General features: G+C 39.5%; 13 protein-coding genes and 1 pseudogene across 16 annotated transcripts in view; 4 read left to right on the top strand and 10 right to left on the bottom strand.

The window, feature by feature from the left end:
• The window catches only part of LOC119736758, a 5039-nt gene extending 1280 nt beyond the window's left edge, over window positions 1-3759 (bottom strand). Inside the window, exons 1-3 of the mRNA XM_038210768.1 lie at window positions 3672-3759; window positions 2392-2739; window positions 907-1134 (exon numbers count right to left, since the gene is read on the bottom strand). Of these exons, the coding sequence (XP_038066696.1) occupies window positions 907-1134; window positions 2392-2739; window positions 3672-3705 (610 nt within the window). The 5' untranslated portion in view covers window positions 3706-3759. The remainder of the gene's footprint in view (window positions 1-906; window positions 1135-2391; window positions 2740-3671) is intronic.
• Window positions 3760-10006: 6247 nt separating this feature from the next.
• LOC119736757 lies at window positions 10007-19690 on the bottom strand. Its single transcript, XM_038210767.1, has 5 exons — window positions 19687-19690; window positions 18789-19130; window positions 17132-17350; window positions 16027-16218; window positions 10007-10047 (listed from the first exon to the last, which is right to left on the bottom strand). Exons 1-5 carry the CDS (start codon window positions 19688-19690, stop codon window positions 10007-10009), a joined length of 798 nt encoding a protein of 265 aa, XP_038066695.1.
• Window positions 19691-36660: 16970 nt separating this feature from the next.
• LOC119736756 lies at window positions 36661-46397 on the bottom strand. The gene is made up of 8 exons (XM_038210766.1): window positions 46063-46397; window positions 42613-42957; window positions 41952-42179; window positions 40890-41093; window positions 39585-39926; window positions 38624-38851; window positions 37315-37560; window positions 36661-36743 (listed from the first exon to the last, which is right to left on the bottom strand). The coding sequence occupies exons 1-8, from the start codon at window positions 46286-46288 to the stop codon at window positions 36661-36663; spliced, it is 1902 nt and encodes a 633-aa protein (XP_038066694.1). The 5' UTR covers window positions 46289-46397.
• A 10184-nt stretch (window positions 46398-56581) lies between these two features.
• Window positions 56582-71438, bottom strand: LOC119736754 (annotated as a pseudogene).
• Window positions 71439-109766: 38328 nt separating this feature from the next.
• On the bottom strand, window positions 109767-128792 carry LOC119736753 (tyrosine-protein phosphatase non-receptor type substrate 1-like). The gene is made up of 6 exons (XM_038210765.1): window positions 128774-128792; window positions 122928-123269; window positions 115879-116106; window positions 115473-115682; window positions 110832-110956; window positions 109767-109979 (listed from the first exon to the last, which is right to left on the bottom strand). The coding sequence occupies exons 1-6, from the start codon at window positions 128790-128792 to the stop codon at window positions 109767-109769; spliced, it is 1137 nt and encodes a 378-aa protein (XP_038066693.1).
• A 12997-nt stretch (window positions 128793-141789) lies between these two features.
• Window positions 141790-144272, bottom strand: LOC119736752. The gene is made up of 3 exons (XM_038210764.1): window positions 144047-144272; window positions 143177-143404; window positions 141790-142055 (listed from the first exon to the last, which is right to left on the bottom strand). Exons 1-3 carry the CDS (start codon window positions 144270-144272, stop codon window positions 141790-141792), a joined length of 720 nt encoding a protein of 239 aa, XP_038066692.1.
• Window positions 144273-151170: 6898 nt separating this feature from the next.
• On the bottom strand, window positions 151171-156025 carry LOC119738722 (p53-induced death domain-containing protein 1-like). Its single transcript, XM_038213656.1, has 3 exons — window positions 155885-156025; window positions 153701-153967; window positions 151171-151543 (listed from the first exon to the last, which is right to left on the bottom strand). Exons 1-3 carry the CDS (start codon window positions 155898-155900, stop codon window positions 151500-151502), a joined length of 327 nt encoding a protein of 108 aa, XP_038069584.1. The 5' UTR covers window positions 155901-156025; the 3' UTR covers window positions 151171-151499.
• A 1836-nt stretch (window positions 156026-157861) lies between these two features.
• On the top strand, window positions 157862-170963 carry LOC119737854. Its single transcript, XM_038212482.1, has 14 exons — window positions 157862-158077; window positions 160879-161014; window positions 161721-162036; window positions 162148-162315; window positions 162728-162815; window positions 163361-163544; window positions 163650-163880; window positions 164032-164109; window positions 165123-165206; window positions 165607-165716; window positions 166308-166458; window positions 167364-167437; window positions 167701-167805; window positions 168182-170963. The coding sequence occupies exons 1-14, from the start codon at window positions 157919-157921 to the stop codon at window positions 168302-168304; spliced, it is 2007 nt and encodes a 668-aa protein (XP_038068410.1). The 5' UTR covers window positions 157862-157918; the 3' UTR covers window positions 168305-170963.
• Window positions 170964-171389: 426 nt separating this feature from the next.
• On the top strand, window positions 171390-180667 carry LOC119737853. Its single transcript, XM_038212481.1, has 2 exons — window positions 171390-172631; window positions 179689-180667. Exons 1-2 carry the CDS (start codon window positions 172557-172559, stop codon window positions 179923-179925), a joined length of 312 nt encoding a protein of 103 aa, XP_038068409.1. The 5' UTR covers window positions 171390-172556; the 3' UTR covers window positions 179926-180667.
• A 6581-nt stretch (window positions 180668-187248) lies between these two features.
• Window positions 187249-207511, top strand: LOC119738513 (kelch-like ECH-associated protein 1B). Its single transcript, XM_038213414.1, has 5 exons — window positions 187249-187811; window positions 200291-201675; window positions 202559-202764; window positions 206256-206432; window positions 207104-207511. Exons 2-5 carry the CDS (start codon window positions 200429-200431, stop codon window positions 207283-207285), a joined length of 1812 nt encoding a protein of 603 aa, XP_038069342.1. The 5' UTR covers window positions 187249-187811; window positions 200291-200428; the 3' UTR covers window positions 207286-207511.
• An 8387-nt stretch (window positions 207512-215898) lies between these two features.
• Window positions 215899-235314, bottom strand: LOC119738512. Of its 2 annotated transcripts, none has more exons than XM_038213412.1 (9): window positions 235132-235314; window positions 233388-233454; window positions 232502-232710; window positions 231647-231933; window positions 230755-230899; window positions 230039-230139; window positions 228685-228857; window positions 221762-221986; window positions 215899-218510 (listed from the first exon to the last, which is right to left on the bottom strand). In XM_038213412.1, exons 1-9 carry the CDS (start codon window positions 235213-235215, stop codon window positions 218380-218382), a joined length of 1422 nt encoding a protein of 473 aa, XP_038069340.1. In that variant the 5' UTR covers window positions 235216-235314; the 3' UTR covers window positions 215899-218379. The 2 variants fall into 2 exon arrangements, with proteins under 2 accessions (XP_038069340.1, XP_038069341.1); XM_038213413.1 differs by having other exon boundaries at window positions 221762-221983.
• A 2282-nt stretch (window positions 235315-237596) lies between these two features.
• LOC119738031 (guanine nucleotide exchange factor subunit RIC1-like) lies at window positions 237597-268590 on the bottom strand. Its single transcript, XM_038212750.1, has 31 exons — window positions 268299-268590; window positions 261961-262068; window positions 260955-261031; window positions 260231-260335; window positions 259523-259665; window positions 257346-257479; window positions 255278-255369; window positions 254208-254296; window positions 253542-253686; window positions 252904-252952; window positions 252163-252342; window positions 251648-251786; window positions 250875-250972; window positions 249855-250055; window positions 248951-249116; window positions 248551-248658; window positions 247803-247945; window positions 247499-247627; window positions 246883-246982; window positions 246485-246612; window positions 245981-246027; window positions 245633-245757; window positions 244967-245109; window positions 244078-244164; window positions 243342-243607; window positions 242693-242890; window positions 242092-242219; window positions 241734-241955; window positions 241146-241323; window positions 240456-240644; window positions 237597-239742 (listed from the first exon to the last, which is right to left on the bottom strand). Exons 1-31 carry the CDS (start codon window positions 268437-268439, stop codon window positions 239484-239486), a joined length of 4317 nt encoding a protein of 1438 aa, XP_038068678.1. The 5' UTR covers window positions 268440-268590; the 3' UTR covers window positions 237597-239483.
• A 346-nt stretch (window positions 268591-268936) lies between these two features.
• On the top strand, window positions 268937-279713 carry LOC119738030 (tctex1 domain-containing protein 1-B-like). 3 transcript variants are annotated; one of them, XM_038212747.1, is made up of 4 exons: window positions 268937-269123; window positions 270707-270874; window positions 277602-277815; window positions 279385-279713. In XM_038212747.1, exons 2-4 carry the CDS (start codon window positions 270753-270755, stop codon window positions 279586-279588), a joined length of 540 nt encoding a protein of 179 aa, XP_038068675.1. In that variant the 5' UTR covers window positions 268937-269123; window positions 270707-270752; the 3' UTR covers window positions 279589-279713. The 3 variants fall into 3 exon arrangements, with proteins under 3 accessions (XP_038068675.1, XP_038068674.1, XP_038068677.1); XM_038212746.1 differs by lacking the exons at window positions 268937-269123; window positions 270707-270874 and adding an exon at window positions 273843-274071; XM_038212749.1 differs by lacking the exons at window positions 268937-269123; window positions 270707-270874 and adding an exon at window positions 275134-275523.
• A 2728-nt stretch (window positions 279714-282441) lies between these two features.
• Window positions 282442-288048, bottom strand: LOC119738029 (protein lin-7 homolog C-like). Its single transcript, XM_038212745.1, has 4 exons — window positions 287788-288048; window positions 285704-285972; window positions 284373-284510; window positions 282442-284128 (listed from the first exon to the last, which is right to left on the bottom strand). The coding sequence occupies exons 1-4, from the start codon at window positions 287792-287794 to the stop codon at window positions 283961-283963; spliced, it is 582 nt and encodes a 193-aa protein (XP_038068673.1). The 5' UTR covers window positions 287795-288048; the 3' UTR covers window positions 282442-283960.
• Window positions 288049-288358: the final 310 nt, after the last annotated feature.

The raw sequence follows: 288358 nt of genomic DNA, 5'->3' as shown, positions 1-288358 counted from the left end.
CATGGTGAGTAAAAAAAAAATGAAACCAAATGTCGGGACTACTGTTTTAGTGAAGTTCTGCATGTAGAACTTTTAAAATCTGGGATATGAAAGCCCAATTCATAAGGTTTTGGTTAGTACAAGAATCATTCAAATCACTCATGTAATTTTTTACTTACGGAATTTTAAACACAACCACCGTCTTAAAGCTTAAAGTTCTATCCACGGTTCTTTGAGCAAAACGAAAACAAATAGGGATGTGTTTGAGTTGTTTATTTTTTTTCTGCGAAAGAATTCACCCCTTTTTGTACCAACTCCGCAAGGCAAGCATGACAGGGCATACTGTCGGGAAAGAAACGTCCAACCTCTGGGGAAACTGAAATTGGTATTGCAGGCCCTTCTTGCTAAACCACCTTAGCTTATTCTAACAAAAACAGTCAAAATGAAACAGCAATACTCTGCACGATGTTCAAGTTGCGTTTCCGTCGCTCATCAACAAACTGTGTTTTTTTGTTGTTCTCTTATTGCATTTTCAAATTCATTTTCAATATCTCCCCCTCCCCCTATTTTAATTTTTTGGAAGGGCGTCTTCAACCCTTTAAGAAAATGGGTGTTGTTTTGCTCAAAAAGATCTGTCTAGCGAGTAGACTGGCTCCCAGTCCGTACATTATCGATACTGACTGTTGGGCGGAAACCAGCCTTCCCTGCGACTTATTGTCGGACTGCCACTAAGCAGTTCGCAAGTTGCAGTCTAACGATTCCATAAAAACTAAAACGTGGGCTGATTTTGTTTCTGTCGATATCAAAAAAGGGAATACTTTTGTTATTGCTAAGACAAAAGTTATTTCGAAAAGGATAATACTTTTTAGTAATGAAACTTGAAAAAAAAAAAACGGGGAATGCAATCTTCCGAAAAACACTGCTTACCCGTGTAGGCCGGTAGAACTACAGGCCTGACAGTTGTGTAGGCGCTGAGTTCCGTCTGTCCGCCAAGAAACAGACGGATCCACCTCAATTGGACGGCAGGTTTGACCTGCTCCATGACGCAGATCAGGTAACGCACCGTGCTGTCGTGTCGTACTCTCACCTCACACGTGTCTGCGTCGTGGTCTTGATTGCAGCCGATGACGGTAGGATATGGACGACTCGGGGACACTGTTGGTAAGAAGAATTCGGAAAGAAGTTAACGTGGAAGCAAACCCATGAGAAAATTAAAATTTTGGAGTGGGAAAGCCTTTTTCTTGAGTGAGGCTGCTTTCATGTTTTGCTTTTAAATATTATTATATTATTATTATATTACTATTTTACAATTTTCTTTTTAAAGTTAAAGCTACTCAATTGCTTACATGAACGGGATTTCTCTGTGATTGCATACCAAGAAAGTAGCGTTGCAAGAGCGCCCTCACTCGTTCAAAATTGGCTAAAGAAACCAGAGACTCCGCCAATCAGATCAGACCCCTGGGTATACTAATCGTCAGAGCGATCGTGTAGGCTATCATTTATATATTTATTTATTTATCCCATTGCTTTACTCAGGGTATGCCCAAACAGTTTAAAACTGGTTTTCATTGGGGCCCTGCATACAATTAATAATGACCACAAACATGAATAATTATACAATACATTACAAATACAATAAAATTCAATACAGTGAGATAAAACATTATTTGAATAATGCATCATCATCAATGGGCTGGGATCTCCATTTTGAGATATTCCAGAGAGGAACATTTCAAAATTCAATTTGAACTCTCTAGTGAACCAATACAAAGTGGGATAATATAAAGTACAAAACAGTGATTTAAGTAAAAATATACTTTGAAGTTAATTAAATAAATTAAGGTTAACGAATAGGGAAATTGAGAACAAAGAGTAATGTGGAAGAGTACAATGCTGTTCATACGCCAATGCTCGTAGGTGGAACAGCCTGGGCAAAATATACCATTATAGTTATAGGCCTTCAAAACGTAACGCCACGCGACACGTGATGGCGTTATAATGACGTCAATGTTAGGCAAAAATCTGCAGGTGCTGAGTTATTTGTATGCCAAGTAAGTACAGAGGCAATCGGATGAATGTTAGTGCCCAAAGTGCCGGGCACGATGAAAACATGTACAAATGCTATGGGCAGGAGCCTGGAAAAAAAAGAATATCAAAAACAAAGAGGCAATCGGATGAATGTTAGTGCCCAAAGTGCCGGGCACGATGAAAACGTGCACAAATGCTATGGGCAGGAGTCTGGAAAAAAATTAGAATATCAAAAACAAAAGCTGTTTTGCCAAAGCAGCCCCCCAAAAATCGTTAGAATATATAACGTGACCTCACGTGCGAAGGGTCTACTCCCCTTAAAATATTGGATCTAGAACCGCACCTGGTTGCATGATCATGAAAAAATTATAGTCGTGCACTTACCCTTGTCACAGACCTGTACCTTTCCTGATTCTACTATTCTCGAACGCAGTGTCACCTGAAAGTAGTAGGTTCCCTCATTGGAGGCGGTGACGTTCTCAATGATGAGACTGAACTCATTGTCGATATCATAGACGCCCTCTGGGATCCCGTTTTGAGGAGCCACTCTTCCCCTGAAGTGCGAGATGAGCAAGGATGTGTCCCTTGTTGAGCCATAGTACCAGTATATGGCTAACATGTATCCACTGGGGATTTTGCAGGATTCTACGAGAGGACAGGGCACGACCCCTCGTTGGCCTCGTTCCAAGAACACGATTCCATCAGTGTTCTTGCACGCTTGGACGAGTCCACCTGCTCCAATGAACGAGAAAATATTTCTGAATTAATTACACCTTCTAAAAAAAGCTATTCAAAGAAGTATTACTGCTGCAAAACAATTCCTTTTCATTTTTTAAATCAAATTCGACAACATTGTACTGCTCGTGATTAGTTACGGTAATTTAAAGTAGGCCTACAGACCGAAATACCGTCAGAATTCCCTCGTGATTGTAAGTGAATGCATTAACATCATTTTCAGGAGAAAAAATTGCAGCAGTTCACAAAGCGTAGTTCAATGATTCGTCCCTGAGATGTAGTTAAGATTTCCCGAATGGCGTATTTGCCCGTAAATGTATTTAAAAATTAATTCCCCGTGCTATGTTTTTTTCAATTAATTCACATTTATTCCCATTTCTCAGTTTATTAAATGCAGCTAAATAAAGAATAACAATTGGTGTTTACTCAAACAAGTGTACATGTATATTAAATATTATCTTGAAATTAACAAAGGTGAAAATGGAGGCATGTCCCGGTAAGCAGTTGCTTGAGCTGGGGATGCCATACAAGACAAAACGGACAGACAGACAGCAAAAGACAAAGACATTCTGACTTACACTTGTTCTACTAACACTTCGGAAAATTAGATTTTTTTTCAAGCACTAGTTTTCAAGCAATTCAAAAAGTTATTCACTTTTAATTTGTCATTGAACAAAAATCCACCGATGTTCTATGATTTTTCTCTCATGTTGTAATTAGGTTTTCCCGTAATTCACAACCGGTCCATAATTGTTCGTAATTCACAACCGGTCAACATCGGCATTTGCCGTCCAACCCACAAATAGTGTTGGACTCTAACGATCAATTTACCTGTAATTTCTTTTAAAAAATACAGAGTTTACAGTAACAATGCATGCATCCCGATCACATCATCAGTCCGCAAAAGATATAAATGTGTAATTACTTACAGCATAACAGCAATGATACTGATACCCACTGCATTTTGACTCGCCTCGTCAGTTTTGCCGTCTCTATAGCGGAAGCAAAATTGCAAACATGGAATTAACTTTGTTGCATTTGTTCAAAACATTTTTGTCGTTGTATACTATGGTGCCTTAATTAATGTTTATCTTTCACGGAACCCTATATATGAATTTTGAATGAGTAGTAAAGCTAAGGCTTTTTTAAGCTTAGCTGTTGTGCAACATTAAGGGAGTTTTTACTTTTGAACCCCTGCCATGAATAAAGGCGATCAAATTCGACGATATATTGAAATCCATTTAGACAATTTTGCAAGTGATGAAATAGACCTAAGATTCCGTTCAATGACTGTTATTTTCCTGTTTACTTTCAAGTTTAGCCACTTTATAGCATTTCCCCTTGCATTCAGCTACCAGCATAGGGCATTTTTATAGGCCTACTGTATCAAACATGAAAACTAAAATTAGAAAACGATACTAGTCATAAGACAGAAATTGCCTAGGGTGATGTTAACTCAATATTGTGCTTTGCCCTTCACAGGCGCATCTTTAAAAACACTGTAGACTTGCCTCCGAGTGCTTGCGAAAAAAGAACCAGCCGGCCAGCTGTCCCCGGGATAGACGAGTGGTAAGACATCCGCGTAGTTAGCAGGAGGTCGTGGGTTCGCGTCCAACTCGATTGTGTTTTTTTTTCCTTCTCACAATCACTCGGGGGCAACACAGTTATACAGTGTTTATAAAAAAAAAATACGTTGGTGAAGGGCAAAACACAATATTGAATAGATAACAATAGGCGTGTTACTTACATTTACCAATCCAAAGTAGAATAGATAGTAAACGTCCTTCTGTAAAAAGAGGTGTTCTAGAATTCGACTTCAAGTTCGATGTTTAAAAAATCAAAAGGCCGTTTACGAACGCCATTGTGAGGGAAAACAACGATGTGGTTAGCTGACTAGCACTGATCACAGTCTGCGCTTAAAATAATCACTCGGGCACTGGGCTGGCTTTAAATGGAAGTGACAACATCGAGAGATTGCTGTGATTGACGGCTAACAGAAAATCATGCCATGCCCATAACAATGATGACACTTATTGCATGACTAGCAACAGAAAGCTTCACGTGTGGCTAGATAAATAAATAATATTGACAATTCCGGCTCAGTGGTTTGAACAAAGTGGATCGGTTTTTCTGCATGGACGAAGGGGTTTCCAACCTTTGATTAGAGATATTGTCCATCATTTGTAATTTGTGCATTTTGTTCGATTGAAGCAAAAAAATAAGTGCTCAAAATCTAAAGAAGGGCACTGAAAAACTAACTTGATTAAGTTTCAGCTCAGCTTCAGCTGTATATTCCGAGAAAAGCATTCTAGGATCTCAATTTCAAATCATGAGCTCCACATTCTCGCTGAACCGACTGCAGCTACGCGATGTTGCGCACTGATCCGACGAATTATAGCAACTGCGCGTGCGTGTGCGTCGTGGAAATGCTTGCGCGCGCTTCGCCGAATAACAAAACGAACTACTAATTTAAATTTTCCTACGGTGCGTCTTATGAAGCACGGTTGGAAAGGCCTTCTTTCGTGGATTACTTCAAAACGACAGCTTGCCAGAGAGAATAATTTCACAGGGAGTTTAGTCCCCTCTATATCTTTCAACCAAGTATGTTACGCCAGTTACTTTTCGGTAGCTGCAAATGATGGACTAGGCCTATATCTTTAAAGCTTTAGTCCATCGTTTGTAATTAGTGCATTTTGTTCGTTTGAAGCAACAAAAGTGTTCAAAATCTAATAAAGGATACTGAACAACTTACTTGATGAAGTTTCAGCTCAGCTTCAGCTTCATATTCCAAGAAAAACAGCATTTTAGGATCTCAATTTAAAATCAAAAGTTGCTAAATCAAGTTTCGAATTGTTTTGAATTGCAGCTTTACGCGATGTCGCGCACTGATCCGACGAATCATAGCAACCGCGCGCGCCTGTGTGTCGTTCCAATGCTTGTGCGCGCTGCGCCGAATAACAAAACGAACAACTAATTTAAAGTTTCCTACGGTGCTTCTTAAGAAGCACCGTTGGAAATGCTTTCTTTCGTTGATTTCTTCCAAATGAGAGCTTGCCAGAAAGGACAATTTCACAGGGAGTTTAGTCCCCTTACTATCTTTCAACCAGTATGTTTTTCAACAGTAATTACGCCAGTTACTTTTTTGGATAGCTGCAAATGATGGACTCGGGCTTTAACGGATAATTATTTATGATGTTGTTTATTTTTCAAAGTTCAGGTTCGTCTTCGCTTTGGCATCCACTGTAACTTAAGAACCCTTAGGAAGCTTTACAGCTTAATGCCCAAACCTAAACAAAATAGACGTCCAGGGATTTGATGCTGCTTAAAGCTGACAGTTTCAATAAAACCTGTCAAAAGAAAGGAGAAAACGGGAATGAGTAAAACTACAGAATCGTTATCTTCAGTCATTCTCTGATTTAACTATACACCCCTGGATCTGCCAGTGTGAATGTTCAATTTAAATGACCTCCTTTTAAATAGTTAATCATAAATAAAGTCATGTCATTTATACGGTATCTGGTTTTCCCCTGCATTTCGCAATACCGCTAGATAAACAAATATTGGCACGCACCCAGGATGTCTCTATATATATATGTCCACTGAAAACAACAACAACAACATATTTTTTTACTTCCATACCACATTCAAAGTATTATTTAAGAATCATATTTATTCCTCAACGAGCAAATTCATACAAGGGCCACTCCCATCCTCTGTTTGGTGGAAGGGAAGGGGAGGGGTTTATGTATGTTGGTCCGTTAATCTGTTTGTTTGTCTGTCAGTTGGTGGTGTCGCAGTTGGGGTCCAACATACTGGGTGGAAAGCATTTAGGGTGATGGCTAATTTCTTGTTGGGTCATTCAGTGGTTTTCAAACAATAGTGAAGGTTATTCTTGTCTTCCCCAAGGGCGGATCCGGGGGGGAGGGCAAAGGGGGGCATGCCCCCCCATGCCCCCCCCCCAAAGAAAGAAACCATTTGTTTTTATGTGACGTCGCAATAAAGGCAGGCAATGAGTACACCACCATCTTTTCCTCCAAAAAAACAAAACATTTGTTAAAGTGGCCAGAAATTGCCTTAGATCGCACCACAGAGCATCTATATCCAAAAAAAATTACGGGTCCCTTAAGCGGGCCCCGAACCTCACGCCGTAATTTGTTTAACCCACTTTTTGGGGCACCAAAATGTTTTTGCCCCCCTCCCCAAAATAAAAACATTGTCTTCTGGATCCGTCCTTGGTCTTCCCAAAGTTCTTAATGAAGCCGCCAGGCTTGGATGCACTCCCCATTCCCCTCCCTTGCACAAACTGCTCGCATGCACAATCAGAAGAAATTTGGAAACGTTAATTAAGGTAACGTTACTTATACAACTTACTTAATCCTGAAGAAATTTTGATCAATAATAATGCGAATGCGGCTTGTTTTGAATACCATCATCATTCATTTGAAAAATGCTTGACTAACAGTGTTGGGTTGTCAGAGCGAGTGTGGAATGAGAGGAAACAATTTGGTATAAATAATGCATTGTAAAATGACATAATTTGTAAGATTGGAATCCCTAGCTACACCGGATTTTATAAAAGTCTAAATTTCAAATACCCGCGTTGAAGGAAAGGGGGGAATGGAGGAGCAAAAACAACAGTATCTTTCTTAAAACAGATGCGTTCACTCGTTCGTGGCTTAACTGTGAACAGATTTATAAATCGGCATCTTTGCACCCCCCGGATTTGCCAGTGTGAATGTTCGCTTTAAATGTCCTCCTCTTGAATAGTGAAGATGTTCAGAGTCTAGCCATTGAAATCTGTGCACTTGAAGTTTATTTGTTTCCCTGGATTTCACAGTACCGCTGTAAAAAAGTAAATATTGACTCCGGACGCACCCAAAGATTGTCAACACAAACTAACGTCAACAAAACTCCACTGATCACAACAAAACTAAATAGGATAAAAATATATGATAAAAATGTTAACACGAGGATCATTCCGTTATAGGACCACTCCTATCTTCTGTTTGGTGAAAGGGTGGATTGCTGGTCTCAATTTTTGTCGGTTGGTCCGTTCAGCACCATAATTATGGTGTCCAATTTGGGAGGGGGTCATTCTGGTGATGGCTCATATTTTCGATGCTCCATGGGTTACACCTTTATGTTCCGACACCCCTATGTTTTGGCTGCACATATTCCTATTCCTAACCCCATACCCTAATCCCAACCCTAACCCTAAGGCCCCAAAAAATTAATCTACGGTTTCTGGTATGGAGCTTGCCCTGATTTGTTTTGCCTCAAGTTGTCGGCTGATGACTGCAAATGGTACCCGACTAAACTTATGGGAGTCCAGAGAGGCCACATAAAAAAATGACTGTAAAATAAGGCTCCATTTATGCCATTTCGTTATAAGACTACTTCCTCTGTTTAGTGGAAGGGTGCATTTCTGAAATCTCATTTTTTGTGTCCGTTGATCCGTTCAGTACCACGGGGTCCAATTTTGGGAGGGGTCATTCTGGTGATCGCTCATGGTGTGATCTTGATAGGGGTACTCCATGGGCCTTATGCACGAGTCGGCCATATTGAATTGAAAGTGAGGTAAAATCTTAATTTTTGGACCTTGCGAAGAGAAATGAAAGCAAGCTAATTAATTCCAGTCTGCTTCCATGAACAATTTAAAATTGGTATTAAACGTTCTGTAATGTTAAAAGCCACATTAAAAAAATGACTGTAAAATAAGGATGTATTAATGCCTGCATAAATAGTCTGGCGCCATCCCAACTCGTGAATAAGGCCCATAGTTGTTAAACTAAATAGCAGATTCATGCCTTCTCTCAATTCTGGGATGGTGTAATCTGATGGAGGGGGGGGGGATGGGGGAGGTATATGCCCACTCCCCTCCCGTTACAGCAACGTAACTGTCACTGAGACCGTCGGTGGGTTGGCGTACAGAAAATGCATGTAGTTCACCTTAAGCAGATTCCATGGTGTTTGTATGAATGCCTTCTACTCAATTTAAGTCTCCCTCCAAACCCTGTTGGATCGATCAATCAGAAGATACGTTCACACGATGAGGGTAAAGTTAATCATCCTGAAGAAATATGGACTCCAATAATTTAGATGTAAACTTTTTATTATTGGAATTCAGCTTACAATGAATACCATTATCAATTTAAAAATGGACATTTTTTCATTAATTCATAGGGTCGTCAACGTGAGCATAATATACGCGGATGAAAAGTATACCAGGAATGAATTCAGTGTATCTTGTAATCCAGTAAAAGATCAAAATGAGAATCATTCAACATTTCAAACCCATGCAAGACATTAACTAACATAGGTATGTTGTTACATTTGCACAATAATTCGTTGGTGTTATTAACATAGGACTAGAATTAAATTAAAGAATATAAAAGAATGGATTTCTCCTTTAAATAAAATAATTGTTGTCCTATGATCCAGGCTGTTTAAATCAAGTGAAGTAATGATATTTCAGAATTTACAGTTAAAAATTCACTGAATGCCCTCTTTAGCAAACAAGACCGCCCTGTACCCCACAGCCACTTGCTCTTTGGACCCGTGTTTACGACACTTAATTGTTACTTCTGGTAGTAGCCATCTGACAAACACCTACAAAACAAACAACCCAAAACACAGACAAACAAACGAACAAGTCCCAACGAAATAACAGAGTTGACGCATCGTGTGTGGCAGTTTCTTTGTATCTATGATATCTTGGCAATTTCCCAATTCAAACACAAATAAACATAATTATTAGCAGAGTTTACTGGTCTCTATTCTTATCTCTGCTCGTAATGGAAATGAAACAAAAAACCTTTAACTGATACACTTTCAATAATAAAGGGTCCCCCCCCAAAAAAAAAAATAACACGAACGAACCATCAAAACGCCCTTTTTTTACATACAAATAAATACATCAATATTTACCCGATTTGAACGATTTTTTCGTTGTTGAAGCGAATGAACTATTCTCTTCAAAATATGTATCTATTTTTGCGATGGATGTTTATTAAGCTGTGAAAAGAGGGCGCTTTGATGGTCTTTCGGTGTTTTTTTAGGGGGACACCATGTAGTAACTGTTTGCAAATGAGTTTGATTATAAAATAATGCGCACTGAAAAATCACAACCTGACTCACTCTGTGGCTGATTATGACATAACAGATGACACTAATTTACATAAAATAATTTCAGTAAATTTCAGAAAAAAGGCCAATGAGCGACTAGATGCAATGAAGTCTCTCCCACATTATTAGCCCTCCTGCTTCATAGGACGATATCTCCATCATTTGCTGCGGCTTTCTCCACTGCTCAAAAATAGGAGGAGGAAGCAACAGAAAAACAAAATGACCGGGAGGTAGCACACTGATATGAGTATAGAGGATTATGTATGACATGTACGTCGGTATAAGGGCAAAACCTAATATTGATGTACATCACCCAGACGCAAATTCCATCTTATCAATAGTTTAATTGCGGTGCACTGAAAAATTGCCAGGGTACATTTTACCCAAGAAAGGGTGAAAACTGGAACTACCCTAAATTGGGTTGTTCTAAAACGATTTGTTTGGGTTAGAATTTCTGTTAAATTCAACCAACAGTTGTAGTCGTACAAGATCAAATTAAATTTAGTCTTGCAATTGTATGACCACAAGTTTAGGTTGAATTTAACAGAAATTTTTACCCAAAAAATTGGGTATAGAACAACCCTATTTTGGGTAGTTGCAGTTTTCACCCTTTCTTGGGTAAAATTAACCCAGGCATTTGTGTACCCGCTGCTACATGTACATCAGATTCGATCAGCCAACTGATCCCGTTAGCTCGGTGGTCGAGTGGTAAGGCATTTGCACTATAAAGCAGGAGGTCATGGGCTCGAGTCTCACCAGAGTGATTTTTTCCAACTTTCACTCCGGAGGTAACACAATGAGTATAGTGTATATACGTCGGTGAAGGGCAAAATCTAACATTGATTTTATCCCCGGACGCAAATTCCGTCTTATGAATAGAAAATAAAGAAAGCAGCTAGCAATTAAACTACATATATATAAGATTTGTCTCTTTGGTAACTTTCCTCTTTCGAAGTGACGCAGAAAAGTCTTGCACATATTGTTTCAAATTATCAATAAGCAAAACTCACAAAAAACAAACTTCAAAATAAAAAGCTTAAAACAAATTTTTATGGTTTTGATTTGTGACGAGAAACAAAACTGGGGAATCAGAGAGGATATTGTTTTACAGACTCACCAATTGCCAAATGGTTTAGATTAACTGTTGGCTTTAGAATTAGTTCCGCCAGCATCTGGACAAGTGGCGTAGCCTCGGGGGGGGGGGGGGCGTGGGGGGCGACCGCCCCCCCCTATGACCCCTTGTCGCCCCCCCCCCACCCCAGTCCCCCCCCCAGTCGCCACCCCCCCCCCCCACTGAGATTTTGAGTTTCCAAAAAAATATCATTGATCTAAATCTAAATAGTCGCGAATGATCCACATGATAAGGGGGGGGGGGGGGGACAGGGGGACTGGTCCCCCCCCCCCACTTTTTGAAGGGTGGGGGACCGGGACACAATATCAAATGTCCCCCCCCCCCAGATTTTTGAACTCGTGTCTCATATACAGGGCCCTATTATGTACTACAATGTATCTTTTGCTTAGAAAATATTGGTTAAAGTGGTCAGAAATTGCCTCAGATAGCACCACAGAGCATTTAGAATCCAAAATTTTGGGGGCCCTTAAGCGGGCCCCGAACCCCACGCCTATAGCTGAGAATTCTGGTAGCTGATTCAATGACTTCAACCTCGAAAACAATGTTCAAAAAAAATTTCTTATGCCTATAGCTGAGAAAACCTCGAAAATTATGTTTAAATTATTTTCTTTTGTGCTAAGATAATTATTGGTTGATTCAATGACTCCAACCTCGAAAACGATGTTCAAACAATTATCTTTTGCTAAGAAAATATTAGTTAAAGCATGGAGGAAAGTGGTAAGAAATTGCTTCAGATCACACCACAGAACATCTAGAATCCATTTTTTTCGGGGTCCTTAAGCGGGCCCCGAACCCCCACGCCGTAAGGGCTTCGCGCTTCGCGCTCGCATCAGTTCTGATCAAGGTATGTCCTTCCCCTACTTTTGAGAAGCGATTGACGCCCCTACATGACGCCCCCAATGAAATGTTCCAGTCCCACAGCGCCCCCCCCCCCCCCCCCCCACTGAAAATTCCTGGCTACGCCACTGATCTGGACTATTCTATGATTCCCCGCGTTTCTCTGGACCCACTCAGTCAGCATGGTTCTGATTTGTGCCTCCTGATCTCGCTGGTTATTCTTTTTAATTATCTTGATTTTGGTGGGAAGACGACGGCAGATCCAGGGGGCCATGCGCCCCCTCCCCCCCCCCCCAAAAAAAAGAACTATTTTTTGTTGTTTTTACAACGCCGCAAAAAAAGGCAGCCATTGCGTACATCACTCACAAAACTCAACAAGTGCAATACATTTGCACCCCCTTCCGGGGCAGAAATGTTTGGACCTTTTTTGCGTCCTGGATCCGGCCTTGGCGAAGAAAGTTTAATTCTGCTACTAAAGCCTCCCATACGTCGCCGATTCGCTGCGACAGAGTCAAGATTTTTTTTCGAGTTGAGAACCCGCATAACGCCAAATTCCGCGTTGATTAAACAGGATCTGAATCTTTTGTGGCCGATTCAAATTTTCTGGGAAGGGGGGGGCATTCTTTTCCTCTTTCTTTAGCTTTCTACTATAGTTTTAGATACCCATTAAAGGAAATAAAAGGAAGGAAAGTGGATGAGCCAAAAACAGCAGTATCTTTATAAAAAACAACAACAATTGTCTACCATCGTCAATAGTTTAATTCTAAACAATAAGGTTCGATAGTCCGAATGGGCAATACGGTTCGTCAGTCTGACACTTGGGACCATCGGACCTTTCTGTTGATTCGGACTATCGGACCTTATTGCTGATTCGGACTATCGGACCTTTTAGTCTTTTCGGACTATCGAACCTTGTTGTCAATTTGGAATAATGAACCTTCGGCCTATTGAACCTGATTCTAAATTCGGACTACCACACCTTCGGACGAATGAACCTTCGGACTAATGAACCTTCGGATTAATGAACCTTCGGACTATTGCATCAAATGTTCGGATAAACGAGCCTTATTTCATTTTTGGACTATCGGGCGGCCCCCGCTCTTATTATCAGGGTTCGACTGTACATCACTGGTAGGGCCTGACCGACCGGGTTGCACGTTTAAAGTGTGGAGGGATAGGGCTGGACCTCATTTGAGCTTAGGGGTGTTCTTTTTCTTTCGCCCTGCTGTTTTTAGTGTCGAAAATCCATCGAAGGAATGAAGGGAAAGGGGATAAGCCAAAACTAAAGTGACGCTCTAAAAACAGTCGTCTTCACTCTCATATTTATTCATATTTATTCATATTTATTTCCACTTAATCATTTTGAAGGGAAACGGTTTAAACAATAATTTAGATAACAGGATAAGATTAAGCGGTGGGCATCTCCAAAAAGCAAGCTTGTCAAGTGGAGAAGTCCATTATGTGTAGAAAAATATATATATATTAAATACATTTGTATCTTTAACTTAACTACACAATGAAGTTTAAGTTACACAAACACACATATACAAGGGACCAACACAAACAGGACAAGACAAAACAAATCAAGTACAATCAGAACCTACATGGGAAATTTTTAGAAGAATATGTTCACAGCAAATAATAAGTAAAATTAAAATTAAGCATTAAGCATCTCAACAGATTGTTTCCAGATCCGAGTGTTAATCTTCGTTTGAAAGTTTGTTTCTTGAAAGGTTAAGAATGTACAAATTCAAGCAACTGAAACCTGCGTATTGTATTGGTTTTTCCCTGTACTTCACAATACCGCTGAAAAAAAAACTTTACACCTTCATGTAAATATTGACTTCGTACGTATCTACTCCTCAACATGCATTAGGTCAAAATAAGTATTAGTCTCCAATCATTTCTTTCTGGCAGACCATTTCGTTAAAAGGCCACTCCATATGGGATTACTGCATGACTATACAAATGACTATATATACACACATGTACAAATGCAATGTATTACAAATACAATACAGCGCAATACGAAAAAAGCATATGCGATTACTGCATGATTGTAAAGCAACTATTATAAATATTGTACAACTATTACAAAGATTCATGTACAGTTTGAAACAACATCGATAACAGACTTTCCTAATATTGACCTGTACAAAACAACCAATTGATATAAAGAATTACTTCTAATCTAAATAATAGATAACATTCACAGTCCGATCATATCGCATTGTACAAATAATAAAATCCCCTTTTCATTTTTTTTCATCGGGAAAGTTTCCTGCATGTCAACACAAAATTACTAATGCTACCTTTAAAAAAAACACGTCAAGGGCACTTCGACGTTAAGCAAATTAATTTAAGGTAAATATTTCAGCATTCATGACGTGATCAATGATTAATCTTCCCATTCATTCTTGAGGTAACAATTCAACTTTCTACTAGTGGCAGCGCTACGGGGGGCGAACTTTCTTTTCCCAAACTATATTCACATACACGGTTGTTTAGCGCCCTTTACGATACTTTAAAGATACGTATGCAGGTATATAATTATATTTTCCCTAGGATTTGGCGTGTAGTACGATATAGCTGATTCGATACAGTCGTGATTTTGCACCGCAGAGTCGTGGGTTAAGGTTCGAGTCACCGTTTTGTACCCGAATTTGTTTCTTTTAATCTGAGTATTCGAATTATTTTTTTCTAAGGGAAATAAAGTTCGAATTTCATTACGTTCAAATTCATTTCTTGGTTTCCGATTTTATATTTTCTTCTCATGTTTTCAGAGAAATAAAGACCAACGCCTTAGCGTACACCCACATCATGTAGATGTCTTTTGGGAAAAAGACATGGGAGGTGGTTGCCTATCGTTGAACTCCCCTCCCTGTCCGCCAGGAAAATTTAAAAAAAAAACGATAAAAGACCATAAAGGTAATAGAAAAGGTAAATTGAAAAGAGTAGACTAATATTCAATATATTGAACACTTATTGTATATTAAAGACTGGAAACCCTCGATAATGGCCCTAAAACGCAGTCATAAGTACACAATTCGTATATGAATGGATTTTTAACAGCACCCTTAAGCGTCAAATAATGTCCAGCCCGCCCATTTTGCATTTCTGGTGTTTTTTTAAGTTGGCGCCCAAATTATTCATTTACCCCTTTCTTGCCCCACACCCCCCCCCCCCCCCCCAAAAAAAAAGGGGAAAAAAGGTTTTACACATAAACACTTGCATCGCTGCCGCTGGTTCCACAAGAGCACTCGATCTGGGTCACAAGGTGGCAACTTAAGAACCAAAGTTACACTCCATATAATTGGGATTCGACTAAGCAATCGATGGAAGTAGTTTTCGCAGGTTCGGCTGTATCTTCGGCTTTCTTCTTCCCATTTCTGCATACCTGCATTAATAATTAACAAACGTTATTGCACAAGGAGATACTGCATGCTTAAAAAAAGCTGATCATGAGGCTAATCATATTAAGCTTATTGCAAAACATGATTGACAGTGACTGAGTCTACGGGTTAAAACATTCATCAAGAAAATATCGTACAATCCGGAAGAATGTTTCCATTCTGCATGTATTTTATTTAATTTAAACTGAATATACATTAACGGAGTTTGTATAATAACGAGAAGCAACTTTACTTACAACAGTGCAGACCACAGATGAGACTATAAGTGCGAGTGCACCCAAAGGCACTATCAAAATTCCTTCACTCGTGATCGGAGTTATGGGTTTCTCATCGTCAGCCGAAAAAAACCTTGGTCCTACAAACAGACCAAAGGCACTTATAACATAAACAATATCTGACTTGATTTAGCTGAGTTGTATTGTTCTATTACCCAACAGACCCATTGCATCTGACGTCACATCTGAGGGCGGGGCTTTGTTCCTCTTCGATGGGCGATACGTGTTAGTAAACACTCTGCACTTGTATTGTGAATTATACAACACCAACTGCTTTCACTGAGGGCCCCCTGTGCAAGGGGTCTATACATTATGTTAACATTACACTCGTTGCCTTATATTAACACTTTCACAATTTACACTATTCACATTTCTCTGTTCACTGTATTGAGCTCTTTTAAACTTCATTCTGCATTCGTCCATCTCATATCTGCTTTCCGTCTTTTCCCAAATTGACAGTTGATCCCCTTCAAAATGGCTTCTACATGACACTGCTACCTACCTGGGTTGTCGGACTGAACCCCACCATAAGCCACTGTAGTGTGATGAGCTTTGGTAAGGCGTACTATCATACGTGCTCCTAAATTGCCTACAGCAACACCCATTGCCTCACACACGTAGACTTCCTCATCGTCAAATGCTGCCACTTGGACTGATGCTGAAGTTGAATAGGTGTGGTTCCTCAAAGACGAACCTTATTAGTAGATTTGAAATCAATAGGTAGATTTTGAAAGAAAGTACCATTTCTAGTGTAAGAGGCAAGCACATTTTCGTTCGAAAATGAAGCAGTTGCGGTCTTTGAATGGCCTAGGCAAGGATTTACCGAGGCTTTTGTGTGTATTCGATCAAAGGATCTCCAGTGGCGGTTCTACGGAGGGGCTAGGGTAGCTTTAGCTCCCCCCCCCCATTTGTTTTTTGTCTTGCCCCTCCAAAAAAAAATTCCATAATAAAAAAAAATGCACTAGCCAAAATTTAAGAATGTGACATACATGCGAACGGTCTCCCTCTGAAAAAAATAGTCGTGAGAAGGGTGCATTTGTACACTTTTAGTTAATATACATGTAGTGTGCCTGATTGTGGGATTATATCAGTGCTCCCAATTGAAAATATGGCACAAGCCCCCCCCCCCCCCCCATTGATTTTCAGAGGCCTAAAAGTGTCCGGAGAAAATAACCGGTTTACAGTTCAGCACGGCTCCCTGACATTTTTTTTGGATCCTTCCTGCTCAGTAGCCCCCACCCCCCCCCCCCTCAAATATTGGCTCTAGAACCGCGCCTGAGGAGCTCATTATAAAGATCTTAAACAATTTGATGAAATTCCAACCTATGCCAACAACTTACAACAAGCATGGTATACGGCCAAACAATCAGGAAAAAAATGTAGCGGAACATGACTTGTAGAGAAAACAGCATTGAATATCTTGAGGTAGTACGAACGCTTAAAGTGACCATTCGTGTTCCCGCAATCATATTTCCATGATTACTTTTAGCTTTCGTATAGTTGAGTATCATCTTGTTCCTTTCTAGGACTATAATTATTAGGGGATCAGTCAACATCAAACAGCAATACACGACAACATGTTAGGAATTAATAAGAATGCTGCTTACCCATGTAGGCTGGTAGAACTACAGGCCTGACTGTTACTGTTGCCTTAAGTTCCGTTAACCCGCCCCAAAACCACCTCAATTGCACGGCAGGTTTGACCTGCTCCATGACGCAGGTCAGGTTATGTACTGTGCTGTCGTGTCGTACTCTCGCCTCGCACGTGTCTGCATCGTATTGTTGATTGCAGCCGATGACGGTAGGATATGGACGACTTGGGGAAACTGTTGGTAAAGGCAAGGGACACCATGTGAAAGAAAATGTTATTTGCCGATTCAAGGAATAACAATATATAATTTTGAAGCAAAAAAGGTTATATAAGAAACTACCCTGCTGCCAAGAATTCAGCTTAGTTGATAAACTCTTCGCGAAAACACAAAAAATGCACCTTCATTTTTCTAGATGCAATCATGCAAAGCAACGTTTCCGTTGAAAGTCCTCCCAAAAATATTTATTGACCTGCACCCTCTTGTGGTATGATCCCAGTTTGTCTTTGGGGAAATAATCCTAATTCACGAATAATGTCATCGATCGCAAACCAAAACCCTGGCTGGGCTTATGGCTTTTGACTAGCCCCCCCCCCCCCCGAATAAGGATATTGACTAAATGGGGAACTGCCAACATAGGGCTGGATAGCTCAGTTGGTGGAGCACGGGAATGGCAATCTGGAGGTTGCAGGTTCAAACCGCGCAGCAGTCAATTTCTTTGATCAATCTTATAATAAACTAAATACGGTCAGTTGGGAGTGGTATTTGAAAAAAAAATCGGGTTGTTTTTCAGGATGAGTTGGTCCCAACCCTCGCGGCAAAATGATGATAACTTATCTGCAAGGGCGGATCCAGGGGGGGGGCCAAAGGGGGCCATGCCCCCCCCCCCCCCAAACGAAACCAATTTTTTTTTTTTTATGTGACATCGCAATAAAGGCAGGCAATGAGTACACCACCATCTTTTCCTCAAAAAAACATTGGTTAAAGTGGTCAGAAATTGCCTCAGATCGCACCACAGAGCATCTAGAATCCAAAATTTTCTCGGGGCCCTTAAGCGGGCCCCGAACCCCACGCCGAAATTTTTTTGACCCCCTTTGGGTCAAAAATATTGTGTTCTGGATCCGCCCTTGCTTATCTGTTCTTGATAATGCCAGACTAGGCGTAATGATTTCATAGGATGCTTGATCCTATTACATGTATCTACTTACACTGGTAAGAAGTATATTCCATAATAATTATTTGACAAAAGAGAGTGTTATGTAAATCAAAATGTAATTCAGAGACTGAGGTTAAGTTCGAGTCGAAACTTGTCCGAGACTCAAGACAGGACAAAGTACAGGAACCAGACGTCATTATAACTGATATCGACCTGGGCACTGAAATTTCCTAACACTGAAAATACATTCGCAACTTTACCAGCCAACATGCCATATGATGTATCATTGCTTGTGATCTTTGCAATAGCACATTATACATTTATGCTAAGCACCATGAACATTGTGAAATGTACCGAGCAAAATGTCAGTAATTTCTGGCAAATATAGCTTTTATAAGGTGACTGTAAATCAATTAAACATTTCTGTTTAAATGTTTGTATATTTTAAAGAATTTTTTAAATTCTGCACAGTAAAATTGAAGCCAAATAAATGGTTTGATGCAAAATCAATGGACTCACCTTTATCACTAACTTCAACCTGTCCCTCTTCTATCATTTTCAAATGCGGTTTGACCTGAAAGTAGTAGGTTCCCTCATTGGAGGCGGTGACGCTCTCAATGATGAGACTGAACTCACTGTCGATATCATAGACGCCCTCTGGGATCCCGTTTTGGGGAGCCACTTTTCCAAAGAAGTAATAGATGAGGATGGATGCGTCGCTTGCTGAGCCAAAGAACCAGTACATGGCGTCGACGTTTCCTGGCGAGATTTGGCGAGATTTGATGAGAGGACAGGGCACGATCCCTCGTTGTCCTCGTTCCAAGAACACGGTTCCACCAATGTTCAATTGGACAAATCCGCCTGAAGCAAAACAAGAAATGATATCAGATTTTATTATTCATCGCCTAAGAAATAGATTACTTTGCAAGAAAGAGCCAAGCATTTTAATTTTTGGCTAAAGGCAAATGCAATTTGACACAATATAAAAGTGATTAACTTTTGAATGAGTCATTGAACAAAACAATCCCGGCTCTGGGCGGTTGTTTGTACAGAAAATAAAAGCCCTTTTGTAGATGGTTGAAGACGTCCAAAATCGGATTTAAGTATGTGGGTTGTTTTAAAAGAAAAAAAAATAGTTTGAAAATTCGTCGGCATAAAACCCATGTCTTAAAGAACACGGAGTATTTAAGCATCGTTAACCCCATTGGAATTTCCCGTTCAACCGTCTAACGGTTTCGGACTTGAACAAGTCAATTTACCTGTAATTTGGTAAAAAACAAAAAAAACCAATATGATTACATAATTTTAATTTATAATCCATGCATCCAAATCACATCGTAAGTCTGCAAAAATATATAAATGTGTGACCGCTTACAGCATAATAGAAATGCTATCCATCGCATTCCGACTCGCCTACCCATTTTGCCGTCTCTGTAATAGAAGAAAGCATGCAAATATCATTTACAAATTAATTTTGTTCGTCTTTTTTTCCAGAAATATTTTTATTGTTGCCTTAATGTTCATCTTTCTCAGAAGCTTATAGTACGGCAGATTGGTAATGGGATTGTTCATTTGATGATACAATTTGACACCCAGTAAGAGTTTGTCATGAGAAAGATATTTGGCTATCGCAGATGTGTCCTTTGAAAAAATATAGGTAGAAAAACATAGGTAGAAAAACAAACAATCGCAACCATTTAAAAATTGATGTTATTCTTTACCGATATTTTTCAAAGCTAAACAGTTTTTCTAGGGCATGTTTTTACTGTAGGCCTTAACGGAGAGCTGGATAGTGTTTAATCAAAATTTCGAGAACAATTTCCTGATTGCCTTAAAGCATAGTATCATCGACCCTGATCATTTCGCTAGATCAGACTTTGGCGCCATTCCACATGGGGCCAATTTTACACTTAATCAAAATGTTGAGAACAAGAACGAAACCAGTTTCATTTGATAGCTTGGAACTTGTAGATTATAGAAATGTAACTTAAGAATGATTTTAGATCAGACAGTACTAATTGACTTAAGAACGGCCCGAAAAGCGCGGAGGGTGGGTGTGGCCGGCACCCCCTCTTTTTCCTTTTCGCTGATACCGTTGCAACGCAACGGTAGAGGAGAAAATGAAACCAGTATGTATTGATGCCTTAACACTATGGAATATAAAATTTTAACTTAAGAGTGGTTTTAGGTCAGACTAATTACCTTAAGAACGACGGGAAAAGCGCAGAGGGGCGGGGCCTCAACCCCCCACCTTGTACATTTTGGCTCCTATCATCGCAAGGCATTTGTTAAATCCTGCCAAGTTTCTTTCACAGTTGTTCTGATGTCTTGCGGTTATTTTGACACCAAGTTTATGAAAATAAGTCATAACTTCGTCACGAAATGTCCATTTTCCAACACAGGTAGGCCTAAATGTTAACTTTTCCCATTGAAAAGTACATGCACATGAAAGCATGCATGACAGTGCAGCAGCTGTCTAACGGATCGAATTGAAACTGTGCAAATGTACTACAAAATTGAAATTGGGAAAATTAAACCATTTTCATTGATGCCTTGGCACTTGTGGAACATGAAAATATAACTTAAAAGTTCCTTTTGGCCAGACTAATTAACTTAAGAGCGGCGCAAACAGCGCGGAGGGGGCGGGGCCGCAACCCCCCTCCAAGCACATTTTGGTCGCTATCGTCGCAATGCATTTATTACATTCTGCTAAGTTTCTCTGACAGTTGTTCTGATGTCTTGCGGTTATTTTGACACCAACTTTACGAAAACAGGTTGTAAATGTAACTTGCCACTAAGTTGTTATAGCGCCCTCTCTCAAACACCAACGAACAGAGGCATAGTCTAAATTTCAATGGAGGTCGCCATCTTAAGCAACGTTTTGTTTTATTAGCGATAGAAACGTAACAAGTCGTCAGAAATTACCAACTTTCGTCAACTACAAATCCAGTGCACGCAAGGAGGTAATCTACCTAACTATTCTTATTGTCATACTAGTTTGGAAATGGGAAATTTGGTGTCTTTATTTGTGTTTTGCTTGGGAAAACCTGCCCTAAATTGTACGCACATGTGGAGATACATGACCCTGTGATTTTGTATGTTTATTAATTACTGTTAGTGTTAGTTTACATGTACTTAATGCTTTTGTAACTTTGTTCTTTGTTACTATACAGTTCTCACGGAGCATTATGGGAGCATTTCGGGAACTTTGAGGAGCCTTTCTAGAGTCCTTTAGGAGCTTTTGGGAATTTGCGAACCTAGTTTGGATGTACTGTCTGTGATATCCAAGAAGTATCATGAGAAAAATGACCCAAAACGCTTCAGTCTAGACCCTTGTGTTTTGTGCTTGATTTATTTGACTTCATTAGACCTCGATCCATTCAGCACACTTGCGAACCCCCCCCCCCCCTAAGGGCGGTACAACTGAAATTTAGGATTGAAATGACGACGATGAAAGTTACCCTGCGGATGCGAGTGCCAACCGTTACACAGGTATACGCTTAAATGTTAACTGTTCCGTTACACGTTACATAACGTATATCGGAGGTTGCAGAGAGTGCCGACTGACTTTAAATGACCACGACAACAAAACATTTCAACAGGTTGAATTAAATCTTCACAGATGAACTACTGATATTCCGTTGTCCATTAAAATAATATCCGATGTGGGGAGAGCATCAGACCTCCGTTGCCCTAGGACAGGTCAATTAACTTTGTTTACCTTATCATTTTTATTTTTCAAAACCTCTGATTTATGATCTTTGCACGGAATCAAAGTAGCCAAAGCGCTTTACCCAACCATGAAACATTTGTTGTACACTCACGATAATGTAGATGAAGCAATTAGTAACCTAAATATGGAACTTGAAAAGATCAGTACATGGCTTCTCGCAAATAAATTATCTATTAATGTTGTCAAGTCAATTATATGATTTTTTGTGCCAATCAGTACAAGTACACACAATCTGTTCCTCTGAATTTAAATAACTCAAGGCTTAATCAGGTTAAGATAACTAAATTCCTGGGTGTAACTATTGATGAAAATCTCACTTGGAAACATCATATTGATGAAGTAGCGACAAAAATATCAAAGAACGTTGGAATAATGAATCGTTTGAAATATTATCTTCCGAGTAAGATTTTATTAACATTGTATAATTCATTTGTTTTACCATACTTAAATTACTCAATCTTGACTTGGGGCAGTTTGCCATCTATGTGTAACAAATTACTTACTTTACAGAAGCGAGCAGTTCGTTTAATTTCAAATGCTGGCTATCGTGATCATTCTGCTCCGTTATTTGCTAAATTAAATATATTACAATGTAATGACTTATATTACCTTAATTTAGGAAAATTAATGTTTAAATTTAAGCATAATCTACTCCCGTCCTGTTTGGATTCTAGTTTTACCTTAGCATCTAATGTTCATGTATATAACACCCGAAGTAGTGCTAAGGGAAATCTGTTTGTCCAATTTAACAGGACGTCAATGTCAAAAAACAGTGTGGTTCATCAAGGCACCTTGTACTGGAATAGTTTAGATGATTCTCTTAAACTGTTACCCTCACTATCTGTCTTTGTCAAAAAATTAAAAAATCATTATATCGAATCATATTCATAAATTGAAATGTTATATGTGCATTAATATTTAGGCCTTGTCTCACACACTTGTCCTGTCTGTCTACCGTTGTGTTTTGTTTGTCCCTTGTTACAGTATTTTGGTTGTATGTCTGTCCATAGGTAAGGGCACAAAAGCGTCTGCTTAACCTTATACCTAACTGTTGTCATTTAATATTACACTTATTAGTAATCACTGTGTACATAACTGTCATATATATTACTACTGACCTTTCTTAATTTATACATGATTGTACATAATTGTAATGAATGACATCATTGAAATAAATGTTTCCAAACTAAACATTATTTCTAGTTCACTATAACCAGCCACATTTTGTATAAACCCTTTTACCAAACTCACTGGTGCACTGTTGTAACTTTGTCCGGCTTGCCTCTTATGATTTATTCATGTATGTTATGTTGCGCCTGCGTCGCCGGGCATGAAAACAGGCGACATGGGGATTAGATGCTCTAATGGGTCTTAATTCGTGAGATCCTGTAGAACAATTGTCAAAATTAATTTGTGATTTATTTTTTAGACTTGGACCAGGAAAAGTTGGCATTTTGAAGTAATAGTGGAAAATGGATATACAAAGACCGCTGATCTCTCACATGGGCGTCGCGAGGGGGGGGGGCAATGTGGGGCACTTGCTCCCCCCCCCCGGAAAAGCAAAAACAAAAGGAAAAAAGGAGAAAGACTGGTAAACGGAACGGAAAAGAGAAGCGAAGTCATTACTGGTCATTCAATGGGGGGGGGGGGGGGCTGTGCTTTGCCCTCTCTAGAAAAAAATCCTGGCGACGCCCGTTACTTTACCAGCTATTTCCCCACCTTTGAAAGTTCATTATCATGGTTAGAACGCATATCGTAAAATTAGATATGGGTCGTGGAAAAGTAGGGTTTGAATAATACCGTACATCTTTAAATATCAATAAAGAGTTTATACAAAGTTAATTAACAACTCGTAAGTGACCAGAAGGCAAATTTGAAACATTTTTTTTCACATCTGATCATTACATTCATTGCATGAAGAACCAATGTACGAAGTGTTATACTTTAGTCTCAAAGTGCACAACCTTTTACGATATTTGACCTTAACAGCTCTGTGAGCCTATACCAACTGCCCCTTAAGATTCAATTAATTCTTTAGCTGCAAACCGGAAAATTGATTTGTACTATATTATTTATTTCTAATTCGCCAGCTCCTGCTACCTGTACTTTTGCATTATTACCCATTATTTTAAGCAGAAGTCGATATCTCTAATGAAACGAGTCCAGAACACCTATCGATATCTCTAAAGTTTCAATTCCACCTATTTAAATGTTTTGTTGTCATAATCATTTAGAGTCGGCACACTCGATCTCATGTGCCCTCCGATGTACGTCATAAATAGATAATGGAAAAGTTAACATTAATTTAAGCTTGCACCTCTTTAGGTATTTGAACATTTTGTGGCGAAGGTATGCCCTGTTTTCATAAAGTTGGTGTCAAAATAACCGCATGACATCAGAACAACTGTCAGAGAAACTTGGCAGAATTTAATAAATGCATTGCGACGATAGGACCCCAAAAAGTACACGGAGGGGGTTCCAGCCCCGCCCCCTCCGCGTTGTTTGCTCCCTTTAAGTTAATTAGTCTGAACAAAAGGGACTTTTAGGTTTATTTCTATGTTCCACTAGTGCCAAAGCATCAATACAATTGGTTTAATTTTCCCAATTTTAATTTTGTAGTACATTTGCACAGTTTCAATTCGATCCGTTAGACAGCTGCCGCACTGTCATGTATGCTTTCATGTGCATGTACTTTTCAATGGGAAAAGTTAAGATTTAGGCCTACCTGTGTTGGAAAATGGACGTTTCGTGACGAAATTATACTCTATGTTCATAAACTTGGTGTCAAAATAACCGCAAGACATCAGAACAACTGTGAAAGAAACTTGGCAGGATTTAACAAATGCCTTGCGACGATAGCAGTCAAAATGTACATGGGGGGTTGAGGCCCCGCCCCCTCCGCGCTTTTCCCGTCGCGTTAGGTAATTAGTTTGACCTAAAACCACTCTTAAGTTATAATTTTATATTTCATTTCATTTCATTTCATGACGGCCACACCCACCCTCCGCGCTTTTCGGGCCGTTCTTAAGTTATGTAGTCTGATCTAAAATATTTCTTAAGTTATATTTCAATATACACACAAGTTACACACAAATATATCTACAAGTTCCAAGCTATCAAATGATACTGGTTTCGTTCTTGTTCTCAAAATTGTGATTAAATGTAAAATTGGCCCCATTTGGCATGGCGTCAATAGGCCTTAGTCTGATCTAGCGAAACTAAAATGGCCATTCTGTGATCATGGTCGATAGTACTATGCTTTAAGACAATCAAGGGATTTGTTCCCGACATTTTGATTAAAAACTATCCAGCTCTTCGTCTATATGCCAACTTTCATACTTTTATCATTTAAGCTAAGCTATTGTACAACATGAACGGGCTTTCTTAATTTTAAATCCCTGCCATGAACACAGTTGTGAAAATACGAGATCAATTACGATGACTTATATAAAGAAAGGGTAAGGTTTTGTTCAATGCCTTTTATTTTCATGCATGTTTAAAGTGTATTTAGGCCTATATATAAGCTTTTTTTAATTTTGACTGATTTCCGACGTTAAATTATGCGTGATCATGAAGAGTAAAATTAGAAAACGATTTAAGTCCTGCTTACCGATGTGAAGTAGAATAGTGGGCACAATCCTTCTAAAACAGGAGTTCTGGAATTTGACAACTTCGATGTTGAAAACTATAATGATCCAAAAGGTGCTGGTGATCACCAGTAGGGCTATGCAAGTTCTGTGGGTCGCTCACTATAGAACTACATGTACATGCATAGCTAAGGTTACACTCGTTTTGTGCACAAGAATGTATAGATAATAATTAATCACACGCCCATGGATGGAGTGGGCTTTGGGACCGATCCAAGTGATTGGCTTAATGCCAAGCCGGGTCATTGACTTCTAATAAATTATAATAATGATACTTGGCAAAGCGCCAGTATCCACCAAATACAAAGAAAAACGTTAATTACAAAAAACGAAAAAAAAACCAGATGGGTTTGAGAGTAGATTTGAATGTTAACAGGGACTTTATTCGGCGTAGTTTAGCGGGAGAATGTTCCAAGGTTCCGGGGCAGTATGAGTGAAAGACCGTTGAGCACGAGCGAAAGAACTTAAAGAGCATGAAGTGAATATTTCTTAAAAACATATTTTGTGCTACTTTCTAAACCTCTTGAAAACTAAATGACATCCCTTTTTGCTTACTTTATTAAAAAAATCACTTCTTTAAACATGTAAAAAAATATTTTCCATGCTTTACCGGACAACCGAGGGCACTGTTGCTGTGATGTTCGAATTTGTGAACACAAAAAACTTGCTTATCAAAAACATTTTGTGAGAAACGTTGCTCATTTTGCTTACAGCCATGTACTGGCACAACAATGAATCGCCTAAGAAAACATTGAGGCTTCTGCCTGAAATGACATCACACTTTTGCTCCTTAATGGAAACTTTGCATTTAGCATAACAACCAAAATGAAAATCAAAATACGGTTAATTGGGGCACAAAGGTGCATTTTCAAGGATTGCCCCAAACGATCCCTTAACGAAACTTGAGGCCGCATAATTACTTGGCTACGGCTTGAAATAACACATATTCTATGGGAAATGGCTGCAGCTACTTCAAAAAGTGCGTGTGCAATTTCAAATGCAGCTTATTACAAATCCATCATAATAAATTTGAATAAGAAGTGTTTTTCTAATTTCATCATTGTATCTTGTAATCAAGTTAAAAAAAATAATCAAAAGGATAAATATTTCAAAATATCAAACCCAAAACTTTAACTATCATAAGTATTTTCTTTCAATTTACACAATCGCTGGTATCATTAACAACAGACTAAAATCATAAATGAAGTAATTTAACAGAATGGAATTCTCCTTTAAATATAAAAGTTGTCTTGTTATCTACTTTGAAATCGAGTGAAGTACTGATATTTCAGAATTTACAGTAAAAAAATTCACTGAATGCCCTCTTTAGCAAATGAGACCCTCCTCCTTAGCAAATAAGACCCTCCAAGGTACCCACAGCTACCTGCTCTTTGGACCCGTGTTTACGACACTGAATTGTTACTCTGACACACACCTACACAAAGCAAACAACGGACCCACGCAAAACCCAGACAAACAAACAAACAAACAAACACCCCAACACATCCCAACTAACTAACTTATATTAAGATTTATATCACCCTATTTATCCGTTTCTTCTGCATCCCATTAATCGGTAATCGAGGAGGGCAGGGTCCAGAATATTTTGGGATTTCCCAGTATGTGGCAATTTCTTTATATTCATGATACCTTGGCAATTCCCCAACTCAGACATGAACAAGGGAGATATTTGAGACGTTGATGGCAGCAAACACACCTGTCCTTTTCAATTGTTTACATCATGTTTGAGCTAAAGCGCGCATGCTCAATATGACGCAAATAATGTAAAAAAAAGACCGGTGTGTTTGCTGCCACCAACGTCTCAAAAGTCTCCCTAAATTGGCAGAGTTTACTGGTCTCTTATCTCTATACATAAGTGAATGAAAACACAACAAAAAACACTATACTGATACACTGTTCATAATACAGGGTGTCCTCCCCCCCCCCCCCCCCCCAAAAAAAAACCCGAACCCTCAAAGTGCCCTCTTTTTTGCAGCTTTAAAAAATACCTAAACATTTACCTGAAACATTTCGTTGTCGAGAAGCTGATGAACTACACTTTCCAAATATGCATTGAAATTTGCGATGTATTTTTTTTAAGCTGTGAAACAGTAGTATTTGTTGGCAAATAAGTTTTATGATACAGATGAAACTGATTTACATAAACTAATTTCAATCAATTTCAGAAAAAAAATGTCAACGAGCGACCAGATGAAATGAAGTCTCTCCCAAATTATTAGCCATCCTGCTTTAGTACAACTAGTGTGTAGCGGCGCGTGCTGTGTGCGGTAGGGCATGTAGCGGGAACAAGCTCCTATGGGAACAAGCTGATAGCCTTGGTCAAGGCTAACATTCGGAAGGTTAGGGGGAGGGTGGACCTGATAATTGGCGGGCGTTTTTTATCTTTTTCTTTTTTTGCCCACCCTTTTCCCCTCCGTATCTGCTATTCACACTGAAGAGTTCCTGGCTAGATTGATCCAGAATCCAGGTTCTACCCTTCAATGGATCAGAATGCCTTTTTGGGGTCCAAATGACACATTCTATCTGCACTGGTAAGCAGGAGGTCGTGGGTTCGAGTTCCACACGAATGATTTTTTTCTCACAATCATTCGGGACAATACTGAGCACATATTTCTCGGTACAGTGATTTGAGATGCCATAAAGTAAAAGTTTACTAACGTATTAAAAAAAAAAGGAAAATAAGATTAATTACCGGTAACCATGTAATTCTTCCTCCTCCGAGTGCCTTCGTAGATTTCCTCTTTAGATGTAAACTCCATTTTCATTGGTGTGTCAGGCTTCCGTGCAGGATTGGATTTAGTGGCGGCTTCTTCACATGAAGGGTCAATTTCCGCAGGTGTGTCAGGCATCAACTATTGTGTAAGATTGTATTCAGTGGCTTCTCCTTCAGATGAGGCGTCAATTTCCACAGGTGCGTCAGGCATTGACACCCGTGTAAGATTGTATTTAGAGGAGGCTTCTTCACATGAGGGGTCAATTTCCACAGGTGCGTCAGGCAACAACTTCTGTGTAGGATCGGATGCAGTGGCTCCTTCTTTAGATGAGGGCTCGTTTTCCACAAGTGCCTCAGGCAACAACTGCTGTTTAAGATGGTCTTCATCAGTGGCTTTTTGTCATGTACGGACTGCTTTTCCAACTCATTGAGAGACCCCTTCTTCCGTGTGTTTCTTGAATTGTGTTTCTTGAGTTTCTTATTTATACTGAAGGTGAACATGAAGCATATTGTCTTAAGGTTATTGCAAAAAAGAAATGACGGAGGCTTAGCCTTTGGTTTAAATTAGAACTCCTATGAAAAAAATACAAACCGGAAGAATTGTTTCTTTTTTACTTGGAAACCCTCGATTTCAAGCAAATTTTAGCCCCACACTAAAGTCTTCAACGATAAAGAACAAAGTTTATGACAGACAGCTACAAATAATGTTTTATTTCAGATAAGTGGAAAACATAGATAACATTAGATAACATTTTTTTAATATTTATTTCCACTGAATTTAAATAAGAAAAAGGGCTCTCACTGAGTGCGCACTGGTCAAGGGTTGCATTTGTATGTTTTTACATGTAACAGTTCGTTTTTTTTATATAAACACTTTAACAATTTACAAGTTTTACCAGTCATGCATTTTTCTATGTATTGTATTGAGCTCTTTCTAACGTGCATTCGTTTATGTCGGTTCATGTCATTTCCAATTCTAAAGTGTAAGAACATCATCTTAATTATCGATGTATAACGAAATTTACATTTTATCCCCTCAAATGGCTCCGACCCGGCACCGCTAATTTCCTCAGTGGCGTAGCACGGTCATGTTTATTTGGAGGGGGTAAACATTTCTTGAAAAGGGCACTTGCACATCCGTGGAAAAATCTTGGCCGCCGTAAAATTAAAAAGTGGAGGGGGGGGGGGGAGGGTTGTACCATCTGTCGATGGGGGCGCTGTTCAAAACCGACGATTATGCACACTGACGAACAATACATGTATATGGTGCTTTCAGAGTGATACACGCGTGAAATAAAAATGAACTCACACGGAACGGCCGATGATACAAAAAAGGGCACCACTTCTTTTTAAAAAGGGCACTTTTTAATTTTTTTGAAAAAAAAGGGCACTTTTTATCAAAAAAGTCACTCTTTACCAATTACTGGGGGGGGGGGGGTTAAGCGCTGGTGAAAAGGGCATTTGAATGGAAAAGGGCAGTCTTTACAAAATATGGGGGGGGGGGTAAATACCCTCCTTACCATTGATTTTGTAAACAAATATTTATTCTAGTTTTTGTACCCAATATTTGTTCTAGTTTTTGTACCCAGAGGGTTGCTCAGTACAGCGCCCTCATTCGGTAGCAAATCGCCAATTTCCAATTCTACCTTGTAAGAACATCATCTTAATTATCGACGTATACAAAATTTACATTTTATCCCCTCAAATGGCTCCGACCTGGCACTGCTAACTACCTCAGTGGCGTAGCACCATTGGGTTTTGCCTTCACCAATCGAAATATGTGTAATTAACACTTATGATAGAAAAATACACCAACGACGTGGGAGTCGAACCCATGACCCCCTGCTTTAAGTGCAGACGTCTTACCATGTACTCGACCATCAAGCTTGCCGTGGTCGGCTAGCAGTGGGTACTGCAACTTGCACTAGGGCGATGCTAATTCAAGGTTATGTCCTTCACGTACCGATGTATTTTCACAAACACTGTTTACTTGGTACTTGGTACTTGGTTGGTTCTTCTCCTAAGGACTTCCACAAGGGAGTATAACTAGGAGGCCAGAAACACCGGGGCGAACCTCTTCCCTTAGCGATAAGTGTTACTGGGTTCTTTTACGTGCGTTAGGCCTTATACAACACACGGGACTTCCGGCTTAACATCCCATCCGAAGGACGAAGCAATAATAGTTAAGTGCCTTGCTTAAGGGCATAAGTGTCTGGGACCGGGCTCGAACCCACGCCACTGTTGCCTCTGAAACACCAAGGCATGAATCCAGTGCTCTGAACCGCTAGGTCATGATACTCCATATTCAGTGTTGTCCCGAGTGATTGTGACCAAAAAAACAAAAAAAATCTCACAAACTACTCATCTTGGTCTTTGAATAGGCTTCTTAGGCAATAAAGTAAAATCAAACATCATTTCTCTTTCATTTGGTTCAGGTGGATTCGTCCAAGCGAAACCGATGGAATTTCAACTTTGTTTTTGGACCGAGGCCAACGTGGGATCGTGCCCTGCACTTTCGCCAAATCTCACCAAATACCGCTTGGGCCAAAAAAAAAAAAAGGCTCCGGTTTCTGGTATGGAGCTTGCCCCAAAAGTGGTGCGGCGACGCGGCTTTTTTTTTTTTTTACCTGTTTTTTTTTTTTTTTTTTTGGCTTCAAATGTCGGCTGATGACTGACAATGGTGCTCGACTAAACTTAGTGCAAATATATGGGAGTCCAGAGAGGCCACATAAAGCTTATTCTCGATCATAACCCCATCTAAAAACACGTTAAAATTGTGCAGCAGCAGGATTCCAGTCAAACCAGTGAGTTTGGCGGTTTTGAGACATCATCTTGTATTGAAAAAAAAACTTTTTCCTTTTGCCGTTGCGCATGGCTATGGCGACGCGCGCGCATACCAGAAACCGGAGACTTTTTGGGGGGGGGGGGGGGCCTTGAAGACATTAACGCGATGTACTGGTACTATGGCTCAATCAGCAGGACATCGCTGCTGATCTCGTACTTCTTGGGAAGAGTGGCTCCCCAAAACAGGATCCCAGAGGGCGTCTATGATATCGACGATGAGTTCATCTCATCATTGAGAACGTCAACGCCTCCAATGAGGGAAGCTACTACTTTGAGGTGAAACCGCATTTGAGAGTGATGGAAGGGGGACAGGTTGAAGTTCGTGATAAAGGTGAGTCCATTTTGTGATTTTAATCCCCTTTAATTTCTGTTTGTGACAAGGGTAAGTGCATAATAATAATGATTCCCACTTTTTAAAAAATCCTCTCGGAATTCTACAAACTAGGGGCCTGAACCCAGTAAGGAGGAGACATATGAGCATATACACTCTGACAATAATGTTCTTTGGCGTCTGATCTGCTTGGCCCAGTCTTTGGCTGAATTGGCGATTTGCTAGCGAATGAGGGCGCTGTACTGAGCAATCCTCTGGGCAAGGTTCAGAACATTGACGGGTCCCAGAAAGTAATTTTTTTTGTCAGTATGACCCGCGTAGTAGAGCCCATTTAATGGGGCTTTGTATTTTAGTGTGTGAATCCAGTACTTTTTGGGGGGGAGACCTCTCCATATTTTCCGGGATTTTTTGTCATTTTAAGTTTTCATCACCACGAACTGACACCCATTGTGCGTCAGTGCGCGGCACGCGCTAGAACCATATAGAACCATATAGAAAATTTTAAGTCATATCCAGGTTATTTTCGTTTTCGCGAACTGATTTCTGATCTAAATTCACCAGTTAAAGCATTACTTAATTACATTTCTGTATAATCACACAAGTATAAGGATGGATTAAATTCATGTCCAACCTTTAAACACATTTTCTCCGTACTGTATTGCTACAACATGCTCAGGGTGTCAGCATGGTGTCAGTGACGAAAATTGTATCCATGTTGGGATTAGTTTTTCCTTTTAAGACACGTTTTCCTATTTTTACCCCGATCGTAAACTTGGGTATTTGGAGGCACACATCTCAGGGTGACAGTTTTTATATTTCGGTTCTTTCCTAGACTTGTTTTAATTTTCTTATTCTTAATAATGTCCAAATGTTCAAATAAATTTATATTAATAACTTATTATCACTTTTATACAGAAAATTAGATAACACTAGACTGTGATGTGTGTGACGTCGATACGTAACGAGTAGAATCCTGTGGAATAAGAGGGGTAAGACTCACTATTTAAAAAGTCGCCAAGTGCCAAACGGTTTAGATTAACAGTTGGCTGCAAATGAACAGTATATACAACAATTTGTCTTCAAAATTACCCGCGACAAAGTTTTGAAGAAATATTGGCAACTACTATTGTCCAAACAAGCTGTTTAACATGATGAACAAGTAAAAGTGGAACTTCCTCTAAGAAAACGAAAAAAGTTTGATAAACATCTGTACACAAAGCTATGGAGACACTCTACTATTATTCCTAGAATGGCATCATGCTTCGGCTCATGCGAGAATTTACATTAGCATAAAAATTACTATGGTGAAATTTCTCCCTTTTACTGCTACAAAGGAGGTGAAAAAACATACATTTGTCATAGCTACAAAGCAAGAAGGCTGTTTAAATGTATTTGAATTAATAAAAATCCTATTGCATGTTTCCTTTGAATGTGTCATGCTCAGTCCCTTGCAAACCCAACATCCCTGACAGGACTCAAGTAAATACAACAACTAGGCCTGCTGCGTTGTCCATGCAATAGTAATATAACCTCTCAATTATTTTAGTGTCGTCATTTTGGAGATAGATTCTAATCTCTGGTTAATACAGGGTCAATTCACCCTCAGTCAAAGGCCTGATATTTGTATAAAAGAATACCCCATCCATCCATCTTAAAAGTGGAGTGGAATATGATGGTGCATGGAAGGGTGGTTGAGTGAAGGCGTGCTGAAGGCATACCTTGCTGGGGGGGGGGGGGGGGGGTTCCCGTGGAGCTTGCCCTTGGGAAATTTCTCCAGCATTATGAAGCCATTCGTAAAAAAATACTGTAAAAAAGCTTTAGCGTTCTATTTAAGTCAGTCAGTGATTGATTGAGTGGTGGGGTTGCGACCCCCCCCCCCCCCCTCTAAATCCCCTATAGCCAAGTAGAACTGGATATAATAACTAGAGATCTATGTCTGTTTGCAACAGAACATAGGGCTTTTCCGCATTATGATTTTTTTTAATCAATAATATGCCCTGAATATTCATGAACATAAAATCTGTCAAAAGAATTTTGCATTTTCGCATGTTGCGTTCGGGAGATATGGCTAAAAGGTCCAAACAAATAAATATTCATATAAAATCTCAGGATGACGTCATCATGACGTCACCTCATTTTTAATCTATAACACATCCTGGTATAGCCACATAGCAAGTTTCAACCCAATCGGACTTACATTTCTGTAGATATAAGACTTCACAATATGTACGTAAATTTTCAAAAATCAATAAAAAAATTAGGTGATGACGTCATCGTGACGTCATAGTCTAGGCAGAATTTTTGTATGAGGGTCTTCCTTGGCTGTAACTTTGATGACGATTCCAGATCGCCAAGTTATAAAAATGGTGGCTTGAAAACGTGTACACATAAAAGTCAATGGGTTAAAAATCCAACAGCAGAAAAACTGCACCTTTAAATACGTGATTTGCCTTTAAACTGAAACATTTTTATAAAATATTACTTGATATTCTGACTCTTGGGAATATTTTCAATCAAATGGCAAACGTAAAAAAATACGATTTCTTTTTCCTTCTCATAGTAATTCTCAGCCGAAGTTCAGAACTACTCAGTAAGATATATCAGTGTTGTATAGGAAAAGACTTGTGGAGAAAGCTGTGTACAAACTACAAAGTCTATGAGAAAAATTAATTATTCATGAATCCATAATAAATCATTTGATGATGACGTCATCATGATGTCTTGGTCTTGGTATAATTTTTGTATGAGGGTCTTTCTTGGCTGTAACTTTGATGACGATTCCAGATCGCCAAGTTATGAAAATGGTGGCTTGAAAACGTGTACAAAGTCAATAGGTTAAAAATCCCACAGCAGAAAAACTGCACCTTTAAATTAGTGATTTTCCTTTAAACTGAAACATTTTTATAAAATATTACTTGCTATTCTAACTCTTGGGAATATTTTCAATCAAATGACAGGCGTAAAAAAATACGATTTCTTTTTCCTTCTCATAGTAATTCTCAGCCGAAGTTCAGAACTACTTAAAGATATATCAGTGTTGTATAGGGAAAGACTTGTGGAGAAAGCTGGGTACAAAGTCTATGAGAAAAAATAATTATTCATAAATCCATAATAAATCACTTGATGACGTCATCATGACGTCACTCTTCGGGACACATCTTGGCTATAGGGACTATGCTTATGCCAACTTTCAATGATGTCTGACAAAGATTAATGCCAAAAGTGATATAATACGTCCCTGTCTATGCGCATGCATGAGCATAAAATCTGTCAAAGTTAGCCGAAAATCGGCTAAAACGGTCACTGTGGACAGGATTTGACCTCGGCAACACGTGCGCTGCAGGCTGACTGACATACGATGTATGTGCCTATGTACAACGTACGTGTATTGTGGACGTCCTGTCCTGTGCATGTTTTGAAGCAGAGGTATTGTCAACGTGAAGTTTTAAGCGTGCGCAGGGTATGTTCGAGTTCGCTTATCGCCTCGAAACTTTGAAATGTTTTAGACCTACCCTTCAATCGACAATTAAAGTAAAAACAAATATAAAAACTGCCATGGTTAATTTTTCAGGAATTTTCAAATGAAAAAGGGTCTTTTTATTATAACTTCCGGTCTGATGACATCATTCGCCTAAAACTTCGCACACGTCTTAAGTGGGTCAAGGTCATCATATACACCAATATTTAGGCGATTCGGACAAACTTCGCCACAGACATCTATTCAAAATACATTTTTGCTAATTTTCAACCTGTCGCTAGAGGGCGCTCGAAGATTGCATGACGTCATCGGTAGATGATTTGAAGAATTCTATCGGCCAAGAGACTAACACTGTTAAAAGCAAGTTCATTTCTATTACCATTTTCAAATAATAAGCCACTTCCTGTTTGGGCCTTTTTCGACCGGAAGCAAGGGTCACGTGATTGCACGCACACTGAATGAAATGAAGACCTTAACCTGTTCTACCACTTGCCGGCAACAGAATGCTGCGGACGCGTACAGTTGATTTCTTATGCATTTTTTAATATTAAAAGTGTCACAATTTAATTGCCTATAAATAAACACAGGATGACGTCATCATGACGTCATCATTCCACAATGTTGTTTGAATTAGGGTCTTTGCTTGGACAAAGATTGGTGTAAATAAATTACTGGCAAAGAGTCAAAAATGCCCTTTGAAAATCGACAATTATTTTTTAATTTCTGTGTACAAAGTCTATGGGAAAAATTAAATATTCAAAAATCTATAATAAATTAGTCGATGACGTCACCATGACGTCAATCTTCGGGACACATCTTTGCTATAGGGGCTATGCTTATGCTAACTTTGAATGATGTATGACAAAGATTAGTGCCAAAAGTGGCGTTGAGAAAAAACGTGCACAAAGTCTATGGGATTTAGGCGACAAAAAGAAGAAGCCAAAAAAAAAAAAAAAAAAAATGAGAACAAAAACAAAGGCTTTTCCGCAACTTTGCGGAAAAGCCAATTACCTTTTGCGGAATACTTTTATGCCAACATGGATCCTATTACGCGGATTGATGGTTAATGGTCAGAATGGTAATATATATTATTAACAATAAATCAAAATAGGGACATGCTCTAAAATGATGATGATTTTTCGATTTCTATTATGTGCAATACACATTATTAATGGCAATTTGTACACAAAATGATAATAATTTTTCGTTCCTCTTGAGTACAATATTCATTCATATTTACGACCTGTACAAAAAATAACAACTTTGCAATTTCTATTTTATCTGAATACACGCCAATAAAATCAACATATACAAAATACATACATACGAAATACTTCTCATTTGCATAATTGAAAATATTTTTGTTCAGATAATTACATTGTACACATCTTAAAGTCGCTTTTCAAGATTACATTTTTAATGTGGTATCCACTTTAAAAAACAAACCAAAAACTTATCACCGGCAAGCAAATTAAAATGAATATTTCAGTATTCATAAGATCAGACATTACATCCATTCTCGAAACACAATTTTACTTCCTACACACGATCACCTTCACCATCGTCGCTGGTTCCTGAAAAGACGCACGATCTGCCTCCCAATTTGACAACTTCGGTATAAAATTTACACTCCGGAGATCTGACCCAGTCCGCAACCCTCGTCTTCGATGCGAACTCTTCTTTCTTGTGTTTCGTCTTTAAATTTATCTGCATTAATAACAATCATTATAATAATATTTAAGGAATGTCGGTCCCATTAATTGTTAACATAAATGCAAGGTCGGAACCAATGATATATGTTCACTATAACCAAAATTTATATTAATTAACGGAGTTTGTTTAAACGAGCGTCAACTGTACTTACAACGTGGATAATGAGGATGGCGATGAATAAGATTGACAATCCGACTTCCAGCACAATCACAGCGACGTTACGAGCCAAACCAAGAGTCGTCTCTGAAAGAAAATCAAGTTGCCATAATCATGTACAATATCTGACTCTGTTAAATTGATTTCTGACTTGATTGAATTGATATCTGACATGATTAAATTGATATCTGCCTTGATTCAATTGATGTCTGACTTAATCCAATCGGTATCTGACTTGATTCAATTAGTGTCAGAATTGGTTCCCCGAGTTTCATTGTTACCAATTTGACGTCACGTCGAGGGAATTCTTTGCTCCACTGCGATTGGTGATACACGAGAGGATTAATTCTCAACCAAATTGACAGTTAATCACCTCAAGAAATGGTTCCGACATGACACTGCTACCTACCTGGATTATTGGAGGACTGAGCTTCATTGTAAGTTGTCGTTGTGCCATATGTTACCGTTGCGTCATGAGTTGCCGTTTTGGGGTGTGTTGCCGTTGTGGGGTGAGTTTTGGTGAGGCGTACCCTCGTGCGGGTAATGTCCCCTACAGCAACACCCACTGCCTCGCACTCGTAAACTTCCTCATCGTCAGCTGTTGTCACTTGGACTGATGCTAAAGTTGAATAAGTGTTGTTTCTCATAGACGACCCTGATTAATTGATTTGAAATTAATCATTTTATGTTGACAATATAAACTTAGTAACTATGCAAATTGTTCCAAAAGCAGAAACGCACTTCAGTCACAGAGGGAGAACGTACAAGCTTTGAGGAGCTCTTTTATGTGCCGATTTATCAAGGCTCTTGTGCTTATTTCATCAATGGTACTCAGATTAAACAAACTCTTACAACAAACTAACAACTTGACTACAGGGTGAGTAAAAAAATACGAAACCAAATGTCGGGACAACTGTTTTAGAGAAGTTTTGCATGTAGCACTTTTAAAGGTACGGAATTTTAAACACAACCACCGTTTTAAAGTTCTATCCACAGTTCTTTGAGCAAAACGAAAACAAATCACATAGGGATGTTTTTTTTTTGCTGAAAGAACGCACCCCTTTTTGTACCAACTCCGCAAGGCAAGCATGACGGGGCAAACTGTAGGGAAAGAAACGTCCAACCTCTGGGGAAATCAATAAGGACAAACCTGGAATTGGTATTGCAAGCCCTACTTGTTCAACCACTTTAGCTTATTATAATAAAAAATAGTCAAAACGAAACAGTAATACTCTGCATGATGTTCAAGTTGCGTTTCCCTCGCTCATCAACAAACTGTGTTTCTTCTGGATCTTTTATTGCATTTTTCAAATTCAATTTTCAATCTCATTTTCAATCTCTCCCCTCCCTTCTATTTTAATTTGTTTTTGGGAGGGCGTCTTCAACCCTTTAAGAAAAGGTGTTTTTTTATTTTGAGCTCAAACAGATTTGTCTAGCGAGTAGACTGGCTCCCGGTCCGTACATTATCGATACTGACTGTTGGGCGGAAACCAACGTTCCCCGCAACTTATTGTCGGACTGCCAGTATAGTTCGCAATTTGTAGTCTAACGATTCCATAAAACGTGGGCTGATTTGTTTTCTGTCGATATCATAGAAAGGAAAACATTTGGTATTGCTAAGACAAAAGCTATTTCGAAAAGGATAATATTTCTTAGGAATGAAGCTTGAAACAAAACAAAAACACGGAGAATTCAATCTTCAGAAGAACGCTGCTTACCCGTGTAGGTCGGTAGAACTACAGGCCAGACCATTGTGGAGACATTGAGTTCCGTCTGTCCGCCAAGAAACAGACGGATCCACCTCAATTCCATGGCAGGTTTGACCTGCTCCATGACGCAGGTCAGGTTATGCACCGTGCTGTCGTGTCGTACTCTCACCTCGCACGTGTCTGCGTCGTGATCTTGATTGCAGCCGATGACTGTAGGATATGGACGACTCGGGTACACTATTGGTCAGAAGAATTCGGAAAGAAGTTAACGTGGAAGCAAAAATTAAAATTTTGGAGTGGGAAAGCCTTTTTCTTGAGTGAGGCTGCTTTAACGTTTTGCTCTTTAAATATATTACAAATTTACAATCTTTGATTACAAAATTGTTGAATTCAATTCAGTAGACATTCAATTTGAACTCTCTAGTGAACCAATACAAAGTGGGATCATATAAAGTATAACACAGTGATACATACTTAAAGTTAATTAATTGAATTAAGGTAAATAGATAGGTAAATTTAAAAAAAAAAAGAGTAATGTGAAAGTATAAGGCTGTTCATAAGCCAAGGCTTGTAGGTGGAAAAGCCTGGACAAACTATGCAGTTAAAGATAAAGGCCTTCAAAACTTAACGCCTAGTGACACGTGATGACGTCATAATAACGTCAATGTTCGGCAAAAATCTGCAGGTGCTGGGATGTTCGTATGCCAAGTAAGTATAAAGGCAATCGGATGAATTTAAGCGCCCAAATGGTAGGGCACGATAAAAACGTGTACAAATGCTATGGCCAGGATTCTGAAAAAAAACTTAAACGAAAACAAAGGCTGTTTTGCCAAAACAGCCAAAAGTAACTTTAGAATATATAAAGTGACCTAACGTGCGAAGTGTCTACCCCCCCCCCCAAAAAAAAAAAATGAGATCTAGAACCGCGCCTGGTTGCATGATCAAGAAATCATTATTATCGTGCACTTACCCTTGTCACGAACCGTCACCTTTCCTTCGTCTAGCATTTTCAAACGCGGTTTGACCTGAAAGTAGTAGGTTCCCTCATTGAAGGCGGTGACGTTCTCAATGACGAGACTGAACTCATTGTCGATATCATAGACGCCCTCTGGGATCCCGTTTTGGGGAGCCACTCTTCCCAAGAAGTACGAGATGAGCAGGGATGTGTCTCTCGTTGAGCCGTAGTACCAGAACATCGCGTCGACGTCACCCGGCGAGATTTGGCGAGATATGACGAGAGGACAGGGCACGATCCCTCGTTGGCCGCGTTCCAAGAACACGGTTCCATCAGTGTTTGCTTGGACGAGTCCACCTGCACCAAATGAACGAGAAAATATTTCTGAATTGATTACACCTTCTAAGAAATCTGTTCAAAGAAGTATTGTTGCAGCTAAACGATTCCTTTTTACATTTTTGTTTAAATCAAATCCGACAACATTGTATTGCTCGTGATTAGTTTAGTTACGGCAATTTAAAGTAGGCCGAATTGTATCATAGGAATCGTATCGAATCACAAAAGTCGAATCATATGTTTTGTCAATTTGGATCAAAATACCGTTAGAATTCCCTAATGATTGCAAGTAAATGCATTTGTGTAATAATTAGGAGAAAATCATTGCAGCAGTTCACAAAGTGTGGTTCAGTGATTCGTTCCAGAGATGTGGTTAGGATTTCCCGAGAAAATACATTTGCCCTTGAAAATCCGACTTCTGGCGCAATCACAGCAACGGGTTGCCCAGCACGTTTGCGGGAAGTTGGTGACACTTTATGAGCCAAAACAAGCGTTGTCTCTGAAAGAAAATCAAGTTGCCATAATCATGTACAATATCTGACTCCGTTAAATTGATTTCTGACTTGATTCAACTGATATCTGACTCGATTCAATTGATATATGACTTGATTCGACAGATATGTGACTTGATTCAATTGATATCTGACTTGATTCAATTGATATCTGACTTGATTCAATTGATTTCTGACTTGATTCGATAGATATGTGACTTGATTCAATTGATATCTGACTTGATTCAGTTGATTTCTGACTTGATTCGATTTATATATGTGACTTGATTCAATTGATATCTGACTTGATTCAATTAGTATCAGAATTGGTTCCCCGAGTTTCATTGTTACCCAATAGAACCCTTGCATGTGAAGTCACGTCGAGGGAGGTCTTTGTTCCTCTGCGATGGGTGATACATGGGAGGATTTACCCTCAACCAAATTGACAGTTATTCACCTCAAGAAATGGTTCCGACATGACACTGCTACCTACCTGGATTATTGGAGGACTGAACTTCATTGTAAGTTGTGTCATGAGTTGCCGTTGTGGGGTGAGTTTTGGTGAGGCGAACCCTCGTGCGTGTACTGCCTCCTACAGCAACACCCACTGCCTCACACTCGTATACTTCCTCATCGTCAACTGCTGCCAATTGGACTAATGCTGAAGTTGAATAGGTGTTGTTTCTCAATAACGACCCTGATTAATTGATTTGAAATCAATCTTTAATGTTGACAAATCAACTATACAAATTGTACCATTTGTATGAGAGCATGAACATTCTTCAGTCAAAGAGGGAGAATGTACAAGCTTTGAGAAGCTCTTTTAGGTGCCGATTTACCAAGGCTCTTGTGCTTATATTTAATCAATGGTTCTCAGATTAAGCAAATTCTTGCAACAAACTAACAACTTGACTAGATCTTGTTATTAGTCAACTCTGCAAGCTAAGCATGACGGGGCAAACTGTCGGGAAAGAAATATCCGACCTCTAGGGAAATCAAAAATGAAAAAACCTGGATGTAGTATCGTAGGCCCTACTTGTTCAACCACTTTAGCTTATTATTAAAAAAACCCACTGAAAATCAAACAGCAATACTCTGTACGATGTTGAAATTGCGTTTCCCGCGCTCATCAATAACAAAACTGTGTTTTTTTGTTTGTTCTCTTAATACATTTTGAACTTCATTTTCAATCTCTCTCCACTTCCCCCTATTTTTTTATTTTTTAGGGCTTCTCCAACCCTGTAAGAAAACTTTTTATTTTGGGCACAAACAGATCCGACCATAGCGAGTAGATTGGCTCGCGGTCTGTACATTATCGATACTGACTGCGGGGCGGGAACTAGCCTTTCCCATACTGCCAGTAATTCGCAATTTGCAATCTAACAATTCCATATAACTAAAACGTGGGCCGATTTTTTTTCTGTCACTAGCTTAAAAAAGGGAATACATTTGGTATTGCTAAAACAAAAGCTATTTAGAAAAGGATTATATTTTTTAGGAATGAAACTCGAGAAAAAAAAACGGAGAATGCAATCTTCAGAAGAACGCTGCTTACCCGTGTAGGCCGGTAGAACTACAGGCCTGACTGTTGTAGATGCGTTGAGTTCCGTCTTCCCGCCCAAAAACAGACGGATCCACCTCAATTGCACGGCAGGTTTGACCTGCTCCATGGCGCAGGTCAGGTTATACACCGTGCTGCCGTGTTGTACTCTCACCTCGCACGTGTCTGCATCGTGGTCTTGATTGCAGCCGATGACGGTAGGATATGGACGACCTGGAGAGACTGTTGGTGAGAAGTATTCGGGGGAAGTAAATTAATAACGTGGCTGCAAACCCATGAGAAATTTGTGAGGGGGCTTTGACGTTGACATTGGGGATGACATTATATGAATGGAAGGTTACTGACGTACATTTTGCTATTAAGTACTACATTTTAACAATCTTTATTTAGCAAATTAAACTTATTCAATTGCTAAAGTAAGTTGGATTTTTCTTATGTTTGTATTCCGAGAAAGTAGTGTTGCTAAAGGTGCCCTCTTCGTTCAAAATTGGACAATTAAGCCAAAGATTTGGCCAATCAAATCATACCCCAGGGTACGTAATCGTCAGAGATATCGTTTAGGCTACAGGTCTCCTTATTTCTGGGTACAGATCTCTAAGTATTGGTATTCCAAAGGGGAAATTTTAAGCGGAAATCATTATCATCATGCGCTTACCTTTGTCACAAACTTCAACCTGTCCTGCCTCTACCTGCCTGTTCAAACGCGGTTTCAGCTGAAAGTAGTAGGTTCCCTGATTGGAGGCGGTGACGTTCTCAATGACGAGATTGAACTCATTGTCGATATCATAGACGCCCTCTGGGATCCCGTTTTGGGAAGTCACTCTTCCAAAGGAATTTCTGATCAGCATGGATGTTTTACTGATTGAGCCATAGTGCCAGTTCATCACGTCGACGTCACCTGGCGGGATTTGGCGATATTTGACGAGAGGACAGGGTATGATCCCACGGTGGCCTCGTTCCAAGAACACAATTCCATCAGTGTTCGCTTGGATGCAAGCACCTAAATCGAATGAACGAAAAATGATTTCTGAATGCAGTACATTGCCTAAGAAATCTATTCAAAGAAGTCTTACTCAGCAAAACGATTCCTGGCCAGTATTACTTTTTGCTGAGTCACATTTTTTTTCATTATTGTATTGCTCGTAATAACTTACGGTTATTTAACAAAATCCCAATCATTTTTTCCTCCATTTAGGCCAAAACACCGCCAGATTTACCTTTGTTATTGTATATGAGTTCAGTCGCATTATTGTTATTGGAGAAAACTGTCGTAGCAGTTCACTCAGCGTGGTTTAGTGATTTTTCCCTGGGATATGGTTGGGATATATATCCATGCATCCAGATTACTTCAAAACTTCGCAAAATGAAACCTACCTCGATTGTTAGATGTCTGAACTTCATCGTTAGTTGCCGGTGTGGGATGAGCTTTGGCAAAGCGTACAATCATGTGTGTAATTCCTCCGCCTTCAGTAACATCAATCGCCTGGCACACGTATTCTGTATCATCGTCTACCGAAGGAACTTGGATTGACGCTGATCTTGAATGGGTGTTGCTCATATACGACGAAACTGATCGATAAAGTAAGGTATTAATATACTGATAAAAGAGCCTGAATGCGGCGAGCTTCAAGAACCCCTCGCGTGGCCCGCCTATGGGCATATTGACACAGGGCTGTTATGAGGTTTTTTATAGAATGATTTCAAACCATAACCACCCCAAGGACCACTAATGTTGGAGATTTATCTTGGTGTTTCTCAAGAAACAAATGATGAAAAATCAATCGGAGAAGGGCAAAAACGAATTACATTTACAACCTTTCCTATCTGGCATTTTTGTGCCTAGGCCTATATGGGTCCTTGTCAGTCCACGTTTGTTTTCACATCACGTACTGGCATACGAACGAGTATTAATTTTAACCGCCACATTATTGTTTCAAAATTTGCAGTGAGAGGTCAAATCTTGATATGCTAGTGTCATTTTATAAAGATCCTTTTCAGGGCATAAATGCCTTAAGATATGTGTACCAAAAATAATTGCAAATTCCACAACTTTTACACGTGAATTTTTCCTAATCAATGATTCAGGAAGCGCGTCACCATGCGTGACATTTCAGGCTCTAACCTGTCTGATGTATGGTGGTACTGTTCAAAGCCGACTGACAGACACACGACAGACAGACACAAGATTTGTTGACGAAAACTAATATTGGGGACAGCGCGGAGGGTATCAAATGAAATAGCAGTTTGCATACATGCGTCTATGATATTCGCACAATTCAGCGATTAATATTATGCGAATCAAGAGTGCGTCTTGACCTCGATATTCTGACCATTCGGTAGGCGCCTTCTATCGAGTATTCCCATTGATCTCCATTAGTTTATTGATCTCCAATATAAAAGTTATAATGGAGATCGATTGGTTTTCCGTAAGCTGTTGTTTTATTACAAAAAGGCAGCCGATTTTACCAATAAACAGATTAGTCCACATTTCTGATTGAAATAACGTCACAATTAAAAACAAACTCTGATTGGCTGGCGTGCGGGGTCGCATAAAATGTACATGCTAGTATGATATATCAGACGTTCGTAGCGTGGCTCTGCGCACTTAAATGTCCGCTCCTCAGTAACTTGACGGTAAGGATGAACTCTGCTTACCCGTGTTTGCCGGTAGAACTTCAGACCTGACTGATGTGGACGCATTAAGTTCCGTCAGCCCGCCTCCAAGCAGACGGATCCACCTCAGTTCCACGGCAGGTTTGACCTGCTCCATGACGCAGGTCAGGTTATGCACCGTGCTGTCGTGTCGTACTCTCATCTCGCACGTGTCTTCATGGTCAATTTCTTGATCACAGCCGATGACGCGAATGGTAGGTTGTACCAGACGAGCTGCATGTGAGACATTCGGTGGGAAGTTGAGTTAGCAAAGTAAATTATGGGATGCCAAAAAATAAGAACATCCAAACACCAGACAATTACATATTTGCATTGGCCTATAGTACAAAATTTGTGACCGTCCAAATAATCCAATGCCTTGTGTTAGATCATAATTATACAGGCATGCAAACTTTCCTCAGATCAACGGATCACCTCGTTTTTCAATTCACCTTTATTTCAGTAAAATAGAAACTCCGTAAAAAGTCTTAAAAGGCTTGGATTTTTGTTAGTTACGTCACATTTGCATACCTGCATTTAAACTATTTAGGTGACGTCACACTTTTGTTAAAGTGTAGATTATTTGTACGAATCTACACTTTATTGCAGATTATTTCAAGATTCTACGGGTTTTGTTGTGAATAGCCTCTGAAAAAAATTCATTAAATGCGACTAACTAGATCTTGAAAGAAATAGACGTTCAAAGGTACTTTTCTTTTTGGAAATGTAGAAATTATTTTTTTGGGGGGGGGATTCGAAATAATTTGACAGATACAGTGTACTTGATTATTACTACGTTATAACACGTATGCAAAAAACATTAACAAAATAACAATCCTAAATGTAACGGTTGAAAAACTTAAGAAATCAAATCGACCAATAGAAACGTACCCGATCAACACTTTTGAGATCATATTTCAAAGTAAGGCATGTTCCAAACGAAATTATTTCCTGTGTTGAGCGGGATCATGGTATTATTTCGATGTGTACTCCATGCAACAAATATTGAGGTCAATAAGGTGGTTCTCATTTGAATGGAATATGGCATGTGGTTCCACTAAACAAACAGCTTTATACTGCGCATATAAAATAGTTGCTGCCGAACTTCCTTGCAAATCCCGGAAGATCACATCAATGGAATTAAAAGTATAAAAAGATCCGTAGTTTGAATCCTGCTACGTATATTTTCCAATGACTGTTTTTCTGATCCAACTTCATAGTTGGGACAGTTTGCTTTAAAGGGAAAAAGGATAACGAAAACTTAAGTCTTGATGTGATTCCTATGAAACTATACATGTATTAAATGTTATGAATTGCTTCAACAGTACGGGGAAAATATGCGCGCAGCATGCCATTCGTAAGATGCCGAATGGCGCCCCGTGCTCTATTCGTGCTAAAATAATGGCGGGAAAAGCAACAGTGTGGTGTTACAGGATGGTGTTTAAACACTCACCCTCGCCACAGACTTCCACCTGCCCCTCTTCTATCATTTTCAAATGCGGTTTTAACTGAAAGTAGTAGGTTCCCTCATTGGAGGCGGTGACGTTCTCAATGACGAGACTAAACTCATCGTCGATATCATAGACGCCCTCTGGGATCCCGTTTTGAGGAGCCACACTTCCAAAGAAGTACGAGATGAGCAGGGATGTGCTGCTGATTGAGCCATAGTACCAGTACATCGCGACGACATCACGTGGCGGGATTTGGCGAGATTCGACGAGAGGACAGGGCACGATCCCGCGGTGGCCTCGTTCCAGGAACACGGTTCCATCAGTGTTCGCTTGCGCGAATCCGCCTTAAAAAAAAACAGAACAAGAAATGCAGTTTCTGATTTTGTGACATGACATGCAAAAAAATAAATTCAAAGTAGTTTTAGTCAGCAAAACCAGTCACTGACAATCGCATGTTTTGCTTTCAAATTCATTCTCAAATCATTATATTGCACACATTTTGTTCTGAAAATTTACAGTAAACAAAGGCCAATCCTATTGTTTTTCTCTCGCATTGTGAAACAATGAACCCACCGTCAGATTTGTCCTCATGATTGATATGCATTCAGCCATAATACCATTAGGGTAGAATCATTGCTGCCTTTCACGAAGCGTGGTTCAATCATTCTTCCCAAACGGTATTTGACAATAATTTGAAATCGGAATTCCCCCAGCCAACCCCAATAATTTGGTAACATACGGAGCCCCTAAAGGGACACAAATACCCCATGCGTGCGAGATAAATCAATTATTGGAGATTTTCCGAAAATCTGCACAATAGAGAGTGTGATAATAAAACTAAGTAAACGATTCCTAAAATTACTCACACTTTACGTATTTTAGGTGATATTAATCTCAGCCAATAATGTCATGCGCACGAGATATTTCATTTCTTATTTGAATGTATATACTTTCAGGGTCTCCGTACTTTATTGGAATAGTATTGGAATTACAAAATGTTACGTTTTATAATCCATTGAAATTGTGTGATTACTTACAGAATAATAACAAAATGACCCACTGCATTGCAACTGCATCGGTTTGACGTCTCTATAATGGAAGCAAAAATGCAATAATTCATTTCAAATAAAATGTAAGCCTTTTTTTCCAGAATTCTGTTTTTATATATGAATTTAACAAAGCCATTGTGAAACATTAAAGTCCATTTACTTTTAAATCCTTGACATGAATAAGGGCGAGATGAAAACAAAGTTGCCCCTCAAACGCACACAAATATATCTGTTGTAATGCAAAACTGCCCCTCAAAAACACAAGTACCCCTCTCGCATTAACAAGATTGTGCACTATTTGATAGGAGGATTAATAAAAAACAACTAAATGGAAACACTTAATGTAGGCGTCGTATTATAGGATTTGATGTTCGCTACAGCAAAATATATATAGCTGAAGTCCCTCAAAATAATGGTAAAAAAATCTCTATGTTTCCATTGAAATCTTAAACTCCCTATTTCTTAATAGGGAAAAAGATTTCTAAAGACAGACTTTTGGGGTCTATATGCTTACTGCCATTTAATGAAAAATGACTTGTGTATGTACTTTGAAACTAAACTGTTTACGCCACTAAATGGTACTAGTCAACATCGTAAAGAAAAGCGATAACTTTTTGACACACCATTATAAAAACTTTTGATTTATTGTATTGTATTTTTATTGTTTTATTTCCATTTGTCACAAATTAATATAATGCAAATGCAACAGATTATTTACTACAACAATAACTAAAATTAATAGAATGCTTATACATGTACAACACTTTGATCAATTAAACATAAATGGTGACAGATGGGGGAACCAGGAAAAAAGCCTAAGCTTATACAGAGCCTGGTCCCGTTTGTGAATAACTTATGAAATAAACAACAATTATAGCTATAATTTAAAACAGTATTAATTAAATCAATAAATTAATTAATCAATTATTTACTTGGCATAATTGTAGAAAAACTGAAGGAAATTGAAATATACATGTACTTATTTACAATCAGGGGTGTGAAATCTCAGCTTTAAAGCTGATTTCAGCTTTTTTTGTTTTGGATTTCAGCTTGTTTCCCTCTCTTACTGTGTACAAAAGTATAGGAGATTTCCAAAGTTCAGCCCTTTTACACCTTTTTTCAGCTGTTTTCAGCTATTTTTATCAGTGGTCACTCACACCCCTGTACAATATAACATTTAATTATGATGGAGTGTGACTTATACAAATGCGAATTATGGGTGCACGTCTTATATAATACCGGAAATAAGTAGGTTTTTTTTTATAGATATCTTTTGAATTGATGCACAGTCCGAAAGAAGGGTATAGGGGTAAGCTGATTCCAAAGAAGAGGGCCTTGGTGTCTAACTGTTTTCATGAATGTTGCGGTCCTAGTCTTACCAATGTGATTTTTTTTAGGCTGATCTTGTTTTAAAAAACAAACAAACAATCAACCAACCAACCCCCAAAACAATTAAAAAACTAACAACCAATGAAAATACAAAAACAGATCTTATCGCCCACTTATCCATTGAAGAGAACCCATGATCCTTCCCGATAATCAAGGGCAGGGTCCGGAATGGGATTTCCCAATGTATGGCAAGTGGTTTATATTTATGGCAGCTTGCCAAATCTCTGACAGGAGCTGGTACAACTCACTTTGGTGTCGGTTGGTCGGTCGGTTGGTTGGTCGCCGAAAACCTGACCAAAAATATTTTACAAAAAATGAGTAAATGCCATGCCGTCGTCCGTAAAATGCACTCTAAAACTTGTGTAACAATTCGTTAAGTTGTTTATGACAATTTTGTTAACGGCGGCAAGATAATTTATGTGCAGTATTGTTATGGTCACGTGGTATTTTCTGTCGTGGTTGGACGGTATCCAGAAGGAGGAAATGAAAATTGACGAAAAGTATGGTATTCCATAAGTGCAATCGGCGTCGCATTTTTCACCAGAGCTTATTGTTCAAAGGCCTGTTGGCATTCAGCAGACCAAGTAAATTAAATGCCTTTCCTAGTCAATTTAGTCAGTGGCTCAGCAATTTGGCTGTACTTATTTACATATCTCCTGTAATATCCACTTATTAAAAAAAAATATTCAACTTCTGATACATTTGTGTGCACTGCTTAATTTTGAACAATACGTGTTTTTGCCGGATCAGTAGCTACTCCGTCTTGTGAGATAACGTGACCCAAGTAACGTACCTTGTTCTCTTCAAATGTAAATTTTTTTGGCTTGAGTTTCAGGCCAGACGATCTAAACCTATCAAAGACTTTTCGCAGATATGGTCAATATAATCTGCAAAAGACCTCAAAGAAATTGTAATATCATCAACAAAAATTTAGGCAATTTTCCAATGTAAATCTCTGAGGATTTCATACATGACACCTTGCAATGTGCTAGGAGCTCCATTCAAACCAAAAGGGAGAACATTAAATTCATACTGACCCTCTTGTTTAACAAAATGCAGTCTTACTTTTTGAATTGTCTTCCATTGCTATCTGCCAGTTGTAATTACACAGTTCTACGATTAATAATCCATTGAAAATTTGTGATAACTTGCAGAATAATAACAAAATTAGCCACTGCATTACAACTGCATCAGTTTGACGTCTCTATAATGGAAGAATTATATTTTTGGATTTTCTTTATATATGAATTTCAAATCAGCAGCAATAAAAGACCTTTCAGCGGAGCCAATGTGGAACATTAACATCCATTTACTTTTAAATCCTTGACATGAATAAGCGCGCCTATGAGGCCCCAATGCTCCTTACTCACGAGTAAGCCATTTTGGATCGTGTTCCCTGAATCTATTTATTAAACGAAATGAAAACATCATCCGGTTTATTCCGTAATAAATGTTTCCAAACGTTCATTACATTCAATATTTAAAACATTTTTTTTTACAAACAAATTTGTATTACAAACGTTGGTATGATTTTACCGGCTGAAATAATGTTTCTGGATTAATTAACATTTTTTTTTAGGACAGTGTGCCTTCAACTACACCTATGTGGCGTCTTACATTTTCCACGAGAGTTCTTTCTGCATTCCGCAACTGGCGACAATGTATACAAACTAGCAAATGCTAGGAAGTAACCTTTTATTTTCCCGAATAAAGGTTTATGTCATATTCCGTCCAGTCAAAAATCATTTGTGTCTTATTTTAACTCTTTGACAACATAATGCACCGAGAAACAAGCACACGTAGTAATAACATGCTTACCGAAACTAACTGGAATAGTTGACACAACGTCCCCCTTAGATAGTGATCTGGAATTTATGGCCAATTAATCTGAACTCTATGTAGACCTCTCGAATGTTGACGGCTCGAATATCAATCACATGACCTGGATTGGCCAATGAGAGATTGCGGCACTTGACAATTTATGCACACTTTGCTCTATTTAGTTTACTTTACGTATCACTTGGCAATCGTCCGGGAGAGCACAGGAATGTTTGTTGTCAACTTGACATATTTCCAATGCGACTAAGTTTGTGGACGACGACAATGGTACTTGCAGTTTAGATTTAGGGAAACCCCCGAAAACATGTGTAGACTGAAAACCTAATCAACAAGTACCGCCCATAGGCGGGATTCGAACCCGGCCCGGGTCACTGAGCGCCAACCTGAGTAGCTTCTTTCCAACCTAGGTTCTATCTCCAGTTCGGCTTTATCTCTCATTTAAGAATTCTTCTGCTATTTAAATAGTCAGGGACAGTCAAATTTAAAACAGATAAAACTCATGGAGTTTCGTCTTCTCCCTCCCCCCTCTTGCGGAGTAGGGGCGATTGAAATTTGGGTTGTTTTCGAATACTCAGTCGGGAAACGCAAATACCACATATATAATACGGCCACTGGTAATTATATCAGAGTGAGTTTAAGTGCATATAATATACATTGCAAAGAAAAAAAAAAGAAGTCATTGGGAAATTGTTTAGAATCCAACACCTTTTACTCAAGTCCTTTGTTTTGAGACTTTATATGATAATAAATTAAAGAATGGGTAAGCAAGAAATTTTCTTTTCAATAAGATATTTTTCGGCCAAAAAACCATAACTTTAATCAAGGAAAAAACTAATGTTTCAGAATCCACTAAGTGCCTTTTACAACAAATGAGACCCCTTAAAATCATATAGGCACACGCGCACACAACCTTTATACATATTCTGGTGAAAAAGACGTTTTGTTTACCTTCTGTTGCTCCCCTTTTTGTTCTGTTAAAACTTAAACCTTTTTTTTGTTTACTCAAAGGGAGTGTTCATCATTGGCTTTTGCTATAATATTCAGAAATGAACTATATGTGAGGGGTTAGTATGACAGATCAAATATTGTTACACTGACATTTGATCTTTTTCGAAAACACAGGAAAACCAAGAAAACTAAAAATGTTTCCAGTAGTCTGGTTCCCTGACTCCACGAAAGATGTTTGATCAATTATAAATGCCGAATATTGTAAGGTAAGGGAACCAGTCCAGCTGGCCCGCACCCGTTCGTGAAAATGTATCCAATAGCAAAAACAATTTGGACTGAAAAAATGGTAAATTTGGAGCAGTAGTTAAAAATAGTTAGGTTTTTCCAACGGTGGTCGGCCGACCACCGTTGGAAATTTATACAAAAATACAATTTTTCTTAAAAATGACTTCACACCAGGTGCCATAATTTTATAGGATGCTTCAGACTGTCATTTACCAGCAACCTAGTAAGGTTTTTCGTAAACATTTGATAGTTGTTCTTCGAAGTTTGCCATTGTTATATATTCCCTTTAATGGGGAAAAGATTTCTAAAGACAGCCTTAGGGTTAGATTGTCCCTATCGTGCTCACTGCCCAAGAAGGAAGCATGTGTTTGTACTTTTGAACTTTATTGTTTACGCGTAAAGAAAAGCGATAGCCTTTTGACACCATTACATAAAACAAACACGCCAACCAGGCGTAAAATGAAAAAGAAACAAAAGAAACAAACACAACCCAACGGAATACAAAGGCAGAGTTTTACCGCCCCACTAATATCCGTTAAGGAGAACACATGATCCTATACACCGATAATTGAGGATAGGGTTCAGAATATAGTGGAATTCCAAGTGCGTGGCGATTGGTTTATATAGCTTGCCAAATCCCAAATTCAAACATAAACAAACATAACTATTAGCAGAGTTTATTGGTCTCTCTTCTTGTCTCAATACAGAAAAAAGTGATAGAAAATACAACAAACACTAACTGATACACTTGCCATGAAAGCAGTTGTTTGCAAATGAACTTGATAATAAAATAAATGTGCGTTCATACGAAATTCAAATTAGCAGCAAAGATACACAGACTTTGCAATTCTATTTTCGCCATGAATTAGGATGTATAAACAGGAACTATGTCGATGCTTTATTTAAATCCTCTGAATAATTTTGTCCATAAAGTTGGCCTGAGCTTTTGTTCAATGCCTTGTAGTTTCCTGCTTACAAGTGTATTATGTATTTTGTCCGGCTTAAAAGCCTTTCGTTTATTTGAAATAATTTACGACTTGAAATAATGCATCCACCAACCACTGTAATAAACAAAAAAGGTAAAATTGGAAAAAGTTATTGATGTCCTGCTTACCAATTTGGAGTGGAATAGTTGGAACAACGTCCTTCTGAAAGAAGTGTTCTAGAATATGACTTCAAGTTCGATGTTGGAAAATATCCCAAGGGCGATTACGACTGCCTTTTGAGGCGAAATAATGTAAGCGATGTGGGTAGCCGACTAGCTCTGATCACTTTCTGCGTTCAAATAATTTATAGCGCCCTTTGGGCTGGCTTTAAGTGGAAACGACAAAGGATAATCCTGCCACGGCCATAACAATAATGACACTTACACTGCGCCTAGAAACAGACAAGTGGCAAGACAAGACAATTGACAATTCTTGATCAAAGGCTGAAAATGGATGGATCAGTCTATTCTGGACGCAGGGGTTTTCCAGCCTTTGATTAATAGATTGTTTCAGAGGTTGTTTCTTTTCTAAACAAGGTTACAATTCGCAAGGAGGGGGCGCACGGTAGAGGGGGGATTTATTTTCCCGATGTCGGGGTCACTAGACTGTTATTAGACAATCAAAAGTTCTTGGCAGTACTATAGGGGGAGGCCTTGAGAGGGGCGTGGCCCAATTCCCGTCCCTCACTCCACTGTTCGTTGGTTGATTCATAGAGCAACTTCGATCTACGGTTGCTCGGGGCCGTTTGTCAAGGTGCTTTGCATGAGGGTGTGGCACACATTGCTATTGAACGACCTTGAAAAAGCCACCCAAAGGTAGGTTGGGGTGCTAAAAAACCCTAAACTGAGCAATGTTTAAATGTTATTTACGGCAGTTTGGAAAGAAGTTAGAACCCCATTTTCCCTTAATTTACCTGACTATCAAGCGTTACCAATGGATATTGGAAATTTTTATTCATTGCTTCATTTCAGGCCTTTGGTTCCTTGCGTATAAACTGCAAAGTGTCACCCACTGAGAACACCCACTTGAAATGCACTCAATGCAAATTTCCAGCCACTCCTTAATTTACCAAATTCCGGACCCGCCATTGCCATGTATTACGATTAAAATTTAACAACAAGTACTTTATAATTGATTTGTAGTACATGCAGCATAAATAAACAAGATGTGATAGCATCGATGATAAGCGATTCATCCCAATGGTCTGGTCTATATTTGCCTCTTTCGAGTCACCAGTGAACTGCGATCTGTCAATAATTACGATGCTACTTTGTGCCTTTCCACCAAATACAAACTGCCACAGTTTGCTATACAAATCCCTTTTTTTTTTAACAATCCAGCTTATATTAAGTAACTAGGCATTTCGTCAAGTGTCATATGTGATTCCCAATCTCTGAACACTTACAAAACTAGATTGAAAACATATTTGTTCAACTCATAGATACTTTTCTTTTGTTTACTCTATTTCATGTTTTTGTTAGTTCCAGTATTTATGTATTATATATTTGTAAAGCGCATAGAAACACGGCGTATATGAAGGCTATATAAATGTTAATTATTATTATTATTATTATTTTATTGGGAACCTAAATATATTTCAGTACAAAACTTTCGTTTCTCCCTTTTATCACGACTGTCGAGGTATTATCTTTCAATATATAAAAGCCCAATATAAAAGTACAAAGATTATACCCCAAATCCCAGCCGATTATAAGTGTAACAATGGATAAATCTGTATGCCATGTATTACAATTAAAATTTAACAACAAGTACTTTATAATTGATTTGAAGTACATGCAGCATAAATAAACAAGATGTGATAGCATCGATGATAAGCGTTTCATCCCGATGGTCTAGTTTATTTGCCCTCTTTTGAGTCCCCAGTGAACAGGCACTGATCTGTCAATAATTACAATGCTACTTTGGACAAGACTGTTTACATTTTTTTGGACAGGACAATGGCTGTGCCTTTCCAGCAAATACAAACGGTCACAAGCTATAATAATTATCATTACAGTATGTATAAACTAATGATAGACGGGGATTCCCGATACGAATTGCAAAACAAGTCATTCGGTTGTCCGTAAAAATGCAGTTCATGACCAGGTTTCATATTGTAAAGGAACTCCCACAGATTGTGTTACTGAAGAGTAACGATTGGACTTGGAAAAAACCCAATAAACATTACAAACAATATCCGAAGTAATAACTCAAGTGTCAACCTTCTAAGTTGAAGTTGCATGCTTAATGAATTTGGGCAGCGTATATTTCACAGCGAATTAAATGACATCGTTTAGAAATAATAAGTAAGTAGGAAATAATGGCCACTTTTTGTTTTGAAACAATCTAGCTTACATTAAGTAACTATGTATTTCATTTTGAAACCGAAATACCTTTCAGGACAAAACTTGTAATATGTCAAATATGTAAAAAAAAATTAATATATAATAATATAAACATAAACATAAATAAAACTTACAAAATTCCAGCGGATTATAAGTATAACAATGGATCGATATGCATAACACACAACATATTCCTCTTGATGCAAACGAGAACAAAATTGCTATCATACAACTTTTTAATCTCCTACGGAGGTATGCGAAAACATATACGAACATTAGAAGTGAATAAGATTATCTACAAATGATATTTACAAATGAGCCGCTTTTTAATACAGCGTGAAGTTGATCACTAAATCTTGACCAAAATGGAAAGAAGAAAACTATAATTCTATGTAAGAACACACGATGAATGAAACTTGTAGGTTTGCATGGCGGACATGAACAAAGTATTTACACACGATAACTTGTTTTGCATCTCATCACAGAAAGCTCCCAACTTTCTCTTGCAAATGTAAAAATATTTAATGTCGCTATAATGACTCTACGAGCAATGTACACATCGGGTGGTCCACGCCATCCTAATTTAATCCCGACACTATTTTATGTCGTAGCCATTTTTGGACAAACTTTAATCTTTTGTTGAATTTCCAGCGTTAATTTATCTTATATCACCCGCTGTACCGACGTATCGCATTTTTTTGTGTTTCGAGAAAAACCGATTTAAAGTTGGTCATTATTTTGTAGGTTCATTCCATATACCCTCTGTGTAAGAATTCAAGCTGTTTCGTTTTTGCTAGTAAATTATAGATTGAACTTTATTGTATGCAATCCGTGTGCGTCTGAGTTGCTAAGTTTTTGAGAAATTCTGCTCCAAAGTTATTCGTCACTTCGTGAAACAGATATTTATCATGTTTACAACGCGCGTAATAGTGGCCATGTGCCAGATACAGAGATACGTCGGTTCGTGACACGCTAAATTCCAATTTTTCATGTCGAAGCTGCTTTGTGACGTCATAGCACTATGGGAATTAGCGTGTAAAGCGGCGTATCGGGATACGTCACTTCGTGGTGCAGCATTTTTCATTTTTTAGAGATACGCCGCACAGTCTAATTAGCGTTCTTAGTTAATTAGAACTCCGATCGGAATAAAACTTTCTGAGAATGAGCACTTTGATGAAATAATAACGTTATTGATAAAAACTCAATTTGGCAAAAAATCGAGATACGCCGGTTCGTGGTGCGACCGACGGTTTGAAGGGAAAACTTCAGTCACGTATAGTCACGTGCACCGTCCGATTGGAATATCTCACCCCGGTATTAATCAGTCACTAGCGAATCAAAATTATTTTGGAAAGAAATTGTTTGGAAAGGAAAAACAATATCGCCAAATTCATTTTATTGTCAAAGTCCATCTTCATTGCTATGAATTATTAATATTATAGTCTAATCATAAAGGTTACTATTCAACACGGTTTTTGGTTTACAAATAAAATTGGAAACGTTAAGTTTTGCGGAATTTAGGAAATATACTATGTCAACAAGACGCCCGTTTCGCAGATTACTGATCAGTAAGATAACTTTCCCCCTCCCCCCATTTTTATTGTGGAAAATACACATTAAATATTTCGGTAACCATTGGATCACACTTTCCATTCGTTCTTGAGGTCACAATTTTACTTTCTACACAAAATCACTTGCATCACTGCCGCTGGTTCCATAAGAGCACACGGTCTGGTTCCCTATGTGGCAATATTAGAAGACAATTGACGCTACAAAGAATTCATTTTGTTTTCAAACTTACACTTCAAATTTGCAATCGCTGAAAGAAGGTCCTAATGGTATGCTAGACTCTTTCTTAGAATATGACTTCAAGTTCGATGTTGGAAAATATCCCAAGGGCGATTACGACTGCCTTTTGAGGCGAAATAATGTAAGCGATGTGGGTAGCCGACTAGCTCTGATCACTTTCTGCGTTCAAATAATTTATAGCGCCCTTTGGGCTGGCTTTAAGTGGAAACGACAAAGGATAATCCTGCCACGGCCATAACAATAATGACACTTACACTGCGCCTAGAAACAGACAAGTGGCAAGACAAGACAATTGACAATTCTTGATCAAAGGCTGAAAATGGATGGATCAGTCTATTCTGGACGCAGGGGTTTTCCAGCCTTTGATTAATAGATTGTTTCAGAGGTTGTTTCTTTTCTAAACAAGGTTACAATTCGCAAGGAGGGGGCGCACGGTAGAGGGGGGATTTATTTTCCCGATGTCGGGGTCACTAGACTGTTATTAGACAATCAAAAGTTCTTGGCAGTACTATAGGGGGAGGCCTTGAGAGGGGCGTGGCCCAATTCCCGTCCCTCACTCCACTGTTCGTTGGTTGATTCATAGAGCAACTTCGATCTACGGTTGCTCGGGGCCGTTTGTCAAGGTGCTTTGCATGAGGGTGTGGCACACATTGCTATTGAACGACCTTGAAAAAGCCACCCAAAGGTAGGTTGGGGTGCTAAAAAACCCTAAACTGAGCAATGTTTAAATGTTATTTACGGCAGTTTGGAAAGAAGTTAGAACCCCATTTTCCCTTAATTTACCTGACTATCAAGCGTTACCAATGGATATTGGAAATTTTTATTCATTGCTTCATTTCAGGCCTTTGGTTCCTTGCGTATAAACTGCAAAGTGTCACCCACTGAGAACACCCACTTGAAATGCACTCAATGCAAATTTCCAGCCACTCCTTAATTTACCAAATTCCGGACCCGCCATTGCCATGTATTACGATTAAAATTTAACAACAAGTACTTTATAATTGATTTGTAGTACATGCAGCATAAATAAACAAGATGTGATAGCATCGATGATAAGCGTTTCATCCCAATGGTCTGGTCTATATTTGCCTCTTACACTTCAAATTTGCAATCGCTGAAAGAAGGTCCTAATGGTATGCTAGACTCTTTCACCGATTCACGAATGTATGCATTGAGTTTCTTCTTTCGACGCACCTGCATTAATGACAAACATAAAACACTCCAAATGAAAAGGTTAGTCAGAATCGAAAAATAGGATAAGCAGTGGATCGCCCAAAGACAAGAGGTTAAGGTTTGCAAAATGGACATCGATTTCTTTCAGAAAACAACCCTTTATATTAAACATTAAAAACCACGCGACCGCCGCAAACCCCATCATGTCCTTGTCAGTTTTAACGTCATTCTCATTGGTAAAATAATCTTAACTGAACAAAAATTGAGAATATTAAAAACAGTACTATACACTTGATTAATCACGATTTAGTATATATCTTCCATGGAAGTCCAGCCCCCCCCCCCCCCCCCCCCCGCTTTACGATTTTCCGAAGCTTCTTGTTTCCCAAATGTTGACAAGAACATCCCTTCTCCTGATCCCTCCCTGAGCAGTGAATAATTCTTCACAATATACTTACTCTGTGGGGACAGCGACGTATAATAGCATCAAAAATGAAGGCGATCACGATTGAACCCAATACCGATATGAGAATAATCCAAACGAGAATATGTGTGCAGGCAGTTGGTGTTACCTCGTCCGTCAAAACGAGCGTTGTTCCTGAAAAGAGAGGAGAGGCAATGAACTACAATATCGGACTTAATATTATTGCTGTATCTGACTCGATTTAACTGATATCTGACTTGATTTAACTGATATCTGACTCGATTCAATTGATATCTGACTCAATTTAATTGATATCTGACTTGCTTCAATTGCTATCTGACTTGATTCGATTGATATCTGACTTGATTCGATTGATATCTGACCTGATTCGATTGATCTGTGACCTGATTCGATTGATCTGTGACTGGATTCAACTTATATCCGACTTGATTCACTGAGTTTCTGCGATGGGCGAATCACATAAGGATTAATCCTCAACCAAATAGACAGTTAATCCACATAAAAATGGTTCCGACATGACACTGCTCCCTACCTGGATTATTGGAGGACTGCATTTCATTGTAAGTTGCCGCTGTGTCATAAGTTGCCGTTGTGTCATAAGTTACCGTTGTTGGGTGAGTTTCAGTAAGGCGCACCCTCGTGCGTGTACTGTCTCCTACAGCAACACCCACTGCCTCACACTCGTAGACTTCCTCATCGTCAACTGCTGCCACTTGGACTGATGCTGAAGTTGAATAGGTGTTGTTCCTCAACGACGATCCTGATTGATAGATTTCAAATCAATCATATTTTGACACACTTAGTAACTATACAAATTTTACCACTAGTCTTGTATAAGAGCAGAAACATTCTTCAGTCACAAGAAGGATAATGTACAAGTTGTCAGGAGCTCTTTATGTGCCGATTTACCAAGGCTCTTGTGCTTATTTGCTTATTTAATCAACGGTGCTCACATGAAACAAACTCTTAGAACTCCGCAAGGCAAGCTGACATAGTTTTTTTTTTTTTTTTTTTTTTAAGTATGATTACTTTTTTTTATTTTTTTTTATTAAACACCCTGTATGGGTGAAGTCCACTCTTAATAGAAACAGTTAAATAAATATAATTGTATACATTTATAACCTAATCATAACGCCAAGAATGCTCATCGTATAAGTGAAAATAATTACGATCATGTACATATTACAATTATGATTCTATTCGACATCTTGATATATTTGTTAACCCCATATTTTATTCAAATCGGGTGATTAAGCTATTCGAAATTTGATAAAAAATAAAACGTCTAAAGGAGTCATTAGATGTTTTATTTCGACATTATCGGATGACGTTTGATACACACAATAAATGCTGCAAAGCCACTAACAAGACGAATTTCGTTCGTCGAGCAGATAAGATAAAGTTTGCGTATGAAAAGTTATGGATTTATTTCTCATTTGTGCAACTTTTTCATATCCTGTTAGTTGCTTAGCTGCAACAATTTCTTCTTAACGGCTTAACAGCATTTACACCACCGGTAGAAAAAAACAAAACGAAGTTAGGAAATAATTTGAACCATTGCAATGGGTCGAATCTACCGTTAGAACATCGTACATGCACAACAACTGAAACATGTTCATTACCACAACTAACCCTCCCCTCTGTATGCTGGACCGCTGCCAAAGTATACAATCATTAAAGTATATCCAACCAAAAGTAAACAAGTGTTCCAAAAAAGTAAATAGAAGTAGACTTTAACAAATGTCACAAAGCTAGTTATCAATGGACTTTAGATAAGAACCCCCCCCCCCCGGGTTGAGATGGCACTCAACATGGTACATGTACCTTCAATACTAATAGAGTTGCCAGGTACGTCTTAAGGTCCGCCGTCGTCTAAGGTTCATAACGTGATAAAGCTAAGGACATCATTTTGAACCCCCCCCCCCGAAAAAAGAACCAATTTTGTTTTTAAGTGACGTCGCAAAAAAGGGCAGCCACTGCGTACACCACCATCTTTTAAAGTGGTCAGAAATTGCCGCAAATCGCACCACTGAGCATCTAGAATCCGAAAAAAAAATTTGGGGCCGGCTTTGACCCCACGCCATAAAATTTTGATTCAACTTTTTGGGGGAATTTAAAAAAAAATCTCCCCCACTCCCAAAAAAATTGTGTTCTGGATCCGCCCTTGAGTCCCGACTGTTTTTAAGCTCTGGAAGGAGCTTCTATATGTGTATTTTTTTTTTCATTAATTGCGTCTAGCGCTTTTATTTCTCGCAACATTGTTTACATTTTTGAGAAAAACATACGTACTAAAAACATAGTTACATTATATTACATTAATTAAAATAAGATGTTACAAAAACTTATTCCAGAAGACTTTGTTTTTCTTCTGTAGTTTAGCTCTCCAATAAAGTTCTCGAATGAAAGTGTCAAAAGTGTTAGTCCACTTATTGTCTTGATAAGTCTTTAATCTTACTTTAAATATGGAATACATTGCTATTGTTATAATCAAATTTATTTGAAATTCGAAATCAAGGCTTGTTACTAAATTAAACATTTTTGGCAATTCAAAACAATGTTTTGGAATATCGCTTGGTAATACTGAGCTGACAGAGTTAAGGCCAAACAAAGTCTCCGGTTTCTTGTTTGCGCGCGCGTCGCCGTAGCCGTGCGCTTAGGCAAAATTTAAAAAAAAAATTCAAACTAAGATGATGTCTGAAAACTGCCAAACTCACTGGTTTGACTGGAATCCTGCTACTGCACAATTTTAACGTGTTTTTAGATGGGGTAACGATCGAGAATGAGTTTTATGTGGTCTCTCTGGGTTCCAATTAATTTAGTCGGGCATCATTTGCAGACATTTTTGTAATTTCTAATTGTGCATCTGGAAGCCAGACTGAAGGAGCAATGGTCGTGAATCTGGAACCTGTAAACGCTTTTTAATTAGCGCAATATGTAAGGGAGCAGACTAATGACCAGCCTGGCAGCTAATGCACGATGTCGATGTCGCTGTATGGCCTAACGTTACTACCGTTTCTCTGATTTTTGTCTTGACTATCCAAATTTCTGGAAACAGTTTGTGTCGGTCGAGATCGTAAGTGTGTGCAGAATTGTCAAGCCTTATGACCTTACTGAGGTCACCTCAAGCTCCTCTCTGAAGGATATTTTTAGGGGATCGAAGCGTCATCTGCAATATCAGCCGACATTTGAAGAACACGAAAGTAGGGATGGAAAAAAAATCCGCGTCGCCGCACTACTTTTGGGGCAAGCTCCATATCGTACCAAACACCGGAGACTTTTTGGGTCTAACTGTCGGGAAAGAAACGTCTGAACTTTAGGAAACTCAAAACCACTTTATCTTAACTATAATAGAACAGTCAAAATGAAACAGCCATGCATTACACGATATTAAAGTTGCGTTTCTCTTGCCCATCAACCTTTTTTTTAGGGCGTCTTCAACCCTGTGGTTTTTTTTTTATTGTTGTGGGTACAAACAGAGAGTAGATTGGCTCCCGGTACATACATTATCGACAATGACCGTTGGGCGGAAACCAGCCCTCCCCGCGACTTATTGTCTGACTGCCAGTAATTCGAATAAGCAATGGTTTTATAATTGAACTGAAACGTGGGCCGATTTGTTTCGGTCCATATCTCTATATATGGGGAAAACATTTTGTATTGTTAAAACAAACTATTTGGAAAGGTATCATTATTATGTTAAGGAATGAAACTCGAAAATTGCACTGGGAATTTAACTTTAACAAAAAGCGATGCTCACCGTAGGCTGGTAGAACTACAAGTCTGACTGTCGTGGAGGCGTTGAGTTCCGTCTGCCCGCCCAAAAACACACGGAGCCACCTCAATTCCACGGGAGGTTGGACCTGTTCCATGACGCAGGTCAGGTTTGCTGTCGTTTCGTACTCTCATCTCACACGTGTCTGCATCGTGGTCTTGATTGCAGCCGATGACGGTAGGATATGGACGACTTGGGGCGACTGATGGTGATTGCCAATAAAACAGAGAGTTAAGGACCGGCGGTACAATTCCATAAGGGGAAAATTGTCTGAGACTCCAGACACACGGATCAGACGTCATAATTGTTATCGACCTTGGCCATGATGTCATGGAGCTGCTGGGCACAGAAATTTCCTAAACACTGTCCGAGACTCAAGACAAAGTACAGGAACGAGACGCCATTATTGTTACCTTCAGCTGGGGCCAATGTCATGTTGCTGCAGACACAGATATTTCCTCAACACAGGAAAAATATTCTTAGCAAAAAAAGGTCACCAGCCAACATGCCATTGGAGTGTAATGCTTTGTGACTGGTTCTGACTTTTGCTAAGCACATAATAATAAGCAATATTTGCTGTCAAGTTCCATGAAATTTGTTCATGAAAACATTATACTAGACAATCAAAATATGAGTAGAAGTGTAAACATTTCCCCACTTTGTACATTTTTCTTTTGTTTTATTAATTTTAAAATAAAACGGGATTAAAATCACAAAATGGACTCACCTTTATCATGTACTTCAACCTGTCCGTCTACCAAAACTTTCAAACGCGGTTTGACCTGAAAGTAGTATGTTCCCTCATTGGAGGCGGTGACGTTCTCAATGATGAGACTGAACTCATTGTCGATATCATAGACGCCCTCTGGGATCCCGTTTTGGGGAGCCACTCTTCCATTGAAGTACGAGATGAGCAGGGATGTCCCGCTGATTGTGTCATAGTACCAGTAAATTGCTTCGACGTCACCTGGCGAGATTTGGCGAGATTGGACGAGAGGACATGGCACGATCCCGCAGTGGCCTCGTTCCAAGAACAAGGCTCCATCAGCGTTCGCTGGGACGAATCCGCCTGAAACATAATAATTAACATGACATGATATATGATTTTATTATACATCGTCTAACAAATGTATTGTGTCAAAGTATTCATCGAGAGTAGTTTATGTACACTCTCTAGCACAGTTTGACCTTTTCTAAAGAAATATGAAAGGTCACATAAATATGTAAATATGTATATACAAATATAAATATGAATTAATGGGGTTAGAAAATTCTGGCACAGTTTGACCTTTTGTGTGGATGGGATGAATAGGGAATAGGTTAAGTTAACTAGAGGAATATAGGTGCACGGAGATAATTCATGCCATCAAGGGACGACCACCAGTCACCGTACAGACGCATGGAATATGGATCTTGGATTTATCATATACCCTTTATCGTGGTTAAAACAGTCATCGGGCTGTATCCTGCAAGTATGCTGCGGTGAGTGTTTGTTTTTTTAACTTGGAAAACGCAACTTCATATATTCTTCGATAATTTACAATTGACGTACGGCATCTTTCTGTGAAGATGTAAAGATTGATACACTCGCTCAGCAGTTATACACATTTACAGCCCATTGTCCGGTATTGATCCCCAAATAACAGGCCGACAGCCCACTAGGCTCGTGCGCAATCGGTCGGATTAACCACCAATCCATAGTCCACTGGCCACATGGACAGTTATATACGACAACACTTCCCGTCAATTGTCGGAGGATTATCTCACACAGCTGTTCGTTGGCATTGCACCACCATTTGCAATATACATGTAGATACATAACAATACAGTATTGAAATTGTAATATTTTTTCAATACCTTATGCAATCTTTCCCATAGAAAAGGTCAAACTGTGCTCGGTTCCTTAACCTAACCTATTCCCTATTCATCCCATCCACACAAAAGGTCAAACTGTGCCAAAATTTCCTAACCCCATTAATTCATATTTATATTTGTATATACATATTTACATATTTATGTGACCTTTCATATTTCTTTAGAAAAGGTCAAAGTGTGCTAGAGAGTCTACTTAAAGTTTTACTCTCTTTTTTTTTTGCTAAAGGCAAATGCATTTTGACATCATTGTGTATATACTGTATTTTCAATGTAAACAAAAGTCAAATCATAAAACACCACCGCTACCAGATTTTCCCTCATAATTGTGTGAATGCAGTGACATAATTGTTACTAAGGAAAAGCCAATGCACACAGCGTGGTTCTCTGGTTTCTCCCCATGATGTGGTTAGGATTTCCCGAGTGGTATTTTCCCTTACTTCCCAAACCAGTTTTGATTTTTTTTCGAAATTCACCTCAATTTTGTTTTTATTGCTATTTATGTAATAAACGTGTTATTCACTTTTGAATGAGACATTGAACCAAAAATCCACCGACGTTTAGTTGTTGAAGTATTTCTTCACAAAAATCAAACTATTAGCAGCCAGGCAATAATTCGGCTCTCGCAGGGTGGGTTTTTGCACAAAATGAAACCCTTCTGTAGAGGGTTGCCGACGCCCAAGATCGGAGTATATGTTTTCATCAAACAAATCATCAAACATTCAAATTAAAATCGCTAGGGGAAAAAACATCAATTTTTGAACATTTATGGGGTATGCATTATGAGGTATTGCAATTTCCCGTGTAACCCCTTAATAGTTAAGGACTTTAACATTCAGTTTAATTGTAATTTGATCATGAGTTTGAAATTAAAAACTTTACATTTACAATCCAAGCATCTCGATCACATCATAAGTCCGCCAAAAGATATAAATTTGTGACTACTTACAGCATAACAGCAATGATATTGCAACACAAGGCATTCCGACTCGCCTTGTCAGGTTTGCCCTCTCTGTAATGGAAAAAAATGGAAAAAGCATTTAAATCAATTAATTTGAACTCTTTTTCCCGAATTAATTTTGTTTTAAATATATGTTTAATTACATTGACGCCTTAACGCTAATTTTTCTCAGGACCTTATACGAATATCAAATTAGCAGCAAAACTAAGACGTTTTAAGCTTAGCTATTGTGGAACATTAAGATACCTTTTAGTTTTTAATCCTTGCCGCGTTAATAACAGAGTAAAGTGATCAATTCCGATGCTTTTATCCATCAAGAGATAGTTTAGGTGTAAGGCTTTTGGGTTTTGTTAATATTTTTCCCCCGTTTAACAGTTCATTTGATACTTTGTCCGGTGTAAAAGCCTTTCTTTATTTCCACTCATTACCGACACGAAATAACGCATCCACTTTGAAGCATACTGTAATAATCATGAAAAAGTACACATTAAAGAAGATTGTAGTCCTGCTTATTTTTGCGAAATAGAATAGTCGGCACAATGTCCTTCTAAAAGATGTGTTCTAGAATTTATGAGGCTCATCAAACCTTACTTAACATAGACTTCAAGTTCAATGGTAGAACCATTAAGTTCTTTGTTGAAGAATATAAAGAGTGCTTACTACTTTGATTCTACATTCCATGATTCTACATCGATAATCGAGGGCAGGGTCCAGAAAAATGTGGTTTTCCCAGTGTGTGGCGATTTCTGTATACATGTATTTTATGATAGTTTGCCCAATTCAGACATAAACAAGCATATTTATAGCAGAGTGTAAATTTCGTCTCCATTTTTATCTCTGTAAGTGATATATAAAAAAACTAACTGATATACGTTTACTATAATACAGGGTGTCCCCCCCCCCCTTAAAAAAAGAAACCAACAACCTCCAAGCGCCTTCTTGGATTTGTGATGTATTTCATTAAATGTTGTGGAAAAAAAAGGCTCATTGGATTTTTTTAGGGGGGGGGGGACACCTTGTAGTAATTATTTGCATATGAGTTTGATAATAAGATAAATGGGCATTGAAAAATCACAGGCCGATCTGACAATACAGATGACACTTATTCACATAAAACATTTTAAGAATTTCAGAAAAATGTCAATGAGCGATTAGATGCAATGAACCAAAAGTCTCTCCCACATGTTAAGCCTTCCTACCTTGGGAAAACGTCTCCATTAATCGAGGGGATAGACGTTGTTATGGTTGCGGATAACCCGCCGCAGCGATTACACGCCGCTGAGAGAGGGCGCTATCACGACCAACCAATATCACCCACGATTCGGGCCACGAACCCGTCGGAACAATGTCAACTCCTTAAATCTCCCCCCGAAAAATGGGGGAAATTAGTGCGCATGTGCGACTTCTGCAGGCAATTACTGCTCCTTTTCAGTCCTACACATACTGCACAATACAAAAGATCTGAACAGTGAAGTTGCACAAAGGTCTTGCTGCAACTTTCTCATTACTGGCAGAAATTTTAAACGGTTTGCTTCGGAACTACTATGAATTGTTTTGAATGTGCGCTGCATATATTAGGACAAACACTTGCGTGCGCATTACACAACCATTACGAATTGGCCAAGACGATGTTCCGACGGGTTTGTGGCTAATACTAGTTGGTCATGATAGCGCCCTCTGCCTTATCGTGTATCAAACCATAACATCGTTTGGCCCCTAGACTATATGGGTGCAAACCTGTAAATAGGCCTAAACCCATCCGCCGAGCTCATAAATATAAGGTATACCCTCAAAATATTCTATATTAGAGAGTTCTGAGAGCCATAACATTGGGGAATTGAAGAGATATGGCAATGAACCTCTGGCCCGGACTCGGGGCTTCCAATTCTGAGCATTTTGTATACAATTGGGCTCGAAAGTGGCGCTTTTTTGCCAAGCTGTGGAGGGATCAGTTTTCAAGATGGCTACCGTTCCGCTTTGGGAAAAATAGGGGTCGTCTTCTTTGGGCGAGAATTTCTCGAAAAGTCAATGGTCAACCCACCAAAAAATGAAAAGAATTTGAAAGATGACATGTCGATCATCATGTTTCTGTGCAGTTTAAATACCTGTAAGAGTTTTGAGTATTTTTCAAAGAATTTTGAAGCATGGGCATTTAGCACTAGTGGCTAAGGGAATTCTTTTGCACTGTTGCAACCATATACGTCTCCATCCCAATTCGCTGTGGTTTCCTTCAGCGCAATAAAAAAAGTAGACTTGAATTCAAGCTATTAATTGGCCGGGATTAGTTCGCCTGCGCCGCTGCGTTGACGTCCAGGGGCTGCGTGCAGTACTAATAATGGATGTTTCCCAAGAAATACGATAGACTTTCATTGACCCTCTCAATGGAAACGTAATGCCATGCATAAATGAATATCCGTTCGAAATCATAGTGGTCAAGGCTTTAAAAAGGAGGGGGGGGACAGAAATAGAAAATGAACGAAAACAGAGAAAACAGCAAGCAAACGACAGCGGGTCCCAATAAACATTGTGCGTGAAGAAGTCGCCGATTTCCTCAAAAGGTGGTCATACTAGCTAATCAAATTTTACATTATTTTAAAGCTTATGGTATTATGTATGATTAGTGAAAAAAATCAAGAAAATTCATCAATGCAAACCAGAGATATCGTTGATTTTGTAAGGCAATACTATTTTCCTCCTGCACAATTAGAATCCTGTAGATCTTAGGCCAATATACTTCAGCTGTTAAAAAAGATGTTCATTGCCCTTTCATATTCTTTGTCAAAGACTTAACACCAGATATTAGGCATTCCAAGTGGTATTAGATTTGATTGCATGATGTTATGTACCCAAAATGTTATCTGTGAACACCCTTATGCAAATACATCGTAAATGCCATGCAATGTTTCAAGCACTGCGTAACACATACATTTGTACCAATAACCCAATAATTGGTATATACAAGCAAATACTAAGTGTGGAAATTACATTGTCCACAAACAATATTGAATTGCACACAGACAATATATACATTGCCCTCAGTGCCCCACTTGAATAAAAATGAGTGCACCTCAGGTGCCCCGAGCAGCTTAACCCTATAATTACTCCGCTGTCGAAGCGACGAAAAGAAACCTCTAGCAGAAGTTACAATGCAGATTGTTTTAAATCATCAGAAGCCAAACTCCCTAAAACAATTTCAAAATCAAAAGATAAGATAAGTTTGCGGTAGCACCATTTGAATAAATCTCTTTTCTTAGTATGTGTGGTTCTGAAAAGAACCACACATACTCAGGTTCTTTTCAGAACCACACATACTAAGAAAAGAGATTTATTCTATACTTTCCACCATGCAAACCTTCAAATCTCATCAAAATCAAATACTATGAAACGATATATATGATTTTGATGTCTGGCGATGTGTGACGAGAAACAAAAGTAGGGAATCGAAGGAAAACGTTTTTCAATGACTCACCAATTGCTTCCACCAGCATCTGCAATGTTTTGATGATGATTCTCCGGAGACACTCTAATGCTGTCGTCAAGGCCTCCCATTCGTCGTTAATTTGGTGCGACAGAGTCAAGCGGTTTTTCGAGTTCGGAACCCACAGATCGCCAAATTCTGAGTGAAAACAGAAACGTCTCTAATATTTGAATTTTCACTTGTTAATCCAGAGTTATCTTGGGGATGGGGGGGGGGGGGAGGAGGCAAAATTAGAAGGACCCACTGATGGAGGACTTGAGTCCGGAAACGAGTCCATTTTTGACTCGTGACGGCTCAGACTAGTGGCCTTTTATACTGGGCTTGACACGGACTCGGCTAGTGGCTGACTCAGACTACCCGTCGGACTTGAATGAGTCCATTTAATTAAAAAGTGTTTACTTTTGAGCAAAAGGTTTAATTTGTCTTTAAAAAGCGATTCCACGTCTGTTGCGTTATCAATTTTAACTTTGCCCGGGAAGATCTTCTAGATGTCTTACTAGGCTGTAGAATATTGCAAGAGACCGACACAACAGTTACTGTTTCCTCAGCGTACGCTAGGGCTCTGCTATGAAAAAAAACCCACTGGACTCGGACTTGGGTCGAATTGGACTTGGACTTGAGCCGGACTCGGACAAAACTGTACTCAAACTTGGCTGGGACTCGATCCTTGGTGGACTGCAGTCGGCTCGGACTTGGATGAGTTGGAATTGACTACATCATTGGTAGGGCCTGACCGAATGGGTTTCACGTTCGAAAAGATAGGAGGGGTGGGCTGCTTTCTTATTTTAAGTTTCAAAAACCAGTCGAAGGAAAGGAGGGAAAGATGTCTAGCCAAAACTACAGTAACGTTTTAACAATAATTTGTATTATACTCGTTAATGGTTAGTTCTATAAAATCATAAAAAATTGGCATCATTTACCCCCCGGTCTGTAGTGCGATTGTTTGATTTGAGTGTTTTTCCTTGAATAGTAGTCCGAGTATAACCCGTTGTTCACAGAACCCTCTCTCCGTTCCAATGTCTGATTATTTATATCTAATCATGCAAATTTATGTGACCCCGCTCGCAAGCCAATCCGAGTCGACTTTACTTCAATCGTGAGGTCGTTTCATTCCGAAATCTGGACTAAGTCGTTCATTGGTCAATTATGATGCTGTGTTTTTGTAATAGAACAACGGGCATAGAAAAGACTATAAAACCTAGACATGACATTGGCTCTCCAAAATGTTCGGAAAATGCTGCGCGTGACGGGCAAAAGAGCGTTATTAACATAATGTGATGATCATTCGAAGCCTAAGCTTGGCCCATCACAAAACATAATCGTTACAAGCTGCGCAAGGGCGGATCCAGAATACAATTTTTGGGAGGCCAAAAAAATTTGTGACCCAAAAAAGTGGGTCAACAAAATTAGGGCGTGTGGTTCGGGATTTGGATTCTAGATGCTCTGTGGTGCGATCTGAGGCAATTTCTGACCACTTTAAGCAATGTTTTTTGAGGAAAAGATGGTGGTGTACTCATTGCCTGCCTTTATTGCGATGTCACATAAAAAAAAAATGGTTTCATTTGGGGGGGGGCATGGCCCCCTTTGGCCCCCCCCCCCCGGATCCGCCCTTGAAGCTGCGTGACGCAGCCTTTTTTGCTCAATTCACAAAGTAAAAGCATAATAGATGTGACTACATTTTATTTGTAGATGACTATGATGCGACAACGAGTATATAGAATGCCAGTCTAGTGGTTACGGTGTTTAACTCGTACGATGGTGCGTGGTTTCAAACCCTGACAGGAACATGGTGCTTGTGCCCTTAGGCAAGACACTCCACCCAGGAGTATGAATGGGTGCCGTACCTGTGTGAGTAGAGGACCAAAATATGTGCGCTGAAATCGGCTGCTGCGTGGTCTCGTGGCCTGATGAACAGGGAAATAAGCGCTATGAGATTGTTGATACGATGAAAAGCGTTATACAAACACTACAATTTATTCATTTTATTCAAGTTTTATTATAACTGAAGACCCGATATAGAAAGCGCCCGAGGATTGGTCAGAATCTCGAGATCAAGCCGCAATCTTTTTTTTGCATAGTTAATCACCGAATATTGACATATATTACAGCGGAAGCCGTGAAAGAGAAACGCACCGCCGTGAGAAAGAAAGAGGTACCTGGCCTGAACGGGCTTCCGTAGTAATGGGCTTCCGTACGAATGTACAAAGTCAATCTATTCATAACAATAATGTGCAAACTATTGGTTCTTCCCGTATTTCGCAATACCACTATGTAATGTGATACGCGCCCATATCTATTCAATTATGTCAACATAGTGTCTGTACTGAAAACAAAAGGTTTTTTTTCTTACATTATCACATTAAAAATATATTATGAGAATCATTTTTTTTCAAGCGGGCAATTTCACATAAAGGCCGGTCTTATCCTCCGTTTGGTGAAAGGGTGGGTACCGGTATTTGAGATATGGTGCCACTAAGGAGACACGTTATCGTAATTTCTTTGCACGATGGGAGACATCGGTCATTAGGGAGACATTGTCATGTCTCCCTAATGTCACAGCCCCCCTTTAGAGGCACAATTTTAGTGTCCCAATTAGATTGTATTTGTTGCTTTAGGTGTAATTAGTAAACATACCGAAATTCGTGGAAAAAGGACAAGGGAATATTGGGTTAGGGCACATTTAAGTTTAAAAAATGTTGTGCACATGTCTAAGGGGATGTCTCCCATATGTCCAATCCAGGGTAATTATAATTATTATAATAATTAAAGGGTGATGGCTTAGTTTTTGTTGATGGGGTATTCAGTGGTATTGCCTTCCGCATATTCGTAGAGCGAGGCCGGAAGGGAGTGGACGGGGCCTTGAACGGGAGGGGTGACCCTATTCCCCTCCCTTCACAGCAATGTGCGTCACTGTCCATTGGTTGCTCGGGGCATCACTTATAAATTAAAACAATCGGTGGGACGGTGTACGGTAAAGGACTCACCTTCGGCAGATGCCATGGTTTTAGCTATGGTGGCAGATGACATGGTGTTCGTGTGTCTTTTATCCAAGGCTGAAAATCTGTGTGGATCAATAAATCAGAAGAATTTTTTTCAAGTTCAGGGGGAAGTTAATCACGAATCCGACTACGTGATCACTGTACACTCACAAGACAGGTGAATCAGCAGGGTAAGAACAATCAAATGCAACAGGCAATCTTTGTGCGGTTTGTTTTTGGTTCAATAGGAACAGGGTTTAGGCAAAATGCTTCCATGTCATTGCAAAACTTATTCCTCCCGTTTGCGGCCGTCTCACATTATTTTTATCTCTTGTCATATGCACAAAACACCAACACAAGTTTAGATTTTTGAAGACATTAATTTAGCAAACATAGAACTGTCATTGTAATGTTACTTTGAAATGTTGGCTTGTATGTTACTGTTTCAGACGGAAGAGTGTCTTTTCACGTAAACGGCAAAATTCGTGTCTTTGGTCTGAAATCACGAAGTAAAAGTTTATATTACTATGCATCATTATGTGAACAAATGCATGTTCATTTTGACAAATCAAATTGATACACAAATTGATTGTTATACTTAAATTTACTCATGTTCTGTTTTTTGCCCCTTCACATCAATATTTTATTTTTTCTTAATCCACCCTAAAGTATACCATTTGTTCGCTGTATTATAAACCTTATATAATATATTCTTTGAAGCAAATATTGTTCGCTTGAAAGAATTACCTCTCAGCTCGTTTGTTCATTACTTCAGTGAAATCAAATGAATTTAACGGATAGCACTGTTTACGCATCTTATCCTTCCCTACTTTTATCAAAATCTGTACTACTTCTTGCATAAAAGCGAAATACAATTTGGAATTTGTTTTTAATTTACCACTTAGACTGCTCAAGCCAAATTCACCAAGGATTTTTTTGTAATTTCTTTTTCCCCCACCCCAAAATTATGACATGTGGCTCCCCCCTAAAAGAGCAAGTTTGTCCAAAGATTGTGTTTTTACATGCAGTTTTAATTTCAAATTTGTCATCTATTGCAAACAGTCTGGAAATATTACTCTCCTTTTGTGCTTACTTTGCAAACGTTTTCTAAATGGATGCCCCGCGGACAAACATTTCAGCGAAAATGGGCATTCATTGTACATTCTCATTTTGGCTTAAAAACCAGTGCCACGTAAACACTCTTCTGGTGGTAGAAAACAATGGAATCAAGTGAATTTGGGTTTTATAGTGTTTCATTAATATTCTCTGAAATTATCAAACAATGTACCCGAAATTTCGTATGAGAGATCATTTTTGAGTAACTGACTTAAGTCCACGTGGAGGCTACCAAGCCTCCTGTTGACAGAACCGTCTTAAAATTGTTATTAAGTGAAGAAATTGAGAACAATAAATCATACAGGCATTGTGTGACTGTCACTACAAGTCCTGTTTCCCGCCAACTTAATTATTATTGTAGTCTTTGATATAAACTAAATGTAAGGGAATATAAGGGAACGCAGCACAATTAACAAACTCATAACGAAGTGTACATCAGCTACAAAGTTCCGAAGACATCCGATTGTTCCGGCACCAACCTAACACTGACCCGTAGCGCAACAAAGCACCCGGCCCGGTCTTGCGAGTACGCCGAACCAAAACTCCCTCAGTATAGGCCGTGGGCCAAAGCCTGTAACGTGCAGTTTCGTCTTTACTTTTTAGCAAATGTAACTGTACCACACAAGGGCGATCGCGATGCATCGCTGCATTCTCCATCAACTCCTGGCGACGCTGACTAGTTAAAACAGAGCGTACTGCGCTACTTCGAAGTCTGCGCGCCCCATATCTGCTCACACGTTATCTCCTACCCGTAACGTGAAGTAACGTACATTTTTTTTTTTAAAGATCATTCAGGAGCCCAGTTTTACGCCTCCAAAAGCAAGTATTCTGGGTAAAGAAATGGATAACAAAATAGTGTGACACTCATTTACTTGAAACTGAATGATTTTGATTGACTATTGTGATTGATTTGTGTTGTAAAGGGACGACAGTGGTACGTACGTTTAATATAAATCCTTATAACGCCACGTCGAAATCTCATCAGGCTCATGTTTGAAAGGATCGATTCTACAAAAAAATTTAAGCACCATGTCGCGCTTAAAATAATAATGACTTATATTATTTATTCCGACTTCCTATTTGAAAGCATATGAACTTAAAACAAAGAAGTTATGGCAAAAACACTATTTTTGACCAAAAATTGACAAAATAATGAGGAAAAATGTCATCATAACGTTAATGTGCAATTTGGGCCAACGTGAACGACCGGATTCAGATTCAGCACTATCGAATTAGTGAAGTTCACCTTATTGCAAGTTGACACCAAAAAGGTAAGACGAACCTCAACTTCTAGACCTGATACAGATTTGGGCCCATGGCCTAAGTAGCCCTGCAAGTTGCTCTGTCGCACGACGAATTATTACACATGCAGCATTGATCAAAACACCACACAAAAGTGTGATTGAATACAAATATCTAACACAGTATAATGTCTTTCAATGTATTATTATAGAACCAATATAGTCACTCGTTATACATGTAGTAATAGTTGTATTTGTGACTTTGTTTTGGTCGTCTTTTAAATTAGGGAGTAAATATGGCTTGGGCCGGTTTTCGTAATTGTAACAGGTTGGTCCGCCTGTAGCGACTGAAAGAAACTCCTGTTAATACGAATTTATTTTTTACAGTTCAGATCAGGAAAAAAGAATAAGAAATCGATCCCCAATATTTTCTGATGATTGTCGTTAATCGAAAGTTTAAGGGTTATCATGTATAAAAACAAGCTTCTGTACGTATAAGTCGACGAGTGCAATCCCTTATAATTTACCTTATTTAGTGGAGATCAATAGCACATCAATAGCAGATAGATAGAAAAAAAAACCTTTCCCTCTTGAAATCATTCGCATATTTCAGGTTGATTGGATAAAGCGTTACAAATAAATTACTTGGAAGTTCATTCATCGTTTTGCTGTTTTTGTAAATGAGCTTCGCATGTACACACAGTTTTTAAAACACATTTCCCTGGAAGGATAACAACACAATCATCCTTTGTGAAAACGGGCGGAAATAGTCACCTTATCGTACTTAATTGCTGGGAAAAGAAGAGACAATTTTGAGGTTCAGCCGACACATGGTCATATGTGAATATCGCCGCCACTGTAAACGTTGATAAAATATTGTTAAGTATAATCTATTTAAAAGAACAATAGATGGTCTCACTAATTACCCTATTAAAAAGATGAATCATACACAGTACTTGCTTTCATATAACAACAAAATTGTTCCTGAAAAGTATAGTTTTTATTGGCAAGCAAAATACAAAATAAATTGAATAGAACGTAAAGCGCACAGAAAATAAGTCTTGGCTATTTGCCAAGAATAGTGCTTACCAATGGTGGACTTGCTGATATTCAGACATCTATCCGAGAGCATGATTTGAGTTGAATTAATATAACGTGACTTTGTGTTGGTATAATATTGATTGCATCTGTGCATAATTCGCGCTTTTCAAGTTGATTCAGTGGACTTTGTTCGTCGTAGATATAAAACAGTTTTCGTGGCTCTTTGTCAATCGTGGTTGTTAACGTTTATGTACATTTCAGGGGCGGAACATTATCCCGTGCACCGATCAAGTGGATGTGGACTAAATCGTTTACATTGGTTTATACATGCCATGTGACTTGCTGTTGTCATGGTGATACTGCCGTAAATGCGAAATTCGGGGTTTCCTCGTCTACCCCGCAGGGCTATTATGTTTTCATTTTGACAAACATTTCTGGAGAAGTTTATCTTGGAGAATAATAACAAAAACACTAGTAAATTCATAGAATAACAAAAGGGGGTTGGGCTCATTGCCCAACACCTAAAAATGGTTTGAAAGAGTTTAAATGATTTTTTATCCAGCTTTTCATAACTACATGAATACGAAAGAATGTCCACAGTAGGTATAGAAGGTGTGATCAGCTATCTGTGGGTATGTGTGTGGTTGTGTGGGAGACACACTATGTGCCGTGTTGTTTGTATAAAGATTAGGACCCAATACGCTAAATGCATTTCATGCACAACTAGGTACAGTGTCAATCCCTTAACTAAGGATATGCAATTGGAATGGACCAAAAAGGAGATGTCTTACATAACTGGCATTTTATCAGGAACCCAATGTTCCTGATTTTTTTCAGCATTTGAAAGAAAAAAACTCTCAGTTTTAATCTGATATCCAAAACATTAAAATTCTTTGCTGAAGTTTTTGACAACAAAACAAATGTTTGATGGTTGCATTTTTGGTCACCTTTTATATTGCCTTATGACTGATTCCAAGCTAATATTTGCTTAAAATATGCTAGGCAATATTTGCTGCATAAAGAAGCTCTATAAAAACCTCTATTAAAATTCTACCAAAATTGCTTCTAAGTGACTGCGAGACATTTATACATTTTGTGTTTTAAATACTTTAAAGGAATTTTAAAAAGTAGATTAAAACACAAAATGAACTCACCTCTATCATGCACTTCAACCTGTGCCTCTTGTATCACTTTCAAATGCAGTTTGATCTGAAAGTAGTAGGTTCCCTCGTTGGAGCCGGTGACGTTCTCAATGACGAGATTGAACTCATTGTCGATATTATATGTAACCGAGCTGGAAAGGTTACGCAGAAAATTTGAAAGTGACAAAGGGATATAATTACAGTCATTCTTCAGCAGTCTGTAATAACAGAAAAGAGAAGAATAGAAATTAATTTAATTACAAATATACAATGACTATGAATCCAATATTCAATTATTTTAAATAACCATCCTCTCCTTATCCTTATCTCTTATCCTGAGAAATTGCTTTACTGGTTCTATAAACCTCAAATTCTATTGATTTGTTCCATAGAAATGTTTTTGCTGCGAATTTACGAGTACATTTCTTACGAGAGGCATAAAAATATTAAAGGCATAAAAATTTAATCAAGGAGAAATAATATCCATAAGCACTTGCTATGCAATAATTTTACAACAAATTATTCTCCAAATCTCTAAATCTCCAATTTCTTAGGCACATTTCAAGCAATAATGTTCTATACACGTACCCAATTATTATGGATGCTGGATAGGGGATACACTGGTCTACTCGAGAAGCCTTTTCTATTTGTGACCATCAGGAACGACAGAACCACAAGCAGTAGCTGTAATAAAATTACTGTACATATTGTGGCGGAAAGTGTTTAGTTGTGACGTCATACCATAGCACTAACGCTTAATCACTTGTGTGCAGTGACCGGGCGGAGCTTACGAGCTCCGTGGGCTGCTGCGCGTACATGATTGGCCAATTTTCCCCATAGGTTTAGCGCACCATAGGGTTAGTACACGCACATGGTTTGTAGACATGACGTAGCGTCTGGTACATGTATATAAAATGCGTGCCTGGGGAGCGCGCTCTGTTTTAGAAGTTTAGAAGTTTGGGTTTATAGAACGCGCATTGGTACATGGTTTAGTTGTTGGGACTGATTGCTACTAGTTGTGGAGATCGTTGTTAGGTGAGATACTATAGCTGGTTGAGTGTATAGGTTCGGGGCTCAGCCGTTTTAGGTGTTGAGTGCCGGGTGTCTGGAGATAGCGGGCTAGAGCGTAGCTGCGACAGCGGGCAGAGAAGTAGGTAAATTACTTGTACTCTGCGTGTATAATTGCTTAGGCGATTTGTGTACAAAGTATGTGTAGCTGTACTGGGGTTGCGCTGGTACGTGTGGCTGAATTCTGGCTTACACACACGGCGTAGCGAGTACCCTGCTAACGGACTGTATACATTGCTAAGTGGCTGTTGTGTGCTTGTGACGCTGTGTTTTGCGGACTTGGTGATTCATTCCTAGCGCTGCGCACAGTTGCTCATTGCTGCCATTGTTGTCTAGTGCTTAATGCTGTGTGCGTTGTTGCATAGGCAAGCAGCGGGCTATCTTCAGTAACTAAGGACCCTGTTAATAAAACAACCCACCGAATCACATCCTAATTGTTGTACTTGATTATTGTTGAATAAATTACGATCATTGTTGTTTGAGATTACCGACAATTCTGCTTCCAGTGTTTATGATTACAGGTTTATTGTGCAATTAATTAACAGAGATAAATAATCAACACTCATTCATAATCGGGCGGTAGATTTCCACCAAAACGGACCTGCACCCTTAGCCTTGAAGGTCGCTCTGAGTGATCTCTCGTCTAGGGAAGAGCCTTGGTTTGGGAAGATCCTAACAGACTTGGGTTGGCCCGGGGGGGGGGTTCCCGCCACAAATGGTGTCAGAAGTGGGATGATTGTGAATGATTAAGTTGATTTCTCTGTTGAAAAATTGAATTGCACAGTTGGTCTTGAATTGTTGTTGTTGATTTCTGTGGTGATTTCGGTGGTTGTTTGGAATTATGAGCGAGGGCTCTAAGGGTCGAGTGGGCACCTCAAGTGCTGAGGCCGAGGTGCAAAGACTGCGTTTGGAAGCCCAATTTCTGCAATGGGAAAATGACCTCATTGCAAAGAAGTTGAAGGCTGCCATGGAGTTGCAGTCGGGTGTTTCCCCAAAGGAAGGAAACATGGGTATGCCAGGTGGAAGCCGGCGTGTGCTCCATCGGGTTGATTCCGATGTTGAGCTCAGGTTGCCCGAAGAGACTTCCGGGTATGTCTCTGGAGCAACTGGGAGAGTTTCAGTCGCAAATATGGTGCCTGAGTTAGCCCCTAAAGTGGGGAGGGAGGTGACTTTCATGGAAAGTTCGCCTTGGAAGGCCCCTAATGTGGGGAGGGAGGTGACTTTCATGGAAAGTACACCTCAGAAAGGACAGAGCTCAGGGATATTCCCCCGAGCGCAGTCGACGCCTGTTGCCAGGAAGACAGATGATCCAAATGGTGATCTGATGTCGTTCATCCCTGAAGGTGGCGCGGAACGGGGTTTGGTGAGTACCAACCCGTTCGTTGGTGACATGGGGATGGTAACCCCTAAACAGGTGAAGAGCGAATTGTTAAGTTTTGCGACTCGACCAGTCGAGGCGAAGAACAACAGTTCAGCTCAGGTTGACATCTCGTCGGTAGGTCCGTGGCCACTGAAAAGAGAGGCACGGGTCCATGGTGATGTGGGTCAGATGGGTAGTTTGGAGCGACCAAATCGCAGGCCAAACATAACCCCTGATCGGTACAGCGGAAAGGTGCTCTGGAAGGAGTACTTCCGCCATTTTGAGTCATGTCGTGTGGTGAATATGTGGAGCGAGGAGCAGGCTGCGAGGTGGTTAGCCGCAAGCTTGCAGGGAGACGCTCTACGGTTATTCGGTGACTCTGGCCACAAGTACACGTATAGTGCGCTTGTAAAGTTGCTGGAGCGCAGGTTTGGATCAGCTCGACAGAGTGAAAATTATCTCGTCGAACTGAGACATCGGCGCCAAAAGCCGAAGGAGACTTTGCTTGAATTAGGGCAAGCGATTCACGAATTGACAGCGAGAGCATACCCTGAGTTGCAGGAAGATGCTCGTGAGAGGTTGGCTAAGAACCACTTCATAGATGCTGTTGACAGTCATTCAGTTAGGGAGGGCATCAATAGGGCTCGTCCAAAAACTTTGGATGAAGCAGTCCAGGCTGCCCTGGAGACTGAGAATTTCGAGAAGGTGGAACAGCACAGATTGCTGGACCGGAAGCCCGCTAAATTGGCAAGAGCTTTGGGTTCAGTAACTGAACAGAGGCTGGACACTCTTGAGGAAAATCTCAATAAGCAGGCCAAAACTTTGGACTCTGTGGCTGAATTGGTGAAGTCTTTGTCTGGTCAGATTAAAGGTCAAGGTCAGGGTAAGGGCGAGTTGTCTCCCCAGACTCACAAGCCCGGGAAGCCTGAATCTGGGGCCTTGCGGTGTTTCAGATGTGGTGACAAAGGGCACTTTGCCCGGGAGTGCAAGAAAACTCCAAAGCAGGGAAACGTCAGTCAGCCCCCCGTAGAACCCGCGGGAAGGCTGAGAGGTCAATAGGGTTCAAAAGACAGCACAGTGACAGCGAGGCTGGTGGTGGAGAGAAAAAGTCGAAGCCTGGGGATGGGCAACGAGTCATAACTCTGCCTAATCCCAGTAGTGGAGCTCGTTATGGTTTGTTTGTTGATGGGATGGTCAGGACGACAAAGTGTCGATTTTTGATCGACACGGGGTCCACCGATACTTTGATAAATAGTACGGTGTACTACCAAATTCCTAAGGAAAAGAGACCCGTCTTACAGACAGAAGACGTGCAGGTGAAGCAAGTTGACGGTAGTCAGCTAGCCGTGTTGGGTATAGCTTGGGTAGAGGTACAAGTGGGTCGAACCACGCACCAAGTCAGGGCAGTGTTTGTTGACATGAAATACTGTGGTATCCTGGGCATGGATTTCCTGGTACCCACAGGTGGAAATTTAGATTTCCAGTCGAAAGAGTGGAGGCTCAATGGTGAGCGAATCAAATGCACGAATGGTGCTGGCGAGCATTTTGTTGGTCGTGTCGTAGTTTCTAAAACTACGGTGATTCCGTCAGGTCATGAGGCCGTGGTCCCGGGTATAATTGCTCGGAAGGGTGCCGACTTGGTCGGGCCTGCCATGGTAGAACCGATGGAAGGTGGCGGTGACCTAGCCAAGAGGGGCTTGGTGTTGGCCAGATCTCTGGTTGAGACTGAAGCCGATGTTGTTGCGTTGCGGGTCTTTAATCCCGGAAGGGAGAAAAGAGTTGCACGTGAGGGTACAACAGCGGGACTGATCTCCCAGGTGGAAGTTGGTTCAATTCATGGTGAGTTGGATAGGGTGACAAATGCTGGTGAAGAGTTACCCCAGCACTTGCAAGATTTGTTTGAGAGGGGTACAGCCAATGTGGAGGCTATCTACCATGAGGATGTCCGGAAATGTCTTGTAGACTTTCAGGACGTGTTGTCTAAGGGTGACCATGACATTGGTCGCACGGACGTGGTGCAGCATCACATAAATACTGGTGATGCCAAGCCGGTGAAAGAACGGATGAGGCGTCATCCGTATTGCCATCAGGAGGAAATCCAGAGGCAAGTCGGTGATTTGGAAAAGAGGGGGGTGATTGAACCTTCCGACAGTCCATGGGCGGCAAATGTTGTTTTGGTTGACAAAAAGGATGGTACGAAACGCTTCTGTATTGATTACAGAAAGTTGAATTCGGTGACCATCAAGGATGCCTATCCGGTGCCGCGCATTGATGAAACATTCGATGCGTTGGGTGGGGCGAAGTGGTTTTGTACACTTGACTTGGCGTCGGGGTACTGGCAAGTCGCTCTGGATGAGGACGCCAGCCAAAAGTCAACATTTGTTGTGAGAAGCGGGTTGTACCGGTGGAAATGCATGCCTTTTGGGCTGTGCAATGCCCCGGCGACATTTGAGCGGCTCATGGAAAAGGTCATGGCCGGTTTGCAGTGGGAAATCCTACTGATTTATTTGGATGACATCATCGTGTTTGGTCAGTCGGTGACGGAGACCCTAGAACGTCTCCGAGTTGTGTTTGACAGGCTAAGAAGCGCTGGGCTTAAGCTCAAGCCCAGCAAGTGTCATTTGTTTCAGAGGTCGGTGGCTTACCTAGGGCACATTGTGTCCTCGGAAGGGGTAGCAACGGATCCTAAGAAGATTGAGGCAGTGGCAAATTGGCCGGTTCAAAGGTGTGTACGAGATGTGCGAAGCTTTTTAGGCCTCGCATCGTACTACCGGAAGTTCATAAAGGGGTTTGCAGAAGTGGCGAGTCCACTTCATGCGCTGACCGAGAAGTCAAGAGAATTTGTGTGGACTGAGAGTTGTCAAGAGGCATTTGACGAGCTGAAGGGCAGGCTTTAAGCCGCCCCAGTTTTATCATATCCAATGCCCGAGGGTGACTTCATCCTGGACACCGATGCCAGTGGTGAAGGTATCGGGGCAGTGTTGTCGCAGGTTCAGGGTGGTGATGAAAAAGTGCTTGCGTATGCGAGCCGGAAGCTCAGCAAACCTGAGCGAAATGACTGTGTCACTCGTAAAGAGTTGTTGGCTGTGGTTGTGTACTTGAAGTATTTCAAACAATACTTGTACGGCCGCAGGGTAACGGTCAGAACTGACCATGCCGCATTGCGGTGGGTACTTAATTTTAAGAACCCCGAGGGTCAGCTGGCGAGGTGGATTGAGGTCCTGTCTCAGTATGACTTGGTCATTGAGCACAGGAGTGGCAAGAAGCATGGTAATGCTGATGGGTTGTCGAGACGGCAATGCAAACAGTGCAGCCGTGAGGAGGTGGTCAAGGAGGATGAGGCAACTGGTGTAGTACCCGAGGTTCAGCCTCCGGGGAGTGAGTTTTTGGTTAGGGGCGTAGCTGCCCAACCAACCCTGTCTCGCAGTGCTTTAAAGGAAGCACAGTCACAGGATGACACCATGAGTTGGCTCATGAAGTTGAAGGAGGACGGTGATAGTCGTCCTGAGTGGAAGACGGTTTCGCACTTGTCGGCAGCCTGTAAGACCTATTGGTCACAGTGGGACCAGTTAGAGGTCCGAGATGGAGTTCTACATAGGAGGTGGGACTCCGACGACGGAAAGTCCATCCGGTGGCTGTTGGTGTTGCCACTGAAGTTTAGGAAGGAAATTCTGTCAGAGTTGCATGGTGGGCAACTTAGTGGTCATTTGGGGGTCAGCAAAACTCTGGCCAAAGTCAAAGCCAGGTACTTCTGGCCAGGCATGTCTGCGGACGTGCGGTCATTTCTCCGAGCCTGCACTGTCTGTGCCAGGAGAAAGTCGGCTGCTAAGAAGAGGGTTGCGCCCCTACAGCAGTATCGAGTTGGTGTTCCGATGGAGCGAGTAGCAATAGACTTGGTCGGGCCATTGCCCGTCACGGACAATGGTAATCGTTGGGTGATGGTGGTTGGTGACTACTGCACTAAGTGGATGGAAGCATTTCCGCTTCCTGACGCTACTGCAGTTACAGTCGCGCACACTTTGGTGACTGAGTTTGTCTGTCGATTCGGGGTGCCCCAAGAACTTCACTCTGATCAGGGCACAAACTTTGAGTCAGAAGTGTTCAGGGAAATGTGCCAAATTCTCGGCATTTCGAAAACCCGGACAACCGCCTATAATCCGAAATCGGACGGCATGGTTGAGAGGTTTAACAAAACCTTGGTCAACATCGTGGCGATGCTGATTGACCCTAGGCGTAGGCAGAAGGACTGGGATGAGTTCCTCCCCTTTGCCCAACATGGGGAATCGCCCAACATGATGATGTTGGGGCGAGAGGTGAGTGTCCCAGTGGATCTGGTGACAGGGTGTCCTGAGGTTGAGGTGGAAGCCACTGCGGACTTTGCTGAAACATTGCGAAGTAATATGCAGGAGGCCCATAATCGGGCGAGGAATTGTCTCGGGAAAAGTGCCCGGAGGCAAAAGAAGAATTTTGACAGGAGAGCGTCTCAGCATGGGTTGAGAGAGGGCCAATTTGTGTGGCTACACAACCCTGCGAAGAAAAAGCACATGTCCCCCAAACTACAACTTAGGTGGGAAGGACCATGGCTTGTTGTCAAGAAGTTGTCAGATGTGACAGTTCGGATCCAGCTTAAGCGTAATGGCAAGCCCAAGGTGGTCCACGTAGACCGACTAAAACCATATGTCGGTGAGGCAATCGAACCGTGGGATTGTCAGTCCAGGGATGAGGTGACAGAAAGCCTCCCCATGGATGAAATCCCCGAGGTTCATGATGACAAGGAGTCGTCAGAGGAGTTGGTTGAAGTGGCCGAAGATGAGGTTCCTGTGATGGAGGATTCCATTACAGAGGAGTTCAATCCGAGTAGTCCAGCCGATCAGTCAGAACGGCAGGATGAGTCAGCGCCAAGACGGTACCCAAGACGGGCCCACAAATTGCCCCTGCGGTATCGTTAGAGTCCAGATTTGATGTTGCGGTCATCTAAGGGATGAGGCTCCAGTCTCCCCTGTTTCATCCCCTGCATCCTCCACTCCCCCACTGGAAGAGTTGGCGAGAGCATCCCAGCCACGCCCGAAGTGTCCCATTCAAGAGAGACATCCCCCTGTTGAAGATGAGGACGGCAACTGTGCGGATCCAGTCATCATCTCGAACGTGGCCAGATGGCAACATCATCATCTCCCAAGAGAACTACCGGATGAGCTACAAGCAAGTGTCCGTTGATGAGAACGGGCGTCCCGTCGACAAGTGAACGACGCGTTCCAGTTTAATGGGGTGTTTTTTTTTGTTTAACTAATTTTCTAAAGTTTTCTAAGGTTTTAAACAGTTCCAAGTTCTTAAATGTTTTCTTAAAAGTTTTCTAAAAGTTTCATAAAGTTTTATAAAAGTTTATTGTCGGTAAAGAAAAAAATGTATATAATTTAATTGAAAAATTCGTTGTTCAAACTCTGTAAAAATAACCCAGTTAAATCATGTAAAATTCGATTTGCGAAAATCTTGCCATCCAATTAAGTGTACATTTCATCAGTCTTAAATTATCCATAAATTCCTGCCTTTAATCTGTGTAAAATAAGTGCAAATTTTCCCCTTAATTTCTTGTGAATATTTAATGAACTAAAATTTGGTCTAGACGAGTGTAATTTTCCTTAAATTTCTTGTGAATATGTAATGAGCAAAAATTTGATTCAGATGCTGTACGATAATTCCCTGTGAAATCTTGTGAATATTTAATTAGCAAATTTTGGTAAAGTTGTACTTGTACATGGATTTTCGACACGTTGTACTGTGCACTTTATACAATCTTGTGCATATTTAATGAGCTGAATTTTGGTGTTCTTGCACATGTGAAACACTTGTACATGTAAGTTACATGTAGGTAGGGTACATGTTATATGTTGCAAACGTGAAGCACATGTACACATGTAAGTGACATGTGAGGAAAGTACACATGTTAAGCACATGTACACATGTAAGATACATGTAGGAAGGTACATGTTATATTTTGTGAATATTTAATGAACTTTAATATCAGCTTCCTCTCTTATGTTTCCTTTTGAATTTTAAAGAAGAAGTTAAACTTTATGTTTTCTATTGTAATTCAAAGGCAAAGTTAAGTCTTATGTTTTCTTTTGAATTTTATAGAAGAAGTTCAGCTTAAGTTTTGTATTGAATTATTTTGAAGAAGTTAAGATGTAGTCACACTTTCCTTTTATTTTTGTATTATGGCTTTAGAGTATGGGGACATCCTCTGCCATGCTCGGGGCCTTGTGGCGGAAAGTGTTTAGTTGTGACGTCATACCATAGCACTAACGCTTAATCACTTGTGTGCAGTGACCGGGCGGAGCTTACGAGCTCAGTGGGCTGCTGCGCGTACATGATTGGCCAATTTTCCCCATAGGTTTAGCGCACCATAGGGTTAGTACACGCACATGGTTTGTAGACATGACGTAGCGTCTGGTACATGTATATAAATGCGTGCCTGGGGAGCGCGCTCTGTTTTAGAAGTTTAGAAGTTTGGGTTTATAGAACGCGCATTGGTATATGGTTTAGTTGTTGGGACTGATTGCTACTAGTTGTGGAGATCGTTGTTAGGTGAGATACTATAGCTGGTTGAGTGTATAGGTTCGGGGCTCAGCCGTTTTAGGTGTTGAGTGCCGGGTGTCTGGAGATAGCGGGCTAGAGCGTAGCTGCGACAGCGGGCAGAGAAGTAGGTTAATTACTTGTACTCTGCGTGTATAATTGCTTAGGCGATTTGTGTACAAGGTATGTGTAGCTGTACTTGGGTTGCGCTGGTACGTGTGGCTGAATTCTGGCTTACACACACGGCGTAGCGAGTACCCTGCTAACGGACTGTATACATTGCTAAGTGGCTGTTGTGTGCTTGTGACGCTGTGTTTTGCGGACTAGGTGATTCATTCCTAGCGCTGCGCACAGTTGCTCATTGCTGCCATTGTTGTCTAGTGCTTAATGCTGTGTGCGTTGTTGCATAGGCAAGCAGCGGGCTATCTTCAGTAACTAAGGACCCTGTTAATAAAACAACCCACCGAATCACATCCTAATTGTTGTACTTGATTATTGTTGAATAAATTACGATCATTGTTGTTTGAGATTACCAACAATTCTGCTTCCAGTGTTTATGATTACAGGTTTATTGTGCAATTAATTAACAGAGATAAATAATCAACACTCATTCATAATCGGGCGGTAGATTTTCACCAAAACGGACCTGCACCCTTAGCCTTGAAGGTCGCTCTGAGTGATCTCTCGTCTAGGGAAGAGCCTTGGTTTGGGAAGATTGTCTTCACCCCACTAGGAGTCAGACGTATCCTAACAGACTTGGGTTGGCCCGGGGGGGGGGGGTTCCCGCCACAATATTAAGTAATCTCATAAATATTAATAAATGTTTTGATGAAGGAATATTAAATAATCATCAGTGCCATCAAAAAGTTTCATCTCCACAGTACATGTGTACACATCCGTAGTTATTCTATATTGATGAATTTACAATGCATTTTATACAGTACATCTATTTCTTAACATTTGTTTGTTTAAACAGCAATGCTCATAGAAAGAGTATTCAATATTCTGTATTCGTACATCCATCTTTATGTCTCATGTGTTTCATTTCAGGCTTAAACATTCTCTTATTTCTCTTTTCATCCACGCTATCCAACTTTGAGTTCAATAAAGTGCATTGACCCTATAATCCAACATATTAAGGATCGAAGTATGTGCAAGTATACAGTCAATATTACAAGGAGGTTCGGTATTGAAAATTCAAGTCATATTATGCACAATTTTCATATAGACTTGGCTTTCAACCTGGGATATTTTATGGCATAAAATATTTCATACAGACTTGGCTTCCAACCTTGAGTATTTATGGCATAAAATTGTGTCGTAAAGTGCTATTTAAGATAACATCAAAATTTACGAAGTTGAAACACTTACCGGAGCAGTTGCAGCCTGTGTACCTATGCCTCGGGATGTTTGGGCAAACTACACGATATGCATGTACACGATATGTGTATGCACATGCGGCGTGCTAACCATGGCAAAACCACGTGAGAAACACAGCAAAATTTAGACAAGCTGGCTCGAAATAAGGTGTGGCTGGCAGCAGCAACGACAAGCAGTCAAGTGACCTACCCATGCTTGCTTACTCTCCAAGAAAACTAGCGAAAAATTCAAGGAATGTGCGTCCGAATCCCTATGCTTTTTAAGACACTGCACGGAATAAAAGGCTTTTTCGCACTGCATGTCATATGCAAATTGTTACGCAACTCGGTATGCTCTATGCGACGGAAAACACAAGGGAGCGCTCGCGATGCTTCGACAACTTTCGCATCGCTTGTTTATGCAAAAAAATATTAGACATCGACAAAGAAATATTTTACAGACGGGACCTGGCAGCATAATTACTGGAATTTAAGTCTGGCCGGTCACATATAGACGCCCTCTGGGATCCCGTTTTGGGGAGCCACTTTTCCCAAGAAGTACGAGATGAGCATGAATGCGTCGCTTGCTGAGCCAAAGAACCAGTACATCGCCTCGACGTCTCCTTGAGGTATTTCACAAGATTTGATGAGAGGACAGGGCACGATCCCTCGTTGTCCTCTGTATACTTGGACGAATCCGCCTGAAACAAAAATTGTATTATGCATCGCCTAAAGAAAATATATTACTCTGCAAAAAGTTTCCAAGCGGTTTTTTTTTGCTAAAGGCAATTGCATTTTGACATATTGTACATGTATGTATTGTGTTTATTTAAAGGGAATGTACATCATTGGCTTCTGTTGTAATTTTCAAAAATGAACTATTTAAGGGGTTAGTATAATAGATCAAATATTGTTACACTGACATTTTTGAAGTTTTGTTGTCGAAAAGGTTGGAAAAACCAAGAAAAACTATTTTTTCAGTAGTCTGGTTCCCTAACTCCACAAAAGTTAAAATGGATCAATTTATAGATGATGGAAAATTGTAAGGCAAGGGAACCAGTCTAGCTAGCCTGCACCCGTTCATGAACATGTAACCAATAGCAAAACAAAATTTGGACTGAAGAAAAATAGTTAGGTTTCCTCCAACACTGGTCGGCCGACCACCGTTGGAAATGTATACAAAAATACCATTTTCTTGAATATGACTTCACACCAGGTGCCATAATTTTACAAGATGCTCGAGACTGTCATTTACCAACATCCTAGTAAGGTATTCCGTAAAAACGTGGTGTAAACAAAAGTTCTTTAATAATTGTTTTCATTGTGAACTAAAATACTGCCATTTTTGCCATAATGAATAGGGTGAAACCATTGCAGAAGTTCTAAAGCAAGGCTCAGTGATTTCTCCTTCAGATGTACAAATGTAGTTGGTATTTCCTGAATGGATTTGCTTGGAATTCCCAGCCGGAATTATTTAAAGATGATTCCTCGTGCTATTTTAAAATCATAGGGAATATTCGTCCCTAGAGAATTTCAGCCCCGGCATTGCATATAGTTGAAAGGCCCCTTTCCAACAGCACTGTCCAGAGTAAACGATATTTTACGACCAACCTCGAATCAGCGGCATAAAAACATCTTGAATTTGAAATGTGGTTGAAATGTGGTTGTAAATAATATAATGAAATGTATCAGGCAATTCATCAGGCAATTCATGTTGTGTATATCACATACATGTATATTTCGATTCATTTGCTTCGGACCCCCGGCAGCCCCCCCCCCCCCCCAAGCTGAGACTCTTTTTGCTTAGCCACTAAACGTAGCTAAGATGAAACGTTCATTGTTTGTTTGAAATTCACTAGAATAAACCTGCTAGGGAACAGGTACTTGGACATAAAAGACATGTTACATTGTAAGCACTTTTCAATTTAGCATATATTGCTCGTTTTTCTTTTATTTGTGACAACTTTTAAAGTTTGAATGTACAGTTTGAATTACACAATTGTTGGGTTTTGCGTGGAGGGTTGTTTGTCACTTTTGTTTGTCCAAAAACCAAATTAACTTGTTTTCAATATCTGACTAGATTCTCGCTGTGACGATTCATCTTCTTCCCTACATTTCTCGTGTCCTCTCCATGCTTCCGCACACTCGTAGACAATAGAGAAAAAAGAGAATTGTTGATTGTCGAATGTGGGCAATACAACTGACTTTTCCGCGCAGTTGTTTTTGAAGGAATGTTACGCAGCAGAATTAGAGGCAAAAAGATTGGAACATATATTTTATTTATAAAACGGAATGTATTTTTTTTCAAAACTCAATGAACATGTTTTTACGATGATCAAATGCTTTTCAAAAACCAAATGAACATTTTAAAACCTTACAAATTTTTTACGATTCGAATCAAAAAGCATTTTGAAAAGTATTCAAATCGTAAAAAAAATATGTTAAGTTTGAAACATTTCATTCGGTTTTGAAAAAAAGGTTCCGTTCTACAAAAAAAGTTCCAATCTTTTTGACTCTAATACTGCTTCGTAAATGCCTCGTTTATTTAAATGTACTCTGTTTTGTTGGTTTTGGCAGTCTTTACACTTTTTGGTAACTTTTTGTTGAGTTAAGCACCGGTGGCATATCCATCCCCCACCCCATCACGGCATTTGGCGTCCCCTGGCACCAAATGGAGCCAGGGGACACAAGGAAAATGCTGAAGCAAACATACTTAACACAAGTTTTAAATTGATTGATGTAAGACGATTTCGATCTGTGAATGCTGCTTATATGGTATGTATTGACGAATATTTTCGACCCAGTGTTTAAAAAGGGTGACCAAACTTTGACAATGAACGGTAAATGACTTAATTGATTTTGTTAAAATCCGTGTTGTTTTTCTCGGAGAAAATTTAATAATAGAGTTGATGAATTTGAATGAAAAATGTTTTAAAATAACCAGAAAACCCATACTATGCTTACCCATTTCTATGGGTATTTCTATTTCTATATCAGAATATTTGGGACCATTCTTTTTGAAGCGTTTCAGCAAATATGAGGGTTACACACACACTGTGCTCGCATATCATAATCAGGATTATCTGGCAGCTGTTCAAGTGTTATACGCATTGGTGTACGTACAAAACCTCGCTGGTATAACTCTGTGGGAAACCCCATTTCGATGAAAAACTGCATTATTATTAAAAGCTGGGAAATCCCTTTTCCTTAAAAAGAATGTCGAAGTCAACCAGGCACGGTTAGACAAACACCACCTGTCTTTATTTACGTACCCGGTACCTGGCAACTGTTCGAGTGTTGGTAAGCATTTGTGTACCTGAATCCCCGCTGGTACAACTCGGTGGGGAACCACGATTTCGATGAAAACTAAAGTTAACAGCTATAGGAAAGCCCGTTTCCTTAAAAATAACATCGTTGACAATTAAACATGCATGCTGTTAGCCAATATGAGCACTGCCAACACCGACCTTTGTTTATTTGGTAATCAATTGAGAACCAACCTCGGCCACAGGGTGTCGAGAAGTATGCCCACCACTACCTGCTCTCTCACCCTGGTATTGGATCATTTGCATGTGCAAGATTTTTGAACACGTATGCAAATGAGGAATAGTCTGGTGCCTGCCTGTGCATTACATTGGCGTTTGTTTTTTGTATGCAGTGTCTGGGGTAAAAATAGAATCAATTCGTCGCAGCGCGAGCATGGCGTGAGTTACAAAAACACTGTTATTAAATTAAATTGTTATGATCTTATCGAGATACCATGCAGTGTCACATTTCATATTAATATGAACAAATTGGAAAGGAAATAACTATTTTCAAGATGGCGCAGACGTAATATAATCGCGCAAACATGTACTGCACGTTGTGAATAACATCACCAAGTACACGATATAAATCCAATACTAGCCAATTGCAGGATCGAATCAGGATACAGGAAGAAAGTTTTCTATCCAGGGCTTACTATTGAAAACGAAGTTGGAAATAAAGTAGGCACTGGGGACGAAGTTGATTGAGGGTAGAATTTTGTGTAGCAGAGTCCAGTTCTGTGATGACAACTGAGAGTTTATCGGTCTTTATTCGTATACTTTTTTGCCCCCTCCTTCGGATTTACTCGTACATTTGAATGCTCGATTTGAATTTCCTTCTCTTGAATACTTAATGTTCAAAGTTTATTCATATCTGCGCATTTTATTTGTTTAACCCTGAACTTCACAATACTGCTATAAAAGACCCTTACACCTGCTCATGTAAATATTGACTATAGACGCACTCCGTCACCGTTTTCACGAAGAGACAAAAGTCTGCCCGTTAACTGAAAAGCATGTTTTGAGAAAATCGCATTTGAAGTTGGTCTCTTTTTGCATCGCACATTTCCCTATTACCCGGTACTCTTTTTAATTCACCAATGTTACCACACGAAAGACCAGATGTTGAATGACTAAAAACTATTAAATTATTTCCAAAAAGAATTAATTAACATTGGTTAATTAGCAAAGAAACACTTTTGTCTGTTCGTGAAAACGCTAACATGTGTTTTGCCCTCCACGCAGTCACTTTTCTCTCTTCGTGAAAACATTACGCGCTGTACGCGCAGTGGCGTAGTGGGGTAAAATGCACTTTCGCTCTTCGTGAAAACGGTACGCGCAGTACGCGCAGTGGCGTTGTGCAGTAAAATCATATAGCTCTAGGGCAAAATGCACTTTCGCTCTTCGTGAAAACGGTCAAGTCGATTAATGGGCAGTGTTTTCCCCCTACATTCGCGCATTAACCGTATACACAACTAAGGTAGATGAGCAAACGCGCATTATTTTGCAACTCAAAGCAACTTGGTTTCCATGTAAAATATTATTATGGTCCTTTTGACAAATCATTAGTCTCTTTTCTGGCCCTGTAAGATTATATGACGTCATTAATTATGTGTTACTGCAGTAGCTATAGGGTGCTTTCGGGTTACTGCGTGATGAAAATGTTAGGTCAATGGGACTGGGTAATTTTTGTTTACATTAATTTTGTACAGTTTTTTTCCATTTAAACTGTTCTCATTTATTTGTTTTGTTTCATTTCAGCATTTCAGCTTAGTGATAGACTTTTCATTTGTCTGATACCATGAACGCAAAATATTATCAACATGAAGTTTTCATTACATGCCATTTGCCATTTTCAGTTTACTGTTTTTCCATTTTAAATTTTTTTTGGGCTTTCGTGAAACAAAGGGAAATAAGTTCTGCATGTAGCACTTTCAAAATCTAGGATATGAAAGCCCAATTTATCAGCTTTCTTTTAGTGCAAGATTAATAATCAAGTCATTCATGTAATGTGCACGTTATGGAATTGTAAACACAACCACCGTTTTAAAGTTCAGTCCAAAAACCTTGATAAATAATGATAGAGGCCTATTTGGCTTAAATTCCAGCCAGTTCTAAATTAAATGGTTGTGGTATCCACTAATGGTATCAGTATAGCAGGAACACCTCTCGTCATGAGCAGGCAATCGGCAAAGGAGAAGAGATGTACAAATGTATTAAATCCATGTCTTCAGTGTACTTTTCTCTTCCCGTATTAAAATATTACAAGATTGAGGAAACGTGACATGTGGCACCAAGGTGCGGCAGAACTAGGGGGAAGGGGAACTCCCCCCCCCCTCCGGCCAACAAAAGTGCCCCTCTCCGGGTCCGTAAATGTGCCCATTCGAGATGAAAACAAAACTGCCCTTACGAAGTCATGAAGGCATAATCATGATTGCGCTTAAATATTGTCTCCTCTCATGTAATGAAAATTGCCCCTCAAAAACACAATAGCCCTCGCGTGAACCTTCTCCAGATTTGTGAAACTTCTCGATATGGAAAACTATCCCTCGAAAGCACAAGTACCCCTCTCGCAATACTAAAATTTTGCCCCTCTCGAGATTTCAAATTGACTATCAAAAACAAAAGTGCTCCTCTCCCAACAACTTATCGAGATGGAAATCTGCCCCGCGAAAACATAACAAGTACCCTGCTCGCATCATTATTATACTGTGCCACTCTCAAGATGAAAAAAAATGGCCTGTAAAAAGAAACATGTAAAAGTGCTCCTCACGCGATAAAAATAAATGGTTACTAACCGGCCATCAAAAGCAACGCTGCCCCTCTCACGATAAAAAAAATCTGGTCCCTTTGCATAGGCTTAGCTAGTCAAATTTAAGGGCGGATCCAGAGAGGTTACTGCCGGGGTGTGCTGGAGGCCGAATGTCTCTCGCAAGTGAAAAAAAGGCAGGAAAATGCTAGCATACTGCAAATTATTTGAGTTAGGAAATTAAAATGTAAAAAAAGTTTAACACAAACATTTCAAAAAGTGTATTTCGCTGTTAGTAAATGTGTTGCTAGTAACTTTTTTTGCACTGTGAACGAAAACAGTTTCACAATTTTCTCTTCTTTCACACTGACGGGAGGTGCCTTTTTTTCTGAGGAAGTGCCGCCTTTTATTGATGCCCCCCTGTTTGAAAAGCATTCCGCAAATACAAGCAATAACAAAATGATCAAAGCACTTATGCAAGCTTCCCAAACGTCCTCCTGATACTTGAAATCTTCACATAAGCATGCTGCCTTTTGACGAGTTTTATTTTCTGAGTATTTATCTTGATCGTTTCTGTATAAATTGTTACAAGAAGTTTAATGATGAACAGAAACACTTTGAAATAATTGACATGTTTTCATTTGGAGTGCACTTATGAGACATAAAAATGACCAAAATAGCACGTTTTAGCGGTGTAGCAGTCAACTCATTACTCAAAACATCTCCAATTAAAGCCATATTTTCTATCGTTTCACGCACGCCTCCCCCAAATTAGGTGCACTAAAACAAAGGTAAATGACAATCCAGTACTGTCCTTGTCACAAAAACTTCCTTTTGTTCTATTTCCGTTTATGGTATCAGACAAATTGAATATTCCATCAGTAAGCTGAAGGATCCTCTTGTAGTTACTTTGGTGGGAAAAAAATTGAAAGAAAAACTGTACGAATGTAAACAAAAAAAGTTACTGTCAGCCTAACTGTCCAAGTGACCTGATATTTTCAACACACAGCAACCCGAAAGCTCCCTTCAGCTCCTGCAGTAACACACAATAAATAATGCATATCATCCGACCGACCTGCATCTGTTATCAAAAAAATGCCGAGGAATACGAATGAGAACCCACGATTTGTCAAAAAAGAGACCATAATTGCGGAAACCAAAATCTTCTAAGTGGCAAAATAACGTGCGTTTGCTCATCTACCCGTGTTGTGTACACGGTTAATGCGCAAATGTAGGGAGAAACACTGCCCTAGATCGACTTGACCGTTTTCACGAAGAGCGAAAGTGCATTTTACCCTAGAGCTATATGATTTTACTGCACAACGCCACTGCGCGTACTGCACGTACCGTTTTCACGAAGAGCGAAAGTACATTTTACCCCACTACGCCACTGCGCGTACAGCACGTAATGTTTTCACGAAGAGAGAAAAGTGACTGCGTGGAGGGCAAAACACATTTTAGCGTTTTCTCGAAGAAACAAAAGCGTGATTTCATTGATTTAAACTGATTTTGACAAAACAAAAGTTTGCCAGGAAGTTCGTTATTGTTCACTTATTCAATTAAGACCAAAAACAAAATTTTGAAAATATGAAGATTTCTGGTCACTTTTCTCTCTTCGTGAAAACGGTGACGACTCATTTGGTCAACACAGTTAGGTCTCCACTGAAAAAAAAAACCCAGAAAATATTAGTAGAGTAGGATATTTGTTTCAATTGCATTTCAGCAAATATGAGGATTACACACACACTGTGCTCGCATATCATAATCAGGATTATCTGGCAGCTGTTCAAGTGTTGATACGCATTGGTTTACGTACAAAACCTCGCTGGTATAACTCTGTGGGAAACCCCTATTTCGATGAAAAACTGCTGGGAAATCCTGTTTCCTTAAAAAACGAATGTCAAAGTCCACCGCGTGCCAACTTCGTCCCCAGGGTGTCGAGCAGTACGTGCCCACCACTACCTGCTCTCTCACCCTGGTATTGGATCATTTGCATGTGCAAGATTTTTGAACACGTATGCAAATGTGGAACAGTCTGGTGCCTGGATATGACGGCGAGAGTTGCAAAAACACGCTTTTGGAAATCAAACTGTTACGATCTTATCCACACAACATGCAGTATCATATTTCATATTAATATGAGCAAATTGGAAAGGAAATTAGTATTTTTGAGAAGGCATGGACGAATGATCGCGAAAACACGTACTGCACTTCGTGAATAATAGCACCAAGTACACGATAACAATTCATTACTGTCAATTGCGGTATCCAATCAGGATACAGGAAGAAAGTTTCCTATCCAGGGTTTACTTTTGGAAACGCGGTTGGAAATAAAGTAAGCGATGGGGACGAGGTTGACCGCATGCCGTTTAACAAACAACACCTGTCTTTATTCACGTACCCTGGCAGCTGTTGATAAGCATTGGTGTACGTAAAACCTCGCTGATATAACTCGGTGGGAAACCCCGATTTCGATAAAAACTAAACTTAATATTAATAGCTAGGAAAACCCGTTTCCTTAAAAATAACATCGATGACAATTATGTGCATGCTGTGAGCAAATATGAGCACTGCAAACACCGACCTTTGATTATTTAGTAATCAATCGAGAACAGACTTTGGAGTATTATGGAGTCAAGTTCTGTGGTGATAACTAGGAGTTAATCGGCCTTTATTCGTATCTCTATAACAGAAAACTTGATACAAAAAACATAAAAGGTAATAAAATGTATTAAACATGAACTGATACACTTAAAATAATAGTTATTGTTGGCAAATGAGTTTGACATGGTGGCTTTAAAGGGACATCGCACATATATATTGACGCCAATAATCACGACATGGCCTCCATGTCGCAAATATTTGCACCAATATTGACGCCAATATTCACGACATGGACCCAAGTCGCAAATATTGACGCCAATATTGACGCCAATATTCACGACATGGACCCAAGTCGCAAATATTGACGCCAATATTGACGCCAATATTCACGACATGGTCTCCAAGTCGCAAATATTGACGCCAATATTGACGCCAATATTCACGACATGGCCTCCATGTCGCAAACATTGACGCCAATATTGACGCCAATATTTACGACATAGCCACCATGTCGCAAATTTTGACGCCAATATTGACGCCAATGTTCACGACAGGCCCAAGTTGTAAACCCACTCATGCGTTAATTTTTTTTCACAGCAACTTGGGGTGTCTGTTACCCTCACAGTCTGGCACCCAGACACATCTATTTCTGGCTGAACGTTCGTCTTGAGGCGCAGCGCGAGCCATGAATGTACATGTACATTGGACGCAAGGTGACCGTTTTAGCCGATTTTCGGCTAACTTTGACAAAATGTTTGTAAAAAAACGAGAGTTTGACAGAAAATTTAAGAGAATGGATTTTTGGGGGCAGATTTCTTGCAGAATTCTGCAAAAATGGTTGTAAATTTGATTTGATGAGAACAGCAAATTTGAACAAAAAATGAACAGCACATTTGAGCAGCAAATTTGAACAAAAATAGTACATATTTGTTTTAAAAACCCTTGCATAATTGGACAGGTTGGCTGGTCTAGGCAGAGTTGTAATGACTCGAGTCGATGACTCGACTCGAGTCCGACTCGAGTCACAATTTTTGGTGACTCGACTTGTCTCGAGTCCCAAAGGGTAAATGACTCGACTTGACTCGACTCGAGTCACTGCGAGCAAATGTCTCGACTCATCAGAAGACTCGACTCGACTCGAGCGAAGGCTAGGCCTAATAAGACTCGATCGAGTCCAAAAAAAAAAAGCGCAACTTTGCGAAAATTATTTGCAATGACTTAACGGTGCAAAATGTATGCTCACTTTACTTTGCGAATAGCAGTCATGTACAAATATACAAGTGTCACTTACTCCCAACTCATGGTTCCAGAACGCACAAAATACTATCCGGGAACCAGATTTTTAAACACATTTTCTAATTCGCTGTTTCATCATTGGTTTTGGGCAATTCCTAATAAAGCTTTTGGATTTGAACGTTCGCTTAAGTTATGGCCTCCTTTTATTAATGTTGGTATACATAGTGTCCAAATAATCGTGACTTGAATTGACTCGAGCTAAATATTTGACTCGACTCGACTCGACTCGACCTTTTGACCTAATGACTCAACTCGATTCACTTCTTTAAAATGACTCGACTAGACTCGAGTCACAAAAATCCGAGTGACTCGTTACAACTCTGGGTCTAGGCGCTGAAGTTCACTGGGAAACGTCGTCGTGGCCAGATCCGCGTTTTGCCCGAAAATTACGGGATAATTTCATAAAATCTTTATGTGACTATAGATTGTTTATAATGTGAGTGGAACCTTAATTAAGGTAAAACTAGCAATTTACATGCGATTTGAAGTGTTTATAGTGTATTTCGAGTAATTGTGGGGAATTTGGCAGATTTTTGATAAATCTGACAGATTTTTTATGTGCATTTAGCAGAATTTGGCTCTGACCTTACGGTCACACTGATTGGACGTCCGTGTCCTTGCAGCGAAGGAAGTTTGCGCTAACACAATCACAATATTAAAACGTGTGTACTGTATAGTAGGGTGTGCCAGACAAGTTGCTTGAATTGCCTATCTAGGTTGCTAAAAAGAAGAAGAATATTCACGCCTGAGTGGGTTTGCGACTTTGGCCATGTCGTGCATATTGGCGGCAATATTGTCGTCAATATTTGCGACATGCAGACCATGTCGTGAAGATTGGCATCAATATTGGCGTCAACTTTTGCGACATGGGAGGCTATGTCGTGAATATTGGTGTCAATATTGGCGTCAATATTTGCGACTTAGAGACCATGTCGTGAATATTGGCGTCAATATTGGCGTCAATATTTGCGACTTGGCGAATATTGGCGTCAATATTGGCGTCAATATTTGCGACTTGGGTCCATGTCGTGAATATTGGCGTCAATATTGGCGCAAATACTTGCGACATGGAGGCCATGTCGTGAATATTGGCATCAATATTGGCGTCAATATATATGTGCGATGTCCCGTTAAAGCCACCATAGTTTGATGATAACAATTTACTGGAAAAAACCTATAATATTCTGAGTATCACCCGTTGTCCAACTGAGCCACTTCTATTTTAGGGAATGTGCGATTATATCCTTTGCAATTGCCATCATTTTGTATTACATATAATAGACGTTACCATTGAATCCTTGACACCTTTTGTAACAAATCAAACTGATACTTCAAAAGACGCACACTCATTGGCGTCGCCAGGATTTTTTCCGGGGGGGGGGGGGCAAAAGCACATTTCAACATATTCTCAAATCAAATTAGGTTTTGCCCTTCACCGACGTTTGAACAAATTTGATTTATAACATATTCTCAGTTTATCATTTTTAGAGCGTGGGCAGGGAAACATTGCCATAACCCCCACTCCCGCATCCCCATCAAATTCACAGCAATATGGCTTCGCACCTCGTTTCCTTTTTCTTCCCCCCTTTTGTTTTTCTTTTCCAGTGGGGGCAAGCCCCCCCCCCCCCGCTCCCCTCCCCCCACGATACCCATGTGCATACTGGAGAGAAAGCAGTAAGCAAATTAGACGTTTGTGTCTTTGTGAAATTTCCTCATTCGAAGCGACGAAATGAAAAGTCTGCAAAAATTATTGCACAATAACCCAAACTCACTGAAAATCCCGAATAAAAAATATGAAGCGTATGATGTTGATGTTTATTTTCAGGTGTGACGAGAAAAATAACTAGCGAATCAGAGAGGAAACTGTTTTAAAAGACTCACCAAGTGCAAATTGGTTTAGATCGACGGTCGACTTTCGAAACTCGTTCACCTACCAGTGGCGTAACTATAGGGTTTGACCTTTCAGGGTGCAAACGGGGGGGGGGCACATATTTTTTGTAAGGGGAGGGGGGCTGAAGGCAAGCGATGTATAAAAGTATAAGGTTTAAATTTGGGCGCCCGCCCCCTCGCCCCTCCCCTGCCACTGTTGCCATAGCCTCCCATTTGTCGGCGATTTGCTGCGACAGAGTCAATAGGTTTTTTCGGCTTGAGCACCCACAAAATGCCACATTCTGAGTTAAAATAAACAGTACATGTGTCTCTTCTGTGACTGCTCACTTGTGGATTCAAAGCATTTTCTGGGTGGCGGTGAGTGCAAAATTTAGGGTCGAGCAAGCGGGTTGCATGTGGGGTGATGGACCTCATTTGACGCTTAAGGGGGTTCTTTTTCTTTCTAGCTTAAAATTTGTATTATTTCAAAAACCCGTCGAAGGTAAGGAAAGAAAAGGGATGAGCCAAAACTGTATTTTCGTTATAAAAAAAATAATTTAACTCAGAATGTTTGGACTAAGCCAGGTCCACATAAGGTCCCCCTCCGGATAACAGGTTTAGAGGCATTTGTGGGTTAGGTTTATCCGTCGCAAAAAGAAGAGAAACACTCAAGGGAATCATAAAAAAAATTGTGTCGATAGGGTTTTTACAGTGTAAGTACAATTAGTTTTTTTCACAGGTTTCTCTTAGGCCCCATCCCCTTAGTGTAGTGGTGGGGAAAAAGTGTATAGCCACAGAATAAATTGTGAATACTTCCATTAGAAGTCATTCGAGGTTTGGTATGAGCAAAAACATTTTTAGCAGTGCTACCTCCGCGCCAGTGGCGTAGCCAGGATTTTTTTAGTGGGATGGGGGGGGGGCTGGGGGGGGGGGCTGGAACATTTCATGGGGGGGGGGGGCGTCATGTTGATCAATTATAACTCAAAATCTCAGTGGGGGGCGACTGGAGGGCGACAAGGTTTCATGCGGGGGGGGGGCTGTCGCCCCCACGCACCCCCCCCCCCCCCCGTGGCTACGCCACTTCACCGCGCCTGGCCTTCTGTTTGTGTCATGAGAAAAAATATCCCTACAAAGGACGTGTTTAATTAATCTATATCAAAATGACAATCAGCGGCTCGCATCGCATAGCAAATCTCAGTAATTTGTGTTTCAATAGTAAATCGAGTAAACTCCTGTAAACGGCGTATTTCATAGGTCCCCCTACCTCCAAATATCATACAATACTTATTGTAAATACTGACTTCATCCACATTAAACACCGTTAGGTCAACGTATGCCTAACAACATTATTAGGTTTTTACTCAACAACAGAAAATATCAGCAGGATAATTCTCATACCCCATATTTACTGTAAAACAAAACCCCAAAATTGTTATAGTTATTATTTTTTCCCGGCTGGCCATTTATTTTTAAAGGCCACACCCATACTGTGTTGCGTGGAAGGTGGGTTTTACTTTGAGCTGAACAGGTTGGGACGGGGTTTCATTATCTGTTTTTTTGCAGGTCTCAATTGTGTTTGATTGTCTGTCAACAAACAGTGGCGCAACAAGGTTCCAAATCTTATAAGGGGCGCACTGTAGGGCTCATTTCTCGATGTTACTCAATTATTTTCAAACAATCCTCCCCCCCCCACAAGGGGGGGGGAGGGGCAGGGGTGGGGTTCCTTGAGAGGGGTGTGCTACCCTTCTGCTCCCTTCACAATTACGCCACTGTCCATTGGTTAATTGATTGAGCATTACGATTTTGAAATAGCTTTATTTTCCCTCAAGCATAATTGTCACCAATGACTTAATATTGCAAATCTTGAACCGTTGCTTTATTTCAGGCCTTTGGTCTTTCTTAACGACAACTGTAACGTCTCATCCACTGAGCCCGCCCCCCCCTATTCTTTCACTTCATCATTCCAGCCACTCCTGGAGCCGCCACTTATTAAAGAAAAGAAAGATAATACATATAACAAACAATAGTCAATATTCCCAGTTGTCTCTGCTTAATTTATTGTTTATTTTACAAGGGAATTTTACACAGATTTATAGGAAACAGGAAATAACGGACACACTTTTTATACAATCTATCTAGTGCGGTGAAATGAAACCTAATGAAGTGAAGAGTAATATAAGAAAGGAAAGAAAAACGAAAAAAATATGACATATATAAAAGTATCTATATAAAATTACAAATATATATTTACAAAGTCACAGCCGATTGTAAGTGTAACAATGGATAGATCCGTACAACACACAACAAACAATGCATCTTAACGCAAAAGAGTACCGGTGCACACAATTATTATCCTAACATTTCTAATCTAAAACAAATCTGAAATAAACCATATGCGCCAGGAACGGTACGAAAATTTTACTTCCACGAAACTTGAAATTAGACTATTCACTTAACCTGTACAAAAATGAAAGGTAAACTACAATTCGTCATAAGAACACACGAAGTCGCTTTGTATCTTATCACAGAAATCACTTAACTCTCATCCGTGCTTACTATTGTAAATGTATAAAAAAAAACTTCCAATGCTGAATTCCCGATTGACTAGTACGTCAGAAGCAATGGGTTTATTAGCAAACTTTTTTACAAATATTACTCAGCTTGTAAGTGTTTCATACTCGACCTCTTTAAAGCCAAGTGACTAAATAGAATGAATACAAACTATCATAAAAGAAGCAATAACTTGTTTTGTTTCTTATCCCAGAAGTCTTCGTAAAGTCATCCATACTTAGTGCAAAGATCCAGTGTTTTGACTGATTCCGAATGTAGTATAAGGATTTATTCTTTTTGAAGAACTTGGTACTAAATGCACTGTATAAATTTGGGGATAACTTTGGGGATAGTTCATCAGCGTTCAATTGATACCTTATTTAATGCACTGTCCGGGGGCGGCGGAATGCTTTTCGAGCGGGGTCACTAAACCAGAAAAAGGGGCACCTTCCGTCGGTGTGAAAATGAGAGCCCTTCGGCCTCCGCAATGGCAGATCCAGAACATCATTATCATTTTTGGAGGGGGGGGGCCCCAAAATAATTTGTCCCCCAAAAAGTGGGTCCACAAGTTCATGGTGTGGGGTTGGGGGCCCGCTTAATAAAATTCACAATCCAGAGATTTAAAATAATTACTGTAATTATTGCTATTTTTTCAGTTTTTATTTTCTGTAAGTTTAGAGAATACCCAGGGCTAGGATTATTTTTTGTTGTTTTAATCATTGGCCCACGGTTTTGTTTGTATTTAACACAACATTTGATTATTTAAATAATTTCTTGTTTATGTCATATAGAAGTCTTGGTACTTTCCGATGAATGTTGTTTTTTGCAATTATTAACTTCTTTGTAGTTTTTTAAATTTCGTATTTTTTGAAAAATTTAATTTCTGTCCTGTTTTTCGTTATCGTTTACATCTGTATATTTGTTCTTTTTTGTATTCACCTTCCTATCTTTTACATGTCTTTTTTTTGTTTCTTCATTCTATTTTTTTGGCTTTTCCGCATAGTGCGGAAAAGCCTTTGTTTTTGTTCTCATTGGCTTTTTCGCCATCAGCGAAAAAGCCTTTGTTTCTGTTCTGATTTTTTTTTTTCTTACTTCTTCTTCTTGTTCTTCTATCCCAAATCCCATTGACTTTGCACATGTTTCATTCTGGACCCCACTTTTGACCCTGAACATACTTCAATCTTAATGAAACTTGGCACAGAGTCAAGACCCAAAGTGAACTCGTGCATGGAAAAGTGACGTCATCATGACGTCATCATGGGCCACGTGACGTCATCTGAAATGTGTAAACTTTAGGACCCTATATCTAAAGAACTATAAGTCGGATTGGGTTGAAACTCGGTATATTGGTAGACCGGGATGTGTTATAGATAAAAATTGAGGTGACGTCATCATGACGTCATCGTGTGATTTTATATCGATTTTTGACGTTTTGGACCTTGAAGCCATATCTCACGAATGCAATATGCTAAATTCAAAATTCTTTTTGTATTAGGTTTGTTAAGCAATAGGTATATGCACAAAATTTTGAAAAATGTGTGACGTCATGATGACGTCATCAAAAATGCGATTTTGTAAAACACATATAAAGGAATGTCCGATCGTACTGAAACTTGGCGGGTGGGTAGATAATTGTACCAGTGCACAAAATATGAAATGACGTCACGATGACGTCATCGACAGATTTTTAACGATTTTTAAAATATTTACAATTTTATTCTGATTACGAAATTTAACACTTTTATTTATCCAAGTCGCTTCAAACTTGGTACAGGCTAAGTCCACAAAAGAATAATGAGCACCGCCAAGTATTGTTATAATGACGTCATCATGGGTCACGTGACGTCATCTTAAAAGTTCATAATTCAAAGCCCAATATCTACAGCACGGTAAGTCTGATTGTATTGAAACTCGGTATGTAGGTAGACCAGGATGTGTTATAGGTACAAATTGAAATGACGTCATAATGACGTCATCATACGATTTTATATGATTTTATGAGTTGTTGGACCCTTTAAGCCATATCACACGAACGCAACATGCAAAATTCAAAATTCTTTTTGTATTTGGTTTGACAGGGAATAAGTATATACACAAAATTTTGAAAAGAATGTGACGTCATCATGACGTCATCAAAAATGCGATAGTTGAAAACACATATAAACATCATTGAACAATCACCATCAACTAATCAACAATAACAAATCAAAAATCAAAATCAACAGTCAAAATCAACAATCAACACCAAAATCATCAGCTATCAACAATCAACTATCAATAATCATCAACCGACATCAACATCAACAATCAACAATCAACAATCAACAATCAAAATCAACAATTAACAATTAACATCAACAATCATCAACAATCAACATCAATAACCAACATCAAAAATCAACATCAAGAAACATCATCAACAATCGACATAAATAACCAACATCAACAATCAACGTCATCAATCATCAACAACATCAACATCAAAGATCAATATCAAAAATTAACATCAGCATTCAACAACAACATCATCAACATCAACAATCAGCATCAACTAATCATCAATCAACATCAACATTAACAATCAACAATCAAAATCAACAATTTACAATTAACATCAACAATCATCAACAATCAACATAAATAACCAACATAAACAATCATCATCAGAAACATCACCAACAATCGACATCAATAATCAACGTCAACAATGAACATCAACAATCAACAATCAACATCAACAATCAACAATTAACATCAACAATCAACAACAACAATCAACAATGCGAAAAAGCCCTATGTTCTGTTGATTGAACAGACATAAACCTCTAGTTTTTTTTTTTTTTCCTTCTTCTTTTTGTCGCCAAAACCCCATAGACTTTGTGCACGTTTTTTCTCAGTGCCACTTTTGGCATTAATCTTTGTCAGACATCATTCAAAGTTTGCATAAGCATAGTCCCTATAGCAAAGATGTGTCCCGAAGATTGACGTCATGGTGACGTCATTGACTAATTTATTATAGATTTTTGAATATTTAATTTTTCCCATAGACTTTGTACACAGAAATTTAAAAAAAATTATCGATTTTCAAAGGGCATTTTTGACTCTTTGCCAGTAATTTATTTACACCAATCTTTGTCCAAGCAAAGACCCTTATTCAAACAACTTTGTGTAATGATGACGTCATGATGACGTCATCCGGTGTGTATTTATAGGCAGTTAAATTGTGACACTTTTAATATTTAAAAATGCTTAAGAAATCAACCGTACGCGTCCGCAGCATTCTGTTGCCGGCAAATGGTAGAGTAGGTTGAGGTCTTTATTTCATTCAGTGTGCGTGAAATCACGTGACCCTTGCTTCCGGTCGAAAAAGGCCAAAACCGGAAGTGGCTTATTATTTGAAAGTGGTAATAGATATGAACTTGCTTTTAACGGTGTTAGTGTCTTGGCTAAAAGTATTCTTTAAATCATCTACCAATGACGTCATGCAATATTCGAGCGCCCTCTAGCGACAGGTTGAAAATTTGCAAAAATGTATTTTGAATAGATGTCTGTGGCGAAGGTTGTCGGAAACGCCTAAATAATGGTGTATATAATGACCTTGACCCACTTACGACATGTGCGAAGTTTTAGGCGAATGACGTCATCAGACCGGAAGTTATAATAAAAAGAGCTTTTTTCATTTGAAAATTCCTGAAAAATCAACCGTGGCAGTTTTTATGTTAGTTTTTACTTTAATTGTCGATTTAAGGGTAGGTCTAAAAAATTTCAAAGTTTCAAGGCGATAAGCGAACTCGAACATACCCTGCGCACGCTTAACACTTCACGTTGACAATACCTCTGCTTCAAAACATGCTCAGGACAGGACGTCCACAATGTACATGTACATGCACGTACGTTGTACATAGGCACATACATCGTATGTCAGTCAGCCTGCAGCGCACGTGTTGCCGAGGTCAAATCCTGTCCACATTGACCGTTTAGCCGATTTTCGGCTAACTTTGACAGATTTTATGTTCATGCATGCGCATAGACAGAGACGTATTATAGCACTTTGGCATTAATCTTTGTCAGATATCATTGAAAGTTGGCATAAGCATAGTCCCTATAGCCAAGATGTGTCCCAAGGAGTGTCGTCATGGTGACGTCATCAAGTGAATTATTATGGATTTATGAATAATTAATTTTTCTCATAGACTTTGTACACAGCTTTCTCCACGAGTCTTTCCCTATACAACACTGATATATCTTATTAAGTAGTTCTGAACTTCGGCCGAGAATTACTATGAGAATGAAAAAGAAATCGTATTTTTTTACGTTTGTCATTTGATTGAAAATATTCCCAAGAGTCAGAATGTCAAGTAATATTTCATAAAAATGTTTCAGTTTAAAGGCAAATCACGTATTTAAAGGTGCAGTTTTTCTGCTGTTGGATTTTTAACCCATTGACTTTTATTTGTACACGTTTTCAAGCCACCATTTTTATAACTTGGCGATCTGGAATCGTCATCAAAGTTACAGCCAAGGAAGACCCTCATACAAAAATTCTGCCTAGACTATGACGTCACGATGACGTCATCACCTAATTTTTTTATTGATTTTTGAAAATTTACGTACATATTGTGAAGTCTTATATCTACAGAAATGTAAGTCCGATTGGGTTGAAACTTGGTATGTGGCTATGCCAGGATGTGTTATACATTAAAAATGAGGTGACGTCATGATGACATCATCCTGAGATTTTATATGAATATTTATTTGTTTGGACCTTTTAGCAATATCTCCCAAACGCAACATGCAAAATGCAACATTCTTTTGACAGATTTTATGTTCATGAATATTCAGGGCATATTATTGATTAAAAAAAATCATAATGCGGAAAAGCCCTATGTTCTGTTGCAAACAGACATTGACCTCTAGTTTTAAATTATTGTTCTTAGTAATTTTACATAATGTTTGTCTTTGTATTTCATTTTATGTCATTATATACAGGATCCTCAGTAAAAGCAGTTTTTGGCTTTTCCGCAAAAAAGCGGAAAAGCCTTTCTTTTTGTTCTCATTTTTGGCTTTTCCGCAAAGTTGCGGAAAAGCCTTTGTTTTTGTTCTGGTTTTTTTTTCTTTCTTCTTCTTCTTCTTCTTCTTCTTCTTCTTTTTGTTCCACTTCAAATGCCATTGAGTTTGTGCACGTTTTTTCTCAGTGCCACTTTTGGTTTTAATTTTTGCCATACATCATTCAAACTTAGCATAAGCATAGTCCCTATAGCAAAGATGTGTCCCGAAGATTGACGTCATGGTGACGTCATCGACTAATTTATTATAGATTTTTGAATATTTAATTTTTCCCATAGACTTTGTACACAGAAATTAAGAAAAAATTGTCGATTTTCAAAGGGCATTTTTGACTCTTTGCCAGTAATTTATTTACACCAATCTTTGTCCAAGCAAAGACCCTAATTCAAAATACATTGTGTAATGATGACGTCATGATGACGTCATCCGGTGTTTATTTATAGGCAATTAAATTGTGACACTTTTAATATTTTAAAATGCATAAGAAATCAACCGTACGCGTCCGCAGCATTCTGTTGCCGGCAAGTGGTAGAATAGGTTAAGGTCTTTATTTCATTCAGTGTGCGTGAAATCACGTGACCCTTGCTTCCGGTCGAAAAAGGCCAAAACCGGAAGTGGCTTATTATTTGAAAGTGGTAATAGATATGAACTTGCTTTCAACAGTGTTAGTCTCTTGGCCCATAGTACTCTTCAAATCATCTACCAATGACGTCATGCAATCTTCGATCGCCCTCTAGCGACAGGTTGAAAATTTCCAAAAATGTATTTTAAATAGATGTCTGTGGCGAAGTTTGTCGGAATCGCCTAAATATTGGTTTATATGATGACCTTGACTCCTTTAAGACGTGTGCGAAGTTTTAGGCAAATGACGTCATCAAAGCGAAAGTTATAATGAAAAGACCCTTTTTCCTTTGAAATTTCCAAAAAAATCAACCATGGTAGTTTTTATCTTAGTTTTTACTTTAATTGTCGATTTAAGGGTAGGTCTAAAACATTTCAAAGCTTCGAGGCAATAAGCAAACTCGGACATGCCCTGCCCACGCTTAAAAACTTCAGGTTGACAATACCTCTGCTTTAAAACACGCACAGGACGTCCACAATGTACATGTACATGCACGTACGTTGTACATCTCGTATGTCAGTCAGCGCGCGGCGCACGTGTTGCTGAGGTCAAATCCTGTCCACAGTGACCGTTTTACCTGATTTTCGGCTAACTTTGACAGATTTTATGTTCCTGCATAGTCAGGGACGTATTATTGATAAAAAAAAATCATAATGCGGAAAAGCCCTATGTTCTGTTGCAAACAGACATAGATCTCTAGTTGGCTTTTCCGAAAAAAAGCGGAAAAGCCTTTCTTTTTGTTCTCATTTTTTTTCTTTCTTCTTCTTCTTCTTCTTCTTCTTCTTCTTTTTGTCGCCTAAATCCCATAGACTTTGTACACGTTTTTTCTCAGTGCCACTTTTGACATTTATCTTTGTCATTCATCATTCAAAGTTAGCATAGTCATAGTCCTTATAGCAGAGATGTGCCCCTAAGAGTGACGTCATGGTGACGTCATCGACTAATTTATTATAGATTTTTGAATATTTAATTTTTCCCATACACTCTGTACACAAAACTTAAAAAAAATTGTAGATTTTCAAAGGGCATTTTCGACTCTTTGCCAGTAATTCTTTTACACCACTATTTGTCCAAGCAAAGACCTTAACTCAAACAACATTGTGTAATGATGACGTCATGATGACGTCATCAGGTGTTTATTTATAGGCAATTAAATTGTGACACTTTTAAAATTTAAAAATGCATAAGAAATCAACTGTACTCGTCCGCAGCATCCTTTTGCTGGCAAGTGGTAGAATAGGTTGGGTTATTTCATTCAGTGTGCATGAAATCACGTGACCCTTGCTTCCGGTCGAAAAAGGCTAAAACGGAAGTGGCTTATTATTTGAAAGTGGTAATAGATATGAACTTGCTTTTAACGGTGTTAATGTTTTGGCCCATAGTACTCTTCAAATCATCTACCAATGACGTCATGCAATCTTCGAGCGCCCTCTAGCAACAGGTTAAAAATTTTCAAAAATGTATTTTGAATAGATGTCTGTGGCGAAGTTTGTCGGAATCGCCTAAATATTGGTGTATATGATGACCTTGACCAACTTAAGACTTTTGCGAAGTTTTAGGCGTATGACGTCATGACACCGGAAGCTCTAATGAAAAGACCCCCTTTTTAAAGAAAATTCCTGAAAAATCAACCATGGCAGTTTTATATTTGTTTTTACTTTAATTGTTGATTTACAGGTAGGTCTAAAACATTTCGAAGCTTTGAGGCAATAAGCGAACTCGGACATGCCCTGCGCACGCTGAAAACTTCAGGTTGACAATACCTCTGCTTTAAAACATGCACAGGACGTCCACAATGTACATGTACATGCACGTACGTTGTACATACGCACATACATCGTTTGTCAGTCAGCCTGCAGCGCACGTGTGGCTGAGGTCAAATCCTGTCCACAGTGACCGTTTTAGCCGATTTTCGGCTAACTTTGACAGATTTTTTGTTCATTCATGCGCATAGTCAGGGATGTATTATTGATAAAAAAAAATCATAATGCGGAAAAGCCCTGTGTTCTGTTGCAAACAGACATAGATCTCTAGTTTTTCTTTCTTCTTCTTCTTCTTCTTCTTTTTGTCGCCTAAATCCCATAGACTTTGTACACGTTTTTTCTCAGTGCCACTTTTGGTATTAATCTTTGTCATACATCATTCAAATTAAGCATAGTCATAGTCCTTATAGCAGAGATGTGCCCCGAAGAGTGACGTCATGGTGACGTCATCGACTAATTTATTATAGATTTTTGAATATTTAATTTTTCCCATAGACTTTGTACACAAAAATTAAGAAACAATTGTCGATTTTCAAAGGGCATTTTCGACTGTTTGCGAGTAATTCATTTAGATCACTCTTTGTCCAAGCAAAGACCCTAATTCAAACAACATTGTGTAATGATGACGTCATGATGACGTCATCAGGTGTTTATTTATAGGCAATTAAATTGTGACACTTTTAATATTTAAAAATGCATAAGAAATCAACCGTACGCGTCCGCAGCATTCTGTTGCCAGCAAGTGGTAGAGTAGGTTTAGATCTTTATTTCATTGAATGTGCGTGAAATCACGTGACCCTTGCTTCCGGTCGAAAAAGGCCAAAACCGGAAGTGGCTTATTTTTTAAAAGCGGTAATAGATATGAACTTGCTTTTAACGGTGTTAGTCACTTGGCTGATAGTATTCTTCAAATCATCTATCGATGACGTCATGCAATCTTCGAGCGCCCTCTAGCGACAGGTTGAAAATTTTTAAAAATGTATTTTGAATAGATGTCTGTGGCGAAGGTTGTTGGAATCGCCTAAATATTAGTGTATATAATGACCTTGACCCACTTAAGACGTGTGCGAAGTTTAAGGCGAATGACGTCATCAGACCGGAAGTTATAATAAAAAGACTCTTTTTCATTTGAAAATTCCCGAAAAATCAACCATGGCAGTTTTTATATTAGTTTTTACTTTATTTGTCGATTTAAGGGTTGGTCTAAAACATTTCCAAGTTTCGAGGCGATAAGCGAACTCGGACATGCCCTGCGCACGCTTAAAACTCAGGTTGACAATACCTCTGCTTTAAAACATGCATTGGACGTCCACAATGTACATGTACATGCGCGTACGTTGTACATCGCGTATGTCAGTCCGCCCGCGGCGCACGTGTTGCTGAGGTCAAATCCTGTCCACAGTGACCGTTTTAGCCGATTTTCGGCTAACTTTGACAGATTTTATGTTCATGTATAGTCAGGGCGTATTATTGATAAAAAAAATCATAATGCGGAAAAGCCCTATGTTCTGTTGCAAACAGACATAGATCTCTAGTTTTTCTTTACATCTATTCTGGAGGTCAAAATTTTACTCTCCACACATAATCACTTGCATCACTGTCATGGGTCCACAAGACCACACGCTCTGGTGCACAATATTAGAGTACAAGTCACACTTATTTTTCAGTACATCGCGGGGGTGCGTAACGCCTCCTCTTCTTTGTATTGGTTTCTTTTTTAGACGTGGAGGTATTTTCCACCGGTGTGTGAAGCCTGGTCTCGTTTATACCATTGTATCCATTTGCATCTAATTCAAGTGCGTCTTTTTCCTCGACGTTGTCTGACGACTCATACGATTGTGTTCGTTTGGGTTTCTTACGAAGATATTTCTGCATTAATAACAATCATATTGCAAAATCGATTTATTAGGAAAATACATTGTGCAAACTGGAAGAAAATGGTTCCTTTTTATTTGAAACCTCCCAATATACGATATCAACCAGATTTAAAGGGAATGTACAACATTTGGTTTTGCTGCAATTTTCAGAAATAAATGGATTTGGAGGATTAGTATGTTATAGCAAATATTGTTAAAATGACTTTTTTTCACGTTTGGGCTCGTAGATGCTGGAAAAACCAAGAAAACCAATCATGTATTTGCAGTCTGGTTCCCTGACCCCACTTAGGATAAAACGGAGCAATTAACACCTCTTCACAGGTGTTTAATCAATTGCAAAGAAAATGCGGAATAACTAATTGTGAAAAATTCAGAGCAATTTTTGAAAAATAGCCAGTTTTCTCCAACGCTGGTCGGCCGTCCAGCGTTGGAAAAACACTATTTTTCTTGAAATTGTCAGCACACCAGGAGCCACGAATTTACAGGATGCTTTTAGGTTGTCATTCCCTAACAATCCAGTAAGGTATTTCGCGATAATTAGATCATTTCGTTTTGTGATGTTTGCAAATGTTGTATCTTCCCTTTAAGCCCACATTTAAGTCCTCATGGGTAAGAAAATGACCTTTAATAGTAAAAGATTTCAACTATGAATATTTGACAATTGAAACACATATTACACACGACCATCAAGCACACCGTTCGTCATCCCGGAGCAGCTCAACCGGACCAAGCTAAAATATTTGTCATATCCGAATTGTGTATTTCGTCCATCCAATTCACTGTGCTCATAAATGCACACTCGAAATCAAGGATTTATGTTCACTTTAAAGTCAGGTATACTTACAATGTAGACACACCCAATGCCAATGACGATGCATGAGATTGAAAACGCGACCACAAGCACCATCAGAAAGACGCGCATCTCAGCAGGGTTGTAGGTAGTTGGTGATACTCCGTCAGCCGTTTTTCCTGCAAACAGGAATATCGTGCATGAAAATTGGCAGGTCTGGTTCGGCTGGTTGAACTTTAAATGGACTGAACATATTTTTAGGAGACATATCCACTTTGGAATTTGTCCACTGTGGGGGTTGAGCTTAATTTCAAAGGGGTACACAAAATTCAGAAAAGTGTATTTGTAGCAAATACCAGACAGACAGACAGACAGACAGACACACATACACACAGACCCACCCACCCACACACACACCTATTGATATTCGGAGGCCTAAGTGTCTGGATAACATAACCGGTCTACATTTCAGCACGCCTCCCTGAGACAATATAAAAGATAACAAACATTTCCCCCTTTTGAGATGAAGCGACATGTCAAAGTAGAGGGATTAATGTTCTATAATATAAATTTGTTTGTACTGACTCAAAGTGCTTTAGTGATGAATCCTTCATTCAACTATTTCCTATTAAGGGCTTCAAGCTTATGTAGCCTTTGTGTACATCTTTTGTCAAGAGTCAAAGAGCATCTTTAAAGTCACGTAGAAACATTTAATACGATTAATATTTGAATTGGGAACCACCATTAAAGCACTTTGAGTGTGTACACGATAGAGTATTAATCCCCCTCCTTTGAAATGTCGCTCAATGAACAATGAATGCTACAAATGTAGTTTTCTGGATTTTGTGCACTCCTCTTGAAATTAAGCTCCACCCCCACAGTGGAGAAATTCTGTCTCGTAAAAATATGTTCAGTCCATTTTAAGTTTGCCTTCCAACTGTCATGGTTTTGCCGCGAAAGTGCACGATTTTGTCGCAATTGGATCAACCACTCGTATACACACCCCTTTACACATTTAGGTCACGCCCACAAATTGGGCGGAAAATATGACGTTTTCAAATGCGAGGATGTTTAAGTCCTGTCTAAGTTTGTTTGAAAACACGGAAAGAGAAAGGAAACAAATGTTTCAAATGATCTTCTTAGATTGTATTCGTTTCACCCCCTAATCAAACTCCGCCCCTAAATCGGCAAGATTTAAGGTGGCTCCACCTCTTAAAATGATTTTCAGACAGCTTAGTCTCTGCGCGCCGGATGTTATGCTCAAGTCACAAATTAGGGCACGGTTTGTGCAAAAATTAAGGGCCTAAGCAGCTCCCCTATTGCACAGGCCTAGACGTGTTCATATGTATATAGTATATATGTAATATTTATAAATATAATCTTTAAAGATATAGTCCATCATTTGTAATTTGTGCATTTTGTTCGTTTGAAGCAACAAAAGTGTTCAAAATCTATAGAAGGGTACTGAACAACTAATCTGATGAAGTTTCAGCTCAGCTTCAGCTGTATATTTCGAGAAAAACAGCGTTCTAGCATCTCGATTTCAAATCAAATGTTGCTGAATCATGTTTTGAATTGAGCCTGAATTCAGCGTCCGTGACACGTTCTCACTGAGCCGATTGCAGCATAGAATAAAAAGCCTAGATCGACAGCGCGTATATACGCGCCATAGAGTGTGTGCACACATTTTCCCGTTCCCGCATGGACGCTCTAGTAGTGCGTGGGGCAAAACGTGCGTTACGCGCCCCTACATTCCCGTAGGTTTGTGCACAAACTTGCATTTGTATGCCCGTAAAATTAACATTTTTACCAGTAGTTATTATGTATCCAACAAAATTCAATGTGCATTTTCAAGCTGGATAGTAACTTCGAAGTTTGCTCCATTTTCCCTTCGTATTTATTTTTCGTTTCAAAATGGTGGTGCGCGTTGCTAAAAATTTCCAAATATCTGATAAATTGTGTATAGTAAGACATTGTTTATTAAAAGGAAAATGCAGAATGTAAATCCTGCTTTAAATTACCGTTGAATTATTTAAGAAAATTGTGAAATGTTTCAATGGATGATTTTAAAAATTTGTGTTACAATTATTATCTTTTTGGGATGAGAACAATTTACTTGAATTGCATTATATACGTCTGACTTTTAATGACAATAAATGTTGCCCCTGAAAACCGTTTTAAGAATGAAATTAGATAATGCTCCGGACTTTTGAATTACCTAATTAACCCCTAAAGTTTATTTACATTGTGCTCTACTTTTGGTACTCATTTTGTATAACATTGTGAGATTCTTGCGCCTTCTTGAAGATTTTCAGATGCTGGATACGCCACCAGAGGTCCAGAGCAAAATAACACAAATTTATTTGTTCTACTTTTTTTTAAAAATAAGTTAGTGATGGGCTGGAGAGGGGCGTGCATCCCCGGCCCCCCAGTATCCAACAGTACAAAACTGCATCTGATTACGGCGTATGTCATACCCTGAGGAGGGACAATAAAGAAAAAAAAATCTGGGTGTTGTCCTGTTAAGCTACCGTGAATTTAAATTAAAGGGGCACTTGGTCCTGAAATCCCCGAAAATTGTATGTATTGGATTGTTAACTTAGCCTATTTTAAACATCTGGTTGAAAGGAAACCAACCTAATGTCTTACCGTTCCCGAGAAGAGACGAAAAAATTCCGCTTGTTTACATCGGACATGACGGAGTACAAATGCGTTTTTCGTGTCGTTCTCAGTGTACGCTATACACGTTGTGCGTTTCGGGAACAGTGCGCGGTGACCAATTACCGATGCAAACAATTGTGGTTCCTTCAACGTCCGCAAAAGGCGAACACTTTACGCGTACGAATGAATTCACAACTAGCATCCAAACAGCTCGAATTTATGGGGTCGCAAAAGTGGAACCCCGAAATTCGTTCTCGCATGCACAATACAGGAATAACACAAAAACGCCCAGTTTTTAAGGGATAGTTCAAAGCGCGTTTTGTAGCCCCTTTAAAGGACAGCGCAATAACTATGGAAATAAGACGTTCAAAATGATCATTGTTCTGTTTGTTGATGAAGAATAACACTCAAACAGCTGTATGCAAGGGTTTTTTTAAGCAACGCGCACCAGCATTTTAAAACGGGAAATAAATACGAGAAATAAAATGGACCAAAATTTCGAAATAAACATGCAGCTTGACAACCCATTTTGAATTTTGTTAAAGAAATTACTACTTCAGGTCGAAAATGTTACTTTGCGAACATAAAAATATGTCTTTCCATACAAACCTACGGAAATAAAGGTGCGCGTAACGCAACTTTTGCCCCACGCGCTGCAAAATGGCGCCGCCCATGGCAGAACGCGCGTCTGTACGCATTGCCCATAGATATATTCTATATCTATGGCATTGCCGATCTAGTCTTTTTATTCTATATCTATGGATTGCAGCTACGCGATGTCGCGCACTGATCCGACGAATTATAGCAACCGCGCATACCAGAAACCGGAGCCTTTTTTGGCCCGAGAAAGATTTAAAGCTATTTTGCAACTATCCGAAAAGTAACTGGCGTAATTATTGTTGAAAAACATACTTGGTTGAAAGATAGTTAGGGGACTTAACTCCCTGTGAAATTATTCTTTTTGGCAAGCTGTCATTTTGAAGCAATCAACAGAAGAAGGCCTTTCCGACGGTGCTTCTTATAAGACGCACCTAGGAAATTTTATATTAGTAGTTCGTTTTGTCATTCGGCGAAGCGTGCGCAAGCATTGGCACGACGCACACGCACTTGCACGTGTCGCCGTAGCCATGCGCGTCGGCAAAATTAAAAAGCTTTTTTTCAATGTAAGATGATGTCTCAAAACCGCCAAACTTACTGGTTTGACTGGAATCCTCCTGCTGCTGCACAATTTTAACGTGTTTTTAGATGGGGTTACGATCGAGTATAAGCTTTATGTGGGCTCTCTAGGCTCATTATATTTTGCACTAAAATTTGTCGGGCACCATTTGCAGCATCAGCAGACATTTTCTTAAGTAGCATTTTCGGTATCATGGGGTCAATCTCAACACTTTAATCCAAAAACGGTAGTTGTGCGCGACATGTTAATTTAACTCGAAATTTTTGACATTTTGACCTTTATCCTCTGACCCCCATCCGACCTAAAGGGCAACTTAAGAATGGCCATTTCAGAAATACCCCCGACGGACAATGGCCTGGTAGCATCAAACCTTTTGTGCTCAAATTGTTAATGAAACTCTACCTAGCTCCCAGACTAATTCTTTGATGTCTAATCTTGATTTAATTCATATCTGACTTGATTTGATTCATATCTGATTTGATTCAGATGATCGAATCACAGAGTTTCATTTGTTTATTACCCAATGGACCCCTTGCATGTGACGTCACATCTGAGAGCAGCATCTTCTTCCTTTGCGATGGGCGATGCGCATTAGTACATCATTATAACTTTTCTCAATGAATTTAAATTAAGAAAAATGCTGCAAAGGGTCTATACGCATATTTTTGAACAGTCAGCGTCAATCAAAGTTCCTTTACTTTACCAAATCACAACTTTCATCTGTGTACATTTCTTTTCACTGTATTGAACTATTTTGAACTTTATATTCATTCGCCCCAATTGTAGCCATTTCCAATCCAAGCCATGTATTAATATCATCTTCTGACGACTTTACAAAATTGACAGTTAATACCTACCTGGAGTGTTGGAGGACTGAACTTCATCGTCAGTTGGCGTTGTGTCATGAGTTGCTGTTGTGGGGTGAGTTTTGGTAAGGCGTACCCTCGTGCGTGTATTGCCACCTACAGCAACACCCACTGCCTCACACACATATTCTGCATCATCGTCTACCGAAGGAAGTTGGATTGATGCTGAAGTTGAATAGGTGTTGTTCCTCAACGACGAACCTAAACGAAAGATTTGAAATCGTTAGGTTTTGATTATTGTTATAACTGATAATATTTATGTTATTGTTAGACGTATGGGGACGCTGTTAAAAAGCTGACGATATTTAAAACTAACGCATGATGATGGACCGACACCAGATTTTGTTGACGGAAGCGATACCAATGACAACACGATGTTAGAAATAACACTGCTTACCCATGTAGTCCGGTAGAACTAGAGGCCTGACGGTTGTAGAAGCGTTGAGTACTGTCTTTCCGCCCAAAAACAGACGCATCCACCTCAGTTCCACGGCAGGTTTGACATGCTCCATGACGCAGGTCAGGTAATGCACGGTGCTGTCGTGTCGTACTCTCACCTCGCACGTGTCTGCGTCGTGGTCTTGATTGCAGCCGATGACGGTAGGATATGGACGACTTGGGCAGACTGTTTGCAATATGAAGTGGGTTGTTTACAAAACTAAATGTTATCTGCCCAAATTTCAGTTCTGTACAATGGAACTTCATTATTCTAGATGCAAGGTTTCCGTTGATAGCATTCCCTTTAAAATGTTCATTAATGCATTAAGACTTGCACCCTCTTTTAGTCGGTTACAGCCCGATAGTCCGAAGGTTCGATAGTCCGAAGGTTCTCTAGTCCGAAGGGTCATTAGTCCGAAGGTTCGATAATCCGAAGGTTCGATAGTCCGAAGGGCCCATTAGTCCAAAAATATAATAAGGTCAATTAATCCGAAGGTTCGATAGTCCGAATAAACGATAGGGTTCGACAGTTCGAATCGACAATAAGGTTCGATAGTCCGAATAGATGATAAGGTTCGATAGTCCGAATATACGGTAGGGTTCGATAGTCCGAATTGACAATAAGGTTCGATAGCCCGATTTGAGAATAAGGTTCGATAGTCCGAGTAGTGTTCATTCGTTTTGAACGTACGCAAGACGGGCATTTACGTTTCAGCCAATGAAAAGCTTTGCTTGCCACGCTCCACCCACAGTTACCGCCCACCGTGACCGTCCACAGCCTTACTTTTATTATTCAAATTGTTTGCTGCATGCAAGAGGATTCCAACTCGTTGAGCGGTACAAACATCTAAATAACAAAAGAGGATCTCTTTCAATGAAAGCTGTCTGACACAATGCCTGCTGAATCTCTCTATCGAAGCAATTTTGCAAGTACATGTACATTGTACATGATGTGTTTTGAACAAAATCTAGTCGGTAAAGCAAACATAATTACGCACGTAATTAGTCTAGTGCAGGTATATGAATTCACACTGCAGGGAGTCCTCTCAGCATTTAAGCCTACTGTATACATACTGCCTTTAGTCATGGATCCCGTGGCCACAATCGTGTTCCTTTCTATGTTATTACTTTCTGTTATTGATAAGTGTACCCCCTGTTGATTTTTTTCTCGACGAAGAGCCGGATTTTCTCAGTTATTTCAACACTCTGTTTATGGGTTTTCTCTGCACGGGCTTATTGCACCTTTACCAAGATAGCGCTACAATAGAAACTATTCTGAAGGCTTACGTAGGGTACAGCATACAGTCAGTATTCAGATTAACAATACACTTGGAACGTAAGGAAAGAAAAAGGCTAAGACAGGGTACGAGTGCTATAAACACCATTATAAAGGCTTACGTAGGGTACAGTCAGTATTCAGATTATCAATACACTTGAAACGTAAGGAAAGAATAAGGCTAAGGCAGGGTACGAGCGCTACAATAGAAACTATTATAAGGGCTTACGTAGGGTACAGTCAGTATTCAGATTAACAATACACTTGGCACGTAAGGAAAGAATAAGGCTAAGGCAGGGTACGAGCGCTACAATAGAAACTATATAGGATTAAAAAGGCTTATACGTAGGAAACAGTCAGTATTCAGATTAACAATACACTCGGAACGCAAGTAAATAATAAGGCCAAGGCAGGGTACGAGCGCTACAATAGACACTATTATAAGGGCTTACGTAGGGAACAGTCAGTATTTAGATTTACAATACATAAGGCAGGGTACGAGCGCTACATCAGAGACAATGTAGGATTAAAAAGGCTTACGCAGAGAACAGTCAGTATTCAGATTAACAATACACTCGGAACGCAAGGAAATAATAAGGCTAAGGCAGGGTACGAGTGCTACTTAGAACAACAATAAAAACGGTACGAAGGATTATAAACGCTTACGCAGTACAGTCAGTATTCAGATTAACAAGACATATACATTGTATGCCTGTAAAAGCTAAAGGCCACCGTCTGGTACTGTCACTCTGAAAGCAAGACGAAAGTGAGGCACGAAATGGGGAACGTTCGACAAATGTGCCCGTGTGAATATCAATGATGAGGAAAGGGCACTTGATTTAAATGCATATCGCCATAAGTTTATAAACAAAGAAGAGGTTCATGGAGTTAATCATAAGTTTATAGAGTAAATCACCAATGTTTCACGGCGCTGAGAAAAAAGTTTGGGTCATTACATTTAAAAATAACCTAAACTGAATCTCCAATAAAAAGAAATATTTGTATGCAAACTGTTGAAAGAGTACAATGCCCTGAAATTACTAATCAACAAACTTAGCTGACCCAAGTTTCGGCAAGTCCTTCCAATTTTTATTTATAATTATTTATTTATAATACATGTGATATAATTGATAACAAGTCTTTTATTTTGTTAATTTCAGTTTTTATTTATCGGAGATTATACGATAGAGCTTCAAAGAAACAGACATTTGTTAGTGTTACTTTTCAATTGACAGGAAAATGGTTGACAAACTTTGTCGAAAGATTTCAACATGAGTTTGAGTTGTGCACTACAGTGTCTTATACACGTATACACGTACATGTACAACATTTCCAGTGCATTTCTTCATCACGTCATATGTCGCCTATAGGTACAACACTATACAACTCCACTTTATTGTTCCCGATCCTGGCACTTAGATATTTGTACTGCTCAACGACTTGGAATCCTCTTGCATTGTTATCATGATTAATACAAGCAGCGAACAATTTTAATAATAGAGGTAAGGCAGTAGACGGTCATGGTGGGCGGTAACTGTGGGTGGAGCGTGGCAAGCAAAGCTTTTCATTGGCCCGTCCTGCGTACGTTCAAAACGAATGAACACTAATGGGTAAAATGGTTCGTCAGTATGACACTTCGGACTTTTAGGTACGTTTCTTAATTCCCGAACGAAAACCTAAAATGAACTTAAGGCTACGTTCAGCGCTGTAATCTTTGATCTGTTGGTTATGCCGGAGTATGCCACCATGGGCAACACTGATCTGGGGATGTATAGGACAGCAGTGAACCTAACGCATTGCAGCCTTCTTGTGATTGGCTGTCACCAAACTATTAACATGATTACGACCTCCCATTTTACTGAGCGACTAGTGATTGACGTGCGTCCCTATTAGCTGAGAAAATGAGGGTATGGTTGACCAGACATCGCGTCTACAATTCTTCTCCCATTGAAAAAATGTGTTCCAAGATTTACATACTCCTCCGTAGTGTCGTAGTACTGTAGAATCAATCCGTTACAATTTTCCACGTGGCAGCACTCACAACGGATCGTACTCGTATGTATAAAACTAGCAAATACTATTTTCATAGTGACCTTTTTAGCCGATTTTCGGCTAAATTTGACAGATTTTTTGTTAAAAAACGAGTCTGACAGAAAATTTGACAGAACGGTTTCTTTTGGCAGATTTCTGGCAGAATTCTTCAGAAATGGTTGTTTGACAGAAAAACATAGCAAATTTGAAAAAAGGGTAGATTTGTTTTAAAAAGCTTCAATCTTTTCAAACAAACACTTGCAAAACAGGACGGGTTGCCTTGTCTTTGTACTGAGGTTCATTGGGAATCGGATTTCGTCGCCGGACGCAACCTCGTTTTAACTGAGTTATATACACAATTTCATAAAACCTTTATATGTTTATAGATTGTTTATAATGTAATTTAAACCTTAATTAAGGCAATATTACTACATCTGCATGTGATTTTAAATATTTATATTGTATATCGAGTAATTCATGCAATTTGGCAGATTTTTGATAAATCTGACAGATTTTCGAAGTGCATTTAGCAGAATTTGGCCACGACATTACGGTCACCCTGGCTTTTATTTTTTTTATACATACGACCCAATGTACTAGATTTTGTATTAAAATGTAGGTGCGTCCACTGCAAGTAGTAAATCGTGCTGCCCTACTATGCTTTATATAAATGCATTGTCTTTTAATAATAGAGGTTGGGTAAAGAATGTTGCGGTCATTGTAATGACCACGGTCGTTTATTGTGACCATAGATTCTAGACAAAAGGGATTATCAAATAGAGGTATTTTGTGAAGGAAGACGGTTAGGCTTCAGTACAATGGGCAAATAGTGTCCAGCGCTGCCATTAATTAGTCAAGAAGTGAAACATGGGATGTAAACTTATCCCACTTCATGCACAAGTGTATTACTGAGACAAAGAATAAGATCACGCTGGGTTTATGTATCCATTTTATTGTTGTATGAATTTATGAAAATAATTTTGCAACTACATGTATGGTTATTTGCATTAATTCGTCAATCATGGACAAAAGTTTGGAATGTGACTCTGAAAAGGCTCCAAATATTAAAATGTATATTTGTCGATGAAACTTTTGATGTCTTGGTGTAAGGCTTGATAGATGCATAATTGAGCAATACAACACGCAGAATCCAAACGGAGGGGGCAATTTTTGTTTTTAAACAAAAATCGTGATTTTAATGTCAATTTTGAATCAAAACGCTTTGATCAAGGTCATGTCGGCATAATAAATGAACAGTAACAAGTATGAAATACTTAGTTTCATAAACAGGCCATGTCATGTCTGTGTCATGCTTGGTTGAGCTACCATGACATAAACAAACTGCCCAAAATTCCCCCGTGACTACCCTTCCTTTACAAATTAAACCCAACGAGTAAAGGTGATGTTTTGAGGCCCTTATTGTTGATGTGAGGTACTGCTAAACAAATATGATTTGTGTGTACAATTTTAAAATCCGCAAAACATCACCCATACTCGTATTGTTTTGTGCGACAGGAGTGGGTAGTGGGTATTTTCGTTGTGATTGACATTTTGTATTGTGTGGCATAACTCATCCCTGGAGTATTTTAAAGACATTATGGCCTGTTTATCAATAAACTGAATTTAAGTATTCAATACAACTGCGTTTTCATATAACATTTGACCTTGAAATCACGAATTGTGTTGAATGTTCGTTCTTAATTGCCATAGAGTTATATTATTAAAACTAGAGAGCGCACTCCTCACGTGACCCCGTGCTGGCAAGGACATTTTGTAAGTGAGCAAAGCACATGCGCACAACACATAACGTAAGGCAAAACAGCACGGTAAAACAAGGCATCTTCGGGGGAAATTTACAAGTGGAACCAACAGTAAAACAACAAGATTCGCATTAAAGTCAATCCTGAAGTGTGCACATCCGAGTATTTTTTGCCCACTTAAAAAATGGCGGCGAGATCTACAGGGTGGCACGTCTGCATTTTGCGTGCGGTATAGTGAATGCGCGCTCTAGTTTTTTTTAATATAACTCTATGGTTCTTGCCCCCTCCTTTGGTTTTCGGGTGGCGTAGATCCTGTGTGTTGTACGTATTGCATAATTATTGTCTTGATTATGCATCTATCAAGCCAAACACCAATGTAAGATACAGTGGCGTAGCCAGGAAATTTTCAGTGGGGGGGGGGGGGGGGGGGGGCTGGGGGCAGGAACATTTCATGGGGGGGCGTCATGTAGACCAACGAACCCCCCCCCCCCCACCCCCCCCCCCCCCCCCCCCCCCACCCCCCACCCCGTGGCTACGCCACTGGTAAGATATCAAAACTGTCATTGTCAAATACACAATTTTAATATTTCTTGCTTTTTGACAGATATGTTACAAACTTTTGTTATTTGTTAATGGTGCATTTTATTTTCATGCTCGTTTTGGTTGATTTTTTTTTGTTACATATATCACAATTTCTGCGTAGGGGGTCTACCCGATGTTCCCCAATACTTCTTTTCCCCAATACCTATGTTCCCCAAAATCCTTAGGGTTAGGAGTTACATGGATAGGGTTAGGGGTTGGGAACATAGGTATGCACCCATTACGTTGTGGGTTAATCAATACCTGAACGAAATGCTGCGCTTTTGAAATACGGTTAACCAACAGGTGCAAACGAAACCATCATTGCTTCAACCCTGTGAGATATTTCTATAGAACTAGGGCGGAGTTGCGGGTCCCTTCCTTCTTTGTCTATGTGAAAAACACAATACACAGGGAATGGAGTAATACTAATACTTCGGCCCATGAATTGAAAAGGCCGTGGTCGCAGACACAAACATGTGTTGTATTGATTTCGTCAAGAAATCTCTTTCTTATTCGTTCAAGGTATTGGGCTCGAATGTGCCCGCCTCCTTTTCATAACCCGAACGTAAAAGGGACTAATGTCACGAGAGAGGGCCATTGGTCAATCACTGAGAAGATAACAAACGTGCATGGACGTACATATTACGTCCTTAGGGGCAATTAAGAAACGTACCTATTGAACCTTCGGACTGATTTACCTTATCCTAAATTCGGGCTATCGAACCTTCGGATTAACGAACCTTCGGAATATTGCGTCAGATATTCAAATTAACGAACCTTATTTCATTTTCGGACTAACAAACCCCCTCTTATGGAAATATTGTGCATTCGGACTATCGAACCTTCGGACTATCGGACCTTCGGACCATCGGGCGGCCCCCCTAGTAGTCTGACCCCAGTTTCTCATTCGGGAAAATAGTTATAATTTAATCGATATGCAAACTAAATTAAGTAGTTTTTTTCACGATGAACATGGTCCTCATCATCGTGACAAAATTAGTGATGGTATAAATTCCTCTGTCCTTAAAAATGACAACGCACATTTTGTACTGGGCACAACGATTTCACAGGATGCTTAATCCTGTAACAGACGCTCTACAATAGCCCCGCTTGATCTCTACTGGAGTTCCGCTGAGCTGAGCTGAGCTAGTGGCCCGCCGGAGCCTCGTGTGACTCTGAACTCTTTGATTGTGGGAATTGCTGGTCTATTTTTAGTAAGCGCGTGAATGTACGGGGTCTGGCGCGCAGATAATTGGTTTTCATGCAATTATTATTTCTTAATATTCTAAATAATTGGCTAAATCATGTAGGCCTACCCTTTGAAGCAAACAGTAGATTAAAAACACAAAATGGACTTGCCTTTATTATATACTTCAACCTGTCCGTCTTGTAACGCTTTCAAATGCGGTTTCAGCCGAAAGTAGTAGGTTCCCTCATCGGAGGGGGTGACGTTCTCAATGATGAGATTGAATTCATTGTCGATATCGTAGACGCCCTCTGGGATCCCGTTTTGGGGAGCCACTCTTCCCAAGAAGTACGAGATGAGGATGGATGCCGGGCTGGTTGAGCCATAGTGCCAGTAAATGACTTCAACGTCACCTATCGGGATTTGGCTAGATTTGACGAGAGAACAGGGTACGATCCCACGGTGGGCTCGTTCCAAGAACACAGAGCCATCAGTGTTCGCTTCGACTAATCCACCTGAAACAAAATGATGCACAAGAAATGAAATCTGATTTTATTATACATCGATCAAGAAATCTCTTGCTCTGCAAAAACATTCCTTTAGTTTTACTTTGTTTTGCTATAGGGCAAATGCATTTTGACATCATTGTATTCACAGTATTTATTTAATGTACACAAAAGCTCAATCATTTGTTGTCTCTAAAATGTGAACCAAAATACCGCCAGATATGGCCTCATGATTGTGTGTGAATGAAATTATGTAAGTATTATCAAGGGAAAATCGTTGCAGCAGTTCACAGAGCATGGTTTAATTATTTCTCCCTATTTCCCTGACGGTATTTGTCCGTAATTTATCGAGCAAGTTTTGATTACCCACATCGGAATTTCTCTTCCAACCACCAAAACAGTTAGGACTCTAACATCAATGTACTTGTAAATTGGAAAAAAAGATTGGCAAAAAATCAATATAATCCACAAAATAATTTAAATTATCATTACTCACAGAATAATAACAATGACACCCACTGCATTTCTCATCAGTTTGCCGTCGCTATAAATGGAAGAAAATAAAAATATATCAACATTAACTTGAAGTCGTTTTTTTCCAGGAATTAGTTTGTTCATTTGTTTTTTTTAGGTTTATTATTTATACCATTGTGTGAAACATCAATATCTTTTACCTTCAAATGCTTGCAAGCCATGAAAAAGGGCAATGCCCCAAATGCGATGTTTTAAACGCTGTAGAAATGGTTACGTCACACGTAATTTTTCTGTTTCTAAAAGGTTCATTATATTAATGCAAAATTTTACTTAATCGATTTAGAGGTGGGAAGAAAACCTCAGAATATTTTTGTAAAACCCAAGGAATCAGGTTGGGACTGAAACCCAATCCACATGTGGACCAAGGCAGAAATCAATCCTGAGCCATTCATGTGGAAGGGAAGTTACAAACCACTGCGCTGATTGGGTCAATGAAACATCCCAAATACAATCTCAGCTCCCTGGGCCTGGGGAGTATAACATGGATGCTGCCATTCTGGCGCAAGGCAGTTAAAATCAATCAATCAATAGCCATGAAAGTTTATCATAATTCATCTAGTTTTCAAATTCTTCTTAACTAACTTTTACTGATATGAAATAATGCACCCACCAGCAAGCACACTGTAAATGCGTCACTAGTTCTGCTTACCGATATATAGTGAAATAGCTGACACAACGTCCGTCTAAAATAGCTGTTCTAATATGTATGGCCAATTAATCTTAACTCTAAGTAGACTTCAAGTTCGATGCTGGAGAAAAATCCGAAGGGCGCTGTTGACGGAAGAGCGAGTTGTAGCTGTGTGTTGTGAAGTTGCTTATAATGTATATATAGCCCTGGTCAGGTGATTATCATGACCTCTGCTATAATGTTGACATAACTTGCATCGTTTGATCTTTACACATGCACTTATCATGATTAAATAAATAATTTATTTATTAACTTCTAATATCACTTGGCAACTGGCACAGTTTTAGTGGTGGCAGGGAAAATATAGTTAAGACATTCCAGGCAAATATACAAGGAATCAGGTAGGAACTGAAACCCAATCCATATGCCCAGGCGGGATTCGAACCCGAGTCACTGAGGTGGAAAGTACCACTACGCCAACATGAGTGTTTTTTTCAATCTAGGTTTGATGTCCGGTTCGGTCTTGTCTCTGACTCGATAATCATTGATAACAATATCAAACCAGATGAAAACTCTCAAAGACGGCGTCATATTAGAGGACTTGATGTTCCCTGAAGCAGAACACGGATAAACATATTGAGCTGAAGTTCCTCAACTAATGGGCATAAAAATCGATTGAAAAAGCTGAAGATTGAGAAGAGAGATAAACCTCGTGAAGGTTTCTAGCCCCCGGCCTCTCCCCCTTCAGTGGGCTGACTGAAAGTTCTGATTGTTTCAAGTACTCATACCATTATACCAGCAATGAGTCAAGTGTATCTTGTAAGCCATTAAGGCATACATTGCAACGACTGAAAGCAGAATAATTTCAAACCAAACATATTTACTCATATAAGTCTATCTATTACATTTGCACAAAATTCTTTGTTGTTATAAATAGTAAACTATAATGGTCATATATTACGGAATTCATAGCAGGAAATTATCATTTAAATAAAATATTTATTGGCCTAAAATGCTTAGCTTAAGTCAAGTGAAGAAGTAATGTTTCAGAATGTATAGAAAAATCCACTAAGTGCCCTTGTTAGCAAATGAGACCCCTTAAAAACCACACAGGCACTCTCGCACGCAACCTTTTATACATATACTTGTCAGAAGGACATTCCTACTCTTGCTCCCCTTTGTTTTTATTGGAATCTTAAACTCCTTTTCCTTTAATGGGGAGAAGATTTGGAAAGACGTACTTGAGGGGTTTATTGTCCACATTGTGCTTACTGCCTTATAAGGAGCAATGACTTACGTACTTTGAAACTAAAATGTTTATGACACTGGATTACACTGTCAACATCGTTAAGAAAAGCGATAACGTTTTGACACACTCTTGCATAAACAAACAAATAACCAAACCAACCGTAAAAAAATACAAATATAAAACACCACCCAATGGAATACAAAAAAAGAGTTTTATTGCCCTACGTATCTGTTGAGGAGAAACCTTGATCCTTCACCGATAATCTAGAGCAGGGTCCGGAATGTTTTCTCTGTGTGTGGTGATTGGTTTATATTTACGGTAGCTTGCCCAATCCGGATTTCATACATAAACAAGCATAATTATTAGCAGAGTTTATTGGTCTCTATTCTCATCTCAATACAGAAAATAAGTGGTAGAAAATTTCAATAACACTAATTGATACACTTAGGCCTACCTTTGCAAATAAGTGTGATAAAATAAATGTGCTCTGAAAAATGACAACCGGACTCGCTCTGTAAATGATTTGACAATATATGTGACACTAATTTACATCAAATAATTTCAGTCGATTTCAGAAAAATGTCAATGAGCGATAAACCTTAAGTCTCGTCCACATGATTAGTCCTACTGCATACGTTTCCAGCGCTGACAAAATATAGGAACAATCTCAACACAAATAGAAAATAAATAAGAAAAAAAACCAAAGACAGCAGCGTGCAAACTATAATTTTGTTTCTTTGTGAACTTTCTTCATTTGAAGCAACGAAAATAAAACTCTAATTGAACAACAATTCACATTGTTTCAAATATTAGCAAAACTGACTTAAAATTCCAAACAGAAAGTATAAAACGAACTAATTGTTTCTATGATTTTGATGTACGACGAAACGTGACGAGAGAAAACCTTCGAATGTGAGGGTAGACTTAAAAAGCATAACCAATTGCCAAATGGTTTAGATTGACAGTTGGCTTTCGAAATACTTCCACCAGCAACTGAACTATTCCCGGATTCCCCTGATTTTCTGGACCCACGCTGTCAGCATGTTTCTGATTTATGCCTCCTGATCTCGCTTAAAATCCCGGGAAATAAATATTTAATTGTATCATGATTTTCTGTAACATAATATGACCTTTCACTGAATTATGTTGCACATGATACAAAGCATTCTCATCAAGAACATAATTTTCAGCTTCAAGTACAATCTGACGAGCTCTTTAAATCTTGCGTTTTTAGGTATCTGATAATTCCACCTGCAAATGGATCTTTCCCCTGTGCCTGTTTCAACTCAGAAAGATAGATGACTTTATAGATATTAGGCATACGTTGAGTGGATACATCATCTTGCATATTTTTCAATATTTTATCCTTTTGATACCGCACATTTGTGGCATGATTCACATGAGGCTTGGAATTACAAGGAACAAAAACATCATCCGGAGTTCCAAAATCAACAGGAATCCAATTTGTGCTATCAGATTTTTCTCCCGTTTGATTAGACTGTACATGTTGTTCTTTGTTTCTCATGATTGGCAGGGATTTCACTTTGGCATTTTTCAGGTTGACATCGTTCTTTCTCTGGAATACTACTCAAAGAATCAACATTCTTTATAGAACTGCCTGGTCTTCGGATTATTCATAATCATAGTATAAAACCCACCGTGCAAAGTCTACCTGTTGTAGGTTTACGACTAAACAACCAACAAAGTGCTGGGTGATCAGTGATTATCTGGAATTTTGGTCCATGAAGCAGATACGAGGAGTATTTTGACTTCTTCAACAACTGCTAAGGTCTCAAGTTCTGTAATTGAATCATTCTTTTCTGCCTTATTCAAACACCTTCATCCGTATGCGATCACTTTTTCTGAATCATAATGAATTTGAGATAAAATGTACGCTAAACCTTGATGCATCGGTTTGGGGGATGAAATTTGAACCGTCAAATTTGGGGTAGGCCAAAATGGGAGGCTCACTGAGTTTTTAAGCTCTGGTAGGAGCTTCTACGAGTCACTTTGGTGTCCGTCGGTAGGTCGTCTATAACTTGACCAAAATATTTTACAAAAATTGAGCAAATGCCATGACGGCGTCCGTAAATGCACTCTAACATTGTTTGTAACAATTCGTTGTTTATGAAAATCTTGAAAACGGAAGCAATATATGTGCAGCATTGTTATAGTCAAGTGGTATTTTCTGTAGTGGTTGGACGGTATCCAGAAGGAGGAAATGAAAATTGACGAAACAAGTATGGTATTCCATATGTGCATGGGCGTCGCCAGGATTTTTCTAGAGGGGGGCAAACATTTTTTTTTGCCAAAAATGCTTGCATTTCTCAACATATTCTCGATTTATCAGTTTAAGAGGGGGGCAGGGACATGTTCCCTTCCCCCCCCCCCCCCAAACATTAAATTTACACCACTTTGTCTTCGCCCCTCTTTTTCTTTTCTTTTTCTCTTTTTTTCTTCTTCTTCTTCTTCTTTTTTTTTTTTTTTGCTTTTCCAGGGGGGGGGGGGTTCAAGTGCCCCCCTTGCCCCCTCCTCGCTACGCCCATGCATATGTGCCATCGGCGTTGCATTTTTTGCAAGAGCTTATTGTGCACTCGCACTTGTTGTTTAAGTATCTCAAAAGCCTGTTGGCATTCAGCAGACCAGGTAAATGGAACGCCTTTCCTGGTCAATTTGGTCAGTGGTTCAGCTATTTGGCTGTACTTATTTACACATCTATAATATCCAGTTATTCCTAAAAAAAGGATTCAACTTCTGATATATTTGTGTGCGCTGCTTAATATTGAACAATACTTGTTTTTGCCGGATCAGCAGCTACTCCGTCTTGTGAGATAACGTGACCTAAGTAACGTACCTTGTTCTCTCAAAATATACATTTTTTGGGGCTTGAGTTTCAGGCCAGACGATCTAAACCTATCAAACACTTGTCGAAAATGGTCCATATGTTCTGCAAAAGACCTCGAAAAAATGATGACATCATCAAGATAAATTTAAGCTATTTTCCAATGTAAAACTCTGTGGAATGTGATGGGGGCTTAATGCAAACCAAAACGGAGAGCATTAAATTCATACTGACCCTCTTGTGTGCAAATGTAGTCTTACTCTTAGAACTGTCTTCCATTGCTATTTGCCAGTAGCCAGATCCCATATCAAGCAATGGAAAATACAAAGGCTGATTATGACCTAAATTATTGATGGAGTCTTCGATATTATAGTGGGAAATTATCACGTTCACTATTTCCGTTTATCGTCCTGAAATCAATACAAAAACGAAAATTGTTTGTTCCTTTCTTCTTTACCAATACAATACCACTAGACCAGGGTGATGTATAAGGGGATATTATAGGTTTTCTCAGCCAATTTCCGAAAATGTTCATTCACTTCTGAAAATCAGTCGTTCATTTTCGTCTGAATCTGAAATCACTCTGAACATGCATTTCATTTTCGCTACAAAAGCATCCGATTCCATTTCAGTTCAATCAATTTAAGTGATTGAGCAGCACCTTCCGTTTCTGTCCAATCTGATTCGTTTACAAGACTTCCTTTTCGCTTTTAGTGGGCGATTTCAAACATTGGCCATTCTATTCCACTTTTAGTTTAATGTTATGTGATGTAATCTGCTATATTGAATGAAAAAAAAAACCGTATTTTTGATTGCACATTCACGAAATTGTATTCCAGAACTCTGCGCGAAAAGGTATGCTTGCGTAAATGAATGCAAAGGTAACGTAATTGGCCGTCTGTTTCTCAAAACCGAATGCACGGACAATGAAAACGATTGAACTTTCGTTGAATTGAAATGGATTAAAGACGTGCATTCATATTCCGACGAAAAATGAACGACCGATTTTCAGAAGTGAATGAACATTTCAGGAAATTGGCTGGAAAACCTATATTATTGTCTCTTAACAATTAGTGAACCTGCGCCCTAATGTTTGATTGTAGGTGCGGAGGGTGCCTATAATAATTGCCGAGACCTTATCAGAGGATGATTACCCGTGTTTATGGTATGTTTTATGGTATGTAAGGGAGTACTAGATCGTTTGAAAACGTCCGTGTGCTCCGTAAGTCCTGAGTCAGTATTTACGGAGTACACGGACGTTTTTCAAACTTTTCCTGAGAACTGACTCAAGTTGATGCCTTTGGTCTCCATTCAGATTCCCATTTGACTTGTTTACCTGTTCAAGGACTTCCTTAGTTTGTTTCATGGTACGTATTCGTCGTGCACCACTATACTTTGAGGCTTGAGTGTACACTGCACTATTACACCTCCGCCCGCTTAGACATATAATACTCTAAATTGACTTTCAATAACCAAACCCGACCTCGGTGAGGGCGCTTTGTCCATGAGGTCTATTGGGTATGTAGTGGGGACGTGTGCAGGTTTTGGAGCCAGTAAAAGTGATTCAGGAAAACCATTGTCAATTTGTTTGCTTATTTAATAGAAAGTCTAAGTATCCAAGCAACAACAAAAAACGATTTGGGGAGGATTGTTTTTTCATTCGACGATAAGTCCAAATTGTAGCCGAATATAATTATTGTGTTGCTAGAAAAAAAAGAAGCTCAAAAAACAATGCGAGACAATCTTAAAGGCTCTATGATTGCAAGGTACTGTCCCCGTAATCAGATTGAAAAGTTCAGCTAAAACTTTGGCAACATGTTGTGGTAGTCACCGCCCCATCAAAATACTTTTGGATGATCATAGTACGAAATGGACAATTGACTCTTGATATTTATATTTACACTCAATAATTAGTCTTAATTATTTGAACAACCTGGATTTGGCTCCGCACACGATCGTTTCAATAACATTGACAACATTTTTCATTAAGATGATAAGGATGTCATTATGATTTCTTTTTTATCAAAAAAGGTTCAAGGGGTAGTAAGTCACACCAGTTTTAACACCCGGCTGCTTAGACGTATATTACTCTTAATTTACTTTCAACAACAAAACCAGTCCGTAAGGGCGCTATATGCATGAGGTCTATTGGGTATGGGGCGGGGACGAATGCAGGTTCTGAGAGCCAGTAAGTGAATCAGGGAAAAACATTGTCAATTTGTTTGGTTATTTAAAAGAAAACGCAAGAATTCAAGCAAAAACCGAGATTTTTGGCGTATAGGTGCCTATGCCCCTCGCACGCACGACAGATCCACCCGAATTTTCTGTAATATGTAAAGTTCTATAACTCAACCAGGCTGGATTTTGTTTCGATCGATGACAAATTCCAAATTATAGGTGAATATAATTATTGTGTTGAAAGAAAAAAAAACAGCTCGAAACTACAATGCGAAGTCAAACTTGAAGGTTTTATGATGGTAGGCATTGTACACCTGTTATCAGCTTGACAGTTCAGCCAAAGCTAATAGACAACACGTTATTGCATGCAGTCACCGCTAAATCGATACACTTGGATGATCAAAGTATATGTATACGGAATGAAAACGTGACTCTTGACCTTTATATTTACACGAGTCGTCGCCTCGCCAGATTCGCGGAGGGTGCAACTTCGTCACATCACCTGCGCAGCTATCACACTACTTCAATCCATGATTAATGACCTAAAAGCTTCTTGCATACAGAGTGCCCTCGCCGAGGCCTATAGTCTTTGTTCCCTTGATATTCAGCAGTAGGCTTTCACTGCCATTGAAATAAAAAGCCATCCTCGGTGAGGGCGCTCTGTCCACGAGGTCTATTGGGTATAGACCTTTATCATGCTGCCCCCATTTCAGTCATGTTCCCTGTATCCTTCCCAATAACAGTACTGAATGATAATGTTTTTGTGCAAAAAAGAACCAGACTATTTGTCCTGCCAGCCTCGCTTTGGTTACATAAATTTGAATGGGAAAAAGTCAAATGGCTGCACCATGATAAAGGTCTATTGGGCGGGGACGTGTGCAGGTTTTGGGAGCCAGTAAGTTAAGCAGGGAAAACATATCTCAAATTTGTCCACGCCATAAAAATCTTTGACAGTATTATTGTTATTATGCAAAAAAGTGGGACATTTTTTAGATGAAGGGTAATGTAGAAAATCACGGTACAAATTCCTCGAAACTCCTTCATTCATTGTCCCAACTTTTGGGGCAGTGTGGATTTTGGGGTCCAATGAACTTCAAGACTATATCCTCCCTCTTGTGGTCCCACAGAATTTAGATAAGAAACAATTTTTCTAATTCTGCCCCCTACATTAATGTATAAGGCAAAATCTACCGGTCTTCCTGAGTTAGTAATATCATTATTTAACAATAAAAGTTAAATCACTATTCAACATGGTGTTTAATGTATACATATTGGATACACGTTATTTATATAAGCAATGCTCCTTATTCTGAGATTAATGATCAAAATGATAATATTCTCCTCTGATTTCGATTTTTATTGTGTACAATACACATTAATTAGACATGTACAGAAGAAAATGATAAGTAGAACAACTTGTGATTGGATAATTAAATCTATTCACATTCATCACATATTCCCATAGACGGGCTATTATTGTAGGATTCCGATTGCCAGCTGAAAAGGAAGAGACAGGAGACAAAGTGGTTGAATGTATGTTGAATGGTAAGGCACTTTTATAAAACAACAAAATCTTCGAACCCAAACAAATACACATATACTCTGTAAAATAGTCATTTAAAAAAGACTAAAAATAGAATGTGGAAAAAAAAAATTGTTTTCATGCCTACTGAGGTCGTGAGTTCGAGTCCCATCCGATTGATTTTTTTATAAGTGTCACTCTGAGGTTACATACTGAGTATACAGCGTTATACGTTAGTGAAGGGCAAAACCTAATATAAATTCCTTATGCATGTGCACAAAAAAATATATTAACTCAAGCCATTTCTAGACTCCAGCCAGGACTTGGCAGTAGTAATTAAAGTTCTGTAATACTGATAACACCGTTTTAAGCATGGTGAGTTCAACTTCAAGTGGTTATCTCAGTTTCTGAGATCACGTGGAACTTCCGCTCATACAATAAAGCGCGTGCTATGCGGTGTGCAAGGACGGATCATGAACACAACTTTGGGGAGGGGCCTAAAAAAAAATGGTCCCCCCAATGTGTGTCCAAAAGAGCCCCGCAATTTATTTTGGATTCAAGGTGCTCTGTGGTGCGATCTGAGACAATTTCTGAACACTTTAACCAATTTTTTTTAGGAAAAGATGGTTCGGGTAATTATCAGCACCCAGACTCCAAGCGGTCTTAAACAGAGTGATTAATACCGACCAAGCACATATTCCCATTCATAAATACCTTTTCGGTAACCTCCCCCCCCCCCCCGATTTTCTTCAACAAGTTCACTTCATGTTCTTTAAACACCCCTCTAGCTAAATAATGGAGTGTCCAGCTGGCCAGTAAGATGTAAACAACTCCTTTTATGGAGATGCGCACGTCGCGCGTAGTGCGCGATGTCACGCAGAATGCACCTGGGGCGTTGCGTTTTCGCTCGTACCCCCCGCCCTGCAAACAGGACGCTGGGATACTCTGATTTTCCCAGAATCTTGTGAAGGAAGGCTACAGCTGTTCAAGACCGCAGTAAGACAATGTGCGCAAATGCTATCCGAAAACTTCCCACAGAATTGCGCACATTCCATACTGAATGTGATTTATGTTTCATTGCGGACCATGTGAACAAAATTTTGAGCGTCGCTTTATCAAGGGCGGATCCAGAACACAATTTTTTGGGGCGCCAAAAAAATTTTGGTCCCCCCAAAAAGTGGGTCAAAAAATTACGGCGTGGGGTTCGGGGCCCGCTTAAGGGCCCCGAATTTTTTTTTGATTCTAGATGCTCTGTGGTGTTATCTGAGGCAATTTCTGACCACTTTAACCAATGTTTTTTGAGGGAAAGATGGTGGTGTACTCAATATTATTACGATGTCACATAAAAAAAAAAAAAAAAATGGTTTCGTTTTTTTTTGGGGGGGGGGCATGGCCCCCTTTGCCCCCCCCCCCCCCCTGGATCCGCCCTTGCGCTTTATGCAATCCGACCGTTCATGATTCGAAACGGAGCCTGAGCAAGTGACGGGAATTGTAATTTTACAACACAGATAAGTTTTACAGAATTTCCTAAATTAGTACGCTTTTCAACGTGAAAAATACATCTCTAAACTGGAATAAAAGAGTAACGATGAAAAAAAACTTTTTCATTTTGCCGACGCGCATGGCTACGGCGACGCGCGCGCATACTAGAAACCGGAGACTTTTTTTTTGGCCTAACAAATATTTCCACTACATTCCTCATCAGTTAGGTGGTCTCTATAAAACAAACAAAAAGGCAATTATTTAAAAATAGATTTTGGTCTTCCCCCCCCCCCCCCCCCCAGAATTAGGCCTACATTTATTGTATGTTGATGCCTTAATGTTCATCTTTTTGAACACCTTAAACGAATTTCTAATTAGCAGAAAAGTCATAAAGTTGGAGTGGTAGTGGAAAAACAGTTAGGTTTTTCGAACGGTGGTCGGCCAACCGCCGTTGGAAATTTACACTTTTCTTGAAAATGACTTCACACCAGGTGCCATGATTTTACTGGATGCTTTAGATTTACCAACATCCTAGGTATTTCGTAAAAAAATGGTAGTTTTGTTTTTCGATGTCTGTAAATGTATATTCCTTAAGGGACCCGAATACAGTAAAATATCATTAAGTCAAACTCTGATAACTCGAAACAACTATTTTTAAAGAATCCATTTCCTTTAGTAGTACAACAATGATATACATGTACAACCCGGATTGCTTAACTGAAAACTCTGCTAAAGTCAAATTTTGAACCTGTTCCCTTGAGTTTTGACTTATCAGTCAAGATTTGACTTATCAAGCGTAAATCAATTTCGATGCTTTATTACAATTAAAAATCCAGTTAGATAATTTTGTCAGGGATAAAATAAGTCTAGGGTTCAGTTCAATGCCTTTTTATTTCCTCTTTTTTTTATATTTGTACGGTTTAAACGCAATTCTTTTATTTTAACTATGTATACAGACTTGAATTAATGCATCAACCGACAAGGGCCTAGTGAGCGTAGTGAGCGGTGCATAAGGCGAAGTAAAAAAAAAAAAAGGTTCTCGTCCGGGGTTTTTGAAAAAAGGGAGGAAGCGGGGCCTTTTATTTTTTTATTTTTTATTTCTTTCAAGATGACCGCCATTTTAAAATTTTTTGCAACCGTTGGTTGTGTCAACTGTTCAAAGAGACTTTTAAAATGAAAGACAAGTTGGACAAGAGAACTGAACATATTTACAGTGTCGGAAAAAAATTCGGTACTGGGCCACAACTTTTCTTCAATTAATTTTCAAGCGCCAAAAGTTGTATCCTTTGACTTACTTCATCGAGATTCGAACCTCGGACTCTTACTTGAAACACGAGACTCTTAACCGCTAGGCCGCGCACGATCGCTGGTGCAATAATCAATCTTTGGACGTATATTTGAAGTAGCCATTGAAATAAACTAAATATTCATGAGAAATAAATATTCATAATGACGTATTGCACTATCATTGGCCGGCTCATGCGACGTCATGGTTGTCGATGTCATGCGTCATACGTACCGCTGTCTGTCAGCCACACTTCAATCAGTTTTGACCGGCTGCTTCAACTTAGTTCCGCACGATGTGTGCATCCAAAATGGGCTCTAAAAACACATTTTGCCTATTTTTTTTCGCATTAACACAGCTTCCTGGATTCCTCTTGGGTGAAATCACAAGGTGAGGTGAAAACTGATGTGTTTAGCGGCAGGTAAAGTCGTGGCCCAGTATGGAATTTTTCCCACAGTGTCATTTAGAGTTGTATTGGTATTGGTATTTATTTTCCGATGAATTTGTGGACTTTTTCGGTGTTTTTTTACTACATTTTTCAAAAATAAAAAATGGTAAAAAAATCCAGGCGGCCTCCAAAAAGGAAGCGGGCGGGGACGAGAAACTTGTTTGTTTTTTTACCTCGCCTAATGGATTGATTTCCAGACGCCGGGGTTTGGCAACAAATCTGTTTATATTGATAGAAAGTTATATAATTACAAAACAAATGTCTTTATCAAATATTGTGCCCTTTCATTTTACCTGTAAAAACCAAGACAACGAACCGGTATATTTAAGATGTCACAGGGTATTATGTGAATGAGATGACATTTGGGTGAATTCATCCACATGACAATTAGTGTCGTGTCAATTGTAGCAACAATTCTGTCATTTGTTACTTACATGAAAAAAAGTAAGACTGCTGCAAACTGCTTACTGACTGGGTGGACCTGAAATATATAAATCTAAAAATTAATGTGGCCTGACGTTGCGAACTTAGCAAGTTCTTCTTCAGAGGCTAAAACAGAAATGACAGAGGCACATACATTAACAAGGGGGTGCACACAAACATGCAGGGATGAAAGAAGAAACACAAAAGGAAGATTAGGTGGGAAAGGTGTGGAAAGATGCAGGGGAGGGTGGATGAGAGAACAAAGAAACAAAGGGAGATGGCAAACCACAAGGGGTCTGGTATGAACAGGGGAGGGACCAGAATGGGGAAGGATCAAAGGTCACAGGGAGTGGGAACGGACAAAAGAGTGTGGGAGTGAAGGGGGATTATGCGGGGGGGGGGGGGAAGGGATGAAAGATAGGGGAAGATGGGTAAACACAAACAATGAAGACCAGGTGGATTATCTGTAACAGAAGACAATGGAGGAAGAAAAAGATTAATCATTTCCAAGTTGGATGTTGAGACCATGTGGTTGAATAGTTCGAAGACGATTCATCCACACTTTCTCTCTGCTGAGGCGAACTGAGTCCTTGCGATGGCCAAGAGATTCAATGCCCTGCAAAATCATATCAGAAATGGAGTGGTTAGGCAGGTTGAAGTGATGACCAACAGGGGTGTCTAGTTTCTTGGTGTTGACCGTTGACCGGTGGGCATAGAAACGCTTCTTGAGCGTATTCTTAGTCTCACCTACATACTGCACTCCACAGACCCTGCAAGAAATGAGATATATGACATTGGGGGTGTTACAAGTGATGTTACCAATGGTTCTGTGGGTAGTGACAGAAGAGTGGCCAGAAAAGGAGTCAGACTCCTGGATATGAATCTGGCAGACAACACATCTGGAACTGCACTTGAAAGTACCATGCTGGGTGGGAGGGGATGCATCTAAGGATGGGACTTCAGCTCGAACAATCAAGTCCCGTAGATTTCGAGGGCGCCTGTAAGCCAATGTGGGGCCGTTGGGGATGGCGCCTGGATTTTTTTACCATTTCTGGTCCCTCCCCTGTTCATACCAGACCCCTTGTGGTTTGCCATCTCCCTTTGTTTCTTTGTTCTCTCATCCACCCTCCCCTGCATCTTTCCACACCTTTCCCACCTAATCCTCCTTTTGTGTTTCTTCTTTCATCCCTGCATGTTTGTGTGCACCCCCTTGTTAATGTATGTGCCTCTGTCATTTCTGTTTTAGCCTCTGAAGAAGAACTTGCTAAGTTCGCAACGTCAGGCCACATTAATTTTTAGATTTGTTACTTACGTAATTTTTATGATGCCCCCTGCAATTTCTAAAGTACATAGAAGGTTATCTAGATTGTTTGTACACATGATCATGTAGGTCTCAGGAATGCTTAGGAAACAACTGAACAAAATATATTGCTTTGCTGTACCACTTAGTGTACCCTCTCATATCACAAATTTGCATTCAATTGTAATATGTACCCCGTTAGTGTGGAAATGCACATGTAAACAGATTTGAAATAATGCATCAACCGACAAGAGCCTACTGTATTAAACGTGAAAAGTAAAATAAAATAAAGAAATGATTGTAGTCCTACTTACAATTACCGATGAGAATTACATCACGACCAGAATGGTGCTAGAGACCGCCTATCATAACCGTTTCCCGCCGAATAATCACGTGCCCCTGAAATTGCCAATGGTCACAGAGATTGCTGTTGGTTGCCAAGCGCAATGATAAACAAACCCACGTGATGCTAATGGCACGACGTCAATTGGATTAGGATTGCATGACGTGTTTTGTTTATTTCTCAAAATGCATAGTTCGGGTGAATTGGCACATGCGCAAACGAAAACGTTTATTTTGTGTTAATACAATAAATAATTATTTAATCATTTAGTGAGCGTAGTGAGCGGAACATAATGGACTGATTTCCAGACGCCGGGGGTTTGCAACAAATCTGTTTGATTATAACAAATATGGGGCTTTATTTGTCGTCGAAGAAGCCGCGAATCACTGTCCAACCCAAGTAAAATTAATTGCAGCTTCTTATCACGGGAATTGGGGCTCATACCATTTGTTTACTGGGCACTAGTAATTACATACCAAAGATGAATTAATATACATAGCACCGTGTTTATTATAAGTTGCGAAGATCGGCAGGCAGGGTCTTATTATAAACCACGCCCTCATTATCTGACACAACTCTTCTCTTTTAATTTCCACAATTTTCTTTGGTATAAGGAAAAAAAGAGGCTTAAATCATCAATGACAGAATGTGTAAGTTTATAAACATCTCATGTAAATGAAAGATTGATGGGCCTTTAATCAACTGCTTAAATCAAGTGAAAAACTTCTTTTTCAGAATTTATAGTTAAAAATCCACCAATTACCCTCTTCAGCAAGTGACCCCCTCCCCCCCCCCCCCCCCAAAAAAACCCTCAGCCACCTGCGCTTTGAACCTTGTTTACGCCATTAGTTACTTCTGACGCTTTGACATCGTGACGAAAATGGATAGCCTTTTGACATAGGGGCCTATACAAACACACCCGACAGAACTAAAAATGCAGAGATTGCTCGATAGTCAATTGCGAGGGCAAGGTTCAGAACATTGACGGTTCCCAGTAAGTAAACATTTGTCAGTATGACCCGCGTAGTAGAGCCCATTTAATGGGGCTTTGTACCTCGTTGGGAATTCAAATTGTATTTTAGTGTGTGAATACAGTACTTTTTTGTGGGGAGACCTCTCCATATTTTTCGGGTTTTCTTGTCATTTCAATTTTTCATCACCACGAACTGACACACAGTTGTGCGTCAGTGCGCGGCACGCGCTAGAACCATATAGATATAGAAAATTGTAAGTCAAATCCAGGTTATTTTCGCTTTCACGAACTGACACTGATCTAAATTCACCAGTTATATCATTACTGAATTAAATTTCTGTATAATCACACAAGTATAAGAGTGGATTAAATTCATGTCAAACCTTTCAAAACGTTTTTCCCCGTACTGTATTGCTACAACTGCTCTTTTTTTCCCCGTACTGTATTGCTACAACATGCTATGGGTGTCAGCATGGTGTCAGTGACGAAAATTGTATCCATGTTGGGATAAGTTTTTCCTTTTAAGACACGTTTTCCTATTTTTACCCCTATGGTAAACGTGGGTATTTGGAGGAACACATCTCAGGGTGACAGTTTTTATTTTTCGGTTCTTTCCCAGACTTGATTTTATTTTCTTATTCTTATTCTTAATGTCCAAATGTTAAAATAAATTTATTTTAATAAATTATCATCACTTTTATACAGAAAATTAGATAGCACTCGGATGTGATGTTTGTGACATCGTTATGTAATGAGAAGAATCATGTGGAAGTAAGAGGGGGTAAGACTCACTTTTTAAACAAATCGAAAAGTGCCAAACGGTTTAGATTAACAGTTGGCTGCATATGAACAGTATATACAACAATTAGTCCTTCAAAACTACACACAACAACGTTTTAAAGAAATGTTGGCAACTTATATTGTCCAAACAAGCTGTTCAACATGAAAAACAAGTAAAAGTAGAACTTTATCCAAGAAAACGAAAACAGTTTGATATACATTTGTACACAAAGCTATGAAGACACTACTGTTATTCCTTGAATGGAATTGTGCTTCGGCTCATGCGAGAATTTTCTCCCTTTTACTGCTACAAAGGAGGTGGAAAGTCATAAATTTGTCATACCTACATAGCAAGAAGGCTGTGTAAATGTACTTAAATGTCATAAAAATCCTATTGCATGTTTCCTTTAAATGTGTCATGCTCATTCCCTTGAAAACCCAACATTCCTGACAGGACGTAAGTACAACAACTAGGCCTGCTGCATTGTCCATGCAATAGTAATATAACCTCTCAATTATTTTAGTGTCGTCATTTTGGAGATAGATTCTAATCTCTGGTTAATACAGGGTCGATTCACCCTCAGTTAAAGGCCTGATATTTGTATAAAAGAATACCCCATCAATCTTAAAAGTGGAGAGGAGTATGATGGTGGATGGAAGGGTGGTTGAGTGAAGGCGTGCTGAAGGCATATCTTGCTGGGGGGGGGGGATCCCGGGGAGCTTGCCCCTGGGAAATTTCTTCAGCATTATAAAGCCATTCGTAAAAAAATTCTTTAAAAAAGCTTTAGCATTCTATTTAAGTTTTTGGGCCCATTTCACAAGTATCATATTCATAACATTAGTCAGCGATTGATTGTGTTTGAGGGTTGCGACCCCCCCCCTCTAAATCACCTATAGCTAAGTAGAACTGGATTATAATAATAATTACCTTTTGCGGAATACTTTTATGCCAACATGGATCCTATTACGTGGATTGACAGTTTATGGTCAGAATGGTAATATATATTATTAACAATAAATCAAAATAGCGACATGCTCTAAAATGATTATGAGTTTTCGATTTCTATTATGTGCAATACACATTAATAATGGCAACCTGTACACAAAATGATAATAATTTTTCGTTCCTCTTGAGTAAAATACTCATTCATATTTACGACCTGTTCAAAAAATAACAGCTTTTCAATTTCTATTTTATGTAAATACACGCCAATAAAATCAACATATACAAAATCTACACACACGAAATACTTCCAATTTGCATAATTGAAAATATTTACATTCAGCTAATATTACATTGTACAAATCTTAAAGTCGCTTTTCTGGATTACATTTTTAATGTGGTATCCACTTTAAAAAAAAAAACCTTATCACCGGCAAGCAAATGAAAATGAATATTTCAGTATTCATAAGATCAGACATTACATCCATTCGTGAAACACAATTTTACTTCCTACACAGGATCACCTTCACCATCGTCGCTGGTTTCTGAAGAGACGTACGATCTGGTATCCAAGGCGCAAGCTACAGAATAACATTTATACTCTGGAGAATTGTACCAGTCCAACATCCTCGTCTTCGATGCATCCTTTTGTTTGTCGAGTTTCATCTTTAGATTTACCTGCATTAATAACAATCATTATAATTATTTTGAAGGAACGTCGGTCACATTCATTGTTAACACAAATGCACGGTCGGGACCAATGATATATGCTCACTATATATATAAACCAAAATGTATACTAATTAACGGAGTTTGTATAAACGAGCGTCAACTGTACTTACAATAAGGATAATGAGGATGGCGATGAATAAGATTGTCATTACGACTTCCAGCACGTTCACAGTGACGGGTTGCCCAGCACGTTTGCGGGTAGTTGGTGGCACTTTATGAGCCGAAACAAGCGTTGTCTCTGAAAGAAAATCGAGTTGCTATAATCATGTACAATATCTGACTCTATTAAGTTGATTTCTGACCTGATTCACTTGCTATCAGCATTGATTCGAGTGAGATATGACTGCATTCAATTGATTTTTGACTTGATACAATTGATTTCTGACTTGATTCGATTGAGATGTGACTTGATTCAATTGAATTATGACTTGATTCAATTGATATCTGACTTGATTCAATTGATATCTGACTTGATTCAATTGATATCTGACTTGATTCAATTGGTATCTGACTTGATTCGATTGATAGCTGACTTGATTCGATTGATATCTGACTTGATTCGATTGATATCTGACTTGATTCAATTGATATCTGACTTGATTCAATTGACATCTGACTTGATTCGATTGAGATGTGACTTGATTCAATTGATTTGTGACTTGATTCGATAGATATGTGACTTGATTCAATCGGTGTTTGACTTGATTCAATTAGTATCAGAATTGGTTCCCCGAGTTTCATTGCTACCCATTTGACGTCACGTCGAGGGAGTTCTTTGTTTAACTGCGATGGGTGATACAAGAGAGGATTAATTCTCAACCAAATTGACAGTTAATCACCTCAAGAAATGGTTCCGACATGTCATTGCTACTTACGTGGATTATTGGAGAACTGAACTTCATTGTAAGTTGTGTCATGAGTTACCGTTGTGGGGTGAGTTGCCGTTGTGGGGTGAGTTGCCGTTGTGGGGTGAGTTGCCGTTGTGGGGTGAGTTTTGGTAAGGTACACCCTTGTGCGAGTACTGTTCCCTACAGCGACACCCACTGCCTCGCACTCGTAGACTTCCTCATCGTCAACTCTTGTCAAGTGGACTGATGCTGAAGTTGAAGAGGTGTTGTTTCTCAAAGACGACCCTGATTAATTGATTTGAAATCAATCATATTTGTGTTGACAAAATTAACTTAGTAACCATACAAATTGTTCTATAAAGCAAAACGCACTTCAGTCAAAGAGGGAAAACGTACAAGCTTTGAGGAGCTCTTTTATATGCCGATTTGCTCTTTTGCTTATCTCATCAATGGTACTCAGATTAAACAAACTCTTACAACAAATTAACAACTTGACTACATGGTGAGTAAAAAAAAACTGAAACCAAATGTCGGGACTACTGTTTCAGTGAAGTTCTGCATATAGCACTTTTAAAATCTGGGATATGAAAGCCCAATTCATAAGGTTTTGGTTAGTACAAGAATCATTCAAATGACTCATGTAATTTTTTACTTACGGAATTTTAAACACAACCACCGTCTTAAAGCTTAAAGTTCTATCCACGGCTCTTTGAGCAAAACGAAAACAAATAGGGATGTGTTTGAGTTGTTTATTTTTTTTCTGCGAAAGAATTCACCCCTTTTTGTACCAACTCCGCAAGGCAAGCATGACAGGGCATACTGTCGGGAAAGAAACGTCCAACCTCTGGGGAAACCTGAAATTGGTATTGCATGCCCTTCTGGTTAAACCACCTTAGCACATTATAACAGAAACAGTAAAACGAAACAGCAATACTCTGCACGATGTTCAAGTTGTTTTTCCCTCGCTCATCAACAAACTGTGTTTTTTGTTGTTCTCTTATTGCATTTTCAAATTCATTCCGATCTCTCCCCCTCCCCCTATTTTAATTTTTGGAAGGGCGTCTTCAACCCTTAAGAAAATGGGGTTTTGTTTTGCTCAAAAAGATCTGTCTAGCGAGTAGGCCTAGACTGGCTCCCGGTCCGTACATTATCGATACTGACTGTTGGGCGGAAACCAGCCTTCCCTGCGCCTTATTATCGGACTGCCACTAAGCAGTTCGCAATTTGCAGTCTAACGATTCCATAAAAACTAAAACGTGGGCCGATTTTGTTTTCTGTCGATATCAAAAAAGGGAATACTTTTGTTATTGCTAAGACAAAAGTTATTTCGAAAAGGATAATACTTTTTAGTAATAAAACTTGAAAAAAAGAACTGGGAATGCAATCTTCCGAAAAACGCTGCTTACCCGTGTAGGCCGGTAGAACTACAGGCCTGACAGTTCTGTAGGCGCTGAGTTCCGTCTGTCCGCCAAGAAACAGATGGATCCATCTCAATTGCACGGCAGGTTTGACCTGCTCCATGACGCAGGTCAGGTAATGCACCGTGCTGTCGTGTCGTACTCTCACCTCACACGTGTCTGCGTCGTGGTCTTGATTGCAGCCGATGACTGTAGGATATGGACGACTTGGGGAGACTGTAGGAAGAGTTATAAAAAAAGATGTTAACGTGGCTGTAAACCCATGAGAAAATTCAATTTTTGTAGTGAGAAGTCCTTATAGTCTTGAGTGAGACTGTTTCGAAGTTTTGCTTTTAAGATTTGATTCGCCGTGACATTTTTTGGGGGTTAAATTAAAGCTTAATAGATAGGGAAATTGAAACCAAAGAGTAATGTATGAGAGTACAAGGTTGTTCATTAGCCAAGGCTTGTATGTGGAATAGCCTGGACAAATTATACAATTATAGATGTAGGCCTACAAAATATGCACTTATAATGTGACGTTTTGTGACACGTGATGACGTCATAACGCTGTCAATGTTCGGCAAAATCGTCAGGTGCTGGGGTATGAGTATGCCAAGGGACTATAGAGGCAATCGGATGACTGTAAGTGCCCAAAGTGTCGGGCACGATGAAAACGTGTACAAATGCTATGGCAGGAGTCTGAAAAATAAAATAACAAAGGCTGTTTTGCTAAAAAAAAAAAACCAATCAAAACCAAACAATCTTAAGAACATTTAGGGTGACGTCACGTGCGAAGGGTCTAGCCCCCTCTAAAATATGGGATCTAGAACCGCGCCTGGTTGCATGATCATGAAATCATTATTATCGTGCACTCACCCTTGTCACAGACCTCTACGCTTCCTGATTCTACCTCTTTCGAACGCGGTTTGACCTGGAAGTAGTAGGTTCCCTCATTGGAGGCGGTGACGTTCTCAATGACCAGACTGAAGTCATTGTCGATATCATAGACGCCCTCTGGGATCCCGTTTTGGGGAGCCACCCTTCCGAAGAAGTTCGAGATCAGCAGGGATGCGTCGCTTGTTGAACCAAAGTACCAGTACATCGCTAAGATGTCTGAACTGGGGATTTGGCAGGATTCTACGAGAGGACAATGAACGATCCCGCGTTGGCCTCGTTCCAAGAACACGGTTCCATCAGTGTTCATGCACGCTCGGACGAGTACACCTGTACCAAATGAACGAGAAAATATTTCTGATTTTATTACATCTTCTAAAAAAATCTATTCAAAGAAGTATTACTGCAGCAAAACAATTCCTTGTCATTTTTGTTTAAATCAAGTCCGACAACATTGTATTGTTCGTGATTAGTAACGGTAATTTAAAGAAGGCCTACGGACCAAAATACCGTCAGAATTCCCTCATGATTGTAAGTGAATGCATATACATCATTTTCAGGAGAAATCATTGCAGCAGTTCACAAAGCGTGGTTCAATGATTCGTCCCCGAGATGTAGTTAGGATTTCCCGAATGGTGCATTTGCCCGTAAATGTATTTAAAGATCAATTCCTCGTGCTGTGTTTTTTTTTAATTAACTCTCATTTATTTTACATTTCACAGTTCATTAAATACAGCTAAATATAGAATAACAGTTAGTGTTTACTCAAACAAGTGTACATGTATATAAAATATTATCTTGAAATCAACAAAGGTGAAAATGGAGGCATGTCCCGGTAAGCGGTTGCTTGAGGTGGGGATGCCATACAAGACAAAACGAACAGACGGACAGCAACAGACAAAAACATTCTGACTAACACTTGTAAGAATAGCACTTCGAAAAACTAGATTTTTTTTTCAAGCTCTAGTTTCCAAGCAATTCAAAAAGTTATTCACTTTTAATTTGTCATTGAACAAAAATCCACCGATGTTCTATGATTTGTCTCCCATGATGTAATTAGGTTTTCTCGCACGGTATTTGTCAGTAATTCACAACCGGTCAACTTCGGCATTTGCCGTCCAACCCACAAAAAGTGTAGGACTTTAACGATCAATTTACCTGTAATTTCGTTTTAAAAAATACAAAGTTTACAGTAACAATGCATGCATCCCGATCACATCATCAGTCCGCAAAAGATATAAATTTGTAGGTACTTACAGCATAACAGCAATGATATTGATACCCACTGCATTTTGACTCGCCTCGTCAGTTTTGCCGTCTCTATAGCGGAAGCAAAGTTGCAAACTTGGAATTAACTATCGCATTTGTTCAAAACATTTTTGTCGTTGTATATATGGTGCCTTAATTAATGTTTATCTTTCTCGGAACCCTCTTATATGAATTTTGAATGAGCAGCAAAGCTAAGGTTTTTTAAGCTTAGCTATTGTGGAACATTAAGGGAACTTTTACGTTTGAATTCTTGCCATGAATAAAGGCGATCAATTTAGATGATTTATTGAAATCCATTTAGACACTTTTGCAAGTGATGAAGTAGACCTAAGGTTCCGTTTAATGACTATTTTCCTGTTTATTTTCCAGTTTAGCCACTTTATAGCATTACCCCTTGCATTCAGCTACCAGCATAGGCCTTTTTTTTTATAGGCCTACTGTATCAAACATAAAAACTAAAATTAGAAAACGACACTTGTCATAAAATGGAATTTGCGTCGGGTGATGTAAATTCAATATTGTGTTTTGCCCTTCACAGACGTATCCTTAAAAACGCTGTAGACTCAGTGTTGCCCCGGACCCGGGTGCTTGCGAAAACATGTCCCCGGGAAGCTTGGTAGACGAGTGGTAAGACATCCGCGTAGTTAGCAGGAGGTCGTGGGTTCGCGTCCAACCCGATTGTTTTTTTTCTTCTCACAATCACTCGGGGGCAACACAGTTATACAGTGTTCATAAAAATACGAAGGTATTGAATATAATAGGCGTGTTACTTACAATTACCGATCCGAAGTAGAATAGTTAGTACAACGTCTTTCTGTAAAAGAGGTGTTATAGAACTTGACTTCAAGTTTCGATGTTGGAAAAAATCAAAAGGACGCTTACGAACGCCTTTGAGAGGGAGACGAATGTTAACGAATTGGGTAGCTGACTAGCTCTGATTACGGTCTGCGCTCAAAATAATCACTGGGACCCTGGGCTGGCTTTAAATGGAAATGACAACATCGAGAGATTGCCGAATCAGTGATGGAAGTTTAAAAATCATGCTAATGTAACATGCTTGACACTTACATTATGCCTAGCAGCAGAAAGCTCCACATTTTTGCAAGATAAATAAATAATATTGACAATCCCGGCTCAGTGGCTTGAGCATAGTGGATTGGTCTATTCTGGACGCAGGGGTTTCCAACCTTTGATTAATAGATAATTTTTCATTATATTGTTTCTTTTTCAAACTTAAGGTTCGTCTCCGCTTTGGCAACATCTCTAACTCAAGAATCATTATGAAGCTTTATTAATAGCCTAATGCCCAAACCAGGGATTTGATGCTGCTTGAAGCTGACAGTTTCAATAAAACCTGTCAAAAGAAAGGAAACGGGAATGAGTAAGCCTACAGAATCGTTATCTTCAGGCATTCTCAGATTTAATTATATACCCCCTGGATCTGCCAGTGTAATGTTCGATTTAAATGACCTCCTTTTAAATAATTAATCATAAACAAAGTCCTGCCATTGATACGGTACCTGGTTTTCCCCTGCATTTCGCAATACCGCTAGATAAAAAAATATTGTAACGCACCTATGATGACATCATGTCTACATATATTTCTCCACTGAAAACACCAACATATTTTTTACTTCCATACCCCATTCAAAGTATCATTTAAGAATCGTATATATTTCCCAAGCGAGCAAATTCATACCAGGGCCACTCCCATCCTCTGTTTGGTTGGTGGAAGGGAAGGGGGAGGGGTTATCGTCTGTTGGCCAAAGGGGGCCATGGCCCCCCCCCAAAAAAAAGAAAGAAACCATTTGTTTTTATGTGACGTCGCAATAAAGGCAGGCAATGGGTATATCACCATCTTTTCCTCATAAAAAACCCCAAAAAACATTGGTTAAAGTGGCGAGAAGTTGCCTCAGATCGCACCACAGAGCATCTATATCCAACAAATTTACGGGACCCTTAAGCGGGCCCCGAACCCCACGCCGTAATTTGTTTAACCCACTTTTTTGGGGGACCAAATTTTTTGGCCCCCCCCAAAAAAAAACCCCATTGTCTTCTGGATCCGTCCTCGGTCTTCCCAAGTTCTTAGCGAAGCCGCCAGGGTTGGATGCACTCCCCATTCCTCTCCCTTGCACAAACTGTTCGCATGCACAATCAGAAGAAATTTGGAAACGTTAATTAAGGTAACGTTACTTATACAACTTACTTAATCCTGAAGAAATTTTGATCAATAATAATGCGAATGCGGCCTGTTTTGAATACCATCATCATTCATTTGAAAAATGCTTGACTAACAGTGTTGGGTTGTCAGAGCGAGTGTGGAATGAGAAGAAACAATTTGGTATAAATAATGCATTGTAAAATGACATAATTTGTAAGATTGGAATTCCTAGCTGCACCGGATTTCATAGAAATCCAAATTTCATGTGACACTGGATATTGAATAAGTGTATCTTGCAATCCACTACAAAATCAAAAGGAGAATTATTTCAAAATGTCAAACCCATGTAAACATTAACAATCATAAGTATTTTCTTTCAATTTGCCCAATCGCAGGTATCATTAACGAAGGACTAAAATCATAAATTAAGTAATGTATAAGAAAGGAATTCTCCTTTAAATAAAAATGTTGTCTTGTAGTCTACTTTTTAAATCGAGTGAAGTACTGATATTTCAGAATTTACAGTTAAAACTCACTGAATGTCCTGTTTAGCAAATGAGACCACCTAACTACCCCCTGCCCTTTGGACTTGTTTACGACATTTAATGTTGCTACTCGTGATAACCCCTGAGACACACCTACACAAAACAAACAAATAACCCCACACAAAACCAAAAAAAAACCACATCCCAACGAACTTACAGAGTTGTATCGCCCTGTCTCTAGCGCTGAAATGGAAAATGAAATAGGAAATAAGGGAACTTTCTTTATTTGTAGCGACTAAAGACATGTCTTGCACAGTATTGTTTCAAATTATCAATGAGCAAATCTCACTAAAACAAAATTCCAAATAAAAACCATAAACGAAATTCAGGTGGTTTTTTTATGTCTGGTGCGTTGTGTGACGAGAAACCAAACTGGAAAATGTGGAAAACATTATTATAAGTCCAGATGCGGGAAAATTTTTTACAATGATTCACCAAGTGCCAAAGTGTTCAGATTGACAGTAGGATTTCGGAATGCCACCAGCATCTGAACTATCGGTTTCCCCGCGTTCCTCTGGGCCACTCTGTCAGCCTTTTTTCTGATTTGTGCCTCCTGATCTCGCTGGTTATTCACTCTAAATGTCTGGATTTTGGGCAGGAAGGAAGTTGAATACTATCGCCAAGGCCTCCCATTTGTCGCCGATGTGTTTGAACTGAGTCAAGCGGTTTTTTGGAGTTGACTTGAGAACCCGCGGAAGGCCAATTTTGGGGTTTGGGTGAGGCAAAATTTAGGGTTCGACCGACCGTGACCGACTTGGCTCGGCTCGGCTCGGACTCTGAGGACATGGACTCGACTATGTCAATGGTAGGGCCTGACCGACCGAGTTGCGTATTCGATAGGGGTGGCGGACTGGACCTCACTTGGGTGACCTTTCTATGTTTCTTTGTATTTTTCGAAGGAAAGGAGGAAAGTGGATGAGCAAAAACAACAGTATCTTTCTTAAAACAGTTGTGTACACTCGTTCGTGGTTTAACTATAAACATATTTACAAATCGGCATCTTTGCCCCCTCCCCTCCGGCTGCCGGTGTAAATGTTCGATGTAAATGTTCGATTTAAATGTCCTGCTCTTGAATAGTGAAGAAGGCATAGTCTAGCCATTGAAATCTGTGCATGTGCAATTTATTGGTTTACCCTGGCTTTCACAGTATCGCTGTAAAGTCAATATTGACTCTGTACGCACCCAAGTTGTCAACACAAACTATGTCAGCAAAGACTCCACTGATCACAACAGCAACAAAACTAAATAGGATAACAAATTAATATAGGACTATGTTAAACATGTTCCCACTATAGAACCATTTCGTTAAAAGATCACAGTGACCACTCCAATCCTCTGTTTAGTGGAAGGGTGGATTCCTGAGATCTCATTTGTTTGTTTTTTGGTCCGTCCGTTCAGTACCACGGGGTCCAATTTGGGGAGGGGTCATTCTGGTGATGGCTCGTTTTCTTGATAGGGGCCGTAGTTCCATGGGCCTTTTAATATGCACGAGTCGGCCACATTGAATTAAAAGTGAGGTAAAATCTTAATTTTTGGACCTTGCGAAGAGAAATGAAAGCAAGTTAATTAATTCAAGTCTGCTTCAATGAACAATTCAAAATTGGTAATTAAACATTCTCTAATGTTTAAAGCCACGTTGAAAAATAAGGCTGCATTTTGCCTGCATATATAGTCTGGCGCCATCCCATTCAACAGTTAACAATTAATAAAATACATTCAGGGAATCTGACCAAAAAATGCCAATTCGTGAATAAGGCCCATAGTTGTTATACTAAAACGCACATTCTTGCCTACTCTCAACTCTGGGTGGTGTGATCTGGAGAGGGGTGGGGGTGAGGGAGGTATATGCCCATTCCCTAACGTAACCGTACACATGAAAGGTATGTTAGTTGCTTGGACATCACTGAGATTGTCGGTGAGTCGATGTACAGAAGAGAGCTCACCTTAGCCAGATTCCATGGTGTTTGAAAGAATACATCTTATCCAATTTCAAATCTCCCTGCAAATCCTGTTAGGATCGATCAATCAGGAGAAATGTTCACAGGATGAGGAGAAATGTTCACAGGATGAGGAGAAAGTTAATAGTTGAAGAAATATCAACCAATAATAATAGATGTAAACGTGTTTATTATTCGGATGCAGCTTACAACGAATACGTCATTATAATTTTGAAAAGGGCGGGCTTTTCTAATTACATTATTGAGTTGTCAACGCGAGAATTATAAACATGGATAAGTCACTATACCAGAAATAAGATACGTGTATCTTGTAATCCAGTAAAAAAATCAAAAGTAATTATTTCAAAATGTCAAACCCATGTTAACATTAACAATCATAAGTATTTTCTTTCAATTTGCACAATCACTGGTATCATTAACAAAGGACTAAAATCATAAATTGAATAATCTATTAAAAAAAAGGAATTTCCTTTAAATTAAAAAAATACGTTGTCTTGTTATCTACTTTTCAATCGAGTGAAGTACTGATATTTCAGAATTTACAGTTAAAAATTCACTGAATGCACTCTTTAGCAAATGAGACCGCCCAAACGTACCCCAACAACCTGCTTCTTGGTCCCGTGATTACGACACTTATTATTGTTACTACCAGTGATAGACATCTGACATGTACACACTTAAACAAACAAACAACCCCACACAAAGACCTAAACAAACACATCCCAACCAACTAACTATATAAGAGTTGTATCGCCATATTTATCCGTTGATTCTGCATCCCATTAATCGATAATCGAGGAGGGCATGGTCCAGAATATTTTTCAGATTTCCCAGTATGTGGCGATTTCTTTACATTCATTATATCTTGGCAATTCCCCAACTCAGACATAAACAAGGGAGATATTTGAGACGTTGATGGCAGCAAACACATCTTTTTCAATTGTTTACGTCACGTTTAAGTTAAAGCGCGCACGCTCAATATGACGCAAACAATGGAAAAGGACCGATGTGTTTGCTGCCACCAACGTCTCAAAAGTCTCCCTAAATTGGCAGAGTTTACTGGTCTCTTATCTCTATACATAAGTGAATGAAAACACAACAATAAACACTATACTGATACACTGTTCATAATACAGGGTGTCCCCCCCCCCCCCCCAAAAAAAAAACCCGAACTCTCAAAGTGCCCTCTTTTTTGCAGCATTAAAAAAGTACCTAAACATTTACCTGAAACATTTCGTTGTCGAGAAGCTGATGAACTACACTCTCCAAATACGTATCGAAATTTGCGATGTATTTTTTTTTAAAAGCTGTGAAAAGAGGGCGCTTTGAGGGTTCAGGTTTTGGGGGGAACACCCTCAGGCTGTAGTATTTGTTGGCAAATAAGTTTTATGATACAGATGATGAAACTGATTTACATAAACTAATTTCAATCAATTTCAGAAAAAGAGGTCAAGAGCGACCTGATGAAATGAAGTCTCTCCCACATGATTAGCCTTCCTGCTTTATAGAACAATGTCTCCACCATTCTCATCAGCTGCCTTAACAGCTGAAAAATAAGAGGAAACAAGTAGCAAATGAATATATAGATAAACGAGCGGATGCTATATCCCATGCGATTACCATGTCATTTTAGAGGATAGCTGGGATCGTTAACCAGTGACCTTTGACCTCGTAACACTTGTAACCAATCAAAACAAAATTTGTCACAAATTATCGATGAGCCAAACTCAGTTTAAAGACATATCCCAAATAAAAGTATGATTTTGATATCTCAGTGGTGATATGTGTGATTGTGATGACTGGCGATGTGTGTAATTTTGATAAACGCCGATTTATGTGATTTTGATAACTGACGATGTGTGTGATATTGATGACTGACGATGTGTGTGATTTTGATGACTGACGATGTATGTGATTTTGATGACTGTTGATGTATGTGATTTTGATGACTGTTGATGTGTGTGATTTTGATGACTGACAATGTATGTGATTTTGATGACTGTTGATGTATGTGATTTTGATGACTGACGATGTATGTGATTTTGATGACTGACGATGTGTGTGATTTTGATGACTGTTGATGTATGTGATTTTGATGACTGTTGATGTATGTGATTTTGATGACTGTTGATGTGTATGATTTTGATGACTGACAATGTATGTGATTTTGATGACTGTTGATGTATGTGATTTTGATGACTGGCGATGTATGTGATATTGATGACTGACAATGTATGTAAATTTGATGACTGACGATGTGTGTGATTTTGATGACTGACGATGTGTGTGATTTTGATGACTGTTGATGTATGTGATTCTGATGACTGACGATGTATGTGATTTTGATGACTGACGATGTGTGTGATTTTGATGACTGACGAGGTGTGTTATTTTGATGACTGACGATGTATGTGATTTTGATGACTGACGATGTATGTGATTTTGATGACTGGCGATGTATGTGGATTTTGATGACTGACGATGTATGTAATTTTGATGACTGGTGATGTATGTGATTCTGATGACTGACGATGTATGTGATTTTGATGACTGGCGATGTATGTGATTTTGATAACTGACGATGTATGTGATTTTGATGACTGACGATGTATGTGATTTTGATGACTGACGATGTGTGTGATTTTGATGACTGACGATGTGTGTGATTCTGATGACTGACGATGTGTGTGTGATATTGATGACTGACGATGTATGTGATTTTGATGACTGACGATGTGTGTGATTTTGATGACTGACGATGTGTGTGATTCTGATGACTGACGATGTGTGTGTGATATTGATGACTGACGATGTATGTGATTTTGATGACTGACGATGTATGTGATTTTGATGACTGACGATGTGTGTGATTCTGATGACTGACGATGTGTGTGATTTTGATGACTGACGATGTGTGTGATTTTGATGACTGACGATGTGTGTTATTTTGATGACTGGCGATGTGTGTGATTTTGATGACTGACGATGTATGTGATTTTGATGACTGGCGATGTGTGTGATTTTGATGACTGACGATGTATGTGATTCTGATGACTGACGATGTATGTGATTTTGATGACTGACGATGTGTGTGATTCTGATGACTGACGATGTGTGTGATTTAGATGACAGACGATGTATGTGATTTTGATAACTGACGATGTATGTGATTTTGATGACTGACGATGTATGTGATTTTGATGACTGACGATGTGTGTGATTCTGATGACTGACGATGTATGTGATTTTGATGACGACGATGTGTGTGATGTGATGACTGGCGATGTGTGTGATTTTGATGACTGTTGATGTATGTGATTTTGATGACTGTGTGTGATTTTGATGACTGGCGATGTGTGTGATTTTGATGACTGACGATGTGTGTGATTCTGATGACTGACGATGTATGTGATTCTGATGACTGACGATGTATGTGATTCTGATGACTGACGATGTATGTGATTTTGATGACTGTGTGTGATTTTGATGACTGGCGATGTGTCTGATTCTGATGACTGACGATGTATGTGATTCTGATGACTGACGATGTATGTGATTCTGATGACTGACGATGTATGTGATTTTGATGACTGGTGATGTGTGTGATTTTGATGACTGACGATGTGTGTGATTTTGATGACTTGCGATGTGTGACGACCAAAAAAAAATGGAAATCAGAGTAGAAACTGTTTTACAGACCCACCAAGTGCCAAAGTTTTAAGATTGACAGTTGACGCTCGAAATGCTTCCACCAACATCTGAACCAGCGGTTTCCCCGCGTTTTTCTGGACCCACTCTGTCAGCATGGTTCTGATTTGTCCCTCCTGATTTTGCTGGTTATTCGCTCTAAATGTTTCGATTTTGGCGTCCGAAAAGTCCAATACTATCGCCAAGGCCTCCCATTTGTCGCCGATGTTCTGCGACAGAGTCAAGCGGTTTTTTGAGTTGAGAACCCGCGGAACGCCAAATTCTGGGTAAAGATAAAAAAAATAATAAAAAAAAGCCTACTACACGTTTATTCTTTGAATGTTCACTGGCGGCTCCAAACCTTTCTGGGGCGGGGTAGGGGCAAAATTGGTAGGGCCTGACCTACCGTGTTGCACATTCGAAGGGGGAGGGCTTGACATCATTAGGTGCTTAAAGGTGTTCTTCATCTTTTACTTTCTAGCATTTTAGTTTCGAAAACCCGTCGAAGGAAAGAAGGGATGGGGGATGAGCCAAAACTACAGTAACGTTCTAAAAAATATTTGTCATCACTCTCTCCTGGTTTGAGTATATAAAAATATAAACAATCTGCATCTGCATTTAACCCCCCCCCCCTCCGATCTGTAGTGTGACTGTTTGATTAGTGACGAATGTACGAAGTTCAGCTATTCATAATTTGTATGTGCATAGGCCTACGTACGTAACTGGTTTTCCCCACATTTCGCAATACCTCTATGTAAATATGACACGCGCCCATCATTTTAATCAATGATGTCAACAACATTACAAAGTCTGCACTGAAATCAACAGGGTTTTTGTACTTCCATTAAATACCACAACTATTAAAAAACAAATATTTCCAGCGGTATTATAAAGGCCGCACATTAATGTAAATGCTAATGCTATCCTTTGTTTGGTGGAAGAGTGGGTTTTTGACACACATGTAAAACATTAATATTAACACATTAAATTTAATATGTAGCGCATAACTTAACAGAATAAAAGATGAATAGGACATGAAAACACAAAATTAAGGACAGTATTTAGCAATGTGTAGTAACTGTCGGCTTCATTTCTCATAATGTTTGTCAGTTGGTCTCTGGGTCAAGGGCGGATCCAGGGGGGGGGCCAAAGGGGGCCATGCCCCCCCCCCCCCCCAAAAAAAGGAAACCATTTTTTTGTTTTATGTGGCGGAGTCGCAATAAAGGCAGGCAATGAGAACACCACCATCTTTTCCTCAAAAAACATTGGTTAAAGTGGTCAGAAATTGCCTCAGATCGCACCACAGAGCATCTAGAATCCAAAAGATTTTCGGGGCCCTCAAGTGGGCCCCGAACCCCACGCCGTAATTTTTTGTCCCACTTTTTGGGGGGACCAAATTTTTTTTGGCCCCCCCCCCCAAAAAAAAATGTGTTCTGGATCCGCCCTTGCTCTGGGTCTGATTTGCTGGTGGGGGAGTTATTTAGGGTTGCGTGGAATTCAGTGGTATTTAAACTGATATATTGCCTTTCCCAAATAATTCGTATAGCCACAGGGGAGCCTTGAAAGGGGCCTTGAGCCCATCCACCCCCCTTTCAACCCACAAAGAAGCTTAAAGGGCTGTAATGCAGTCTTTGTAAATGCACCTTTGTGTCCAATTTAGCCTTATTTTCAAGTTTCATTTTGCAACTTTTATGCATTTTGGCGCCTTTTTGTTTTTTATGCTAACGTAAATTTCAGCACCAAAATTTGCCAGACTTTATATTCTTTTCTTTGGCGGATTTGTTGTTGTCTCAGTACACAAAAGGCAGGACAGTATAGGCAGATGAGCAAAGGTGTCTGACAAACTTTTCCAATGAGCAAATTGTTGGTTCACCTTTGCACAGAAAACCCGTGCACTGAACAAAATGTCTTCCTGAAATGGAATCACAGCAGCAGCGCCCCGTCCTAAAAGTGTCGACAATTTGAAGTGCACTTTTCAATAAGATTAACCAAAAAGAGATGTCTGGTTGTTTTCAAGCATTTAAGCAGAAAGTTGCAAAATAAATATGTTCCCAAGTAAAATTCATGTCATGAGCCCACTGACTTTTCCAGTAATGCCTGAGTACCGTCAGACAGTGACATAACTGTGAAGGGTCACGGGGCACCTCCCGCCCGCCATGCACTGGTGTAAGATTTATGTGTACGCGGGGAAAGAACTCACCTCCTGGAGCTGCCATGGGGCTATCGTTGGTGGCACCTGTCAGTAATCCAAGCCTGAAGACCTGTAGATCGATCAATCGGAACAAATTTCAGTTGAGTGTGAAGTTAATCAGGAATCCGGCCATGCGATCACCTGTGCAACCACGAGGGCCCCTGCACTGTGAACAGGCGCGTAGGCAGTTTTGTTTGCCCGTTCCACACTAGAATTTTCACCGTCCTTATATTTTGCTTCAATCAACGTCCAAATTTTCCTTTCAACGGTCCCTCCCCAACTTGAAATCTAACAATCTGCACCCCCTACGCGACTGCCCTGCAACGGAGAAACCAAAGTGCATGCACGCTATAATAAAGCATTTTTTTTATTTTTGCGAAGAAGCTGCCATGTGATAGTCTGAACAATAGCTATCACAATGCTTTCGCCACTGAAGGGGGCACCGGGATACAATATCGGGAGTGCCCGGATTGGTGTATCTGGACAAATTTAAATTTTAATCTTGAACCTTGAATAAGCATGGATTAAGTTACGCTATTCCTTGATAACTCATGTGTAATTCGAATGCAGCTTACATGGAATCATGCATAAATTTGACCCCAAACATGCTCTACTAATTATGACGTAATGGGGTTGTCAATGAGATGTAGAAAAAGAAGGGGGAAAATCCGCGAACACATGCGGAAGTTGTGAAATACGAGTATTTTTGTACATGAAGATAGCGTCAAATATCAAAACCACGCTCTGGCACAATTTTAAAAAAATTTCAAATAAAAAAGAAGAAGTTTTATACTTACTCAAAGGCACCGTTGGTTTCTAATTTTGCTAAAATGCCGGATATACCGTCGGTGGTACAATTCGTTCGACTATTTTAAACCCTTACCAAACCTGCACCTTTTGTTGTGGCGAGGGATTTTCCACGGACGCAGAAAATAGAACGTGAATCATGCACACACAAAAATCCTGATCGATTTACATAACAATGCGAAGTTCATCGAAACATGAACGATATAGGCTAAAAGTGGAGTTGGGAATTCCAAAATGCTTGTCTCTTCGGCTGCAAACTAAATCCTACTTTTTAATTTCTCAATGCGAGCCCATGTTTTGGACAGGAACAGCGAACGAGGACATATGGTGGGTCTTGTTAAAACAAGACCAAAACTATTATTTTAAGACATGGGAAAACTCAGAAAACTCCATGGCCCGTTTGGGCCACCGTACAAAAATGTTTGCACTACTTCCCATCATGCAGTAGTAAAATAAAAATGGCTGCCTCCATCACCAACACTGCGCAATAGTCGTAGCCTTGTTGCCATTTTGTGATTGGACAATGGACGACGTTCATTTGATGGTGTCTTCGTATCTCCAGTGCAAGTAGCTGCAAGCGCGGTCACAAAAAAGTAATGCTGCTTACGCACCTGGGATCCGTCCGCACTCAATTGGAGTGTTAAGTAATTCTTCCGGTCGCATTATCAGTCCTTTATAGATATTAGGGAGGTATTTTTTTTTTTAAATTAAAACAATGATTGAAGAGAAAAGCAGGGGTCAATTTAATACGCACAATATGTACATCAAATTAATAAATTTACATTCATAAAATATTTTTTTTAAAGAAAGCATGAATATATAGATGAATAATATAAGTTTCTTTTTAAAGAGAGAAGTAATTCTTCCATTCCCAAAGTTTATGCACAAAATTAATGTCCAACGAATCATTGCAGATAGCTTGCAATGTTCATTTAAATATCGAGATATATACACAGTAGGGTTTTGTGAAATGATTTTTCTTTTTCCCCTTTCTGTTTCATTATGTGAACGAAATGTGTCACAAAAAACCTGCAGAATCTGGCCTTGTACGATGAACATGTACATGCGGCGCCCGTACGTGTACATGGTACCATACGTACTTGCGTACATGTACTTCAACGTCGTTAATTGACCAATCACAAAATGGCAACAAGGCTACGACTATTGCGCAGTATCACCAACTTAGCAACGCGTCTCTCATCTGTCACTTTCAGTGCAAAAGATGGAATTTCGCGTATGCAGAAAGCTGAAGCAACCCATGACAGTTTAGCAGAATCTGCATGTGTTTCGGGGTTGCAATCAGAGAGATTGTCAGTTAGTTGTACTCCTGTTATCCTCGAGTTTCGGCGGTTGTTTCAAAGCGCCAAGTTCAAGTCGGTCAACTTGATTCCAGGGGTGTGTACAAAAACGATTGTCATGATTGTGTAACGTTAGTTACGCGCCCTCCCTAGGAATGTCAAAAACATTCTTGTCTATCAGTTTTGTTGGCAATCCTTACCTTTAGGACCTCATTCCTATATAGGAAGGGAAAACTCACCGAAAAGACTCACCAAACATTGCCAAAACAGTTAGTCCATGTGTTTATAGCTCCATGGTTAGTCCATACATAACAGTTGACTAAATGACACTCATAACCCTCATTGACTCAAAATTGACATTCTGATTCTGATATTTCCTGACACATCTGAATATCAGCAGGTGTAATTTTGTGGAAAAAGGGCAGGGCTTTGATTTTAGAGGGAAATTGAGGGGTAAGGCGAAGTAAAAAAAAAACATGTTTAGCGTCTCCGCTAGCCCCACTAGTGTGGCCGTCGGTATGCTGCGTAGCCCCACTAGTGTGGCCGTCGGTATGCTGCGCTGAACCTCTGGCCACACACCGTGGTACCGCGCGCTACTGAGGACAAAGTTTTCATAAAATTCAGGGCAGTTTCTTACATTTTCAGTTTCTTACTTTCTTATGGTTGTATTCTATGATGTCTCACCTATCACTTCTGGGATGCTTAGGTCTAATGATGTTCCATTTTCCGAGATATTCTTCAATCTTTCCGGAGTCCATATGCACTCGTGAAACGTCTGGTGATGGCAGCCATTTTGAATGGGACAAGAGATGACCTCAAGCTGTGACGTCGCGTGTATGCAAATTGCTTGTCGAGGGCGCGAGTTGCAAATGCGACGGCTGTTTCCTGTACCATGCATTTATCGTCAGGGGGCCACGTGCACCGATCTCTATTCAGGATCTACGGCACAGGAAACAGCCGTCGCATTTGCAACTTTTTTTTTTTTTTTTTTTTTTTAAAGACAAAAATTGATAAATTTTAACGATCTCTGACAAAAGAAATCGTATTTTTAGACTTTTATACCGTGTATAAAGCTGTGGAAATAGTCAATGAGTCCAAGTGGCGGCCATTTTGAAAAAAGCTGGTAACCATCTTGAAAAATAGCCCGGCCGCGTTGTCTTGAAAAATGTGTCGGGCGGCCATTTTGAAAAGAAAAAAAAAAAAAAAAGGGCCTCCTCCTTCCTTTTTGTCAAAGAGGCAGGACGCTAAACATGTTTTTTATTTATTTTGCCTAAAACTAAAAGACGACGATGACAACCAGAAAACAGACTCAAAAAAACAAGATGGCAAACGTGAAAGCTTGATGCAATGAAAGCTCAATGCTGATTGGCTGATAAAAAATAAACATCTTATTTATTTTTTTCAGCAGCCAATCAGCATCGGGCTTTCATTAATGTAACACTTTCACTCGTGTTATGAGAACTACAACATGCACGTCTGACTGCAAAAACAGGAAAGTCACATTTTCTTTGAAAGTGCTTTCAAAACTACAACTAACATGAGTTTGTATGAAGAAAAAACACTGCATTACTTAGCCTGTAAAAGTCATTTTGGTACTGGACAGTCATCTGCAAAAGTCAGTTTTGAACAGAACTCGTAAAAAATAGAGGTGTCCTAAAGATAAGGATTACCATATTGTTGATGTACCCTAACGTAGCGCGGCCCCCAGCGTGGCGCACTTTGAAGTTTTGCCTGTAGCGCCTAGGTAGCTAGAGCAAAAGTACTTTTAACTGATATTTCACAGAAAAAGAAAATTCATCTAGTTCTTAACACTCCCGTTTAAAAATCGCGAGTTTATTTTAATACCCGTTACAAAGTTAGAAGAACAATTATGTTGGCGTGGTTTTCCAATTTTATTTTGAAGTGCAAAGTGAACCCTTTGAAAATGCCCCGAAAAATTAAGAAGAAAAAAATTCTGACAAACTTCTGGTTGGGTATGTAAGTAGAGATAATAATGGTTTATCAGAATCTATTGACTTTACAGGAATTCTTAAATGTCAATTTGGAATTTTCCAATTTGTTCCCAATTTCCCGACGCCACTGTTTTTGAATTTCGGATTAAATTTCATGAAACCTAAATTGTTCACAGATGTTGTTAAGTAGCGAGCATAAGGTCAAAGTACCAGTATTTCACTGCATGAATTTGAGGTTTGTCACCAAAGAGGTTTGGCAACACTACACGAGGAAAGTCGGGTAAACGTCGAAGTGCGCCACGTTAGGGAACACCACCATAGTATCACTAGTAGGCCTATATCAGGCTTTTTGAAGAAAAAAAAGGAGGAAGCCATTTTCGTTATTTCCTTGGTTGGAACCTTGACTCTTTTGCAGATCATTTTTGTGATATGTCAAAAGGAACCATTAATTATCACTATTTCAGTAAATTGGCCGAGTTCAGTGCGGCTATAGCGATTCAGTTTATACCAGATTTTCTACCTTTCTACCAGATTTTGAACTTCAAATATTGGCCTCAAATTTGCTAGAAAAGAGACAAAATAATATATTGCAAATGTTTCATTTAAAAGGGGGGGGGGAGGGGACGTGGCAGGTAGGAAAAAGGAAGCTGGCGGGGCCAAGAAACTAGTGGATTATTTTGCTTGGCCAAATTATTCTTACCATGAGAAAAGCCCATTTGTTTAAATCGTTGTCATGAATTTGATTAGTCAGAGCCGCCAAAAGTGTGACCGTGCAACGTAACTTGTTACCGCCTATTTTTTGTGGTGCAACCTTTTTTGTGGTGCTATGGCATGTGATTAAAGATCCGCCAATCAGGTGACAGGGATTTATTCAGCCGTTGTATAGCATAAGATAAAATGGCAACCCAACAAATTAAACACAAATTATTGCTTTATTCTGTTATAGGTTCCAAACTGGGAGTTACTCCATGCTGTTATAGCTTTATATGATGTGTGCCTGCCTGACATTACACCAGAAGTATTGTACTTTACTGTGTGCGGCAAATGGGCCAAAACATTGCTACTTATCAGAGATACCCAAGGTAAGTTGGAACAAATGGCAACTGAATCACTATGGCCGCATTGAACTAGGCCAATTTTCTCTTGGTTGCTACTTCTTTATGTGCTGGGTAATAATTTTTTGAGGAGATTTTGAGACATACATGAATAACTTCAGGGAGCCAAATTTTTGTTGAGAATGATCAATGAAAAATGACCTCTGCCAACAAAATAGGCTATTGTTCAGATACCGTGTGATTTCACTTCAAGAAATTCAGAAACTATTACATTGAAGTTCCTCATAGATTAGAAAATCCCCAGAAAGCAACTTATTTTCTTCATGAATTGATTTCCCAGTTATGTTAGTTACCATTTTCTCGGATGCTGTGTTGAAAAAAAAAAGAAGGATTTTTGAAAAAATGAAGGAGGCCGGCACTTTATCCCCCTTTTTTCCCCAAAGGTGGCGCAGGATTGTCCAAGTTGGTAGATGGATTCTTCCATTTTCAAAACTCTTTTTCTGATACAAAAATGTGTCTGAAGGAGCCATAACCCTTTCTACATAGCTGCCCTTTTGTTGGAAACAAATGAGACATGTGCAAAATATATAACAAATACATGAATTTATAATTTAAAAAAAATATTAAAAAGAGGTGAGTGGGGAAAAGAAAGTGGGCAGGAATCAGAAACTGGTTTAATTTTTATACTTGGCCGTATGTCTTATTGCGTGTTCTTTATTTCTTATTTGAGCAGATGTTGCAGCTGACCTCAATTCAAAGAGCAGTGGTAAAAGCGGAAGCTGCGTGTCCAGTGATGCAGGGATCTCTGTGAGTCCTACCAATGGCAGCCATGTGACCTCTGACCTAGTGGTGACTGATCTTGAACAAGGTCAAGGGTCAACCAATCACAATGACCCTGTCAATGAAAATGAACAGGGCATTGTGAGGAATGGAGAAGAAAAGGCTGGAGGGGAGTCTAGTTACCCAACAGAAGCTGGAGACAGCAAAGAGAAGAAAGGAATATTTGCTGACGTCTTCAGCGACACGGAAAGTGAAGAGGATACAGAGAGGTGCTCAAAGTGAAATTGTTTTCTTAATGTTGGAGTAGATTAATTGAGTAGGTTTGGCTGGCCGTAGGTGTTTACTTTCATCGTTAACTTGATTTTGTTTGTCTATCCTAGTGATGAAGATGATGAGGATTTTACGGAAGGACAAGAAGCTTTCTTGAGACTAGTCAGAGAGAGGAGAGAGAGGAGACAGTTAGCCTTATCTCAAGGCCGTGATCCATCCCCGCACATTGGCATCGAGTCTAGGCTCATTGCCTGCGCCACTTGGGAAAAGTCTACTATGTGAGTATTATAAAACTGAATCCTTCTTCGATAGGCTAGAATCAGCATTTAATCCCTTAGGCTTAGGGGTGTGCATCGGATGGTACCCGACCTCTAATGTCAGTAACTGGGGCCATATTATCATAGGATTGGGTATCCATCCTGAATTTTTCGCTCAAAATAGTTGAATCGAAAGTCCGATTCCACTTTTTAACCACTTGTGTTCAATTCCAACCTGCAGCTGTTTTTAAAAACAATTTCAAAAATTGTTTTTGTTGCTGTCAAAATATTATTTCTTGAGCAGAAAAAATAAGCTTACTTCAGTAATCCATACACTGCCGGATTAGGGAATGTTCTTTTCTGAAGTGATTTGCTATTAGTTCTAAGCTTTAATTACTTTCATGTCTTCCTTTTATGTTTGTCTTTCTTGCAGTCGTCCAGGAGAGAGGAACGTACAGATAGACCTGCTGGCCGTTAGGAAGAGGTTCAGGAAACTGGGAATTGGAAAATATCTCTTGCAGGTAAAGTGTTCACTTGCGAATGGAAAACAAAATTAAAATCGCGGAAATAATCATCTGTCCCCATTAGAAACATCACTATCAGTGTTTAAGTCGAGTCCATCACAAGTCTTCACAAGTTCTCACAGGTCACCTAGTCTCTCGTCATTAATTATTAAATTAACTTTGACAAAAGCATTCCTTCATTGTTGTTCATCTCCTGTTACTTGTGACTGGATTTTTCTTGTGATTTACAGGCATGCAACTTTTTCTCGGATCAGCTGATTTTCTCTTTTTTTACTTCCCATGTGTGCCATTGAAAATAGAAAAACACTGTACAAAGTCTGGGAAAAATTTGACTTTCCTCTTTTTTGTGATTTCCCAGTTGCATGCCTGGATTTAGTAGTTACCAGACTTTACAATAGATTGCGATAGACTGAACTTCAATACTACAATAAATGTAATCAAATCAGGCAGCTCACTAAAATTTAAACAATTCAAATTCCCCAAAATGAGTGGATTGTCCTTTTGTATAATTACTGAGAATAATGTCTGGATTTCTTCTGTAGACTCTGAAGGATGTGTCGGTGCTGGGCCTCTACGATGCCCTGGTCGTCTATGCCGATAATTCAGCTGTGGATTTCTTCGGCCGTCACGGCTTCGATGATGATATTGTTCTCAATAGCAAGTTCTCTGATCTGGCCGATAACTGGACCAACTGCACCCTCATGTGCTACCTACCCCCATTCTCAGGTAAGTCATTACTCTGTGTTCTCTCCTTCATTTTCATTCTGTTTCTTCTTTAAAAACAAACTTGCGCTTTGCTGGGTCGGCTAAGTCAAAACTCTCTTTTCACAGGCCAGACCATAATGACTGAATCGGACGCCGGACTGGACCTTAAACTGATGGAGCTAGAACTCCAGAAGTGGTCCCTCAAGAGTCGAGAGGCCCACCAAGCTCAGATGGCTTGTGCTATGAAACTCAAACATGAGGTCATCTCACTTAGAGCGCTGGTCAGTTCTCAGCAGGAACTTATCCGGTCACTCACTCGCGAGTTGGAGCAACTCGGCGCTGACAAGTTTCACATGGGTGAGTAACATTTTTTTTGGGGGGGGGGAGGGGGAGAAGATGAATAGTTATTAAAGAATTGGGAATGCAAACAAATACTGAATTTTCAAATGAACCACTTGTTATTTTGTTTCACCCAATGTTTTTCATTTTTGTTTCTTTTACTCAACAGAAAAGGATTTTCTTCAACAGCAACTGTCTGATTTAACCGTTAACATTGGTGCAAAGGCTCGCAATCATACTGACCCTGGTAAGACAAAGTACCATGTTTTATATGCAGGGTTAGTCAAAAAAGCGATACCCAAATTTTGGGACCATTGTTTTTAATAGTGAAGTTCTGCATGTAGCCCTTTCAAAATCTAGGACACAAAAGCCCAATTCATAGGCTTTCCTTTAGTACAAGAATCATTTAAATCACTTGTGTACTTTTTAAGTTACGGAATATTAAACAAAATCACTGTTTTAAAGTTCTGTCCACGGATCACAAGAAGGTAAGTGTTCTTTCAGCAAAATGAAAACAAATCACATAGGGATGTGTGGGAATTGTTTTCGTTTCGCTGGAAGAATGCACACCTTTTTGTGATCCGTGGACAGAACTTTGAAACGGTGGTTGTGTTTAAAATTCCGTAACTTGAAAAGTACATGAGTGATTTGAATGATTTTTTAACTCAAAGAAAGCTTATGAATTGGGCTTTCATAACCTAGATTTTCAAAGTGCTACATGCAGAACTTCACCAAAGGAATAGTTTTTGACTCACCCTGTATAGGATATAGTTAGAGCTACAATAGATGGTCCTCTATAGACTCTGCGCACAAGTACCCCCTCAATGGGTTACAAAGGGAGAGTTGGGGGAGACCACTGGGAGAGACATTCGAATGCATTGCCAATGAAGCCTGATGCTTATACAAAGACGCAATGGCTTTGTGCACATTCAGAATAAAATCAGTAGTATGTACTTCACTCCATAGGTACAAACTAGTATGCGCGCACGCAGTGTGTCCCGTCCGCTGAGCTCACGAAAGTGGTTAAAAACCATTGTTTGGTTAACGGGGTCAATTTCGAAATTACCAATATTTGTGTGAGAACTTCAGGACCATTTTCATCAGTTTTCCCCCAAACTAGGAAAAGATTACCCTAATTTCTCGATCTATTTTTTTTTTTATTTAATGTCTTTTTATTAGGTATTCGATCTTGGAAATATAATCATTACATACAATAACGTTTTGGTTTAAATTTGCATCATTCTTGATCTTGTTTTCTAGGCGATGATACAGAGGAAGTTGATACCAATAAGTTGATACAGGATTTGGAGCGAAGGATAACTACATTTGGCGTTGCTGAAACGGGTAAGTGGAGTTTTAGAATATTTTTAATTGAACCACACAGTGAAACTGGCTAGGTGAATTATAACAGTTGAAAAGTTGAATAACGAAATTGACTGCGTCGGGGCTTGAACCTGTGACCTCCGGAACCATTCCAGTGCTCTACCAACTGAGCTATCCAGCCCTATGTTGGCGGTTCCTCAATCGGTCAATATCTGTGTTCAAAAGGCCCTAGTCAGAAGCCATAGGTAGACCAATTCACTCTTATCTAAAGATACTGTTGGTTTAGAAATGATGTATTGGCCACCAAAACACAAACTTGTAATTTGTAGAAAACCAGTAACACATCTCTAGTTTTTTGTTGTTGTTTTTTTGTGGTTGGTTGAAAAAAAAAAAAATTCTGCTAATTTTTACCTTGATTTAGAATCACCCGCTCCTGATGGCTGTATCAACTGGCAGATTGCAGAGGAGTTCAGATTGAGCATGGATGACTCAGTCATGGCCGGCATGTGTGTCGTTACTAAAACAGTCAAGGTACGGTCTAAATTTCTTCTGTCTGTAATTCTAACCAACCCCCCCCCCCAAAAAAAATCTGCACTGCAGGCTTTCTTTGGATGCCATCAGCTTTTAAAATTACAAATCGTGTGGGTTGTAGTTCTGGTGTCCATGGGCAAGACACTTTGTCTCAATTTGCTTCTCTCCATCCAGGGGTAAACAGGCTAAGGCTTAGATGGTGCCATTGAGCAATATACTCCCCAGAGAACTGAGATGGTTTTGGGACTACCTTATAGGCCAATTAGGCAGGAGTAATAATGATGTAGCGTCATGCATGCCGGTGTTTGTGTATACACGCACCAGGAAGTGTTGCAGATTGTGAAAGCTACTCCTTTTGGAATAATTCACATGGAGTTAGCGTATTCCTTTTGTGAAGCACATTCCACATGGGAATGAGCACATTTTGTATTGGAATAAGCACATTTTTTTTCCTGTTGTCTGTGGCAATAAGCAGTGTTTCATGAATGTGCTGCACCGGAACAATCTGTTCCCGAATATATAAACATTCCATATCAAACAGAATGTTCCAAAGACTCGATTCACTGTCTGACCTCGTCTTTCGTGTCACAGGCCAACGTTTCAAGCTCTGCGACCGAGATGTTCAACACCAGATGTCGGCATTTACGAGACCCGTCTCTCCACACCAAGATGTACCTGTGTGGCACCTTACAGCATCCTGAGAGGATACCACGGATTCTATCAGACGGCTTCACTGAGCAAGGTGGGTGGTTTGGATGGTAGTCTGGCTTAGGGCTGTGCCGAATATTCGAATATTCGAATATTCAATCGATAATCAAATATTCAAATATTTATTTTCAAATAAGAATATTCGGTGGTGATATGCAATAGGGCTGTGCCGGATAATCAAATATTCGAATATTCGATCGATTGGAAGGTCAAATATTCAAATATTCAATTATTCGAATTGACTCAGCCCTAGTCTGGCTCAATCTCTCAGATATTCTTGAACTATCTAAAATACTGGTTCAATCTCACAGATATAGACAGTTTGCACAACTACCCCCTCTCTTGGTTGAAAAGAGAGAGGTATATGGGACTCAAAAGCATTGTTGCCATATGCCTGGTCCCATGCGAAGATTAATGTTGGATCATACTGTAACGAAGCGGGGAAAAAGATATAACTACGTCAAGTATAACCAGTCAAAAGGACTGAAATAAGGAGCTAATTACAGGCTTGTAAATTTTGAGTGAATCAATTTTGAGTGATATTTTAATCCAGTCACCAACATTACACAGATTCCCAATTTACATATAAAGATTGATGTGTAAAAAAAATACAAGTGAGAAGTCAGAAATGTGTCCAACTACAAGTTTTAAGTGTTTCAAACTTTTGTTTCAAACTTCAGTAGTTAAATACAGATAATTGTGAGGCTACTTTGCAGGGGAAAATACAGCCTCAAAGTCCTTGTACTAGACCTTATTTTTGAGCAAATTCTGCCTCTGAGGTTAGTACATTATTTTAATGCTTACAGCTTTTGGTCCCTTCAAAGCTGATATATGTGACATAAGCAGCAAAAAGTGTGCTAGTGGTTGTGTTGAATTTAGTTTTTGGCAAATCCATCTCATATATTTTCCAACTTTTCTTGCCTACTTGTTTGCTTTCAGATTTCAGTCATGGAGAATTTGGCGTCGGTCTCTACTTCAGTCAACACGCTTCCAAAGCAGCTCACTTCTCAGCGGTAAGGACATTGATTAATGTACCAAATATACTTGTTGCAGTCATGTCTTTTTCCCTAAGAAGTCAGCAAAGTTGTCGGCATTCTTGAAACACTTATTCAGTTTCTATACATAATAATATTAGAATATTGAAATATATTTTTGAAATATCCATGTTCTTGAAATGAACTCGTAAAGGGTATCAGCCACTTGCAAGTGTTTTTCATCTTCATTGTAATTTTACAATAATCTTCGTATTACTTTTAATTTCTTTTCTGTTTTCCAGCTTGGGAAGCTTCTACTAGTTGAGGTCGGTCTGGGCAAGACAGATTCGGTAGTCAAGCCAGACAACACTAGAGTAGCTCCCCCAGACGGATTTGACACAGTTGTGGTAAGATGTAGAAGTTAACGGTGCTTGCAAATGCCAGTCTTGGGTTACATTTTAAACCTGAAATCTGCCAAATTCTGCGACTATATCATTTTACATAAAACATTTGCCAGGTTGCAACTAACAGGACTTGAACAAATGGCAATTTTTGACGGTACATTTGAATAACTTGTGACTTGAATTGAGACTTCATGCCTTGTGACTGACTAGTGAATAACTTGTGATGACTAGTTTGAACTTCTGGGAAAGTACATAAGATGTAAGCATTTGGCTCATCAAATAAATTGTATTTAAATTCAAGACTTACGTTGTGGATGTATTCAAGAACAAAGTTATCACTCTCAATTAAACTCAAGTTTTTTGTGTTATTTTTTCTCAGACACCTGGGAGGTTGTCCTTACTGAGTGGAGGCGATGGGATGATCAGTGGATGCCAGGAGTATGTCATCTTTGATCCGTGTCAAGCGCTGCCTCTCTACCTCATAGAATACAGGCTAGAGTGACATCACAAGATGAGGGTCATTGGAGGTTGTCCTTACTGAGTGGAGGCGATGGGATGATCAGTGGATGCCAGGAGTATGTCATCTTTGATCCGTGTCAAGCGCTGCCTCTCTACCTCATAGAATACAGGCTAGAGTGACATCACAAGATGAGGGTAATCGGAGGCTGTCTTCACTGAGTGGAGGCAATTGGATGATCAGTGGATGCCAGGAGCATGTCATCTTTGATCAGTGTCAAGCGCTGCCTCTCTACCTCATAGAATACAGACTAGAGTGACATCACAAGATGAGGATTATGGGAGGCTGTCCTTACTGAGTGGAGGCGATCGGATGATCAGTGGATGCCAGGTGTATGTCATCTTTGATCCGTGCCAAGTGCTGCCTCTCTACCTCATAGAACACCATCTATAGTAGCATGACAAGATGAGAGTTTGATATCGAACCTCAAGGTATGAACAATAAGCTGATGATGAAAGAGTTTATTAGCAGAGGCTAATTCCCTGGAGCTCTCAAGCATTAAGCTCTGTTAAGCACAAACAAAAATTGCTTGGCAAAAACAGGTTACCAACCATACTGTCATACAACGTAAACCACTTTTAACTGGTTCCCAGCAGGTTTTTGTCACTGATCTCACTATACTGACTGTATAGCATATACCCATCACACTGTACATTAAGTTATACCGCTTTTTGACCAGTTCACCCCAGTCTTCCAAAAATGGCCGCCGAATTACGAATATCTACATGTACATATAGTGCGCTGTGTCAAGATTTGACCCGCATTTTGTTCACGTACACATTATGATGTTCTAAAAAGGACAAGTTTTCGTTGTGGTTATATTTCCAAATGTCACAAAAAGTGAACTGCAGCATTTAAAAAAGTGAACCGTGACGTTTTGGAAAACTGTGAAGCGTGGCGGACAAAAGGTGCCCACGATGTTGCAAAAGTGAATCACAACCTTTGAGAACAGATCTAAGACGGCAAGTTGTCCTTTATAGAACACCGAATGGTCTCCGCAATGTGGCTTCGAATGACTTCCTTCTGCAGTTCTCTGCACGCTATCCAGTCAGTATATAGAGATCAGCATTTTTCTGCTCAGTAGATTGGCTAAGTTCCTCTGCTGAGGAGCTCTTTGACATTGGCCCCTGGTTGATGAGAAGATTGTCTCTGAAAAGTGCCCCCTCAATCTTCAAAAAGATTTTTTTGACACAATTGGAGGATTCTATTTGTGTTTTGTACCAAAATGGCACCCTCTTATTGTGTCCAAACATTGATGTGATAATGAACCGGAGTTTGTGTGCTTTTTACTTCCTGCCTCCTTCATTACAAAGTCTTAAGAAGTAATCACACAATGGAAATAATATCCTGATGTGACAGATGCACCTCAGCTTCGCCTCATGGGATGGACATTCATCTGTCACCGATCGATATTATTCTTTCCATTGCACAAATGTGGAACATTCTTTGTTTTATGCAACACCTGAATAAATCCTCGTCATCTGATTGGTCAGAGCCACCAATCGTGTGACTGTGGAATAGAACTTCTATGTACCGTGGGATAGAGCTTCTATTGTTGCTGTGCCGCCGGGCCGTGCTTGGGACAAGTAATTCAATGACATGTGATCAATGACCCGCCATGACGGGGATTTATTCACGTATTGTAATGTTTAATAAGAATATGACATTTTTTTTAAATACAAGTCGATAACCCCACTAAGCCTCTTCAGTGGTCTTTGTGTGCAGTGTCCCTAACCTCCCCACTCCATCAAAATCCATTCCCCCATTTGGGGGATTTTGGTGGGCAACACATCTGTACCAAGTCCATCAAAATCCACCTATAGTAGTGGTGGTCTTGTGGTGGATTTCAGCGGATTTGGTCCTGAAGCATTATGTGAAGCAGGGTCAGTGATGGATTTTGGTGGACTTGGTCTAGTAATCAGTAAAAGACACTAAGGAGTGGGGGTTTTAAGCAAGGTAATTCAGCAAATAATGTGCATTGTAAAAGTTTTTTTTTTTTTCAAAGTCATAATTTCTTTTGACAAAGTTGGATTTTTATATGCCTGTACCTATTGTTGATATTGTGTTTTATGCACATATATTTAAATTATTCATAAATGTATATTTTTGTGTATATACTGTGAATCACATTCCGTCCAGCAACGCCTACTGCCATTCATTACTCCATCCTTTTCCTATATTTCCATCTCAAATCCATTGAGAGTTGATTTACTGCCTTGGTCCTTCGGGCTTGTGATGTAAATTGGTTGGTAATGAAATTCGCAGGGCGTAAAATTAGGGGGGAAAATAAAATACTGATATGTAGAATTCCATGGGGAGTTGTGCATGACAGCACGGCAAAAATACTGATTTGGTTAGGCAGTCGGTGAATTATGCTCATTTAAAATGCCTCAGCGGTTCTGCTTATTTCATTTATTTTGCAGTATTTTTTATAAAAAAAAAAATGGCCAAAGATTGATGAGCTGGGATTATTCCGTGATAGGTGGACTCAAAATATACGTAATGATGCTAAATATTTGTACTATTTGTAATATAAGAGCCGTCCAATAATATCTTATTGATAACAGAAAACATAATATAGGCCTACTTGTGTGTGATGTCAAACCATTGTAAAAATAAATTTTCAAACATTTGTTTAAAAAAACCCATCTTTTGGAGTTGTATATGTTTTGTGTTTGTAACAATACCAATAATCGTACAATACCAATAAATGCCTCGACATTTCTTGAGTCCAGTCTTAAGCTGGAAGTTTGCACTCCTGAAATATCCTCATTATGATTTACAAACGGAACCCACAGAGACCCAGTTTTGAAAATTTGCACTTATTGTACAAGCACGTGATCGTTGGGGGTTTTTTTAAAGCAAAAGTCCTTTGTTGTGGAACAAAAGAATTTTTGTCCGCAGCTGTCTGCAGTTGACACGCAGCTGCCAGTCTATAAAATATCAAGCGTCTAAAAAAATGAATTATTATAGAATAGTCATATTATATCTATGATGTGGTTTAGTATCCACAGTCATTCTTTATTTCATGTACTTCTACTACTTGACTGAGAGCATCATTTTGTATTTACTGTTGTTTGCCCAAGGCCCATTCGAATCAACACTTGATTAGATTTCAGACTGTCAAATTGTATGTCTGGCGTTTGATGACCTGCTTGTGGCAGATGAGGTTACATCGCGGAAGGAAACATCATTAGTAAACGGGAAAAGGAAACGACATGGTACGTGGAGTCAGCGTGGTATATTATTATGATTATTATTCAGTGGACTGCCGTTAAATACTCTGCGTTATTTATGTAGCTGTCATTTCGCGGTGTGTACGCAACTCCAAGTCAATGGAGTGATGCGTAATTGCACTCCCTTGGGGCAAGCTTTTCACTCTGTTGCCAACGTTACGGGTGCAGATGTAATCACAAAACGGCCGGATCTAGGACTGTGGATGGCCTCTCTAGTCTTGCCGTGTTCGGTGATGTAAGACTGCTGGACGTTACTGTGACATTTGCGAGCTAAGTGGGCAAACTATTTGCGAGTTTCACCGGGGGAGTACCGAGGCCTAGTGTCATCACGCAGACACTTCGATCCTGTCATGTTTTTGACTGTGTTCGGCCCTCGAGGATAGCGATTAGAATAGGTGAACTTATATGACATTTCATACGATATGTTATCGTTTAGTCAGCCGGTCTACTGATATAGCACGCATGACGGGAACGGCCTCCCTTACAAAATTACCAAACAATTACAGTGCGATGACCATATACAAATCTTAATTTCGATTTCTCAACATCGATTTCTGGGATGTGCGGGCTGTAAGGAGGCCTCTTCATAATCAAGTCGCAGCACACCCCTACTTGAGGCCTTCTTGATACTCAAGATATTGCACTTTTTTACATAAATAGTACAAGGCAGCTGGCCGGTGTCCCAGCGGTCGGCCGTTGATGAAGCTCGACCGTCCGTGCGTGAGTTAGGTTTTTTTCCCGCCGTTGATTCGCGCGTATCGCCCGGGGCACGTGGTCCGCGTGGAGTGACGAGAGTGTTTTCTACGCGCTGCATTTTTATTACAACTCCGGATCTCTATCGAGCGGCGGTCATCTATCGAACTGTTGGGTGCTTCGCTGGCTCTGCTCGGGAGTGCTCGCACGTAAGAAACCAGCGGGAAAATGAGATAAGGTGACACCAAATGTAGATTCTGGCAGGATAGTGAGTGTAGATTCGCTGTGGTGACACGAGTATTTACAAAATGGATCAATCACCGGCATCCTGCAGGTATGATGGCCGTCAACGGACAACCCGACGCCATCTCAGAGAAATCCTGGTCAGTACAAATGGTATTTTAATGACACATTTTGATAATTATTATTGGCAATGCATTATTGTTATCAATTAGATAAAGGTTTACGGTATAGCACGGTGACACATTTCTTTTGTGAGTTTGTGAGGTTTGCATGCCCCTGGTTCTTTTCTGAAACTCCACAAACTCACAAAAGAATTTTTTTCACATGGTGCTACCGTACAGTAAATCGTTATGTTATTGCTTACTTTACGCAGACTTTCAAATCTTATTATTGTTATCATTTAATAACACAACTATAATTCAACACTGGTAATTATCCTTTTAGAAATTAAAAATATGATCAGCTAAAATGATCTTAAAGACAACAATTATACTCTATTGCGAAGTTTGTTTCGGTCTAAAATGAAGAACAACCATAATTGGGAATTATAGATGTGATAGTTTAAACTCCAATCTTTTTTGCAGAGGAGTGTTTGAGGTTATTAGAAGAAATTGAATACTTTTATTTTTAAAAATGCCTGTATTTATAAAAAATGAAACCATCAACTTGGATAACATTCCCAGTGTCTCTGAGACAAATTGGCCGTATACAGATTGTTCTTAGATAAAATTGCAGTTGATATACTGAGTGCGGAGTCCTCTAAAAGCAATCATGGAGCACTTAAGCCTATACATGATGTATATGAAAGTTGGGCATCTTTTTATCCCCGACGATAACAGCACAGGCTGCAAACATCAAAGCAAATATTACATGCATATTCACATAGTTATACGACTAAAATCCCTGTAGGTTCATGCTGATGCGCTTGTTTTTGTACTTGCACTGCACCGATTTTCAAAACAAGGAAATAATGTACATTATGATTCAGTGTATGAAAGCTTCAGCATGCACATTAACTTTCGGTTTTGAGGGAACGCTTGAAATAAAATTAACGCTTAACTAGCACATCTCTAATTATGAAACTCCAGAGAAATGAGTATCCCTCTAAATAGACCTTATGCACGAGGAAGTCATTTTGATCGTGTTCCCTGAATCTATTTTATAAATTATAAACTGTTGAATGGGATGGTGCCAGACTATTTTATGATTGGAGTGCGTCCCAAGCCTCACTTTCAAATATGTTTTTTTTAATGTGGCTAAAAAATATTAGAGCATGTTTAATCACAAATTTTAAATTATTCATCAGAGCAGACGTATTGTAATGAACTTTTATTTCATTGCTGTCATGTCTACTCGTAATTTCCAAAATTGAAGAGTTTTACCTCGCTTGCTTTCAATTTAAAATGACCGACTCGTTAATAATTTGCGGGGAGACAACTTCAAGCGATTGAAATAAACCGAGGGCGGGGAGATTGTAGCCTTCTCTACGTCTGATGCGATCTTCCACAGCGCAACATCTTTAAAAAAAGCAATTTAGAGAGCCCATGTTCAACACGTCTTTTCTGTTCCATCAGAAAGCCTTGTACAAATAGTCGGCCTTTTACAGCCATCCCTGTAATAACTTGCCTAAAGGGCCTGGCTGTATAAGCATGTAAAAACAGACTCGGTCGCGGCACGACTAACTCGTCATTGCATGATCGGTCACGGTTCTGGCATAGTGGCACTTAACTTGACTTATTGCCAACCTAATGGCTGTCGCCTTCTGTTTGACAATGAGCTACAAATCGACCTGATTATTCCCTGTACTTGGTCGTTGAGGTTGAGTCAGTTATACAGGGTGACAAAAAAAAAACACCGAAACCCAAATGTCAGGACTTTTGTTTGATTGAAGTTCTGCATGTAGCACTTTCAAAATCTAGGATATGAAAGCCCAATTCATAAGCTTTCTTTTAGTACAAAAAATCATTCTAATCACTCATGTACTTTTCAAGTTACGGAATTTTAAACACAACCACCGTTTTAAGGTTCTGTCCACCGATCACAAAAAAAGATGTGCGTTCTTTCAGCAAAACGGAAACAATTCACACACATCCCTATGTGATTTCCTTTCGTTTTGCTGAAAGAGCACTGAACATTCTTTGTGATCCGTGGAATGACCCTTTAAACGGTGGCTGTGTTTAAATATTCCGTAACTTGAAAAGTACATAAGTGATTTGAATGATTCTTGTAATAAAAGAAAGCTTATGAATTGGGCTTTTATATCCTAGATTTTGAAAATGCCACATGCGGAACTTCCCTAAAACAATGGACCCAACATTTGGGTTTCGGGGTTTTTTGCTCATCCTGTAGACCATTATTGATTTGTTTTGATAATTGGTACACGTATTTATTTTCATTTGTCCAAAAAATTGGGTCTTTTAACATTTTTATTTTAGCCATTTTCTTTTAACTAAGTCATATGTTTCCGAGTGAATCAAAATTTATTGAAAAAGTGTGATTGCATCATAAAATAAAACGGTGTATTTTTGTTTGTTTGGCTGCTCAAAATGTTGCACTTGAAAATGTAGACGTATAAGCACAGTCTATTTTTCTGACCATGGAACCTTACGTGAGTTTGTACGTACTCGCGCTATGCTTAATGAGATGGCGACAGTGTTATATGAAAACAGACATTTGAGCCCAAAATGTGCCTGAGGCGATTATATATAGAGTTGCTCACTTCATGAAAACAAATCCCTGCATCATATCACTGCAAATTATACATCGACTTTCACAATACATTCTCCTTACCACCCGAATGGGCGTTCACTTCATCTCTCCGTTTCGGTGTTCAGTTTTGGAGGGTTTACTGGTATAAAGTTTGGCGATATTCAACTCTACATTTGGCCACTCTCATAAGAGTCTTGTAAACTCGATTTTGTGAGTGGCCATACATCTTGAGAACCGTTTTTAGTCCTAGCCACCGCAAAAGCTAAATCGGGCCACTTCCTAGGCATATTTTGGCACAACATAAATACAAAGTTGAAGCCTAGCATTGTTAATCTGTTGTAATATTTTCCGTGGTTTCCTCAATTCTTTACTATACCTCTCGAAATTCTCTTTGAATGATACAGCATTTGAATTGCCCGAATGGTGCCGCATGCAAGAAATGATCAACCTATGCAACATTTATTATTGCCGTGGGGAAAAATAACAACCGGGCCGCCAAAATAAAAAAAAACCCGCGAATTTCAATCTATGTTTTTCGAACCTGGCCTTAAGATTCTTCGCTGCTAAAAAAAAAAATCGTCGAGACGGAAAACACCAAAGACAATCTATGTTTGTGCGAACCCACACCTTCGCTGCTTAAGAAGGCAAGAAACGACATGCAGCAAGAAATCAATTTTTCTGTTGTCGAGTGGCGTTACCTTCGCAACGTTGGGTTTTAATTTGGTCTGGAGAGGCGGAAGAGAACGGTTAATTACAGCCGGCCTCTTCAACATTGTAATCAAATTGTTGTAATATGCAAATGAAGACAGGGAGGCGATGTTTTTCCCAGTAAAACCTGGCTTACCATGGTGCATGGTGCTCATTTTGGGATGGTGTATACGCGCACTATTTGCATGACTGTCGTAATTTTGCGTTCATGGGTGCCAGTAGCGTGCATGTTTCTCTGAAATAAAGCCTACAATTGATATATCTTTCTTGTTGAAAATGGAAATTATTTTAAGATGGACTCCATTTTAAAATTCTGTCACCTCCGAAATAACAGAACTGACACAGAGTTGTTTTTTTTTTTTTTTTTTTTTTTATATTTGCAAAAAGCAAACTCGTACATGGCCCTGAAATCAGCGCCATGGCCATGCAACTTTGCCTGGGACAAGCATGTAGTAATTGACTGTATTTTCCAACTGTGGTCCTGGGACGGTGACATATGACAATGACGGTTACAATTTGGTGAAAATCTGTTTACAAGTTGTATTAAGCTTGCAATCAACATTAGTGGATCTTGGGACGATATTTTTTCCATACCACACATTCGCTATGGGCGCATATTGAAGCACTTAGAGTTGCGATTCAGGTTATTGGACTATATTTTCCCTTGAAAAAAATCCTTCAAAACACAAATTGGCAAACGTAAAAATGTTGCTAATGACTAAGAAAAAACCTTTTCAAGAGAAAAAGAAGTAAAGAAAGAAAGAAAATTCACACCTCGTGGGATTCAAACTCATGACCTTGGACTGTACGGATGTACAGTCCAAGGTAGCGACACTAAGCAAGCCATCAGCTACACCCTCCTTTCAGGTTTATATTAATATTACAATGTGGAAATAGCTCACGACACTATTCTTTATCCGCTTCCCCTTTTGAAAAATAAAATACTTGAGCCCTCCCCCCTCCAAAAATGTGGTTCTTGATCCGCCTTAAAAAACAAGGAAGCCGTATTGTTTTCGTACGAACAAATCATGATTTAATTTTCACAACCTCGAAAAGTAAAGCATGATCATGTTTGTTTGTCACATCGATGCTTAGCATTTTTTAATGCCGTTTCCTCTCAATTCGCTTATAAAATGATATGCAGAGTCCTATAGCCACAGATCTTCCTGAAAATCTGTTAAATGCGCAACTGAATCTCGTGTAAAATACAAATAATTTTTTTGAAATGCTTTTACTTTAAGAAAAGCAAACCTGGACTAGAAAAAAGAGAGTTATTTAATTCCCCTGATGATTACTCCAATCTCTGTCCTGTAGGCTGAATCGATTAAAAAACAACTTCAGTTCATTCCAGACATCATGCATGCCCCAATCCTTGCCAAATCTCCGTATCTGTTCTGCTTGCGTGCTCGCACATAAATTTGTTTTCATTTGAAGAGGGTTTGGAGCGAGGGACACATGCCTTGTAAGACTCTTGCCGCTTGGGTTTTGCGCGCACAGAAATTAACTTTTCCATTATTCATTATGCAGTTTCTTTTTATCGATAGAATTGGAGGTTTTTTTCCTGTTCGTTCGGATGGAATGCTAATATATAATAAGGTATATGGTGACTTTATTTTCAAAAAACTCTCCGGAGATAATTTTTAGCATTTCCTCGACTGAATTTTCATCTAGTTCCTCCGTATTTTATGAAAACCAATGCATAATTTTATTTTTCGATATGGAGCGAATGTAATTTGCATAATTATCTCATTGCAGGTGCATAAAACAGAGTCACGTCGAATAAATGAATGCATGAACACCCCCTCCATCTACACTGTTAAAGGGAATATACATCATTTGCTTTTGCTGTAATTTTCAGAAATGGATGGAATTGGGGGGTTGGAAATATATAGCAAATATAGTTACACTGACTTTTTTGAGGTTGTGGGTTCAAATATGCTATAAAAACCAAGAAAAACAATCATTTTCCTGCAGTCTGGTTCCCTGACTCCATTTAAGAAGAAACAGAGCAGTTTACATACATTGGGGAATTGTAAAGTCAGGGAACCAGTCTAGCTGGCTTGTACCCGTTCATAGGTGTGTAATCGATTGCAAACAAGTGCGATGGTCAATTGGGGCCAGTATTTGGGAAAAAAAGCCAGTTTTTTTCCAACGCTGATCGGCCGATCAGCGTTGGAAATTGATACAAAAATACCACTTTTCTTGAAAATGACAGTATACTAGGTGCCATGATTTTACAGGATGCTTTACACTGTCATTCACTAACAGTCCAGCAAGGTATTTCAAAATGATTTGGTAGTTTTATTTTTTGATGTTTGCAAATGTTGTATTTTCCCTTTAAAACTCCTGGGTCAAAATGGACCCGGAATCTGCGTCTATATCTGCACACTGCACAGCCCTTTTCCGGGTCAGAATGTACTCTCTTTGATCAAAATGGACTTTTTCCGGGTCAAAAATGACATTTTTCTGGACTGACCTAGAAAAACGTCATTGTTTGACCCTGAAAAGGACTGTGCAGATATAGACTCATATCGGGGTCAATTTGACCCCGGAGTTTTTAGAGTGTAGACTTGCCCGATACAAGGTTATTTCGATTGTGCCAACACGTATATCAACTCATCGTACTTGGTTCTTTTCCCATTATTATGTCTTGAAGAGGAAAAATAATCATTAACGAATATTCAAGGAATGTTCACTACTGCACTATTCCTTCTCCACGAAATGTAAATAAATGCAAAAACAGCATATCAGACAGAAGTTTCTTGAACTTGTCCTGTTTTTACTCCAATTAAGTTTATATTTCAGTAATTTTGGCAAGTATCTTTTTTGCGTCATCGAAAATGATCCTTCCCCGCTCTCATAGCATTCATCAATGGGACAGTTTACCCATTCCTATTGGTCGAGAGCCCGTCACGTGCAGGGTGGTCTTAACGGTTGATATATAAAATACAAACTGCTTTTAAACACATTATTCCTGTGTACACGTAGGCCTATATACCACTGCGTTCCACGCCACATCCACATAGACATGGCAAGAGGGGTGTTTCACAAAACATGAAGTAAAATTTTAGTACAAAATTATTGGAAAATGGTGGATTTTTTTCACTCGTTTTGGCTTTTTGACCGAAAAGGTATTGATGCATGGGATTAAATATGTGCTTGGCCGGTTTTAAACGGGGTCTGGACGCTGATAATGGCCTGAGCCGTCGGCTCAGTCCATTATCAACTTCCAGGCCCCTAGCCGGTTATAAATGTACTTGTTTAAAACCGGCCAAGCTCATATTTAATCCCTTAGTAATTCGGAATCATATATAAACTGCATGATATGATCGTAACGGCACAGAACAGTCCCCATCTTGCTCCTAGACTGCAATTCAGTAAACGCAATGTGACGTCGCGTCATTACAAATGGAATCTGTCATTGGTCCTAAGGCGTTGGTTGATTTTTGCCTCCGAGTCCCCAGTCCGAAATCAGTTAACCTCTCTCGGGACATTACAATTTGCATCACTCACTTAAAACCGGAGTTGGAGTTTTATGCGCATTTAATTGCGTTTTATGCAATCACCGAACGCTGTGAACGTTAATTGCCTTTTCGTTCCAACCATCGGATGTTTCTAATAGTATTTGAATATAAAGATAGAGCGGAAGCTCAAGCTCAACCCAGCCGTTGAATCGCTTATCCTCGGGCAACCGTTCATTCTCTATCAAACTCTTGCATGATTAACTTGAATTTCATTTCATCGATTTTTTCCTCCCCTTCTTGGTATTTGCCCCTCCAGGATGATTTAGACCGGCAGGATCGGGCCCTCTTGCGAGTATCCTCCGACCTTTTGGACACCATAGCAGCCCTAAAGGAGGCCCACGAGCTGTCCCTGAAGCACCGGCCGTGGACGAGCTCCGCCGTACGGGGTGATGAGCATGGCACTGTTAATACGGGGACTGGGCCAGCAGGGACCGCGACGATAGAGGGAGGCAGTACGGGTCTCTGGACATGCACGACGGAGAAAAGCAGCTGAGAGATACCTGAGACTGTGCTTGTATGTCTGTTATCGGACTCCGTGGACCCCGAAAGAAACATATTTCTTGCCAGTAGACATTCAGTAACAAAATTATCGCTGTTGTATAGTTATTAAAGGGCCCTCAGTAATAGCAGTTTTTAACTGATGTGGCTACCCTGTCTAAATAAAACTATAAATAAATAAAGGGCCCATGTATGTCCTTTTAATATGCAGTCCAGGGAAATGCACCTTTGTGTCCCATTTAACCTTATTTTCAATTTTAATTTTGCCATTTTTTAGGGCATTTTGGTACCATTTTGGTTTTTATGCTTATGTCATTTCAGGCAGAAAACTCAACATTACAGTTATTTCAGCATCAACGTTTGCCATAATTTTGGATATTGTGCCGTAGTAAAGTTTCTTTTCTTCGGTGATTCGTTGATGTTTCAGTACATGACACTAGGTCAATAAGCAAATTTATCCCACAAATGTTTCAATGAGCAACTTTTGTGCTCACAATTTTAACAGAAAGCCCCTTGCTTAAGTCTCAATTTGGCTCAAAAAATAACTCAGATAACTGCATAGACCCTTCGACCAAATGGGACTAGCTTTCATTAAAGGCGTGTCTAGTTTTTTTCCCCCTGAAAATACGTTGGTGTCTAGACGGATCTTCATAGCATCGGCACTTTGGGCGTGATCCCTGACTACGTGGCATATACTGGTTTATGGCTTCTGACCAGCGCCACGTGAACAAAGACATTGGCATTATGGGGAACCGCCAACCTAGGGCTGGATAGCTCAGGTGGTGGAGCACCGGAACAGCAATTTGGAGGTCGCAAGTTCAAACCCGCTCCAGTCAATCCTTTGCTCAACCTGAAAATGGTCCTTTTTTCCAGAATGAATAGTAACACTATACGGCATGACAGCACAATTTTGCAGTGCGGCTTTTTCTTTCAATTCAATCTTTTGTAAATCATATACGATGTAAATATTTACAAATGTCTATAATAAACACAAGTTGTGATCAATGTAAATGCGATCAAAATTACATTTAGTACCGGTACTTAAGTTTCTGCAGTGCGGCCGACGTTTTTCGACATCTCATTGTCTGCGTTTCAATAAGGTAGCCTATATAGAAACGATTGCAATTTGGAACCAAATTCTTCAGTGTGACGTGCGTTTTTCATATGCAACAATCAAGCAGATATTGATCATACTATACAGTCATGACTGACTTATATGAAGAAAAAAGAAAACTAGATTCACTAAACGCACACACTAAAACAACAGCATTTAATTTTAGATATATTTATCCTGTTGAATTCGTACGGAAATTTACACCAGTGCTGAAACAGAATTCTCAGAATACCTCAAAATGTGCAATAACAAGTTATAAAGTGGTAATAACATTGATGTGCAAACGTTTTTATGATGAATATCTGCAATTTGTGTATACAGTAATTTGGCTTGATCGTGCGGCGAATAAAAGGACCTAGTTTGGTCAATAAATTCAATGGAAAGTTTGTCTCTTTTGTCTGTTTCTTACCCTTTCAGTTGACAACATTATTCGTTGTTGTTTTGGAGAATGTTTCGAATGACATCTACTGTATATACGCATTTCCAGCAGTAAACAAAATGACTATATCCGGAAGCTGTGTCTTGTGCACTATCTTTGAGCAGAGCGGCTGTTGACAGACTAGTCCATGCCTTCCTGTTGTAGTCGTCTCTCGTGCAATCTAGTCTCGTGTTCATTGAAGAAAATTGTCAAATTTAGCTGTGCATATCGTGAGGCGTGCTGTTTTAATACCGAGTAAATCGCCGAATCCGCGGTACAAGGTGATATTAAAAATGTTTAAACGTGTACTTGAAGTTGTGTATACCAGTGCTTATCTCATCATTCTGTCAATGGTCGAATGGAGCTTTTATCCAATCATGCAAAATTCTCAACCAAAAGCAGTGGCGTAACTGGGGGGGGGGGGGGGATCCCTCACCGGGGTATGTGATCTCTCCTCCAGACCACCCATTCTCCTAAAATGTGCCTTTTTAAAACTTATTGAGTACCCCTTTCCCTCCTCTCCCCTCCATAAAAGTGCCCCCCCCTCCCATGCAAATCGAACCTCAGTTACGCCACTCGAGCCAAGATATTATTCATGGTTCGAAATAGTAGCACTTCTCATCCATCATCATCAATTTCTTCTCTTCCTGGGAGTTGGTGATGTTATTCAACTGGCAGATCGAACCTTCCCGACTTTCCCAGGCGCGCAGATTGAAGGAGCAGCATCCAGGCTCATCACGGCACGCCGCACCGCACGCCACCACACCCTCGGCCGGGAACTCCTTGATGACATGGCTGTCGGTCAGGCAGGGTGACGGCACAAAACGGCCGTTGGCTCCGGCCTCCATGCAGTACCTCCCCGGCAGGGCCAGCAACACATCAGAGCCCTCACAGATCACGAACTTCATCTCAGAGCAGCTATTATCGTCGTAGAAACCGAACCAGTGACCCAACATGGCCAGACAATCGGTGTTCCCGTTGTTGTCGTACTTTTTATCCGGGGTCCAGTAGAAACAGCCACACCTACGCCCTGCTTCGTGAGGATAGATCCACTTGCCCTGTTCCTCATCATCACGACAGCCATTCCAAAAATCTCCGAACGTTTCCGAGATGAACAAGACATCCACGGAGTCGGGAACCGCCGGCTCATCTTCAATCCACGCCATTTCTTCAGTCAGTTGTTGGTAGCACGAGCCGGCGAATCTCTCCTGGCTGGGTTGGCATGCCTCGGCGTAAACACACGCACACGCGACAGCAATACTCAGCCAAATCATCTTCATAGCGTGACGCACCATTGCGATGCGACTTATCATTGTGATGTATCGGATACTGAGGAAAATGTTGAAAATCGATGGGTAAACGTACGTACGTGGTTGTCAATAAGAGTCACAATCAACAAAAGAGACAGTTTTTAATCCAATTTCCAACTTTTACAACTGAATTTAGACCGTCAGCAACTTCAGCAACGATACAAAACAAGACGAATTCGATGTCTGTTTCCAGAAGAAGATAGCAAGTTCCTGCGTCACAAGTACAGATGGGCATATAATGCATTTAATGCTGCTTTGTTTCCCAATCCCAATTATAGTAATTGCCGGACCCAGGTGCAGAGCGCGCGGGTTAGCTGACGTAGGCTTTAGGCTCTCGTCTGAGACTGGGTTCCACAACTTTTAAGGATGGTCTGAAGTCGTAAGGTATCACTAACTGTCTTAGCCTACTGTTGGTAGCATTAGGGAAGGACCATGTCTCAAGTTGTCGCAGACATGTCAAAGTGAGTCCAAACAGACAAAGGACGGATTATTGTTATAATAATACTTAGGCCTTTAGCCATTTAGCTGATAACTGGCACACGTACGGAGTTTCGCATTAACGCGATTGGTTTGCATAATTCAAAACAAATCCTTTCAACCAAATTGCAGCTAAGTGCATCAAAGATATACAAAAGTTACATCTTTTGGTGCAGCAAAGCCAACGAGTAAAAGGGATTTTTTTTTATTCCCCGTATACAGGAGTTGTCATAGTAACAGAAATGGTTGACGGCAACTTCCACGATTAAGCTCATTTTCTCCTCTCATAACACAATGCACGTTAAGCCATTAGCAAGTTAAGTAATTAGGCGCAGTAGATGGCCATTACGGACGTGAATCATTCCTTACACGATACCATATTTGACAAGCCTGCATTTTCATGCAGTGCCAGTTGGGCCTGGGGCGGGATAATCAGGGGTTGGTACAGCGCCACCTGGAGTCAGATGGTCTGAAGGCCCCCTCCCGTCCGCTCGTACGTAGGCCTGTAGCCTGGAATCCTGGGCAATAATGTACTATAAGAGGGATGGAGCTACCAGTTGTATCTCTCAGGACAAATTGACAATACCACCATCCGATAAGCACCCTAACAGCACACACAAAGAGCACACATGGAATTGCAACCCACCCTCTCCAGGACAGCAGCAATGCTTTTAGGAGAGTACTCTAATGCAAGATACACTCACACGGCCCCTTCGATGGAGAAATCATTATGCACGCTAAAGACCCGCCCCGTGACATTAGATTATCATGAAATAACACCAAATTTTCGCCATTGAAGGGGGCCTTCGTGACAGAATTGTTAGCGTGCTCAGATCTGCCTATGCACGCCGATTAAATAAAACAAATAATATGCATGTAGCTCCAAAAACAGGTTCATCGGCGCCTTGGGGTATCATCCCTACCCTATCCTCTCCCTCCGATCCCCTGCTCAGTTCCCGCGGTCTCAGAATACATCTTTTTGATAAAACAGTGTTTTGGGTATGGATGACAAACAAGCAATACAGTTTATGCACAAACCTATGGGGAAAGTGAATCATTTTAAGCTTTAAATTATTCATATTCAATATTTTAAATCATTCATATTCAATATTATATCCAATATTAACTGCTCATCGATTAATGCAAAGAATATATCAAATAGTATTTGCAGTGGCGTAGCACGGCCATTTTTATGGGGGGGGGGGGGGGGTGGGGGGGGGGTGAAAAGGGCACTTGCACATCCTTCGTGAAATGTAAGCACGTTTTCCCCAGACGCGTTGGCTCTGTTAAATAAAAAAACGCGGGGGGGGGGGCTGGTACTGTCGATGGGGGCGCTTTTCAAAACCGACCATTAGTCACGCTAACGGACAGTATATGGGCCTTTTTAGGGCGATACGTGCGTGAAATTAAAAAAAAAGGCACGAGAACGGCCGATGGTACCAAAAATGGCACCAATTCTTTTTTTAAAAGGGCACTTGTTCACAAAAAAGGGCACTCCTTAAAAAAGGCACTCCTTACCAAATATGAGGGGGGGGGGGGGTAATCAATGGTGAAAAAAGTGCATTTCAATTGAAAAGGGCAGTCTTTTGAAAATATCGGGGGAGGGGAAATATCCCCTTTAACACCCCCTCCCGCGGCTACGCCTATGATTTGTAAATAAAAAGCATTTTTTAAAACTTTAGAAATAAAAGAATCATGAAATGACTTTCCATGTATCACTCATCAGGCCCACTGGGACCGAACGATTGTGATTGGTCAGCAGATGCGCGAGCTTGACTATCTCGATTCTGATTGGTCAATATTGGCAGGCCAATTATTCATATTCATGAGTAATACAACTGGTGTCAAAAAAGGGATTCCCCTTAACTTTTTAAAATTTGATTATATCTTTTAAAAAATGATTTTAAAATTGATTAGATTTCAAATTGCGAATGCAACAATGTGTGAAAAGATGATCACTAAATTCTTGAATTATGGGGAGGAATCAAATGAAAGTTTAAACTATAGTTAACAGCCCTACAGGCTTGTGCACAAATGTCCTTGTTTGTTTGTCATCCATACACAAGATACCTTGGGAATATCGAAAAGGTATTTCCCGCTACACCCGGGGCCGTGCATGCAGCTCTGGCTATGGTCCCAGGACAGAACAGCGCCCTCACTTTTTTTATATTGAAAAGTGTGTGAATAACCCCCTCACTCGGTGGCTATACTACGAGGGGTTGGAAATAATTAGAACTAAAAATCACCTTTTTTTGCTTTTTTGAGATCGTTTGATCGAAAAACAGTTAAGCACTCAGGGAACAAAATATAAAATTAAGTTACCTTAGTCAAGCATTGCTGCATGTCAACTTTGAAACTCACTGAAATGAAATGTAAATATGAGGCCTTTACATGTTCAAAATTAATTGATAAAAGGCTGGTAATATGACTTGAAACAATAATGTGAGTAGTAAAAAATCAATCTTATCTTTAAAAAAAAGAAAGATCGAAAGATATACGCAGCCTAGCTAGCTGGCCGGTGTGACAGGTAATTCTGTCCCCCCTGGTAAATGTGTCCCCCGGACACATTTACCGGCTCGTGACCCGGTAAATGTGTCCGGGGGACACCCGACTTATGTGGTCTTTATTGACTTGTCTGTCTCATATGTCGCTGGCGTCACATCGGCTCCGGCTAAAAGTGCCGTAGTCAGATAAGGTCTTGGTCCCTTGGACTTCTGGCCCTTCACGACCGATCCCGGTCTCAAATCAGCGAAAATGTTGCTCAAAAATGCATCGCAATTGCGGATCAACCTCTCGGGTTATTTTCTTTCGCGGGGATCCCTCTCTCTTTCATCACATGACTACGGCACTTATTTACATTACAAATGAACCCCACGCCTATAGCTCAGAATACCGATAGCTGATTCAATGACTCCAACCTCGAACACGATGTTCAAATAATTATCTTTTGCTAAGAAAATATTAGTTAAAACATGGAGGAAAGTGGTAAGAAATTGCTTCAGATCACACCACAGAACATCTAGAATCCAAATTTTATGCGGGGCCCTTAAGCGGGCCCCGAACCCCCACGCCATAAAGGGCTTCGCGCTCGCATCAGTTCTGATCAAGGTATGTCCCCCCCCCCCACTTTTGAGAAGCGATTGACGCCCCTACATGATGCCCCCCTTGAAATGTTCCAGCCCCCCCCCCCCCCCCCCCCCCCCCCAGCGCCCCCCTCCCCCCCCCCCCCCCCCCCCCTGAAAAATTCCTGGCTACGCCACTGAGCAAGATGCTTTATGCAAAGATCATAGGCCACTTTCTTCACAAGATTCTGTGAAGCTCACCAGCAGACAGAGCATAGCGAAATCCTCGAATGAGCACAGTTCACCAGTCGCAAGCAAAGATCCTATAGCGCCGCTTGGATCTTTGGTCGCAAGAGGGCCTCTTACCGATGTGCACTGAGTAGCCTATAGTTTTGGAGTTGGCTTTGTGACTTAATTTTTTTTTCACTTCAAACCACGGAAGAAGATACGGAAGTCAGGAACTTCAACAAAAGCTACCATCTTTATAAATTGCGGTTTCATATCAAAACAGAAGGCAAATAATTATTGGACGCAAGGGTCCAGATCAGGGGCGGAGCTTCTTGACTTTTGAGTGATTTCAGGATTATTTTCATCATGATCATATACATAGCAAGGAACTAGTCTCACTAACTGGGGCGCTAGAACTCCTTTTTTGACATTAATTTTGGGATGTTGGTCTGTCGCTAGTACGCGCGTACGACAGACCAACATCCCAAATGTAAAAAAAAAGTTCTAGCGCCCCAGTTAGTGGGACGAGCAAGGAACAGATTTCATGAACAACAAATCCAAAAGTTCTCCTTTTGTTAATCCAATTTCCAAATTCTAACCATATTTTTTGCGAGTATAATGTATGCGCATTAGGTTTACGTTTACATGTATTATGTTTGCATCCAAATTTGGCGCTTGTTCGTGCACACATCGCTTTCTTTGACATTACAACGATGTTCCCGGTTGCTGGGCGTACGTTCATTCGTACCGTGGGCGGTTCAAGGACCAATGAACTTGAATTGATCTGAATGGATCCCTGTCTCCGTATGTGTGCCAGTGAATGAGGTCTCGACGGTGGATCCAGTCTCTTTATCAATCAATCAAACACAATGGAAATCGCATAATGACGTCAAATTCTCCGATACGATTCTGCTGAATCATGCGATTGTCAGGTCGCTGGCCGTACGAAGCCCGCAGTGTTGGTTTATCCCATTGATCAATTGTGTTATTGTAATGGCGTCAATGTGCCAAAATAGACCAATCAAAAATGGTCTTACTTGAGCGTTTGATCATGGTTTGATTCACGACCTTGTCCGATATCGCGCGTGTGTACTAATGCTCGTACACAAAAATCTACGTCCCGCGCGACGACGTTTGTGGCGTTTTGTGGATGGAGGACTTGGAATATTTCGTAACAGAATATCCGGAAGCTGAAACAAATGGGTTATGGAAACAGCATTTTTTAAGAAGAACTGATTTTTGTAACAGAAATGTCACGATACGTGATGTCAGGTAAGAAATTGTGTTGTCAATCTAGTTCATGTAGTTTGTCAAACATGTCAAACTTTAGCATGTTTAGCCTGGTATCCTGTCATGCCTGTAAAGGCTGTATAGGAACTGCTCATGATTTTCTTGCCCTTGTGCAATGTGTCAAGCTAAGGAAAGATTCCCATATCTGTAAAGATTCCCATATCTGGCCATATTTTTCCCATGATAAATGACCTATCGGCCATCAGAAAGTGATCATAATATGTCCTAAAAAGTCAAAATTAGCACGAACAAATTTTTAATTTTTACTGAGAAAACACTTAAAAATTTTCAGACCAGTCCCATAGGGTTTGTGTACAGGGTGACAAGTGATGGCCAGATATGGGAATCTTTCCCAAGCGAAAGAAGTCATGTACGTTGCCAATATGGTAAGTAGCTTATAAACATGACATTTCCATACGAACATGACGAACAGACGACAGATGTTTGGGTAATCCTTACTTTTGGGACCCCGTTCCTGTATAGGAAGGGAAAGACTCACCAAAACAGTTGACTAAATGACACTCAAAATTGACGTCCGAGTACGGAACTTTTCCCACACCGTCTTGAATATCAGCAGGTTTAATTTTGTGGAAAGAGGGCAGGGCTTTGATTTATGAGGGAAATTCAGGGGTAAAAGACGACGATGACAACCAGAAAACAGACTCAAAAACCAAGATGGCAAACATGAAAGCTCGATGCGATGAAAGCTCGATGCTGATTGGCTGATAAAAAATAAACATTCTTGTTTATTTTTAGTCTGGTTCCCAGACCAAAATATTCAGGAATAGACAGAATCTTTTGGTCTGAGAACCAGACTAACTTGTTTATTTTAAATCTGGTTCCCAGACCAAAAGATTCAGGAGTAGTCAGAATCTTTTGGTCTGGGAACCAGACTAAACTATTTTTTTAGCAGCCAATCAGCATCGGGCTTTCATTATGTAGGGCTTTCACGCTTGTGAGAACTTCAACATGCACGTCTGACTGCAAAAAAGGTAGGAAAGTCACATTTTCTTCGAAAGTGCTTTCAAAACTACAACTAACATGAGTTTTATGAAGAAAAAAGACTGAGCCTGCAAAAGTCACTTTGGTACTGGACAGTCATCTGCAAAAGTCAGTTTTGAGCAGAACTTGTAAAAATAGAGGTGTCCTAAAAGTGAGGATTACCGATGTTTGCTTGTTTCAAACTTTATCAAACATGTCAAAATTCAAAGGCCTTTCTTTTTAATTTCAAAGGCCTAGTGTTTGCTAACATATTAAACATTACAAAAATTGTACTTGTTCTATTTTGTAGGAAGTTTTGTTTTTAATGACTCTATTTTTATAAATTATGTTTTAATCAAATCATTCTGTTTATTTCAGTAGATTTCATTTTCTTCTTTATCAGTGGCTTTGTAGGATCATTAGGCCTGAGTATGGTTTTTTAAAGGATAATGTACATGTAGTAATTTCTGGGGCTAAACTCAGTCTTTCTTCGGCTGGGACATCTCTGACAGGCTGTCATTGTCAAGGGATTCTTGCAAGTCTCAGGAAGTAATAACTTCCCTTATCTGAACGGAACCTAAAACCGACGAATAGTCTAAACTTGTAAGCGTTTTCTGTAAGTAACTTGTTCTCAGTTTGTCTCCTTGTCGTGAAGTTCTGCACAGCGTGCAAAAGACGGGGTCAGAAGGCATCGGGAATCATATTGCCCATGGGCAGTACCGCAGGCCAGTCCATACTGGAAAACGGGGGTGGTTCCCAAGCCCAAGTTTACGACAATTAGGCCTAATGTCTGAGAATTGGTTACAGCATCCAAATATCCTGACGTACTACACTGTACATGTAGGTCAGGGAACTAGACGGCTGCCGTAATGATATCCACTGCGTACAAAATGAAAATAAAATTGAAATAAGTTGTCCCGGTTGTCCTACATTTAATTGCGGAATATTTTATCTTTTTCTGATTCCTGGCTTTGGATTTGGAAGATAGTAAAGTCTGAAATTTCATTAGGTCTGATCATGTCTCATGAATACAAAGACACAACGACAATGAAAGCATAGAACTGGATGAAGATTCATCGCAGTAAACATTTCTAAGTCCCCCAAAACACTGGGCATGTTCGGTGCTGTGCTGGTCAAAGAGCTGAAATCAGGGACCGGTTCACAGTCAAATATAGGCCTACACTGCCATTTTGGAGAGACAAAAAAGTCTAATCCACCTGGAAAAATGATACGCAGTGAATGCTTGTGTCACATTAATTTGATTATATTTTTGGATTTATTATGTATTAGGCCGGCGCCGATGTTGATAGGGCTCGGGCTCAACGCTATTTTTATAGAGGCTTTCTGGAGCTCTGAGTGGCTGATAGATAAATGGGGTATATTGGCTGAACTAACATTAATATGTCATTGGTTTACTTTTTACTAGTTTTTACTAATTTTCTAGTTGAGTAGTTTGCCGGAGTAATCAAAGACAACCTCTGGCAAACTGCTTGTACGTGTAACATTTAATAAAAGAAAACCAGTGTTGGCAGCCAGCCAAATATCCACTGCCTTTATGTTAAGCCATGTATGAAAAAATATTCAGCTTTTTGTCCCAGCCTGCTTGCTTTTTTTTTTTTTTTAAATTCATACATGTCTTTGCAATATATGTTGCACATAATTATGTTGTCAGTACAGTCCGTCCTGATTTGAAAATCACAGGCGTGTGGAAAAAGGTACATCTGGTGTGTGATTCTGCGGTCCTGGGAAGTTCAGGCATGTATGTATTCACACTTCTCGGGAAGCCTTAAGGTGTGCTATGGCGTGGTGGTGCGATGGCACACTTCAAATCAGAGGGACTGCAGTACCTGGCATGTTGTCTTTTTATGGAAAGCGTTCCATACGTGGACATCAATTGACACCCTGTGCACAAACCCTATGAGACTGGTCTGAAATATTCCAAGTGTTTTCTCAGTAAATGCTTCAATATTTTCCCTGCTAAATTTGGACTTTTTAGGACATGTTATCGCTTTCTGATGACTGATGGGTAACTGCAGGGAAAAAATAGTGATGTCATACATACTTACGTGTATAGAATTCTTTCCCTTTTGATATGTTTCCAACAATATTATAGCTATGTTGAAAGGGTTTGGGCTCCAAGGAGCACAAATTTGTATCAGCAAAATAGTCGAGAAAATTGAAGAGTCCATCCGCCGTCTTGGAAAATCTGCCATCTTGGGGAGAACAAAAAACACCCACCTCCTTAAGTTTTTTTCAGAAAGGCTGGACGAGAAACTTCTTATTCTTTTTTACTTGGCCTCATCTTTTGTCAGCCAGAGCTGTAAATTCTGTTTTTGTTTTTAGTTTCAGCTTTTTGGGGGGGGGGGGGGGGGGGCGGAGAGGGAAGGCGGAGCATAAACTCACATACACAAACTACAATGTACGTAAACGAGTACAATCAGGCATGCAACTTTTCCTCGGATCTGCTGATTGCCTCGTTTTTTACTTCTCATCAATGCCATTACAAATTGAAAAAAACTGTACAAAGTCTTGTGTGGTTTGGGGTTTCCTCGTTTTTTCTAAATTCCCGGTTGCATGCCTGGCACAATGTGTATCCAACGGTGGCATATCTTTGAAAGTGTATTTTGTACTTCAGGATACATGTGATTTTGAAACACTTACACAATTCCTTATCGCTTTTTGATAGAATACATGTTTTTTGTTCTCTTCTCTGTTGCTACACTGTTGTTTGACAGGTGCTTTGTGCACGTATTTGCTGAACAAACTTGTTGGTGGTTAGTAAATTTGTGCGCTAAACAGCTCCGTGTAATTGACCCGTTTAATGGCAGAAACTTACACGTGCTTAGCAGACTAGCAGTGCCAGGAAAGTTTCACCTTTGATACATAATGAGGATTAAACTTTGGCCCTTCAGCTTTCCACCCACCCCTTCGAAACATCAAAACCAGGTGGTTTTTGCTTTTGGCAGTTTTTCTAATTGATGCACGTGTTCTAAAGCTCCGATGTGTTGGAGCAGGACACAGAATTTTATCACCAGGAACTCCTCTTAGTAATACCCCCTTCCCCCTCCCCTTCCCCCCCCCCTCCCTATGCCCCCTGTGGTTTTATCTTTTGCAGTGTAGGGGGAAGGGGTACAGGGAATTAGTTGATCAACAGTGCCATGACTCACAGTGAGGCTGCATAATATCTACTCCAAGTTCAACTGGGAATTTGTATTATCTTGAAAAGGAAGGGCCGATATATTTTTAGTTTTAGTCATTCGAAACGCATCATCTTTTCGTTTGGTTTGTTTTATTTGTGTAAAGTTGACAGGGCAAATAGCCAAAATTGCTGTCAACTTTTAAAAAAAAATTGACTGGAACCCTCGTGACATGCAGTTTGTGAGTCCATCAGTTGACGACGTGACGTGCGCGTGTGGGGGGATGACTCGGGGTATTCAACCCTCGCTTCAGGCCAGAGATTTCTAAATATCATCACCTTGAACTCGTTTGGGTATAACTGAGGATCCATGGATCCCAAAAGGACTGTAATGTGATTTAGTGTTTACAGCACATTAAGAGGAGTGATGAAAACGATATGAAGCAGTTCTGTCAAATTTACAATCCCACTGAAAATCTCACGGATTGAAAAAGTAAAACTCCAAAATAATGACAAAGACTGTACCGAACCATTTACTATAATAAGGAACATACCTTTTGACTCTTCAAATTTTATGTTCAACTGTACTGTACAGAGCATTGTACTGTACAGAGCAAGTTCCATTGTACGGTGAAATGTAATTTATAGAGTTACATGAGGACTATGTACATGCATTATCTTGGGAAAACATGAATACTTCCCCTTTTTTGGGTCAGTGAAAATATTGCTCTTCATATTAGGAATAAATTCAAAAAGGGTTGTGGCACTTTTATTTCACACAGTTCAGAGGGATGAACAAAATTATGCAAAAATGAAAAGAAAACATTTTCATGACATTCAGTTCACAGGCCTCCATTAAAAAGACCTCCAATGTAGTTTGTTTGCAGATATGTAAGTACTGCACCTGGCATACATGTACGCGCTTCAGTCTCCTCGAGTCATACAAGACACCATGGAGCTATTGCTCATGAAGACACCTTAGACCACATTTATTTCATGTTACACTTGTACATGTACATATACCGGTATGTACTCATGGGATGAAATTCATCTCATCATTATGTAGCCACCTTCCTCCCGTTCTTTGCGCTGTGCTCCTTTCCGTATGTTTCACTCACGATTATGCTTGGAAATGCACAGTTGAGACACGGATTGTAAACTCATCTCCCAGTGGCACATACATGCAATATTATGCCCAATGCATTTGAACATGTATACATGTACACGGCCACAGTATGCGCAAGACTGGCAGTTTCAACCTCATTTTTATGATAATGTAAATGACTTTAGTGTTGCATTGCGTTCAGTTGATAAGCGATGTGTACAGTTTCCTGTATAAATTGTAAACATGTTTGAAAAAAATCCTGATAGGACCAGTTAAATATGAAATATGATCTCCATTCGTGATAAATCCTGTAAATGTGGGAATTCCTACCTACATTGTAGAAGGCTGCATGGGAATTATTTGGCTATGACTAGCACTAGTATCGGTACACTTGTGTAGGACGTGCCTTCAGCTGCTTTCATTGAAAAATAAGTAATATCCACAGAATTTGGACCTGGACTTACTCATTTATAATATTTGAACATAAACGTAAAATGTATGTTACCATGGTGATGAAGAAACTTTGAACAGCAGTGATGATTATTGATCAATCGCTTGGTTTTATTTGCGAGGAACACCTGTAAAAATGATGACTGTTGTGCTACTTGTGTGTGTGTAAAATGTCTTCGGCCTTCATTAAGTTTGCATCTTGTATTTAAATTCTGTCAAGGTTCAAAGCCCACATTATCGTACAAATATTGAATAGTAATACCGGTACACGTACATGTTCCTTACACAGCATTGTATTTAAATTCTGTCGCGGTTTATACCCGACATTATTGTGCAAATATTGGATAGTAATACATACAGTGTGCCTAAAACAGCATTACATGTAATGCAGATAATACAGTGCACCTTACACACACTGTACAATGTACGTGCATGGAATGTGATTATGTGCAGTACACCTCAATGACAGCATGTGGCACAAAAAAACTGCAATATCACCGTCGCGATTCAAACTGAACTGTGGACTTGTAATGTAGAGAATGCATTGTGTTCAGAAAAGATCTGTGTCCTTGGAATACCGTTGAAGAGCATTGTCAACAAACACAACCCCTTTTGTCACTCCAGGGAGACGCATTGCTCTCTATTTCAGATCAAAGGCGTGTGTACTTATATATTGACCAGAAACAGGGTTACCTAAGGTGCATAATAGCCTAGTCTTTTGATCTTGTTAGGGGGTAGCATGGGTCCTTTGAACAAAGAATCAAGGATGTGGGCTTTTGCACACCTACGTGTACATGTACCGGTACGTCAGTGATGACTGTTGAGTGTGTGCTAGTCATAGATCTAGTTGAATGTTCCTTTTCAAGTCATAAGTAATCCTTTTTGCTTGTTAGGGGACAACCTGTAGTCTCGCTGTTTGGGGGCAACAAACTTTTTATCTCACCTAGCATGCCTAGTTCTAGGTATACGGTATTGACACATGGGCATTATGAAGTACATGTACATGTATGCAATTTATGGTTGCACCGGTACATTACAACTTACATGGATCAACTGTTGATGCACAAGTTGAGCACTCGTGTGTAGAACTAACAACATTTAATTTGCTGCAAGAACTTGCCAAGAAGAAATGTTAAGTAACTGATGCCAAAAGCGTTATGCAAGTTGGGATAATGTATGCATACATGTTCATAGATTGTAACATTTGTGCACACAAACCCAAATTGTCTTAGTGCATGTCTAACATGTCTGAGTGTGGATCATGCATGTTAAAGCATCCCCAGTCATTTCCTTAAATCGCAGAAGCAGTTTGGTGCAACCTCCACAACTTCTTCAATTTGATAAACCCTCTCTGTGACCAAATTTTTTTCTCATTATGTATTCCTTAAGCATTTTCAAAGTGAGGCAAATTCTAGGTGTGTGAATGATCATACACAGGGGTGTGAATGATCATACACAGGGGTGTGAAATCTCAGCTTTAAAGCTGATTTCAGCTTTTTTTGTTTTGGATTTCAGTTTTTTTCCCTCACTTGCTGTGTACAAAAATATAGGAGATTTCCAAAAGTTGAGCTTTTCACACCTTTTCCAGCTGTTTTTAGCTATTTTTGATGTGTGGTCACTCACACCCCTGCATACAATACAACAACTGGTGGGTTTGACTATACACTGCACAAAACTACTATTGACTGCATTATGACAAAGAATAGATTGGACTTTAAAACCATTAACCTTTGATGCGTTGTTAAAAACAGTAGCTTGAAAATGCTGACTGTTGCGGACTTGCCAGTACAGGTGTTTGAGTCGTACAGTGTAGCTGCTTCTGACCTGACAGTTTTGGTCACAAAGGTGTTGATATCCATTGTAATTTTAACGTTGATAAAAAGTGTGATACTGATAGAGCCCTTGTATCTGACATCACCACTGTACATGTACCGGTAGGTCTTGGTGCACCGGTAGATCTCTGTGATGTGTACCGTACTTCCATTGTCACTAAATTATAAAAACAAAAACTGTCCAAAGTGATCAGGGACGTTGCCAGACTACCGGTACGTTTCCTGACAGAACATCTGCCGTTGAAGGTGGCCAGGAATATTTTCCTAGTAACGGGGAGGGGGGGGGGGGGAGGGGGGGGGGGATCTGTACACAATCTTACTATTTAGGGCGCTGTTCAAAGCAGACCAACTTAAACACTACACTAACCAACCACAGGTGGCGCTTTTCGTTGTAGCTACGGTATTTGTTGAACGGACAATTTTGCTGGCAAACATGATCATTAGAGGGTGTCACTCCCCCCCCCCCCCCCGACAAAAATGACCAGTTGAGGATGACAACCCCCCCCCCCCCCCCCCCCCCCCCACCGAAAGATCATTGGACTTTTTAGATGGTGTCCAGTCCCCTCCCCTTTCATCTACAGCCCTGCAAGTGGGGGCGCTCTGCGCAAAGCGTCTACCGTATTTGAACCTGAGCCAATCAGCAGTGACTCAGTAAGTTGATTAGAATCAGCTGATTGGCCGGCCAGACCGCTAATAAAATACGCACCGGCCAGCGATGTCATGAAATGACTCAATTAGCCGGGCTTGTCTCTCCAGTCAAACCTCGTCTCCTTTGTGGAGCAAATTTTTGCTGACGTTTGATACCGGGGTAATTGGAGGCAGGAAATCGGCTCATTTCATTCATTAATGCTGGGGGCACTTATTTTTGGGCTTGGAATTTAAAGGGGTTTGTTTTTAGGAATATTTGGTGGCTTTTCAGCCCTCTCGAAGGGTTAACTCGTGCCACAATAGATGGATTGCATTCAGCAGACATCTTTGAGGTGTGTTTTGTTATGTTAATTCATTAACAGTGACTGCACAAGACGTCTACTCATGAATGCGTAACCCTGTTGAAAGAAGCACACGTCAAAGATGACTGCAGTGCAAGTTATCTAAAGAATGACATTATTTTTTTCATAAATGTTATTTTATCATCGTCACGAACTGAAGTCTTGTTTCCCACGTTCCCACTGTCTGTTGCACCTTCATCATGTGTACCAGTAGCACGTACATGTAGTTGATGTCAGCTGAAAATGGATTTTTGGTCAATCTTCTTGAAGCCAATAGACCGACCTTAACCCCCCTTAGGCCCTTTTTGCTAGGGACCATCCTCAATCCTCCAGAATCCTCCAAAATTTTGCACAAGTGTTCAAATGAAGGATACCCACTGCCTCAATCCTTCAAAATCCTCAGACAGTCCTGCCTCTCGAAATGCATTCATCCTCAATCCTCCAAAATCCTCCTCTTCTTCAGACACCATTCATCCTCAATCATTCAAAACCAGTACTGAATATCCATGTTCCCTCAATCCTCCGCAATCCTCCAAATTTTATGTTGCATTCATCCTCAATCCCCCAAAATGCTCTTCTTCAAAAACACCATTCATCCTCAACCCTCCAAAATCAACCAGTACTAAACGTGCATTCATCCTCAATCCTCCACACTCATCCATAATTGTATGTTGCATTCATCCTCAATCCTCCAAAATCAACCAGGACTGAATGTGCATTCATCCTCAATCCTCCAAAATCCTCCAAAACTGCCTGGAGGACTTTGCAGGATTTAGGAAGGTTAGGGTAAAGCCCTGCCCAATGCTGTTTTGACCAGTTACTAAGCTGCGATTAATGTCTGACATGCGTCCACAAAAGTCTGACATGCGTGCATATACAATGTATATGCGCATATGACGTGCACGGCTGGAACATTCAGTGTGGCATCGGAGAGTTACTCAAATCAATGTAGACGCACGCATTGGTTGCCCATGTGCCCAGTGGGTGGAGCTAAATGGCTTGGTCTATTTCAGGGAGTGGCTAAATGCATCAATTGAGCTCAGGAAAATATTGCTTGTCTGGTAACCATCCAAACTGCCACAGGATTTCCATACATTTGTACAATGTACTTGCGATTAGTTTTCAGCCAATTTTCACAGTGCTCTTAAATATTGTTGGTCAGAACTTGGCAAGTATGAATCATTGGAAGACTTGTGGATGCCTATTGTCTTTGCATTGTTGGAGCGCAGGCTGTGACTGCACAGGGCTCCTGCACTCGGCTGATGGTTGGGTTTGGTAAGCCCCCTGATTGATGGCACATGGAGCGTGCATGACCTCACATCAAGCCCCGTTCTTGCAGTGTAATGATGACAGCGAAACAAGCGAATCAGGAACGGAAGCCCGATTGCAGCTTTCACAAGGTGCAGTGATTTCCTGAGCTGATTAGCGGCCAATTAGGGGCATGTCAACAACCGGGCAAGCAATGGGGGACACGCTCTGCACACTCACGAACCCTCCACCCCTCGTCTGGTGAGATTGCACTAAAAAAAACCCCGAACCACCGGGCCGCTGGTCACAGCGGTAATTCACCATGCTGAAGTCACTTGTTGGAGATCATAGCGTGTTTCCGTGATATACCCCAGTGAGCGGCCCCCTATTCTTTAATGGTCTGTCAAGGACCCCTGTGCTTCAGTACCGGCCGCGTACAGGCCCCAGGATGAGACCGCGGTTTATAAGGTTAGCCGCGCAAGGCTAGAGCCAGTCCAGTCAGCGATTGTTCCCCTGTGCGGGCAACCCGGGCCCGACCAGCGTCTTCTCGGCAAATTTTTTTGTGTGTTTCAAGTTAACCAGAGCAATTGGATTATGATTGATTCTAAGCCGGGAGCTTTCCGGGGGATCTGTTTGGCTAATTCAGTAGACATCCTCTTCTCGCCTTAATGTGTGAAACGGCCGACACTTCTTCTACCTGTGCTGGAAGGTTGTTGAGCTTGTTAGTTTCTTAACTCATATCCTGTGGTAAATGTAAGTTCATTATCTCATTGCTGGGGTTGGGTTTTGTTGGCATTGGAGATGGACAGTTCACAATGGTCACTTAGTTGAACTTAAAGTGAACAAACGATTGCGCAACGTGTACCTTATCATGGGCTGATTGTCCTCTTTCACACATCGTATCTAAACAATTTTAATAGTTGTGAGGCATCATCTTGAAGTCTTGATGCTAACAGTAACTCGCTGGTATCACCTCACATTGCACGATTAATCTTGCTTAACATGTAGGCCCCCACCGGTACGTATTACGCTTTTCCCTGCATGCATTTGAATGCACATCAAGCAAGGAGATTTGTAGTTGGGCCTCGTGCTGTATAACTAGGTCGTAGTTTTTTCTCCTCATTAGGTATGCAGTCATTAGATAATAATTAACATCAAAGCTTAGCAAGTTTCACTGCTAAGCAAATGTCTTCAGAGAACCAGTTGCACACAGCTACATGTATGCATGCATGTAGTGTGACATTTTGGCCGGTAGTCTGCTTTTGCTACGAAAATATTTGCCGTGCTTTATACAGGCATGCAACTTTTCCTCAGATCTGCTGATTTCCTCGTTTTTTACTTCTCACAAATTGAAAATACTGTACAAAATCTGGTGTGGTTTGGAGTTCCCTGTTTTTTTTTTCTAAATTCCCAGTTGCATGCCTGTTATAGCAGCTACACAAAATTGACCCCTGGATGGATGTACATGTAATATTCCATTTTCTAAACCATGCTTTTACTGTTCAGTTTATCATGTCAGTTTTATCATTGTTTGCAAGAATATTAATTTTGTAAACTATTTGACTTTCTTGTGGTTTGTGGTATTGAAATGCTTCAGAAGATGCATCTTTTGGTCTACAGGTAAAAACTCTTAGCTGTTCTTGAAGTTGACGGCAACGATACATTTGTTTCTTTGGAGTTGACAGCAAACATGTAGATTTGGCAAATTTGGATTCACCTCCTGTCTGAATTTCTTGCCCTTCAAAAAAAGTTATTCTAAAATGGTTGTCGTTTCTGCAAGCTAGAACTGTTGCACATCGTATAATCAGATATTTGTTCAGTCATACGTAAATGCATTTTTCTGTAATCAAATGAAAGTAAAATCCCACTCTTGAGTTGGTTTTGTTTGTCTGTTTTTTTTCCTTCCAGCTTGATTCCCAGTGTGGGGTAACTGGTCTGAAATTGAAGTGCTTACACACTGTTCATTTGTACCCTAATCCTGATATTTCTCACAGTCTGAACTACACATTGTTCATTTCCCAGATCAGGAGGGGTAGCTCTCCACACATAAAAGAATTATGAAATTATTAGGCAAATTGACCTGTATTGGAATGCACCTACGTATGTACATTTCACAACAATAGCTGTTGACTGTTGATCCACAACAGTAGCCCCACCGTTAATAAGCATGTCAAGTTTACTCTTTGCCATGGGCATGATAGTGCAGATAGAGTGCCTTTGTGTCAGGCACTCTTTACTGGGAAATTTCCCCACAGTCATTGTGTTTGGTCACTCGCTTGTCAGTTCTCAATGGGGCTGGTCCCACGCACGGATTATCGGTCGCGGCCGATTGGAGATCATTTGAATGGAGCATGACTCATCTAAAAAAGATTTCTCAGCAGAAATTACGTTGTCACACTTGTGTTTTCCAGCTTCTTGCAGTACCGGTACATACAATAATGGAGGTGGGAAATGATTTAAATTTCAGTTCAGTTCCTTGTCGAAGCTTTTGTCTGTGAACACTTTTCTGGATGAATGAAGACGCTGACTATAAAGGCAAAGTTAAAAAGCGTGAGTTTTGGTCAAATAAGGTTAAATTCCAATTTCCTGCACAGAACCTGTGGCTTATGCTGTACATTTATGTCTACATGCAGTCACAGAAAGTTGTTACAGACATTGAAATATGCAGATTTTCTTTTTATTAATTTCCTCTGTTCTATTTTTTGTCTTTACCCGGACAGGTGATTCATCAGATAAGGAGTTGATCACTGCGTTACCGTCTGACATGCGAAGTCATTCCCTCCACACTGCCGTCCGGTTCAGGTAATGGAGGCATACCACTCGGATGTGGCTAAACTGATTCTTATAGTAAGCATGAAATGGCATCCCCCATTATGCCAAGCCTAGATACCACTTCAATGACTTCGGAGAGTAAGATCTCTCACCGTCGGACGTGCGGAGGGGGCATGACGTTTACTAGCGCGCGCCACCCGGGAAACGCTTTCTCTGTCCTGAACGAGTTACGGCAGAAGAAAGACCTGTGCGATGTGACGCTGGTGGTCGAGACAGTCAAATTCAACGTCCACAAGGTCGTGCTGGCCTCCTGTAGCCCTTACTTCAAGGCAATGTTCACGGGAGGATACAACGAGTGCAGCAAACGTAAGATTGAGCTCAAGGATGTCCACCCCTGTGTGTTTTCATCCATCATAGACTTCATGTATACCTCAGAGATCACAATCAACGAGCACAACGTGCTGAACGTTCTGCCCAAAGCCGTCATGTATGATATCAAGGATATCATTGAGTGCTGTTGTACGTTTCTCCAAGAGGAGCTGGACCCAAGCAACTGTATTGGCATATCGGCGTACGCCCAGCAGCATGGGTTGACGACCCTGCATGCCGCAGCGCGAGAGTTCATCTGTCGCAAGTTCTGCGAAGTGTCCAAAACGGAGGAATTCATGAACCTCACGCTAGTGCAGCTGGTTGCGCTCATCAAACATGACAAACTCAACGTCTGGTGCGAATCTCAGGTCTACAATGCGTGTCTGCGCTGGGTGCAGCACAGCGAGGGCGAGCGACGGCCTTGCTTTGAGAAACTCCTAGGATGTGGCGGCATCCGCTGTGAGCACCTGACGCCGACTTTCTTAAAGAAACAACTAGACAAGTGCGAGATCCTCAAAGGGGAGCCTCGATGCAAAGACTTCCTTTCCAAGATCTTCCAGGAGCTGCGATTACATAAAATCTGCAAGACTCCCAAACGGAATCCCATTTCAGCCTGTGTGATCTACACGGCCGGCGGCTACCTCCGCCAATCCCTAGTCAACATGGAATGCTATAATCCTGAAGACGATGCTTGGCACAAACTGGCCGATCTCATCGAGCCCCGCAGCGGACTCAGTGCTGCGACAGTTGCGGGGATATTCTACGCGGTCGGTGGTCGGAATAACACCACCGAAGCCAACACAGACTCTGATAGGCTGGATGCCTACAACCCCTTGAAAAATCAGTGGAAAACATTGTCATCCATGAATGTGCCGCGGAACAGAGTAGGCACGGCGGTACTGGATGGACTGCTGTATGCTGTCGGTGGGTCGCAAGCCTGCACTAAACACAACTCAGCTGAAAGGTAATCATCAACCAAGCTTTTTTTTCCTCTAATTTCATATTTAAATCCATTAGCACCTTTACTATTACATTGGGTTTATTCACTGAAGAATCAATAAAATCATAGAGTGCTCGGGCAGTTTTGGGCGCTACAGGGAGTAACAGGCAGGGCGGTTTGGGGCAGTACAGCTGACGAAAGGGTTCAAACTTGGACCTTGTGAGACATTGTGCAGATTTTAACAATGTTTAACCAAAACTGTTGCCAGGGCACATCTGATATAAAATGATTGAAACCCATAGTTCCTATCAAGCCAAAACCTACCGGTACTCCTGGTTTTGCATTTTTGAGTTGGATTCAGTAATGCAGCGGATTTGCTGTCCCAGTCCTACTGGGTTGGGATAAAGTCGTCACATCGAAAGTCTAGTCACGAGTCAAGTGACGAGCTACTCCTATCAATTGTGACTAAGTCATTCCTTTGTCATTTTAAATCCAAAATTACTTTGTAATTTGAGTTTTGATGAGGATAAAAACTAACCAGGTACCGTAGCTGATAATGACCAGCTGTGCACATTCAGCTGTCATCCGTGCTGTGCGCTATATGTATGCGAACCAGTATGCGTACACGGTGTGTCCTGTCCAAGAGCACTTGAAAGTGGACATAAAGCACCCTTACGGGTTTTAAAAATCACTTTAATTTCTCCATCACTCTATAATCCCCATTCATGAATCCCCAAATGGCCTTGTTACTCCCTGTACCGCCCCAAACCCTCCAAGCACTCTATGCTTTTTAAAGAAATTCATCAGAGAATAAATACAATGTAATACAATGTATTTCATTGTAACACAAAGTAATACAATGTAATACAAGTTGTAATGGGTACATGTACATACTGTCATGTTTTAGGTACAACCCAGATGAGGACAAGTGGACCATGATAGCTCCTATGCATACGAAGCGTATCGGCGTAGGCTGTGCCGTTGTCAACAGATTGCTCTACGCAGTGGGCGGCTACGACGGTAATAACCGGCTAGACAGTGTGGAGTGTTACCATCCTGAGAACGATGAGTGGACGATTGTGGCCCCCATGAAAGCCCGTCGCAGTGGAGCAGGTCAGTTTATTCACCCCCTCCCCCCCCCCCTCCCCCCAAAAAGTTAATTCTTATCGTTAACACCTCCAGACTAGTAAAGTCCACTACAGTGTTTGGAGGATTTTTGTTCTCATTTTGGAGGGTACATACCCGGTAGCACAGACAATCTGGGTGTTTTTTTTATGGGACACAAGCCGTGTCTGAGCTACTTGGCTACAATTTTCAATTTCATGCGGCTATGGATAGGGCTAAAGCCACATCCCATAGACATGTGTATTACTGACAGCCACAGCCAAGTAATTCAGAAGCTGGCTACGGCTTGCAGACATGGCTTTGTGGAAGCGGCTCAAGCTACTTCCCATAAACATTTGTGTTACTGCCTGTAACAAGTTGTGTCTGAATGACATGGCTATGGCTAGCAGTTGCACATGCTTCAATGGAAGTGGCTACAGCCTCTCCCCATAGACTAGTGTATAACTGTTAGCCGTAGCCAAGCAATTTGGATGCGGTCATACAGGGTGATTCACAATATACTATTGATGTCTGTCAAGTCATCGCTGAGTCGCTCGATTGGCAACACTAATTGCCTGTATCATCCAGGCCAAGTCGAGCGCGCTCAAAAACTTCCTGTCCGTGTCTGCCGCGACGTCACAGCGTCGCTAAATCTGCGCACTCTTGAATCAGATTTTACGACCGGCAACCTTTAAGGGTGTACAGTGTTCATGTGAAACTATGCACTACTAGACCGAGGCCAGTGATTGTGAGTGACTGTCTGGTAACCTGGAGTTGAAATAAAAAAAATTCTTTTTACAAGTCCTTGGGCCATTAATACAATTTTGGAGTTACAAATGTAGAGACATGACATCTTAATTGAAGCAAAATATTTATGACACTTTTTTTTCTTCTGACCAGCATTTTTGGCAATTGAAACTCATATCCGAATGAAACTTGGTACAGACAAAGACCCTTACAGTTAGTCTTACATTGTACATCATCAGTGAGTGATGTATTGTTAACACTTGTCACGTGACGTCAATCAGGTCCCTTTTTCAAAGTCCTATCTGGAGAACTGTTAACCCTAACCCTCCTCAATCCTCCAAACTCCTCCAGGTTTTTTGTTTTTTTAAGGATTTTGGAGGATTGAGGCTGAATGAAAAAACAGGGGCGGTTGATGTTGGAGGATGCATTGTGTTGAGTTCGTAGGCTGTACCCAGTATTGTTTATGTTCGGTCGTGCATAATGAAGCCTTGCAATATGCTCGATATCATCCACACTGCTTCTGAATGTCATCAAATGAGTTTGGAAGATTGAGGCTCAATCCAATTTTTACATGGTGGCAATTAGAGGATTTTGCTGGATTGATGATGGTTCCTAGCCAAAAGTGCTTGGGGTTAGTGTTAATAAATAGATATGGACAACTAGTTTTTGCTTTGTGTCATTTGGACACAGTTGTGATCAAGTCATTCTCAAGTCCATCACAAGACGTCTATCTCAAGTCAATCACAAGACGTCTATCTCAAGTCAAGTCGCAAGTTACTCAAACCACCTTTGACAGGGGGCATTCCCCTGTTGTGTTCATCGTCTGCTAGTTGTGACTTGAATTGTTCACTCGCTACACAATGAGTTGCCAAATATCAACTGCAACTTCATCAGCTGATGATATGAGAACAATGGAAAATCTGTCCTCTCTTTGAGTGTCTTGAGCGATACATCAACCTATAAACGGTAGCTTTTTTTTTTTCATCTTCATCATTTGACAACTTGGAGGATGTGATAACAATGGTCACGCTCTGTGCCTGCAGGGTTTGTGGGTCTCACGTATCCCAGCGCCAAGCTATCATTTAGTCTACTGTCATAAACCACTTTGTAGAACCGTGCTGAGGAAACTGTCAAGATTGTGGTATTGGGGGGGGGGGGGGGGGGGGGGTTGAGGGGGATAGGAAGGGGGTTAAGAGAGGGCTTGAGAATTAAGTGGCAAGCCTGGAAATGACTAGTGACAGTTTGAAGGGTCGTTACGGAGGTGAGACTGGCGTGTCGTTCCTTCCATCGGGCCGTGACTAACATGGGTCCAAGATGCGATTCATGCTGGAGTTACCTATGAGTCAATGCCACAGACTCACATGATACTTCCAGTCTTTTTAGGGGTTTGTGTGATCTCCGTTTAGGTTTGCATTCTTTGCTCATTGTCCACAGTCCTGTTTATATGTATATGCTCATGCCCAGACAAGGATGGCGTGAGTGGGGAAGTTATTGTTAAGAAAATTAGAATTAAGTTGTGACGACTTTCAACCATACCCGTAACATCTGCTCCCCACAAAACCTGTCTCCCCACTTTGAAATTAGCATGTGTATTGCTCACATGTATAATAGCCCTACATTCGTACATCGGTACCGGTATGTCCATATGCTTACAGAATTACACGTGCAAAAATATTTCCCAGTTTGTCTTAATGTTGCATTTATACAATTGTAAGCAGGCACACATGCATTGTACATGTACATGCACGTGAATGTACAATGTACATGTGTGCATTCATGTACATGTACATACATGTCCTTGACCAAAGTTCATTTTGTCTTAATTGACAGCGATCTTTGACCCTTTTTTTTAAGTTGATGATCATTGCATGAGGTTAAAGTGCCTGGGTATTTATGGAACCTTATCATTTACTAATCCTCATATTCAGCCACTCATATTCATTGCTGTTTATTGTAGGTTTGTTATCCAGCCTCTTTTTGATTGTCTTGTTTTTACATGTAAACCCTGGGCTGCATAAAACATGAAGCTACCGTATTTCCCCCTAAATGTTTCAACAGAGATGCATGTACAGTATGTTAACACTAAATGTGTACAATACATAAATTTACGTTTACAATATCAGTTCCAGATATTTCAGATCACTTCCTGATTTCCATAAACTACAAATGATTGTAACATTCTTAAATTCTGGGACAATTTCCACGATTCTTGTGTAAATATATTTTCCGAGGTCTGGGTTTAATGAAACCACCATTGCAATGGAGTCATTTTCCTCGAACCAAACAAGCCCAGCGGCCATTTAATAACAGACCCGTTGAAACTCAGCTCAGCAGATAGTGTTCGTTTTGAGGAAGTGATAAAAGGCATTGTCATGATGAAACTAAATTTATGCACGGCTGAGCATAAGCAACACAAGGTCCTGCCCAAGACCTTGACACAGTGCATCCTCCAAAATCAGCCACGCATTTTTGCCACACAGCCTCCTGCAAAATCCTGTATTTTGCGAAGAGTACTTTGGAAGGTTAGGGTAAAAAACAGGGTTAAATCAGCCAAATCGCCAGGGGATGGAATACTGTTTGTGACTGGTTTTAAGTTTTGTACGCTTAGTGCATAAATTTCCTCGTGGCAACTTGGAGCCTGTGTTTACAATTGGTCTTCAATTTGTTGTAAATGTGACAGTATTTTGACAGGCAATTTCTTCTTGTAAATTTCACTAATGAAATTTTCTCCCTTTTTTGTGGTATTTGTGCAGGAGTGTGTAGCATCCAAAACTACATCTACGCAGTGGGTGGCTACGACGGCACGAGTCAGCTCAACAGCGTGGAACGCTACGACGCGGAGAAGAACAAGTGGGAATTTGTCGCGGCGATGAACTCCAGACGAAGCGCCCTCAGCGTGGATGTGGTGGGCGGCAAAGTCTACGCATTAGGTACGGACACTCGTAATGGTGTATCACCCGTTTTGAAAAGGCATTCCAGAGTCGTGCCGAACCAAAATATTTGAATCAACTAAGTGAAAAATTAGCCATTTGAAACAGTAGCAACTACGTTGAGAGATCAACTGTTGCAATCAATCAGAACAACTCCACAGTCTCTCAAATCAAAAAAATTAATACAAAATCAAATTGGGTTGACCTGAGTTTATCCTGAAACTATTTGGTTCAATGCGATTCTGTAACACCAGTCTGAGGCGGTGTATATTCCCTGGTACCCACTGCCAAAGTTGCGTTGGTGACCTCTAATATTTATGAGCCACCACCGACAGAATTTGTTTGATTGTGACCCAGGATAGCCACTGCAGCGGTCACAAGCGCGCTGGGATAGCATGCAGTGTATCTGTCCATAATGATTTCTTGTAATGTGTTAATGGATTACAACAAAGCACTGATTCATTGCAATGGGTTCGTTTGGCAACACCGTTGATTCCTTGCAGTGTGTTCCTCTAAGTCCTTGCAAGTGTTGCTTTTACGGCACAGGGCTGACCCTTTGCAAATTGTTGCTTTTGAAACGGTGTCTGTTCCTTGCAATGTGTTTCTGTTGTTATTTGCTTTTAAAACACAGTTCTAACTTTTTACTCCCAATGTGTTGCTTGTTTTTTCAGGTGGCTACGACGGTCAAGACTTCCTATCATCCGTGGAATGCTACGACCCGGACACCAACCAGTGGTCATTGGTCACCAACATGAGCAGCGGCCGTAGCGGGGCCGGAGTGGCCGTAGGAATGGAGCCGTGCTCCACCTGCGGTAACAATAACCCCTGCCGATCTCTGACCACTGCCAGCTGAGCCACACCCTGTAACCTGTAACCCCCATGAGTGACAACCACTTGCAACTGGAGACTGTTGTTGTGTTCAGAGCTGCGCCACAGTTTCTGTTCCCCCTGTTCGAATCCCACCTGTACATAAACATGGAGTTTGTTTCCTATTTCTGTGAGTTCATCCTCTGAAAAGACAGTTATAATCTCCTGCCTGCATTGCAAATTGAATGTTAAACTGTTCACACCTGTACTACATTGTATTACATTGTATAACGTTGTACTACATTGTACTACATTGTGCTACATTGTACTACATTGTACTACATTGTATTACATTGTATTACATTGTACTACATTGTATTTATTCCTCGGTGTATCCATAAAACCATTCAGTGCTTGGGCGGTTACGTGCGGTACAGGGAGTAACAGGCAGGACAGTTTGGAACAGTGCATGGACTAATGTGTTAAATGCCATTTTGGGCAATTGCATCTTGAAGATGTTTTGTTGATAACCCTGTCAAGCGATCATCTCTCACTGCGAAGTGTTTCTGACAGGAACCCGAGCCGTTAGCTTGACGTTTCAGGCACCATACTCAGAGCATCACCAGGCAACGTAAAATGTTCCTCCTGACGATCTAGTTACCACCAAAAGTTTCAAGGAATTAACCAAGAGTTTAAAAAAATGAACATTTAGTAATACGCATTTATGTCATATCTAGTTACTTCACCCCAGTGATTGCAACAACATATTACCCACACCCTGATACATGTGAACTATTCAAATTGAAACTGTGAGACAAAATAGTCTGTTTTTATATAATCGTGATTAACCCTAACCCCCTTGAGTGATTTACTAGGAACCTTCCTCACTCTTGCAAAATCCAACACCATATGTCAAACTCAACACCCAACCTGTTGGGCTCTGATTATGGTGGTATGCCTGACCCCATGTAAAGCATAATCAGTTTACTAGTGCAGTACTCACTCCAACAGATTCCAACAAAACATGCAGTTGGATTTTGAAGGGTTGGGGTGGTTAGGGTCAATATGTAGTTATCTTTCATTTGGTTGTGTGTAAGAAGATACAGTGAAGTAAATTGTAGTAGTTTCAGACGCTGATGCAATGATTAAAATGGTGCTGTAGCTTGATAAGCCCAGACATCTGCATTTCATATTCCTTTGCTGATTTGAATACCGAGAGCCTTCAAAATCCTGTGTATATTTCATGGCCAATCCATCCTTTGGAATTTAGGCTTGAGGCAACGAGTGTAACAATTTGCGTACACGTGTGAAGCCGCAAACAATACAAACAGGGTATGTACATGGATTTGACGAACTGCATGTAATAACTCTCGTAGAATTAGTCTCAACGTTTTTTTTCCATTCCATTTTCATGTATGATTGTCTGTCTGTGTTGTTGCTCTTGTTCAGTATGGCTTGTCAGAAATAACTTCAGTTTTTCTGAGTTTTGGAGTTTGTGTACTTTCAGTATTAGAGTCGGAGGAGTTGTTAAACCATGCACGCAAGAAATGTGGGTGGAATGTTATTGTATTAAACCCCATGTACATGTATATGTATGGGTGAATTACATTCATATCTTAAAAAAAGAAACTTTCTTATGTATTCGTAATCGGGTGTTTTGTGTTACTTAAAGGGAATATACAACATTTGCAAACATCGAAAAATAAAACTACCAAGTTTTTGCGAAATACCTTAATAGGATGTTGGTAAATGACAGTCTAAAGCATCCTGTAAAATTATGGCACCTGGTATACTGTCATTTTCAAGAAAAGTGGTATTTTTGTATCAATTTCCAACGCTGATCGGCCGATCAGCGTTGGAAACAACTGGCTTTTTTTTTTCAAATACATGCCCCAATTGACCATTGCACTTGTTTGCAATCGATTACAAACCTATGAACGGGTACGGGCCAGCTAGACTGGTTCCCTGACCTTACAATTCCCCAATGTATGTAAACTGCTCTGTTTCTTCCTATATGGAGTCAGGGAACCAGACTACAGGAAAATGATCGTTTTTCTTAGTTTTTATAGCATTTTCGAACCCAAAACCTCCAAAAAGTCAGTGAAACTATATTTACTTTATATTTCCAACCCCCCAATTCCATCCATTTCTGAAAATTACAGCAAAAGCAAATGATGTATATTCCCTTTAAAGGACCCATGCAATGAAATGGTAACTTAAAACATTTTGTAGAGATATTCAGGACTTGTACATTGAACCAGATTTTCATTTAATTTTGTTCATTAATTGCACTTAACAAGGAGATGCAATATATTTAATATTTACAAATGGGATACAGAAAAGTCCCGTCCGTGGCCTTTAACTTCAAGAAATCTGCACCTAAATACATGTATATTGGGTGGGTTTTAGTCCTATTTATTGTATGTAGATTTTCGTAAAATGTAGATTCTGAAAACTCAACATCCGTAATCACGTGCACCGAACTCTGTCCAATTCTTAACCTGCAAAAAAATAGTTAGTGGCCTGACGTTTTGACCCTAGCAGAGTCTTTCTCGAAGGCAGAGTCTTTCAGAGTCTTTCTCGAAGGCCTTCGAGAAAGACTCTGCTAGGGTCGAAACGTCAGGCCACTAACTATTTTTTTGCATTTATACCATAGGTCCTTTTGGTTGGTAAGCAGTTTGCAACAGCTAATTCTATTTTTCAATTCTTAACCTCCTAAACTTTGCCTAACCCTTTCATTGACTTAATGCACCACCTTTAGCCTTTGCTACAATTCATCTACGTGTACTAGTCTTTAAAAAGAAACACTGTACAAACAATACACTTGTATGTGTACCCATAATATGCGGCTCAACATCAGGTGACCACACTTTTGATCACACCTATAAAAAAAGATAATATCATGGTTACTGACTAATTTTATAGATGTACGTCATCGTTGAGATCGATTATCATTCAACCCACGGCTGAGTCACTATGGTGCTGCTCAGCACAGCAATGTGCTTAGCAACGAGACATTTTGCTTTACAAGTTACGAAATGATAGCGATAATGACCCATTGCCTGCTCATAAATGCTCCAAGTAGCCTGTTCTGCTAAGCATTTTGTGTGCCAAATTGGACCCAGGCCAGTTTTTTATTCTCCAGATTTAAGCAAAAAGGGAGCATACTGTTGTGTTTACTTGTCAGTCGAACCTTGAGCTTTGTTCCGCCTCAATCGATGTGGATGACTTTGCAGTTTGGAGCCTTTTGTCCGAGCACTCACGCTTGTCTGTAATATTACCGCAACCAAAAAGAAGACGTCATTTGTGGTTTTGATAGTTTCCAACTTGCTCTATTCAGAACAATTCACATAATGCTTGATGTTTAATATATACACACTAATACAGTATTTAATTTCTTTGATGTTATATTTGTCCCTGTAGAGGCTGTAGTTGACATTTTAGTTTCAATGAGCTGTGTTAACGGGCTGGCAAGTCTGTTTTTGTCACAAAAACCACCAATAACAGACCTGAAAAGGGGGATTTGTGTTAAAATGTCAAATGTGTACATGTATATACCTCATTGGACTTACTGTCCATTTTTTGGGTGTGCACATTAATACATGTAAAATATAAACCTAATTGTACATAACCGTGAAGTTTTTTTGAGTTTTCAAAGTACATATTTATGTACATGTATACATAATTATTGCCTTCTTAGAATGCTTGCCTGTGACTGTGTTGTGATGCTACTAGCATCATCATGTAAATACAGAAGAGAAAAAAAAAGATGCTGAACGGTTTTTGATAAAATTATGCTATTTAATTGTAAAGTCTGTTTTATGTGTGTATTTTGAGGGTGACGGATCCTGGTTTGTTTTTTTAAGTGGAACGGTAACCGTTTATTAATAATTCTCAAACGTAGAGAACAATACCATGTGTTATGCATTTAATCTTTGGTGGTGTTTCTCATGGTCTTAACATTATCAAGCAATTTCTTTTCATATCCAGAATGATCAGTCATGTAGACATGAGAAGACGTCTGTTGCACGAGTATGGCAAATGTATACTGTGTATATGAAATGCTCTGTTTGAAATTGAGGTTACTCAACATAGATCCATTAAAGAGATTTTCCAGTTACCATGGTAATTAACAGAATAAACTTGTGTTAATGTGGGTTGATCATAATGCCAGATTGTGAGCTAGTAGAAGTGTAATCATTGAACGCTCGTTTTCTAAGTTCCCTACAAATTTTTTTGGGATAAAAACTGGGCATGCAAAAAAAAGTCTGGGACTAACCCCTTCTGGAATCTGTCTGTCTGGCATGTTACAAAACAATGGGGTTTTTAAAATTATTTAAATTACTCAAGTGCTCCCTAAGAAAGCAATTAAGAACAATGTACAAATTTCATGCAAATAAAGCATGCAGAGATTCTTACTGTTCCCTTGAAAAAAAAAAATCAGAAAATGCAAGTGTTTTCCTCCCAACATCTGATGCGGGATTTTTAAGTTATCCAAAACAATGGAATTGTTAACGATCCTTCGGTCTTTATTTTCAAGATCTTTCATTAATTGTAAAAACTTTAACCTTTTTTTTCACCATATGTGTTGGCTGGTGAATCCACTGGGACAAAATAACTGCTTTTTGTTTTTAAAAGGCAACATGACAAAGAGAGATTCGATGTTGTGTATATGTCAATAAACATGTATCATTGAGAAAAAAATGAGCTGTTGTCTTTTTTCTTTTCTTTTTTGTTTTGTTTACTTTATGTAATCCCTAAGTCCACAAATCAATATGAGCTGAAAGTGTTGAATAATTTCTTATACTGCATACATTTAGAGAAAAGAACAAGGTTAACTCCTTACACAATTAAATTTGTGATGAATCTTGAAATAGCAATTTTTTGGTAAAATTTAGAAACAAAGTTTTTTTTTCAAAATAATGAGTATATATGCAAAACGAAATTAAGTTTTAAGATTAATTTTTTTTTTCAAAAGGATAACATTAAGCCTTACAAATTCATTTGTTGATGAAATTTGGGCAGTTAAATCAGAATGATTAACATATTTAACAATAAACAACTTTTTCTACAATTGTGAAAGTCGGCATATTTTCCCCAAGATAAGGTTAACCCCCTTCAAAGTAATTTTGAGAATTTTAAAGGGCCATTTTTTTTTAATGGGAAGGTTAACCCCTTGCAAATTTACTTTTCAGTTGAAAGTTCGAAGAAGCCACTATTTGTTAAAATAACAAGGTTAACCCCTTGCAAAATTACTTTTCAGTTGAAAGTTCGAAGAAGCCATTTTTTGTTTAAAATAACAAGGTTTACCCCTTGCAAAATTACTTTTCAGTTGAAAGTTCGAAGAAGCCATTTTTTGTTAAAAAGAGCAAGGTTTACCCCTTGCAAAATTACTTTTCAGTTGAAAAATTGAAGAAGCCATTATTTGTTAAAAATAACAAGGTTTACCCCTTGCAAAATTACTTTTCAGTTGAAATTTTGAAAAAAACATTTTTTGTTAAAAAGACCAAGGTTTACCCCTTGCAAAATTACTTTTCAGTTGAAATTTTGAAAAAGCCATTATTTGTTAAAAAGAGCAAGGTTAACCCCTTGCAAAATTACTTTTCAGTTGAAATTTTGAAAAAGCCATTATTTGTTGAAAATAACAAGGTTTACCCCTTGCAAAATTACTTTTCAGTTGAAATTTTGAAAAAGCCATTATTTGTTAAAAATAACAAGGTTTAACCCTTGCAAAATTACTTTTCAGTTGAAATTTTGAAAAAAACATTTTTTGTTAAAAAGACCAAGGTTTACCCCTTGCAAAATTACTTTTCAGTTGAAATTTTGAAAAAGCCATTATTTGTTAAAAAGAGCAAGGTTAACCCCTTGCAAAATTACTTTTCAGTTGAAAAATTGAAGAAGCCATTATTTGTTAAAAATAACAAGGTTTACCCCTTGCAAAATTACTTTTCAGTTGAAATTTTGAAAAAGCCATTATTTGTTAAAAAGACCAAGGTTTACCCCTTGCAAAATTACTTTTCAGTTGAAATTTTGAAAAAGCCATTATTTGTTAAAAATAACAAGGTTTACCCCTTGCAAAATTACTTTTCAGTTGAAATTTTAAAAAAGCCATTATTTGTTAAAAAGAGCAAGGTTAACCCCTTGCAAAATTACTTTTCAGTTGAAAAATTGAAGAAGCCATTATTTGTTAAAAATAACAAGGTTTACCCCTTGCAAAATTACTTTTCAGTTGAAATTTTAAAAAAAGCCATTATTTGTTAAAAATAACAAGGTTTACCCCTTGCAAAATTACTTTTCAGTTGAAAAATTGAAGAAGCCATTATTTGTTAAAAATAACAAGGTTTACCCCTTGCAAAATTACTTTTCAGTTGAAATTTTGAAGAAGCCATTATTTGTTAAAAAGAGCAAGGTTAACCCCTTGCAAAATTACTTTTCAGTTGAAAGTTTGAAGAAGCCATTATTTGTTAAAAATAACAAGGTTATCCCCTTGCAAAATTACTTTTCAGTTGAAAAATTGAAGAAGCCATTATTTGTTAAAAATATAAGGTTAGCCCCTTGCAAAATTATTTTTCAGTTGAAGGTTCGAAGAAGCCATTATTTGTTAAAAATAGCAAGGTTATCCCCTTGCAAATTTACTTTTCAGTTGAAAGTTTGAAGAAGCCATTATTTGTTAAAAATAACAAGGTTATCCCCTTGCAAAATTACTTTTCAGTTGAAAAATTGAAGAAGCCATTATTTGTTAAAAATAACAAGGTTTACCCCTTGCAAAATTACTTTTCAGTTGAAATTTTGAAAAAAACATTTTTTGTTAAAAAGACCAAGGTTTACCCCTTGCAAAATTACTTTTCAGTTGAAATTTTGAAAAAGCCATTATTTGTTAAAAAGAGCAAGGTTAACCCCTTGCAAAATTACTTTTCAGTTGAAATTTTGAAAAAGCCATTATTTGTTGAAAATAACAAGGTTTACCCCTTGCAAAATTACTTTTCAGTTGAAAAATTGAAGAAGCCATTATTTGTTAAAAATAACAAGGTTTACCCCTTGCAAAATTACTTTTCAGTTGAAATTTTGAAAAAGCCATTATTTGTTAAAAATAACAAGGTTTACCCCTTGCAAAATTACTTTTCAGTTGAAAAATTGAAGAAGCCATTATTTGTTAAAAATAACAAGGTTATCCCCTTGCAAAATTACTTTTCAGTTGAAATTTTGAAGAAGCCATTATTTGTTAAAAAGAGCAAGGTTAACCCCTTGCAAAATTACTTTTCAGTTGAAAGTTTGAAGAAGCCATTATTTGTTAAAAATAACAAGGTTATCCCCTTGCAAAATTACTTTTCAGTTGAAAAATTGAAGAAGCCATTATTTGTTAAAAATATAAGGTTAGCCCCTTGCAAAATTATTTTTCAGTTGAAGGTTCGAAGAAGCCATTATTTGTTAAAAATAGCAAGGTTATCCCCTTGCAAATTTACTTTTCAGTTGAAAGTTTGAAGAAGCCATTATTTGTTAAAAATAACAAGGTTATCCCCTTGCAAAATCATTAAAAAAAAAAAAAATGGGAAAAATGAAATTGGGGCTGATGTTTGAAATTGCCATTTCTGATGTGTTAAAATAATTTTATAAATAGGTTTACACTGTGCTTTCATTTTTTTGGTAATTTTCTTTTTTTGTTGATATGATCAGGTTTACCCCTTGCAAAAACTGATTGTGGAATTTCAAAATGATCAATTCTTGGCACATTTTTAATCAACATGACGCTTTCCGCATTAGGAAATTAATTTGTGACAAACATTAATTTGAAACGTTCGAGTTCAAAAGGATGAGCTTAACCCTTGGAATTTTGAAAAGATTGACAGAATTTGGGGGTTGGTGAGTTCTCTTTCTATTAAATGTATAATTAACTATACTTAAGCCAGAGAAAAAACATGTTTTTGCTGACTGAATTCTTTAGGGACCTCTTCGACAAATGGGTCAAGAAAACTGCCCCCCGCAAAAGAAAATAAAAATATTATTAATATAATCTATGCACTATTTAATGATTTCAAAATTTGGATTGAACATTTCTGCAACTGGTCCATACAACTCAACTGGCCAATTTTAAGAAATGAGCAACTGCTGTCAAATGAATTACAGAGCTATAAAATGGTTGAACAGAAACAACCCATGCAATGAATGCAAGGATGAATCAGCAAAAAAAACATTCTGGGGATTAAAAAATAGGAACTGACCTAAACTTTATACATGTATACAGTTGTGCAAATGGTAGGAGCTGCCTATAAGCGCATTAGGTTTGTTCAAACAAATTTCTTTGTAGCTCATCCATATTTGCACAAGTGGAATGTCTGTACACAAAGCTCACAAAAACCACAAATTTGTTTCTTGAGCTATTTCAGTGCATAGGAATAACTACCTGGGTTCACTTTTTTTCTGGCAAAGGTTTAATACATAGGTAATTAGGCCATGGCCTTTCAGACAACATAAAACCAAAGCAGTCCAAAAAAGCTAAACTTAGAAGTGTCGATTATGACATTGTGGTACAAGCCATGACATGGATAATCAGCAGGAAATTAAGTGTATAAAGTAAATTGGAGGGTCAGACAGGTCAAACGTGGGGGGGGGGGGGGGGGGGGAGGGGTAAGGCGGGGGGGGGGGGGAATTAACAATCAAGACAGCTCCCTTGTTCTACAAATAATCTCTTAAGTTAATAATGCAGAACAGCCTAGACAGATAAACCAGTGAAAAGACAGCCAACATGCACTGCATCGACTGGCTGTTGATATAAAGAACAAAATCAGTACAACGGAGGCTTTGAAGATCAGAGGCAGTGCAGGGATTTCCAGTGTCCCAACAATTACCCGCACTGTGTTATTGAGTGCGACACTGGCGTGACGTTGCAGAAATGGGGGATTTGTCCTGGTATTTGCACAAAAGCCCCTGGATGTTGAAAACGCCCTTTCACGACCGGCAAGTGTTAGCCCTTATAACAATGCTGAATCATCCCAGAGAGTATCAGACTGACCTAGTACACGCGTGAACAACTAGACCTTGTTGGATATGATTAGGTTTTTGCTGTAACAAGTCCACAAAGCAAGTCGACCCGTGGATTCAGCTTATGTTTGATTATACTCGGCCAAAGTCAGAAATCTAAAAACAATTGCACTTTCTGATGAATAAAGCCTGGTGGGTTCAGATGCTGTACAATTATTGCCGAGTCATTTTGGAAGCATGCATTGTTGCTGGTCGGGCAGAAAATGAGAGTAAAAATTAATGGTCCGTGTCGCTATAAATTGCCTGTACACACAGCATAACCAACAATGATTTATACAACACAATATGCGCCTTATTTTGTCACACAAGTATTTATGGCATTTACTTCTGTAGGTATTTGGCAATTAAATTGCTCCTAAATAGTCAATCAATAATTCCTCGTGAAATTAATGGCCTTCAGACAACTTGAACCTAGCTGTTAAACATTGGCTTCTTGCAATAACACCTTCCACGTGTATTTATAACTAATTAGGACCAAACCATACGCAGAAACCATCAACTTTTTTCGCTACACATAAAATGACCATATTCATAAGAATGTGTACGTGTTTTTATAACTCTAAAATGAAGTGCTGCTTAAACTCATTTTTGGAATCTGGGACAACTTTATTATAAAGCTGTTTCAAGGCAGAATATTTTGCTTCTCAAATTATGCGCTTAGCAAAGATCAGGGCCCAATTTCATGTTTCTGCTTACCGTTGCGAAAAATCCCAACCAAAAGAAAATTCTGTGCTTACGGTAAACGTATTTCATGGGTTAGCGAGGAATTTTGCCTTGTGCGCTTGCATACATGTACATCCCATAACTGAGGATTCTGCGCTTACAGGGTTAGCGCAGAATGGTGATGGTAAGCGAGGAATACTGTGGTTAGCAGAGACATATGAAATTGGGCCCAGCTGGCATGGGAACCAGCCGCGGCTTTAGTTACAAGCATTGCATACACTTTGGTTGGTATTCTGTTCTAGCTAAGCAACTATTTTCTGTGCATGTACCTTCACGAAATTGGCCTTGGCCTCAAATGCCAAAAATAACTGTGCAATGACATATCAAAAAGTCTTCTTGATACATTCATGCATGCGTCATTATTTGTAAAATATCTCAGTTAATCCTCTGATCTTTGCTGTCAATGGGCTAATGGATGGTGAGAAGTGCACATAAAACATATACACTCACAGAGGGCATACAGTTTGTGAATTCTCAAAAGGCAATAGTTGAATACACAGTGCACTAATATTGATGAATTGGAACTTAATTGGAATGACAAACTACTTAAAAAAATGTTACTAAGGAGTTGTGATAATTAAAAAGGCAAAACATAACAGTACAAACTGGCACTTATCACACTATGACAGTACAAAAATACTTTTAAGATACACAATGTCACAAAAAAGAACTACAGACAGCTAAATATTATGTGCTACAAACTTAAAACAACCTGAGTTTTAAAAAAGACATATGCTTTGTCTACTTTTTAGTCACAGAAATAGTTAATTCACGCTGTGCTGTTTCTGCACTCTTGCAAAGTATTCAAATTCACAAATTTACATTTTCACAATAAAACAACCAAAATAAATTGACCTGTCCAAACAAGTTACATTTGAGCTACAAAAACAAGATCTACAGTCCTGATGCCATTAAAAATATTGCAAAAATGTCAATTGAAAACCATAGATGAGTCCAAGTGGTTTCAGTTAAATAAATTTTGAGAAAAACTTCCAACCAAATTCTCAGTATGTGGTCAGCTCATAGTTCATGCGAATGTCGGTGCAAAGCAAATTTGTACGGAGAACGTCACAAATGAAACTTCATATGTTGACGTCATGAAATCTGCTTCGCTTTTCGCGTGAATTATGAACAGGTCTTGTTGCTACTGTCTTCATATTAATTGGTCTTTCATCCATCTTATTCATTTCATTTCCTGTCTTTGATAAAGCTGTTAATATTTGATCATAAAACACAGATCATAAATATAATTGGAAAGATTGGCACAAACTTTGTTTTGTTGCAATTCGGCTAATAAGAGTTACAATCTACATGCAGATAAAGACTCTAATAAACACACAAATATACAAAAATACATCTAATTACGACTGGCAAAAGTTCAAAGGAGGTCAGCGTCTAACTCTATTGAGCTGATAGAGGGCGTGCTTGCCAGGTCCACCAGGTCAAGTGTGGGGTCATGACCCACGAGGGCAGAGGTCAGCTCGGAGTAGGCGTCGCTACTCTCATCATCTGGTGATGAGACAAGCCAGGAAGAGAAATTTATTCTTTTATTGTTGCGACTTCATTTAGGATTACTTGTTCCAATGAAGCACACAGGAATTTACTAATAAAGTAACCATAAAATCAATTTTTGTTTGAACAGAAAGAAAGCTTGTTGTAGTCAAGTTCATCATAAGTCATCATAAGTCCATCACAAGTCATCATAAGTCTATCACAAGTCATCATAAGTCAATCATAAGTCCATCACAAGTCCATCACAAGTCATCACAAGTCCATCACAAGTCATCACAAGTCCATCACAAGTCATCACAAGTCCATCACAAGTCATCACAAGTCATCACAAATCCATCCCAAGTATCACAAGTCCATCACAAGTCATCACAAGTCCATCACAAGTCATCACAAGTCATCACAAGTCATCACAAGTCATCACAAGTCCATCACAAGTCATCACAAGTCCATCACAAGTCATCATAAGTCATCACAAATCCATCCCAAGTCATCATAAGTGAAGTCCATCACAAGTCCATCACAAGTCATCATACGTCCATCACAAGTTCATCACAACTCAATCACAAGTCCAACAAAAGTCCATCGCAAGTCCATCGCAAGTCAACCACAAGTCCATCACAAGTCCATCACAAGTCAATCAAAAGTCCATCACAAGTCATCATATAAAGTCCATCACAAGTCATCAAGTCTTAAGTCTCGTCACAAGCTATCAAAATGATCTCTGAAAAAGGCATGTTTTTTGTTATTGTTCATGCACTGTGAGCAGACTTGTGAATGAACTTACTAACGAATGGAAGAGGCTTTGCCTCGCCCTTTTGCCCGTAACTGTACAACACATCCATGTACATGGGTCATTCCACCGGGTTGGGAAGCAGTGCATGTTACATCCATATATTTGGTTATGTTATTCAAAGTATCAATGCATTCTAAACAATTGCGCAACATAATATTTGTGTTAGGGTGTTTCAGTACTTGAGAAAGTTTGAAACTATTTGAAACTATTTTGACAAAAATATGAGCAAAAATGTATTAATTCGGACGTAACACTGACACCGTGTAAATGTTACATCCAAATATTCTTTTTTTGCCATTTTTTACACGTATGTAAAATGTTACCCAAACTGACATTGCATATTTACATCTGGACACCTAAGCACCAAGAAAAGCTTTTGTTTTGGTATAGTCAGGGTTCAAATATAGCAGAAACAATACCTCAAGTGTGGATGTAACGGTGTAAAAATCACTTAATGGAAGTGTGACATTTGGGTTTTACACCATGTCAATGTTACATCCACACAACCAAGCAATCATATCTGCTCCATTTGATACCTGACTACCGTAACAAAAGCTTTTCTTATTGTGTTGCATCTACAGTAAAAAGTACGCAAAATGAATTTGGGTAATGATTCGCAGAAATTTAAAAAAGAAGGTACAAATATCATATTTGGACGTAACACTGACACGGTGTTAATGTTACTTCCAAAATGACATTTTATGCTAATATTTTTGGCAAAATACATTGAAATGATTTCAAAGTTTCTGCAGTAGTGAAACACCCAACAGCAAATATTATGTGGAGCAACTGCTAGCAAGGCATTCATGCTTTTCTTAATATGGTCATATGTCACACATTGTTCCCCAACCCGGTGGAATGACCCATATATCCCATTGACTGCTGCGCAAGTTACTTACGCATTTTAGATCAAACAAGTCTCAAACACTATGTAATGATTACTGTAGTCACGTAAAGTTTTATTAATATAGGCTGCGTGTTGCAACCTCAAATTTGACCCATGGGATATTTGACATTTCGTTCGTTTGTCTAACATTTGGTTTTGGTCAAAAAGAACAGCAATCTCTTCTTGAAACCTCTACAAAACCTTTCAAAACCTTTTCAAGTTTTTTTGATATTTTAATTCTTCCGTCTGGGACCTAAATTTTGATTGATGGCAATGTCCTGCAAATCGCGACATCAGCGCCAATCTTGGATAAATTGAGGAAACCAGAAAAGCTTGCCCGCGACCACGCGCACGTGGCGGCTCATGTAAACATGGGAAAGTCTTGTTAATTGGAACTGTAAACTGCACCTCATTTCACGACCCCGGGGATAATTGGCACGTCAAGACAATTTTGGACTTGAACATAAAATAGGGTACGTGACTTCTGGCATCGGTTTTACTCATCAGAGGGAAGAGTTGGACCAAATATTTGCCTAAGCCTCTCTCCTCTTTTTGCAGTTCCTTTAGACAGATTTCATGAAGATAAAACAAAAAGTGATTAAAAAGGCAGTGCTTTGAACTTACACGTATGAATTAATTTTTAGGGGGAAATGTCAACCAATTGGAACATAATGAGTCAGCAAGTCACTGAGCTTTTGAGAAACCACTCGGAAGGAATCGAGAATGTTTCACATATCCTACAATTTCTCCCTTTCTGGCAACTTTAGATAAGGATCGTTTATACTTGTAGAACATGTCCAATCTGGTTTGATCATATTTGATGAAGGAAAACTGATAGATAAACAAGAAGACAAAAATTAAAATGTATTTGTGAGACAACATTCATTTTCAAGAAAATAATCTTAACAGTTTTTTTTTTTTTGGGGGGGGGGGAAAGGGGGGGGGGAGCTAATCATTTCGCTCGCAGTTGAGAAACTGAATTGCAGAGGACGCAGCTACAATGTGGTCAAGCTGAAGGCATATACACCTGTACATGTAAAGGTGCCTTAGGCAACCACCTTATGTCCCATGTCTTACCACGGGCACAGCCAGGTCAAAAGGGGGGGGGGGGGGGGGGGGGGGGAGAGAGAAAGGGAAGGGGGGGGGGAGGAGGCAGGGAGATAAACCTTTGAGGCACAGGAGGGAATCAATGAACAACTCTACTCACATATGACCCAAGCATGGAATCGAACCAGGGCCGCAGTGTTGAGAGGCGAGCACCTTATTGGCAATTCCACGGTTACTCACGTTACATTTTTGATGTACTTTTGAGTTTCCTTGGGCTGTAATTACCTTACTGAAAAGGTTTAATAACTGTTATCCCAATGGTAGATAGAGTAGACCTAGACCTACATGTACCTAAGCACCAAAGATGACATCCAGAAAAATGTGCTATGTATGATAAACAAGACGCACAAAATCGGTTACTCTTGTTACGAAAATGTAACGTGAGTAACCGTGGAATTGCCCTTACGCACTAGCCACCCATGCCACCCTACATATCCCTCACAGATCTCAATCTTGCTTTACCTCTTGTATAAGCAGACTTCATACTTCTCTGGACATTCTTGGCCCTGTGCGGGGGAAGGTCCAGGGAAAACTCCTCACTGTCCGAGCTGGCCAGACTCAGGCTCAGGCTAGCGTCTAGGTCATCACTGTCTGATAATGGCTGCTGGGTGGGTTGAGCCATAGCCCTCCTGAGTGGCTTACTGGCCTTCTTGCTTGGTGCTGTCATCTTCCAGCGACCGATTTCTGCTGAAAAAAATTGCATTTATTAAGTTTGAGTTGAAAGTTGGCATAACTATGTCACACTAAACTCCTTGCCTACTTCACTAGTCCTATACCCTGACCCTCCCTTAAAAAAATCCATCAGGATTTGGAAGATTTTTGAGGAATGTGAAGAAGGTGGAGCAAAGCCACCAAGAGCTCTATAGACCTTATGCATTGCAGGTGTCTCAGAGGGTGTTCTTTGTTATTATAATTGAGTAACAATGAAGGCACAAAAGGTTCACTCATGCATTCCAGCCAAGCAAAGGCATCACCCTTTAAAAGGTTACACCTCTATGTTCCGACACCCCTATGTTCCGACTGCACATATACCTATTCCTATTCCTAACCCTAACCCTAACCGGGAGTAACACGATCTAGGTTGTCGGAACATAGGGGTGTCGGAACATAGAGCAGTCACCCTTTAAAATGGCTGCTACACAAGCTGTAGCAGTATTAATGGTCGCCCTACAAAGCCCCTTCAACAGGCTTTGACAGTTATACAGTTTAATCCATAGGGGTACAGTTGGTGACCAGCTGAATACAATGTAGCTATAGGAGAGGGAGTGGATAGAGTTTTTGATGGTGTGTGACATTTATTTCAGTAGGAGGATGTTCATGAAGAAAAAAAAAATTGAAGTCAGGACTAAGCTTCCAGGGACAAAAACTGATACTAAGTTTCATCGTAAAGTCAATAACTAAGGCCCTTCAAAAAATCCATCAGGTTTTGGAGGATTTTTGAGGAATGTTACCCATCACAAGGTCTAAGAAGTTACCATGGTTACCAATCAAGATCTACGTCAACTTGTCCTAAATCAATCCAAATACTGGCAAACCATGCCAACGGATTTTGGTAGATTTAATCGTGATGGGTTTCTAAATAAATGTAATTTCTGTGACTCATCACAAGGTCTTGCCAGTGAAAAACTCCAGGAAAAGTGAAAAAGGAATGCATGTGGTTGCCATATGATCCAATTTAGGAGGGTGAGAGAAATGTGTGCCACAGCCCACGTTTTTACAAAAGTGAGGGAAATATCCTGAGACATCCCATCTCTTAATACAGACCAGTCGTTCACAAGTACCAACAGATATGAAGCTTATTAGTGTTTCCTGCTGAGCTACTAAATAGAGAGAAAAAAGGCAGGGTGCCAAATTCAGCCGGTGGGGTCTATCAACTTTCAAATTAGTAACGCGTGTTCGGTGAAAATATTGCAACTTCATCACCCTGTTCACATGCCAACATTTCAAACAGTTAACCAGCTTTCAATTTCCCGTTCAACAGAACCGATCCCGCAAGTGCGGTGGTTGAGAGGCAAGACGTCTGCACTAGAAAGCAGGAGGTCGTGGGTTCAAGTCCCAGCCGAGTGATTCTTTCCAACTTTCCTTTTGGGAGGTAACACACTGAGTATACAGTGTTTATATGTCGGTGAAGGGCAAAAGCTAATAGGCCCTATAGATTCCTTTCTGCTATGAGAAACTTGTGGGGATATGTCGTTAGAGCCCTTCAAACTTTTTTTTTCGGGCTACATCCTGGAGGGAAAACCTTAAAATACATTCTGTAAACATTCCATTGTCTAAAGTCACAAAGTATTGTAGGGTCAAGGGTACATGTATATGTTACACTTTGGTGACCAAATTCTTTGGATTGTTAGAGGGTTAGATAATGCTGGAAAACTGTCAGAATTTAATTTAGCAAAACTATCACAAGTTGTACACTAATGTTAAATACAAACATTAGTTTTTGTTTCCTTCAAAAGCAGAATTCCTCAATTCTGTCCATTTGTTTTGGGCCAATGTGGAGAATCATAACAACTGAACGAGTGAAAATGCAAGATGCATGTTATCTTTCTTCTGACTTGCTAAGGACTTTAGCAGCCATGCATCATCACAATTATGTTATAAGGAAAGACAGTCCATGCACAGCACATGGAATCCACATTTTACCCAAGACCCCTGATCTGGGGAAAAACAAAATGGAAAAACCAGTTAATGGCTTCAATAGTCATCGATGTCGTCAGAGTCATTTAAAAGCCTTTCTAATGGCAATATTCTAAATGTTGGCCTACTGGGCATCTGCACCCTGTCAAATGCAACAACGTGGCTGAAACAAGAACCCTGCTATTAAATGCAACAAATTGCAACAGTGGCTTCTCTGTTGCATTGTGCAGTGAACCCAGTGCATACTAGCCTTGGCACCAAGCAGTTACCCTGCTAAATGCAACCAAATGCAACAGTGGATGTTGTATCACCTTGGCACTACCGGTATGAGCAGTTACCCTGCTAAATGCAACAAGCAACAAGCACTGAGACTTGAGTTGCCTGCTTACTGCAACAGTATGCAACAACTTTTTACCCTCGTTGCAATTCTGTTGCATATAGCATGGTTAGGGTTATAGCTAGAACTGCATCTACCTGAAGTAGCCAGAGTCTTCAAGCCATAGGCTGAACAATTTGAGATGACACTTGAGATGACTCTCTGGTTTTAAATCCCCAACGCTGTCTGCCAAAAATCACTGGTCGGATATCTTCCAAAAGAAGCTGTGGGCTAAAAACTTCAAAATCAAATGTGACTTGAACCATATTCCCTGTTGAACTCTCCAACACCATATTAATCCACAGTCTGTGGTGAATTACGGTACCGAAATGCTCTGTCATTATCCGTGTTACAATCTGACACCGCGACACAGTACAGGCACACCATAATATTATCCCTTGACCTGAATATAACGTGAGATGTAAGTGGTCCCAAGGTTGTTTCCATTAGGGTAAATGTGTGAAGTATGTGGTTTGCACGTGGAGACACTTAGACCATGACAAACCAAAAACTAGTGTGGTGATATAGTGGTACATCCTACAGGGTCAAAGATGGGAATTCGCTCCTGATCGACCCTTGAAACTTAGGAAAGTTTCACTGTGACAAACATTTAAGTTCAATTTATTGAAAATTTTCCGGCAACCACAAATGTAGGACTTACAACAGTCCGAAGTACCAATTATGTCATCTTGCCAAAAGATGGAACAGCCCAGTTTCATCTGGAACTTTCTGATTGTTCTGACTTTACAGAAGCTCCTATATCTTCAAAATCCACCAGAAAGTTTTGGAGGATTAAATTCTGGGTTTGAAGAAGGAAGTGCTCTGCCAGGATTACTTAACATGGAGCCTGATGTAGCTTGAAAGTTGGGGTAGATTAATGTACCTCCTGTACAGAGGAGGTTTAAATTTGGTAGAATTCAGAAAGTTCATAACAGCAATGTCCCAGAGAATTAGAAGTTAAACCCACTGGAACTGCCACAGTTTTAATGAATAAATCTCATGTGACACCAAAAGTAGTATATATACCATTACCAATAAGACACTTCTTCAACTACATGTACCAGTACTAACTTTTGTTAGAACAATTCAACTAACTTTTGTTAGAACAATTAATTTAGGTCACAACAATCATTTTCCAAGCCTATAAAACAAGGTTAATGACAGAAGGTACCAAACAATATTTGAAACCTTTGAAAAAAACTGACATCTTTGAAACAAACTGACTGTTATCAGAACAACCTAACAGCTATTTTCGTAAAGGGTAGCTCACATGTTTTAAATAATAAAAAATCTGAGGTAAAAAAAAATGACATAAAATGACCCCAACTTGTGGGACAATTAAGCCAGTGCTGCACTCAATTAAACCTGACTTTGCACAATCCTGCCACGTAATTGAGCCAATTACTTCTCACGAGTTCCACATTGTGACTCATCAAGCTTTCAGGATGTAAATTGGTTTTATAAAAAAAAAAAAAAAGAAGAGAAAGCTGGTCCGATAAAGGAGAACCTTCCGGGTAGCATGGATGCACACTTCAGCAGTTTGATATAAGATTAGTGGCTTTGATAGAGTTCAGGAAGCCCCGCGTGCAACTCATATCCAGCGATCACCGGTCCTCTTGTGTGAGGGTAACTCATCTTGACGTTGTTTTAACGAGAGCAAGGTTTTGATGTGGCCGCGCTGACACAATGCGTACCTGGGATCTTAATTTGGGCAAAGGTTAAGCGGACATCGCAGGTCTGGGATTGTTATGGCTTAATTAGGCTTCGGTTGGCCCACGTGTCAGCAAAACAGGCCGGATGAAAGAGTTCAAGTAGAAACGATTGAAACATGGTGTCTTGCATCGCATAATTAACCAGGATTTTCACGCCAATGTTATACGGTATGATTCACTCCGCGCCTTATAAAAGCCTCCGACTGCTTAAGCTCAGTTGTCAAAACCATGTGGCGTAAATGTGTCTTTTCCTTTTTTCAAATCATGAATCAGGTTTTAATGAGAAGACGAAAAGATCGCAACAAGTGTCAAGGTTTGAACAGGCGGGACGGATTGAGTATGGCTGGACAGATCCCAGGCCACATCCTGTGACAAGAAGTGCAACGCTGCTAGGTGGGAAACTCACCAAAAGTGGTTCCCGATGTCCGGGAACCAGCGCACTGGCATGAGCAAGTCAAGATGTTCAGCCAAGTGAATGACTTAATCAATAAGGCGGGCTGAGGTGAGCTATTTTTGACCATCTTTAAAAAGAGACTTTTTAAAACATTGATTGAGGTAATTTCTTTCTATAAAAAAAAAAAGATTATTGCAAGTCACCGGTGTGATATTTAGAAAATGGGCGTCAAAGTTTTGTTCTCAGAATCGACGTTAGTCAGCGGCGTCTTCTGTGCATGTCGAATGTTCTATCTGCGAAACAGTCATCCTCGTACGACAGCACTTCATCAAATTAATGATCTGTGTCGTTGACAGTCACACGTTATCTCAAGTGCCAGGGGTGTTCTTTTGAATGCATGACAAGATTTGAAAACTTGCCTTGTCATGCAACTCAAGTAAAAAGTTATATATCCCCTGTCACATTTTCTTATCCGCTTTTCACAGCTCATACATTACTGAAGGGCCGTGGGCAACTTCAGACAAAGCCATACCACACAAGTGTTTATCTGTGTTAAAGATGCTTGCCTCATGCTCTCCAGGGGGAGGGAGGGGCATCTGCTAAATTATTTGTAAAACTCGGTGTAGGTAACCGATCTCATAATCTCAAACTGGTTACTGGCATCAGAGGTCTGATAATCGGGTACCAGTTTATGATGCACACCTCATACCAAAGCGTTGTGTTCCCGCTAAGCTGACAGAAAACAAGTGAGACTTCCCTTCCAACACTGAAAAACTTGTCCAATTTACTTGAAAATCATGTGCCACGCTGAATATGAGAAATGCTATGCTTCAAATGTGCTTCCCTGCAATAATACACAGAGTATGCTTATTTAACACACCCCACCCTCACAGAAAAGTCCCCCACCCTTTTAATTCCATCTATAAAGCCACAATTTTGAATTTCTCCACCCCAACCCCAAAACCCACCCCACCCCACCCCGTCCCCCCAACACTAAACCCCCACCCCAACCCTTCCCCGAACACTCCCTCCAACCCCTACTCAAACTAAAATTCCAGCGAGACCTCTGCACAAGACTACAAGCTGGCCCTCCTTGCGTATATAAGTTGAATCATTCTCAAGACGGTGGTATTTTTAGGTCATGTGCAATGTGCCCGAGCGATGGAAAAACAGAACACCCAGACATAATAAAACACTTCCTGACTATTCCCTGGCCGCGCAAGTCAAGAAAATATCACGGTGACGGAACAAAAAGTTCAGAGCATTTGAGCTTCTCAGATCTGTTATTGAGCATCTCCTTTAAAACTTTAAACAACGGCAAGGATTTTTTTTTGGGGGGGGGGGGGAGAGGAGGGGGGGGGGGGGGAACAAGATATCAGCATTTTGGGGTAACTTGTCGGCTGCAACCAAAGTATTTACTGATAGCCAAGTTTTGAAGACAGCTTTCTTGAAGAAGAATTAACTGGTACATGCAATATGTAACCGAGTTGCAGTACATCAAGTTAGTAATCTGTGTCGTTGACAGTTACACGTTATCTCAAGTGCCGGGGTGTTCTTTCGCATGCATTACAAAATTCCAAAACTTGCCTTGTCATCATGCCACACAAATAAACAGTTATTTGTCCAATCGATATTTTAAAGACAGCTTTTTTGGAGAGGAGTGAAGTGGTACTAGTGGGGCAGATAGGGAAATATTTGGGGGAATTGTGCCTTAGATGAAAACAAGCATGGCATTTGGCACACAGAGTATGTCATGAGATAGATTTTTGAATATCTGTCCTTTGAAAAAAAAAAGGAGAATAACAAGCAATTTTTCAAATTGTTTTTAAATGGCTGCCATTGCTTGTTATTCTACCTATATTTTTAAAATCTGAATATCAAAAATACTTTTTCTCCCAAGGGTGGCAAAAACAAAATAAAAGCAATGACTTTTGACCTTCTAAGTTATTAGACAACCAACGGAGCTACCGTGGTAACATAAAATGATGAATATAAAAAGTTTTAAATTTCCAAAATGTGACACATACATTTGAAAAAGGTGAAAAGTTTGCAAAGGTCATGAAACTTTAAAGAATAAAAACAATATAAGCGCTGTTTGTTAACTTTATTTTTCGCTTTGCTGTATTCTTAACTTGCGTTTAACTATACACCAGCTGTCAAAGCTTACTTTGCGCAAGCAGGAGAGGACGGGATCTAAAACTTAACAAAATAATTGCGTTTTGGAAATAAAGTCTGCATATCAAACAATTCTATATGTTGGACATACCGTTCCCTTTTGATGTTGGCAATCTGCCTTGACTGTTGATAGTGGATGGTCCGTTGTGATGCGGTGAGTTCAATTTGAGCATGCTCAGTTGTTCCTCCGCCATCCTCTGTGATCCAGTGAGCGTGTCGCTCTCAAGTCGCTCAACGGTACTCATCAAGCGACTCAACTCAGACCTACAAGCAAGCACAAGTCAAAACATCTTATTAAAGGGAAAATACAACATTTGCAAACATCAAAAAATAAAACTACCAAATTATTTTGAAATACCTTGCTGGACTGTTAGTGAATGACAGTGTAAAGCATCCTGTAAATCATGGCACCTGGTATACTGTCATTTTCAAGAAAAGTGGTATTTTTGTATCAAGGCCGACCAGCGTTGGAAAAAACTGGCTTTTTTTCAAATACTGGCCCCAATTGACCATCGCACTTGTTTGCAATCGATTACACACCTATGAACGGGTACAAGCCAGCTAGACTGGTTCCCTGACCTTACAATTCCCCAATATATGTAAACTGCTCTGTTTCTTCTTAAATGGAGTCAGGGAACCAGACTACAGGAAAATGATTGTTTTTCTTGGTTTTTATAGCATTTTCGAACCCAAAACCTCAAAAAGTCAGTGTAACTATATTTGCTATATATTTCCAACCCCCCAAATCCATTTCTGAAAATTACAGCAAAAGCAAATGATGTATATTCCCTTTAACCAACCTTTCCTGTTTGCGCCCCTAGGGAAGAAAGAAGTTCTCTTGATGTCAAAATTCCCCCCTATGTTTGAAAATGTTAGGGCAATATCTGGACTTATTACAAATATTAACCCCCTCCCATGCAAACATTCTGAGCCAAGTAGTACTTTCAGTCAAAATCAAACAAGTGACTTTTTTTCAAAAGTTAAGAATCCCTAGCCTACATAAAGCAGGATTGACTGGCCGGGACTGCTTAAGTAACTTGATACAGCTATGCTTTGACTCCGGGTGAGTGATAAAACAGCTGTGACCACAACGCGCCTGCTTTGTCTGGTGACCCAGTTTGACTAGTCACAGTGCTTGCTTGACATATGATCTGACTGCTGGTGACTAGCCTTGTTAAAAGTATAGCAGAGGAAGTGGAAGTGAATTTTGATTGTCTGAGACTGTTTAAGTAGCAGGACGGTTAAGACAGCTTTGTTGTGTTTTTTTTTAAGCTTTAATTGTTGTGACAAAAAATATAACAAACTAGGATTGCATTGTCAAGCTGGACCGAAAGTCTCAGCTTAACACATAACACACAGTGAATCAGTCAGTCAGTGACTCAGTCAAAATACCCCCTTGACCACCCTCCCTCCCCCCATTCCCCACCCAAGGGGGCAAGACGTACCTCAGTTGTAATAGTTCCTGGTCACTGGTCTGTCTTCCTTGTAGAGTATGATTCAGCTCTCTGGAATGGCTACGCTGTGAGTCGGCTACACTAAGTAACGTCTGAAAAATAGAAAACAAATTCAAAGTAATGAAGCACAAATCTGAAGCAGTAGACAAGGGTACACAGTAGACAAAGCCTTGGTCTTAAAAAGTCCCTTTGTTTTTATTCTATCCGTGTGATCTAGCCTCCTGCCCAGATCTTTTCCATCAGCTTGGTTGTTGCTTATATCAATCTCTTGCCTCATGAGTCTGGTGTTCAGGCTATGAATCTCTTAATAGAGACATTGTTCTTACCCTATCCATGTGATCTAGCCTCCTGCCCAGATCTTTTCCATCAGCCTGGTTGTTGCTTATATCAATCTCATGCCTCATGAGTCTGGTGTTCAGGCTATAAATCTCCTAATACAGACATTGTTCTTACCCTATCCATGTGATCTAGCCTCCTGCCCAGATCTTTTCCATCAGCTTGGTTGTTGCTTATATCAATCTCATGCCTCATGAGTCTGGCGTTCAGGCTATGAATCTCCTAATACAGACATTGTTCTTACCCTATCCATGTGATCTAGCCTCCTGCCCAGATCTTTTCCATCAGCCTGGTTGTTGCTTATATCAATCTCATGCCTCATGAGTCTGGTGTTCAGGCTACAAATCTCCTAATACAGACATTGTTCTTACCCTATCCATGTGATCTAGCCTCCTGCCCAGATCTTTTCCATCAGCTTGGTTGCTGCTTATATCAATCTCGTGTCTCATGAGTCTGGTGTTCAGGCTTTCAACGTCTCTTCTGCACACGGCTAGATCTTCCTGCATCTGTCGCTTGCTGTATCAAACAAAAAGATATAGTCAAACAAATGTTTAGCAGAAAAACTTTCCAGGTTTCTGAAGTATACAGTTCTGAAACAAGTGGTCCCCGGATCCCAAGTGTCGCCTTTTTCCATGGGCAATCCCTATTTATATTGTGTTCTTAAAAAAGTCAAATTTTTGGAATTTTTAAACAACGACCTCAAATGACCCCCATATGACCTTTGACCTGCAATTTCAGAAGACGTGTGATGAACCCCCATCCAAGGATCACTCCATCCAAGTTACATGAAAATCCATGAACTTTTGTAGACAAAGAAACATTTGAAGCATATTTGAACAATGACCTCTAATGACCCCTACATGACCTTTGACCTCAGTAATCCAATGAAAAATTGTGTCTTTCCACCCAACGGTCACTGCATCCAAGTTTCATCAAAATTCGTGAAAGCATGTAGAAGTCATTTACATTTGTTTCAAAACTTTAACATACGGGTCTACGATCATACTGGTCATCAGTGTCTCCCTAAACTTTGTTTAGGTGCACAAAAATGACAGGGTGATCATCAGTTCTCTTCTGTTTTACTGAAATTTTTGTTTAAAAACACCATTTCTAAAGGAAGGACTATAACTTGTAATGTTCTCATTCTATTTGCAATATGTTTCCTTTTTCGTACATGGATCTCTTTCAGATGGAGATATTCCTGGCGTGTTCATGAATAAAGAAGTAGTCCCTTGGTTTTAAACTTCTATTGTGTCTACTTACAAATCATGAACCTCTCTAGTCAACGCATCCACAACCTCATCGCCACGGTAACCCCCATCATGGCCGCCCCTCCGCTGCGCCGTGACCTGACCCTGCAGGTCGCCAAGCTGCAGCGTGACCTCTCGCTTCCACGCCTCTACCTTCCTCTCAGTCTCCAGCATAACTCCGCCCTCCTGGAGGCGTTGGTTTACGGACGACAACTCCTGGTCCAGGCGACGGAGATAGGTCTGGTTCCGGTCTCTCTCCCTTTCTAATGAATCTACCTGTCTGCCCAGGGACTGTATAGTCTGTCGGCAGAGAGACAATGGATTATTTATCAGGAATAAGACGTGATCGTGCCTGTTCACACCAACCGCTGATGCGAATGCAAAAATATTACAATTCATGCAATTTTTACTGATAAAGTGATTTTGTGACATCAAATCCGCTTTGCATAGGCCAAGTTCGGGCAAGGACCATTAGTCGACTAGTGGTTGATTTGTGACGTACCTTACGCCTGCGTACTAATAGCAATGTGCGAACGTCTCTAGTTGAACGCTGGTAAAAATGTCATCGCAAAACTTCTGGATCCTGGCTCTCTGCTAGCGTTATGAATGCGCGCGGCTATTGGTTACCAGCGATGCAACCAGCCCCAGTAGGTTGGTTCCAAATAGTCGACTAGCGTAGTCAACCACCGTCGACTAGACAGAGTTTGAACAAGCGTTAGTCGAACTATGGTTATCCATTGGTCAACTATAGTCCTTGCGCAAACTTGGCCATAAATTGGTCTTAATGGTCATTTCAAATTGAATATTTTGAATGGAAGTGCAAGTATGCATACTTCAGTTGCGCGTTGCTAGGGTGACGGAAACCTACTTTGGCCTGATTGTCAATCTTTTCAGTCAGCATGGCTACCAGCGCAGGCGACTCGGCTGAGCTATTGGGAAGAGAATCCCCCTCGGATGATGCACTGTGGGTATACTGGCTCTGGTAGCCTGAGTGAGGGCGCCAGTCGCTCCGGCCCGTGTAGTCGTTCAGAAATGACGATGACGTCACGTAGCTCCTGGGTAGAGTTGATGGTTTTGCTGAGGAGACAAATAAGGAACAAGGCCTGCGCATCAGCGGACAGTCTCAAAACTTGCGAGGCTTGAAATTTATACCAAGAATGCACTACCTGTGACTGCTTGTGATTGCTTGCGACTGCTTTGACTGCCTTGACTGCTTGCCACTGCTTGTGACTGCTTGCGACTGCTTGCGACTACTCCTGACTGCGCGTCACTGCTCGTGACTGCTTCCAACTGCTTGTGACTGCTTGTGACTACTCCTGGCTGCTCGTGACTGCTTGCAACTGTTTGTGACTGCTTATGACTCCTTTGACTGCTCCTGAGTGCTTGTGACTGGTTATGACTGCTCGTGACTGCTTGCAACTGCTTATGACTGCTTGTGACTGCTTTTGACTGCTCCTGACTACGCGTCACTGCCCATGACTGCTTTCAACTGCTTGCGACTGCTTGTTACTGCTCGCGACTGCTCATGACTGCTCGTGACAGCTCGTGACAGCTCGTGACTGCTTGTGACTGCTTGTGACAGCTTGTGACTGATTATGATTGCTTGCAACTTCTTGTTTGTCCAAATACAGAAGTTAGTATAATCTACCAATTGAATCTGAATAGGTTTCCCCGATTTCCTCTTATTCATTGTTATTTTATGGCTTCCAAACTTATTTCATAATCATTTGATGTTTCCTGTTTCAGTAACTCACCAGAGTACGTGTTCAGGGGGTGACTGCCATTGCTTCTGTGACTATACCTAGAGTCATTTAAACTTTGCTGCAAGACAAAAACAAACAAACATTTTAAGCATGTATCGTATAAATTTGTAAAGATGTCCCAACATAAAAGACAGCACCAACAATGAAAGCTTTAGAACTGTGTGTTGCCAACCAGCGATAAATTTTGGAAAGAATGATATCTGATAATCTGATGACACTTCAGTGACTGTGTACAACTGACAACAGTAACGTCAGGCCCTACAAAATTTATGGCCTGCCCATATTGAATTTTTTTTGGCAGTGGCTACTGAACCGGTGTTGGTCCCTAAGTTACGCAACTGGCTGCATGCAATAATGTGCATGCATCAGATCTTGATGTCACATAAAGAAACGTTATATGATTTCAATTTTATGGTAGCTATCAAAGAGCCTCGATCATACTGTTGGAGGTCTAGTGAGTGGTGATGTCTTTGGGTTCGATTCCTTGTTGGGCTAAAAATGTCCAGTTTTTTTTTCGCCCCTAAAACACAAGTCATACTTCTCCAAGAAATGAAATTTCACTTTATTTTGGTGATCATGGCTTTGGAGGATTTTTTTTTAAGGGATGTATTTCTGTGTCAAACTACGCACCACTGCACTCAGTGTAGGGTGGATCGATCACGCGTGATCTCACGTGACGTCAGGGTCTGCCAGTTATATATTCTCGCAAAATCGAGAAATGGTACCGGATCCGTTGCGAATACATTAATTAAAACTGAATTACTCAATTAGGCCTAGGTCTAGCCTACTTTTTTTTCGAAAAAAAAATGTAAAACAACACATCACAACACCCCCAGATTATTTAATTTATTTTAGGCCTGCGCTGCTGCGCATTATACAACTGGCGTTGTTGATGTCGACGATGAGGTCAGTTTGTACATGGAGGAAGGAACACAAATGGCCGTGTTCCAATTACTTGGCTACGGTTGAAAATTACACACGGTCACGGGTCTAGTATGGAACTTGGTCTTGGAAGCGGCTAGGCTGCAGCCACTTTCCATAGACACTGATACTACTACGGTAATCCTTACTTTTAGGACCCCGTTCCTATATAGGAAGGGAAAGACTCACCAAAACAGCTGACTAAATGACACTCAAAAGTGACATTCTGATATTTCTTGACACATTTGAACAGTTGGCAATGACACCTTCTTGAATATCAGCAGGTTTAATTTTGTGGAAAGAGGGCAGGGCTTTGATTTTAGAGGGAAATTGAGGGGTAAAAGACGACGATGACAACCAGAAAACAGACTCAAAAACCAAGATGGCAAACGTGAAAGCTCAATGCAATGAAAGCTTGATGCTGATTGGCTGATAAAAAATAAACATCTTAATTATTTTTTTTAGCAGCCAATCAGCATCGGGCTTTCATTATGTAGGGCTTTCACGCGTGTGAGAACTACAACATGCACGTCTGACTGTGAAAAAAGGTAGAAAAGTCACATTTTCTTTGAAAGTGCTTTCAAAATTACAACTAACATGAGTTTATATGAAGAAAAAAGACTGCTTTAGCCTGCAAAAGTCACTTTGGTACTGGACAGTCATCTGCAAAAGTCAGTTTTGAACAGAACTCGTACAAAATAGAGGTGTCCTAAAAGTAAGGATTACCACTACTACTACTATAGATCCGTGTGTATTAAAATTCCCGCTAGCCGTCCTCCCGATAATTCGGGCGCGGCCTAATACGTGTGTTTACCCGAACTTTGGCAAGATTCGACTCGGTTTCCTTTACTATACTGGTGAAGTTATGCTCCCAGTCTCGCGACATCTTAGTTTGCATTTGCTCTTATGTGGCCTTGTGCTTGTGGAGAAAAAATGACAAATTCAGAGATTGACAACCGGCGGCGTTTCCGCCATTTGTAAACAACTGGCTCCTTTTCGCCAAGGGAGGGCGCTATTTAAAACATATTAAAAACGAAAATGTGCCTTCTCTGCTTTTTTGAAGCATTTTTTTCTTATGAATGGGGGTCAAAGAAGCGTTATAAATTGAACAGTAGGCAAATGAAACTTTTTTCTTTGAGATAAAAATGTTTTATTCGACAATTCTGTCTCATTTTGGGCTATTTACACTTCTTTCATTTACAATGTAAATACAACTACAGAAGTTCAAATATATAGAAATGCCTTTTCCAAAGTGCATAATTTCAATTATCGATGCGAAGTGATAATTTCTCTTTGTTTTCGCGAATACAAATTGTGAAAGTCTTTGCTTTGCATATACATAAATGTCGCAGAAATTCAAAAATTTAATTTTAAAACTTGCTAGTTTCCAAATTCAATCTTTGGTAAAAATTATTATGGGGGGGGGGGGGGGGGCCCGTGGGGGGTGGAAATTTCTTTGAGAAGTACCAGCCTAGAAGTTTTAAACGGGGTCTGCACCTTAGCAAAGCAAACAGTTGTGAACAACTTTTACACAAACTAGAAATTGCCAGAAAAACTAGAAAATTTTACAGATGACACGAATATTGTCTTTTCAAGGCCTAATTAAAACGAATAACTTATTTACTTACTTAACGACCCTACACGCACATCTTAATTTACACTAATAACTTACTCCGAAGGTGAACAATAAAGACGCATTACATAACTGTAGAAATATATAAAGAGGATTTTTGTATAACAATTTAGAGTGTGTTAACATGGTTACACATACACTAAATTAAATAAAGAACAGGATAGAAAGTAAAAAAAAAAACAAACAAACAAACAAACAAACAAAGAGACAAAAAAAGCCACCAGGAACACAATAAAGACAGTAAAACATTGTAAAGAATAGAATGGAACAGAACAAACAGAAGCAAATACTTGTAGCATTTCAAATTGCTACAACAGGTGAAAATGAAGCGGAAAACAAAATTGGATATCAAGAAAAGTGGAGAAAAAAACCAAAAACAAATGCACCACATTTAATCACACTGCACTAGAGTGTACATTTGCAGTACAGGATCCAAGTACCCAATTGAAAAGCAAAACGGTTACCCAGGTAACCTGTTAAAGAAGCCAAAAGCCAACCATTCCAAAATTCAAATCCCCAAGTAACTGCTGTTGAGATTGTTTACAAAGGTCCGCACAATAATACTACAGCATACAGCACGATACAAGTGTGTACATTTCTATACCTTTACGATGTAAACTGCAGCTTTCATGAGCGTCATAAATGTGAAATATGTTTTGTTTTCCTTTGTGGCCTTGTTTTCATTTTGATAATTCCCAACAAATGACTTCAAACCTTTCTTTTTCACTGGTTGAGAAGTAATTACTAAGTAATTTGTAAAGTTGATTACTGGTACCCGATTCCATAATCTAGAACTGGTTCCTGACATTAACAGTCGGGTACTCGGGTACCCAGTTCCGATACATAGCCCTAAACTGCACATAATAGAAAGAAAATGGATTTAATTGAAGAAAAGAGAGAAGACTGAATTACAGAAAAAAACAAAACACAATAGACTGGAAAAAAAAACAGTCAACAAATGTCACTTTTCCAACAGAGAGAAGAAACAAAAAGAATAAAAACTTATTCAAAATTTGATTTTACAACAAAAAACTTGCACAACATATCTCTAAACATTTCGAATATCATCCAGCACACAACAGCAAGACAATGACAAAGTAGAACAATATCATTCACTTTCATCTACAAAAGAATAAAATAAATAATCATAATACATTTTTTTGTTTAGTTAACTACTACACAGAGATGTCTAAACATTAAAATAAGTCAATTTTTCACACCAAGTGTAGTTAGTTACACATCACTTGAACCAATAAATCGTGGCAGGCAACCTCTTTCAACATTCAGCATAAAGAAAGTAAATCTGCAGTTGGAAAAAAACTCAAGACTCTTAAAACCAAAGAATTTTTACCAGATGGCTGGCCGTTTGTGCAGTGTAATACACAAATAAACTTCAATGACATGTACAGACAACTTTCATACAATGAAATCCAATCAATGAGATGGAAAGAATGTAGCATCCAGACGTCACTTTTTTGGTTGTGTACAAAGTCTAGGGAGAGTTGAGTGCATTTTCAAAGTATTTTCTAACAAAATTGGAAATGTTTCTTAGTCCCAAATTAATACCTTTTCAATTTTGTTGCAATGACTTCACCTTCACTGAGTTAATAAATAAAAATTTGATTTTCATTGTTCTAAAAATTCTATGAGATTTTGGAATCCTGTTGGCAAAAACACCTTTCTCCTAACGTCCCTTTTCCATTTTGAACAGAAAAACACATCCAAGGATTTCCATCAAAGACTGAACATTTACTACATTTACATGTATCTTATTAGTTTCTATCACTGCATTATTATCCGACAATAACGTACATTGTATATACATGTTCTAGCGTACAAATTGGCCTGAGCACGTCTGTACAAGCTCTTTATAATGTTACTACTCTAAGATATATAAAATAAATTATTAGTAGCACCATTTGTAAAAATATTGTCTGTACATAATGCATACAGGTAACATTACGTCCTATAGGGCTCTGTGCAGAAGTACCCCCTCAACGGTAAGAAAGGGAGAGTTGGGGGAGACCACTGGGAGAGACATTCAAAAGTATTGCCAACGACGCCGATGACGCAAAGATGCTATGGCTTGCATGCACATCAAAAATTAGTTGCGCGTACTTCACGCCATACGTGTGGATCAGTATGTGCACGCAGTGTGTCCCACCAACTGTTCATACTCAAATGCCCAACGAGGGGCAAAAATGTGGAAAACTGCTGTCAGTTGTGGGACACTTTTTCAGAGTTTATAGATATGAATGGAGTATGGAACCAGGAAAGTAAAAGCTTTCACTTTAAGACTGGTTCCCGCTCCCTCTCTTCAGTCTACAATATAAAATAGGGATCAGGAACCAGCCCATCACTTCACTCTTGTGTTCCCTGGTACTCACTTATTCCTAAATGTAAACAGATTAAGGGTGTGTTCGATTAGCTCGCCCGAGTTGACTCCGGTTAACCCCGTGCCGGGCGATTAGCTCTGACGTCATTCTCGGGGCTTACTCGGGTCAGCCACCACAGTTCGATATCTGTGACACTACTGAAGTATGTAGAGTATAAGTTTCTTGAAACCACACTTGGACTAAAAAATTCAAGCTAATGTTCTTGAATTGAATTTGGTCAACCGGAATGTTCTATTTAATAGGGAGCCAGTTTCTATATGAAACAACCTGGTAGGGCCACTTATTCTCATGCAGGAAAAGTTGGAGACATATTATTCCAGCTTGGAATAACCAACAAACAGTAATGTTCCAAACTGGAATGTCCCATGTTTTTGGGGGGAAAACCAAGGTTTTAAGTTACAGACATTCTCTAAACACAGGTCATATCCTTAGAAAATTCAAAAAATAAAATTCGACCTTGTAGCTGTGAAGACCAGGCAAAGCTACACAGGACTCTTTTAATTCATCAATTTTGCAGTTTACTTGCATTGAAATTAATACTGTTTATTAAAGACAAAAAAAGTAAACAGTGTTACTCGCATCATCAGAACAATCTTGACTAGAAAGAGTCTCAAATCTCGACTGGAACGAGTCATAAATGTAAGTTGAATGAAGAAGCTGAAGTGAAATTACAACCAGTGAAAAGGTTGTAAGTGTTAATTCAGCGTAGACAGAAAACCAGTTTCTGAAGATGTCTCCATGAGGATTTAACGGTCAAAGACAAAGGTGTTTGAGAAACACACTAAGTTTTCTCTCCTCATTCTCCACCACGAGATGAGGCAGCCGTTCTCCTGTTCCTTGTCTGCCTCCTCCTCAAAGATGTCATCAATTTTTTATCTTCTCCACAAAGGAAAGTATAAACTTCCTTCCTCCATCACACGATAACACAACTGCTCTCCTCAACATCTCCTGCCTTCTCAAACAAAGATGCCCACCAAAAGTTCTCAACCTATCAAAGAAATGCATCAACTTGCCTCTTTAATCAACAGACGGAGGAAACCATTCTCAGCATTGTCTTACAACGAAGAAGTCAAGACAGGCAACGATAAAGATGAACTTCTCCTCAAGAAACATCTTAATGTTCCTCTTCTCGTTCTATCATGAGATGGTGCATCCGTTCTCCTCATCTTTCACCTTCTCCTCCTCAAACACGTCTTCCTCCGACAGCTCGTGCTCCGAGATGACCCCGCTGCCGTGAGACCCCAGCCGACGGATCTCCTGATGTCCCACGGATTGGTCCGAGGTGGAGGAGGTCCTGGAGTGAGGGGTGTGGGGAGGAGTGACAGCCTTCTCCACGGCTTCCGCTAGGACCTGGGCCTGGGGCCTGATGGCCAGCAAGAGGGGCTTGTAACCTGGACTGTAGGGGAAACAAAAAACAATTGATTGATTTTGTTGAGTTGGGAAAAAATTAACACCAATATTGAGTTTCGCACTTCAGTTTTAAGTGCTCTGTGTTTAGTGTTTTCCAAAAGCTTGTTGAAAAACCTTGAAAACAAGCTCTTAAAACTGTCTTGCTTAGTTGAGGTGGACCAAACAGTCTGACAGCAGTTTAGGACACTATTTACATTTAGTTAGTCAGTCAGTCAGTCTGTCAGTCATTGACTTAGTCAGCGGACAGTAGGCTGGTACTTGAAGTCCAGTAAAAATCAAACTTTTAATCAAGGGTGAGATTGGGAGAAAATGGAAAAACCCACGAAATAATCTGCGGAAGGTCTGAGGATCACCGAGGGCCCCAGAGTAACATAGGATCTATGGGATATGTTTGCATTTGCCTTAAAGTACCCCTTACAATACCCATTTCTTTTGTTCTATAAAAAAATTGTCAAGGTAAAAAAAACCTTTATGGTAAAATCTCAGGAATTCCAGATTTCACAAGAGATTCTTTTAAATCCTGACATCAGGAAAACCCCTCATTAAAAAAATCCCAAAATCAGGAAAAACTTCTGACAAATATCCCACCTGTATAACAGAGAATCTTAAATCAAAACCCAAAATCTTAAAGTCTTGGGAATATAGAAAATTAATATCTCAATTTCAGAAATTAAAACTCCAGAAACAAAAGCTACCTACCATTCAGAGTCTGCCCAGAGCTCCAGAAACGACAGCCCCTCCCTCATGCGGGCCACTACATCCAGAGCAACGTCGGAGGATGTGGTTACCATGACAACCTTAGTGATGAGAGCCAAGTCCCTGAGAATGATGGCGATGAGGAGAGCCCACTCCAGACACAGGGCGGCAAGGAAGATGTCAAAGAGATACCTGGGAGATAACGATAGGAAGACGAGTGATAATTGTGTTATTGTTTAGGCTTTTTGAACAATAACTCCCACAACATTTTTGTACGGAATGTTCCTGAATCCTCCTACATCTTCCACTGTAAAGGAAACATAATTAAGGTACTTACTTTATGTCACAAATAATGTATCGGCGCAAAGTTAGAAAAGCTGTCACAATTTAATGTGGCCCATCAGGCCGGCTTTATGTCTAGTTTCCTTGCCATAAAATGACTGAAAATATTTCTATTCCCCCTGGATGGGATGTCAGTCCATCGTACGTTAAATGCCATTACCCATAAATACTCCTGGGTGGAGAGAGGCAAGTTGGGGTGAAGTGGCTTACCCAAGGACACAACATATGGCCAGCAGCTGGATTCGAACCCCTGACCCTCTGATCGACTTTAACCACTAGGCCACACTCCCCCACTCTGAAACCCTACCCTACTCTAATTCTCACACATACTATCTCAATGACAACCCATACCTGAGTTCTTTGTCTGATTGTCTTGGGCCACTCTGACTCAGCTGCAGGTAGAATTGCTCCAGTTCTTCCAAGTTGGCGTTGCTGCTCCATATACTGTCCTCTAACGGGTTCTCCCCCTCACCAAACATGGAACTGCCCTCCGAGGGCTCAGTGGTGCCGATGCTGTTGTCGTCAGAACCTGATGGAGTAGTACCAGGCAAATTAATGAATTCACTCAATATTTCACATTTGCGTACATGTCACTAAAACTTAGAGGAACTTTTTGTAGACATGAGCACAAAGAAAAAATATTTCTTTCTTAAAGGTAATAATTATTTGCAAACATCAAAAAACAAAACTACCAAATTATTATAAAATACCTTACTTGACTGTACGTGAATAAAAGTTTCAAACATCCTGTGAAATCATGGCATCTTGTATGCTGTCATTTTCCAGAAAAGTGGAATTTTGTATCAATTTCCAATGATGGGCAACCGACCATCGTTGGAAAAACTTCTTATGTAGAAATCAAGCAACCAGTCAGTAACTCAGTTAGTCAAAAGTCTGGCCCTTCATACCAACAAAATAAAGTAATAAACGAATTGATACCTTTGGCTGAGGGGTATTTGAGCATAGCCTCTTCAGTGCGGACCTCACTGTGAGTACTGTCTGACGTCAGGCTGTGAGGTCTGATCAGGATACGTAGGTCCCTCGGGTGAGCTGGCAGGACCTGGTGGGGTTTGTCGGTGTCTGGGTCTCCGCTGAGCTTCAGGCCATTGATCTGGGCTTGCATGGTGGCAGCAGTGGGCGGCGAAGACTTGACCAGTAAACCTAGCAAGCAATCAGATTGTTGGCTTAGTCCTCAGCTAGTAACTCAACATTTCCATATCATTCTGAGATATGGCAATCACAACAGGAGGCCTTTTTAAGGTCGAGGTAAGTGAATGAAAGATTTGAAGCATCTTACTTGGCGTCTTGGTTGCATTGATGGCGATGGAAGCTGATCCGCTAGTCAGTGTCGGGAGAGGCCAGTGGAAGTCATGATGAAGCTGCTTCAAGGCTGCCTCAAAGTCTTCTACTTTGGCAACGCGACCCCTAAAATCAAAAGATAAACACTTTATTCTCAGGGTAGTTTTGCATCTCAATTGGTAAGTGTCGATCCCTTCCAAATGGATTGCTATGGAAGATACAACTCATCAGCAAAGACTGGAAATGGAGTTAGCAAGGATCGGGAATGCATCGGCAGGAGACTCATTTTGCTTATTAAAGGATCATTATTTATGTATCATCACAATATCCTCCCATATCTTTTGCACATCAGATCCCCCTTGACAGATAGTAAAAGATAATGGCGGATCATAGTATAAAGGTGAATGCAAAATATACGCCAACATATTTCAGACTTAAAGCATTTGAAACATCTCACAGATCATGGGTTAAACCTGACCAAGTCAGCCTACTGACTCAAAAATATGCTTAATATGAGAAGAAAAATCCTTTCTCCCAAGGAAAACCCGAGAACGAGTTCTTGGAAGCTCTCCAACAATTCTTACAAAAACAAATTTCACCTCTCTTTTGCCAGCCACGCCTGCAGCTTGAAGTCCAGGTAAGCCACAAACATCCCAAGGTCTCTCAGCCTCAGAGACGTGATGAGTTTCCGAGCGTGTCGATTGAGAATCACATCCACGAAGTACTCCTCGACGGATGAGGACTGATCCGTCGTCTTGGACTGGGAAGATGAGGGCTTGGATTGTGAGGACAGACGGCTAAAGAGAGAAATAAAAAGAGAGATATCATCAAGACTCACATAAATTGTTTGCTCGCCTTCATTTTGCCTGTTTTTCTTTAAACTGAGTGTTATTCACAGCATGCACAGCATTAGAGGATGCAACCCCAATAGGCACAAACTCCCAAAGGAGTGACTTGAAGGGTACTTGTTTGCTCATCCACAGACCAGTTTTTTTCTGACCCCGCCTCCTGCTTCTCATTCCCCTGCCCCTTTTGCTAGAGTACCTCCCTCATTTAAAAAAAAACATGCCCCCTACCTATTTTCAAGCTTCATCTACATTTTTTTTGGTCCCACCTACCTTTTCCCTGGCCCTGCCTCCTGCTTCTAGTCCGCACTACCCCTTTGCTAGAGTGCCTCCCTCATTTGAAATTAGCCATGCCCCCTATCTATTCTCAAGCCCCGCCTACATTTTCTTTTGCCACGCCTACCTTTTCTCTGACACCACCTCTTGTTTCTCAGTCCCTCTGCCCCCTTTGCTCGAATGCCTCCCTCGCTTGAGACTAGCCACGCCCTCCTTGGCAGGTAGCGGGGTGGGGCTGCCCAGCGGGAAGACGATGGAATTGTTGAGGTTCGGGGGCGGAGTTCTGGCAACATCGAAGTCAGTGGCGCTGATGGAGCGTAGGAACCTGAGCAGATCTCGGCAGAGTTTCCACTCGCAATGCTCCAGTGCAGCATCCAGGAGCTGTGTAGCATGCTGAAAGTAACAGTCATGTTTCATTAAATTAACTCTAACCACCCCAACTCCATCAAAATCCATCCCCCATTTTGGTGGATTTTGGGGGACTTGGTCCAGAAGGCCTGGCATGACAAAATACTGATGGAGTATGATGGACTTAAGCCTAATGGCCTGAAACAGTGCTAGGGGTATTCGATTGATTTTGCCTAACTTCCTGTACTGCTACTGTGATAAAAGCCATGTGCAGCAAGTCCATGAATGTCAACCAGCGCATCAGTGGTGGATTGCCATATGTCATGTACAAGCTTCCCACCAAGGGGTTACTACTGGAAATAAGGTTGAAAAGAAAGTAAGCATGGGGCATGAGGTTGCCATTTTCCCTGACTGGGGAGGAGCAACTAGTGTAAAGTGTCTTGCCCGTGGACACACACACACTACAACCCAATAGGCTGGACTTGAACTCACAATGATGAATCACTGGTACTCACGTGTCGACTGACTTTAGGAGGCTCTAAATTCTGCAGGATGAGCAGATAGGAAGCAGCCGTCTGCAGGGCACCGGTTTTTATACATTGCTGTCAAACAAACGATGTGATAAAACAAAATAATTGTACTTTCTGCAACTTTAAATAAGATTCACATATTGAGACACAGTTTCAACTTGCAAATTATCTCTTTTCTGAAAAAGGAAGAAAAACAAATTGGGGGGGGGGGCTACTGTTTGACGTTGCCATGCTGAAAACTTTTTTAAACAATGGTAGGGTCGTGGATGGGTATAAAGGGATTTTCTTCACTGAGAGACAAAGATGCAATTCTGGCACTAACATTAAACATTTCTGTTGAATCTTGATAAACTGGGTGGGCAGTGAATAGAAAACAGGTTCAGGATTTAATTGGATTCATTGCACATAATTGTAGTTGAGTTCATCAAAAGTTATCACAAGTCCATCACAAGTCCATCACCAGTCATCCAATTTCATGTCAAGTCACAACTTGTTACTTGTGATCAGACTTGTGTTTAACTAGTGACCGGTCATCACAATACATCATAAGACATCACAAGTCATCACAAGGCATCACAAGTCATAACAATACATCATAAGACATCACAAGTCCATCACAAGTCATCCAGTCTCAAGTCAAGTCACAACCTTTTTCAAATGAACTGTGACAAAATGTTATTGTTAATCCAGTTACTTGTGATCAGACTTTTTAACTTTTTGAAGTTAAACTAGTAACCGGTCTTGTGATGGCCCTACGATGGACTCAACATTAACACTGTTTTCACATCATCACAAGACATGAAGGGGCGAGGGAGGGGTGGGGCAGGAGGAGGGGTGGGGCAGGAGGAGGGGTGGGGCAGGAGGAGAGGTGTACCTCAAAGAGTTCCTGAGGACTCCCGATGGTGCCAAAGAGGTACGGCCAGAGAGCAATCTCAGTCTTCCTGGCACAGTGAACGATGGTCTGTAAGAACTGAGGGAACTCCTCTATGAAGGCTACCACACGCGGAAGGAGAGCATCTGATGATAGACAATCATATTTAGACGTGAAATTAGACGGGAAATCTTGGATAAGTTAACATTCGTGACTGGATTGTTAGGAGTCTCCATCGTCAAAATCCAAGTTTTTGCGATTCCCACTGTGCCAAAAAGTTGACACTGAATTTTCTGAAAGACTTTTGCAATAGATATTTATTAGTAATCCCGCGCATGCGGGTCAAACTGGGAATAATGTAGTGCACCTATTTGCCACAGGCAATATGGCACACAGATGCAGCACATTTTCTGTGTTCATGAGTGCAAGTGGAATACAAAAATTAGTTTGAAGTAAACTTGATGCACAGCAAAGATGCGAGGCAAAAGCTGTGGTCGTATTTCAGCTGTTATCCGTTATACATGCACGCAGCAGGTAAACGTGTGCATCTCAGAAAAGTGCGCGAAACGCATCGTGCCAGATGAACAATGCAATACGGGATATTACCACAATGTTGTAGCGAATCAGGATCGAGGATTTCAGTTCGGTATTGCTATCATATATACCTACCAGGTATAGGTTCTGAGGCTGTAGCCTCCTCCTCCAGCACACTATGCAGCATGAGTTCTAAGACGTGTGGGAAGTACGGGAGAGACGTACAACTGCTGGCGATCTGTAACGCATGCATGCCAAGACTGCAAAATAGCAACAAGAAATTAAACACGATTAAAGTCAGAAAAGAACCATGTACAAAAACCAGTTCAGTTTTGAAAGAGTGAACTCTTATTAGAATCATACGTCTTGAATAAGATATTTTCCCCAGACTAGCCAAATAGTTCAGGTCTGATCCCTTTTTCTGAATCAGTATTTGTTGAATTAATTTGTGAAATATTATTAAAACAAATAATGATAACTTACTTTCTTCTCAGCAATTGTCTTAAGATGTGGTGCAGGTAGATCTGAGTCTGAAAAAGGGGAAAAATTCCAGAAGGAAAGTACAAGGTGATTTGTTATTTGAGTGGCAGCCCTTTAACTGTCGTTTAGAGTTTCAACACAGGTCTCTGTTTTAACCCTAACCCTCCAGGGTATTTTTGTCTAGAAAAACCCTGCCCAACGCATCAAGTGCAGAACCTGCCAAATGTTACAAGATCAATCAGGTCAATAATCCCAAAGGTACAATGCCACAGAGTCCTGGCTACCAACTGCAACATGATACAACAGTGGCATTGTCTACTGCAACTAGCTCCCTTTGTCTAAGACTGGTCTTCTATGAACTGATGTTGATGGCCCATTGCAGCAAGGTCCCATAGACTTGTACACCTGTTGCACTGTGTAGCACCTGGCAGGGATAGAGTAGACTGGAAGGTGCCATAGGGTTTTGTGAATCCTAAACTAATAGACTCTTTCCTATGGTATACTTACTGTGCGTTCTACTGTAGTGAATGGCAGGATTGTTGGCTTGTTGTTGTCAGCGCTGCACGGTGTCTGCGGCTCACAGCTCAAGGTGTCTGTAGCTGCTCCTAACATGACAGCGTCTTCAAACAACACGGCTACAAAACAAAACACAGATACAACAACAGAATATAAACAATAATCAGAAAGAATAAACGTGTAGACATACAAAGCTTATATCTCTGCCAGTAGACCATGGTGACTTGAATGGGTACATACATAACATCTTAGTAGTCTGCATTTGTTATTATGTAAAGGAGTCTATCTTTTGCAAGTAAAGTCACGTTTCTGTGTATTACCAACTCTCCAAGGGTTATATAATTATCACTCCTGATTGGTAGGCCCATAATTGTGCTTGGTTGACTTACCAAGAGGGTAGATTCTGAGCTGGAATGGCAGCATAATGCGTTTGGACAAGAAGCTGTGGTGATGTTTTGTGTTGTTCTGGGGAAACAGCGGAAGCCACACCTGAAATCATTAAAAATAAAACACTTTACAACAAAACAGAAACAAACATGTGACTATGTGCCTTTCCAAGATTGGCAGGGTATATTACATACCAATCAATATATTGACCAGTCAGTATATGGACCAGTCAATATATGGACCAGTCAATATAATTGAAATTATAGTTTTTACTTTCCTTGGCTTCATGCCAGTGACATCTCCATCAGGTGTGGCTGGTCATTATTACTGTGAGGTGTGGTCCATATTTTCTCAACCGAGTACAATATTACCATTAGTGCCTTACCTGCTAGTTCATATTATTATATTTACCAGTTAATATAATATTTACCTTCCTCAGCTTACACAAGTGGCACCTCCATCAAGTAAAGTTTGTCTCAATTACTGCGAGACATGGCCCATGTGTTTGCTAGAACCACTAGTGCCTTAACAGCCAGTCAATATGTTTATCAAGGGGAAAACATTTTTATCATAAGGGGAAATATTTTTGTCACCAGGGGGAATATTGTTCCTGCTTACCTTCATGCCTGCAGCACCACATCCCAGCCACAGTGCCTCCATCAGGTGAGGTTTGTCCCGATTGCTACGAGACGTGGTCCATATGTTCTCAACGGAAGAGGCAAGCACCACTGGGGCACAGAAGGGCATCTACGGGAAAGAGGTAAAACCAAAAATTGAGAAAATGTTGGCAATATCTGGAAGAGTTTCAGAGAAATTGATGGGAAACCTAAAACATATGAGGACATTTCCTAATTTGGGGGATATTTTTCAACATTTTGTCAAAATTGAAGGGAAATCTAAATATATGACGCCTGATCCTCACCTCGTTGTGTTTCCGTCTGTCTAGAGGAGCATGGGTCAGCGTTGGCGTCTTGAAGTGATCTCTCTGCAGCATCAGTAACCTCCCGGCTACGTTGATGATCAGACTCTCTGCTTCTTTGGTATGGTTGGCTAACTCGGGAGAAACTGTAGTGGAAAGATTGTAGATATACTTATTATTAATACAACCCAAACCTTTTGTAAATGCATCTTGAAAAAAAACTGCCTTCTGAAATGTTTGGTTAAATCGCAGTAAATTCAAGTTGGCAATCTCTTGTGTCCCACAGTAAGATGTTTTACCTCCCTGACATGTTGGAATATTGACCAGAGTGTTGGTCATTAGGCCAAGTAAAATAGTAAACCATTTCTCGTCCTCGCCTGCTTCCTTCTTTTCCCGCCTGCCTCCTTTTTTTGGTTATTCATACTTTTGCACTATATTTTGCAACTTGTGTCACGATTTTGTCTTTGTAGTTGATTCCAACAAAATTGTAGCTATGTATACAGGATAAGTGTTCCTTTGGACACAACTCTGTATCACAAAAAGAGTCGAGAAAAAGAAAAAATCCATCCGCCATCTTGTAAGATCCGCCATCTTGGGAAGCCTCCTTCAGTTTATTTTAAAAGCTGGGACGAAGAACAAGTTTTTTTTCTACTTGGCCTTAGTTTGAATGAGGTGAAGTAACAATCAAAGTCATTCATTTTTAGTCTTTGACTCTTTAGCATCAATGTAACTACAAGGTTCCAGTACTGACCTGTTTCAGATCGCAGTGATGTGAGCGTCAGGGAGACCAAGGAGGTAGGATGAGGCACAAAGTTGGCAAGAGACAGATCCTGGATCCTACTAATACTGGCACTAGGACCTAGACACAAACACAATCATAAAATATCCTGCAATTGTTAGGAAACCATGCACAAAACACAATTTTGTCTATATAACTCTGAAATTCCAAGAATCAGACAACTGACTGATCGTTGGAAATCACCTACATTTCTTGATTACTTGTAAATGACAGCAAGCCAGATAGAATAATTTCACGGGTGTTTAGAACCGGTACGATCTTGAATCAAAGTAAGCTTTCTTTGAAACTTATTTGGTAGGTTACTTTTGGGATAAATACAAATGATACTATGTGCCTTTAACCCAATACTTACTTCCTGTGTTCTCCCTGCGCTCTATGCTGTACAGTGAGATGTGGTAATCCACACAAAAGACGATGAGAATATCCTTGAAGACGTTGAGGACAAGCACTTGGTAAGGCACCTTGGTGATGTAGGCAAAGCTGTTGTCGAGGTTGCTCACTCGAGGATATAACCGCAACTAAAAGATACAAAAGTCAAACAAAATAGATATTCAGAGTTTGTGACTCTACCCAATGTGGTACTAGTAAACAAACTACAAAACTGTATCAAATTATAGGCATATTAGGAAGACTTTTGCTCAATTAAAAAAGTTATGTTTCAGAGAACTTCAAAAACATCCCCTGTAATTTTGTCAAAACCCATAACTTGTTTTCAATTTAGGACCCCGGCATGCAACTGGGAATTTAGAAAAAAACAAGGAAATTCCGAACCACACAAGAATTGTACAGTGTTTTTCAATTTGTAATGGCAGTCAGGTCCATTAAAAAAACAAGGAAATCAGCGGATCCGAGGAAAAGGTGCATGCCTGAGGACGACAATATTGTTTTCTCTCTCCAGAAAAAAAAAGACTTATGCTCCAAAAGTCTGGAGCAAAACCTGTTTTCAGCTGGGAAAAGGTTGTTAACACATCTTGTTCCAATCACCCCTGTGTTCCAATTTGAGGGCTCTAAAAGAAGAGTAATGTCTTGGGAGAAATTTGCAGATACAATACAAAGGTACAGACTGAAATATGAAGGTAACACCAGTTTATTTTTAAATTCAGACTATGTCCGTGTCAAACATTAATGGTTACTGTTTCTTATTTTTATTAGTGAATGGCTGTTGTATTAGTGAACAGAGATGCCGACCAGGAAACAGCTCACTCGCTTCAATCTGCAAACGTCTTCCAAGATGTTCACTTGGAAATCCTCCTTACCTCATGCCGATTCTCGTAGTGGTTATAACAGGACAAGACCAGGAAGTCTCTCCACCAGGTCACCCCTCCGCTGACTGACATGTCTCTCTCCTGAGTGATGTTACCAAACAGCTTCCAGCGTTTAGCAAAGAGGGTACAGTGTGCTAGGCCGAACCTGCCCGCTATGGCGACACAGTGGCCTGACCGATCCACAGCTGCATACTGTGATGAGAAATACAGACAAAGTAATCATCAGAAAGGATTTGTCTCAATAAGGAGTTATCTTTAAGTATCTGGAGTAAGTTGTGGAAAGGTTTATCCACAGTAGACCCAGTGAATTGGCTATTATTTGCAGTATTTTGAACAACTTCATGGGATAATTTCCGCAATAATGTTAAACAGTCTATACACAATGTTGATTGAGGCTCACAACTTAAGTTGACTTAAGTTTAAGATGGAACCTACGCAGATGCAACCTATGCAGATGGAACCTAACAAGAGTGATCCTACCTAGATGAAACCCAAAAGATGGAACCTAAGAAGAGTGAACCTACCTAGATGGAACCTGAAAGATGGAAGGTAAGAAGATGGAAACTAGAAAGATGAAACCTAATAAGATGAAACCTAAAAGATGAAATCTAAACAATAGACCCCAAAAGATGGAATCTTAAAAGATGAACCTTACCCAGATGGAACCCAAGAGATGGAACCTGTATAGATGGAACCTCAAAGATGGATCTTACCCACATGGTACCTACAGAGATGGAACCTGTATAGATGGAACCTAAAAGATGGATCCTACCCAGATGGTACCTACAGAGATGGAACCTGTATAGATGGAACCTAAAAGATGGATCCTACCCAGATGGTACCTACAGAGATGGAACCTGTATAGATGGAACCTAAAAGATGGATCCTACCCAGATGGTACCTACAGAGATGGAACCTGTATAGATGGAACCTAAAAGATGGATCCTACCCAGATGGTACCTATAGAGATGGAACCTAACAAGATGAGACCTATACCAATATGGAACTTACCCTCAGTGGCCAGTTACTGGCCATGTAGCTGTATGGAAGGGACAGGACTTGCCACTGCTTGTTGCCAATCAGAACGCTAGGACCTTGCGCATCACCACCTGAAAATGTCAAAATGCCATCGCAATACTGAATTCCAATCGCATTAATAGTTCTCGTGTGTGAACTGTATTAACCCTCCTAGTGGGAAGTCAATATTCAGAGAAAAATGTAAAACCCTTTTAAACCCTGCAGGTCAGTTTCCGATGAAGGGATATGAAGTGTTACAGTAACTGTTTCACACAGAGAGTCACTGCACAAAAAACAGCACTCGGGTGGGACTCGAACCCACGACCTCATGCTTTCTAATGAAGATGTCTTACCACTCGACCACCGAGCTAACGGGATCGGTTGGCCGGTTCGAATCTGATGTACATAGCAGCGGGTACAGCGTTAACTATTCATAAGATGGAATTTTTGCATCGGGGTGATGTAAATTAAATTAGGTTTTGCCCTTCACCGACGTATATAAACACTGTATACTCAGTGTGTTACCTCCTGAGTGAAAGTTGGAAAAAAATCACTCGGGTGGGACTCGAAACCACGACCTCCTTCTTTCTAGTGCAGATGTCTTACCACTCGACCACCGAGCTAACGGAATCGGTTGGCTGGTTCAAATCTGATGAACATAGCAGCAGGTACCGCGTTAACTATTCATAAGATGGAATTTTTACATCGGGGTGATGTAAATCAAATTAGGTTTTGCTCTAGGTTGGAATGATACGAGATATTCGTACCTGATGCATTACCCTGTGAAGTCGGCGTGACTGGACTGTGATCCAACGGCACGTCTGACTGACCCGTCTTGAGTATCGTGTCTCCTGTATTCAGATACAACCTATCTTCCCCTTGCAGGAATAAGTGCTCATGGTTGGTCTGTATGGGATAAGAAGAGTTCAGAAGAGTTCAGAACAAGTCAAAATATACTCAACGAATATGATTCACCCTATAGACCATGTGCCCTGTGACGTCTTGCCGACAGGCGACCGCCGTGCAACCCAAACATGTAAGCATCTATTACATGCTATTTGACCCATATTAAACAGTACATGTCAACACATTTAAAGGGATATTACGGACTGAAATCCCCCAAAATTGGATGCTTTGGATCGTTTACTTTACTGCTCTTTCTATTTAATGTAATCCAGGCTTAAGTCAGGTTACTTACAACCTGACTTGTCATTTGATTTATGGTTTACTTGAAAGTAACACTGGCGCCCTCTTCAGTTCAAGCCAAGACCCGTTTACTCACCATGCAAGGGTTTGAAGTCAGGGCACTCTTGACAAATGCAACCACCAGTAACTCCCCGGCCAGCTGATCAGGCTGCTGAATGACTGACGGGAACGGTACTCTGGTACCAGACGTCTTTCTGTCCTTGCTTGACTGGGGCACGGTGGTCAGCCATAAATTGTAGCCCTCAGGATCCCAGTCCTACAAAGCAGAAACACAAAAAGGAAAGTGGAAAGTATGTTTTGTTTTGGTTAGACTCCTCTAATAAATCAGAACCGAAAGTACAAAGTTTGCGGGTACACTACGTGGAAAGTAATTTCTTCTTGGAAGAAGTGTGGTTCTGAAAAAGAATCAGTTGGTTGAGTGTAGAACTCGACGTTGCGGACAGTGTGCTCTGCCCGTGCTCTGTCCGTCCTCCAGTCTTTTTCAGAACCACACTTCTCCCCAGAAAATATGTCTTTCCACATGGTGTTATCCACAATCTTTCTACTTTATCTCATCCACCATGCAAAGCTTCAAGTCATATTTACAGAATCGATTGTCTTAAACAGATACAATTGCAATGCCTATAAAAATAGCTCTGGAAGGAGCAAAGCCACATGTCCTTTGACGATAAAAGGAAAGGAAATTAGTACTAAAAATTCAAAATTTCTATTTGAATATTTCAAGTGGGACAAAGCGTATTTCAAGCAGGACAAAGCGAAAGAAAAAAGGAAGAGGGGCCATGTCCTTTGTAGAACTCCAGGTCCGAGTGTCACTCACCATGGACTGAACATGCAGTGGATAGGGCCTGCTGGTATCTGGACACAACCTGAAAATAAAAGGTCAACACAAAGACTTCAAACTAGACTCCAACAACCTTAACTCAGGAATTTCTGTCAGGAACCGTGCCGAACCCTCCAAATCCACCAGTGCACAAGCCCAGTGGCATATCGTTATACATGTATCTCAACTTCTAATGGGCATCAAGCCCGATATTAAAGATGCATACCCTGTACTCTTCAAAAAGTTGATTTTGTCCTCCCAATGAATGTTCAATTTGTGTGTTTGTTTTAATGAAAAAATCTACTTCATTCTGATATGGGGCATCTGTAACCCTCTGAAAAAACAGTGCTTTCATTTTGTGGACAAGTGAACCCGCCCTGTGATAGCCCTGTGATAGCTGAATTGTCTGGCAGCCAATAAGTCATATTTTGTGAAGAAATAAATCAATAACTAAACGTCGGTGGATTTTTAGCTCGATATCTCATTCAAAAGTGAACAACTTTTGTATTGCTAGGAAAAGAGCAATTGAATAAAACAAATCAATTTTTGGAGGTGAACTCAAAAATAGCATAGGGAAAGCATCTTTAAAGTATCACACAAAAAAACAACTTTGGAGTTTTAGGTCTTAGCCTTACCCATAATCGCCACTAAATGTGCACATGAGCAACGCCCCAAACACACTCCAGAGAGCTAAACCACCCTGACGCCAGGCACAGGCCAAGGCACAGCCATCGGGGGTCCACTTCACTAAGGAAACGGGCCCTGCTGCTTGGCAACCATCTGAGAACAAAGAAGATGCATGCAAATTATGCCTGTCAGTTTTGGAAGAGGGGCCTATTTGCAAATTCAAATTGTGTTCACACAGTCTTCAATGATTAGAAAAAGGTTTATGTTGTCTGTTTTTTATTTTTTTAATCTTGGTTCAGAAAAATCGTTCAAGTTGATTGCAATACTTGTTGTTATAACTGGATTCGAACTAGCCAGCTAGCCACAGGGACGGATTAGTCAATTAGTTAAGACATCTGTACAAATTTACAGGGGGTGGTGGGTTCGAGTCCCTCTGAAGTATGATCATGATTTTGTGCTCGCAAGCACTTTGAAAGCAGTGACCATTACAGGCCTTTTGACAAACTGGTGAAGGGCAAAATCTCGAAAATAAAACTGTATTTGGAATAGGTTGTTATTTTTTAGAATCAACAAGCTACGATGTCAAACATGAATGAAATACATGTAGCTACAATGTTACTGTATTTGACTTAGACATCATAGCTCTACTCTTGAAACACTTTTTGTCTAAATACCTGGAAAGTCACTACTGGAGAGCGTTAATCGATGTGACAACAGCAGGGCACCGGTTACTTCGTCGACAGTGAAAACTACACCTTGACCACTGCACAAAAGCAAACAAAAACACACCAAAGAAGACTATTAACCATCTCCATATTTCAAAGTATCAGCACATTGTTTGCATTGAACGAAACTCCAGAAAGATTCCCTTGGGCATGCCTGGTCCTTCCTTAATCCTTCAAATTCAACCAAAACTCCTGTTGGCTTTTTAAGGATGTTGGAAGGTGTGAGTTAATGTTTCATATGATTCATATTTATATCATGAAAGAGAACTCATGTAATCTGATAGCCTATTGAAGACATTAACATTTATTCCAGTGTTTAGTGGCAACAACAATTTAATTGATTCATCAACAGTAAAAGAATAACATCTGTCTGCCCTTTGCCACCCAGGTAAAACAAATTGTCACAGTCCTGATTTGGACCTCGTTCATAGAACCTTTTTTGCTCATTTATCCATGACAATGACGTTATGAAATTAATATCATTGGATAGAGGACATCCTTACCTTTCTCCTTGTAGTTGCCTTTTTCTGAAATATTCAGTACATTTCTTATCATTTACATTTAAAAACGCGTATATTTTATTTTGAGACACCCTGAAGATATAAATAAGACTTAAAAAAAAAATTAAAAATAAAATGGATTTCAACCCTCTAAAAGCTGAATGGCAAACGAGACTCGCTATGTATTACTTTTGCCGAGATATATGTGATGCGATCAAGCAACATGGGTCGTTTGTCGACCCCAGTCAAAACATTTTTTATTACAGATTTGAAATGAGCACAATCACAGCATTACTGCTGTGAAAACCGCATGCTGATACCACCTTTAGTTCAAAAATTATGGAAGTCGGAACACCAACAGATGTGATGAAGTGATGTGATGAAGTGGCCCTAGCATGCCTAGTGTGGCCTGCATCTCCAAATGAAAATTCCAGACAAACAACTCATGTAGCTTGATCGCATCACATATATAGAGATAATAAATATGGCTCATTGAATTTGAGTGTTCACTGCACTTACTTTGAGAGCCCATACACAATAAGGCGGTACTTATGATTGATGGCTACACAGCAGGCATTGGAGACGTCTGGTGCCCAGACTGCATGCACAGCCTGAGAAGGCAAAACACACACATGATCAGCAAACAATGACAAATGACAGGATTTTGTATTGATGTTCATGAAGTGAAGATTTGCTTTTTAGTATAACCATCAGCATCAGTAATCTGCCAGAAACTGGCAAGTGATTTGGTTAGATTTTCATAGATTCAGTTCTGCAAGATCCAGGCACCAAACCACATACATGTATTCTGACTATTAAATTACTTTGCCAATTTCGGCACAGAGTAATGAAGTCTTTTTTTTTTTTTTTTTTTTTTTTAACAAAGTAACATTTTGACCTGTTCATGTCAAAGAAACACGTTGCAATGCAAACATGCAGGGAACAATGTACATATGCAGTCATTACTAGGAACATACATGTACCGTACAGTGTATATTTGTGGTTGTACAGTCAAAGCCTAACCGCCCTGAATCCTTCAAAATCCTCTTTGCCAAAGTGGAGGAATTTGGAGGATTGAAGTGCATGACTGATTTTGTAGGATGCACTTTGTCAAGGTCTTGGGTCGGACCTTGTGTTGTTTTTGTTCAGCCATGCATAAATATAGGCTTGGATTATGCTTGAAATCCTCCGTACTGCTCCAGGATGTCACTGGCCAAGCCTCAACATATTGACAGTCACTGCTGCAGTATTTTGCAGGATTCAGGCAGTGGTCACCCCTCCACGGACCATTTTCAAGTAATAATGGAGGAATTTGCAGGATTGAGGCTATAGCTATTTTTCCATGAGGCCAAATGGAGGATTTTGCAGGATTGAGGCTACATCCTAGCAAAAAGGCCTAGGGAGTTATTTTTGATATATTTTTTATACATTCCTTCCTTTATTATGCGGAAGGAAATACATGTATATTTCGTAACCTTTGACAAATTTTGAGACTGTGTACTACAATAAGGATAATGCTTTTAGCTACACTGTTATCAATGACAAATTCTAACTACACAGAAGAGCATGCAGAGTGCCAGTAAACATAAACTTCCAAAGCCAAAATTTGTCCTTCCATTAACACCTACATGTACCATGCATGAATGATCAAAGTTATCATATGCATTATGCATGTTTGCATCATAATCACTTGCATGTAGTAAATTTTATGTAAACTAAAAAATTCTGCATTACATTTATATTAATGGCACAGATGGTTGTTAAAAAGGAGTTTTCGTATTCAAAAATTGACGCAAAAATGCTGGTTCCGAATAGCAACAACAATTATTGTTTCAATATGCATTATGCATATTTGCATCATAATCACTTGCATGAATAAAATTCAATGTAAACTAAAAAATTCTGCATGACATTAATATTTACGGCACAGATGGTTGTTTCAAAAGGAGTTTTCGTATTCAAAAATTGACACAAAAATGCTGGTTCCGAATAGCAACAACAATTATTGTTACAATATGCACTATGCATCATAATCACTTGCATGTAGTAAATTCTATGTAAACTAAAAAGTTCTGCATGACATGAATATTAACGGTACAGATGGTTGTTTCAAAAGGAGTTTTCGTATTCAAAAATTGACACAAATATGCTGGTTCCGTATTTATGCAATATATTTTACTTCTAAAAATGTTCGTCCACATAGTTTGCATTTCACTTGCTTAGTTTTTGTGTTGTAGTTTGTAGTTTAGTACAACACAAAACGGCTCACAAGAAGTTCACAAGTACGCCCCCCCCCCCCCCAAAAAAAAAACCCCAACAAAACAATACTTTTGTCACAGTTACTTGTTTTAAATAGTTTGTAACTTTATTTGGGACTCGATGATTTATGATTGTCTTATATGAATGACTTATGATCAGAGGCCTTTTGATGGGTAGACCACAACACTGTTTACAATGTAGTCAATATTTTAGCTATGAATCTCTAAGCTTTGAGAACTGAACAAGAACGAAAAAGTCAAGATAAAAAAAGCTGAGTGCAGAGTTTGATAAAGTTGGGGTAACTTTGTGAGGGACTACAGTATCTTACCCTTGGTTCAAACTTGCTGTTTTCTGATGTCAGGAATGCTGCCCTACCATCAGACAAGACAACAGCTAGACCACCGAGGATCAGGCTGTACTCAGCGTGCTTGAAGGATAGGGTGCTATCACCCAGGGTGGACTCTGGCAAAGAGGGAAACACAGAAATATTGGAGGAATTGTCAAGATGTCATAAACACTGTGTGTTCGTTGTCATGTCAATTAAGTGGCTGCGCAGTGAGTGATAAGGCTGAATGCCACTCAAAATGATATGTCACAAAATTCCGTCTAGGTCTATTGGAAATGCTTTAAAAGTCAATTTTCCATATTTGCGCTTACAGTCAGTTTTGTGTTCGTTTAATATTTAGGTGTATTCTAAACTAAACTACACAACAAACGTGACACAGATTGAAAAGAGCATTTGGAAATCATCTTTTATAAAACCTGAGAATCTGTGCTTTTGTTTCTCTAAAAAAATCACATCAAAACACTTGTTTGTATCAACATTTCTCATTCCCATCAAAATCAAAAGCCCATTCAAAAATGTTGAAAAGGTTTATATACACAAATTATGCAGAAAAATGAATATGTAAAAAAAAAAAAAACTGCACAGCCATTTTACGACAACATCAAAGTGAGCAAATTATTGCTCACAACCTCCTGTGGTTTGTGAATAAAATTTAGGAGTACCAGAACAGGAAACTGACATTTTGAAGTGGAAAACATTTCAACTCTAGAAGAGAACATGTGGAAAGGTCAGTGTTGTTGCCTGATGTATTTCATACAATGAAGATAAAAATGTGTGGAATTTAACATGAATCTCAAACTCAGCCACAGTTTGTGAGAGGTACTTCAACCATCGTATTGATTTATCATACTTTTATCATACTTGGAAGTACATTGCCAGCGACAGGAATTTCTTTTTTTAATTTTTATTTTGAATGCTTATCAGCTTTATCTATGCGGCGTATCTCGAAGCCAATGATCGAGGGGCCGCTAACATTTTTAGGGTACGAAAGAGGCTAGTAGGGTAGGGTTGCAAGTTGTGGGGAAAATTCTTTATGGAATTCCAAATGTATTTTATTCTTTGAATATTACTTAATTCTTGAAATATGTGAAAGAGTTTGAAAAGACAAGTTCGTTTAGAACTTACAGCAGGACTGTTCTTCACAGAACAAAAAACTACTTAGCAAAGTTGATAATAAGCAGGACAAGTTCTTCTCAGAACTAATATCTTCTAAGCAGTAGTTATTACCACATGGTGTTACCGCAAACCGAAACGATATTTGAAAATACTCATTTGACATTTTTCAATATCCTGTTATGAATTTGTTTTGGCTTCTGTAATGAACCTTTTAGTACCTGTACTGCCCCAAACTGCAATTGGGCCAACACTCTCATGTTTTGATCTAGATTCATTGCCATACAACATGTACAATGTACAAGGTTTGCAAATGGGTTAACTTTCGATGAGAGTGAAAGTAATTGAGAAGACTTATAAATGCCGTTTTAATATCCTGTACTGAAACACTGATTGCCTCTGAATTGACAAATCTACAGAAGTCCTCAGCGGTAAAGGATAATTTGCATTTATTCCAAAAGTAACCTACCAAATTATTATCAAAAATCTCACTTCGATTAACCCAACTCCATCAAAATCCATCCCAACATTTTGGTGCATTTTAGGGGATTGGTCCTGCAGGCCCGGTTTGACTAAATATTGATGGAGTATGATGGACATGGGCCTGGAGGCCTAAAGTAAAGCATGCACTGGAAGCAGTGTGATTGATGGATTTTTGCGGACTTGGTCCAGTACTTAGTAAAAGACAGTAGGGAGTTAGGGTTAAAGATCGTACTGGTACTAAACACCCCTGCAATTATTCCGTCTGGTTGCTGTCATTTAGAACAAATCAAGAAATGTAGGTGATTTCCAATGATCTGTCAATTGACTGATGTTTGAAAATAAAGAGTGCTTTCGACAAAATCAGGTTTCCTGATCAAAAGGTCGTGCACGATTTTTCACTGCTTCCTCGAAAAGTGTAATATCCACTGCGCTGAAACTTAACAGGTTAGGTTTTGAACGTTCTTCTTTGGATTTGGAGTGACCAGTGTCATTATTGGAAACAAACAAAATGCATGAAAAGCAATGATTCTATACGTCTTTAATAACGCTGAATTTGTACTAACCTCGTGACTGTTGCAGATCTATAGAGAAGGGAATGGCCCGGATGGATAGATCCATCAGGCTGCGGGTACTGCCGTCCCAGCCTACTCGCATCAATAGGCCGTTGCCCGTAGCAACCAGGAGGTCATCCTTCAAACAGCAAAGACTTTGAAAAAACAAAAAGTTCACATGATAGACTTTTATTTAGTACAAAATATGAAAATATATACTCTCCTTGTCTTCTGCACTTCACAATCCTTCAAGTTTTGCAAAACCACTTTTGCCCATAGAGTTAGCACCCACACTTCAAATTCCTTGGAGGTAATCTTCTGTGGAGTATGGATGACACTTCAAAACTAATTGTTTTGCATGGTTAAGCTCAGGGCAAGCAGGCAGATTCAGTCATGCTTTACGGCTCTCAACAGGTTCTGGTTTTTTGTGCAGTGACTCTCAGTGTGACACAGTTCAACACTTCATATTCCTTTACTTGAAACTGACCTGCAGGGTTTTAAAGGGTTTTACATTGCTCTGTATATCGACTGCCCACTAGGAGAGTTAAAATCATCTTATCAGTTAGTCTGAATCCATTGGACTGATATTCCGCTGTATTCTATTTAGCATATTGGTAAGCAGAATTGTTTCTGCTGAGCAACTACATTTTAAAGGGACTCTTTTCAATGTGATGTTTGAAATCCGCTTAGCAATTACTTAGATGTTAAGACTATCTTTACCTGTTGATGCCACCAGGTATCTGTAATGTGTAGGAGTAGACAATCTTCAGCATGGGCACAGCATTCGTGTCTGCTTCTGTTGCATCCCACCTGTAGTGGGCGGAGCTACAGGAAAACAAGAATAACCAATAGTACAAATGTACCTTGTGAGGAGGTTGCATGATGTTTGAAAACCAAAATGTCACATGTTATCACCGACTTGTCCAAAAGTTAAAGGTACATTGGAACATTTGCTTTTTGAGGAATTCTGGGGGTTTTTTGAAGCAAAAAATCGCTAAAAATCTTAAGAAGGGTGCCTAAATAACAGTCAACGTGTTGAAGTTTCAGCTCAGTGGATGGTATACATTATGAGAAAATAGAGAAAACGTATGCAAAATGTTTGGGGTCTCGTGACTTGATTCCATTGCCAACGCATGTAAAAATCTACCTTCAATGATTGTTTTCTTCCGAATGATACCATTTCAGGCGGAATAATTTCACAGGGTATTTGGTACCAGTCCTATCTTCACTTTGAGTAAGGATTTAGAACGGCAGGTATATTTTCGGGCAATTGCAAATGTCCCCATGTGCCATTAATTTCACAGAACAGACTGGTCATGTCAGTGAATTCAACAGCATCCTCTATTTTTGCTTGCATGAACAATGACACGCGACAATGAGGGGGAAAATGGTTAATTTTTTTTCTATATTTTTGCTAGTTACTTTTATGTGAAGTCTTGGTTACCTGGTTTGTTTTGTAGTCAAGAGTTTCTGGCCGCCTTCATGTTGAACTTTGAAGAGAAGCAAGTGACCACCGGACGTCTGCAAAATATTGCAACAAAAACAACATGGTGAACACAGAAAAATGAGTGAAGCTGGATTTGAACATTGAACCTCTGGAATACTGTACCAGTGCTCTACATGTAGCAAGTTTGCTATATTGCGCTTTTGCTGATATGTTTTGTTTTAATAAGATTTGAAGGTTTGAATGGTTAAGATGGCAATAAGATTAGGTCTTTGGTAGAACCATGTAACAAATTCTTTTGTGAGTGTTTGAGATTGTGGAAGAACCGAGGAAACTAAATGTTTCGGAGAGTATGCTCTGCCCGTCGTCAGAAGACTGGGGAAAATGTTGAGCTCTCCCGGGTGTGGGGGTAGCAGTGGGGTGGGCTTGAGAAGCGGATAGGGAGGGGTGAAGGTTGAGGAGGGGAGGGTTATTGACCTCAGTCCTACTCTGACTCACCCTAACTGCCAAGACAATGCAGTCTGGTCCTCACTAAGACACTGATTGCAAAGGCTGGGGTGGGTGTGGGAGTGGGTGTGGGTGGGGTTTGAGGAGTGGATAGGGAGGGGTGAAGGTTGAGGAGGGTAGGGTTATTGACCTCGATCCTACTCTGACTCACCCTAACTGCCAAGACGGTGCAGTCTGGTCGCCACTAAGACACTGATTGCAAAGGCTGGGGCTGGTGTGGGAGTGGCTGTGGACGTACCAGTGGGGGTGGGGCTTTAGAGTTGGATAGGGAGGGGTGAAGCTTGAGGAGGGTAGGGTTATTGACCTTGATCCTACTCTGACTCACCCTAACTGCCAAGACGGTGCAGTCCGGTCCTCACTAAGACACTGATTGCAAAGGCTGGGGTGGGTGTGGGAGTGGGTGTAGGGATAGGAGTGGGAGTGGAGTATGAGGACCAGACAGGGATGGGTGAGATTTGAGGAGGGTAGGGTTATTGATCTCGATCCTACTCTGACTCACCCCAACTGCCAAGACGCTGCAGTCTGGTCGCCACTGAACACATTGATTGGTCCCCAGAACAATGAGTGAATCATCGGAACGTCTGTATGTCACCACCAGTACACAGGGCTAAAAAAAAAAGGGACCATTAAAACAACAGCTTTTAATATTTGAAATTTCAGTTTTGAGGAAAGTTTCTTGTAACGAAAACTTAGACTCCTCAACAAACAGAGTAACATAGGAGAGAGAAGAAAGGAAAGTTTGGGTTCCATTAATGTAAATTGTTTACAATACTATGTCCTTACAATGGACCGATCCAGTAAGCACCGCCCCATGGTATTCTGACCAATCACAGCTGTGATTTATGTCCGACATGCGTGCACAAAAGTCCAACATGCGTGCGCGCGCGTATGATGCGCGCGGCAGGAAAATGCAGTGTGGCATTGGAGAGGAGCACGTGTTAATTTGCCCAAGTGTGCAGTGGGAGGGGCTTACTGGATCGGTCCATTGATCTGCATGGAAATACATACATGACATACATACATGTACCAAACATTAAAAAAAAGGAAGAAAAAAATATATGAAAATCTTAAAAGGAAAAAGGGAAATGATTAAGAAACCACTTAAAAAGAGAGAGAAAAAAGCCAGATTTTTAAAAATTGGCATAGAAATATTTCAACAACGTAGTAATTTCAACCCAAACAGTGCATGTTATCCTGATTATAATAAGATAGGGCTTCTGCAGATGTTGAACGTTTACCATTTACCAAGTAACCTGCCATCCGACAGACAATGACTCACAATACACACTTCCAACGTTTCCTGTTTCAAATGAATTAAACTGCCTCGTTCACTTTCCCTTTCACAGTCTATCCTGCCTGCATCACACAATGCACAGACAATGCCGGGCAATGTACAAAATGTACACAACATGCCTCCTTCATTGAACAAACCATTGTGCATGCTATGCAGTGTTTCCCCTGCCCATTCAAACGTGAGGTGGCCCACCTCGCTACTTTCAGTGACCACCTCGCTCAATTTTTGCCAATATCACCACCTCGCTGTGAAGATTGGCAAAAAAGGAAATATCAATTGAGAATTTTTCATTTTGTGTAATATATGAGCGTTTTCCTTTACCTCCATGTATCAAGAACTCACAATTTCGATGTGTTTTTGGAATCATCGCTGCATTCTTTTCAGTTTGCAGACTGCATAAATTTGTTTCAGTCATCAACTTGAATTGTTACCACCTCGCTCAGTTCATTAGCCAGGGGAAACACTGGATAGACCATTATCACATTGCAGCCATTTGATTTTTTTCCCACTCAAATCAATGTAACCAAAGCGAGGCTGGAAGGAAAAGTAGTCTGGTTCCTTTTTGCACAAAACATTATCATTCAGTACTGTTATTTGATACAGGGAACTTGACTGAAATGGTGGCAGCATGATAAAGGTCTATTGATTTTTTTGCCATTTTCAGCCATTTGATTTTTTTCCCATTCAAATCAATGTAACCAAAGCAAGGCTGGAAGGACAAATAGTCTGGTTCCTTTTTGCACAAAACGTTATCATTCAGTACTGTTATTGGATACAGGGAACTTGACTGAAATGGTGGCAGCATGATAAAGGTCTATTGTATAAAGCAACTCCTCCGCGATGGATTATCTGTACAGTAGCTAACACAATGCTTTCGCCATTGAAGGGGGCCTTCGTGATAGAATTGCTAGCGTGCCTGGATTGGCCTACTGGATGTACAGCATTGTACATGTAGTGCATACATAGAGTACATTAGCTAAACAAACACTTGCCTGACAGGTATAACAGGATGAACGAGTGTAATCACGTATGAGCTGTCATACACATGTACAGTATGCTTGTCCAATGATCTAGAATTTGACTAAACACATGGACTTTTTGTTTTATGGTTGCCCTGAAGGGACATTAAACCAGTGAAGAAGTTTTACGTCATGAATTTTGTTCACAACTATTTGTGAAATGTTTCGTGATGTTGCCAAAGATTTCACGACCGGTTACTGATATGACTATAATTTCTCCCTCTGCATAATCACATTGAGTCAAACTGGTCACTAAAATTATAACAATATTACAGTCTAACGTAATTAAGGGTCATTTCATAAATCTGGGGTCCAAAATGTGACATGTTTTGTGTCCCTGTTACACCTGACCTGTGTAGTCTGTCACACAAGTATAGGTTTTCCCGGCTATTTTAAAACATTTTTCATTGAGATTCACCAACTCGAACATTCAATTTTGTCCAAGAAAAATTTCACAGGCTTTTAACAAAACCTATTTAGTCATTTACCATTCGATTTAAAAGTTTGGTCACCTTTTTTAGTCACCGGGTCAAGAATATTTGTCATTACAGTTCAAATCTGTCTGAGCTGTTGCTGAATGGCAGCATTCAGAGATCAATTCGTCTTATTTATCAATTAGACGAATTTGATTTCTGAATAACACGATTCGGCGTAACCAGACAAAATCGAATACTCCGGGTCAAAAATGTGTGCTCATTGTTTGAATTTGTTTTCCAGACTAAATTTGAAATTATCTGACAAAAGACGAAATTATACATTGAAAGTGCACTAAATCGATGTTGCTGGACAAAATTGAATAGGCCTATGAGAATCGGTGAATTCGAACGAAAATTGTTTTAAAATAGCCGGGAAAATATTAAAAGAGACTTCAAACTATTTGATTTATTTATTGGGCACATGTATAAGTTACATAATCACTCTTGGAGAAAGAAGGCAATTAAAGAATGTGTCCTGATTTACAAATCTTACATACATGTAACAAGGATGCGGAAAATATTGGTTCTCGAATTGATGGATGACCCACTTGTAGTATGTCCTTGGTGTCTAAGAAAACATCTTGGCTTATCACAAATTAAGTCTGCTTGTCTTAAGTAGCAATATATGGTTTGTTAGGGGAGTGTGACATAATATTAGGGCTTGTGACTCATGATCAGAGGGGTCATGGGTTCGAATCCCGCCACTGGCCATAGGTTGTGTCCTTGGGCAAGCCACTTCATTCCCACTTGCCTCTTTCCACCCAGGAGTGTAAGGGTACGGGCATTAGCTGGGGAGTAACCTGCAATGGACCAGTATCCCATCCAGAGGGAATTGCAATATTCTCAGTGGTTTCATGCCAAAGAAACCAGAAGTATATGCCAGCCAGATAGTGATGGGCCATGTTGGCTTGTGACGGACTAGTTTGTGTTTGTGCACAAAGTTTTACTACCTACCGGCTACCAGTACAATAAGAGGCTTTGGAAAAACTTGGAACGTTCAACTTTTCACTTGGACTACCATCAACATCTGATTTAATTGGGATTGCACGCTGTTCGCATACATGTACGGGAACCCCCAATGAGCCCATATGGGAAGCGTTTGTCCAAACTGTGCATACTAACTTGGGAACAGCATTTTCCTGCTGGGAAAATACTTGGAACACCGTTTATTTCCACAAGCAACTTGCCTTGTGGTGACCAGAATGTAAAAAAAGGGTGTTGTCAAGCAGGACAAAACTATTAGAATTTTGACCTTTTTAAAATATGATATAAGGCCAAAAAAAATAATAGTTCTGCTTCCGGTTTCCCTACCTACCCTATTTTGACAGCCCCCACCCTAATTTTTTTTTTGGAAAAATGAGAAAAAAAACACCCAAAACCATCAATTTCTACCTTTTACCATTGACTACACGCAGACGCCTCCATATGATCGTACACAACAAAATTGGCAAAAAAGAAAATTCCCTACCTACCTACCCTATTTTCGAATGCCATGTAATCAGAAGCAGAACATTTTTTTTTTGGCCTAAGCACTGTTTACCCAGTGCTGTCTCTGAGATAGCAAGAAAAAATCATCAGCATGCTGAATAGAAATTTGAATTTGGCATGTACTGTATGTACAAATATGTATTTCAAACAACTTGTCGTCACGTGTTTTTCAAGAATTACATCTTTATATTTTTTATTAAGTCATTACATATATATCTATATACATCATGCAATAAATTCAGAATATGAGCTAATCAAACTTTGGCTCATATTCTGAATTTATTGCATGGTTATAGCTCTACAGAGATGTATCGAGCACTGTGAATTGTGATAGAAGACGATTTCATTGGATCTATAAACATCAGAGATGCCACAGGGTCTGCTTGAAAAAAACGGAACTGGGTCTGCTTGAAAAAAAAACGGAACGGATGCTTGAAAAAAACGGAACGGCTGCTTGAAAAAAACCGAACTTTTTTGTGTGTGAAAAAGCCACTCCGTGTCCGACACAAAGTCCCCGTTGTCATCTTTATCTTGTAGCCAAGCCAAGTTCTGTTTTTTTTTAAATTTTGCTTCTATGGCCTTTAGAGCTGTCGGTTCGTTCAATCACTTTGACTTTTTCCATATTCCTAATATTTATTCTGCCTACCCGAATTTCCAACGTAATATTCGACACGAAACATGCACGATTCCACACCACTGCTGTCGGTGTACATGATCCTTGCACTACGCGATGCACTCAACGAAAACATGGTTGGTACCCGCATTTTTTGTATTCACATATATCACTGCGATCGGAAACCACCGATAGCTGAAATGATAGACTTGATTTCCAGGCTGAATGCTTTGTGTGCTTAGCACACAACACGCCCGCACGCGGTGAAGCACGCGCGAGGCGCCGTTGTATACTGCGTGCAAGTACGTTGGCCGCTTGTATCGCATGCAGGCTCGGCAACAACATACACAAAGACTGTTTTTAAGACTAACAACGAACAACGTTGTGCCATGCGTGCACCTAAATGTACTAAATCGAGGTAAAAATCAATGCATTTCCACAGTTTTTCTTCTCTTTTTCTGGTTAATTTGACGGCCGGAAAAACTGGAATTTTGTGAGATTTTTTTTTAAAACCAGAATTCCGGTTAAAACCGGAAAAGTGGCATCTCTGAAACATATATATCTCTGTTAAAGGTTAAAATTAAATCTCATAAAGGTTTTTTTTTATCGAATTGGAGCAATTGAGTATCATGGATAAATACGCATTATACATGTCATGCATGTTATGTACACGTAAAACATGCATGTTCCGAAAACAAAATCATAACATTTTTGTAATGTGACATAAAAAGCTTATAATTCAAAAACCAAATTATTGTTCCTTTAATAAGGATTCCTAGTATTAACATTTTATGTTGACACTAAAAACGACAATGTTTTCACAGAATTTTGACTTTTTAACATTATTGTATCTGCAAACTGCAAGCACGTATGAAAATGATTTAAACGTTATTCATTTTGTCGTGTGATTCTCTTTTCAATGATAATGTTTGATGATGATACCAAAATTGTTGACGATTTCTTCAAAAACACGAAATCCACCACCACAGCATAGCCATATAGGCAACTCCATAAATTTAACTTTTTTTAAGGTTATAATTTTTAATATAAATGCCTAGCTATACGTTCACGTTAATGTAGCTAGGCTATTTAAATAATTAGGCTTAACATGATTACAAAGTTAGCCTAAAATATGAAATAATGACGGAAAGAATTTTGTAACCTGATGCCACATCCGCGATTGTGTACAGAGTCTCATTTACATGTATGTCAATGACAATGCCACAACTTACAAATATAGTCGTGTTCCCTAACGTGGCGCACTTCGAAGCTTACCCAACTTTCCTCGTGTAGTGTTGCCAAACCTCTTTGTTGATAAACCTCACATTCATGCAGTGAAATACTGGTGCTTTTACCTTTTTAATGCTTGCTATTTAACCTCTGTGAACAATTTTGGTTTCATAAAATTTAAGCCGAAATTAAAAAACGGTGGCGTCCGGAAATTGGGCACAATTTGGCGGAGTGTTCCCTAACGTGGCACACTTAAATAAATCTCCGAAAATTCCAAATTAACATTTAAGAATTTCTGTAAACTTGATAAATTCTGATAAATCATTATTATCTTTACTTACAAACCCAGCCAGATGTTTGTCAGAAAATTATTTTCTTATTTTTCGGGGCATTTTCAAAGGGTTCACTTTGCACTTGAAAATAAAATCGGAAAATCACGCCAAAATAATTTTTTCTTTTAACTTTGTAACGGGTAAATAAACTCGCGATTTATGAACGGGAGTGTTTAGAACTTGATGAAATTTCACTTTCTGTGAAATTTCAGTTAAAACTTTTGCTCTAGCTAGGCGCTACAGGCGAAAAATAAAAGTGCGCCACGTTAGGGGCCGCGCCACGTTAGGGTACATCAACAATACAAGGCCGTACGTACATGTACATGAACATGACGGAACCCAACATGACGTACGCGTAGGACGTGCACGACGTGAGCCGACTTACTTTGCACTGCCAGATGTGAATAGACTGCGACGTAACCACGGCAAAAAGTGATCGGTCCCGTGAAGCTAAAACCTCCTGGACTGCCTCTGCCTTGACAGAAGGCACGTCTAGATGTTTGGGCCATCCCACAGGAAAATACATTTTGAAAATCTCGGAGTTTCAAGTCAATAATAACATCACTATTTCAGACGACGTGCACTGGAAGTCGCCATTTTTCTCCAACATGTCCAACCTGTCACTGACTAATCTGAAAGCAAACGTTGTAAGGATCGACATGATTGGTCATTTTGACGGTCGGTTCGGAATGTCGTGCATACAAATCATCCAATAGCAGTTAATTTTATTCCAACTTTGGACAAAAAGCTCATGAGCTCACGGGACTGGGTTTTTTTAAAGCAATGGGGGATATTTTCCTTAAACAAAAACAAACTATTTATGTGCATTCCTAATAAAATAGTATTATTTTGATGTTTCTGTATTTTATTTCAGCAGTTTGCCATTGAATTCATTTCAAATTGTGTTCGTGCTGAAAGTAAGTAGGCGGGGCTTATCGGCAAACAAAATTACCATAATTGTTGTTTATGCTAATTCAATCAATCAACTGGCAAGACACCTGTCGATCATTCTTGTGTATGGTTCCTATGATACCGAAAACGAAGCCACGTTTATGGCGTTGGCGGCGCTGCATTCTATGTTTTAGCGGTGATCACGATCGTGACATTCCGGGGGAATTATTGATTGAAAAATTGAACAGGGAACCCCGTACGCATTCGTGATCTGCTGGGATTTCTTCGTAGGTCAACGTTTAATGGTGAAATAGCGACGGTAAGTTGAGAAATCGTCATGTTCGTTGCGAATTAAAAATGCGATCAATGCAATGCCACAGCAATCAGCATGCGATATGCATGGCAATGTAAATTTATGTAAAAAAACTAACGTATGTACTGTATCATGTGTATGGTGAAGTCAAGTACATGAATGTTTTGTGTTCATTAATTTTTGCGGTATCTCTGTAGCCTGGAGGTAGGTATGTAGTTAATATGAATATTAATTGTTTGTGGCGGGTTTTTTTAGTGATCCTACTCCTAGTCTCATTGTTTTGTTTATACCTTTTTGATATTACGCAAACTAAATAAATGTGAACATATTTCAGAAAAAAAAATTGTTGCTTTTATCACGGGATTATGAAGTTTAGTACAACTCAGTTTTTTTAATTTTTAATAAAGATTTTGTCACTCCAAAATTGACTTTTCTTTTAAATTTTGAAAGTTTTTTGGAAAGATTCCCATACTTGACACCCTGTGCACAATGTGTGTGTTTTTTTTTTGTTTTTTTACATAAGTCGACCGTTGCGTGTATGCAACAGTTGTCAACTGACTGGTTCTCCAACGTTCCCTTTCAAAAACAAACTCAGACCTACGAATCAGAAAGAAAAATTAGTTCTACTTCTACTTCACTAAAAAAGTACATGTAGGATTTGACTTAATTAAAGGTACAGTCCATCATTTCTAAGTTGTGCATTGTGTTCGTTTGAAGCAACAAAAGTGCTCAAAATCTAAAGAAGGGTGCTATACAACTAACCTGATGAAGTTTCAGCTCAGCTTCAGCTGTATATTTTGGAAGAAACCCAATATTCTAGGATCTCGATTTCAAATCAAAAGTTGCTGAATCATGTTTTGAATTAGGCCTGAATTCAGCGTCCGAGACACATTCTCACTGAGCCGATTGCAGCTACGCGATGTCGCGCACCGGTCCGACGAATTATAGCAACCGCGCGCTCATGTGTTTCGTGCCAACGCTGTGCGCCCTTCCTCGACTAAGAAAACCGAACCACTAACGGAATTTCCAACGCCTTCTTTTGTTGATTTCTTCAAAGTGACAGCTTGCCAGAAAGAATAATTTTACAGGGAGTTTATTCCCCTTACTATCTTTCAACCAAGTATGTTTTTCAACAATAATTACGTCAGTTACTTTTTGGATAGCTGCAAATGATGGACTTGTAGCTTCAAAACAGTAAGTAAGAAAATAAATATTTGGGTAAATTTGGCATTCAAAATGCACACTTATTCTATTGAGCTACCGGAGTGCCTCAATCTCTGGAGGAGTTTGAAACCTCATAAACTGGTTGATTTTTTTTAGTTGGCCTGAATTCTAATAAATATGGCAAACTCTATGAAAAAAATCCACAAAAACTTTGAAAAAAAAATTATATTGTTTGAGTGTCTAATTCTAGCACTAAAATAAGTTCCATTTGATGTTAATGATTCAACATGAAAGATGAACAAAACTGCTACAAAGTGCCTACTGACTGGTTTGACCTGAAACATACAAACCAGAGGCAAAAAAGCTTGAACTATAGAATTGTCATTGTTAAATTTAAAGTGGCAATCATTTTCTCTCTTGTAAAGGTCAAGCTCGTTAATCTCCAGCAAGATTTAGTCTAGAAAAATCAGCATGTCGGACAGGCAGGCATCAGACATGGCTCGCAGTAAGGCAGCCAGACTGCTCAAGAGACACGGCAGCGCGTCGTCGCTGATGAGCGGAAGTGAATATGGTGGCAGATATAAACACGCAGGGTGAGTAGACATACTATAAAATACATTTTAAGCCCTAAGAATTGGGCCGGAATTTACTCCTTTTTTTACCATTTTCACAGTGTGTCTATTAACATGCCAATCCTTTCCAAAAATTATTATTATTGGGAAATAATAATTATTATTGAAACAATTAACCCCACTGGTATTGGGAGAGCACATAGTGTCTGAAGATTGTGATTGGTTGTGACTGCTAGTGACTTTGAATTTCATTGGCTGAATCACGATAACATTAGCTCTTTAAATTCTAGGGTAACAGTTTACTATGATTTGGGGGGGGGGGAGGGGGAGGGGTCTCCTAATTTTCATCGCTTTTTGTATTTTTAGCTTTCACAGATTACAATATTTTATATGACCATTGACCTGGCAGAAAATGGTCTCTCAGAGAACTAAGTTTTTTGCCCAATTTTAAGTCCAGTGTATACTGAACCTAAATCCTCACTGTAAGTTTCTTGTGGTTAATGAAAGCATGTCAGACAGAGTATATTAACAATTTAACAGGGTGTTAAAGTGAGGATTGTCTTGATGATTAACACCCCTTGCCCATTGTGTACTGTATAGCCTTGACTTAATCTATTAAATCTATTTGTTGATCATCTTTTAAAGTGCAGAAAAGCCTTTAGTTTGTACCTTCTGTTAGTGTTAGGCTGAGTAAAAAAGGAGGACGAGAACCTTTTTTTTTTTTACCTGGTCTTAGTGATAATTGATATGAAAAGCCAGGTTACTGGCAACATTGGTTCAGTCATAAAATAAAACCTAATCACCTGTCAATATTTTGCCATCAGAAATATAAAATTTGACTGCGATAGCCCATACAATGTGTTTTTGTTAGTGCACTTTAGTTTCCTTTTTTCTGCTGTAAACGGGAAATTAGCAAAATGCCACCCTTCATAAATAGCTTGCTGAGCTGGACAAACGCTTGGCACGTATTGATTGCGAGGGAAAGAAAATCTCTTGCACCTTTTCAGAAAACACCTGTCAGCAAATGTAGACAGCATCTTGTTTGTCTATGTACAATATGTACTCAAAGTGTTGAGTGAATAAATGGTGTTACCAATATTTACACTTTTTTAGCATGTGTAATAGATAGTGGTGTGCATTTGCGGGTAGTACGAAAACCAGGTACCCTATTGAAGTAAAACACGGGTATCCGTAAAATAAAAAAACAACCCCAAAATTCACTTCCTAGAATTTGTCTGAAGGGCTTTAAACATGTAGCTTAATAAACTTGAAATCTGTTTTGGTTTTCCATGTAGCCTGGTTTTCATTTTGAAAATTCCCCACAAATGGCATTCAAAACATTTCTTTTTTTATTGTCTGAGAAGTTACTTAGTAATATGTTAAGTTGGTAAATGGGTACTGATCCCATAATCTGGAACCGGTTCCTGACATCAGCGGTCAGGTACTCGGGTACCCGGTTCTTATGCACACCCCTAGTATTAGAAGATATCACTCACATGCGTGTTGTCAATGGTTGAATTAGTCACATAAAAGCAAAACATCCCAATCTTTTTGGGAAAATTGTGTGGTTCTTGGGCAAAACTAGAAGTTTATTACATATGGACAATACTACAATGTACGAGAAACGGACAAGTTTGCGAAACTATTTTTGGTATACTCAATCCTTGTTCAAATTTTTATTTTTGGATAATGTGTTGGATTTTTAATGCAGTTTGCTTGTCCATTGATTTCTCTTCACATACCTGTGCACGTATGTAGATTGTTCGGTAGTGGTCTGGAATGATACATTATTAACTACACTGGCATGCCTGTTGTAGCTTTACAATACACACTATGCTTTGCTATGTGTGGTATGGCCGCTTATTCATATTTTATGACACTTTTACAATTCTTCCTTTCCTTTAGAATAATTCGGCCAATTAATATAAAACTAAAAAGCTCCAAGGTTTCCCCCTTAAAATACACATTTGTGGTACAGTTCTTTCTTGAATTCATTGTGTCGAATGGAATTTTAAAGACTGGTATTTATGCTGTTGTTGGGAGTATTGATCAAATATTAGATGTGTACAGAGAATTAGTAACTAGGCTACAGTATCATTACACACTATGCTATGTGTGGGGTGGCGGCTTATTCATATTTCATGACACTGTTACAATTCTTCCTTCCTTTAGAATAATTCGGCCAATTAGTACAAAACTAAAAAGCTTCAAGGTTTCCCCCTTAAAATACACATCTTTATGATACAGTTCTGTCTTGAATTCATTGTCGAATGGAATTTTAAAGACTGGTATTTATGCTGTTGTTGGAAGTATTGATCAAATATTAGATGTGTACAGAGAATTAGTCACTAGGCTACAGTATCATTACAAGAAAAACAACAAAGTATTAATTTGCTTGCTCAAAACTTTTTCTTTTTATTCTGCATTTTCTTTCCAAAACACAAATCATTTGAGTTACATTGTATTGTCAATGCATACAATCTTACAGGATAAACTGCTGTGGTATTGCCAATAAGTGTATTGATTTGTTGAAAAAGTAAAATTCTGTATAAAAATTGTATCTTTAGTTCATCACCTTCACTTTTAGGTGCCTGTAGCTTGGCATAGTGCAAAAGCCGTTTTTTTTGGCTCCACCTTTTTCTTAAAAAGTCTTTTTAAAGATCTATTTTAGTTATATGCAAATTTCTACAGCCATCTAAGCAATCCTAATTATTTATTTAATGTCCAGGGAGCCTTCAAACCTTCAAAGCTGCAACTGTGTAATTTATTAATGTATCCTCCACTTTTGTCAAGTAAGAATCCAACATAATGAAACTGCTACCGCAATGGATAATTAATATTGAAAAGTCGGATCTTCTGTTGTACACATGCCTATGGAAAGGAGATGAAATTTGCATACGTCTGAAATAAACTCAGATGTATTATTTATTGCGTTTGACGATCGGGGAGGTCGGTAGAAGTGTTTAAGGGGCTGGTTTCCGTGATTACGTCATTGTCGCGGGAACAGGGCTTGTTGAAGCTTTCTCCGGGATCGCTTCTCTTTCTTGGTGCAAAGTTCTCCATCTTGGCGTCATGTCTCAGGCAGCAGTGGTCACGTTTTCGCCTGCGGCGAGCTCTTTTTCCAGGCAGCGTGGGATTGGCGGTCGGCGGCGGCCCAGTATACATAGCAACAGGCTGTCGGTGCAAAATGGGAAGGGGAGAACCGAAAGTCGTGTCAGGTGCGTTCAGGATGAGTTCAGTTGACTGAGATAGTGGCCTCAATTCTGTGGAGGTGTTTCGAAGAAAACATTATGTGAGGCGTTTCAGTGAAATGAGACAGAACTGGGCAGTGGTCAAAATGACAGTTTGCAGGTATTAGGAAAGAGAATAAAATGCCCCTTACTATACTATTTGTTGCACTTTAATCAGACATTCTGTTGACAAGTTATGGCTGTTTAAAGTTTACACTTGTCACTTAGACAACACTGAGTATATAGTGTTTATGTCAGCGAAGGGCAAAACCCACCATAAAAGCTCCATCTCTCCGACATAAATTCCATTTCATGAAAATGGTTTACAGTGATACAATTTTTTTTTCTGGATTGATTCCCACCCCCTATTCTAAAGGCTAAGATCCCATCTTGTTGGCAGGCTAAATTGTGCCAAAGTGTGGAAAATAAAAGAATACAAGTTTTTCATAAAATACCAATTTACCATGAAACAATCTTGTTTGGGTAACATTTTATTCACGTTGTTTTCAAATAATTAATTTTATATTCACTCTGTGACCTCGCATTACTATTTTTAATTCTTAAGAAAAATGAACTCTGCACTTTTCATTAAAAAGGGATTAGCGATTGTTATCTATGATTTTTGGTGTTTGTTCTTTTAGCAGGTTTCAATTTAAACAAAATTTATTCCAAGTGATTTATAGAAGCAGTGTAAATTGTTTGACTTTTTAATACTCCAAGCATTGTCACAGGTATCTGTTTTGAAGCTGTTATTTTTTAATATATAAATTTGGAATTCTGTGGATGAAAGACAAATGCAAATAAAAATGTACCGCTATCTCCAGAAGGGATCGCCTTTATGCAAACAAATTTAGCCGAAGCGTGATCATAGCCCTCCAGTTCACACTATTCCACCAACGATTAACCTCGCAGAGCGCGGCACTCGCAGTTGATACTATCTGCACTTTGGATGGCGATTAAGCCCAAGATTGGATTTTGATCAGCCTAATTAGCGGCCCTTTTTTCCAGATTGCTACAAACAAATCCAAATAGTTACAAAGCAAACAGCTGCTTTACAATCAAACTTCCTAACGTTGGGTTGGAGACAATCCACAATTCCTGCAGATGACGTTGGGAATCAGAACGGAAGCTGATTGTTTGTAATTTTCAGCCGGTTTAATAAAGCAGTGGCAGTGTTTTTGCACGATCTCCAAAGTGGCCGATAATTTAGCGCACTCATCACGCAATTAGTCATGGTTGCGTGAAAGCTCGAGAGGCTTGTTGTCATCCGGTTGCTAGGCTGTAGACTCTCCACCGTTTAGCGTCGTTCCGCCGTGAGGAAACTGTCGTCATGACGTTCCAGCTTCAGCGCAGCCGATGTATGACACTTCCGGCCCGCGTTGGCCTGACGGCCAGATCGCGGGCTGGCACAATTTCATTCCTCGCCAGGCTCAGAGCAGGGTAATCGTTTTGTTTATTAACTTCTATTTATTTCTATCATTTCATTCACAGCTTTTATCTGTACTTGTAAATGGAGACATTGTGAATTGGGAAATTGTGGTATTCACTACATGAAGGAAAAAGTGGCAATCTTTTCATTGTCATAGGCCTATTTCATTGTTTTTGATTTTGGTATTAACGAACTGTTGTGAAACACTCACATATGAAGCAGATGGTTGCTGATTCATCCACAGCCTAAACATTTTCTGCTTTGTATAGCGTTGTATTCTGAATTGTTTAACTTCCCATATCATTAGCCTGTTCTCCATGAACCATTTTAATTAAGATTGTAATTAATTGTCATCTTAATTTATGTGCTGTCTTGAGTATTAGTAGTACACAAACTGTATGTTAATGGTGACTTCAGTTCATGAATAATGGAAAAACTGGTTATTCAACTCATTTTTTGTAATGGTACATAAAACTTGTGCTGGCAGTATTTTGGTCAAAATAGTAAACAAAGCACTGTTTTCACATGTCTATTGACACATTTGTGCTAAAAATGTATGTGAATTAAAATGTATATGTAGTTGTAGTACATTAATTTGTTATAACAATTTTTCGGAGAATGTGTACTTGTATGGCACTTTGTATCCTAACATATGCATTCTTTTGAGAGTTTGAACCAAACTTTCATTTGTGTTTGAGCAAAAACTTGAAAAAGGTGAAAACATAGTCAAATTTGGGAAAGAACCAAATTGTACTTAATGGGAATCTTTGTGCATTGCACCAGAAAAAAATTCATTGGCTTAAAGTTACTCAATTCTGATTTGCATGTTATAATTTCAGCCAATCGGTGATAGGCATGCTATGGAGTTGGTACCCGAATCTACAGGGAACCGGTCTTTACACCTTATTGTACATACAAAGCATGTTCGTACTTTATCAACAATGTGGAGAATCATTGAAAATACATGTATGTACATTCTTTGTCTGCAAACAGCTAGCTTGGAATAGTGCTAGCAATGGAGAACCATATTTTTACTCAGATTGTAATTTTAAATGATTAAAAAAAAAAGAAGCTACAATTACAAAAGCGAAAGAGTTAACTTTGAAGCATCATTTCCAGAATTACGAGAAATGTGTGGAACACAAGTTATGTTTTTTTTACATTAAAAAACAAATTGAGTAGTGATAGGATCGGTTATAATGTATTGTGAAATTATTCTGTCTGACATGTTGCTATTTAAATGAACTTGAATTTTAACATAAAAAAATTATCGTTCATAAAAACTGTAAAATGCCTCGTTCAGTATATAGCGTAACATTGGTCAAAGTTTTAAGAACTTAACTCCTTTTAAAATATTTTCAGGGAAATTCGTTTTTCCTGTTTTGTGTCTGTTCTCCTTGACTACACATGTTTACTCCAAGCATAGAATAAACATACGCTAGCTCGTTTAGTCTAACGGCAAACAGAGAACATTGAACTCATTATAAAGTAATATTGAAGAAAACCAAACTTCACGCCAGCAACTGTATCCGCTCGCGTCAAATCTTGTACTGTTAAAGTTCCAAAGTTCTACTAGAATGTGTGTTTAATCCATCACACCTTTAGTAATTTTCAGGGGAAATATAACCATTACGAATTCAAGAGGGACCCCCAGAGAGGTGATAGGAGACAATGTACATGTAGGAAATAATTTTTAAGACATACATGAGTTTTTGCACAGACAAGCAGTAGTCATTTTGTTTTTGCGATGCGTAGTGCCTTTCGCAGTTAAGGACGTATTCTAAAATCTATAAACAAGTTTACCATTAATTTTGATTTCAACTGGAAAATAATTCGACATGGCAACGCTGCACAATTTTAGACGCAGACTCAATTCTTTTTTGAGCACTGAATCACGCAAGCAGTAAGCGTATTTGTAGAATTCACTTTTGTCTCTTGTTTAAACAGATTTCAGCAACAAGAGAACAGTTTGGTTATTTTTCTCCATCATTTGTCTTTGGAATGTTTTCATTGGCCCAATGAGCAGGGGTTATAATGATTCACTGCACAACTTTATTATGATATTTCCTCTTTTTTTTGTCTATTTTAGCTCTGTCAGCACGGTCTCCTTTATGGACGAACCGTCCGACCCCAACAAGCAAGGGTCGAGCGTCAAACTGGAGCCCACCTATCAGATGGAGCCTACCAAACGGTTCCCCGTCAACACGGTCAAAGACATCCTATGCGAAGTCCTGCAACATTACCTGGCCGAGGAGAAATACGAACCGGAACTTTGTAAACAGATGACAAAGACGATATCGGATGTGAGTACTGTTCTACTTTTGTCGCCGCGGCGATTGCGGAAGTTATAGCGTTCCGTTCAATTCACCTCTGTTCCGTTCGTGTGTATTTTTAGTTCCTTTCGTTACACAAACAATACTACAAAGAAAGTGGAAATGTGTAGAAAGAGGGAGTTCCAGTCGAAAAGTATCTCTTTAGAAATCCTAGTTTGTTTTGGTTGAAAGGTAATTTGATGTCAAAATACTGGAAGGTTTGTGTTGGAAAGAAAATCATTAAGTTAGGTGTTGTGCAAATGCTGTGTTAATTCTTTGAACTTTCAGTTCTGGATGTTTGATATAAAACCAGCTTGGTTTGGCTCTGTTGGGCCAGTTTGATCATTTGGCCAGTTTAACAATTTTAAGCTTTTTACCTAAATGGTGGGTAATTTTATCTAAGATGATTTCGTCATTTCAGCTAGTGTACATGGACTTTAGATAAGTGTCACCTTTTCTCATATTTTTATAAGCTAAAATGCGCAAGAAATCGTTCCCGACTTACTAATTTAGCAACTTTTAAGAAATTGAAATTGATGTATTGTTGGTTGGATGTTTGAAACGGAATGATTGAGTCATTTTCGCTGACTGATATTTTCTCTCCTTTCATTTTTGGTCAGTCAAATTGAATATGTAGTTTAAAGGGGAATTTGTTCATTGCCCTAGATAATTCACAACATGTTTGTAGAATGCATAAACCTACAAGGTGATCTACTTTAAAAAAAAAAAAAAAAAAAAAAAAAAAAGGTTTGGGGAACTATTCTGTTACCCAGCTAAATGTATATTGACCAACCTATTGATAAAACATTCACCAAATATTTAGCCAGAATACTCCTCGAGGCACTGGGTTTCAGTACAACATACTTGGGTCTATTCATGCATACTTTCTATCCAGCAAAACATTTAAATCTCACTTGTACAACCTTTTTGTCGTACAACAGAAGAAAATCAATGAATCGATATCAATTGAATACAAGTGAATGTGTATTTAACCTCCATTTGGTTGCGCTGTGTTTGCTGAGTTGACAAAAGCGACATGACAACAAAAAAATCCTTCAACACTTTCAAGTAAATGGGCAGGATAAGGAGGTGTGGCTAACTTGCAAGGGGTGTGGCTTAATGTTGCATGATGCTTATGAATATTCATTGGCTGTGGCACAACAGGCTTTGATTACAATATTTAGACATTCAGCAATATAATGAATTATTCAAATGAATTGGGTGCTGTATGTTATATTGAAACTGTCTCGATTTTGAGTATTTTCGATTTTGAAATTCGGAGTGCTGTTTGACTTTAAAGAAATGAAGAATTTCTAAAACGTGATGTATCCATTTGAACAAAAAGTGAACCATTTGGATGTTTATCAAAGCTAAAGAATAAGAACGATAATAACAGCTGTTAATCCAAACTTATTTACACTTTATTGTCGTCTTAGATTGTGTTTAACTATTTAAAACTCGTTGAAACCGACTTTGAGCATCCAGGAGAGAGCGGAAAAGGGAACAAAGTGGCATTTATTTTAGAAATAAACTCTTCAAATTTACTTTCCAATTGTTCAGGTTGTGAAAGCACGAGTGAAGGACCTTCAGTTGGGCCGCTACAAGATCATAGCCCTCGTGCATATCGGAGAACTGCGGGACCAGGGTCTTAAGATCAGTAGTCGGTGTCTGTGGGACGCGGCCCACGACAACTCCTCCTCCTATGAATTCCGTAACAACTCGCTCTTTGCTACGGCGATGGTCTACGCTATATACCACGAATGAGGGTATTTTATAATAAAGTTAATGTGTGTCATATGTAAACTATATAGAACGGGAAATGGCCTAATTTCATGGATAAGCAGAAAGTATTGCAAGTAAGGCTGTGTCTGAATTAGTGGCTATGGCTTGAAATTACACGTGTCTATGGCAGTGGCTACAGCCACTTCCCATAGACTTGTGTGAAATTTGTAGCCGTAGCCAAGTAATTTGGACGCAGCTTCCGGCTGTGACTGAACTACTTGGGTACGGCTTGCAATTACACGTGTCTATGGTTGCGGCTACAGTCACTTCCCATAGACCTGCGTGTAATTTCAAGCCGTAGCCAATTAATTCGGACATGGCCTTAGTGCGCTAAGCGAAAATTTGCTGAGAACCAGTCACGGGCAGTAAACATATGAGATTTTGGCTGGTACCCTATGTCTGCTAAGCAGATATTTTCTATGCTTAGCAAACTCCGTTCTTAGTTGCATTGCCATGAGATCGGCCCCTGTTAGTATTGATACATCCATGCATATGTGTGGGCAGGGTTAGGTCAACCCGTTGAACACACCTATTCATTTGCATGCAAGTTTTCATTGGTTGCTATGTGGTACTATTTTGTATTCAAGATCGTGAATTATTCAGTTCCAAGGAAATAGAACTAAAATCATTTTGAGAAATTCCTGGAAGTCTGCACTCTCGTAAGTGGATCCACCACCCCAAGATAAGGTTGAAATAGGCAGTTTTGGCTGTTGCAAGTCTTGTACACGAGTTGTGTTTTTACAATTTTGAGCACAGAGGGTTTGGCTGTAACAGACAGCCAGAGTTACCGAATGTGTGATGCTGTGGTACAAATTTACCATAATTTCTTGGGATTTTCAGTTTGGTTCTTGGATGGTGGCTTATATCATGTGTACAGAAGAAGTATTCAGTGTAAATTGGGGGATAGGTTTATATTTTTTGTACAAAGACAATAAATATGTAAGAAATTGTTAACGTTTCCTGAACTATCACAATGACGTGTCATAAATGTCACATCTACATTGTAGATGTATGAAGATGTTGCACTGTGATGCTACACTCAACCAAAAAAAGAAAGTCCCCCCTTCCAATACTTTTTTGTCTAACTCAATAACTACTGAGCACCTTTCGCTCAAATAACGACTAATCAGTACAGAAATTCCTTAGCAATCCAGCCATACTCTTTACTTCGCCCAAAACGGTGATAATGTGTACGAATTTATGCAATTTATGACAAATGATACCGAAAACAGTTGCACTTTTGTATACATGCAAGTTGTGGTTCACACGCACCTTGCACGTATACAAAAGTGCAACTTTTTTTTCCGGTACCACTTGTCATAAATTGCATAATTTTGTACAAATTATATGAGTATGGCTGGATTGCTAAGGAATTTCTGTACTGATCAGTTGTAATTTGAGCAAGATGTGCCCAGTAGTTTTTGAGTTAGACGAAAAGTATTAAGAGGGAACTTTCTTTTTTGGTTGAGTATATATATTTCAAAGGAAGTTTTTGGGTCATTAGAGATGCATACCTGTGCTCTTAAAAACTAATAGATTTTCAATTTGTATGTTTTATTGAATTAAAAAAAAAACCTACTTTATTCTGATTGTGGATGTCTGCAAGCCTGTGAGAATTAAAGGCTTTCCATTTTTGCTCACAATGAACCAACCCAGCAAGAGCCAAATTATTAATTGTTGGTAGCTAATTATTCAAATTTGTAAGTAAATAATTCAATAACTAAACGATGTCTCATTCAAAATTGAATAACTTTCGTGTAGCTAAGAAAATAGCAATTTAAAAACAGGTTGAAATTTGAAATGAGCATGGGGAATGTATCTTTAATCCCATAAATTAAGACCATTATGGTATCTACCGTAATTTTGTAGGGTATTCCATCACCCCAGCCACAGGCTGAGGGACATACATTTCTTGACATCAGAATTGTTGTATAATTCTAAAAATAACTATTCTCTGACCTTGCTGGCCAAGCTTTCACACTGTGACGTTTTTGTCCCTGTGTATTGGCATTTTGTTAAACTTAGTCATTGCACTTTCATATTCTCCCAACATAATACACATGCAATGGTGCATGGATGGAGACTAGTAAGTGAATACATGGAATTTGGTGTGGCAACAAGTTGTCAGGTGTTGCTAAACCTTTAGGCCTGTGAAACAAATTATGGTTTATTTCCTGGTTAAGGGAAAGTAGTCAACAATTTAAGAATATTTTCAGAGGAGGATCAAAACCGCTATGGATTAAATCTCCCATTTTGATCCGTTTGCTTTTTTTTTTTATAAAAAAAACATTCCATGGTCATGGTTAGGCCCGTAAGAGTGAGTTTGACTTATTCATTTGAACTTATCTTGGGATTATCCCTGAGATAATTTTGGATAATCCCTGAGATTGTTATCCTGAGATAATCGTGGGATTATCACTGGCATAATCTTGGGAAAATCCGTCAGATAAAGTTTGAATTATCTCTAAGATATTTCGAGATAAATGCTGAGATTATCATGGGATTATCAGAGATAATCTTTAGATAATCCTTGACATTATCTCAGATGATTTAGGGATTATGTTGGGAAGGAATCTGGATATTTGGGTAAAACTGATTTGCATGACACTAAGAAGTCAGACAGCGTGAAGAGTAAAAATGCTGCAAAAAATGAGAAAACATGTATTTTACATGGCTTTATAGGGAGTATTTACCATGGCCTATGAGCATAGACAACTATAGGCCTATAGACATACACATCATGTATGTATTTCACTTTTATATTTATTGCAGCACATTTTGATTGACATTTTTTCTTGTACAAACTTCCATATCTACTTTTGCTGTATTATGCTGTAAATAGTTTTGTATGAACTTTATAATAATAGGGATTGAGATGAATTAACATCATTTTATCAAAATGCATTAATTCCGTCCATTTCAAGCTCATGGCATAGTCTAAATATTGAGAAAGTAGACCAAACTTGCAAATGATTTCAACTATTTTATAAACGGATCTTTTGGATGCATATACATGTACAGTATATGGGTGTGTTCGCTTTTAGTTAAACTTTAATCAAAGGTGTGTATGTACAGTACATGTAATTGAAAGGGTACAGTGTTGGAGCCGTCTTAATTGCAGGGGCGGGTCAAACTTTGGATGTTAACAGGCATGTGCATGCTACTCTTTTCTGTAGGATTTTTCCATTCTTTTTGTGGCCCAAAGGGGGGGGGGGGGGGGGGGGTAGCCAGCCTACCCCCGGAGAGATCCACCACTGGTTTGGTTAGAAAATAAAAAGTATTTTTTTCTATGATGATTATTACTTAATTGTCACCAATGTATGTTGGTGTTCCGATAATTGTAATGCTAGGATCGAGCCCTATCTACTACTTTGTTTTTCGTTTATTTCTTTTTCGGTCTGTCGCAGCATTACCGCGTAGCCAAGTATTATAACAAACCTGTTTGTTTTTTCTATGGAAATAGCAATAAAAATGGTAACTTTGTAAACTTTTGTAATTGTGTTTTTCTAAACTGCTCATTGTCAAACGTAACAAATGCGCAACGCCTCTGTAAAAATGGATCGACAACTTTGAAGATAGATTTCTTCATTAAGTTCCCAAAGCATAATCTGATATTTACAGTGCATTACATGCAGCATTAACAGCTTAAAACGTATATCTACAAACCTCAAAGGACAGTTTTACTATTTTTAAATTTTTCAATATACAAACGAGTCACACTTCGTAACCGAGTCTGCATAGTTCCTCGCAAAGCAGTTGTCATATATTCCTCAAACAATTTATAATCGTCTCAAACTTGGCGCCGTGTACAACATTAACTTATTAGATTTATGTACAAAATGCTTTACATTTATATATCCAACCATTGCCTGCTCGTTAATTTTAGAAATAAGCGTGTACATTCCATTTATTGAAAAAAAAAATCATATTTTGTTTAAAAACAAAAGCTTTAAAAACAATAGCCCAAAAGTCTGCAGCCAACCCATAAAATAATGAAATGTTTTCATATCCTCAAAATCGTCTACCAAACTGAATGTCAATCCACTAACAAATAGGAACGAATCAAGAGAATAAACTGGCTATATAGGCCTAGCCATCAAATTTAACCAACAAACAATTCACAAACGAAACTTACCGAGTGACGAACTAACGAACGATCCACCAAAACAGAAAAATAGAACAACCAAATTAAACAATTTAATTAAGGCAAAAGGGCAAGATATAATGCAAAAGCGTATTTTTACAACAAAATTCATAATATAAAACGCAATGAGTAAGCGATATGACGTTCTTGATATTTCTTTTCATCGACATGCAAGTGACATAAAACGCCATGATTTGGAGGATAAATGGGTTAATCTTCATCGGACAGTTCTTTGGAGATGTAGTCCCGAATGTCTTGCTGTCCCTCGGTGACTTCCATGATGAGAGAGGCGCCAGCTGCCTTGATGGCGAGGACGACATCACCGTGAGTCTTGCCTTCCATCGAAGCGCCATTCACGCTGACGATACGGTCACCGACCTAGACAGAATCATGGCAAGGGGTGAGATGGATTGAGTTATCGAGAAATACAGGGTGAGTCAAAAAGAAAGTGACCTGAATTAATATTTTTCTTAAAAAGCAATAATACCAATGAAGCATGTCTTAAAAAGAGCATGTTCTTCCACTCATCTGCAAAAAAAATCCTCGAATTTGTGAAGTGCAATGACGTAATATAAGCAGAATTCTGTTATTTATAAATATTGTTATTTTGTTAATACTCTACCTTGACAACCTGGCTCTTGTCCACTTCTCCACCGGGGTCAATGTCCGTAATGATGACGGGAATCAGACCATGCTCGGGTGTCGTGATCCCTCCCACTACTGATATGCCCAACCCTCGCGGCCCCGGATGTAACACAACCTGGTCAATACACAGAAATCCATTTACACGGTGAGTCAAAAAAAGTGAAACCTAAACCCCCCAAAATATATTTCATAACGGACAAAAAAGTATGTAGCACCAAAAAACAATAATAATTGGAAGTCCAATTTCAAAAGCTACTTTTAGATGAAAAAAATACTGAAATTAAAGAATATCACCATTTAAACGGAATGATCATAAAACCTTTTTTTGTCAAAAAAAGCAATTTATTGTGAACATGTATTCTGACTGTTTGGAGCAACAAAGAAAACGACACGGAATACTTGTTTAAACAACTGTGAACAACTGTAGTACACAATCTTTATTAACAACCCTGGTTAGGCAATCAATATGATTAATAAAATCAACGGGCCTTCAAAAGGACTTTGTTGAATATTTTTTAACTTTTAAAGTGAGGTTTTATCGCTGGTGATGTTTGTAGACAATTGTGACGACGATCCTTGACATCGCCTTTTTTGGGCGAAAGAGGTTTTATGGTCATTGTGTTTAAATGGTGATATTTTTTGAACGGATTGAGCAATTTCAGTATTTTTGTCATCTAAAAGTAGTTTATGAAATTGGCTTTTCCAGTCATTATTGTTTTAGTGCTACATAATTTTTAAATATGAAATATAATTTTTGCGGTTTGTGTTCCGCTTTTTGAACTCACCCTGTAATATAGAAGAAACGTTTTGGCATGGAAACAAAGAAATGTATGTATAGAGGGAACACTTCAGCTTTCTGTCCAGGAACGAATTTTTCAAAGGGTTAAAGGAATTGCACACTCTTTTCACCTGTGAAGTTTTACAATATGCGTCTCCGATTAAAGAAATCCGTCGAAGAGCGACAAACATAACATACTTTTCAGCAAAATTCAGTTTTAGATGATTTTCTGTTTACTTGACACAGCAAGTTTGTTTTGGGAGATGTTTAGGATCTATAATGTAAAACTTCATCAACTTACCTCACCGTGAGAACCACATTATTTTGTTTTTAAAATGTGACTTCTTTCAATACCTTGTCCATCAGAATCAATTTTCTTCAATACATTTCCCTTCCTTTGAAACGTCATTTTTTTGTGTAACTGATAATTATCTCTGAAAATGAATTTAAGAATGGCATGGTAATTGCTCACCCAAATTTGAAAATGTTGCATTCTCTGTGTTATAATTCCCATGACCTTGTTTATGTACCTTTCTTGTGACCGGCATGTATTCAACGTAAGCATTTTCGTTGCATTGCGAGGATTGTCCGGAGTTTGACGAAACACCAGAAGACGACGGCACGTCGCCATCTACTGACGGGCCTTCCTCCTCGTCTACGGACGGGCCTCCCTCGCCGAAGGTGATCTCGGAGTACGGCTCCTCTTCGACGAACGAAGTCTCGATCTTCTTGAATGAGAGCTCTTCGCTCTTCTGGAGTTTCTTGGAGGCCCGTATCTGAGCCATGGACACGTAGTGGTCTGCAGGGACGACAAAATGAGTTTCAGGATGCATCAAGTCAAAATGGATGCGATTGCTTGTTTAAAATATTCTTATATTTTTTCAAAGAAAGTGACCGAATTAGAAAAAATAAATAAAAAAATGTGTAACTCGCTCCAGTTCATAAAAAATAAAACAGGGACAAACGTACATGTACATGTAGTACTAACTGTGATAATTTCACGTAATTTGCATATTCCCAAGTAATGTATATTTCAATAAAAAAAATAACAAAATTCAGCTGTCCAACACTGGTCAAAATACCCGGTTACATACCATGAAAGATGGACGTTTTCCATATGCATGAATGAATGAAAACTTGCAAAGGGAAACAGGTAAAAATCGCCATCAATATTTCCTAAAAAAGAGAGTTCGTGTTCCTTATATTCAAAACACGAAATCTGACAGTAAAAAAAAACATTTCAGTCTTGACCCAAATGATTAAAACTCCATTTGTATTTGAATGCATGTGTGCAATCTGTAATTCTCACTCAGCTCAATAGCTTCCAATGGCATTCCATGGACAGCTATCAAAATGGGTTCTTTTAGCATATAAAACATGCACTATAGCATGGATCTATTTCAGTAATCCTTTTTTTCCTCATACAGATGAGTTGAAGAACATGCTGTTTTACGACGTACTGGTGTATCAAATGTGATTGCTTATTAAGAAAAAAATCATGAATGCAGGTCACTTTCTTTTTGACTCACCTGGTAGAAAACATGTTAGAATAAGCCTAACTTTCAGGTCCGAGTCTCAGGGGAAAGGGGGGAGGAGTCGGGATACCAAAGGCAGAGTATGACAATTGCATCCATCAAAAAAATGACGAAATTATTGTTGAAAAGCATACTTTGTTTAAAGATATGGCACTAAACTCACTGTGAAATAGTCTTTATGGCTTGCTATCATTTTGAAGAAAAAAAAATGAAAGAAGGTCATTTCCAAAGATGTGCCTAAAATACCGAGCTCAATCTTCAAAAGGTTAGTTGCTTTTAAAAAAGAAGAAGTTAAAAACGCACAAAGCTATGAGCAAATTAGCCTACATATACCTTTAAGCACATCTTACATGCAGTTAGGGAGTTTAAAGGGTTCAACGCGATGAACTTTTCTTAGGATTACATAATGTTACTTTCTACTCCTCTTACTATTTGAGAACTGTTTGTCATCCCTTTGTGGTTATCTTTATAACCACTTCTGGTTTATAAAACATCTTAAACATAAAAAAAAAATGCCCATGCTTTTCCGGACAACTGAGAGCACTGTACTGTGTTGTTATTTTAGGAAGACACTGTTCAGTTTAGGGGTTTTCTGTTCAAATTGTGAGCCCAAAATGTGCTCATTGAAAACATTTGTGAGAAGTTTGCTCATTGGCTTACTGCCACGGCACCGACACAACGAATCACCAAAGAAAAGAACATTTACGACAGCGAAATATCCGAAATTCTAGCAAGTGTGCTGAAATAGGTGTAACATTGAGGTTTCTATCCGGAACGACATCGCAGTTTTGCTCATCAGCTCATGAATATATGGAAATTTACATTAGCATCAAAACAAAACAGGGAAATACCCTTGAAGTTGGAAAAAAAAAACCCGCAAATTGAAAAATAAGGTTAAATAGAACACACAGATGCATTTTCAATGACTACATTGCATGGAAAATGCATGAAATTTCTTGTTACAATACAGAGCTACCAGACTGTATGATTGAAAAGCCTTCCAACTACATGTATACCCTCGTCGTGTAAAATTGAAAGGACGTTGTATTGATAAGGCCTACGAGTTACGGCATACATACCCGTCATTGTTGAGGCTATATTCTCCTTTCTACTTGCGAAGTTAGGTCGGCTGCTTTTCGCTGGAACTTACATCACTACATCAATGGTGTATATACAAATGTGCAAGCCCTGGAACTGGTAAAAGTGGTGTAAAATAAAGTACGAAATGCGGAAAAAATGACAAGACCAGGAAGAGAAGGGCCTACCAGGATCCTATACAGTTAACCATGGAGAAATAATTGACTAAGCACATATATGTTTTCATTTGTGGCTATTGTGCGAATTGTATAGCGAAGTCATTCGGGCGTGAAGAGGTATACAATCGCCGAATTTGTTCGCGCACGTACGCTCCATGCATAGGCCAACAATACCGTAACGTACTAAACCTTCTTTTTAAAGGTTACGGCATCGTACGACTAAGTTGCCGAAGGCGGAAATAGTGGCTTACCAAAACGGAATGCCTGTCATTTTAGGGTGTGTTTTTCATTTATAAATACATTTTTGAAACTTTAAGTTGATCCATACTGTTTCTGACTTTTCTGTTCAAATTATCTCCCTAAGTTATGCGCACACGTCATGTAGAAATGATGT

This window comes from Patiria miniata, unplaced genomic scaffold (assembly GCF_015706575.1).
Source record: "Patiria miniata isolate m_02_andy unplaced genomic scaffold, ASM1570657v1 HiC_scaffold_3, whole genome shotgun sequence".
Lineage (NCBI taxonomy): Eukaryota > Metazoa > Echinodermata > Asteroidea > Valvatida > Asterinidae > Patiria > Patiria miniata.
This window is presented reverse-complemented; position numbering and strand designations above follow the sequence as displayed.

Coding starts and splice junctions, on each gene's coding strand:
- LOC119736757 (XM_038210767.1), bottom strand. Junction 17,351..18,788: donor GGTTGAAGTTAGTGATAAAG/GTGAGTCCATTG, acceptor CTTTACCAACAG/TTTCCCCAAGTCGTCCATAT. Junction 16,219..17,131: donor AGTTCTACCAGCCTACATGG/GTAAGCAGCATT, acceptor TCTACTAATAAG/GTTCGTCTTTGAGGAACCAC.
- LOC119736756 (XM_038210766.1), bottom strand. CDS start 46,288: ATGTACTGGTACTATGGCTCAATCAGCAGCACATCCCTGCTCATCTCG. Junction 42,180..42,612: donor GGTTGAAGTTTGTGACAAAG/GTAAGCGCATGA, acceptor TCTCACCAACAG/TCTCTCCAGGTCGTCCATAT. Junction 39,927..40,889: donor TCAGTCCTCCAATAATCCAG/GTAGGTAGCAGT, acceptor CATTTGGTGCAG/GTGGACTCGTCCAAGCAAAC.
- LOC119736753 (XM_038210765.1), bottom strand. Junction 115,683..115,878: donor AGTTCTACCGGACTACATGG/GTAAGCAGTGTT, acceptor TCTTTCGTTTAG/GTTCGTCGTTGAGGAACAAC. Junction 110,957..115,472: donor TCAGTCCTCCAACACTCCAG/GTAGGTATTAAC, acceptor TCCTGTTTGCAG/GAAAAACGGCTGACGGAGTA.
- LOC119736752 (XM_038210764.1), bottom strand. CDS start 144,272: ATGTACTGGTACTTTGGTTCAACAAGCGACGCATCCCTGCTGATCTCG. Junction 143,405..144,046: donor CGTAGAGGTCTGTGACAAGG/GTGAGTGCACGA, acceptor CTCTTCCTACAG/TCTCCCCAAGTCGTCCATAT. Junction 142,056..143,176: donor AGTTCTACCGGCCTACACGG/GTAAGCAGCGTT, acceptor TCAATTAATCAG/GGTCGTCTTTGAGAAACAAC.
- LOC119738722 (XM_038213656.1), bottom strand. Junction 151,544..153,700: donor TCTTAAAACTTTGGCACTTG/GTGGGTCTGTAA, acceptor CTTATTTTTCAG/CTGTTAAGGCAGCTGATGAG.
- LOC119737854 (XM_038212482.1), top strand. CDS start 157,919: ATGCAGAAAGCTGAAGCAACCCATGACAGTTTAGCAGAATCTGCATGT. Junction 162,316..162,727: donor ACTTGGGAAAAGTCTACTAT/GTGAGTATTATA, acceptor TCTTTCTTGCAG/TCGTCCAGGAGAGAGGAACG. Junction 162,816..163,360: donor TTGGAAAATATCTCTTGCAG/GTAAAGTGTTCA, acceptor TTTCTTCTGTAG/ACTCTGAAGGATGTGTCGGT.
- LOC119737853 (XM_038212481.1), top strand. CDS start 172,557: ATGGATCAATCACCGGCATCCTGCAGGTATGATGGCCGTCAACGGACA. Junction 172,632..179,688: donor GCCATCTCAGAGAAATCCTG/GTCAGTACAAAT, acceptor TTGCCCCTCCAG/GATGATTTAGACCGGCAGGA.
- LOC119738513 (XM_038213414.1), top strand. CDS start 200,429: ATGGCATCCCCCATTATGCCAAGCCTAGATACCACTTCAATGACTTCG. Junction 202,765..206,255: donor AGCCCGTCGCAGTGGAGCAG/GTCAGTTTATTC, acceptor GTATTTGTGCAG/GAGTGTGTAGCATCCAAAAC. Junction 206,433..207,103: donor CGGCAAAGTCTACGCATTAG/GTACGGACACTC, acceptor TTGTTTTTTCAG/GTGGCTACGACGGTCAAGAC.
- LOC119738512 (XM_038213412.1), bottom strand. CDS start 235,215: ATGCAAACTAAGATGTCGCGAGACTGGGAGCATAACTTCACCAGTATA. Junction 232,711..233,387: donor CCCCCTGAACACGTACTCTG/GTGAGTTACTGA, acceptor TTGTCTCCTCAG/CAAAACCATCAACTCTACCC. Junction 230,900..231,646: donor ACTAGAGAGGTTCATGATTT/GTAAGTAGACAC, acceptor TGTTTGATACAG/CAAGCGACAGATGCAGGAAG.
- LOC119738031 (XM_038212750.1), bottom strand. CDS start 268,439: ATGTATTTTCCTGTGGGATGGCCCAAACATCTAGACGTGCCTTCTGTC. Junction 259,666..260,230: donor ATACCTGGTGGCATCAACAG/GTAAAGATAGTC, acceptor GTTTTTTCAAAG/TCTTTGCTGTTTGAAGGATG. Junction 246,983..247,498: donor GTGGTGCTGCAGGCATGAAG/GTAAGCAGGAAC, acceptor TAATGATTTCAG/GTGTGGCTTCCGCTGTTTCC.
- LOC119738030 (XM_038212746.1), top strand. CDS start 273,926: ATGTCTCAGGCAGCAGTGGTCACGTTTTCGCCTGCGGCGAGCTCTTTT. Junction 274,072..277,601: donor AGAACCGAAAGTCGTGTCAG/GTGCGTTCAGGA, acceptor TGTCTATTTTAG/CTCTGTCAGCACGGTCTCCT. Junction 277,816..279,384: donor TGACAAAGACGATATCGGAT/GTGAGTACTGTT, acceptor CCAATTGTTCAG/GTTGTGAAAGCACGAGTGAA.
- LOC119738029 (XM_038212745.1), bottom strand. Junction 284,511..285,703: donor ACATGCCGGTCACAAGAAAG/GTACATAAACAA, acceptor TGTATTGACCAG/GTTGTGTTACATCCGGGGCC. Junction 284,129..284,372: donor ACAAGAGCCAGGTTGTCAAG/GTAGAGTATTAA, acceptor GATTCTGTCTAG/GTCGGTGACCGTATCGTCAG.